The sequence below is a fragment of the Dromiciops gliroides genome, chromosome 6 (assembly GCF_019393635.1).
Source record: "Dromiciops gliroides isolate mDroGli1 chromosome 6, mDroGli1.pri, whole genome shotgun sequence".
Classification (NCBI taxonomy): domain Eukaryota; kingdom Metazoa; phylum Chordata; class Mammalia; order Microbiotheria; family Microbiotheriidae; genus Dromiciops; species Dromiciops gliroides.
Window position 1 is genome coordinate 98,558,448 of NC_057866.1, and position 288,358 is coordinate 98,846,805.

Consider the following 288,358-nt stretch of genomic DNA (forward strand, 5'->3'; position numbering starts at 1 on the left):
CGCCCCTCACAAAAAAAAAGAAAAAGAAAAAGAAAGTACATGGAAGGGAGTATAAGATTGGAAAGGTGAGAAGGGAATCGGTTATAAAAGGATTTTGAATGCCAGAAGATTTTATATTTCATCCTGTAGGTAACAAGGAACCCCCAAATTTTATTGAATAGAAGGGTAATTGTCTGATTGTCCAGTCTGCACTTTAGGAAGATCAGTTTGACAACTGAGAGGTGGATGGTTGGAGTGAGGAAAGACTTAAGTCAGGGAGTCCAACCATATGGCTGTAAATAGATGAAGCATTAGATAATGTCAGAGGAGAAAAGTAAGGGGGCGGGGAGGGAATATGTGAGAAATGTTATAAAGACAGAAATAACAGGACTTGACAACTGAATGGATATGATGGGGTAGGGGAGAGTCATTGTTGAAAATAACACCTAGGTTGTGAACCTGGGGAACTTGGGAGAATGGGAGTATTGGGGGAAAAGATATTTAATTGGGTTTTGGATATATTGAGTTTAAGATGTCCATGAGACATTTTAAGTCTTAATCTTAATTACATCTTGATAACAATTTAATTGATTGACATCTAGTTCAAAATGCTTAGTTGGTAGTTGGAAATGCAAGACTAGAGGTTAGGAGAGAAGTCTGGCCTGGACAAATAGATCTGAGAGTCATCAGCAAAGAGATAATAATTGAATCCATAGGAGCTGATGAGATCACAAGGCAAAAAAAGCATAGAAGGAGAAGAAAAAATGGTCCATGGCACAGACTTGGGAGACACCCATGCTTGGTGGGTGTGACCTGGATGAAATTCCTGCAAAGGAGATACAAAAAGATAGAAGGAGACCAAAAAGAAAGCTCATCATAAGAACTCAGAAAGAAGGCAGTATCAAGAAGGTGACTGACAGTGTCAAAGGCTATAGAGAATTCGAGAAGGATGAAGAAATGTAAAAACAAAAGATATCAATTTTATTTTTGTCACATTAAAAAAAATGGACAGGGGCAGCTAGGTGGCACAGTGGATAAAGCACTGGCCCTGGATTCAGGAGTACCTGAGTTCAAATCCGGCCTCAGACATTTGACACTTACTAGCTGTGTGACCCTGGGCAAGTCACTTAACCCCCATTGCCCTGCCCCCCCCAAAAAATGGACAAATATAAGATTATATACCTTTCACAATTATATCTGAGGGGAGAATTCTTAACCAAACAAGGAATAGAGGCAATCATTAAAAGCAAAATAAATCATTTAATTGCATAAAATTTTCAAAAGTTTTTTAAAAAATAAATTAATATTTAATAAGAGAAATTGACATGAGCAAAATATATTTGCATCAAAGGGTATTCATAAAAGTCTAACTTACAAAATATATTGGAACTCAAACAAATATATAAGACCAAGAGTAACAGAGTACCTAGTACATAAGGACTTAATAAATACTTAATAAACAAAAAAAGAGGGGCAGCTAGGTGGCACAGTGGATAGAGCACCAGCCCTGGATTCAGGAGGACCTGAGTTCAAATGTGACCTCAGACACTTAACACTTACTAGCTGTGTGACCCTGGGCAAGTCACTTAACCCCAATTGCCCAGCAGAAATAAATACATAAATAAATACATAAATAAACAAACAAACAAACAAACAAATAAATAAATAAATAAAAAAGAAAGAAAGCTAAGACATTAGGGACACTTTGTATACCAAGATAGTCACAGCAGTTCTTTGTGGTATCAAAGAACTGGAAACAAAGTGAGTGCCTTCATTTCTAAATATATCTTACCCCTCTCCCAGCCAGCATGTCATTCTTGTAATAACAAATAACAATAACAGGGGCAGCTAGATGGTGCAGTGGATAAAGCACCGACCCTGCATTCAGGAAGACCTGAGTTCAAATCCAGCCTCAGACACTTGACACTAGCTGTGTGACCCTGGGCAAGTCACTTAACCCCTATTGCCCTAAAAAAACAAAACAATAACAACAAACTTTTAAAGAAAACAAAAGCCGTTCAGCAAAACCTACCAATATATCAAAAATGTCTGACAATATGTATAATATTACACACTCATAGTCCCCACCTCTGCAAAGAAGGGAAGGGAATTCATTTTCTCAACTCTTCTCCAGAGCCATGTTTGGTCACTATAATTATACAATGCTCAATTTAATTTCTTTGTGCTTTTTTCATTTACATGATTACAGTTGTTGCATATCTTGTTTGGTTCTGCTTACTCTCTATATCAGTTCATATAATTCTTCTCATTTATCTTTCCTTATAGTACAGCTGAGGTAAAATTTTGTTACATTCCAGGACCACAATTTGTTTACCTATTACCCACTGGATAGGTCAAGGGCATCTGGTCCTTTTATTAGTTGGTGAATACTGGTGCAGCACTCAGGCAGTCCACCTGGATTTCCTTACTCTGGCAACATGACCCGACCACCTCCATTTCTACTAACACATGCACAGAGCATGGCATACAGTAGGGGCTTAATCTATACTAGTTGATTGATGAACTGACTCAGACATATCCTCAAAGGTGTAGGGAGGTAACCTGGTACATAAAAAGAATGCTGGCTTTTGAGTCAGAGGAACCTGGGTCCAAAGCCTGGTTCTGCCACTATGAGAACTTGGACAAGTCTCTTAACTGCTCATCTGTAAATTGAAGGGGTTTAGAGTAGACAGTTTGTAAGGTCCCTTCCAGCTCTCCATCTCTGATGTTGTGGGTTTTTGGTTTTTTGTTTTGGGGTTTGGGGATTTTTTTGGTGAGGCAATTGGGGTTAAGTGACTTGCCCAGGGTCACACAGCTATTAAGTGTCAAGTGTCCGAGGCTGGATTTGAACTCAGGTCCTCCTGAATCCAGGGCCGGTGCTTTATCCACTTCACCACCTAGCTGCCCCGATGCTGTGGTTTTTTAAAGCCACTTCTCACACATAAATGATAGCTTCTGTACACCCACCATGAGTCTTCTCATTCTTCTTAAAATGCTGTGTTTCAAGTCACAGCTGCTGCTTCCATTTCTGACAGCACGATGCCAGCAGCATAGGGAAGAACCCTGTCTCAGGAAAACATTCATCAAGATCATCACCATCCCTCATGTCCCAATCTCCCGATGTCTACCCGAAATGGCAGAAATAAATGCTGCCTCCCACATGAAACCATGCTGGAACATTACAATTGTATCACACATGATGGCAAAAAACTTTTGAGAGCATATTTTTAATTGGATTTGTCAAAAACCACTGGGGAGAGTCTAATTTTTCAAAGGTTACAGGGCAACATGTGGAAGACCTAGCTGGAGGAGGCCAAATTCCCATGGCTTCCAAGATTTGGGGAATTTTTAAGAAGAAGATTGGGCAGCTGCTTAATTTCTCTGGCTTTGAATTCCCAGAAAAAAAAAATCATGTCATTTAAAGGGCAGTTTAAAGCTGTCACTGCAGACTATATGGAACAAAGCAAATGAAATTCTAACAATGTCTTACAGCATATATAACGTCTCACACACACACACACACACACACACACACACAGAGTACAAGAGAACCAGTGCTCTTTTAATACAAGAAGAAGCTACAGGTTGATAATATTCCCAATATCAATAGCATTTTTTTAAAAAACAGTTTTAGCTTAATTTTTAAAAACACAACTGACTGGGGAAAATAGATCAATGGGAGATAATTTAAGAATTATTGGACTACCTGAAAGCTATAATCAGAGAAAGAGCCTAGACATCACCTTTCAAGAAATTATCAAGGAAAACCAGCCTAATATTCTAAAACCAAAAGGTAAAATAGAAATGGCAAGTATCCACTGACCACCTCCTGAAAGAGATCCCAAAATGAAAACTCCCAGGAATATTATAGCCAAATTCCAGAGCTCCAAGATCAAATAGAAAATACTTCAAGCAGCCAGAAAGAAAAAAATTAAAATATTGTGGAGCCATAGTCAGGATCACACATGGCTTTCAAACTAAAGAAATGGAGGTCTTGGAATGTGATATTCTAGAATGCAAAGGATCTATAGTTACAACCAAGAATAACCAAAACTCCATTATGTTATAATAGACAATTAAATAATATTTTTTAAATTTACAATACATTTCTCTGATAAAGGCATCACTTCTCAAACACGTACTAAGGATAGAACTGACTAAGAGCCATTCCCCAATTGATAAATAACCCAAGGATAGAAACAGGCAATTTTGAGTAGAAAAAAAAATCAAAGCTATGTATAGTTATATGAAAAAATGTTCTAAACACTTGATAAGAGAAATGTCAATTAAAAAAAACTCTGAGGTATCTTACCCCTATCAGAATGCTGGAGAAGATGAAGGAAAACAGGTGCATTAATGAATGGTTAGTGGAATAGTAGAATGGATTCAACCATTTGGGGGAACAATTTGGAACTATGCCCAAAGGGCTATACCCTTTGATCCAGCAATATCTCTGCTAAGTTTATATCCCAACAAGGTCAAAGAAAAAGAAAAAGGACCTATATGTACAATTATATTTATAGTGGCTCTTTTTGTGGTGCAAAGAATTGGAAATCAAGAAGATACTCATCAAATGCAGAATAGCTGAACAAGTTGCAGCATATAATTGTGATGAGTACTGTTATACTGTGGGAAATGATGAAGGGGGTGTTTTCACAAAAAATAAAAGGCAAGACCTATATGAACTAATGCAAAGTGAGAAGAACCAGGAGATTATGGTACACATTGTGTTGTAGTGATGATCAACTGTGAAAGACTTGGCTATTTTGATCAATACAATAATCCAAGACAATTCCAAAAGATTCATGATGAAAAAATGCTGCTTACCTCCAGAGAGAGAACTGATAAATTCTGAATGCAAATTGAAGCATAATTTGCTCACTTTCTTGGGGTTTTTTGAAATATGGATAATATGGAAATATGTTTTGCATGATTTCACATGTATAATTGATATCATATTACTTGCTTTCTCAGTGGGTGGTAAAGGGTGTGGGAAGGAGAGAGGATTTAGAACTTAAAATTTAAAAAGAAAAGAATGTTGGGACAGCTAGGTGGTGCAGTGGATAGAGCACCAGCCCTGGATTCAGGAGGACCTGAGTTCAAATTTGACCTCAGACACTTGGAACTTACTAGCTGTGCGACTCTGGGCAAGTCAGTTAACCCCAATTGCCTCACCAAAAAAAAAAAAAAAAAAAGAATGTTAAAAATAAGTACATAAAAACATTTTTATCTTAAAAAAATTTATAATGGAGAATTACATAAATTGGGTTTGCTGGCAGCAGCTAAAGAAGTGTGTTCAAATAACACATTATTAGCCTTTCAGCTCAATTAAAATCAGTTTATGGGGCAGCTAGGTGGCACAGTGGATAAAGCACTGGCCCTGGATTCAGGAGCACCTGAGCTCAAATCTAGCCTCAGACACTTGACATTTACTAGCTGTGTGACCCTGGGCAAGTCACTTAACCCTCATTGCCCCACAAAAGAAAAGAAAAGAAAAATCAGTTCACAACTCCACCAACAATTCATTGGTATCCCAATTATCCTACATCCCCTCCAACATTATCATTTACTTCTGTGATATCTGCCAATCTGATAAGTGTGAGGTGGTACCTCAGAATTGTTTTATTTTGCATTTCTCTAATCAAAAGTGATTTAGAGAAGTTTGTCACATGACTATAGATAACTTTGACTTGTCTCAAAACTGCCTGTTCATATTCTTTAACTATTTATCAATTGGGGAAAGCACTTATTTTTAATAATAAAATTAAATATCCCTAGTACTGTAAAGAAATAAAATATGAGAATATACAATGGAAGAAAAGGACCAGAAGGGTACATAGAACAAACAAGAATCTGGGGTCACACAGCTAGTAAGTATCTGAGACAGGTTTTGAACTCAGGTCTAACTACTTCGCTGCCTAATTGCCTCTTGTGATTATCATTTTAAAGTTTTTGAAGAATCCCACCACCTCCTTCCCCCACCCCCACCCCATATATCATCCTGGACAGCAATCATTCAGATTAAACAAATCAACAAACGACACCAAACTGTGAACCAAGACGTTAAAGCTTATAACAAAAGGGCAATGTTTTTTAAATACTATTACAAAAGATTGAACTGCATTAAAAGAATCTGGGTGCTTCTATTTATTGAACAAACTGAAACTGAAGATCATCTTTAAATGAATAATTCTGCTTTCCATCTGGCTTGTTGGACTTGAGATTTCTTTTCTATTCAATGATTTTCTCAAATGAGGAATTAGTTACCTGTAGGCTACCACAAATGTCAGATAACAGGTCATGGTAAGGGTGGAAAGGAGGAAGTATCGGTGAGGGAGAGAGAAAAGAAGTGGTGTGGGGGTAAAGAGGGAGGTGATTGGGAAGTGTTAGATGTGGGAAGGAGGAGGGGGAAGAGGAGGAGGAGGGCGAGAAGAAGAAGTTGTTGTTCCTGGAAAGGCAAGCAAGGATGCCATGCCTCACTTCTTGATGGGTTAGGAACTCCTGAGGTAAGGCAGGCGGCATATAGAAAGCTTCCTGCAGGTGGCAGTATGGTTTTGTTTACTACATGGCTGCAGAGAAATATTCCGCTAAATGAGAAGACCTTCAGTTGGCTCCTCTTCCAACTTCTCTACTGGGCACATTGTATTGCTTCAGTGCCCCCCAAATGCCCCTGCATGAGTGGCAGATCCTATGCCCTGAATTCCTACCTCTCTGGCTCCACATAGCTCAGATATCTTCAACTGCTGTGGCCTTTGAACATCAGTTATGAATTTCACGTATATAATGTCTTTATCATTGCCTGGGATACAGTAGCAATAGAGCGTGCAAACGAACGAATTTTATGTACTCAGAGTTAGGAGCTCATGAATTCATATGGTAAAATTATGCCAAATAAGATGGAAAGGAACATTGAACCAAGACCCCAACAGGACTTATCTTGATTAACTGGGAGCAGGGAGAGAGAATGTGTTTCAGGGGAGGGGGGAGCAGGGTAGGAAAAAACCACCAATGTCAGGAGATCTTGTTTTAGGTCCTAGATCTGTCACTAACTAATGTGTTCTGGGCAAGTTCCTCTCCCCTCTCTGGCCTGTTATTTATTTTTTTTAAGAGGACCATTGAACCATAGGTCAATTCACCAGTCAGTCAACTAACAAGTATTTATTTAATACCTACTATGTGACAGGTAATATGCTAGATCCCGGAGATACAAATGCAAGGAATAAAACAAACCCTACTCTTTTTTAAACTGACAAATTGACTCATTTATTTTTTTTTAATTCTGTGTTCCAAATTTTCTCCATGCCTCCAGCTCCTCCCCCAACTCATTGAGACCGAAAGAAATGCCATACCTATTATATATGTGAAGCCATGCAAAACATATATACTCTTAATGAGCTTACATTTTAATGAGGAGACAACAAATACATACAAATATATAGCATAAGTTAGTAAATAGACATACATACACACACAGACATATATATATATATATATATATATATATATATATATATATATATATATACACCTAAACACATACACAAAATACACTCCAAGTGGGTAGCAGTTGGAAGGGGCATCAGGAAAGGCTTCATATAGAAGGTGATGCCTAAACTGTATCTTTTTTTTTTTTCAGTGAGGCAATTGGGGTTAAGTGACTTGCCCAGGGTCACACAGCTAGTAAGTGTTAAGTGTCTGAGGTCGGATTTGAACTCAGGTACTCCTGACTCCAGGGCCGGTGCTCTATCCACTGCGCCACCTAGCTGCCCCCTGAACTGTATCTTTTTTTTGGAGGGGGGGGTTGTTTTTGTTTTTTGTGAGGCAATTGGGGTTAAGTGACTTGCCCAGGGTCACACAGCTAGTAAGGGTTAAGTGTCTGAGGCTGGGTTTGAACTCTGGTCCTCCTGACTCCAGGGCTGGTGCTCTATCCACTGTGCCACCTAGCTGCCCGCCCTGAACTGTATCTTAAAGACAAGGAGAGCCTCTAAGAGGCAGAGGGAAAGGAGGACTTCATTCCCAGGATAGGAGGCAGCCAGTGCAGAAGTACCATGTCTATGTGAGGATAGTGTGTCTTGGCTCTTTGCTTTGACTCACTTCCCCTATGTGTTCTGTTTAGAGGTGTGTGTCCCTTAACCAACTAACTAGCTGACACATGTATAGGGACACAAAGTTCCAGCTTCTGTCTGTTGAGAAGACTGGCCCAAGAGCTTAAAAGCAAGTGTATGCTTCTTTCAAAGCAGACCCTTGTATGTAACACTTTAAATCAAGCAGTCGGGCACTGCTAGATCTCCATCTACCAGGCCAGAGTACAAAACAAAGGAACTTAAAAATTGTGGACTTAAGGTAAAGCGAGGCCATTTAATTTAATGTCTTCTGTTTTCATTCAATGCTTTTTACTGGTATATTTGTATGTCAAACTGGCTTGATATGCGAGAGAATACACCGGATGGGGTCCCAAGCCAGAGACATGAACACCTGTTGACCCAAACCAATATCCCCAAATCTGGGAAACAGTGAGGGGTGTGATAGTTGGTAGTAGGGGTCAGGGGCAGAGATATTGATAAGGGGCCTTGTACAAAATGTAAAACGTAAAAAATTCATGCAGCAGATGGGAGAAAAACATACTCTGTCATTAGACATATACACATAGAAGCAATGAGTTAAAGCAGAGAGCAAAATGGATACAGACACAGAGGTAACAAGGAAGGCTTCCAGGAGTTTGATCCTGGCAGTGGAGAAGAGAGCTGATCATGGATTCCAGAGAGTTAGCTTTGGCAACTGAGAATGTGGGAAAAGGAACAAAACCTATTAAGCCCATTTAAGCATCCTGCCTGACAGAGACAATGTATCCAAGGGGGAGCTTTGTGAGGACTCTGTGAGGAAAGAACATTGTGACTCTGCTATACCAGGGGGATGAGTTGCCTTTGTCTCATCTGTTTCCTACATGTGTGTTTCACTACCACTATAGTTTTTTGCCCAGTCTTACCATGGATGTTGCATAGATTTGTGGGTCAGTGTGCCCCAGCTGGTTGGCAATAATATTTTATAGCTCTGGGTCTTGCTATTCCTTCTCAGTAAATAAATGCTTTTGCTTTTAGCTAGTTGTGTCTACTGGCTGACTGATAAGGAAGAAACTCACTGGTAGGGATTTGTGAGTACCTGTAGTTTTAGGAATATTGATATACAGACTATACCATAGGCACTGGGAATAGGAGCAGCCTTTTAGGGCAGCCTGTGAGTGCAAGTTACAGTGAAGTAGGCCCCAAAGGGGATGTCATATGCTTGTGCACATATGTGTTTATATTCTGCCCCCTCAAGGGGGTATCCCAATATAGTGGTTAGAGTGTTGAAATTAGAATTGGAAGATCTGAGTTAAACTATAACCTCAGACACTTAGCATTGTAACCTGGGGCAAATCTCTCTGAGTCTGATTCTTCATCTAAAAATCAGTGATAATAATACTTGTACTACCTGACTCAAAGGACTATTGTGAAGAAAATATTAAGTGAGCTTTAGAGTATTATTTGTGTGAATTATAATTATTTGCTTCATATTAAATCAAAAGTCTCATCAAGGCAGGATATGTCTATCTAAAGTCTTGGTTTCTCCCAGTCCCAAGCACAGTGCTAATAAAGATTTCTGAATTGAATTGAACAGAGGTTCTTTTCTCACAATGACTTTTGTTAAGTGCTACTGCTTCTTGTTCCCTGCAAACTCCCCCTCATATTGAGCCACAAACTACCCAAGAGTCAGCTACAAAAGCCCCAATTTAATGTCCATGTTGTAAACTTAAGGGACTCTCCAAAGGAGCTTCATGGGCCCTGGAGGCTCACCAGTAAATAAATATCCAGTTGTGTACCCCTTGGCCAGTGCCAATCCCAGCCCCATTCTCTCGAAGAAACACTTTCCACAGGAAATAAAGCTGGGGAAGGAACTTCCAGACAGGTATCCCCACAACTCCCTGATCTAGATGACCCTGAAGAAAGACTGTTCTGCTGCCTAGAACCCATATCTTCCCTTCACTCCCTACACCCTTATCCCCATTTCACCATTTGTTCACCTCACAAGGCTATGAGCACTGAATATAGTCATTCTCATTTGCTTGCTAATGATTATTCACTATTTAATTGTCTCCTCAAAATCCAGGCCTGGAATTAAAGAGGTTTCTGATATTTATTTATCCCCTGGGCCCTTTGAGAGGAAGGTGAGACCAGAATCTAAGTGCTGTGTGGAGGCCTTTCAATGGGTGACATTTAGTATTCTTTTTTTTTTTTTTCCATTTTTTTTTTTTTAGGTCAGGCAATTGGGGTTAAGTGACTTGCCCAGGGTCACACAGCTAGTAAGTGTTAAGTGTCTAAGGACAGATTTGAACTCAGGTCCTCCTGACTCCAGGGCCGGTGCTTATCCACTGCGCCACCTAGCTGCCCCGACATTTAGTATTCTTAACAGTGAAAAGGAGAGAAGCAGGGAAAGGGTAACAGGGAAGGGTGTAGGAAGAGTACGGAAGATTATTTCAACACTTCCTGAGATCCATGATTTCAACAGTGTGAGTCTGTCCTCCACTGATGCTCTCCATGCCTTCATAGAGGGTTAGTTTTTAGAGTGGAAAGGTGGAGGAGGGGGCAGCTAGGTGGTGCAGTGGATAAAGCACCAGCCCTGGATTCAGGAGGACCTGAGTTCAAATCTGTCCTCAGACACTTGACACTTGACACTAGGTGTGTGACCCTAGACAATTTACCTCATTGCCCCACCCCACCCCACCCAGCAAAAATAGAGTGGAAAGAGGAACAGCAGTAGGAACCACAAGACCTGGGTTCAAAAATCTTTTCTCTGTCACTACTCTATCTGTATGACCTCAGTTTTATCATCTGTAAAATAAAGAAGTTAAATTAGATGGCTTCTGAAGGTACTTCTAACTTTAAATCTATGAGCCTATGATACCTTTTGTTTTGACTCAATGGACACTTTCTGGAAAATAGCCAAAGTACATTACCTGAAGAGTTCAACAAAGCCTCCTAATAGTGTGATTGAGATTGAGGCGTATCACTTTCCACTATTCTAGTTTAACAACAGAAAGGAAGGATGCCTGTGAATTGATTGATGCCTTAACTTCAGTAGGACAATACAAATGTTGTCCATTGCATTTGACTTGATTTTTGTCACCTCGTAATATTGTTGATGTTACTTTGTGGCAGTCAGTCATCATGCATATCATTCTTTTGGTCTGGCTTCCTTTAATCTACCTCAATGTTGTCCAACTCCAATAGAAACAGGATCACTAAAGCTTAGGGATCCCCGCAAGATGCAAATTGACTTAGAAAACCACACATGAACATTACCTGTGGTTTTTTAAAATGTAAATACGGGGCAGCTAGGTGGCGCAGTGGATAGAGCACCAGCTCTGGATTCAGGAGTACCTGAGTTCAAATTCGGCCTCAGACACTTAACACTTACTAGCTGTGTGACCCTGGGCAAGTCACTTAACCCCAATTGCCTCACTAAAAAAAAAAAATGTTGTAAATATTTCCCAATTACATTTTAATCCGGTATGGTCCACTGGAGAGTATTGCAGGGCATGTTTCATACTTCCGATAGACATTATTTCATTCAATATTCCCATGTTTTACTGAATAGTAGCTGACTCTTTATGAGCCATTGAGTGCTTTCACAAACATTTTCCTTGTTTGATAGCAATAACCTTCCCCTGGTGGCCAATAGTCTGGTGATGACCATTTCTCAACTTAGCAAAGCTGCTCACTGGGTGACATACAAATACACTGTTGTGGGTCCATGCTTGATCTCTTTCAAGATTGAAAGCACAAGTCTGTGAGGTAAATATTTTGTGAACCCCAATGGGTCATAGAAATGGAAACTGTTACCAAATGAGACACATATAATATGCTTTGTAAAAGGACCCACATGTACAAAGGAATGTAGTAAGGAAGATTATTTCAACACTTCCTGAGATCAATGATTTCAACAGTGTGAGTCTGTCCTCCACTGATGCTCTCCATGCCTTTGTAGAGGGTTATTTTTTAGAGTGGAAGTGGGTCGGGGCAGCTAGGTGGCACAGTGGATAAAGCACCAGCCCTGGATTCAGGAGGACCTGAGTTCAAATCTGTCCTCAGACACAGGAAAGTGTTTATAGTGGCAAAAAATTGGAAATTTTCGATTGGGAAATGGCTAAACAAGTTGTGGTATATGAATATAATGGAATACTATTGTGCTATAAGAAATGATGAGCAGGATGATTTCAGACAAACCTGGAAGGACTTACATGAACTGATGCTGAGTGAGAGGAGCAGAACCAGGAAAACATTGCACACAGTAACAGCAACATTGTGTGATGATCAACTGTGATAGACTTAGCTCTTCTCAGCAAGACAATGATCTAAGACAATGCCAAAGGACTCATGATAGAAAATGTTCTCCACATTCAGAAAAAAGAACTGTGGAATCTGAATTCAGATTGAATCATACTGTTTCTACATTTTTGGTTGTCTTTTTTTCTTTTTTTGAGGTTTCTCCCTTTTGTTCTGATTCTTCTTTCACAACATGACTAATGCAGAAATATGTTTAATGTGAATGTACATGTATAACAAATATCAGATTTCTTTCTGTCTTGGAGAGAGGGAAAGGAAGAATGGGAGGGAGAAAAATTTGGTACTCAAAATGTTATAAAAATGTTGAGAGCTATCTTTATATATAACTGGAAAATAATAACATACTTTTATGATTTAAAAAAGAAAGAAAAATTTAAAAATAAAGTGCTTTGCAAACCACAAAATGTTAAACAAATTTAAGCTATTATTATTATTGGTGGCAGCCTTAAAGATCTAGGTAAGAGTAAGATGTTTCTTTTTAATGAAAAATGCTCACTAGCTGATTTCTTTGGGGTTAGAACTGATTTCCACCATGCCTGTTATGTAGATATGGTGGGGATACAGAGCACCATTAGTGACTGGGAACTTGGATCAGTGAATCCTTCCTGAAGGAAGTGAGCTTTGAGTTGGCCTTTGTGGGAGGGAAGGAGGTAGCTTATGATAGCATGTGGTTCGGCAAAGAGAGAGTTCTGGGATAAATGATATCTGCATACACCCTCTCTGTGGGCATCACCCAAACTTGCACTTATATTGGCAGATTGGGTCCCCAGAGGCAGGACTGCAGCCCTATCGACAATTACTCCTATCTATAGCTATAGCTTATGAGCCTCATTAGTGGATGTCCTATTATCAGTCCCTTATATCTTACTGTTTCTGTCCTTGATCCTTATACCTTCAACTGCAATGAAGTCTAAAAAGGGCAACCCTCACACCAGCAAGACTCCATTATCTGCCTAATAGGTTAGGAAAGTGCTTAATTATTTTCCTAGGTTTCAGTAAACCATTTGATAAAGCCTCTTATGCTTTCTTTTTGGACAGTTAGGAGATCTGGATCCTGTTCCCAGCATTAGCATAATCTCACCTGGGGCCTTGTATAAGTTCCTGGATCCAATCTGACCTCGATTTGCCCATCTGTGAAATGGAGAGGTTGGATTTGATGTCACTATGAGGGTCCTTCCAGCTCAGACATCCTATAAAAGTGGGTATCAGGGATTAAAGTGGGGATTCTCTTATACTACAAGGGCTGTGCTGCCAGGTAAGGGGTTGGGAATAGGTCCATCAGAAATAGTAAATGAGAGCAGCTAGGTGGTGCAGTGGGTAAAGCATTGGTCCTGGATTCAGGAGGACCTGAGTTCAAATCCAGACTCAGACAGTTGACACTTACTAGCCGTGTGACCCTGGGCAAGTCACTTAACCTTCATTGCCCCACCAAAAAAAATAGTAAATGAGCTTGGAGCTCTTTCTTTTAACCATTGGTTTTGCTTAAAGCATTTTTTCTCAAACTCCCAACCAATTCTATTCTTTCTTTTCTTTTTTGGGGGGGGGCAGGGCAATGAGGGTTAAGTGACTTGCCCAGGGTCACACAGCTAGTGTCAAGTGTCTGAGGCTGGATTTAAACTCAGGTCCTCCTGAATCCAAGGCCAGTGCTTTATCCACTGTGCCACCTAGCTGCCCCTCCCAATTCTATTCTTTTTTTTTTTTTTGGTGAGGCAATTAGGGTTAAGTGACTTGCCCAGGGTCACACAGCTAGTAAGTGTCAAGTGTCTGAGGCCAGATCCGAACTCAGATCCTCCTGACTCCAGGGCTGGTGCTCTATCCACTGCACCACCTAGCTGCCCCCCCCCAATTCTATTCTAATCTATTCCATTCCATTTAATACACATTAAGGGTCTACTATCTGCAGGGCCCTCTGTTAGGCACTGGGGATATAAAGAGGACAAATTACTCAGTTTCTGATCTCAGTATGAAAGTATAATAAAAGGTAGGATGTGATAGGGGCAAGGGAGAGTTGCAGGGGGAAATAAGTGTTCTAGGAAAATATGAGGAGGAAGGAGAAGACTCTCAGTTGGAGTGGGAGAGAACAGGGAAAGCTTCTTGGAGAATGGTGTGCCTGGGCTGGGTCTTGAAGGAAGAGTATATTCTCACCAGCTAGACAGAATAAGAGAATGCATGGAGGTGCAAGAAGGCTAAGGAAGGATGGGAAGTAGAGGGAGTAGGGGAAGGTGGGATTCTCCCTTAGTATGTTTCCATTTGTATGTAGTCACAGAAGTCTGGACAATTGATAGAATGAGGCCATGGCCAGAAATCCATAAGTCAAGTCACTGGTGCCTCCACAAAAACAGACACATAAGCAGTATTTGGACAAAGGCCTTTCTGGGATGTTAGTCCACAGGGTACTTCTTGACATGGGAGATAAACATTTGAAAGTTCTCAACCCAAAGCCCACAAACTTCTTTTTAGATAGCATCTAGACCTCAACCTGTCTTTCCCCAGGAATCTGTCTGTTCCCTCTCAGCATCTGAGCTATTTTGGTTTGGATTGAGAAGAAAACATAGGCCCATCTCAGCTTAGGGACATGAGTTATGGCTATGAAGGAGAGAGGCCCAGCCAGCAGTAAGTTCCCAGCCCTTTATAGCTTGTTGGAAATTGATGGGAATAAAAAAAATCCTATTAGAGCTAAGCAATTATTTGCATAGAAATGATCAAAGGTCATTCAACCAGAGAGAAGTAAAACATAAAAGTGAGTTAACAAGCTGTGTCTACTCCTCAGGAAGGTCTACACAAACCTTTCCTTGCACTGAATGCCATTTGGAAAAATGAGAGTTAGAGGTTTGTTAAAAGAAAATGTGGGGGCAGCTAGGTGGTACACTGAATAGAGCACTGGCCTGGAGTCAGGCAGACCTGAGTTCAAATTTGACCTCAGACACTTGACACTTACTAGCTGTGTGACCTTGGGCAAGTCACTTAACCCCAATTGCCTCACAAAAAAAAAAAACCACAAAAGAAAATGTGTATGTGACAGTGCCTAGCTTCAGCCAAGGCTCACAGATGGCAATGACAATGAGCAGATTTGTGCAGGCAGTCATGACATCTAGAACTCAAGAGGATTCTGTGGACTATTTGATGGTAAAGAACAAACATCTGTCAGTTTCAATAAGATATTTGATTACATATGTCAGGATTAGACGGATCTTGACAGTGACATCGAGCACTTGTGAGATTAGAAACACAGTCCACTTCCTAGGAGCTACCACCTCCACCAATGGTCTGTGATACTCCAGTATCATATGGAGTTAACCTTGAACTCTCAGAGGCTAAGTCATCAGCTAGCACTAGCAGGTCCCACAAAGATGGAAAGGATAGGGGTGGGGCCCAACAACAAACAGACTGTGTATCAGTCTGCTGGAGTGTCCAACTAGATGTCATCAAAAAATGTGACAAAGCCTCTCATTCTATCTTTTCAACCAGATGTTTAGTTATGCTATTAGTTAGGTAGGTTCAAAATTGGTTGAATGGCTGAATCTAAAGAGTGGTCAATAACATGTAAACATTAATTTGGGGGAAGGTCTCTAGTGGAGATTCCCAGGGATCTCTTTTTGGTAGCATGATTTCCAATATTTTTATGGATGATTTGGATGGAATCTTAGGAAATATGCCTGATCAGTTTTCAGGTGATACAAACCTAGCTAAGATTTTGGATGGTCAAGTTAGGATCCACAAAGATCTCTACAAGCTAAAATGAATTTCAATAGGAGGAAACATATATTTCTACACGTGACTTAAAGCAATTCTACAAATACAAGATGGGGGAGGTATGGCTAGGCAACAGTGTCCGTGGAAAAGATGTGGAGGTATCAGTGAACCATAAGCTCAAGATGAGTAAAAAAAAAATGACATGGTCAAAAAAAAAATCTCTATTATCATAGGCTGCATCAAGAATATATACCATACAGAGAGAGAGTGAGGATATAGCATCACTGAATTCTGCCCTGGTCATGACACCCTTGGGATGTTGTGTTCGGATCTGAATGCTACATTTTAGGAAGGTTAAAGATAAGCGAGTGGCAGAAGACGACAGCTAGGATGGTCTGAGGACTGGCTGGAAGAACTGGGGATATTCCTCTTGGAGAAAACTTGGGTGGAAGGTGAGGGGTGGGGAGGAGAGAAGAGCTATCTTCACATACCTGAGGGGTTTGTGGAAGAAAGATTGAATTCATGCTGAGAAGAGAAGCGGGCATCTAACTCAGTGAGAAACATGGATGCCAAGGGGGGAAGTCAGTGGGCAGTAAGGCCCTGGCCATGGGCACTTTTTTCTCCACCAAAGTTCAGAATGAGGAGCAATGAATGAGATTCACAGAGGCTTGATATAAGAAATGACTTCCTACCAGTTAGAGTGGTCCAAAAGAGGAATGGGATGCCTTGGGAAGCAATGGATTCCTTCTTACTGGAGGTCTTGAAGAGGAAGCCCAAGGACCACTTGTATGTTGTAGAAAGGATTCTTTGTCACTTATAGATTGGACTAGATGACCCCTGGGGTCCCTTTCAGTTTCTGGATTCTATGCTTTGCACCTATCCTTTGGGGTCCAAACACCATCTCCTCCAGGAAGCCTTCCTACATTTCTCCATTCAGCAATAATTTTCCCCTCAGATTTCACTTTGCACTTTTATGCGTAAGAAACACTTTGATGGAAGGGAATTCAAGAATCAAAATACCTAAGGGTCAGACCCAATTCTGCTACAGGCTAGTAATGTGATAGATAGTAATGTGTAAGAAATCCAATCTCTGTGTGTGTGTTTCCCTGTTTGTATAATAGGAATTGTACTTCCTACCTCTCAGAGTTTGCAAGCCTTAAACTACAGAAATGTGAGTCATTCCTACTGTACATGATCACGTGTGAACATGTGTTTATTATTTCCCTCCAACTAGATTTGTATGATCTAAGCTGTGCATCTCCCCAGGGCAAGGCTCTGAATGTGGTAGGTATTTACTAAAACGTTTTCAGGAAATGGCCAAACAAAACAGGTGAGTTTCTGCCTCTTGCCCCGTTCAAGTCTTTGGTGAGTGTGTTCCCTTAGGAGGAGCTGGCTCCTTAGGAGACACCAGGATCAGGACAATTAACCCTTAGATGCTCAGAAATGAGCACATCCCTCATCTGCTAGTTGTGGCCCTCTGAACCAGGAAAGCTTCATTCCCCTCTCTCCTGGGGAGGGGGCCCTGGGGGAGGAAGCAAGAGGTAGTGGGAAGAGAAAGGGAACTTATAGGTCATAGCTTTAGAGCCAGAAGGGACCTCAGAAGCCATTTTTAAAAATTTATTTTTGGGTATGGGGCAGTGGGGATTAAGTGACTTGCCCAAGGTCACACAGCTAGTAAGTGTCAAGTGTCTGAGGCTGGATTTGAACTCAGGTACTCCTGAATCCAGGGCCAGTGCTTTATCCACTGTGCCACCTAGCTGCCCCAGAAGCCATTTTACAGATGAGAAAACTTAGGCCTGGGTAAGTAAATTGATATGGATTCATAACTCCAAAGTCATGGAATTAATAAACACCCAGAGTGGGGATATGAACCAAGTCTTCTGTTCCTGGGCCAGTGTTCTTTCCAGTATACCATGTTGTTGTTGTTGAGTTGTTTCAGTTGAGTCTAATACTTCATGACCCCATTTGGGGTTTTCTTGGCAAAGATACTGGAGTGGTTTGCCGTTTGCTTTTCCAGCTCATTTTACAGATGGGGAAACCGAGGCAAACAGGGTTAAGTGACTTGCTCAGGGTCACACAGCTAGTAAATGCCTGAGGCTAGATTTGAATTGGAGTCTTCCTGACTCCAGGCCTAGCCCTCTATCCACTACACCACCTAGTCACCCATGCTTTCCAAATACTTCCTCAGAGAAGAAATCACAAATCATTTTTTCTTGTTTTACACAGAGAGGAAATACTCCAATTTCTGAACATGTTCCTGGGTAGAGGTGAAGTCAGCATGGAGCAGGGGAGGAAAAGAAAGGCATGTGTAGGGATAAGTCACCTGGCCCTGAAGAAAAATCCATAAGAGCACTTGATTAGGGCAGAAAAGCCTTTTAGTCCCATTCTCCCATTTTCCAGATAAGAAATCTGAAGCCCAGGAGGAAAAAGTGATTTGTCTGATGTTACACATAGAATGCTGGTGCCAAGATTTGAACCTAGAACATATCTAGTACTCATATATTGCTGTTTTATTTACCCCTACATGACTGTGAATTCAATGGAGGCAAACATCAGGTTTTACTTTAACTTTATGTCTCTCCCTAACCTTATATCTGTGCTCAGAATACACACTTAAAAATATTTGTTGACTGGGAAGACCTACATAAACTGATGCAAAGTGAAATGAGCAGAACCATGAGAACATTGTACACAGCAACAGCAATATTGTGTGATGGTCAACTCTGAATGACTTAGCTATTCTCAGCAATACAAAGACAATTCTGAAGGACCTATGATGAAGAAGGCTATCCACCTCCTGAGAAAGAACAGATGGAATCTGAAAGGAAATCAAAGCATACTTTCCCCAAACTTTCTTTATTTTTCATGGGTTTTTTTTGGTCTGTGTTTTCTTTCACAACATGACTAAAATGGAAATATATTTTGCATGATTACACATGTATAACTTATTTGGAAGTAAAAAGTTGTTAAAAATGAATGTTAAAATTGTTTTTACATGTAATTAAGAAAAAATAAGATAATTTTTTCTTTTAATAAAAATTTTATTGAATAGAGTTGGTAACTGAGCACTCTAATTACTTCAGGTTGGAGACCAATAAACTTAATATTGGCTAGGATGAAGACTGAAATGGGGATACCTTTGTCCACAGTAATCTGTTTTTTCTGTGTGTGGCCTCTTGGTAGAGAAAAATGTTCCCGTTACAAAGTCTGAGTAACAAAGCTTCTGTTGCTGTAGGACTCCAGGCAGAGGGAAGGCCTCTCTGATCTAATGAAGGAAGAAATTTCCACATGGACCTTCATGGGGCTGAAGGTGAGTGACATAGTGAGAAGATGAAAAGGATGCCCCTGGACCTTGGCCAGAATCACTAGGGTCACCACCCAAACATCTGCTGCTCTTCATATGACCCTTCTAGAAGCTGGATAAGCTCAGTGACAGGGACTTTCAGAGGGGATTTAGGGAGCTTCAACATACAATTAGCTGATTTCTAGGATGCCTAATTATAATCTTCTATCATTCCCATGTCTTTGTTGAGCCAAGGGCAGTTTTGTGTCTCATTCCTAAGCCATGGCAGGATGATAGTGGGCTCCTAGTAAAATATAAATTTGGTATTACAGATTGTTACAGAATTACGGCCAGAAGGGACAGTATGCAAAGTTAGAAAAGAGCATGTCAGAGCTGGCAGGAACCTTTGAAGAAGAATATCAGAGCTAAGAAGGATCTCAGAACATGGAATGTCAGAGTAAGAAGAGACTTTAGAATATAGAATATAGTGCATTCAAGCTGGAAGAGACCTGAGAGACTAAATATACTGGATAAAGCACTGGCCCTGGATTCAGGAGGACCTGAGTTCAAATCTAGGCTCAGACACTTACTAGCTGTGTGACCCTGGGCAAGTCACTTAACCCTCATTGCTCAGCAAAAAAAAAAAAAAAGAAGAAAAAAAAAAGAAATTAGTGGGTGGAAGGAAGTCATGGACCCATCCTGTTTGCCAGCTCATATGTGTGTGTGCCCATTTCCCACTCTGCTTGGATTGTAGAGGAAAATATGCCATCAAAACTGGGGTAGAGGTCCTCAAAGAATAATGCCAGCCTCTGGCAACATTTGCCATCTTCTTTTCTCTGAACTTGTTTCCTCATCTGTAAAAAGGGGATGGGCGTACTTATACTGCCCACCTTACAGCATGGTCATGGAGAAAATGTTTTGTAAAACTTGAAATGTTATAGAAATGTGAATTATTATTATTTCCAACCATCTACTCTTTCCTCCCCCCTTTGGTTTTACATCCAAACACAAAGTGAAGAAAAATTATGGTGCACAGCATGCATTTATTTAACCACTTATTTATTTCATCACCTCTTATGCAAGCTTAAAGGATGAGAAATTTATTTTGGGGTTAGATACAAATCCAGTTATCTTTGTGAACAAGTCTAACTTGTTACATCAGCTGAGTCTATGATCTGGCTCAGTTGTTGATCCTGGGCAGTTGAGGGAGTATTTGATCTGATGGGGGCTCCTGGTGATGGCAGGGTGGGTGCTGTAGGAGGTGAGCTTATCATATCTTCCCTGTCATCCTGGTCTTAGGAGGAGTAAGGTAAGAGTAGGAAATGGGCCAATAGCAATTTGAAGAATCACAGAATATGAGTCTTGGAAGGAACTTCAGAGGTCATTTAGTTAGTTTATAGGAGACATCTAAGCTTCAATGTGCTTGGAATTTCAATTTCAACAAGCATTTATTACCTGTGTACTGGGCCCTGGGCTCAGAGCCAAGGATTCAGACAGATACAGGCTGGGAGAAAAACACAAATAACTGATACAAAGGAAAGTGAGATAAGCACAAAGGAGAGGTCCAGGCAAAGTGTTAGGAGAAATTTGAATAAAGGAGATCAGCTTCATCTGGGGGTGGGTCTTGGAAGAGAAGGTTTCATAGAAAGAGATAGCAATTAAGTTGGGCCTTGAATCTCAAGGCCCTTGATTTGGCAGGAACCTGGGAATATTATTCCTGGGTACACTGGCCATGCTAAAAACACAGATCCAACTTCTCTTGCCTTCCATTAGCATTTCTGACACACTTATTTCATTATCTGGCAGATTTTAGGGCCATGTCCAAAATCACATTTCCTTGTGTACTAAAGATGTTCAATCAGGTCTAGGTTGGGTGAGAAGTATCCCATTTCCAAAAGGGATCATTCAAAATGCATTTATTTTTATGACAGTCTTGTACTTTGAGAAACAACAAAACCCACTAGTTAGTTACTCCCCCTCTCGCCTTATTTAATTGCATTCATTCCTGAAAGCTCCACTGGAAAGCCATTTTCTTTACAAAGGGCTACTATTTACATTACAAATCACAATAAACACTTGTTCCTCAAAGCCACTTATCCTACTACATAGTCTAGATACTATAGGTATTGTTATTCTCATTTTACACATGAGAAAATTAAGTGACATGCCCATGAAGTCCAGCACTGTGCCATACTGCTTCTCTGGAGAGCTTCCCCTTTGTTTGTTTGTTTCTTTTGTGTGTGTATGGGGGGGGGGGGGGGCAAGGAGGGTTAAGTGACTTGCCCAAGGTCACACAGCTACTGCCAAGTGTCTGAGACTGGATTTGAACTCAGGTCATCCTGAATTCAGGGCCAATGCTTTATCCACTGAGCCACCTAGCTGCCCCCTTCCCCTTTGTTTCTAAAAACCTTCTCCTAAGACCTCATAAACTTTTTGAACTTCTCTGATGTACTTATTATATAATTGTGTATCACTCAAAAAGCATTTAGGCACTGGACTACATTCTGGGGATACAAAGGAAGGCAGAACACTCTCTCTGTTTGCAAGGATGTCAGCCTTAAGGGGGAAGACAATATGCTAATAATTATGTATGAGCAAAATAATGGACAGGAGAAACTGGAGATAATCAGCAGAAGGAAGACATTAAGGGCTATCAGGAATGGCTTCTTGTAGAAGGTGGGGTTTTGTTGCTATGTGCTTCACACTCAAAGAGGACCATGACATTGGGGTGATGTCATGACTTGCACTGAGTTGGATTTAAATGAGAGGGCTGTGCAAGCTCTCCAACCTCACTCTCTTCTCCATCCAGTCATCTGGGTCCAGTGGCAAGATATAGATCAGGATGACTGGAGGTGGGCCCACGTATTTAAGGCAACTGGGTTAAGTGACTTGCCCAGGGTCACATAGCTAGTAACTGTCTGAGGTGAGATCTGAACTCAGGTCCTCTTGCCTTCAGGGCCAGTGCTCTATCCACTGCGCCACCTAGCTGCCCAGAAGGTGGGATTTTAGGTGGCACTTGAAGGAAGCCAGGGAAATCAGAAGGCAGAGGTGAGAAGGGAGAGATTTCCAGGCCCAGATTCATGGTTATAGGCATTTGCCTCTCATTTCCCCAACCAGGCTGTGAGTTCCTCACGGGCAGGGACTGGGTTTTGATCAATCCTAGGGCTCAGCACAGGGTCCGTGCTCACACACACAGAAGGGCCTCATGCTTGTTGAATTTGAATTTGTTCTGAGGCGGTAGTTTTAGAAGGGCCGAAATTGTAGTTCATGCTATCAGCCAGGAGGTGGTGGTGTAGGAGCAGTTGTCATTATCTCCAGGTCACACGAAATGGAGGTTGTGTCCTCAGAGAATCACAACAGGATCTCTCATTAGCGTTCATGGGCGTGCTTCATTAGGACAAAAGCCCTGACTGCATTCTTGAGCTCCTTCTGACAGGGCTCTGGTGCTAATTCTTGGAAGAGCAGAGGAAAAATTCATTAATTGGGACCCCGTGGATTCAGATTAAGTGTTAGTTCAGATGGGTCCTTTGCTGAAGTTCACCTTGGTTTAGCAAACTCCCTTTTTATAGAGTGCAAAGTAACAGTATGAACAAGAGTGCAAGGGGGAAGATGCAAAATTCTTTAGAGAGTTTAAAATACTTTCCATGTAACTCCTCTTGTCCTTTGACCCCGGTGTTTAGTCATGTATTCTCAGAGACAAAGGGCAAGCCCAACCCTCATCTTACCCACAACACTGCCCACACGCAGTCATTGAGCTCCTGGTTAATTCCCCCAGGGACAGCAAACTGACTTGAAGACAGTCTGCTCCATCTTTGGCACCTCCAGTTGTGAGGTTGAACCCTGATGCTCCCAATTTACTAGTCCCACTCCTCTTTTCCAAGACCCAAGCAGAACAAATCCATGCTTTCCTTTATAAAAATACGGAGACTCTTTGGAAGACAGGTATCAGAAGTCCTTGGTTTGAAACCTGGTCCTGCCACTTCTGGTGTGACCTTGGGCAGATTATGTTGTCTCTGGGCTCCCTTCTCCTCAAAGGGGTCAGACTAGATGAGCTGTGATACCCTTGAAGTCATTTCTTTTTGAGGTTAAAATAGCCTACTAATATTCCATGGTTGTCAGTTGTCTCCATCTTCCTGATTGGGCATGAGCCATGTCCTCAACGTCCCTCCCAAAAGTTGCTCTATCACTACAGACTGGGACCTGATAAGGGCTTTGGGGGGTGGGGGGTATCACCTGTCCCCTGGCTCGGGACACTAGATTTCAGATTAATGTTCAGAACTCTCGAATTTACCCCTCTCCCTCCCCCTTCCCTGGTACTACTGGCAAAGCCTAGAGTACAGGCTGTATTTTTTTTTTTTTTTGGTAGGCAATGGGGGTTAAGTGACTTGCCCAGGGTCACACAGCTAGGAAGTGTCAAGTGTCTGAGGCTGAATTTGAACTCAGGTCCTCCTGACTCCAGGGCTGGTGCTCTATCCACTGCGCCATCTAGCTGCCCCCAGGCTGTATTTCTTTACCTTTGAGAAACCTCGGTGGAGGTGGTTTGAGCAGGGGGAGCAGTAGAGAAAGTGATAAGGTCCGGGCCACCAGTTTGGAGGTTTATATTCAAGGCTTTGACAGTCAGCTGTACACAGTAGTCAGAGCCTTGCAACTGGGAATCAGGAAAACCTTGGTCACCAGATACTTATTAGCTGTGACTTAGGAAAATAACTTCACCTGTTCCTTGAGCACCAGTTTCCTCATCTGTAAAGTGGGGATACTCTCACCTACCTCAAACAACTGTGAGAAACAAAGGGGTTAAATGTGCTTTGTGAACCTTCAAAATTTAATAAAAAATATTATTCATTTAAAAGCTTCTAGATCTAAAAGACAGATCCCAATCTATTAGTCAGAGAGGGCCTGTTTTTTCAATATTCATTTATCCAAACCAATAAGCAAATTACAAATCTGTTCTCTACTCAAACAGGGCTACTGGTTTCCATATTGGAAACAATGGATAGGGATAAGCAGCACTTTTCTAAACAGTTTTCCCTGTTTACTCCCTCATGTTTTCCTGTATATTATGATCCTGAGGTAAAATATGAGAGCTTTGGATTTATTCCTTTTATTGCGTCAAGGACTGTTAAAACACTAGTAATCTGATTCTGCTGTACTTATTCTCTCACCAACTGAGAGCAATGAGATTGAGGACAATCATGGGCTCCCTTCCTTGTCTTCTCCAAACTACAAAACTTCAGTATTTTTACCTAAGGAAGTGGTGACACTGGCCACAGCTAATCCTTCCTCTCCTGCCCTTTCCAATACTTCCATCAATCATCTCCTGTCTTGCATCTTTAAACTCTTTCTTTCTGTGACTTTTTTCCTATTGGCTTAGTTCTCCTCAATCCTAGAATAATCTTCTCTTGACCCTTCTACACCATTTAATTGTATTCCATGTATCTCCAATCTTCCGTGATCTAACTTCTTTTTTTTTGTTTGTTTTTTTTTTTAGTGAGGCAATTGGGGTTAAGTGACTTGCCCAAGGTCACACAGCTAGTAAGTGTTAAGTGTCTGAGGCCGAATTTGAACTCAGGTACTCCTGACTTCAGGGCCGGTGCTTTATCCACTGCGCCACCTAGCCGCCCCCATGATCTAACTTCTTGAAACAAAAGTTATTCCCTCCATGTCAATCTTTTGCAATGTCCTCCACTCTTACCATGCAGAGAGTGCTTTCAGGTTTATCAAGGACTTCCTTATTAAGTGGCTTTTTTCAGTCATGTTCCTTCCTGGAATGACCACGCATTTTACAAAGTTGACTACTAGCCTCCTCCTTGATACCATTTTCCTTTGTTTCCATGACACCAATCCTGCTGAGAAACAGCCTGGTATAGGGGAAACAGTACTTGATATGGAGTCAAAGGAGGGGCCCATTTTCCTCATCACCACTAATAACAACTCCTGACCAACTGCCACTACCAGCAGCTTAAGCACAAGAGTCACGATGGGTGGCAGTACTCCCTAGACAAGCATTCTTGCTTCCAGCCCAGCCTTCATAGCCATCAATAGGGGAAGTAACTTATGGGCAAGACTCCGGCCAACCCCACCAACTGCCAACCAATTGCCACACAGTGCAGGCGAGAAGCAGCCTGAGATGAGGCATGAAGAAGCATGTGGCTGGCAAATCAAACCACTACCACCACCATATTAACCACCTTTCTTCCCTCAGCCCGTGATGGGGACAGTCTAGGCCCCTGAAACCAAAAGCACTGGGCACGACATTAAATAATGATGTTAAGGAAGAGACATTAACACCAGCTACTGAACTCTAAGAAACATTGGTCTTTTCCATTTGACTTGTCTTCCCTATTATAACTGTGGAACATGCTTCTCTGCAGGACAAGGAAGCAGATATATAATGGGGAAGACAACACATATGGAAAAATCTAACCTCTTTGAAGGTAGGGACTCTTACCTTTTCTCTTAGTATCCCCTGTGCTTAGCACAGTACTTAGCATATATCAAGTGCATGCTTTATTTACTTATTCATTTTGCTCAATCTGAGCAAAAGAAAAATGGTCAAATGTTGAAAGCAGAGAATTGGAGTGGAGGTTTGACATAGGAAGAGGAATCATGGGGACTGAATCCACATGGGGTCAGAAATACAATGCTTTTGTATAAGAAAGAAATGGAAAACAATTTTTATTAACATGTTTTACATTTACAATTTTTTTATTAGCTAATCAACATCAACATGCAAAAATAAGCGCTAAATACAAACCTCTACAATATGGTTTTGTTTAAGCTACTATGGTTGGTTGGTTGGTTGGTTTGGAAAAGTCATCAGTAATTGCTGAAGCTGAACTATTAGTTTCTGCAGTGAATAATATTTAGACCCTAGACTTATGTCACCATCCTGCAAGGCCTCTTCAGAAACTGTCCAACACTAGCTGATTTTCATGTGAATACATTCTCAAAGCAAGAAATAAGGCAGTAGCACTAATGATTTGATATTAACCCCTATGCATATAACTAAGAACTTGAGAAAGACTTTCACACAAGGAGGGCAAACCGGAAGAGTCTAGAAAAACAAGCAATTTGGTTTGCTTGCCATGCTAGGTTTTCTTGGTATTTTGGCAGCATCTTTAAGCTTCTGTTTGGAACAAACAACTTCTGCTCGACTCTAGGATGAAGTCATCCTGTCCTGATCATAACGTCACTGGAAGTGCAATGTCTTAAAACTCAGCACTATGAACATTTCCCTAGAGGATCCACAGCAGAGAACACGAGAAGCTCTCATGGAGAAACCCCCTTGTTTTTTCACGTATGATCATTAGCAAAAAGGGAGAATAATTGGAAAAACAAATGGGAAAAAGAAATGAATCACATTTTTAAGTGGGTCTGAAGGTCCCTCAGTGTTTAAGTCATCCTTAAAAGAAAATTTATTTTTGAAAGATTAAAGTACTTTTTAGACGCATCAAATTTGTGACTTATGTTACAAAATCCTACCAATCAAAATGTTGTTTTCAAGTACAAACTTATTAAGTCATATTTCCTCTCTTTCTAAGAGTAGTTATTGTTGCTCATTGATCTTTGGTCGCAAGAAACAACATTGCCACCGACAGGTCTGATCCTCAAGATGGCACATTATGCTTCTTCGCCACACAAGGCCATGCCCAAGGAGGCAGGCCACCCCCTATGCTGTGTCCCATTCCAGCCGGCACTGGCACTCCATCCTGGGGCCATGGGGATCTACATGATGTACACTTTCTCAGCTTGTGAGAAGTTGAAAACTTCTTTGGTTCTTGGGCACACAACTTTGTCATCCTGACGAATGGAAAGCAAGGACTGAAAAACAAGATCAACAGTGGTCGTGAGCAAATCAAAATAAGACAGTGTTTCACAATTCAGAAATCAGACGGTTAAGCATCACAATGAACCTGTTTGGTAAAAGTTCTGCAGAGAAGATGAAACTTTCAAAGAGAACTCTTATACATTCTTCTCTTTCCCCTCTGAATCTGCCATAAAACATTTACTTGTATCACCCCAATGGACCTGAATGTCTAGAATTATTCTTTATAATTTGGTTGAGATACAATTCCAAAAATAAGTTTAATGGAAAAACAAAGGCAACTAGAAATCCTGAACTTACATGGTGATGTTCCATGATCTGAGGCAACAGAACATTGGAAAAGAGCAGAGAACAAACTTACATTGTAGCCATAGACATATCCATTTGGTAACATCATGGGTGGATTGTTTTCATTCATGACATCTCCAGAAATCTTGCAGACTAGCCGGGAGTTGGCACAATGGGCCATGGGCAGAGGCTGGGCCAGCTTGTTCAGTGACTTACTACACACAGGGCAGTCTGGGTTCTTTGAACTTCCATCTTCTTTATAACACTGTCTGTTTCACAATGTGTCAAGGAGTCAAAGCTTAACAAGGCAACAACATAGCATGGTAGACAGAGGGCCAGTTTTAGAATCAGGAAAGTTGCTTAAGATCAGCTTCTACACTTACCCGTGAAACCTTGGGTAACTCACTTATGGGCCTCAGCTGTCTCTATCTGTAAAATGAAGGCACCAGCTGACCTCTAAAGTCTTTTATGGCTCTGAATCTCATCCTCTTCTACTTGGTGGAAAGGCAACATTTTTTGATCAACTATGTACTTTACTGCAACACATAAACCAAAAACAGTGATCAGCATAACATCTGTCCATTTCTGGCACTCCCTGTTAAATAGGTCTAAGAAGAAAATGAGGTGTGCTCTGACTGAAATCAAGACCAAAAGAAGCTGCTCCTCCTCCTCCTCTTCATACACACCCGCCCTCTGATCCAGTGACACGGGCCTCCTGGCTGTTCTGCCAAGATGCTCCCACATGATCCAGGCACTGTTGCTAGCTGGCCCCCCATGGCTACAAGGCTCTTCTGTATTGCTACCTCTGGCTTCCCGGCTACAGTCCCACCTTCTCCTGGAAGCCTTTCCCAACCCTTCTTCATTCTAGTGCCTTCTCTTCAATGGATCCTGTGTATTGCTTGCATGTACATAGTTGTTTGCATGTCATCTCCCCCATTATACTCAGCTCCTTGAGAGTACAGACTGTCTTTAAATGTTTATTTACTGACACTAGTGTTCACAGGTAAAATAAAATTAATTCGAAGTGCCTGAATAAAAACAAAAACAACCCCACCTTTCCCTCTGCCACCTCCTCCCAGCCCCTGTGTAAGGGGCTAAAATTCTAGCTCATCTGTCTAAAGCCAATAAATTATAAGCTTTAGCCAGAGTTAGATTTTTAAGCATTTATTAAAGAGGATAAGAATTTGGTGAAGAGAGAGAGAAAGAGGCCTAGATTCAGCTATCTATCTCAGGGAGCCGATGTCTCCAGCTCCTCTCCCGCTGAGGTCCTCCAGAGAGTGAGAGAGCAAGCCTCGCCTCTTCTTCATCCCACAAGTCTCCTGTGAAACTGGGAACATCCCATCCACAAGCACACACAGCTCCCAGCTAACTGGACGCCAAGGAACCGATCTTCCAAGCCACATGGCTTGCCCTCAGATGCCTTCTCCTCATGGCAGAGCTTTCCTACAGCAACTCTCCAGCAGGTGGCGTCACTCCAATTGTTACACTTGCCCCCAAATGAAAGCAACATAAATGACTGGCAGTGTGCTGATCTGCAAAGGGCTTGACCTGGACTTGGGGACCTGGGTTTGAATTTTGCCTTCAACACTGATTAGCTCTGCTAACCTGGATGAATCACTTGCCCTGTCTAAGAGTACTACAGAAATGTCAGTTGTGATGACGAAGATGACAGCCAGAGCCATTTCCCAGAGCCAGACTGTGAGGTAGTTAAGGGTGACCTTCCATGCCAATGGAAACTCAGGCAGGTCCCACAAGGGTGGAAAGTTTGGGAGTACTGACCCAGGGACAAATTTTGTGTTTGTCAGATAAGGATCAGCTTAATTGAGTTTGAAAAGGCTCATAGACAGGATGGCTACAGGTCAATGAGTATTTGGGCCAGAGAAATTTTTGAAGATCATCTATTAAACCATACTGTAAAGCAATTCACCAAGTCCTTTACAAAACTGGATAACACTGGGAGATAGGTGCTATAATCAGCAGGCAGAACAAGTAACATTTTCATAGGTCCTTGTTATGATCTTGAGCCAGAAGGGTTTTCGGAGATTATCTGGCCCAGCTCCCTCGCTTTACAAGGCCCAGGGAGGGGTTAAATCACTTGTAGGTTACATAGGTAACAAGTCAGAGGCAGAATTAGAACCCAGATATTCTAACTGAAGTCAGTCCTTTTTTGACTGCACTGTATTACCTGATTTTATGCATGGGAGAAACTGAGCCTCAGATGGGCCAGTAAGTACCCTGCCAATGGTCGTATCCCTTGGAAGGGTCAATCTTCTGGGTTTATGACTTGGGTGCTATCTATACACAAAAACTGAAGAAAACAAGAGTCTGAGTAAATGCTTAAAGGATTGGCTTTGGAGTCAGAAGACCCAGGCCTGACACTTAATTAGCTGAGGACTGTGGACAAATCATAACCTCTCTGTGTTTGTTTCCTTGTCTTTAAAATGAGGACAGAGGGGCAGCTAGGCGGCATAGTGGATAAAGCACCGGCCCTGGATTCAGGAGTACCTGAGTTCAAATCCGGCCTCAGACACTTGACACTTACTAGCTTGTGTGACCCTGGGCAAGTCACTTAACCCCCATTGCCCTGCCAAAAAAAATTAATAAAAAACAAAACAAAACAAAAAAAAATGAGAACAGAAATACTCATCACTATATATCATAGGGTGATTGTAAAGAAAGTTCTCAGTAAACCAATGAGTCACAGAAAATGGGCACTAATGATTACTAATTTATATAGCAATAAACAATAGTAGCTAGCATTTATGGAAAACTTTGAAGTGCTTTAAAACGTTGTCTTATTTTATCCTCACACACAATCCTTGTGAAGTGCTATTATTAACCCTATTTACATTTGAGGAAACTGAGGCAAAGTGATTTGCCACTAGTGAGTGTCTGAGGCAGGATTTGAATTCATATTTTATTGACTCCAAGACTGGCAGTCTCTCCACTCTGCCACCAACTGCCTCTTAACATATGAAACCTTTTGCCCTTAGGATTCCCTCATCTCTGCTGAATGAAGGTACATTTCATTATCTGTTCTCTATCCCTCACTTCATCTTCACAAAGGTGATTTTCACTTCCCATTAAATTGCATTATGGATGGGAGAAGAATTTATGAATAAATGAGATAGCATTGTGGGATGTCAAGTGGATAATTCTGATTACATTAAATTAAAAAGTTTGTGTACAAATAAAACCAAAGCAGAAATTTGGGAAAAATTTTTTATAGAGTTTCTCAGATAAATATATCAAATATATAGAAAAGTGAGTCAAATTTATATGAATGTAAGTCATTCCCCAATTGATAGTCAAAGGACATGAACAAATGTTTTCAGAAGAAGAAACAAAAGCCATATATGGTCATATAAAAATGGTTTAAATCATTATTGATTAGAGAAATGCAAATTAAAAACAACTTTGATATACCATCTCAGACCTATCAGATTAGATAAAATGACAGGAGGAAATGACAAATGTTTGAGGGGATGTGGAAAAACTGGGACACTAAAACACTGTTTGTGGAATGGTGAACTGATCTAACCATTTTGGAGAGAAATTTGGAATTATGCCCAAAAAATTAGAAAACTGTGTATATACCCCCTTTGACCCAGCAGTAACCACTATTAGGTTTGTTTCCCAAGGTGATCAGGGAAAAAGGAAAAGAACCTATATTTGCTATAACATTTATAGCAGCTCTCTTTGTGGTGGCAAAGAATGAGAAACTGAGGGGAGCTCCATCAATTGGGAAATGGCTGAACAAGCGTATGATTGTGAAGAAATACTACTGTGTTGTAAGAAATGACGAGAAGGATGATTTTAGAAAAACATGCATGAAATAATGTAGACTGAAATGCGCAGAACCAAAGGAACAGTAATAGCAATATTGTTTGAAGAGTAACTGTGAACGACTTAGTTATTCTGAGCAAAGTGGATATTCAAATCAACTATGAAGGAAAATGTTATCTACCTCCAGAGAAAGAAGTGATATATGGAAATACGTATTCTATAGTCCTCCCCTTCCCCCACTCAGACACACATATATCAAATGTTGGCCTTCTCTAATGCAGGGTTAGGAGGGAAGGAGACAACTTGGAAATCAAAATATAACAAAAAAGTAAAAGAAAATGTAAAAAAAAGAAAAAGAAATAGAATGCATTAGTTTTTGAAGTGTTATGGGTTCCAAATGTGGTAGTTACATTGTCACTGGCAATGAAAACATATTGATTGTACACACTGGCCAATTTTACATTTTTTGTCTACTTCTTGTTTTATCTTTAAATGCTGTTGGAATGATCTGGCTTAGGTTGTTTCAGGCCCAGCTTCCCCCCTAACACTATTTTGTTTATAATCTTCCATCATTTTCCTCTGTACTGTTTTGAAAATGAGTTTGTATGCTAAACTGTGGTTGCTACTGTCTGTCAAATTCTGACTTGAAGATAGTTATCCTAGATGCTTTGGGTTTTCTTGTTGTGGCAACTGCTTTATATCAATTATTATTTTTTTTTTTAAAAAGAAGTGGCCATAGTTAAAAAAGGGTCCTTACCTTTATCCATTTCCTATTTTTCAGCACCAACAGCTTGCCTAAATAGTTCATGGTGAAGTTATTACAACTGTGTTCTTTTCATCTTTTCCCTTATAACCTTTTCTCTAACCTAGTTTGTGTGCTGATCACAGAAAGGCCAGTGATTTGGAGATGATTCCCAAACTAGGAAATAGCCATCTTCTGTTTCTTAAGACTCCCTGTTCTCCAATATTCATGTATGTGTGTATGCGTGTATGTCTATATGTGGCACTATACAATATATCCTGGAAAGGATGAACGGAAAAGGTTAACAGGAAGAAGAAACTCAATAAAGATGGTGAAGACAAATAGCCTCTAGCCACTTTCAGTGAGTTTACGTCACCAGTTCAGGAAGAACTACATCAAAGAGTAATAAAAATGCTGTGGTTCAGTTGTGTCAGACCCTATTTGGGGTTTTCTTGGCAAAAATACTCGAGTGTTTTGCCATTTCCAGGTCATTTTATAGATGAGGACACTGAGGCAAAAAGGGCTGACTTGCCCAGGGCTATGAAGGTAGGAAGTGTCTGAGGCCAGACGAGGAAGAGGGCTTTTCCTGACTCTGTCTACTGCACCAGCGAGTTGTCAGCGAGACGACGATGATGACAATAACAATAAAAATAATAAATAGCAAATTGTCATCTCAGTGCCCATCTTTTCCCCCTTCTTTTTTGACCTTTCTGTAGTATCAGACAATGCTGAACTCCCGCCTCTTTCTGGATAATCTCTCCTCTTCAGGTTTTTGGGACATTTTCTCCTCCTACCTGTCTAAACATTTCTACAATTTCCTTTGCTGATTCCTTGTCTTTGTTATGTTGCCTAATTGTGGGAGATTCCCCAAGGACCTGTGCTGGCCCCTCCTCTCTCGACCCTGTCTCATTTGGTAATCTCAAAAACTCCTATGGGTTTAATTAACATTGAAATGCAGCTAATTCCCAAATCTATCTTCAACTGTCTATTGGATGTTTCAAACTGGATGTTCCACAGGTATCTCAAACTCAATATATCCAAAACAGAACTCTTCATCTTTCTCCTTACAACCACCCCCTCCTTCGAAGCTTTCCTCCTTTTGTCCAGGGCACTGCTGTCCTTCTAGTCATACAAGTCTGAAATTTTGGCATTATTCCTGATTCCTCACACAGTAAACAGAGCCAAGGTTTGATCTCAGTTCCTTTGGATCCAAATCCAGAACGCTCAATGATAACAGCTGAGCAGCAGCTCACATGTATAGGACACTCGATAGTTTACAAAGCATTTTCTTCACAATGCTGTGAGGTTCAGACTGCTACTACTCCTATGACCATTTTAAAGGTGAGGAAATCAAAGCCCAAGAGAGTAAGCAGCAGAAGGCAGGCCTTGGGATGCCAAGATAAGTGCTCTTTCCACTTCACTATCTGGCTGTTCATTTAAAGAGAGCTCTTCCTTATGAAGAGGCATTCTGTTTAGGGAAGAGTATCTAGATGAACTGCACTGGGCCTCTGAACTCTGCAATTTGTAGAGTTTGTGGCTACTCTCACAACACAAGACAAGACAACTCAGAGGGAATGATTCAACTGAACAATTAAGTTTCATTGTCTAGCTGAAACCCAAATCAAGGACTGGTCTAAACCAAACCAGCCAACCTCTCTGCACACAGATGGTGCATTGATAATCACCCGACTGTATCCTTAGTGGCCTTATCGAGCCACATTTAACAGAAGAAATGTGTTGCTAATAAAGGAGCAGCTGCTGGAGAGGGTGGACACTGGACCAGGAATCAGAATGGGCTCCATCATGACTGAGAATTCCTAAGGTTCTCTTCTAGATATAACATTCTATTATTCCAGGCCTGGGGAAGGGTACTTTAAAACCTATTTAAGGGGCAGCTAGTGGCGCAGTGGATAAAGCACTGGCCCTGGATTCAGGAGGACCTGAGTTCAAATCTGACCTCAGACACTTGACACTTACTAGCTGTGTGACCCTGGGCAAGTCACTTAACCCCCATTGCCCCACAACAACAACAACAACAACAACAACAACAACAAAAAACCCTATTTAGAAAAAAAAAAAATCAAGTCGTCAAGTCCTTGACAGTATAAATTAGGTGGGAAAATCTCATTCTACATGATAATTTGATGGCTTTTGGTGTTCATATAAAACTTAAGAAAACTGAGGCCCCAAAAGGTTTTGTGACTTGCCTTAAGTTACACAGACTTGGTGTGCTGGTAGCAGGAAGAACACTCAGGTCCTGTGACTAATTCCAGTGCTCTTTCGACTTCATTACACAAGACTTAGAGCAGAGAGGGTCTTCAGAAACTATCTCTCTTTTTTTTTTTTTTTTTTTGCGGGGTAATGATGGTTAAGTGACTTGTCCAGGGTCACACAGCTAGTAAGTGTCAAGTGTCTGAGGCAGGATTGGAATTCAGGTCCTCCTGAATCTAGGGCCGGTGTCTTATCCACTGCACCACCTAGCTGAAACTATATAGTTCTAACTAATTTTAGCTCATTTTACAGATGGATAAACTGAGGATCAGAGAGAAAATAGTCCTCTGAATTAAAAAAATCTGAGCAGGCTGCATTCCATGACTGGAATGCACCCTTCCTGCCATCTCCTTACCTCTATTTGTTAAAATACTTGTCTTTCAAGGTTTGAGTTGGCTGTCCTATCTTTTTTGAAACCTTCCTTGATATTCTCAAAGTATCATCTTTGCTCCGATATTTTCTCTGCCCATATCCCAATCTACCTAGTAGTATACCGATCTCTGCACAAGCTGTCTCCTCCTTAGAAGATTGTAAATTGCTTAAGGACAGACAGGCACTCAAGATACCACGGTGCTGGCAATCTCCGTATCCTCAGCTATGAGCACAAGGCCCTGGTCCCATGTTTAAACCTCTGTCCAAGATCATGGAACTAGTGAGTGATGGGGCTGGGATTCAAAACCAGGTGTTCTGATGTGAAGTCCTATTGACTATATATCATACAACATTACCTAATGGACCCATCTCAACACATTGACACAAATAACCATAAACCTATTTCTTTAAAAATCAGGCCAGGTCTATCATTCACTTCATCTTGTCTATCATATAGAAAACCTGCTTATTTATCCAATGACATTCAGGAATTACATGAAAAAATTTTATTCCTGTAAAATAAAATTTGCTATGTTGTTATTTTGATGGGAACCAAATAAAAACTGGTTTAAATTTCATGTTATGCTCACAATTTGCAGCCAAGAAAGGATACGGTGTTTTTATGGCAGAAAGGCCTGCCTGGAGTGTGATGGTGAAGACTGAGTTGTTTCCCAGCTGATGTAGCCTGTAATTATCATATCTAAACTGCTGAATCAGCATTCTCCATCGGGCAGGGTCCAAAAGATCCTGTAATGAAATAAAAGGAAAAAGACTAGAAACAAGATCCCTTTCTAGCTCCAAGATTCTAGATGAGAATTATTTATCCTCTAAGCAAAATTTCATAGACTGTTCCACATGAATTCTACCCAGATACACTGACATCAGATAATTAAATAACCTGATTATCAAAAAAAGGATTTGTTTTAATAAAGGGAGTGTGTATGTGTGGGGGTGCGGCAGGAAAAAAAAAATCACCAGATGGCAATTATAAGCGTTTCACTGGGAGACAGTAGGAAATGAATTTTAAAATGAAAACTTTCTTTTCCAATGTAGGCATTTACAGTATTGAAGGTCATTACTGAAACTTTGTTATTTTTATGCTTTGATTTAAAACCCACTGATGTGACCTTAATATTCTGTATTTAATTTTCTGGAATGTTGGCTTGGTTATGAAGCGAAATTAATACTCTGGAATGTCAGAGTTTTTCAGGCTACTGGGAATTAAAACACATGACTGAGCAAACTTCTGTCAAAGAAATATAAATGTTTGTAAGTTCAGTCAGCTTTGCTGCATTAAGTGCCCAACAGGACTCAAGCAACAGAAACAAACAGTACCTAGCAAAGCCAATCTAGTATTTCTAGAATCTCAGGTTCAAGAAGACAGAGGACAGATGAATCTTTCATTTTAAAGAAAGGCCTCTTATTTCAAACTGTAACTCAATCTCAGGCTGAGAAAACAGGCTTAATCTAAATTGTATTTAAGTCTATGGGACTTTTAAGTAGAGGAAAATCCTATTTAAATGAACCCTGATCTATGGCAAAATAAATAAATAAATAAAATAAAAATCAGTCTTTTTTTTTTTTTTTGGTTGGCTGAGATAGAGTGGAGCAAAACAGACACCGATCCCCCCTGCCCCCCGCCCCGGCCAGGTCCTTGGCTGTCCTGAAAGTAGAAATCAGATTAAGATTATTGCTCAAGTAAACATTTGGTTAGTGTTGTTCAATCATAAGTGAGTGCCACAGACATTCTTGTGTTTCGGAGGCATGTCGATAAAATCCACTCAACCCAAAGATTAAAAAAATATATACTTCTAGTAATGGTTGCTTTCATTTCTCATAAAATATTTTGTAGGGCACAGTGCAAATGAAATACTAAGCATGGTATCTGAGCAGCCTACAGATTCTGAGCTACCACCAAGAGAACTAGCTTGATTATGAAAAGGCTCGAGCCAGTGTCTTGGAATAGTATAAATTAATTCACAATATGCAAAATGAACATATACAGACTTAATTAAATGCCTGTACCCAGCAAAGAGCTCACAGACTTAACAATGTTTGCTCTGAAAAACTGCTTTCTATGCACTCTCTGATATGTGGCTTCTATAAAGCTAAGAATTTTGTATTTTTATTTTTAATTGCCTCTGGGAGTTGGTATGTACCCAAATCCCAACTCTCTCACTGTGGAACATAGAAAGGAATGTTTTTCTACAGGTATTATTTCATTTTATTTTTTAATGTAATTTAAAATTTTGGGGGTTACATTTTAAGTTCCAGTGAAGTGTCTTCCCTCCCTCCCCACCCCCCCTTTACCCAACATGAGATAAGGCCACCATTTGACAGGTTTATAAATATATGTAAAACTAAACTATGCATACTCTACTTACCATCTACAAGTGTTTTTTAGAAGGTGAAGGAAGAGGTCTTCCAAGAGATGGCTCAACATTGTGGTGTCTCCCATAATGTTCAAGCTTCTCTTGGTTAATGTTGGGTAGTGTTTCTGCTTCCTCTACCCCACCATAGGTACTTGGTCTCTGTTTTAAACATTTTCCCAGCACATATAACTAGGGCAGTGGAGAATAGGGACAGAGTTTTGCTACAGAAAGTTACAGGGATGATGATGAATGGCATCATAGGGCAATTTATTAACTTGGTCTTTCCAACAATGATTTAATTACTGTTCCTAGAGTTAGACATGAAAAGTAGGAGGTCCAGGGTAGTGAATCAGAAGGTAAACATCAGGATTAGGCCAGAGAGAAATGCTGCAATAAGAGTGCCTTGGGAGTTATTCATTGAGTGATTTCAGCAGAAGCTATGGGAACAGCTGAAGGAGTCTCCTGGCAAGAAGGTCAGCTCTGTTCTAGAAAAGGGTGCTCTATCATAATTAGAATGATTCTTTTGAACTGTAATGCCAAAGACTGACATTTTTAATCAAGCTTAATTCTAGAATTTAAAAGGTGAAAAATAAATGAAAAATTGCATATAAAAGTCCCAAGAGTGAGACCTTTAGCTTAATAAAACTAAAGAGGGATGAAAGAACTGACCTAAATATTTATGGCTTTTAGGTAAAATTCTATCTTTAATAGCTAAAGAATTTTTTTCTTATGCAATAGTGAGGCATTAAGAAAACAGGGGGAAAAAGCCCATTTTCCTAACTAGGTTAAAAAATACCCTGTTAAATTAAATGAACTGTTAAACTTGGATTTCTTTCCTGGTCTTCACAAGAGGAATTTCCCTACACTGATAGAAATGAAAGCCATCTCTCATTTCATAAAAAGCTGATCTGTTGACCATCTGGCTCTAGCTTTTTAAAAATCTTGCTGGATGTTTTAAAACTAGTGCCTCTGACACAAGGAAACTATCATCAAAGAATACTTTCATTTTTCTTTTACCATGGAAAGTCTCTTCCTAATGAGTTGTTGGAATTAACTGCATGAGAATCAACTGACCACAGTTACACCATGTAACCGACCACAGTTTGGAGTACCTTTGCTTGAGAAAACTCACATCAGCTTAAGATTGTGGCAAAATCATGACATCTAAGGCATCACACATTCCTTTTGTAGCTATCATGTAATAAAAGGTTTGCATTCACTTTATGTTAAATATCAAATTAAAAATTTGGGGGGTGGGGTGGGGCAATGAGGGTTAAGTGACTTGCCCAGGGTCACACAGTTAGTAAATGTCAAGTATCTGAGGCTGGATTTGAACTCAAGTCCTCCCGAATCCAGGGCTGGTGCTTTATCCACTGTGCCACCTAGCTGCCCCTCAAATTAAAATTTAAGGTCAAAAGTATTCATAAAGGGATGTGGACTGTGTTCCATGTTCTCTCATCCCTTAGAACTGGTTACGTTATGACAAGTATTTAATTTTCCCCTGTGCAATATTACTCTGCCCCCACACAAAAATTAGACAATAAAAGACTCAAAATGTTCAAGCATTTAAAATGAGTAAGAATTCATTTTTAGCCAAGGACACAAGATGGAAGACAATTTGCTATCTTTAAGTACAACTTTGTGTTTTAGGCTGCATTTCACACATCACAGACCAAGGAGTGACCACCTGCTGGGACTTTCATCTGAGAATCTCTTGGATCCTTCCAGTTTTCCTGGATAGCCTTTTCAGTTTCTTTCTTATTTTGAAAATATTCAGTTGTGAATTTTTTTCTGTCTAAAATACTATTAAATTGCCAACTCAGAAAATTTTTTTCCATGTTTAGAATTTCAATGATTTATAAGGAAGGCTGAATAGTAGGGCTTTAACTGTCAAAGTGTGACCAAGAAAGCTACTGTCCTGAAGAATTTGTTTTGATGAGCATGTATTACTAGGCACAGCCAAACCCTGAATTTTGATCATCAAGGGAAGAATAATTTAGGTCACAGGAGCACATTATTAAATCCAAACATCCTTAGGTTACTAAAACCCTTACTGAATAACAGTAAGGTGGTGAAATTCTTTTAGTAGGGCCCCAGGCTTACTGAAAATTCTCACATAATGAAGGGAGCAATCAAAGCTTGAGGTCTTACTGCCACTTCCTGTTTTAGGAAAAATTGTGGTATTTGAAAATGATTGCCTGACTAACTGGAATTCCTAATAAACATGACTCACACACTCTGGACTTCCTGCAATATCTGAAATAGTTCTGGCTGACCTTTTAAATGATGTGGTCAAAGAGAGGCAGAGAAGCACCACTGCAGGAATGTTCTCATTTCTGGATCCTTCTCAGTCCTGCTGCCTCACCTTTGGCTGGGAGACACCAGGATAATTTTACATCAGTTTTGCTTCTGAAAGTCCACTTGATCTCTGATGACTTAAAAATGGACACTAGGTGACTTCCTGGAGGACTCTACCAGGAACTAGAACCACATAAAATCAAAGTTCTACATCTGCTTTGATATAATTACAATGCAATCTCTGCAAAACCTTATGACTTACTTAGGGGCTTGGGGTTTTGTTGTTGTGTTTTGTTTTTCCTACTAGGACTAAACTATTTTTTATCCTTACATAACCCGAATGCATGGTATTCTTCCTATTGCTTTTATGGTACTATCCATGGATGTGGATTTTAAGATCCCTCATATCAAAAGCTACAAGTTTTTAGGCTTTAAAAACCTATATGCTGCTACTGATTGACTACTAACCAAAGAGACTTCATTTAATTACGTCCCAGTGTATCACTTCCTATTTTCTAGATTAGCTCTACTTCTTTATTCCATGGAGGAATGCAACTTTGGATGGTTCTAACAGGCTAGCCGGTAACTGTAAACCTGGTTGGTGTATATTTTATTTTTTATTTTTATGAGGCAATTGGGGTTAAATGACTTGTCCAGGGTCACACAGCTAGTAAGTGTTAAGTGTCTGAGACTGGATTTGAACTCATGTCCTCCTGACTCCAGGGCTGGTGCTCTATCCAGTGCACCACCTAGCTGTCCCTGCTTGGCATATATTTTAGAAGGCACATTGATGTCTGCACCATAGTTTCCAAGGATTATTCCGTGCCTTGTTGGCCCACACTGCACAGGAAATTCACAATCAAATTTGGAAATTTTCTCACCCTTTCCACTGGTTCCTTCTTTGACACCCTGCAAAAGTAAAGTTTCCCCCATCTTGTAGAAATTTTTAATAAATCCAATTACTTCTCACAACTAGGCTCTTTCTTTCCCCTTTCAAATCCAAATTTTTCAAAGGGCTGCCTTCACTTCCTTCCCTCCCATGCCTCCTTATTCCCCTTCAGTATTTGGTCCTGATGAGAGGCATCTTGTATCACAGTGTGTCCATGAAATCTTTTCATCTCTGTACCATTTTTTCTATCTATTGCCTCGTTCCTCACTCCATGTGCCACCATATTCAAAGCTCTCATTACCACTTGCATGGCCGATTACAGTAATGCTCTATTTGCTCTCTATGTCTTCTGTTTCACTCCTCTCTAGCCCATCCTACACACACTGGCCAGAATCACTTTCCTAAAGCACAGGTCTAAGTACTTCACGCCTCTGCTCAAAAGACTTCAGAGGTTCGATATTGCCTCTAGGACAAAACAAAATCTCCCTAGCCTGGCACTTAAAGCCCTCTACAATCCAGCTTTAATCTCTCTTCTCCAGCTGTATTTCATATCATTCCCTTTTATACACTCTACCTTCCAGCCAAGCTGGACTAGATATTCCTTCACTTGATAATCAGTCTCCAGGCTTTGTACTCATCATGTGAGCTGTCATTCTTGGAATGAGGTCCCCGAACAGAATATTTGCTTAATTAAAGCTTGTTCACCAACTCTTTCTTTCTGCCTTTAAGAATCCTTCTTTTCCTTCAAGGCTGAGCTGACACCTTCTCTTCTGTGGATCTTTCTCTGATTCTCCTTGGCCAAAAGTATTTTCCTTCCCATTCAAACATTTTGTCTAGATATCTGCTTTGTCTTTGTCACTCCCTACTTAATATTAGTATATTCCTAATAGAATGGAACCATCTCAAAAGCAGGGATTATGTCATTTTAAATCTATGAATCCCCAGGGGCTAGCACAGTTCCATACCCATAGCAGGGTTTTAAGTAGTCTGTTGTTAATAGCTAAATCCTTCAAAATGTCTAGTAGACACAGGGACTATTAATAATAGCCAATATTTATATATGACATTAAAGTGATTCTCTGATTTGATCCTCATGATAATCCACTGAGGAAATACTAAAGGTATTATTGCTCCTATTTTATAACTAGGTAAACAGATTCAGGAACATGATTTTCCCATAGTCATAAAACAAGTCAGTGTGAAAGGACAGATGGGAAACAGGTCCCTCCTGACTTTAAGTCCAGGGTTTTGCATTCTATTCCAGAGATTCCTAAGAAGGCTGCCCAATAAACATTTGTGCAGTGACTGACTGAACCTCTTGGCAATCCCTGTCTCCATCACTGTAAATGCCTTTACCTGTTATCAAAGGCACCTATATTCATTCCTCCCTTATTGGGCTCTAAGATTCATGAGATCTCACAGTAAAGGGCCTTGAAGGCACCATGGCCTGGGGAATAGATAACCACTAGGAATGTGATGGAATGATCACATCCATAAGAAAAGAAAAGAGGCACTGTGGTAGAGTGGCTCAAAAGCTGGTTTCTGAGTGGGGATCACATGGGGTCAAGTCTCACTTCTGACCCATACTGGCTATGACCCTGGGCAAGTCACTTGAACCTCTTGGTACCCCAGGCAAATCTCTAGGATGGCAAGCTGTTGAAAGGTGGCCTCTCTGCCTTAGTAGAGGAGATTTCTGGGAATTACCTATATCAATGAAATCAAAAGTCTAGACTGGGAAAAAAATAAGAATAGATTGTTGCAGAGTAAAAAATGCAAAACCAGAAGGCAATGATTTTTTTAAAAAAGCAGCTTATAAGCAGATCAAATGCAGTGACCACATTACTTATTTCTGAACACAGAGGATGAAACAGAACTCCCTCTACGTGGTAGTAACTATGACTAATATATATTGGCTACCCAGATGGAGGCTGTGTCTTGGTTGATCTTTCTTTGTTACATCTGAGTTGGGGTTGTGAGTGGATAATGGGACGAGACTGATATAAAGAATAAAAAGCTTCAATGACACTTAAAATATAGTAAAAGGGGGCATCTAGGTGGCGCAGTGGATAAAGCACTGGCCCTGGGTTCAGGAGGACCCGAGTTCAAATTTGATCTCGGACACTTACACTTATTAGCTGTGTGCCCCTGGGCAAGTCACTTAACCCTCATTGCCTCCCCCCTATATATAACATATATTTTATATAAATAACTATAATATTAAAAAATATAAATAAATACAATCACATATATAGATGTCAGAAGAACACATTTTGTAATCATTAGAAAACTATGGATAGCAACAATCCCATTACATAATAGCTATCTCATTTATCTGACTATCCCACAATTATAAAAGTTACCTTATAAGGAGAGATATGAGTATCTGAAGGAAAGGCTAACATTCCCATCACTTGTCGAACCTCATCCAATTGACTTCCTTCAGCTTGACTGAAGTGCTTTCTTGCATGTCTAAAAAACAATTTGGAATATTTTAATCTATATTATCCACCTTAATGAATCTGAGATTAAAAATAAACACATTTATGTAATCTGTATAAAAATGATTAGAAAAAGAAGGTTTAGTTTCAAATTCTCAGGGTTTCTAGACACAAAATCAAGTTGAACATGCATACACTAGATATGAAGGGGTAAATTATTTTAATATTAAGAGAATTTATCACATATCTGAAGCACTAAACTCAAAAACAGCAATATCATCCTCTATTTGTTCACTGCTTATCATCTTTCATAGTTATATCTATCATTTGATAGAAATTGGTACAACAATCAAGAAATAAGTTCTCTGTCTATTCTGTTAGATATAAAAGTGGACTGTTTCACACAGGTCCAAGGGTGGTAACTAACTCATTCCATTTACTAAGATGCAAACCAATATTGAAATGAAACAAGTACATAATACTTCAGAGGATATACTAGAGACCAAATTAATCATGAGATATGAACTTGCTCATCACATTTTAATTTTCCAATCATCTGTTTAAAAAAAATTTTATCATGGATTTATATTGCATTCTTAGAAAACTTTAAGACCTTTCAGCTGCCAAATAGAAACAAATGAGTTCACTTAAATTCACAAATACACTTCAAGACCAGCCATTCTTCACTTGTCCAAATGTTTTAGACACAGAAAATGGGAAAAGGATGCTGTTAATGGTCTATTAAATTTTGATTGTATTTTTAAAAAACATCATGATAATTCCCTCCAGTATCCTTCCCTCTCCCTGACAGTCATCCTGTATAATGAAAAAATTTTAAAAAAAGAAAGAAAAAGATGGAAAAATAAATCAGCACAACTGCTCATTACTTCAAGAAAGTCTGACAACGAGTACAATAGAGCAACATACTTGTAGGACTCCCACTTCTGCAAAGGGGTAAGGATAGATATCTTCCCACATTTCTTCTTTCAAGTCATATTTGTTCTTTAAATTGTGCAACATTCATTCATTCGTTCGTTCTTTCCATTTACATTGCTTCAATCACTCTGCACAGTTTCCTTGGCTTTGCTTATTTCACTATCAGGTTCATGGGGACCTTTCCATGCTTCTCTATTCATCATATCCAGCATTTTTTATAGCACAGTAACATTTTATTACATTCATGTACCACAAATTCGCTGTCTGTTATTCCCTAATCAATGGATATCTACTTTGTTTCTAATTTTTTTTTTAATCACAAAAAAGCTGGTATAAAAATTTTGGTGTATATGGAGACTTTTGTCCAAGTAATATCATCTTTGAGGGTGTGTGTGTGTGTGTGTGTGTGTGTGTGTGTGTGTGTGTGTGTGTGTGTGTATGCCTAGCAGTGGAATATCTGTCAAAGTATTGGGAAATTTTAGTCACTTTATTTGCATGATACCAAACTGCTTTGTAAAATGGTTGTAGTGATCAACAGCTCTGCCCCAATAATGCACTCATGTGCATCATCTTCCCATAATTCCTCCAATATTGAATATTCCCATTTTTTGTCATGTTTGCCAATTTGTAGGATGTGAGGCAAAACCTTAAGGTTGTTTTGATTTGTGTTTCTCTTATTATTAGTCATTTGGAGCCTTTTTTCATGGGATTGTTTATTAATAATTTGCAATTTTTCTTTTGAGAATTGTTTAGTCATATCCTTTGAATGATCTATTTAAGAAGCTACTATAGGGGGCAGCTAGGTGGCGCAGTATAAAGCACCAACCCTGGATTCAGGGGGACCTGAGTTCAAGTCCAGCCTCAGATACTTGACACTAGCTGTGTGACCCTGGGCAAGTCACTTAACCCTCAAAACAAAACAAAACAAAAAACAACAACAAGAAAAAATACAAGAAGCTACTACGACTATGCCATTGGAGTGCAGTGTCTACAATGTTCCACAAAGCTGGAAAGGTCTTAAGTATACTGGTCCGGTGGCAGCCTGTGTTCACTGTCTAAGAACCAATCTAAGTACAGGAAGACTCAACAGCAGGAGCTGGCTCCTAGGTGAGAAATCCTTGGTCAGGGTAAGCCATGGAACAAGATAAAATATGAAATATTTCTCTCACCTGAGCAGCCCCCTTCACTCCTACAGTGGCAAATTGGCAACAAAAGGGGCAAAGGCTACCAAGAATATGTATTTTTAGATGGTCTTATAAATATTAATTATTGGTACTCTAAATGTATGATATCTGTTCAATGACCAACAAGTCTATAAATTACTAAAGGAGAAATTAAATTACATCTATATTGACACTGTTATATAAATAAAAGCATTATAAAAAAGAAAGTTGCAGCTAGCTAGGAGGGCAATTTAGAGGTTCTTCTAGTAGAGGCATATGAAGGAGTTGGTGGAGATGATTCTATTGGTATTCAAAGGCAAATAAACATCACTTCATGGGATACTTGGTCATCCAACCTTGTGGTACTCAGAATGAGTACAAGGAAATAGCCACTGTGACAGTGGCTTAGGCATAGACATCAGCATCAGAGGATAAGAAGGTAGAGAAATTCAAGTTAAACTAGAATACACTTCAAAATAATGAAAAGTGTATTGAAAAAATAACAAGATCAGGAAATAAATGAGGCCAAAATTTTTCAGACAAAACCTTGGCCTCACATCCATAATTGTGATTACTGTTTTCAAGAAGAGAGTGGAACATCATTCCTTCCTGTTAAAATGGTAAGTAAGGTACAAGAGGGCAAATGATATGGACTATTAGTTGCAGTTACTCTTTTAAGAGGTCTTGTTTAAGTGTTCTTAAAGAGTTACTCTGTGGAGGATTTGTTTCTTTTTTGGGAAGTCTTTACATGTCAAAACAAAAGGAATCTTTTTTTTTTTTTAAAAGAAAAGGCTGAGATATGTTGGTACTGAATGATATCCAAAAAATGAAATTGAATGTATTGAAAATAGCTGCTTACAGATGTGGAAGTCATTTCTAAAAATCACCTGGTTGTGTACCATAGGACCAGAGATGTGTTAAAGCAGAGATAAAACTTATCAGCAAGTAAAAATAAAGGAAACAGATGAGAAGATATGGCATGCAAACAAAACATGACCTAAACTCTAATCTGACCTACTTAAATAAGTCACTGATGTTGAAAAAGAAAGGAAATGGACAAAGGAAAAAACAATGCCATAGGCTATAACATAGAGTTAAACATCTTCTATGTTTAGCAATGGAATAATATGTTATGTTTTATATACACACACATACACACACATATATATTTAAGTGTGTGTGTGTTAATAAATACATAGCAACTAGCATACCTAAGGGTTCAATGATCCTAGAACCACTTCAGCCAGTAAACAAACACTTGATCTCTTGGTGAAGTAGAAGGATATGATAGCCAGGGAGCCAACAAGTTGGACCATAAACTCATTTTTAAAACTTTGGGGGGGGGGGGGGCAGCTAGGTGGCACAGTGGATAGAGCACTAGCCCTGGAGTCAGGAGTACCTGAGTTCAAATCCAGCTTCAGACACTTAACACTTACTAGCTATGTGACCCTGGGCAATTCACTTAACCCCAACTGCCTCAGCCCCCCCCAAAAAAAAAAACTTTAAGGGGGGTAGCTAGGTGGTGCAGTGGATAAAGCACCAGCCCTGGATTCAGGAGTACCTGAGTTCAAATCTGGCTTCAGACACTTGACACCTACTAGCTGTGTGACCCTGGACAAGTCACTTAACCCTCATTGCCCCACAAAAAACCAAATAAAAAACAAACAAAAAACTTTAAGAAAAGGCTGGAGGAAAATTATTAATAGTTTGTTCATAAAACAATGGGGAACAATGGAAAAGGAAAGTAAGGTTGCTGAAAGATGACTCAAGTCATATCATTCTAAGAGCATTTAAAGATAAAACTGGAAGGAGAGACAAAAACTAGAAATAGCCTGTCAACATTTTTATAAATATTTTCTTTTCATAGTGTCAATGGAGTCACCAAATTTGGCTTCTAACATCCCAGTCCATGACATGCAGCAAGAGGGCTTAAAAAGAGAACTAAAGAGGACAAGGATGGAAGATTACCTGGAGCAAAATATACACAGGGGAGATGTGTGTTGGTGCTAAAGTAATTCTGGGGGCCTATAAAAAAGCAATTCTCAAAAGATATATTAAAGAAAAAAATGAAAAATACCTTTTGAAAAAAGACAGAATATTATTCCTTCCCCAAAAGTTTTTATGAGAGGATATCAATAATTGCTGACCAACAGGCCTACTGCCTTGTCTCTACAAAGTATTTATGACAATATTCTATACATGTGTCAAGGGTACAACTGATGAAAAAAAAAAATCAAAATGGCCCAGGCAGGCTTTTCCAAATAACAATCTACAGTGGACTCTTATCTATAAACTCAGGACTCATAGAAAAGTACAGAGAATATTAGAGCCTAATGTTTGTTGACTATATAAAAAGCACTTAATTTGCTAAAGTCTCATCAAACAAAATAGCTCCCACATGTCAAAATGATACAAAATTCCTTGATAGATGCAATGAGAAACCTTCATTGGTAACTCTGATAAACAGCATCATGAGGTATAAAATGGAGATGTGTGCATTAGAGAAGAAATTATGCTCACAACAAGTTTTAGAACAATGAAAAGCCACTTAAACGAGAGTTACAATAACTTAAGAGTTCAGCTAAGTAATACACAGAGGGAAAACCAAATGGATGACAACGTGCACTGCCTAGATTATGGCATATGGCTGAATGGACAGTCGCTTGACTGTATCAGTATGTCTATTTTGGACAGATACAGATGGCTGAGAAATGACTCTGGGCAGCTCCCTGAAACAAGGGCTCATCTTTTAAAATTTTTTTTAAACACTAACATACTCTCAGTGATAACTACAATTAATAAAGAATCACTAACAGGCTAATACAGAGATGAAAGGTGTGTATGAAGTGGGCACAGCATATCTCTAATGATAAAATTTTGTCCAAGTGGTATAAAAGATATGTAAATTTGCAAACAATTTTTTCTGTTGAAAAAGGAGTTGGGTAAGCCACACGGCAAAAAGAAGGAATGATAGATGGATCACCCACATTGCCATCATCATATATCAAGTGAAGAATGATTATGTGGGGCAAATACATTGACCTTACGGTTTCAGTCTTCAGTGGAAGCTTGTTAGATTAAGTCGACCCAGGGGTGAATGGCACCAAACATCAGGAGAATCCAGTAACTCAGTTTCCATGATCTCTCCTGTTCCCCATTACTTGAACAATGAGCTTAGGACCACATTTGCAAGATTGTTTGGTACCCCATAAGGCAAACTGTCTGGCCCTGGAGATTTATATTTCGAGTAGCTCTTATTCACTATTTTCTAAAAGCAGCCGGGTGACACAGTGGATAGAGCACTGGACCTGGAATCAGGAAGACCTAAGATCAAATCTGGCCTCAAGACACTGTGTGTCCCTGAGCAAGTCACTTAACTGCTGTCTGCCTTACTTTCCCCATCTGTAAAATGGAGATAATAATAGCACCTTCCTCCTGGGATTCTTGTGAGCATAAAATGAGATATTTGTAAAGTACTTTGAAAATCGGAAAGTGCTACACAAATGCTATAATTATAATTATAATTATAATTACTGTTATGATTATTCTCTCCTTTCTTGAGTTAATGCAATTCTCTCTTAAGGATGTCAGTCCTACTCTTCACATTTTAAAGCTTGCTCTACTTGACTAAGAAGACAGAAGCAATCCATTTTGCTTTCTGACTTCAATGAACGTGATACATTTCAGAAACTGAAGACTTCTCTTCTTTGTACATGTTCTCATTAAGAATTTAGCTGGAAAAAAAAATCTCACCTCATTCTGAGTTTTGGCTTTCTTGACATTATTCATAAATGTTATTGCCACTTTTTTGTATTTATATTCTTGGTTCTATGTTCCTTTTGTTCATGGTCTTTTAAAATGGAAGGATTTTATAACAAAACTGTATCAGGTGCAGGAATGCATTTAAATGGTAATGTAAAATCTGCCTCTAATCCAAGGGAGCTGTGTTCAACTGAATGAGAAATCATGCAGTTTCAAATGTCAGGTGGCCTTAGTAAAGAGAGGATATGACTTCATAAGAGGCCTAAGATATTCAGGGGAAGAGAGTTTTCTAAAGCTTAGGGGCTGTGCAATGAGAAGCCCTCATTCTTGAGCCAGCCTAGATTTGGAAGTGATTTTTTTGAATTAAATTGATTATAATTAAGAGAAGGAAGAAATGAATGTTAGGTAGTCATTGATCTTTCTAAGCATAAATGCTTTCAAAGCCTTTGAAGATCAAGATCAAAGTTTTAAAAATGTTTGACCCTTGTCCTCTCAAAGTCATGTCAACAGAAACCCTCCATATATGTCAAAGTTTTATTTTGTCAGTGTTATGCCAGCATTTCATAACACATTTCTAATAAAGGCAGACTGAAATTTACTGATACATTTTCTAAAGGATATACTTCTTTTATGTAATAATTTACCCAATTATACAAAACAATTCAATTATAGCTCTGCCATTTGACTTAGAAAAGCTATTTCACATCAAATTTGACCCATATTGCCTAAACTTAGGTCAAATACTACCCAAAACTTCAGAAGGTCAATACTAGGTTTGTTCTAGGTCAAAGGAACAACTTGTAATCTCAGAGTTTGTACCAAGGCTGCTGGCCAATCCTGGCTCACTAAAGGCCTGGGGGAAATTAATTTTGACTCCCAAGATTCATAAGACTATCAGGCACACAGGTAAATTGGGAAGCAATGCAAATCTTCCTCTGTGTGTTTGTGGGGAGGGAGTTTTAATGTCAGTTATCAATGCCTTCTTTGCAAGACCTTTGTTTCCTTCATTTTTCTTATACTCCATCCTTCTAGAATTATTTCACTTCTCCCTGGGCTGAACCTGGAGTCAACCTTTTCTCTGGAGGACTGCCATGCATGGTTTACAAGACATTTTCTTCACAACTAGGTGAGGTAGGGAGGCAGGTAATGCAAGGATTAGCCTCATATTATGTACAATGACATTGAGACATAACAAGCTAGGGAATATCAGAGCTAGAACTTGCATCAGTTCAGTGCTACTGCCACTATGCCAAGCTGCCTTTCTACAGATTCCCTCCGAGTGCTTCAGTTTCAATCCATGATATCACCAGGTGGCATTCCCGATGGCCAGACTGCTTAACTTCTTCCCACTGACCAGCAAAAGCAGTGACTTCCATACTGGCTGTGAAAAGATATAGGAAGGACTCATTAGCCTGGTCCCATTTTGCTGCTGAGAAAGGCGGATCATCAAGTAACCTCAAAGAGATGCCAAAAAGGCCAGTTCCTCAAGTCTGTAGCAGGTTAGTTTTATTTCCCCAGAGGAAATCCAAGCTTCTTGAAGTTATTGATTTTAGTCCTTGCTTAGCCTAATTTCTATTTTTATTTGCTTAGCCTAATTTCAAAAGCAATTAAAGGGGGCAGCTAGGTGGCACAGTGGATAGAGCACTGGCCCTGGAGTCAGGAGGACCTGAGTTCAAATCTAGCCTCAGACACTTGACACTTACTAGCTGTGTGACCCTGGGCAAATCACTTAACCCTCATTGCCCCACAAAAACAAAACAATTAAAAGTCATGCTGAGAACTACCAAAAATCCCTGTAATACAAATGAAGAGTCCCAAAGAATTAGGGTTACTGGATAATACAAGACCTGGCAGCCTCTACTAAAAAGAAGAGGGGACACTGGAATATAATTTTCCAAGTGGTCAAAGAGACAGGCTTAAAACCAAGAATAACTTCTCCTACAAATCTGTGTATAATCCTTACAGGGGAAAAAAATGGACCTTCAATGGAATACAGGACTTTTAAAAGCATTCTTTTGTTTTTTGTTTTCTTTGTTTTTGTTTTTTGCAGGCAATGGGGGTTAAGTGACTTGCCCAGGGTCACACAGTTAGTAAGTGTCAAGTGTCTGAGGCCGGATTTTGAACTCAGGTACTCCTGAATCCAGGGCCGGTGCTTTAACCACTGCGCCATCTAGCTGCCCCCTAAAAGCATTCTTGATGTATTGTACTCTAATCTTTGCATTAAAAGCATTCTTGATTAGAGTACAATAAAAATTCTGAAATAGAAACACAAGATAAAAGAAATTTAGCAAGAAAAATTTATTTGAGAAAATGGAAGGGGCTGTATAATGTTAAGGGCTAACATTATATTAAGAGAAGAAACAACTGTTGCTTCAGACACTTAATGTATTCAAAGGATATTGAGAGAGTTAAGAAAAACAGAGGGTCTCTACTCTGGGGATTTTAAATGGGGAAAGGAAAGAAGAGGCGAAAGAACACATTAAATTAGTAAGGAGAGGGGCGGCTAGGTGGCACAGTGGATGGAGCACCGGCCCTGGAGTCAGGAGTACCTGAGTTCAAACCCGGCCTCAGACATTTAACACGTACTAGCTGTGTGACCCTGGGCAAGTCACTTAACCCCCATTACCTCACTAAAAAAAATAGTAAGGAGAAAGAAAGGGGTAGAATTTACTATTTCTCATAACTGGGGTGCACAAGAAGGGTATATATGACCACAGAGAAAGGAGTAGGGAAAATGTGCATCAGATAAGCCTTATTCTTCTCTGAATGAGAGAAAGGAGGATTAAGCATACACCTATACACAGAAATATATCCATCTAAACAGGGAAACAGGAAGGGATAGTAAAGGAAGGTTAGGGAATAATTAGGAGAAATAATTGGAAATAAGGATAACATAGGGGACAGAATTGTTTTAATTAAAAAATTAAAAAAAAAAAAAAACTTCTTGACCCCAAAGGGGGAACTTAAAGTGGGGAGGAAGGAAAGAACTGGAAACAAATGGGTACCCACCAACTGCAAAAGACAAAATAAATTGAAGTATTTGAATATAATGGAATATTATTGTATATATTGGAATGTATTATAAGAAATAATGAAAGACAATCTTAGAGAATTCTGGGATGTATGAACTGATGCAGAATGAAACGAGCAGAAATAACACTGAAAAGAAAAACAAATGACTTAAGATTTCTGATCAAAGCAACTTTCTTTTTTTTTGTTTTATTATTTTTTTGTTTTTTGTTTTTTTGCAGGGCAATTGGGGTTAAGTGACTTGCCCAGGGTCACACAGCTAGTAAGTGTCAAGTGTCTGAGGCCGGATTTGAACTCAGGTCCTCCTGAATCCAGGGCCGGTTGCTTTATCCACTGTGCCACCTAGTTGCCTCTCAAAGCAACTTTCAACTATATCCCTAAAGGATATATGATGAAGCATATTAGTTATATCCTGAAAGATGGACTTAATGGAAAGAAAACATACATTTTACATATAGGACTATATGGATTGATTTTTCTTGATAATACTTATTACCAGGGTTTTAATTCCCCCTCCCTTTCCCTGCTTTTAAATGGGGGAAGTGGGGTATGGAAATAATGATAAGGAAAAAAAGAAAAGAAAAAAGAGGTCTATTGAATCATTTAAATGAGTGAATAGGATTACAGAAGGAAGAATAATTCAGACAGTTTTGAAACAAACAGTATAAAGTTGTTATATACATTTTTTTTTTTTTAAGTGAGGCAATTGGGGTTAAGTGACTTGCCCAGGGTCACACAGCTAGTAAGTGTTAAGTGTCTGAGGCTGGATTTGAACTCAGGTACTCCTGAATTCAGGGTCGGTGCTTTATCCACTGCGCCACCTAGCTGCCCCTACATACATCTTAAAAGCAAAGGCTATGTAAGTACAGATTCATGGTTTCATATATAATTCTCTTTTGAGGACTACTCTGTATATAGGAATACTTTTTTTTAGGATTACTAAATTTTTAGTATATATTTTTTAGATAGATAGATAGATAGGAACATCACTCTCTCCTGGTTCTCCAGATTGCTCCTTCTTAGTCTCCTTTGCTGAATCCTCATCTAGGTTTGTAGAGATCCCTTCAGTGCTGGGTCATCTTCTCTTCTCCCTTTATACTACTTTCACTTGGTGATCTCAAGAGTCACCATGCATTTAATTACCATCTCACTGCTGACAAATTTCTGCTGCCTATCTTGCCCTAACTTCTTTGCTGACCTCTAATCTTAAATCTCCAGCTCCCTTTCAGACATCTTAAACTTAACATGTCCCAAATGGAGCTCATTATCTTTCCCTTCAAGCCCTCCCTCTTCTATACTCCCCTATTATGATCAAGGGCAATCCTATCCTCCTGACCCTTCAGGCTTGCAACCTGGGTGTCACCCTTGACTCCTGACATTCACCCTCTATATTCAATTTGTTGCCAATGCCTGTCGATATCACCTTTGCAGTATCTTCTTTCCTTTGATACTCTCGCACAGGTCCTCATCACACTACTGCAATTGTCTACCGGCTTCAAGTCCCCAGTCGGTTCTTCATTTGGCCACTGAAGTGATCTTCCTCAGGTCCAGGTCCTACCATGTCAACCTACTCTTGGCTCAATGCGCTCCAGGGGCTCCATATCACCCCCAGGACCAAATACAAATTGTTCCATTGACACTCAGAGCCCTTCATAACTGCCCCCTCCTCATACCTTCTCACACCTCCCTCCTTTCCGTGCCCTGGCTGGCCCTGGGACACTGGCCTCTTCATGACCTTCCGTCTCTTGGCTTTGGCCATTTTCTCGGGCTGTTTTCCATTCCTGGGATGCTCTCCCTCCTCATCTTCCTCTCGTTTGTTTCCCTGGCTCCCTCAAGTCCCAGTTACCATCCTATTTTCTACTGGAAGCATTTCCCCACTTCTGCTCACTCTCCTACCTCCCCTCTCCCGGTGCATCCCTACTGATCCCGTATAGCTTCTGCTTTGCCGTCTCTCCCATTACAGGGTGAGCTGAGGATGCAGATGTCTCCTGCCCTTTTTGGCATCCCATCATTTAGCACAGCTCCTGGCAGACAGGAGACACTTCAATGCTATTCTGGCTGACTATTTTTAAAATTAACACCCACCTGCCCCCATTCTGCTTAAGCTGACCTCTGGACTCCTTTCCTTCTCTGTCCCAGTCACGATGGCCTCCTTGCTTTCTCCTGACTCTGGGCCTTTGCACAGGCAGGAAGGCAACCCTCTTTTGATCTATGTCTCTTCCAATCCCCTGCTTCCATCCTGGCTCAGTTCAAGTGATCACTCCTATAGGAAGCCTTTTTTGGGTACCCCTATTGGCTAGTGCCGTCTCAACCCCAAATTACTTCGTATTGATTAAGGGGTGTAAATGCTGTTTTCTCCCACCCTTGAGGGTAGCACTATCATTTTTTTGTCTCTATCTCTACACTTACGCTTGTGCGCTTGAAGACAGATTAAAGTAGGGAGATAGTGAAGCTACCTCAGTATTAAATACGAGTTATAGTTGGAGTGATAAAACATTGTAAAAGAAAAAAAAGCAGCAAGATCTTGCATCTGAGCAAAATGAATGATTGCTTGCTTGGAGGTAATGTCCTTTTAAGCCAGGAATATGGATTAGTAAGGGGTATGAACAGTCTGACTTTGTCATATTTAAGGAGCAGGTCTGTTTTTTAAAATATCTAAATCTGAGCTGATGAAAGATTGGGTTTAAAGTATCTCATGGTCATGTTGGAACCAGTTAGTTTGGCTAATTAGAGAATGGTGCTAATGAAGGAAAGACTACATTCTTAATTCCCATGAAGGCCAGTTACTTCATAAAATAAAAACAAAGCTGTTATATGAGCACAGACTACACCTCAAAGCATAACCAGCTGTCACAAAAGTATGCTTTTAGTCACAATGGGGAAGGAGGAAGTATCAGTTATGTGTGGCAAAAATAGCTCATCATCTGAAGATAAAATAGAGAGGTAATTCGATGGGCAGAAACAAACTTAGGTATGATATTTATAGGACTGAGGTGCAAGAGACTGGCAAGTAGACTTGGTGCACCTAAAGAAGTGAAGGAGACTGGGCTCCTGGCATACTCACTGCCAGAAGGATATAAGTTGTGGAATGATATAGAAATTACAGATTAAAGTGTCATCAAATTTAATGTTGGAAGAGTTCAGGATTCATCCGGTTCAATTCTCTCATTTTATGGAGAAGGAAACCCGTTCCTAGACAGGACTAGTGACCTATCTTGCTAGTAAGTAGCTGAACTAAGATTTGAAGCATGGCAGAACCAAGAGCAGGGGGTGAAAGGTGAAAAGAAAATTTTGGCTGGATGCAGGGAAGCGTTTCCTAACAATTAGAGATAACCAAAAGCAGAAAGGAACTGCTTAAAGAGGTGGTTGTTGGTCTTTCACTGGAGATCTTTAAGCAGAGGCTAGAAAACCACCTATCTTGACTTAATATAGAGGGGGGATTCCTTTGGAGTATGGGTTGGACTAGGTGCCTACAAAGATCCCTTATGAGTCTAAATTCTATGAATCCATGTCTTCTGACTCAGATTCCAAAGTCCTTTCCATTATACCACACAGTAATGGTGAATCTAGACGGGACCACATTTTGAAAGTCAAGGTCAGAGAGGCCTGTAAGGAGTGAGGCAGTGTTTATGATTCTCTGTTAAATAGTTAGAAAAGAAGAAACCACGTCCAATTTTGGCACAAGTTCAGAAATATGAAGGAGGCTAAAGGTTATCACTATCAATTTGTTTATAAAACTTGGACGGTTTGGGGTTTAAATCTAATTAAGAAATAGCATAAGCAAAAGGTACACCACCACAAATTTAAGACATATACTGAATATTTTTTCCCTAGGGCAGTCATAGGAAGAAAATGGTATAAAATAAATTTAAATCATCCAAAACTAAGCATTCTCTGCTGTTAACACATTTCTCTCATCTCTCACTTCGCCTGCTAAGTAGACATTCAACTGAAAAGAACTCCTTAAAAAGTAGAACTGGTCAAATGGAAAAGGAGGTACAAAAGCTCACTGAAGAAAATAATTCCTTAAAAATTAGAATTGAGCAAGTAGAAGCTAGTGACTTTGTAAGACATCAGGAAAGTATAAAACAAAACCAAAAGAATTTAATAAAGAAGAAAATGCGAAATAATTCATTGGATAAACAACTGACCTCTTTGCAGATCTAATGGATATAAGGTGAACCTAAGAGTTACTTTTAAGTAAAATCAAAATTTAAAAGTGCTAACTAAATGTCAGTTTAATATATTATCATCAAATAATTCTTTTCTCCTCTGGCTTTCATTCCCACTACTTGACTAAAACTGATCTAACTCAATCTTCCTAAATCTAGTGATGTGCTTCTCTTCCTACCTGCCTAACTCCCCTTCTTAGTCTCCTTTGAAGGATAATTATTCCTATCTCAGTCTTCCCATAGGGGTGTCTCCCAGAGCTTTGCCCTGGGTCCTGTCCTTTTCTCTCCCGATACTCTTTTTCAGTGAGCTCATCAATTCCTATGGATTCAACTCACATTTCTAACTTCCAAATCTGTATTTCTAATCCTAGTTTGCTAAATTTATATATTTATCTCCAACTGACTGCTTGTCAGCTCCCATGGGATATCCCACAGTATCTCAAACTTAGCATATCCAAAACAGAATCCATTCTCATTCTTTACCCCTTTCCCAAATATCTTTATTTCTTGCAAGGATACCACCTTCCATACTCTCAAGTTACAGCCTTGGAATTATTCTTTACTCCTTATTCTCCCATATCCCACATAACCAATCAGTTGCTAAACCTTCCATTTCTACCTCTGTACCATTTCTCATATTTGTCTGTCTTCTTCCTTCTTCCTTTGGCCCTTCCTACCTTTCACCTGGGTTATTAATCTGGACTTTCTAATTTGTCTTCCTGAGCCCAACTTCTTGACTGTCCTGCAGCACAAGTCTGCCACAAATTCCCACATGCTCATGGCTGTTTTCCATACACAACAGATAATTTCTTGTCTTCAAGATCCTGGGCCTGGACAGCTCTTCCTCCTCATCCTGTTTCTTAGAACCATAACTCCCTTTAAAGTACAGCTCAAGTTCCATCTTATCCCTTTTCCAAGTTGTTAGGGCAGACTCCTTTCTCTGAAATTACATTTAGTACTTTGTGTATATATTTCATTTTTACTCATTTGTGAACATGATGGTCGTCCCCCTCCGCCAAGGGAATGCAAGCTTCTTTAGGGCAGGGATTATTTTCTTTTTGTCACTGTATCTCTAGCACCAGTGCCTGACACCTAATATACATTTTTTTTTTGAGAGGCAATTGGGGTTAAGTGACTTGCCCAGGGTCACACAGGTAGTAAGTGTCAAGTGTCTGAGGTCGGATTTGAATTCAAGTCCTCCTGAATCCAGGGCTGGTGCTCTATCCACTACGCCACCTAGGTGCCCCCTAATGTACATTTAATTAATAGTTGTTGAATTGCATTATTATCATCAACACAACCATGTCTAGGATGATATCATCTCATGCCTGGGTTTTCTGTCTCTCATTTCTTCTCTTGCAAGTTTATATTATAGGTAGCCTCAAAAGAATTCTAAATACAATTTGCATCACCTGTCTTTCAACAATATCAATAGTTACATTTCAAGTCCAAGTCTATTTAGCTTTCAATGACCTCCATAACCAAGCACCTCTTACCTTATTCATCTCTTTCCTCATTTCCCCAGTATAAACATTCCCTCTGTGCCTCTCTAGAGACTACAAATGGGAAGTCTTTATTTTTTTTGCCCAGAGGTAGATTCTTCTTTGATTATAAAAATTATACACCAATGTGCTTTCTCTCTCTTTTTTTTCCAATGTGCTTTCTCTTAATAATCAATTTATGTCCCTAACCTTCTTCAAAAAAAAAAAAAAGATTCAAGCAAGTTGTGGTATATGATTGTAATGGAATATTATTGTGCTATAAGAAATGATAAGCAGGATTATTTCAGAAAAACTTGGAAAGACTTACATCAACTGATGCTGAGTGAAGTGAGAAGAACCAGGAGAACATTGTTCACAGTAATAGCAGTATTGTAAGATGAACAACTGTGAATGACTTAGCTATTCTCAGCAATACAATGTAACAATCCAAGACAATCCCAAAGGACCCATGATGAAAAAGGCTATCAGCCTCCAAAGAAAGCTGATGTTGTCTAAATACAGACTTAATTATACTCTTTCTTTTTCTTTCTACCTTTCTCCTTCTCTCTTTCCTTCCTTCTTCCACAAAATGACTAATGTGGAAATGTTGTACATGATTACACATGCAACATCTATATCAGATTGCTTACTATCTCAGGACTGGGGGAAGGAGGGATAGAACTAGGAAATTGAAACTTTAAAAGTTTCAAAATTCAGTTTCTTTAAGAAGACTTGTGTGACCCTATTTTTCCCCAATAACTATAATATTACATATTGTGCACTTTTATATTCTCCCAGAAAATAAGAACTTAAAGCAAAACTCTGCCAGATAATTTAATCAAACCCTTCATTTTATAAAAGATGACAGGGAAAAAAATAACTTCAGAAAACTGTCCTACTGATAACTGGAGTTTTTTTAAAGATAGATAAGTCATTCCTATCAGTTATGCAAATTTGATCATGATATAGGTGGACCACTTCAGAAAGTAAAGACAGTTAATAACTACCATGGGATTGTCAGACTTCTCTCAGACAGATCCTTGATATCAGGAAGAAATAGATCATTAGCTACATGAAATGACTTGAGAATACTCTGACAAAAATTGTGAAGGGCTATGGGTGTTGCCTGATGTACCTAATGTCAGGCAAGCTGAACTGAACAAGTGAGAGTCTGCTAGTGGCTAGCTGATGAATGTCTCTGTCTAGAGGAAATGGGTAGTTGGGTAAACTTTTGAGTCCTGGGGCCTTGAGGGTCAGATGGTTTCATAAGGACCAAGTAAGCTATTGCAGAGGGAAAGAGCCTAATATAGCATCATTCCCCATTTTGGAAAGCTGTCTTTTTGGAAGTGGGACTGTGGGTAGTCAGAAAGACCCTGAGGGGTAGAGGTGTTGATTCACCAAAAGGGTCAATTTCTCTCTTTGGGTAGGAGGGTCCCTGAATTCAGGAAGGAGGGAAAGATGTACCTTATAGAAGGTCTATGGATTGTGGAGGCCTAGAACATGCTACAGGACCACTTTCCACAAAAGGCAGCATGATATAGTAAAAAGAACAATGCAGTGGATAGAGCACTGGCCCTGGAGTCAGGAGTACCTGAGTTCAAATCCAGCTTCAGACACTTAACACTTACTAGCTGGGTGACCTTGGGCAAGTCACTTAACCCCAATTGCCTCACTAAAAAAGAAAAAAGAAAAAGAAAAAAAAAAGAAAAAAAAGAACAATGCAATTGGAGTCATATGACCAAGATTTAAATTCAAGATCTATCATTTACTAGTTCTGTGACTGAAGGCAAGTAATTTAACCTCTTTGAGTCTGTTTCCTCAACCACTGCATGGTGCTTATATTAACTATACTTTTCTGGGTTGTTGGGACGAAAATGCTTTGTAAACTTTTTAAAGTGTTATATAAATGTGAATTCTTTCATTAAAACCCTACCCCCAAACCTTATTCTGACATGGAGATAACTCTGGATTAAGGATGCTTATGTAAAGTGTACAGGCTTTGAGCATGTGTTGGTTGACAAAAGGCTGTCCAGGGAGCAGACTGGCTAAGTTTGGGGAGGCTTGTCACCTCAAGATTGGCCACACAAATGAAAAAAAGATGGATGTTTCAGTAGTAACACTGAAAGACCATTTATTTAAGAGAATTGCAGGGCAGCTAGGTGGTGCAGTGGATAGAGCACTGGCCCTGGATTCAGGAAGACCTGAGTTCAAATCTGGTCTCAGACACTTGAGACTTACTAGCTATGTGACCCTGGGCAAGTAACTTAACCCCAATTGCCCGGAAAAAAAAAAAAAGTTAAAAAAAAAAAAGCATTTGAGACAGCTAGATGGCACAGTGGATAGAGCACCGGCCCTGGATTCAGGAGTACCTGAGTTCAAATCCGGCCTCAGACACTTAACACTTACTAGCTGTGTGACCCTGGGCAAGTCACTTAACCCCAATTGCCTCACTAAAAAAAAAAAAAAAATTGCAATCTGTGCCAGTACAGAGAACATTCAAGCCAATAAAATTACAGGTCCTTGATAAAGAAGAGTGAGTAGCTATTATTAAAAATGGGCATCTTCAGCAGCATTAGAGTAGCTTTAGTTGTCATGTAACTGGGAAGGCTGATTTTTGCTGTCGCTCATTTCTGGGAGATGCTGTCTCCCGGATAGTTGGGAGATGTACGTTAATCTGTAGGGATTTATAACTATAGGTATATATAGGTAGCGCCAGAAATCTGTTGCCCTCTTCTATGCCTACTCTTTGTTACTTTAATCTAAAAGGGAGGAGGGAAAGTCAATGTTAATACAATGGGGAGGCCACTGGGTTGTCTGATACACTGAGACTCTTTTAATCTGTCGAATTCTTTGAGGACCCTTAAGGACAGTGCTGAAGGATGTACATGGCAAGGCTTTTTCTTGACAAGATCAAGTCCTCCCAGTTCTGCTCACTTCACTATACATGAGTTCTTATGAGTCTTTCCAGGTTTTTCTGGGATCATCCTGTTTGTCATTTCACACAATACCATTCCACTACAATCATATACCACAGCTTCTTCAGTCATTCCTCAATTGATGGACATTCCCTTGATTCCCAATTCTTAGCCACCACAAAGAGTTGCTATAAATATTTTTTGTATAATTTGTTCCCCTTTTCTCTTTTTCATGGTTACTATTGTTAATTGTTTCCCTTTATCCTATTCCCTTCCCCATGATATTTACTCTATTATCTATCTTCTTTCACCCTATTCTTCTTCAAAAGGGATTTGCTTCTGTCTGTCCCCTCCCCCAATCTGCCCTCCCTTCTTTTACCCCTCTCTTTATCCCCTTCCCCTCCTATTTTTCCTGTAGGATTAGATAGATTACTCCACCCAATTGGGTGTGTATGTGTGTTAATCCCTCCTTGAGCCTTTTCTGATGAGATTAAGGTCTTTGAGCCTTTTCTGATGAGTAAAATTCATTTACTACCCTGCTCCTCCCCCATCTCTTCCCCCACTCCATAAGCCCTTTCTTGTTTCTTTCATGTGGGATTTCACCCCATGCTACCTCTGCCCTTCCCCCTCCCCCAGTGCATTCCTCTCACCCCTCAATTTATCCCTAAAGATGTCATCTTGGGGCATCTAGGTGACATAGTGGACAAAGCATCCACCCTGGACCCAGGGGGATCCCAGCCAAAACCCGGCCTCAGACACAAAACAGTCACCCACTGCATGCCCCCGGTCTGTCCCCCAACTCCAATTTCTTATGGTTCTCTAGGGTCTTGTATTTGAAAGTCAAATTTGCCATTCAGTTCAGGTCTTTTCATCATGAATACCTTAAAGTCCTCTTTTTCACTGAAGTCCAATTTTTTCCTCTGAAAGATTATACTCAGTTTTGCTGGGTAGGTGATTCTTGGTTGTAATCCCAATTCCTTTGCCTTCTGGAATATCATATTTCATGCCCTCTGGTTCTTTAATGTAGAAGCTGCTAGATCTTGTGCTATCCTGACTGGGGCTCCACAGTACTTGAATTCTTTTTGACAGCTTGCAATATTTTCTCCTTGACCTGAGAGCTCTAGAATTTGGCTATAATATTCCTAGGAGTTTTCCCTTTAGGATGTCTTTCAGGAAGTAATTGGTGGATTCTTTCAATTTCTATTTTACCTTCTGCTTCTAGAATATCAGGGCAATTTTCCTTGAGAATATCTTGGAAGATGATGTCTAAGCTCTTTCCTTGATCATAGTTTTCAAGAAGACCAATGATTTTCAAATGATCTCTCCTGGACCTATTTTCCAAGTCAGCAGTTTTTCCAAGAAGATATTTCACACTGCCCTCTATTTTTTTTATTCATTTGGACTTGCTTTATTGTGACTTGGTTTCTCATAAAGTCACTAGTTTCCATTTGTTCAATCCTAATTCTTAGGCAATTATTTTCATCAGAGAGCTTTTGTACCTCCTTTTCCATCTGGCCAAGTGTATACTATCTCATTGGAGAGGTTGTTGAGACAGAATTGACAACTGGTAAATGACTGAATGTTGGGGGGCTGGGGGCAGTAAGAAAGGGGAAAAAGACAGAGACAAGGAAGACTTCAAGTGTTTGAACCCGAGTGATTAGAAGGATGGTTATCTTCAACTTGAATTAGAATTGCTCATGGCGAAAACCCAGTTGGAGTACTAATCAGACAGGTGGCAATGTGTGGACTCAGTAGAGAAACTAGGGTTGTATAGAGCTTTTAAAGTCATCTGGCTAAAGAAAACTGAATCCCAGGAGAAAATTAACTCAAAAGAAAGAAGAGATCCTGGAACAGAACCAAAGGGAATGACAAGCTTACTGGGAAGAGATGGACAATGGTCCAGTAAAAAGACCCATTATTTTGCCACTGTTTCCTCCTTTAAAAAATGTGTGAATGTCAAGGACCCGTGGTTTCACTGGTGTGTTCACACTCTCCAATGATACAGGTTTTAGTCCCTTTATAATCTAAGCAAACTTTATGAGTTGCTGTGCCCCAAACCATTCATCAGTAGGGAACAACCTTCTGGCAATGGATCTTTGTGGATTCAACTGGGTGAATACTCAGACATAAGATATGCAATCTATTGCCAAGACTATACTTAAAGTCCTTCCAGTTTGGTAAGACCTTCCAGAGCCTGAGCTATCCTGACATAGTCTGGGAGAATCCAGAGTCCCCTGTGGACCATAAGAAGACAATAAAAGAGGAGCTGACTAGATGTGAATAAATTAAGACAGGAAAGGGGAACATTAGTTTCAATTGAGTTTTCATGTATTTTTTGTTAGTATCCAAACTTTAACATTAAACACATAATTTCTGTAAATTCTTAAAGCTTGTACTTTCAAAGCTGCCCTTGGAAACTACTGAAGAGCCACTCAATAAGCAATATCATGCTTTTAAAAGTGTCAGATATTTAAACATTGTTATTAAATAAGATATATATTTTTAAAGCTTGCATCAATTGTAGCCTAAAAGCAACATGTCATTTTGGAGCTTCTCAGTAGGCAGTAAGCAAAGCTTTCAAACTTATTTAAACACCAGCTGCGTTTCCACAAAATGTCAGCTCTCCCAGTTCCACTCATACAGGAAACTACTTGGTAAACAGCCTCTTTCTCTGCTTCCTAATGGATGTCTGACCCATTTATTGCACCATGGACACAATTCTGAAAGAATCCTGCTGCAGGCACTTAACACAAGCAAGCTAATAAAAACAGAAGAGAAGATCTGGACTGGCTAACAGCACTGGGAAATTTATACACCTGGCCAAAAAACACTCCTTCCTCTTCTCTCTTAGATCTTGATAAACAACAAGGTAATTTTTCGAGCACTGTGTGATCATGAAAATATTTTTCAATATCTAAAATGAGAATATGCTGTTTAACTATTACATGCATCACTGCATTTCTGAAACATGACTTCTTTTGGGACAATAAAACTAGCGAAGAGATGCTCAATATAGACTACTATAGAAATCAGTGGATCACTTCAGGCAAAAGCACTGGTTTAGGCAAGAAAGGGCAGTTTTCAATTTCTTTCAATTTGTGGAAGTCAATGACCTAAGTGAAGTAGCCATCCACTGATTGATCACAACTAACTCAGCCCTGGCCCCTGTTCTCTTTCCTTCTTGAAATGGTACTGGTCAGACAGCCTCACGCTTCTGTAACTGGGCCAAGACCCACACTGTGTTTGTTATCTTTATTTTCCGCTTAGAAGCGCCCACTAACTCATAACAGGAATTCTCTTCTTCTGATTGGAAACACTTTTATGCCTCTCACTCTCCTATGCGCTCACTAGCATCTGTGTTTGCAAACTCATGGAAGGGACCCTAGGGTAACATATAACTAAATTGTGATGAGGAAACTAAGGCATTGGGACAAGAATCGATTTAGCTATGGTTACAGAGAGAGGGAGTAGAAGAGCTGAGGTTTTACTCTTCTTTTTGCTTTTGTTTGATTACTTAGTAGAATTTTCTGACGTGGCTACAACAAATATGAAACTATCTCCTTTTTTGTTTGGCAGGGAAATGAGGGTTAAGTGATTTGCCCAGGGTCACACAGCTAGTAAGTGTCAAGTGTCAAGTGTCTGAGGCTGGATTTGAACTCAGGTCCTCCCGACTCCAGGGCCAGTTCTTTATCTACTATGCTACCTAGCTGCCCCCAACTATCTCCTTTTTCATAGTATCTCTGATCTTATTTTGAAAAATGATTACTATGACCATTTGTGAATATTACTCAGTTTGGAGAAAAATTGATCTCTTCTTTTCAAAATTCTGGCACCCATTTCAGTTGGAACATGTGACCTGAAAACTGCCATACGGACCTATCCTGAAGGCTACATCATATACAGTGGGGGACTGTCTACCCTTCATTTGCTGTATGGCCCAGTGTAAACTGCCATTTCAAATGATAACATAAAGATGATGGTGGGAGAAGATGAAGAGTCTTAAGAATGGGATGCTTTCTTCCTCCCTACCCTCAGAAAAGGCCCCTTCTGGCCAATGACACCCTCTTCTCACCCACTATCTGTAAGCAGCACATTCCAGGATGCAGGGCCAACTTCAATCCAACTCAAGCTAAGCTCTTGATGGGAAACTGGCACTTGGACAACAGTTCTACTTTCCTTTCCTTTTTGGCCCTTCCCACGCTCCTGCTTGTTTCATTCACCACTGGCTTAAAGTTCAATCGGGATATTTTAAAACTAGATTTCTTCATTATTGTGGGGAACTGAGAAGAGCAAGGCTTTGGTTCTCTTTGTATGTTAGCAATAGCAATATGGATGTTCAGTCCATGGGCAAAAATCAGTTATAGCCAGACCTCACTTGCAGTCACAGAGCTAGCACAGGATAGAATGATTTAATGACATGTTTTCCTAGAATCCTAACTGAACTTTCCCTGCCATTTCACCTAGTAACCTTAAATGATGGTATACTTTTCATACTCAAGGCAGTGTGCAGTATGGAGAAAAGAACACTGAATTTGGAAGCTAGAGACCTGGGTTGTAACCTTGTCCTTGATACTTAAAACTTGGTATGGTCTGTCTTTCTAGGACTCCATTTTTTTCTTCACAATGACAGGAGGGTGTTGGCCTGGATGATTTCAGGTTCCTCTGAACTTTCCCTATATCTCATGAATGATCTTAATGAAGAGCAATTTTAATTTCATGCTTTTACCTAAGTGTATATGGATATATGAAACTCATAGTATTACTAGCTATTTTTTATTCAACAACCTAGAGTGTAATGAGACGAAGCTCTTTGATATTAAATAGAACTTATTTTTACAAAATTCTCCTTTGAACACAAAATTTTTTAAACTTAGGAACTTAAAAGACAGAAACTATTCAATTTTATAATGTGCACACACAGATGTTCACACATAAACACACATAAATATGCCCATCTACACTACATATATGTATCTGGTCACAGGCACACAAGACTCACAGCTATTTTGCTCACTGCAGGGATGGATTTTAGTTCCTGGAGCCCTTTTTCTGCACTTCATAAAATCTACCCCCAGCACGACCCCTTCTTCATTCTTACAACTCTTTCCTAAGCAGGTCTTCACACTACCTTGAAAGAACAGCTAACAAGAGCATACTTATCTTCAGAAGACAAAAGGGGCAAGGCATTAGAAGAGCACCACTGTACTCAAAAGATGTTTCCAGCATATTCCAGAGGAGTTAAGTACTAAATAGATAAAGATGAAAAGCTTTTTTCATAATGTTTGAGAAGCAAAGAGCATTTTTTAAAGGTGTAAGCATGTCACAACTCCTCTAACCCCCAATTTGAGCCAAATGTCACACCAACAAAAAGCTCACTTGGGCTCTCTTCTTCCTTTAGAAAGACAGCTAAAATCCTGATATTAAATAAAAAGCTATCATGGATCACACAAAGGTGGCATCTGATATGTCCATACAAAGTCATGCTGAAAGAGCGCAGAATGAGAGCACATGCTGGGAGCCCTGCATGATGGTCTAGGTGCACTGCTGTCTGAGAAGGAAGGCAGAGATGTCAGCTGCACCTCTGAACCCCCTTTCAGTGCCAAGATCTTGGAACGGGCAGAAGCTAATTCAGCGAGATTTTGCCCCAAAGACAGCATTTCCTTTCACTGGATTCTCCATTATGACTTCAAACCTACTACTTCATTCTAAATGCTTCTTATTTCCCACTTCAAGGTATCTGTTCTAGATGCTCCCCTCCCTCCCAGCTTCCTCTCACCATTCCACCGTCGGCTCTTAATTGAGCTAAAGTTCTTATTCATACTAGGTCATGCTCAGTTTGGCTCTTTAATCTTTAGGGCACTTTCCTTTGCTCTCATCTTCTTGTGTCCACCTTCCCATATTTAGCACAGTGTCTGGCACATAGTAGTTGACTGAGCAACTGTTCTGTTCAGCTCTGCTTCCTTCTCTAGCTCCCCTGAAAGGCCAGCTCAGGTCCTGCCATCTTCATGAGGCCTCTCATGTTCCCTTGCCTCCTCATTGGTTATTTTTTTTTTCCCTCAAGTGTCATTTTGCCAGCATTCGAGTAGAGCCTAACATGGCAGAAATGAAGGGAACACCAATGTTAAAGTAAAGATCTTCCACCAATCCAATCTCTTCATTTTTCAGGGGGGGCCCAAAGAGTGGAAACAACTCACCCAATTCACAGACAACAAGAACAGCCAGAATTTCTCTGCTTCCACATCTACTGGTCTGTGGAGCTAATGACTGCCTTTTGGCCCATAGGGATCTCTCTTGTTCTCAAAAGTAATGAAAATTCTTTAAAGCCACACCCCCCCAAAACACCCTGCAATATGCCACTAGAACAAGTAAGGTTATGAATACCACCAATTAAGGGAAATAAACTACTGAAAAACGGAAAAGCTATTACTTTCCTTTGTGCATTAAATCCTTTTTGTGAGCTGATGTTTATCTACTAAAGGGGGAAGGGTTTGCTAATGCAGGAGGAAGTGATATGATCAAATTCTTTATGGACATCATAGTTATTATTATGAAATTAGAATTTCAATGGGTGCTAATATTCCTTTATATTTGATTAATACATTATAATCCAAACTGCTGGACTGAGCCATTACAGATGCTTATCTTTGTACTAATTAGCCAAGGTTGCCAGCAGTGATACCTAAGATTTTTAGATTTTCCTTTAACTCCTACAGGAAAAAAAAAAAAAGTAATAAAGCATTGTGCTCCTGTCCCTTTCCCTCAACTCAGTCTTTGAACACTTTACAATAGCACATCTCTGTGCTCAGGATGACCCTGAGAGACGTCACTCTTCTCTTCAAGCCTCTCTTGCTTGTCTTCAAGTGCTTAAAATTCATCTATCAGGTGCCAAACCCTTCCATTTCACAATGTGGAGATCAAGTATCCAATACGAAGCTCCTTGGAGAGGGAATGCTTTCCTCGCACCTCGTTAATCTGTTCATTTTAAACATTTTTATTTTTCGTTCCAATTCTCTGCCTACTCCTCTCCCACCTATCTTCAATGCACTTATGTAACACTGTGTGTCATATCTGCCCTGTTTATGTACTTCCCTGGAGAATCCTCTGAAGAATATTCAAATGGAAGATTCCTATCCCTGGTGAGATTTTCTAGGGGCTGTTCAACTATGACACTGTAGTGATGGCATCGATATTTGCTGATAACAATGACAAACCAAAAAAGTATGATCTGATTGAAGCAAAAAGCATTCTTGAAGGTGCTCCAGTAAGGCATTTGCATAATGCCAGGCCCAAGTAAGCCCCCACCAAGGGCTTGCTTGAGGCCAGAAGTCCTTGCTGGCTTGGCACAGAAGAGAAGACCAGAGGTGTGTCTTTCCCTTCTAATTCAGGCACCACTAGAGTAGGGGCTAAAATGAAACCTAAGTAGGGGCAATCAGAAAAGGTCTCTTGAAGATGGCAGGACCTGAGCTCAAGGTACCAAAAGAAGGTGGTGAAGAGGTATGGGGACAAGCCAAGCGGAGATCTGCATGACTACAGGCATTAACTCCAATAGCACTGAGCTGCTAGCAAAAAAGGGAAAATATAAGTAGCTCTCCCAAGGGCCATTATTCTATTTCTGAAGTTTCATGCTCCAAATTTGGGCTTGTTAAATAACATGAGGAGAGAAAAAATAAAGAAAGAAAAAAAAAATACATGAGGAGAAGAGACTTTTGGGCCAAGTATGGAAGGGTTACTAAGTGGTAGTATTATAATAAGAGGGCAAGGGGTCTTTGAATTCTACAATTTAATACCTAGAAACATTTGACTAAGACACATAGGAGTGGCTTCTACCTTAGTGTTAAACACTGCCTTGGCTCTTCTCTAGGATTTATGTGACATGGGCAAAATTCAAAGAAATTCCATTTTCTTCTTCCTATTTAATTATGGAATTAGTTCATTGTTCATTTTCTCAAATATTCAATTAAGTCTGTGCTGTCACCAATTTGGGAGCACCAACAATTCAGAATGCAACCCATCCAGGAATGCATGATTTCAGTTTACTTTCTCCCTAAAGTTCTTAAAGATCTCCCCCTCAGAGGGGATCTTTCCTTGACCCGGATTCTGTGCAAATACTTTTTGTGAGCATACATCTGTTTCATGCCTCACTTGATATTTATCAAAGGCTACTGAATAGATTATTTTTTTTCCAAGAAATCCTGAATGATCTAATGTGTGGACAGCAGATAGCTGGCTGTAAAAGAGCTGGTAAGATGACCTTTCATTCAATCAAATGTTTTTTGTGACCAAACAACAATCATAATGGGATAACAGTCTCAAAATTTCACTTAATTGTGAGATGCTAAGGACATGCTCCACTGTTAAATATTGCTTACAAAAGCCTACCTGCTCCCTACTAATGACCTCATCAAGGATGCTCTCAATTCATGTATAGATGGGAAAGCAGGCGTGAAGAGGTAGTTATGGATGTTCTCTCAGTCACGTTTTTGGGAGGGAGTGGTAATTAAAAAGGTCTGAGATTTTCCCATGCCTTTGGATAGATAGCCTCTTTTAGATACTTTGTACTATTGGTTTCTTAATACCCTCACAAGTATAACATTTCCAGAAAGGATTACATACATACATTCATTCATCTATCCATCCATACATACATTTTGTGCGTGTAAACAAATATCAGGTCTAATCTGGTTGTTTTTCCTGTCTTTGTTCTCTACTGTAATTTCTACTTCCTCCATAGGCATCCCAGGGACTATTCTATTGAGTCTTAGTATGATGGTGCCAGTATCTTTAATAGAGAAGTTTGCTGGGATTATTTTTGCAAATCTTTTCCATTTTTCTTTTGTTTCTAGCCCCTGCCCCCCCCCCCCAACTTTCCAGGTATTTCAAAGTCTCTATTCAACAGAATTATCTGGATTCTCCTCTTCAGTCTTTAGGGCTGGCAGGTGAGCATTTGCCTTGTATCTTGCATGAAGCCAGGCCTGCACATAATTTCCTAGGCGCATCCAAATCATGATTCCCTGTCCCCCTCTCATTCTCTAGTTCCTCATTACATGATAACTTCTTTTCATTGGGATGTAAGCTACTTGAGGACAGGGACTATCTTGCTTGCTTATATGTGTTTCCTCAGAGCTTGGACCACTGCCTGGCACATAGGAAGTGCTTAATGATTAATAATCATCATTTTCATTCCTGAATGTCCTTGGGAGGACTGTGTTTATTAGTTGGATATATTTCCAAGCTTTCTTTTCCCTCCAGTGCTTTTCTCTGATTTATAACATGATACTGCTCATAATCATCCATTATCCTTTGTAAAATTTTATAGATTATATTCTAAGCCAGTGTTGTATTTGGCATTCATCTCTTTCCATATGGTAAATTCAGATGTTTACTAACTAAGATGATATCTGGGCTTTTTTGATCTCCTTGTAGCATTTAATTTACATTAGTTTAACTTCTTTTACACCATGTAACCAAGATAAATTTTAAAAAATTATTCCCAGTCTTGTGCTTGACACAAAAGATAAGCGTATTGATTATGAATCTAAAATGGTACAAAGTTGGGCAAATAACTTTCTCATTATGTAGGTGGCACAGTGGATAGAGTGCTAGCTCTGGATTCAGGAGGACCTGAGTTAAAATCTGGCCTCGGACACTAGTTGTGTGACCCTTGGCAAGTCACTTAATCCTCTTCTCAGTTCTTCATTTGTAAAATGACTTGGAGAAGCAGTATCTTTGCCAAGAAAACCCTAAATTGGGTCATGCAAAGTCAGAAATGACTGAAACAATGCAACAACAAGAATTCATTTTAGGCAAAAAAAATTTGATTCTTTAGACCAACCAAAAGTCAGCAAAATTTGAAAAACATGGGCCTCTCTCTGAAGTGACTTCTGAAAATCTATACGAAGTTCATGCCATTTAATCTTTGTGAACTTGAGTTTCCTTTTCTATGAAAATGAGGATAAAAATATTTGTATTGTCTGTTTTATTGTGAGGAAAGTACATTGTAAATCTTAAAGCATTACCAAAATGGAAAAGTTTATGATAATTGTGATTAGTGCCTTAAAATGATTTAGAATTAGGTATTAAAATGAAGTTTATCAAATATTTTACTTTAGGTAGCATGTCTTTAATTTCAGTTTTAATCAGATCCAAAGGTCAGCAATACAACATGCAACCTGAAAAACTAATATAATGTTGAGTTACATTAATAAGGGCAGGGTCCAGAAAGAAGAGGGTGGTAGATCCACTAGCTTCTTGTCTGATTAGACAACACCCCAAGTTCTGTGTTCTGTTGTTGGCGCTGCATTTTGGGAAGGACATATCCGGAGGGAGGCAACCAGTATGCTAGGAGGACAAATGGTAAGAGGACCATACCATATGAGGAAGTGGAGATGTTCAGTCTTGGGAGTACCAAACTGGAAGTCAGGAGGATGAAATTAGAAAGAATTACAGTAAAATTTTGAAGAATTTCCACGACAAAGTGCAATTAGACTTATTCTGATTAGTCTGAGAGAGCAGAACTATGTACAGTTGACAAAAGTTGTTCAAAGGCATAGTTCAGCCCCATTTTAGGAAAAACAGGCTAATAATTGGTTGTAAAAAGGAGAATTGGATATTTTTGGGAAGTACCAAATTCCATATTATTGGAGGTCTTTTAAAAAGGTTGGATGACTACTTGTTAGGGATGTTATGTCAGGGATTCCTTGTTCAGGTATGTGTTAGATTAGACGTTAGCTGAAATTACTTCCAACTCTAAGTTGCTGTGAATTTGTTTTAGTCCAATTATAAGAAAACAAATACGTAAACTTTATGATATAAGATGATGGTCATACACCTTAGCAATCTTTGTCTTGCAGTCATTAGGCTCACCTGCCAGGGGACTGGGTATTTAGTTGAACAGCGTTCACATTCTCTAATACAGTGGTCTTCAAATTTCTTTGATCATGCACCCCTGTCAGTAAAACATTTTTGAGCATATGTAGCTAATGTATATATGTATACACATCTGCATATATGTATCATATATTACTGTGCTAATATGCACATTTTCCAATATATAGACATTTCTTTAAAAGATGAGATAATGTTAAAAAAAAAGATATTTCTGCATTTTACATTATTTGTTGAACAGTACAAAGCCTCCTGGGCTGGAAGATGTCCAAGGCACACCCTGTTGCTGTGGGGGGTTTATGAGCTGAGGACTTACTGCCGCCTGCCTCTACTCTAGCTGGCTGCTGCAGTGTGGGGGAGGGCGGGAGAGAGGGAGGACAGGGGGCTGACTTGCAAAGCCTGGCTCAGGACAGTTGGGGTATGGCTGCCAACCCACCTGAGGAGGAGTGGAGGTGGCAGGCCAGACAGCACAGAGCAGAGGCAGGAGCAGAGGGAGGTGGTGGCCGGAAGCAGCTGAAGAGTTTTCCTAACCACTCCTCAGTCCTAATATTAATATTTCTTTTGTGTATTTTATCAGATCATTGTAGACACACATCCCCTCCTCCCACCCAGGATGTGCACACCCACCTTTGGAGAACACTGCTTTAAGGCTCCAAACGCCCCCAATTGTCCTTGTCTAAGATATTGAGTTCTTGACAACTGTTAACTATTATCTATGCCACTGTGGCACCAGGGCGAGCGTCCTTGTTGCGCCAACGTGCTGCTACTGATATTTACTGAGCATACAGGAATTGCTGAAAAGACGGATCTCTCTTTTGCACAATGTGTATACCAATTGTTTATATACCTCCTTATGATAGCATGGATATTGGTCACATCTTCCCCCAAAACTAAAGCTGGATAAACATTATTTAACATTTATAAAGCACTAACTTCATATTAGGTACTAATAAAATAACTCTCTCAAATACAAGCCAGTAAACTACTTTTTCTAATACACAAAATGATTTGTAGTACATTAGATCAGTTAATTTGCTTTTATGAGTGAGTTTATTATAAAAGAAGAGTTCAAAATAGTATGTCTCAAATAGCTTAGCATGTCACCTTTGTACATAGTCTAGAGTTAACACTTTGGACATTAAGGTTGCACAAAGAATTTTCAAGGTCCCAACATTCACCTGAAAGAGAGGATCAAACCAGACCATGAACCTATTCTATCTAAAAAGAAATTAGCCATCCCTTACCTTGTTTCTTCTCTATCTGTAATTATTACTGTTGCTCTTAAAATACTGGCCACATTAAAACTGATCTGAAGAAGCACCTAGTCACCTAGAGACTCTACTGTTTCTCTCCTTTCACAGGATTCAAGATGCTTACATGAGGCACTGGGAGGTGGTAGTAAAATAAGAGAAGAGACAGCAAGGAAAGTAATCATCTTCCTTAGCTCTTCCATAACCCTTGATTATCAACAGGACATAAGTGAGGAAAGAAGGGAAGGGCAGCAGTGTCAATCAATGCAATTATCCATTTATGCCACTATTGGTGAGAGTCTCACACAGGGGCTACAGATTGTTAGAAACTTTATTGCAGTAAATGAGCCAGGAAGAATTTTTTTTAACAAGTCCTGGCAATAACAATATTTAAGGATCACAATCTTATTAAGAAAGGTTCTTTTAAGTATCTTAATTCCATACCTCACAGCATCCAGTCTCTTATTCTGTCGAATGAGTTCAATGAACTCCTGAATCCTGAGGCTGAACTCCAGACAGCTCTGAGATTAAAGATAAGACAAGAGCTTACATACTGCATATCATGTGCTTTGATGACAGCCAAACCCCAAATCCACATAAAAGAACACATAATATACATCTCCCACAGACATTCACACACTGTCAGCTAATCTTCGTGTATTTGTAGGAAAGGCAGGCCACTTGTTACCTGAGAATGTGAGCTCTTAGAATTCTGGCCAGAAATTCAAATGAAATGCCTACTTACTTTTCTTCTATGGTAAGGAAAGTAGCCTAATGCTGACCAGCTCCTTGGGGAAATGAATGACTCCCTCTTTTCCTTACAGCAATAAGAAAGCAGGGTCTGGGATGGGGGTGGGGTGGACAAGGACAGCTCTGGGCTATAGACATTCCATTTGTAGTAGAAAGGCAATTTATTAATGAGGCTATTAAAACAGAGGAGCAGGATTCCTAGATGTCCTGGAATGAAGGAGAATTGGAGGGAATAATTCAGGCTCTGGCTGCTCAGCTATGCTTAGCATGCTCACATGGTTGTGTTATCATTAATATGACTAGGAAGTCAAAACAGTGTTTGGATCTGGAGATTTGTATTATTTAAAAGAAATTTTTTCTCAACTCCAGAAAACAAAAAACAGCAGGAAAATTCTCTTCCAACTCCTACAAAAAATAAATTCTAGGCAGCAAACTAAAAATAAAAAGGATTTAATAGACACCCACCCACCCCTCCATAAAAAATCCCCAAGCCTTTTCAGCTTTTAAAGGATTCCTTTTGAAGCTTAATGATATAAACAGGTGTTTCTTTAAAGAAATCCATCATCAAGTCACAAAATATATGAAATATAACCTGCTGAAAACCAAATAAATACCCACAGCAGCAATTTGATGTCATAATCCATTATTTCAAAGTCTTGAGAAATTAAAATAATCCTTGAATTTTTTCACTGCTCATTTAAATGGTTTTATTTCTTCACTTCTCAAATGGAGTCTAAGTCATCTTCTCTTTATCTGCATTCTCCTTTGAAGTACCACATGACATCAGTAGACATTTCCAATAACTTGTGCAATTTAAAAAAGTAATTAAAAGAAAGCAAAAACTCTTAACTGCTTGGTTTTCAAGCAACTTAAGTATCCCAAAGGAGGAATTGAGGCTTATGGACCTGGAAAATGATACACTGATAGGTCGTATTCAATGAAGTCAGGGTAATCTGCCTTTCAACTATTTTGACTTTCAAATTGACATTCAAATGTGTTCAAATCACAACACAAGAATATAAAACAGAATTTCTTCTCAAACCATGCCATTTCTCTAAAGGACTGGGATGCTTAAATTCAAGATTCATTAAAAGGTGAGAGATCATCCAAAAATTAAAAGTCTGAACTTGCAGTTTAATATTTTAAAACATTTATTAATGGTATACTATTGATGAGCATATCAAATCTTACTCTTTTGAAAAACAGCATATAAATTCCATATTGCAGCTTCAAAAAACAATGTAAATAGAAATTTTGCTTCTTAGAATTAAAAGAGATTTAGGTGCTGACTTCTCTTCAATGCCTTATCATGTCCTAAGTATATTACCATTAGAATCTTTAGGGATTGGGAGGGGAGAGGGAAAGGAGTAAGTAGGCAAATCCTTTATTTTGCATGCTCAGTGAATAAAGTTTGTATAAGATTGGATTTATTGAATGATCTAGTATAGGGGTCTCCAACAGCTTCACTTGAAGCCTCTGGCCCCACACCTGGGACCATGATCAGCAATCTGATTGGTAACTTCTCTCTTGACCCCCTATTTTGCCACTAGTCCACTCCTAAGACTTCCAACTACAAATAAGTTGGGGAATTCTGAGTAAATGTAAAATATCCGACATCTCAAGGGCCCGGCTCCTACAGGCTATGTCAAGCCTGACTACATCTCTGTCTCCTAGGCTTTTGTAAACTGTGACCTACAGAATGGTTTCCTTTTCTGCAGTGGAATGATTATGTAGTCAGGGTGCTCTGACCAACTGCTCTATTTGGCTACTTTGCCACTTTGGATTTGTGTGCCTGTTTCCTGACTTTCTTCTGATCCTACTGGTTTCAACTTCATTTTGAGGGGTGGTAGAAGCAGTAAAAATACAACATCTCCATTTTCAAAATCTATAAGCCATCAGTATTATTTGTATAAATGGATTTCACCTCTGAATCTTCCCAAGGTGGGTTCTACCAGTCAGCAGTATTTATAGAGTGCCCATTGTGTAATGAGCACTGGGCCCCATTCATGGCATTCAAAAGGAATAAAGGAAGAAGCCAGAAGGTCCTGCCCTTCTTAGGAAAAGGAAAAATGCATGGTCTCTACTCTACGTATTTGGGGATCCAAGAAGACCTGCTACACTTGGCACATTTCTTTGCTGATACAACCCCCCTCCCCCAAAAGAATTGTTCTTATGAACAATGAGGATCCTCATCCTTAGAACTGGTTAGAAGACTCATTTCAGTAAAACACACGCCCACTCCCTCTTCCACCCCAAACCCAGGACAAAAGAAGGTGCCGAAAGGGGAGCCATCTATTTAAACAAAGGTACGGTCATGTTGTCCATGGTGCTCAGTTACTCTAATAGGATGAGGCCTCCATATCTGATTTATACCATGGCAAGGGCCATTTTCATGTCTGTGGGAAGAAGAGGTATTTTATATGTTGACTAGGACTGGGTGGCACCCTGACAGCCTCCTAGAAGCACCGTGTTTTTTGCTCTGCACTCCCTTCCATTCTCTCTGTATATCTCTAGTTACATGCATCTAGACTTCCTTGGTTAAGTATTATGCTATAGTTAATACCTAAAGCTAAAACTGGCACAGAATTGAACATTATATAAAAATGAGAAAGGACAAAAGCTGTGAAGTTTAATAAGGTTCATATTTTAAGGAAGAAACAGGAAATTACCTTAATTTAACTCAAATTTTCCTCAAAAATTTCTATTTGTCAGAATTTAAATAATTGTTGCTTATTCAAATTATAACAAATTACCTAATCCTTAAATGAACTAACTTCCACATGTGCCCAGATTGCATATATAATCTTGAAAGCAGGGTCATCATCTATAGCCACATAAATGTACATTCGAATCATCTAGTTCTAACATTCTATGATTATAAACATCATGAGTAAGTTTTGCACAAGGCACTCACTTCTTTACCTATGATCTTACATGATCCTTCATGAAGTATAGAATCTTGCCTCTGCTTTTGTGTTATTCTAGGATCCACGTTCAGTTCCAGAAGTCAAAGGATTGCAGATTTAGAGCTGAAAGGGACCTCAGGGACCACATAATCCAACTCACTCATTTTTATAGATGAGGAAACTGAGGGTCAGGGAGGGGAAGTACTTTGCCCAAAGTCACACCATTGTAATCACCAGAGGCAGGGCTTGAACATAAGTCCTTTGATTGCAGAGCCAGGCTCTCGCCATTTTATCACCTTGTTATTAAGTATCTTATTAAATTAAAATGATTTTAAAAGAGAAGTTTAGGGCTTTATGAGGTTTCCTTTGACATTAAGAAATTTTGCAAATTAAAAATAATTATGCTTTAGAAGAGATACAAATCTGCAAACCAGCTTTCACTTGATTTCTATGTTGGTTTATAATTTTCCTCCAGTTTTGAGCACAAATGTATAAGCTGGGCATTCCTGGAGCTCCCTGGGGATTTAAATGATCAGCTTGTGGGAGATGGGCATAGGTAAATTCTCACAGGCTAAACTGAAATTTGTTCAAAGCAGTCAAGTGAGGTTCCCCTTCTCTCCACTCTGCTCTCTCAGGGCTTTGCTTAACAGACAATTAGGGCTTGCAGAAATAATTTATGTGGGGGGAGGGACATTTTCTTTTCTTTTCCAGGTTTTTATATTGTAAATTAGTGATGGGAAATGAAAGCCCTGACAAGCCAGGTTCTTCAGATATCTGCCTTTTCTTATTGTTTGTATACACACTAACATGACGCAAGGGTTTCTTTTTCTTTCTTTTTTTTTTTTAAAGCTGTAGAAGGATGTGATAGTATTTACATACCAATTCTGGTTTTCCTTTTAGGGTTTCCAAAACAAGATCATCATTCTCTCTAGGGGAATCACTGGCCGATTTACTTTTGCGTCCCGTCTTCGTTTCGCTCTCGTTTTGACGGCCCTGAGTGACAGAGAATGTCACTCTTTCCTTGTCATAAGTGCACTCAGACAATGCTCAGACAATATTTGGGGGGGAAGGGAGGGGGTTAAAGAAGCGCTTAGTTTAAAAAACAAAGAACAAAATCTTTCCAAGGGAGGCAGGGATTTTGGTTAATGTCAGTTAAAAACAGATTTCTGCAAGCCCTAGAAGGACAACATATTTTAAAAAGCAAGTTTAAATATTAGAGTTTAATCATAAATAACAAGTGTGTCATGGTTCTTTATCTTCAGCTACTGGTCTTGACAAAGCGTACTTTAACTACCACCAGGCCATAGAACTGGTAGTCTTGCTTGACAATTATATTTTAAGTTCATTTTCTAATATTTAAGACTACTCAAAAGCCAAAGAAATATGCTATGTATAACTTGAATGCTTGGAATACCATTTTTCCATCGGGATTTTGAAAGTCGGCCTTATTTACACACCATACACATGTTTGCAACATAACAATAAACAGTGTATACAACGCCTCATGCTCCTAGAAGAAACAGTGCTCTTGAGATTTAGTCAAGCCTTGGTAAAGGGAGGATAGGATTTTCTTGTCATTTGATTATCTGCCAACAAAAAGAAAAAAAAATCGGAACCAAAAGGATACAAATACATTTGGTCCACACAAATAGTGTAACCTTCTTTCTCCAAGGTCAGATATTATAAGCAACAAGGTATAGGAGCTAGGGGTATTACTCAAGTCAACAGAAGATCTATATGAGAACACCATACCTTCATTTTCCTGAGTCTTGATTTGTTATCATGACACCAAGCCAAACAAGTCATGGTCTCCTGTCTTTCCAAAGATTCTTCCACTTCTTTGGCTGTCAAGAACATCTCAATGTTTACCAAGTCCTTAAAAGAAAGAAATAATTTTCATTAGACTAGTAGGAAAAACACAGACACAGACACACACGCCCCCCCCCCCCCCAAGCAAGAAGCAAGAAGAAAACCAAAGTGAAGTTTAGAGCATTACACAGAGTCCATTAATTTACAATTAGATCTCCTACTACGCATTCTTTCCTGGGTAGTAACAAACATCTTTCTTTAGAATAAACTGAATAGTTTAATGAGGAAAATTATTTTAAGAGTCATGAATCTGTTACATTAATGTTTTAAACACCCTGAAGATCATGGATGTCTTCCTTATTTTCTTCATTTGCTGGGTTAAAAAAACAAGTAGCACTTAAGTATATTCAGGCTTGACAATGAGTCAATTTGTTTTCCACTTCATTGTTTCACAGTATTCCAGGCTGGGGGACCTTACATATCATTTACTTCAACCTCCTCATTTTCTTCACATTTACCCTATGAAGTGAGTAGTACCAGTATGAACTTTGTTTGACAGAAGAACCTGTAAGGAAAGGGTGAAATGAATGGCCCATAATGGCACAGAGCAAACTTCTGAGATGCTGTTTAATGCTGAGTCTTTGACCTCAGAATTTAGTGCTCTCTTCAATGCACCATTTATTACGTCTAGAGTTGGCAGCTCTTAACAGCCTGTCCAATGCTTTACTATATCATTTAACCTCTGATTATGAAATTTTACCGTGGCCTGAACAATCCTCTCTCTTAGTAAGAGGCCTGATAAGCACAAATATAAATAAATAAAATAATAAATAAATATTATATAAAATAAACAAAAACTTGAGGAATATTAAGCACAACTATATACTGTGTTTTGCACTGCAGTTGCAAAAATAATAAAGGGGAGCGCTTGGCAAAAAGAATTATATTCGTCAATTTCTCATTTTGATGACTCAGTCGATGCTCAATAAATGCTTTTTAATAGCCTAGAATGCAAATCTTTTCTTTGGGAATAACGACACACAAAACAAATCTTTAAAACAAACAAACAAACAACTCTCCTTAACCTAGGTACTGTGATTACTTAGGAAACGATTTTAAGTGCACACAGAATCTCATTCCATTATTTTTGTGATTGTTTTTCAAAAAAAGAACACATGGAAATGGTGGCTTTTAAGAATTTCAGCCTTTGAGCACTGAAGTGTTTCTACAAAATCCTTCTTGTCCAAAGGGCACATAATACCAGTAAATGTGAGGCTTGTTTCCATGAGAGAGTTTCATGTGGAAAAGAGCATGGATGTTTCTTTTTTTTGGTTTTATTTTGTTTTTTGCATGGAGCAATGGGGGTTAAGTGACTTGCCCAGGGTCACACAGCTACTAAGTGTGAAATGTCTGAGGCCGGATTTGAACTCAGGTACTCCTGAATCCAGGGACAGTTCTTCGCCACCTAGCTGCCCCCATGGATGTTTCTTAAAATGGAGAATCGAGACCTTCTGGAAGGCAGCAGTCATTGTCTTCCTAACATGGTGTTGGATTGTGGAAAGAATATAGGATTTCTAATCAGAGGACAAAGAGTTCAAATCCTGGCTTACTTGCTACTTGTCTGACCAGGGGCACTCACAAACATCTCTGGGCTTCAATTTCCTTACTTGCAAAAAATGAGAGTTAGACCAGCCCTAAATCTGAAGCTCCTATGATCCCAGGTATTACCTGGTCCTCTCATAGTCTCCACTCTTCCTTGGGACAGCTAGATGGATAAAACATTGGCCCTAGAGTCAAGAGCACCTGAGTCCAAATCTCACCTCATTTACTTGCTGTGTGACCCTGGGCAAGTCACTTAACCACAATTGTCTTAAACATCCAGGGCCATCTCCAGTCGTCCTGATTTATGTGTTGCCACTGGACCCAAATGGCTCAGGAGGAGACAGTGAGGTTGGTCACCTTGCACAACCCTCCCTCATTTAAATCCAATTTAGTGTAAATCATGACATCAGGGTGATGTCATCGTCTTCCTCAGGAACAAAGGACAACAACAGCAGCTAGTCTTTCACAATCATCATTTCTCCTTCTCTCTACCTAGTTCCAACTGAGAAATAAAAAGACATGCTGTGGAAGACCAATTCAATTTATGAAAAGAAAGCTTTATTTTTGAGAGGGGAGGCTTAGGGGAGTAGAACTTGGGGAAAACAGGGAAGTTTTTGGTTATGGAATAAAGATTGAGAATATCCTTTTTGGCTGAGATTTTTTTTTTTTCTTCGTGGGGCAATGGGGGTTAAGTGACTTGCCCAGGGTCACACAGCTAGTAAGTGTCAAGTGTCTGAGGCCAGATTTGAACTCAGGAACTCCTGAATCCAGGGCTGGTGCTTTATCCACTGTGCCACCAAGCTGCCCTTGGCTGAGATTTTGCTCAGCATTCTCGTCATTATTAAGATGTAGTTTCCTTTGACTTGAATGTCACAGTTTAAAATCCTGCTAGACATTTGTAATACTTCACGTTGTTGGCTAGGACTCATGAGAAACCCTGTCCTATGCCGCCATTTGAATAAACAGGAGATAAGGGGATGTAAGAAAATGTGCCAGTGCCTTATTTGTGAGTCCAGGGGTGGGATACCAAGCAGGATGGCTAAACTTCCCTCTGACATGGCCATTGTTGTTATAGCTGTCTGTACAATTAGATGTAGGTACCATGTGTAAAAGCCAGGATTTTTAATCTGGGGCCTGTGAAATTATTTCAAAAATATTTTTGATAGTTGTATTTTAATAGAGTTAGTTTTCCTTGAAATCTTATGTATTTTATTGTATGCATTCAAAAACCTTATTTTGAGAAGGGATCCATAGGCTTCTGACTGCCAATGACACACACAAAAAAAGGTCAAGAATGCCCAGCATTAGAGAAGATGTTCATAAAAAATTACTTGCAATGCCACCCTGACTGCTGAACTCTACTAACCAATGTAAAATTGCAAATGTATTGCTGTTACTATTGAAAAATTCTATGATTGGACTCAGTTAAAAGGTTGACAAGGATGAGGTTAAGGAAGTGTGTGGTCTTGCTCCCAGCTCTGGACCACTTAAATGTTGTCTTGTATCGTTATCCACAAATCCACTGTTTACCTCTTCTCTAGTCATTCATACTACAAAATGTATTCTTTTTCTGCATACATCCATGCAATTATGAATTGATATTGTTCTAGTTAGTATCCAGTAGCTATAATTCATCTAGGCCAACAGGTAAGCCGCCTCTCCAAGCCTGGCCTGTTGATTTTACCTTTGCAACATTTCTAGAATGCACCCCTTTCTTCTTGTGCTGATACCATTCTAATGCTAGCCCGTACCACTTTATGCCTGGACTACTGCAATAGCTGCTGATAGGCTGGCCTGCCTAAGTCTCTTCCCACTCCAATACATCCTCCATTCAGCCAACAGAGTAATTTTCTTAAAGTCCAAGTCCAACCATGCCAATCTCCAATCCCAACTCAATAAACTCCACTGACTTTCCATCCCCTCCAGGACCAAATTTAAAAACACATGATTTGGCATTCAAAGCCCTTCACAACCTAACTTCTTACCATACCAATCTTCTTATACATTCTCCCTACCATGGCAATTCAGTGACAATGGTGTTCTAGCTAAAATCCCAGCATATGCAGGAAGCTTTCCCCAACCCCTCTAGATTCTAGTGCTTTTCCTTGGTTAATTAGTTCCTGTATATAGTTTGTTTTTACATATTTGGTATCTCCCCCATTAGACTGTGAACTCTTTGAGGGCTGGGAGTATCTTTTCTTCCTTGCGCATACCTAGTGCTTAACATAGTGCCTGGCACATAGTAGGTCTTTAAGAAATGTTTCCTTGTTGAATTATTTCAGTCCTGTTAGACTCCTCATGAGCCACTCCATTTGGGGTTTTCTTGGCAAAGATACTGGAATGGTTTGCCATTTCCTTCTCCAGCTCATTTTACAGATGAGGAAATGGAAGCAAAGTTAAATGACTTGCCCAGGGTCACAAAGCTAGTAAGTATCTGAGGCTAGATTTGAATTCAGGTCTTCTTGAATTCAAGCCTGGCATTCTATCCACTGTGCCACCCAGCTGTCCGTAAGAAATGTTTATTTGAGTGATTAATTATGGAGAGGTACCATTTGTCTTATGCTTTTGTATCTCATAGCATTTGATACTGTTATTCACACATTAAATATATGTACTCTGTAATTAACTAGACTGTAATTAACTCAAGACCCCATTCAACAGTTGTCTTAATGATCCCCAAAGCTTGCCACTCTGCATCCTTCCTCCTAAGCCTTGACTTGAGGCCTATGCCTAGTACAAAAAACTTAAGGGTTATTACTTGTGAGTTTCTAATAGCACTAAGATGGATGAATCATGCTTTGCCAGAGGGTTTCAATATTTATGATTACTTACAGGTCTGAACATTCTTTAACTCAGAGCTAATATATTCTACAAAACTGTATACAATTCGATAACATTCTATCAATTTCAAAGTTTAAAATCCTTCAACTGTATGCTGGATCATTTCACTTGTATGCCACATTCCAGGTGAAATTCAATATGCCTAAAACCCCAAATTTTCCTATCTCCCCCCCCCTAAAGAGTTGCCTATTTCTATGTGAATAAATGGTACCAACTTCCTTCTTTCATGCTGTCTACAGCCCAAAAGTTACCAAATCAATTCATTTCTATAAACACTTGGTGAAAGCTTAAGTCAGCAAATATTTATTCATAAAACATTTACTATATTCAAGAACCATACTAAGCACTAGGGATACAAAGAAAGCAAAAAAGAGCCCCTGTTCTCATGGAGCTCATAGTCAAATATGGGAGATGACAGGAAAACAACTATGTGCCACAAGATGGAGAGAAGATACGTATCCTTCAAAGTAACTTCAGCGGGAAGGCACTAACATGGAGGGAATGGATAAGGCTTCTTGGGGAAGGGGGGATTTCCCCTGAGACTCTCCAGGTGGCACTCTGTCCCAACTCTTCATCCTCACTCCAGCCAGCCCTGGAATTTATGCACTGGAAGTACATTCTGCCCCCATAGCCTTTCCTTCTGACTGGGAGGCTCCTTCCATCACCTACCTCCGTTTAAGGAAGGCATCTAGGTCAATCACCCCTCATTCCTTTTAAGGCTACACTCTGGACTTTCTTTACCATGTCCTTCCCACATTCTCTTCCCCCATTAGGATGTAAGCTCCTTGACGGTAGGCACCTTTCTGCTTGTATTTGTCTTCTGTTAAGGGGTCCCCTGAATTTGTCTTTTTGAGGTGCCAGATTTTCCAGAAATGCTGGACCCAGAGTATGCAGGAGGCCCTGAATCTGTCAAGGACAAAGCTGCCCCCCCCCCCCCCCGCCACAGCTGACACCATGCACTGTTTGCATCCAAGCTGGACTCCGTGTATCCCTGGGAGTCAAGACAGGCACCACTCAGCCTGCACCAGGCTGAGAACTTGCTTGTGCAGTTGGGAGCCTTGTAGATAAGCAGACCATCCTATTTTCATAGTCTAACAGCACCCAAGAGAGAAGAATGTGGCTTTTGCTGTTGCCTTGCTCCTCGACTTTGGGAGGGGTTTTGTCCTTTTCCCACTTCTACTGCATCATTGCCCTCCTATGATACGCCCTTTAGGTGAAGCTTGCTGTTTTCTCCTCCTTCCTTTGTCCTCCTGTCATAAATAGGCAAACTTCTGTAGAGAGTGGGAGCAGCTTGGATTCCCCATGCATGTTGGTGAAGTTGTGCTTGCCTGGCACAAAATAAACATTTAGTATATGTTTGTTGACTGACTAAAGGAAGCTGGGAGGTCAGGAGTTGGAGATGACAGAATTAGAGGCATGGGGGACAGTCAGTGAAAATGCACACAGTAGGAAGATGGAATGTCTTGTGCAAGGAATAGCAAGGAGGCTGGTGTCAGTGAATGATAGATAGGCTGTGTAGAGAGGAGTATGGCCTAAAAAGAACAAATATCCAACATTAGATTTTATCTTTGATCGTGGAGATGACAGGGAGCCACTGGAATTCACTGAGCAGGGTGGTGACATAGTCAGATCTATGCTTTAGGGAAGACACACTGACAGCAGTATGGAGCGGGAACTGGACTAGGGAAAACTTGAGGAAGGAAGACCAAGTAAGACTATTACAACAGTCTTAGAGTGAGGTGATGAGGGCCTGCACTAGAGTGGTGGCAGTGTCAGAGGAAAGGAGAGGAGAGGAGGGGGCATACAAGAGTGACAAATTTGGCAACAGACAGAATGGTGGGGGGGAGTGAGGAATTGAGGGTGAGCCTGAGTTGTCTTTCATTTTATCTCTTGTATGTTTTCATTCTTACAGCCACAAACCTTATCCAGGGTTTTGTCACCTCACTTCCAGCTTGTCACAGTGATCTCCTAACTAGTGTCTTTGTCTCTAGCTATTATTCCCCCTTAAATCCATCCTGCTTATTATCACCAAATTAATCTTCCTAAAATGCTGTTTTGATAATGTCATTCCCTCACTCGAAAATGTTCAAGGGCTCCCCACTGACTACAGATAAAAAACAAGTTCAAAATCTTTTGTCTGGAGTTGTACACTCTCTACCCTGTGGTCCTACTCCCTTTCCCAACCTACTTGCTCTGTGTTCCCATATCATCCTCTGGGCGGGCCAGCTGCTCCCCTGCAGCCCCAGCTTCTGCACTTGGCTCATGTCATCAGCCCATGGATATTTCTGCCTCTCTCATTTTTGTTTATTTCAGCCCTATCCATCTTTAGACGCCTATATTTAACACAAGCTTCTGTGAGGGATGTCCTGAGCACTGCAGCCCAGTGATTGCTGCCTCTGTTGGAAGCCTTGGCTTGGTCACTGTTGAGAGCAAACATTTGGTACTTGAGATCATTAATAATTCAGGGAAAAGTATGGTATTATGCATTCTATTCCCAACAAAATGGTAAACTCTATCAAATGTGATATTTCTTGGCATCTCCCACATTACTAAACACAGTCCATTGTATAAAACTGATGCTCAAAAAAGACCACACAGTTCATATGACATAGACTACATTGATGGTGAAGAATGAAATTTATGTATAATGAGGAATTCCTGGACTAGATTTCAGTATCTGAAAGGTCTGCTCTGGCAATGTGCTATCCATCCATCCATCCATCCATCCAAGAAATACTTACTGAACACCTACCACTGTGGTTGGTACTGTTCTAGGTATCACAGGGTATATGTAAAGAATATTTAAAGGGGCAGCTAGGTGGCACAGTGGATAAAGCACCAGCCCTGGATTCAGGAGGATCTGAGTTCAAATCTGACCTCAGACACTTAACACTTACTAGCTGTGTGACTCTAGACAAGTCACTTAACCCCAATTGCCTCACCAAAAAAAAAAAGAACATTTAGAGATCATGGGTTTAGAGCTGGAAGGAGCTTTTGAGGTCACTGATTCTAGTGCTCCTATTACACAGATGAATATATTGAAGCCTAGGGAAGTTAGGTGATCTGCCCATGGTCTCACAGGTAGTAAGTATCAGGGTCAGGATTTGAACTCAAATCTTCCTGACTCCAAGTCCAGTGTCCTGTCTACTACAATGCTCTGCCTCTCCCCTATAGCTGCTGAAGGGCTGTCATGTGTCAGAAGGCCAGTTTCTACAGCAAGGTCTGAATTCCTGTTCTCACACTGATTACCTATGATGCTGGCCAGGGTCAGGCCACACTGAAGGAGAACTCCTTGGTCTCCTGAGTCCACTATGATTTAGAGCCTCATTCTTCATGTACATCTTGCCTCACCAATCAATTCGGGCTCCCAGAAAAGGTTCTTTGTAAACAAACAGTTATATAAGTTATTCTTTGTAGCATCTCAAACATTACCTGACATTTATAGTGGGCCTTCAATGGTCTGTAGACCTTACCTGACTTTACCAGACACTACATAAAAAATCCAAAGAAGGAAATAAGATGTCATTATTATTGTTAAATTACACTTGGTGAGCCTCAACCATTGTTTTTTCTTATAACATAAAGCAGGTTTGAAGGTGGCTACCTGGAATAACAGAAGAACACGATTTTGTAAATAGGGGGCATGAATTTGAGGTGTGCTGTGGGTACTTACTACTTGGGTGGTCTCTACAGGGCCAATTAAAGTATCAAATCTCCAGTTTCCTCATCTGTAAAATGGGAATAATGGTACCTGTGGTATTTAAACTCAGGTGGTAGATGTGAAGGAATGCTTTACAAATCCACAAGCACTATGGATATAGGAGCAGTTATTTTTATTGGGATCATTATAATAGTTAAGAACCCTCTGACAACATGACTGGATACCATTTCCCCAGAATAAACTATTAATGTATATACACACAAAAGGATTTCTGTAGCCCACGGATGAAAAACTGTTTATTGCCTTTGTACTAAAAGTGACTCTTGTTTTCAGATCAGCCCTTACTCAGAATCCTAGCTCTCAAGCTGGAAGGGATTCTGTGTACCATCCCATGCAGGTACTTTGTTTTACAGAGAGGACACTGATGTTCAATGGAGATTAAGGGACTTGTCCCAGGTCACACGGATTTACCTTGTAGCAAAGGTGGGCTTGGATTCCAGAGCCAGATTTCTCTTCCCTGGACCCATCACCAGATGCTACATCCTTCAAGAATGTCTTTGAGGGTGAAGGCCAGTACTTTTTATATTGCTTGCATGACATTTACTTCCCATCTTCTCTACTAGGGAAGTCTACCTTGTAGCCTGAAAGTTTCAATATGACAAGCAGCTCTGAAAACAAATGAGAACCAGCCTTAACTTAACCAAAAGGAGACAAGAAGAGCAAGGTGACTTAGTAATTTGGCATTAACAGATAAACCTCAATGACTTTCATCTTTATTTTTCAGCACATTTAGAAGCTGTCCACCTGGAAGTAGAACACGAGGGCCCTAACAATGATGTAATCAGTCACCTCCTATTCACTAGGCTCTAGTGAGGAAGCCAGTGATACATTAAAATTCCAATTCCTTGAGTGACAATACACACCCCACTGGATGTGGGAAGGCCTCCCACAAATTCAACCTAACATTAGCTTGCCTGGGGGCAAACATTCAACAGCACTTATATAGTTTCACATGCTAATTCACTGTGTTTTCTATCTTCAGAGTCAAAGTCAAAAAGCGACTGAATACACAACTTTTCAAGACACACAGGAGCAGGTTATTAAAGGATTTCTTCATATACTTGTAGTGAAAAGACTCAAAAAGGTGTTTTCAAACTAAGATGAACTGAATCCATTTTGAACTGGCATCCTCAGAGATTATTCTGAGCTGCATAAATGTGTCATGCTGTGACAGCTCATACTTAGAGGGGGAAAAAAACCCCACTCAGTGGGGAACTGCACAATTCAATGTACTGCAAACACAATAATCCAGTGCTAAGAATGTTTGTATTAACATAAAAATGAACTTGTTCCACCAAATTTAAAGTGTATGTATTTTCTAAAGCAGGCTACGGTAAACCATACAATTGAAATATGCTGAATATGACAGATATTCAGAATAGCTCCAGAATGAACAAAGATGCTGTCAGAGGAAAAGATGGTATTTCAGCTGTTTAAAGAGAACAGCTGAAAATACCAAGACAATTGAAATCTTAGTTTCTGTTGCCTCAAGTGCTATCTAGAGATTTTCTTTTTTCCTTAGGGTGGGAAGAGAGAGGGCTCATGAGTAGTGGTCTCAATTTCATTATTAATCATGCCCATATAAATGCCAGTTTAATGGCTTGTGAAGTGCTTTATATATATTACATTCATTTCATCCCAATGCCTACCTGTGAATCAAGTATCCTAGACATTATCCCCACCTTGCAGATGAGGAAACAGGCTCAAAGAGTGTAAGCATCTTGTTGATAGTTGGTACCACAGTGCCAAGGGTAAGATTTGGACCCAGGTTGCCTGACTTCAATGCTACGACTCTTTGGACTAGACCAAACCCCATGCTACCAATTTCATTCAACATAGTTTGAAAAATATTTATCAAATATATATATATATATATATCAAATTTATCAAATATATATATATATATATATATATATATAATATCAGTTAAAAATGATCACACTAGGTTTTAGGCAAGTACTGAAGAACTGACACTGGCCATCAATATAAGGAAGCTAGTTCTTTCTAAGCTACTTTGCCTTGCTTTAGCATATATGCAAATTCTTTAGAGAAGTTCCTTGAGGATATTGGAAGACTGTCCTTTCCTATGGGAAGAAGCAGGTTTTTTCCTGCAAATATTTCCTTATGGGCTCCATTCTCTTCTCTTCCTTCAAAGAATAGTGGACTCACTGAGGACATGGCTTCATCAAGGGCAGACAGTGGAAGCTAAAAACACAATCCATCATCACTGCTGTTTGCTGCATTTAACTGAAGAATGGTTTTTTTTCTCCTTGATGAAAGAAGTTCATTAATATCCAGGTATCCCAAATTCTTTTCTGGACCACTCAGCATTTTATAAACCAAATAATTTGATTTCCTGATATCACCAATGATTTGGTTAAATAAGATTCTTATTTATTGGTTTAAATGTGTAGTGCAGGATGATATAATTTCTACCTTGGGTTGGCTAATTTTTCTATATTTTTTATTTTTGGTATAAGAAACACATTAGCTGGAAAAAAGTGTGACAATTTCATTATGTATTAATAACAATAAAAAAGATGCAGTTTATGGTTATCGCATTATGGTTTCAGGTTATTTGATCAAAAATGTTACTAGGATAAATAGCCTTTTGGAATATCACTTTTTTCCTTAGAAAATACATATTTAATGAGAGAATAGTGAAAAATTGTATAGAATTCACTATGCAGCAAGTGGAAATCCATAGATGAATAAATGAATTGGCTTACAAGGCCTGGTAAGAGGCTGGATTAGTGGCCATCTTTGTAACAACAGCTCAATCCCCCTGGAAGGATCATCTTAAACCTCCAAAATGAGGCAGTTGCAGCACGAGAGAGAAGAGCTTCTTTAGCCTTAATGGCACAGGGGGAACTGAGCAAAAAGAAGGAAAAAGCTGCTGGTTCATCTCTCCCTGTGGCATTTTTATAGCCAGTAATTAATTCAGCCTGACCACAAAAGGAGGCTCTGTCTCCTTCAAGGAGCATGAGATTACTATTAGAGATTTTAAACTGTTTTATATTTTCTTAGGTCTCAATTAAAGGTGTCAAAATACAGATCAAATTTTATAATACGAAATCCATTAGAAAAAAATTTTTGTATAACAAAAAAGGACCAGTAAACCGCGCCCCCCCCACACCATTTTCCTCAAACAATATTAGCTATAAGAAAACTCACTTAGAGAACCTAAGCAATATTCTGCATCTGTGTGCCCAGTTTTATTAAATTCAGGAGTTCCATCGCCAAAGTTCATTGCAGGGGAGAGGGAAGAGGGGCAAATGGAGAAGGGGAAGGGGAAGGAGAATGTAGAAGTACTATTGACCATGGTGTGCACTTGGTTAAGCCCTTATGGCTAAGTGCTACAGAGGAAGGGCAGGAGGACACAGGCCAGGGCGTGCAGTTCAGGGAGATGAGCTGTGACCTTGAGGAGTTCGCATTCCATGCAAAGACAACTATAATCTACGGGAGAAGCTGATAAATCCACACCATCGAAGTGATGGGGAGGTTTTAACACAATGTGAAGCTGCTACTAACTATGGGGTGAGAGATAGATAGACGGGTGGATGAGGTAGCCTTTGAGTCGCTTTTCAAAGGATAGGGATGAATTCAATAGGGGAAAATACTATTCAAGGCAAATCCTTAGTTATCCAGAGGAAGGAGAGTGAAGGGCATGTTCAGGAAGCAGTTAGTTCAAATATTGCCTAATAAAAACTTCCCAGTCACCCAGGCTGGCAACTTCACTGTCTCTCAGTCTTCATATTCAATCTGTTGCCAAGTCTTGTCAATTCTATCTCTTATCCACCTCCTTCTGTTCTCTGACTCTGCCACCAATCACCTGGATCTGGCCCTCACCACCTCATGCCTGGACTCCTGTAGGAGCCTCCTGGTTGGTGCCCTTATCTCCAGCTGTTTCTCTGAAAAAGTGGTCTGTCTTTCACTGTTTTACCATGCCACCCTGCCCTCCCCCTTCAAATTCCAGTGGCTTCCCATCACTTCTAGGATCAAATATAAAGTCCCGTCATTCAAAGCCCTTCATACACGGTTTGTGCTCGCCTCCCTCCAGTCAAAGCCTTCCCCCACCACGTGCTGACAATGGCCTTCTTGATGTTCTTCCACCAAGATATGACATCGTTTGCCCTTGGGCATTTTCTGGGGCTGTCCCTCCCACGGAATACTTCTCCTTCTTCAGCCTCCTGGCTTCCTTCAAATCCCAGCTCAAATCCAACCTTCCACAGAAGGCTGATATTTCATGAGGCCTCTTAATTCTATGCCTTCCCTCTGCTGACTACTTCAAACATCCAGCACAGAGCTGTTTTGTACAGTTGTCTGACAGTTATTTCCTCATTAGATGGCAAACTAGGTGGGAGCAGACACTGTCTTTCACCTTGTGCTTATTAACTAGCACAATGCTTGACACATAGACGACTGCTTAATAATGCTTACTGACTGACCAGACTGTCCAGAGTCCCTGAAACAGGGTCAAACTTAACCCTTTGTAATTTGCTTAAAACCAACTGACCAACCATGACCACAGAAATGGCCAGAGTAACAACAGCAAATACAACTAGTTTTCAAGAGGAGTAGAATAGGAGTCCCCAAATTTGAGGGACAGCCAAAGGGAAGGGAACACACCATCTCTCTGGGCAGCCCATTCCACCTGAGCACAGCTCTGTTGGGAAATTCAAAGCTGACCTCACCTCTCTCTGACTTCCACCAAGAACCATCAGAGGTTCTTGATTCTGCTCTCAGGGACTACTTACAACCTCTGGGGATGCACCTTGGAGTGTTCCTCCTCCCCCTCATTAGCCACCATGGCCACCTTTGAAAGGTCCCATTCTCCTGACTGGTTATTCTGTCTACTTGGAGGCTTTAGGGAGGCTCCAGCATTACTTCACTCTTCTTAGTCTTCAGATCTCATCTTAAACTTGTGAAGTTGTGAAGACACTGAGGTGGCCAGACTTGGAGTCAGGAAGGCCTGAATTAAAATCATGCTTCAAAACACTTATTAACAGGGTGACCTTGGGCAAGTCCCTAACACTCTTCTCAGCTTTAGTTTCCTCATTGGTAAAAGAGGGGTAACAATATCCCCTGCCTAGCTCAGCTGTATTTGGACTGTACAGAAGCTGGGTTTAAAGTAGGCACAATTCATAGAGCATTATTTCCTATTTTCATATATGCTGAAAAACCTTCAATAACTTGAACCCAATCCAAGACCCACAAATTCACTAGAACTGATGGATTCCACCCACTGCTCTCCAGACTTTAAAGAGATTTCCTCCTTCAATCTTCACATGAAACTGGCCATCAGAGGATCCCAAGGTTTGCAGCCAAAGGGAATGAATGCACTCTATTTGTGTCTTAGCCATTTATCAGACTGAATTCCACAAGGGCAGGTACAGTGACTTCTCTAAAACTTTTTTATTTTCACAGGACTGAGTCCTGGGCTGCTTTGTACACACAGGAGGCCCTTGACATGTGTCTGTTGGATTCCAAAGTTTCCCTCCCCTACAAATGCATTTTTAGAGGAGGCTGGGCCAGGGTAAATTAAGCCCAATTTTCTAAATGGCTGCTGAGGAGCAACTTTTTAATTACAATTATCCCAAGAGCCATGAAAATCTTATGTCCCTGTAGGTCTGACAGGCCTATTAGCCCAAACTGAGGCAGGCAGTGAAATGTATGAGATTTCAGAGGCAGCCAAAGAGCAAAGTCCCTGGGGACTCCAGTTATAAATGACTGGACTTTATTCATCCTAGATAAACAGGGACTGGGTTGCCCCAAATAATACACAAGGAAATACACCAATCAAAGCTAGGTATTCTAAGTGCAAAAGACTTTCTATCTAATGCAGTGCAATTTAATTCCACTTAACAAATATTTAGCAAGATCCTTCTATGGGGGAATCTCTGTGCTTAAACAATGTACAAAGATGAAAGAAGAGTACTTTCTGTCCAGAAGGAATTAACAGTCTAGTGAAGGAGGTAAACATGTAATCATGAATCAAAGTAGACTGTGACTTGGGAAAAGAAGAGACTGAAGAAAAAAATGCTCTAGGAAAATCTGAGGTGGGAAATAACACTTTTAGCTAGGATAAAGGAAGGCTTCACAGGAAATGGTATCTGAGCTGAAACTTGAAGGAGAAGATTACAAAAGGTAGGGAATGTGTACATTCTATGCATGAGAGCAATATATTTCATAGAAAGAAGCAAGTTATCTTAATAATTCAATTATTTTTCAAGCCTAGCTATCTGGAAATAAGCCAAGAACCCAGAAGGAAGCAATAAAGGCTTCTTAAGAACCAATATAGATGTCACACAATCATGGCACAGAGCCTGCTCCTATTTATAAACAGCACATTCACTAAGAATTTATTTACTTTTACTTTATACACAATTATAACTGGTTTGCACATTCTTCATTCTGAGTTCACAATAGATTAGAAGCAAACTAAAAAGGGAGAGAGGGAACAAGGACAATATAGGTAGAGATAGGAAACACTCAGGAATTCCAAGGAAATACTCTGGGGCCATTTCTTATAGAGATAAATTGCACTACATCACCCTGAGGGTATCTTGCTATAATACCAGAGTAAAACATGGTATCTGAAATTTTTAATAATTTAATTTTAAACATCAGGGTTCATCTGCCCTCCCTTCTTTCATACTTCCCTCCTTATCCACTTCCTCATCTACTTTCATGTAGGGTTAGATAGATTACTCTTCCCAATTCCATGTGTATGTTATTCCCTCCTTGAGCCCACTCTGATGAGATTAAGGTCTTTGAGCTAGTTCTGTGTTCTAAATTTTCTTCCTCCCTCCCTCCTCAACCCTCCCTATGAAACCAAGCAATTCAATATAAGTCACACATTTGCAGTTATGCAGAACATCTTCACCTTCCTCCAAAGTGTTTTGCTTTTTACTGCTCCCTCCCCGAATCTGCCCTTCCTTCCTTCCCCTCTTCTCCCCCCACCCCTATCTCCTTCCCCTCCCACTTTCCCTCAGGGCAAAATATATTACTATACCCACTTGAGTATGTATGCTATTCCCTCTTGGAGCCAATTAAGATGATAGTAAGGTTCAATCACTCCCCCTCCCCTCCATAAGCTTTTTCTTGTTTCCTTCATGTGAGCTACCTCTCCCCTTTCCTCTCCCCGGTATATTCCTCCTACCCCTTAACCCTATTTTAAAGATGTCATCATGGGTTAGTTAGGTGGCACAGTGGACAGTGGTCACCTTATTTCTGTCCCAAGTGTAGGGAATTTTAGCTGGGGTTTCTAATATATTTGTTACTTAGAAATTAGAGGCTTTAGCACCAGTTTTGGGGCATTAAGCATTTATTAAAGTTTATTAGATCTTAGTAAAGATAGAGCACATTGCCCTGAAAGTTAGGAAAGCCTAGGGGAGCAGAGAGAAAAAAGGTGCCTCCACCTATGAGTCTCGGGCCAAAAAGAGAAGTCTCCCTGTCTCCCTGGCTGGAAGCTCCCTGCAGTCCCTGTGAGAGGCAGTCCTTACACACTGCTTCAAGCTAATTCATATATTTTATTTAGAAAGGCAGAGGACTATGCAATACTTAAATTTTTTTTTCATACTAAATGGTTAAAATAAGGTTTTGGTGATTAAAAGGCTCTCTTTGCTCAAATGGATAATTTACATGTGTAGAATTCTTTATTTCCTGATGCTAAATAAATGAAGCACATTCATTGTAGTTCACTTAAAAAAAAAAGTTGAAGCACTGGCTCTGGATTCAGGAGGACCTGAGTTCAAATCCAGCCTGTGTGACCCTGAGTAAGTCACTTAACCCCAATTGCCTCACAATAAACAAACAACAAAAAAAAGTTGAACACAGAACCAAATAAAGATGACCCAATAAGAGTTGAACAAAGGGAGCTATAACTAGATTATCTCTCTGCACCTATGGAAATCTACAATTTTTTTTTCTTCTTCAGAACATGTTTGCCTCTAAGAAAAATGTTGTTTTTTAAAAATTATTTTCTACTATAAAACTGCCGCTAATTCCCTGTACCAAGTCCAACAGCTGTGAGAGAAAAGGTACTTAAATTAAGAAGACTGTCTTTCAACACAGACAATTAAGCAATGAGACATGCATTTAAATGACATTACTAAAAAGCAAATCCATTTTCCATAGTGACTGGACTAGACTTGTAAGAGAATAATAAAAACATATCAGTGAAGGTCAGTTTTTGAAGAGATGAATAGGGTAGATATTGCATTAAACATCACTTAAATTTCGATATGAAGTTTGGTAATACCTAAATAACAAGTTAGAAATACAAAGAATAAAATAAAAATCTCTAATTTGAAGTTAATTTATATTCACTACGCTTTTTGAATAGGCTTCAACTAGCTGCCAAGAAAGGTTTAATAAACCTCTCCTATTCATATGAGGGGACTTTGATATATTGATGTTCCCTCAAATAACATGACTCCCCAGTCACTCCATCAACCTCAATTCCCTTGACCAATACTTTCACTGCCCCCCAATCACACCGGTACTGCCACATCTTCCTTCTCAGCATCACTCAAACATTTTGTCCTCCATTCAGAACTCTTCAATCAAAACAACCAACGAGCACCTATTAAGTGTCCACTATATGTCTGGCACTTTCCTAATCGTTAAAGATGAAAAACCAAAAATGAAACAGTTCCTGCCCGTGGGATACCTACATTCTACAGTGAACAGAAAATACACACACACAAAGGTATATATGAAATAAATAGAAGGTATGTGTGGAGGGAACTAGCAGTAGCGGGCAGAGAACCAAGAAAGGACTTCCGTAGGAGGTTGCATACTGAGAGCTAAGCTTTGATGAAACTAGCGCCCCTAGGTGGCAGCAGTAAGCTTGCATTCCGGGCCTGGAAAGGCCTCTTCAAGGAAGTGCTGAACCATGATGGGGGCAGCTATGTGGCAGCATAGCAGATAGAGTGCTGGCCCTGGAATCATGAGAACCTGAGTTCAAATCTCACCTCAGACACTTACTAACTGTGCGTTACCCTGGGCAAGTCACTTAACTCCAATCGCCTTAACCATCCGGTGCCATCTCCAGTCGTCCTGATGTATATCTTGACACTGTGCCCAGATGGCTCAGAAGAAAGTGAAGCTGGTGACCTTGCATAGCCCTGCCTCACTTAAATCCAATTCAGTGCAGGTCATGACATCTGTCATGGTCCTCTTCAATAATGAAGGACAAACAACAACCATGAGGGAAGTGAGAGGTTCCAAGAGGCAGAGATGTGGATGAAGGGAATTCCAGAAATGAAGGGCACACTGTATATAAAGGCACAGAGATGGGAAAAACATCACAAAAAAGTTTGGCTGCATAACAGAGTGGGGAAAGAAAAGTAATACATAATAATCCTAGAAAGGCAGGCTGGAGTCATATTGTGAATGGTTTTTAACACCAGAGGAGTTCATATTTTATCATTGTTATTTTCGTCCTTTGTACTGGAAGAGGACCAATGACACATTGACTGTGGCTGATCAGCCCAACATGAGCTCAGAAGGTTCTACCACGGGTTGGGCACAAATAATCCATTTGCTCATTTGGGATGGAGATGACTAGATTAGTGCGCCTTACATTTCCTTTGTGCTACTGCCATTCTGTTTTGCTCACAGAGCACAGCGCTTTCTTTGATGTGGCCACACCATGCTGGGTGGTCCTTTGCCAGTGTCTCCCATGACTAACAACTGATACTAAAGTTCTTCAGAGAAACCTTGAGAGTGAATGAAAAACAAGAACTCCACAGGATTTACCAGCAGGACAGTTTGTTCATCTCCAAGAAGGCAGTGTTTAATTCCATCAAAAGTAAGGTGCAGGGGCAGCTAGGTGGCGCAGTGGTTAAAGCACTGGCCCTGGAGTCAGGAGTACCTGAGTTCAAAATCTGGCCTCAGACACTTAAACACTTGCTAGCTGTGTGACCCTGGGCAAGTCACTTAACCCTCACTGCCCCACCGAAAACAAAACAAAGTTGCAAGTAAAGTTTAGAGAGATGCAGGATTCTAAGGCCAGTAAGAAGGCAGATTAGATTCAGGTGTTTTGTTTTGTTTTGTTTTTTTGGTGAGGCAATTGGGGTTAAGTGACTTGCCCAGGGTCACACAGCTAGTAAGTGTCTGAGGCCGGATTTGAACTCAGGTACTCCTGAATCCAGGGCCAGTGCTTTATCCACTGCGCCCTCTAACTGCCCCCTAGATTCAGTTTTATGCAGATAGCAACAATCCAACAGGAAGCCCTGAAGACTACTTATGGGACAAAGACCTTTGATGCACCTCAAGTACTCAGCACTGATAGAACCACACTGATCCTACAGAGATAGGCCTGAACGCTTCCAGAGTGTTTTTAATAGACTGTCATCAGCAATGCTGAAGGTTAAAGTCAGTCCCTCTCAAGCTGAACTTCCAACTGAAAAAGAGGTACTGAATGTCATTAAGCTTCTCTCATGTCATCCACCAGAGAGTTAGTGTGGCTTTAGAAAGGGCTGTAAGGGGGTGAAATTCTAGCTATACTATCTAAAATCTAATGAGTGGTTGCCAATAAATTATAAGCTTTAGCAAGAGTATTTAAGTGTTTAAGTATTTATTAGAGAGCATTAGGATCAGAGAGAAAGGTAAAAATCTAACTATTTCTAAGAGACCCTATCATTCAACCCACCATGGTGAGGTCAGGAACCAAAAAGAGACAGAATCCCTCCACAAGCATCTGCTTCCTACTTCATGTCCTCCTCCCAGAAATGAGAGGCTCCTCAAGTTGATTGGCTGGTAGCCTTGATAGACAGTACCCACGAGCAAACGTCACTTCCCAATGCTAAGGACCTTGACCACATGGCTTGCCCTCAGAGGCCTTCTCCGCATGGCGGAGCTTTGCTACAGTAAGTCTCCAGCAGGTGGTGTCATTCCAATCGTTACAGGGCTGAGGAATGTCCAGGAGAAATGTCAGAAGCAGAACAGAGGTATGTATATAACATTCATCAACCTCACCAAGGTCTTTGATACTGCCAGTCATGAGGGGTTGTGGAATATTATGGTAAAATCTGGTTGTCTGAAGAAGCTCATCAGTATTGTGTGTTAGTTTCATGATTACATGTTTTCATGGGTTCTGGATAATGGATGATGTGCTTGTGTTTTCCCAGTCACCAATGCAGTGAAACAGGGAAGTGAGATTGCTTCCATGCCTTTTAGCATGATGTTTTCTGTGACACTGTGAGAAGACTTCAATGAGGACAAGGATGGCATCAAGGTCAGCTACTTCATTGATGGTAAACTAATTCATCATAGAGGTAATAGGGAGCCACTGCAGCTTTTTGAGTGAGTGACCCAGATGCTCCTGTTATGCTTTAGGAACATCACTTTGGCAGCTAGATAAAAGCAGGATGAGAGAGACTAGAGGCTGAGGTACCAATTGGGAGTCTACTACAATAATTCAGCCTGAGGTGATAAGGACCTGAACCAGGGTGGTTGTAAAGTGAGTGGAGAGAGGGGAATGGATGTAAGTGATATGAAAATAGAATTCAAAAGCCTCAACAGCTGATTCACTGGATATGGAAGGCAAAGGAGAGTGAAAAGCTGAGGACAGTTAATGCCTAAATTGAAATCCTAGGACACTGGGAAGATGGTGGTATTCTCAAAAAGACAGATATAGGAGGAAAGAGAAGAGAATTCTGTGTTTTACATGACTGACTCTGAGATATCTTGTTGGAGAAGAGAAAAACGCAATTGGACATGTAGGACTAGTGCTCAGAAGGTATATACATTTAGGAGTCATGTACCTAGAGATGATTGCTAAACCCAAGGGAAGCAATAAGATGAGAAATGTGGAGAAAGGAGGAGAGAGGGCCCACATACATGGGCTGGGACACAGGTGATGATCCTGTAAAGGAGACAGAAGAACGGGATAAACAGGCAGGAAGAGAACCAAGACATGGGATTTAGCAATGATGAGATGACTGGTACCTCAGACAGGGTAGCTTCAGTTGAGTGCTAGGAACATAAGCCAGATTTCACAGGATTGAGAAGTTAGAGGAAGATGACAAAGAGGTGATAGAGAATGTAGGTAGTCGCCCCCCCCCCCCTTTAAAAAAGGAGCTTGGCTTTGAGAGGGAAGAGAGCTATAGGATGATAGTTTGAGGGGATGAAGGGAGATGGTTATAGTTCATTCTTTGATGATTTGGTCTTATTTGTAGGTAGCAGGAAAGGAAGAGTGGATAAAAGGGAACAGTGGCAGCTGTAAAGTGGTGACAGAGAGCAGATGATTGAAGGGGCAAGCTCCCAAAGGAGAAAGGAGGAGACAGATTGCATGGTAGAAGTAGAGGTGTTGGCCTTGGCAAGGTGATAGGTCACTCCCCCCCCCCCCAGACTGTAGCAGAGGAGAGAATGGGGGATGATGCTGAGGTGATTTCAAGTGTGGAAAAGGATAGAAGAGCTCATAATAGATGAATTTAATTTTTTTGTTGGAAAATGAGGCAAAATCCTCTGGGAAGTATGAAGGGATAAGATGTGGAGTAACTAGTCTGAGGAAAGAATAGCTATTGTGAAGAGCTGGACAGAGAGTTGATCAGAAAAGGATAAAAAACTGGCACAGTAACACTGCGGGCTCAGGTGAGACTGGATAAAAACACGTGAGATGAACAGACTCAGCACAGCTGTTTGATGTCCTCTAAAAAGCCTGCTACAAGTAGGCACCGAGATTAATTGAGGTTTAAGGTTTGGAAAAGGATAAAGAGAAAAGGTAGAAGAGACTGTCCAGCTGAACTGGTTAACTAAAGGTCAAGATTTTAAAGTAAGGAAAGTGAGGCAAGAGAAGTGACGATGGCCTGGGAAAGCAGGGAGAGGGGGCTATGTGGTGAAGCACAAGGAGAGGCAGAAAGACAGGAGGTTCTGACCATATAGAAAAATTCAGAGAGATGAATCGGAGAAATGGAACACTTGCGGGTGATAACAAAATGAAAGGACACAAAAATCTGTGCCTGAGATAATGGTAAAAACCATAAGATCTAAGGAAACTGATGAATTGGGAAGCAAGGGTTTATGATGACTTATCAGTTTGTCAACTCAATTCCCTACACATAAGAGCAGAGGTTATAAACATGTCTAGATCTTCTCTATTTGAAAAAAAAAACAACAAAATGAAAACCAAAAACTTCTTGACCTCTCTCAAATTATTCTATGTATATCTCTACCTCTCTTCTGTCATAGCCAAACTCCTAGAAAAAGCAGTATTTCCTTTGTCTCCACTTACACTTACTTCTCAATCCCTTGTTCTTGACTTCATCACTTAACTGAAATTGATCTTTCGAAAATTATAAAAAATCTTAGTTGCTAGCTCTGGGGCCTCTTCCACCTCCTTTTCATGGATACTTTATCCTTCCTCAACTTCTGAGACACAGGACTTTCCTGTTTCTACACCTGTCTTCTTTCTCTTTTGCTGAATCACTATCCATTTCTTGCCCCTAAGTATAGGTGTCCTCCGAGGACCCTGGTCCCATTCATTCTCTTTTCTCTATATATTCTCCCATGATCCATGATTTCATTAGCTACTATGGGTTCAATTATCTTTATGAAATGACTTTCATATCTTTCTTTCTCTCAATAAGCCTCAAAGTCTAATCTGTAATCATCAACTGCCACTGAATATCTCCACCTAAGCTGTGAATTTGTCCAACCATTCTGGAGAATAGTTTGGAAAGCTGCCCAAAGGGATATAAAACTGTGTATACCCTTTGACCCAGCAATATCACTACTAGGTCTATACTCCAAAAATATCAAAGGAAAAGGACCTATATGTACAAAAATATTTACAGTAGCTCTTTTTTTGGTAGTAAAGAATTGGAAATTGAGGGGGATGCCCATCAATTGAAGAATGGCTGTGATGGAATCATATATATTGTGCTGTAAGAAACTACGAAGGGGATGGTTTCAGAAAAAACTAGTTATATGAACTGATGAAAAGTAAAATGAGCAGAACAAGGAGAACAATGTAGAAAGTAAAACCAATATTGTAAGGGCATATTGGTATTAATGACATGTGCAATCATTGATATTTAAAGGGATGACCCTGATCATCAATTATTCATTAATTCAATAATTATATTTAGTTCATTGTATCCAACTTGAGGTTGCTTGCTTTTAAGCAGCAATACTTAGAAATATTTCCATCCGAATGGTTAAAATTTTGAAAGTTTTAAGTGCTTAAATATTCAAATACTTAGAAAACTTGATTATTTAGTGTGACATTCCACCCCCCCCCCCAAGAATTCCAGTTAGCCCAGGCTTTATGGAACACCAACCAACTTTGAATTTCTTTCAATTCCAAAATTATTAATTAAATACCAAGTATGTATTGAGGATTGTGCTAAGCATTTCAAGACCTGTGAGGCCTTTGGTAAATCTCTTAACTTTTTTGGGTCAGGTTCCTAATAGAGGAAATGAAAGGGTTGGACTGGATGACCTCTGAGGTCTCTTACAGATCTATATCTATGTTTTATATTGAGAAAGATGAATATTAAAAAATGGCCTTGAAACCAACACTACACTGTAAAATGCTGGGTATAATTGGATGAAGGGGCTTACAGGAAGTAAGTAATCCTGAGCTATATAGTTAAAAAAGGCAAAAAGGATTTGAATGGATAAGTTAACTGAATTGAAAAAAAAATCACCAATCCTTTAGGGAAACAAATTAAATTAAGCACATTTCTATAGCATCTTTGGGTCTTATGTTCCTATAATCCCATGAAATAGGTAATATAAACATTCTCCCTCCCATTCTGTGGCTCTGTGAGTTGAGACTTAATCATAGTTTCTGAAGCCAATCAGTGAAATTTTATGACAGTAAAAGGATTCTTTTTAAAAAAGAAAAGGGTCCGGACAAGTCACAAACTGGAAAATCACTGCCCAAATCAAAGTTGATTACACTCAGTTCGTTACTTGCTAAAGTTTTCCAGTGGCAAATAATTAGTCCAAAGGATTTTGTTTTGTTTGTTTCTGATTCTGATAACCTTGTAGTGGGGTTTAAAAAACATAGTTGGCTGAATCTCCCAATATACAGAAATATTTTCAAATCTCTCACTCTACTCTAGGCACCAATGACCATAAATGACAAAACAAAACAAAAAACCCAGCAGTCAGGGGAGTTAAAAGTTGTAGGGTTGCCAAGGGGCAGCTAGGTGGCGCAGTGGATAGAGCACCGGCCCTGGAGTCAGGAGGACCTGAGTTCAAATCAGGCCTCAGACACTTAACACTTAACTAGCTGTGTGACCCTGGGCAAGTCACTTAACCCCCATTGCCTCACTAAAAAAAAAAAAAAAGTTGTAGGGTTGCCAATATTAAGCTTCTCATATAAACAAATACTGTTTGAATTGGGAACAAAAGTGAACTCACTGAAAATTGCAAATCAAATTTATCAAAAACGACCTTTCATCAGCTCTAAACTTCAGATTGACCTCCCTCCACTGCCCAAACATGTGTTTGACTAAATAGCTGTGTATGAGGGAACAGAAGTGGGGGAGCAGGCTTACTTTGGAGGAACAGACTTTACATCCCCTTTCTCTGATTATCCACTTGTTTGGTAAGGAAAAGGACTGGGGGTGGATGGGTATGGGTTTACAAGAAACAAGAGAGAAGTACTTAGAAAAATCCTGAACCCAGAACAACCTCGAGGATTTAGGAAAACAAAATCCCTAGGTCTGTATTAAAAAACAAAAACAAAAAACAGAGGCCAAAGAACAGTAGATTCAAAGCTTGAGGGGCTTCAGAAATCATATAGTTAATCCACTCATTTTATAGAGGAAACTGAGGCTCACTCAAGGTCACATCATCAGTTAAGTTTGTACTGTACCACACTTCCTGGATTGAGATATTTGCCTCCATTTGGAAAGCAGCATTCCAGCTCTGCCATATTAATCCTTGGTTCTAGCATCCTTGGTGTGGTTCAGCACAAAATCACTTCCCCTAACAAAACCAACAAGAAAGTGAAAATCCACAAAAAAGAACTCTAGGGTAAAGAACTTGAGAGTTAACCTGCCAAGATACCCTTAGTATGTATATTAATGTAACTACAAAACACTATAGAAATAAGGAAAAACCTAGAGAGTTGGAAAGGTATTGCTTGTGGTGGGACCACAATATGATACAATCAAAAACAATCTACAGAAAAACCAAACTGTGAAAGGGTTACATGAGAACTTAACAAAATAATAAAACTAAAATATTCAAGTATTTAGAAAACTTGATTATTTCGTGTGACATATCCCCCCAAGAATTCCAGTTAGCTCAGGCTCTATGGAACACCAACAAACAAAAGGGTGAGACTCTTTTTTTTTTTTAATTTTTTAATGAGGCAATTGGGGTTAAGTGACTTGCCCAGGGTCACACAGCTAGTAAGTGTTAAGTGTCTGATCTGGATTTGAACTCAGGTACTCCTGACTCCAGGGCCGGTGCTCCATCCACTGTGCCATCTAGCTGCCCCCCAAAAGGGTGAGACTCTTAAAGGAAATAATGAAAAAAAGAATGAAGGAGTACTACAATTATTAGATCTTAAACTATGATATAAAGGAATAATTAGCAAACTATTTGGTACTGGTTCAAAATCAAAAAGATCAGAGGAATAGAAAAAGCAAACAAGATCCAGAAGCAAAGTACTCCAGCATTAAATAAACCCAAGAACATGAATTACTGGGTGAAAAACTCCTAATTTAATAAAAACTGGTGGAAAATTCAAAGGTAATTTGCCAGGATGTCTAAACGAGCATCTCACACTATAGACCCTTCAAAGATGCAAAAAAATGTGACCCCAAAGTAAGGATCACATCATAAAATGTTAGAAAAAAATGGAAAAAAGTTACCCTTTCCATAACTAGGGTCATGGGGTTAATTTAAAACCCCATAAGAGATACAGGAAATCACAAAATATACAACACAGAACTTCAATTTTGTGTTTGTACAAACATAATAGCATAAAAGATCAAGTATGGAAAAAAAATCTTGGCATCAAGCTTTGATAAAATTCCATTTAAAATTTGTCAATTCTCTATAAGACCAAGAGCCATTCCCCAATAGGTAAATGATCAAAGGACATATAAACAGTTTCCAAAAGAAAAAATGCAAACTATCAATGGCCAAATGAAGAAGTAACAACTTCTGAAGTTTCATTTTTATGAACTTTATGGATGTGAGATGACAAAAGAAGGAAATAGTAATGTGCAGAGTGTGTTTTGGGAAGACCCACAATGTTGGTGAAGCAGTCAACTCATCTGACCATTTTAGAAAATAACTTTGAGTTATGGGAGAAAAGTCACCAAACTACTCATACACTTGGAGTGAGCATATACCCAGAGGAGGTCAGAAGGAGAAAGAAATTGTGGTCTAGTATATGCCAAAATATTCAGAGCAATGACAATTTCTGTAGCGGTCAAAAAATAGATAGACTGCATATCCAAAGGTTGGAGAATATCTAGACAAATGGTCTATTAACCAATAAAACAAACATTCCTCAAATACCTATTCTGTTACCTGCCAGCCTCTGTCCTAGGTGCTGAGAATACAAAGACAAAAAAGGAAATCGCTCCTGTCCTCAAGGAGTTTGCAGTCTAATGGGGGAAACAACATGTATAAGTCTATGTAAAACATGTATATAGCTATTTGTTTTTGTTTTTGCAGGGCAATGAGGGTTAAGTGACTTGCCCAGGGTTACACAGCTAGTAAGTGTCAAGTGTCTGAGGCTGGCTTTGAACTCAGGTGCTCCTGAATCTAGGACTAGTGCTTTATCCACTGCACCACCTAGCTGCCCCACATGTATATAGTTATATACAAAACAGACATAAATCAAGTATAAATTCATCTTGGAAAATACACGACCAGCTGGGGGAACCCCCAAAAGCCTCAAGTATATACAGGCGCTTGAGCAGAGCCTTAACGGAAACTAAGGACCGCAAAGGGTGGCAGTGAGGAAGGAAGGAACACATTTCAAACCTGGAAGAGTCACTGGGAAAGGTAGAGAACAGCATGGAATAGTACTTACTATAAGAAATGATGATGGGCAACATGGCCCAGTGGCCTCAGAAGAGGCCTTGGAAATCAGAATGAGGAGCTCATTTCCCACCTGTGAGGTAGACGGGCAAATCCCCACCTCTTGGTGCACCAGGAAGTACTCAAAATGAAAAGCAACAACAGCTGCTGAGCTGCATTTGTAGAGGGTATGTCTTACTTCATTGAGATGACCCTACATTGATGAAATCACAAATCTGGACTCTCCTCCCCACCCCACCAACAATAAGAAGAACCAAAAAAAAAAAGAGAGAGAGAGAGAGAGAGAGAGAGAGAGAGAGAGAGAGAGAGAGAGAGAGAGAAAGAAAGAAAGAAAGAAAAGGGGGGGGCATATACTGGAATGGTGAAAGCCTTGTTTTAACTGCTGTAAGATGATGTGATCAGTCACGAGAACAGAAAAAACCAAGAAGGTGGCTGAACTCAGATGAAATGCATTTCTCTCTTCTTAGGAGGCTGGCGGGTCTGTGGAAGGGACACTGGGAAGGGCTGTGGAGTACACTACAAGACAGGACTGCTGTGTTAAGTTGGTTTTGCTGAACATTTGGGGGCAGCTAAAGTGAGGATTGTGTACATGGAGGGATGCAGTGAGAAGACAGTATAAAAAATAAAAGGCATCAATAAACCATCAAAAACCAATAACAAAAAGGAAATACAAAATAAATAAAATGTGTGTATGTGTGTGCTAAATGAAACAAAAGGTCAATTCTAGCTTTAAGGTCTTCCCATAAGAGACAACAGAAAACTAGGAACCAGTGTTAGTCAAGGCAAAAGGAAGCTAGGAGAAGAATGAATGAGCCAGAGGAGCACCCAAGGACAGGGTGTTCTCACTCTGTTCCTTGAGGAGTATCACAAAACAGAGTTGCTCTCTAAGAGGGAAGCTTTTGTGGGGGGAGGGGGTGGGCCTGTACAGTTAAGCTTCATAAACATTTCTTTGAATGTTAAGTTAACATGTTAATTCTGTTCTATGCTTACTAACAAAGTGAATGGGATTTTTAATAAATGTCAAATAGAAAGGATCATATTTGTGAGTGGAAAATGCTAATTAAAAGAAACAAAGCAAGAGATGCATTAAAATGTAAAATGTGTGAATATAGAGATTTCCAAGTAAGACATTTCAGTAGCTCAAAATGTCAAGGGATCTGAAGACCACTTGCTGAAAGACTAACTACAGGGGCAGCTAGGTGGCGCAGTGGATAGAGCACTGGCCCTGGAGTCAGGAGTACCTGAGTTCAAATCCGGCCTCAGACACTTAACACTTACTAGTTGTGTGACCCTGGGCAAGTCACTTAACCCCAATTGCCTCACTAAAAAAAAAAAAAAAAAAAAAAGACTAACTACAACCAGATGTTTAAAAAGAATCTAGTCATAGGCTTTTTGAAAAATCGAAAAAAAAAAAAAAAAAGAAAAAGCATACACTGGAGACTGAAAAGTTCTAAATAAGCATGTTTTCTTTGCTGAAAGATAAATGTAAGGGACTCCTTTGTTTTTGACTTACTATTTACAGATACTTAGGACTAAAAAAATGAGTCACTTATTACTTATTAATATTAGTCACTTACTACTTATTCACTTCAGGTCTTCAGGAAAATGATTAATTAAACAACATACAACCATCATTTATTAAGTGCCTACTATGTATAAAAGTATTTAATAACATATGGTCAACTCTTAGTTTGCTGTAATGAGGCTTAGGACTACATGGATCATGTGATTTGGAGTTGAAAAGCACCTCACAGACCATCCATATTTAGAAGCATCTAGAGAATCATAGATTGAGGGCTGGGAGATGCCTCACAGGCCAACTCCCTTATTTTCCACATGAGGAAACTGAGGCCCAAGAAGTCATGCTTCTCATGATTGCTGTAAGAAAAAATATAAAAGAGCTTTGCAAACATCAAAGTGCTATATAAATGCTATTATTACTGTGGTGAGAATCCAGTTGAAGTTTGATCACATGAATTTTTAGTGTATGTAGACAGCACTGCAATATGACTTCCATTAGCTCTAATTCGCCAGCATTTGAACAGGTTCTGGAAGGCGGAAGAATCCAGGGTCAGAGTCTGACAAGGCACGAGAGGCGATAGGATCAGGAATTAAAGATCAGGGAGTTGGTAAAAGAGTGGAGTTGAACTGGTAAAATGTGGGATTAAGATTGGGAAGGAAGGAAAGTGAAGACAGAGAAGGGGCAATGGCCTAATAAAGTGGTTTGGGAGAGGCCATGCTGGCTGAAGGTACTGGGTTAAAACTTTATGAAATAGCTAGGATTTGAGCTGGGCCTTGAGACATAGTCAGATAGCTGCTTGGTGGCTAGAGAGGTTAAGTGACTTGCTCATAGCTATTATGTAGTAGAAATAGTACCTGAACTCACTTGCCACTATTAACTATTTGACTTAGTCACCAAGTCAAAAATTCTTCCAAATTATATTTGGATTTGTCCTTTTCTTTCTATCCCCACCACCAACCATCATAATCAAGTTTGGAATGCTCTCTACTAGGGCAAATACAAAGTCCACTTTCTTTGCATTATTGACTAAACCCATAAATCCCTTTGTGAGCACTCCATTTCTGGGACCACACCTTTGCAGGTGGTTGTCAATGCATTCCTGAGAAGTGAAATCTTGAAGAACAAGATTCTGGAACTGAAGACTAACAAGAGGTAGAAGACTAAGTTGCAAATAACAAAAACAAACCTTGCCAGCCTCCGGGATTTTCTAGATAGAAAGCTTCAGGTAATACGCTAAAAATCTCTATTATTCATATTTGGTAGTGTACTGTAGAGTTTGACATTACACACACTGACTCCACTACACGCAAAACCTTGTATTAAGTAATGCAGCAGCAGAAGCGAAAGTAGTCAATGTGCTCCCTGATCTCCATCTAATTAAGGAGGCTTGAAAAACCTAAGAAATGCTTAAAGATTATAAGAAAGTTTCCTGGCAGATTTTCTGTTCCCCACCCCCCTCCCCCTTTCAACATGTCCTTCAGAGCTACCAGAATCATCTCATGATGACCTCTAGCCTGCTGATGTCACTTCTTTGCTTACAAATCCTTGGCATCTTCCTATATTTGCTTTGTTTAGGTCTGAACCTGTAACCTCATGGGTGTCAGGGAACTGTGATGAGAAAACTCCCTCTACCAACGTAGATGAATAACTATTCTGCATCTTTTAGTCTTGGAACTTCCCAAAGCACTCAGAGGTTAATGGTTTGCCCACAGTCCTACGTGGGGCAGGCCAGCTCACTCTCCGCCATGTTATGCTGCTTACTTATTTCCTACAGAATAAAGGCCCAACTTATGTGCTGGGCATTTCAAGTTCTCTACAATCCAACTTCAATGTGACTTCCTAGGCTTATGTCCTTACTCCCCTCCACATACTACACTTCATCTAAACTGGAGGCCTTAAACATTTCCTGGATTCTCTTGATGTCCCGCTTTTCCTCAAGGACTGGGATGCTTGCCTTTCTCTCTGCTCTCATTCTCTAAAGCCTCAGTCAAAGCCTTCCAAGAAGGCTGTGCCCCAAACCACAGGCAGTAACCAAGGTCCTCCCCCCACAATTTCATGCAGCCCCCTGGTTCTCTGAAGATAGCCTTCTTTCTTATCTCCATATGGTATCTTCCTGGGCATTAGGTTCTGCACATGGCAGGTGCTTAATAAATGTTTGACAGAGAAAGGAAAATGACCATAAAATGGGCCACAGAACATAAACCACAGATCTAAGAGAGGTTGGAGGAGCTCAGCATGTAGAAGTGGGGATAGTGAAAAGAGCTCTTTCTTTGGAATCAGGAAACTCGAATTCAAATCCTAGCTCTGCCACTTACAACTGTGTGATTTGGGGCAAGTCACTTTGTAAAAGTCACTTTTCCTTGTTATGCCTCAGTTTCCTCATCTATAAAATAAGTCAATTAAACTACATGAGCGCTACTTCCTTTGCTCTAAGTCATATGAGCCCGTGAATGAACACAACCATCTTTTTCACATAAAACAATTTATCTGCAATTTAAATCCCCAAGCTTTTCTAGCTAGGTCTGGGGAATAAAAATATTTTCAATTCCAGGTCCTCTCAATCTTTCTGGATGAATGGCTAGGTGCTCCTATTATTAAATTGCACCTCATGGGCCTGGTTCAGAAAGTCACATTTGAATGGGGGAAAGAAAGCTATGGGTCGTTTTAAAAAATGTTTTAAGAATTTTTAATATAATACCTTTGTTCACTTATTATTGTAAAACTCACACATATTGTAAAAGGAATACATAAAGACCAGAAATAAAGATAGCAAGATTAATTTTCTTAGGACCCTTAGGCTGGAAAAACCTTAATAGTCTTCTAACCTAGCATGACAATTTTATAGATGAGGAAAGAGAGGGTCAGAGAGTGATACTGACTTACCCAAGGTTACAAAATCTGAGTCCCAGGATCTCTTTGTGATGTCCGGTTTAACTGGCTCCAATTTCTAAAAGGCTAGCACCACAAATTTGTCTACACAAATCTTTTCCTGTTCCCTTTCCTCCTAACACTGGCACAGTTTTACTGGATAGAGGGTTGGCCTTGGAGACACAAAGACCTGAGGACAAAGACTGCCTTTATCACATACTTTCTGGAGGACCCTAAGCAAGTCTCTCAGTGCTCACCTATACCAGCAGAAGGCGTTTCTCCAGCTAGGAGCTTCCTTACCAATGAAAGTCCAAGTCCAGGCTCAGATCTGCACACAGTTTCTGTCTCCTTCTCTCTCATATAGATGGCTCACTTTCACTTATCTAATTGTATTAAATAAGAAAAATCTATTTCTTTCATTATTGCAATTTCAAGAACACTGCTGATGAAAGGAAAAAGTAGGTTAACATTTTCTGAAGTTAGAAACTACATGAAAAGCACGTTAAACTGGTAAACTAACACATTCAGCATATTTTCCAGCCCATCAATTGTTGAATTTGTGCATGCTGTTTATTTTCCAATCAAAAATACAATTAAGGGGTTCCCAGGTTTCTACTTTCCCTACATCAATAATTTACCTATTCAAGAACAAGTAAGGACAAAGTTATCTGAATCCTGGTGTAATTGGAAATTTAAAGAGGTCGTTTAAAAAAAAATCTACATGAAGGAAATAAAGCCTATCAAAATACAAGCACTCCCAAATCACCTAAGATAGGAGACTTAGAAGTGGCTCATCAATATTGGGCTAGAAATAACCCTGTTTGCATTCAAACCTTTCCTCTCTGAACATACTTCATTCCTTCTTATCAGCATGATGTCTATGGCATTCAGAAAGAGTTAAAAGGGCATTGACAAGAGGGAATTGTGGATGCAGTACTGTACTTAGTCAACTTACTGTTGGTGATATATCCTGTTATTGTAGTTTGTCCTCTTGAGAGTGGATAGATCAAAGCTAGTAGATGGCACTGTGGAAAAGAGCCCTGGATTCGAGGCCCAACTCAACTAATTATGACCTGACTTTTTGGCAAGTCACTTCACTTCTAAATCCCAACCAGGAGGGAGCCCAACAGTGTAGCAAAAGCTGGTGACAAGGAGAGCTGACTGTCTCTCCCTCTTAACTCAAACCATGCTCCATTCTGACCACGGGGCTCACTAGCCCCTCTTCTCAAGTTATTTGTTGAAGATGTGACTGTTTTCACTCCTTAGAAAAGTACGGAGTCACCAACCACATTCCTTCTGGTGAAATGGTGGGCTACTGGGCCTTACTGTCTATCCTGTCATTACACCTATAGATTCACTGTGTCTTACTATCTGCCTTATCAGTGCACCTTGGGAATCCTCCTCCTCCCCCAAACTGCCATGTGATCTGCTATTGTATCCTATGTACCACTATCCTCTGCTGTTGGGGCAAAGTTATGGACAACCAGGCCTTTCTATCTACCCTGTAGTTAAATCCTTCACTTCCTGTTGTCTTCCCTAATCAGGACGTGAGCTCCTTGTGAAAAAGGACCGGCTTGTTTTTCTATTTGTATCACCAGAGCTTAGCTTAGTAAGAGCTTAAATAAATATTTTTCCATTTCATTCTCTGCCTCAGTTTCCTCATCTTTAAAGTCAATGCGGGGGGGGGGGGGGGGCGCACGGTGGGGATGGGAAATAAGCATTTATATAAGCAGTATTTACAAAGTGTCAGGCACTGTGCTAAGCACTTTTATTATCTCATTTGATCCTCACAACAACCCTGTGAGGTAGGTGCTATTATTATCCTCATTCTACAGTTGAGGAAACAGAAGCAAACAGAGATTAAGAGACTTGTCCAGGGTCACATAGCTAATAAGTGTTTATGGATGAATTTGAACTCTGGTCTTCCTGACTGGAGATCCATCACACTATTCCCCGCAGCAGCAGGTGCCTCCAAAGATCAGATGACTTATAATGTTCCTTTCATTTCTAAAGTTACCCTTCTATGCTCCTAATCATTACCCAACTCTGAATGAAGTGGAAATCCTGAACTGGAATTAAGATAGCATTTTCCTGTAAAACTAATGTTAGTTTGATATAGTTGAAATAATGCCACTAACACTATCCTGAGTAAAATACAGACAAAACTAAAATTTCTAAGATGGCCAGGTAACTTAATCACCATTTCTAACATGATTTCCATGGGGAAAAATAATAGATCCCAATTGAAAATAACTTCATAAACTTGGGGATGGCCAACATCTGACAACACTAACCTGCAAAGACATCCTAGACAAGACATTAGGAAGGTCAAGTAGCAACAAAAAGATATATTAAACAAGAGCTGGATTTGAAAGTGATGAAAAAACATTCAAGATTACAAAATAATGGTATAGGATTACTAACATTTTGTTTAAAGGTACGTAAATAGTGTTGAGGGTTTTCCCGAAAAATTATTCAATTCCTGACACTCTCAAAGCCAACTCTGAACAAGCGAGGTGTTTTCATTTGAGAATCAATTATATGTGGAAGTTATTTAAAATTTGAAAACAAACAAACCCAACACACACACACACAAGTGTACAAATCTGCTGATAATCTAGCCAAAATACATATGAAAGAATCATATACACAACGTAGGACTGCTGAACCACAAAGTCTTGCCTGGGGATCTGTAGTTCCAATTCAATTTAACTAGTTGTATCATTGTTCTAGGAAGTTACTTAACCCTGTTTGCCGAAGGAAAAGGTAAACCACTATAGTATCTTTGCCAAGAAAAGCCCAAATATCTTTTCCCCAAAGAAATTATGGAAAAGGGAAAGGGACCCACATGTACAAAAATATTTATAGCTGCTCTTTATGTGGTGGCAAGGAATTGGAAGTTGAGGGGATGCCCATCAATTGGGGAATGGCTGGACAAGTTGTGGTATATGAATACAATGGAATACTATTGTGCTGTAAGAAACGATGAGCAGGAGGAGTACAGAGAAACCTGGAGGGTCTTGCTTGGGCTGATGATGAGTGAGATGAGCAGAACCAGAAGAACATTGTACACAGTATCATCAACATTGAGTGTTGATCTACTGTGATGGACTAGATTCTTCTCACCAATGCAATGGTACAGAAGAGTTCCAGGGAACTCATGATAGAAGAGGATCTCCAAATCCAAGAAAAAAAAAAAAGAACTGTGGAGTATAGATGCTGAATGAACCATACTATTTCTTTTGTTTTTGGTGCTGTTGTTTTTTCTATTTTGAGGTTTTTCATCATTGCTCTGATTTTTCTCTTATAACATGACTAATGCAGAAATAGAATTAATGTTATTATGTGTATATATATAACCTATATCAGATTACCTGCTGTCTAGGGAGGGAGAAAAATCTGAAATTGGAAAGCTTGTATAAACAAAAGTTGAGAACTATCTTTACATGTAATGGGAAAAAAAATACTTTATTAATTAAAAAAAAAAAGAAAGAAAAGCCCAAATAGGGTCACAGAGAGTTGGACAGGACTGAAAATGACTAAATTATTATTCTGCATCTGTTGAGATTGTTTTCTTTCCTTAAGGTCTGATTCAGATGCCATCTCTCCATGAAGTATTGCTTGACCCATTTTTCCTATTCCTTCTGCCATGCTCCTCAAAGGTCAAAGTGACTTTTTCCTTCTCAAATTTCTCACAATCCTTTGTCTGAACCTTTCTTCCAAGTGATGCTATTCTGTCCTTTACTATGGGTATTTCTGTCCATGTCTTCTTTCCTTACCCCAACATTCTGAAGTCTAAGAGTTGCAGAGAAGGTATCAAGCTGCACTAATAGAAGTCGTTTCCTTACATGGGAGATCCCTATACCAGCCCAATCACCATCCTGTGTCTGGATCCTTGAGATCTGGGGAGGATGGATTCCATCTTTGTTTTCCCAGTACCAAGCTGGCTGAGATTGGCCCTTACATGTAGAAGTGCTTAGAAGTTTGTGGAACTGACCTCTAATTGCATTCCATATTAGGAAGCTGCTGAAATGTTACAACAGCTAAAACATTCAGTCCATTCATGCTCCTGGTTCCTTTTAAAGATTCAAATGAAGAATTAAAGCACAATCGTCCCCACCCCCATTTCTGCATCATCTTCTAATAACAATATGATAAAGTTCAAACTAAGAAACAATAGAAAAGGAAAACCTGGATTGTTGCCAAAATGCTCCCATTCTCAGAGATAAACAAGAAAATTAGGAAAGCCTGCCTGGTAGCAAATGTTTGCATTTCATGCCACTGCAGACATTAATAAACAAACAAAAACACAAGCCTACACACAGCAGCTTGTCTTCCGTAAAGCACTTTTACCTCAAGGTAAAACATTACAGGGAGAGTAAAATTCAATTGTAATAATTTTTCCTAAGTGACTGAATCCAACGTTTTGAATACTTTAAGGATCTTTGACTTCACTCAACTTCCTGCACAATGATGAATTTCATCACGGACTAAGAATGAGCAGATACTACAGTTGTATGGGGGGAGGGGGCAGAGCATCTCCAGGAGTGACTCTTCCTCGGCTGGGCTCACTGGACTCTAAGCTTATCTAGCTTTGAGGATCAATGAAGTTGACTCCACAAGTAGAATCATCAAGAAACCAGTGTCACTCATTTCCTATCACCCACACATTCTCTGTTTCAATTAAACTGGCCTAATTAACCATTCTCTGCACAGGATTTACCTCCCATCTTGCTGTCTTTGTAAAGGTTGCCCTCTGTCCAGGCTCCTTCAGCCTGCCTCTCAGAATGAGAAGGAAGCTTGGTTCTTTATAAAGGCTGCCAGATTTGGAGTCTGAGGATCTGGGTTCAAATCCCAGTTCTGGGCTGATCAGTGGAACAGATTAAGCATACAATATATGAAGCAAATGAACCTAGTAACCTAGTATTTGAAAAACACAAAGGCCTTCAGTTACTGAAGTAAGGAATTACTATTTGACAAAAACTCCTGGAAAAACTGGAAAGCAAACTGGCAGAAATTAGATGTAGACCCAAACCACACCATATGCCAAGATAAGCAGCAAAAAGATATACAAATTAGATAGAAATAGTGATATCACAAACATATTAGAGAGGGAATAAATCACCATTTCAAAACTATGGACAAGGGAAGCAAGGGGTGGAAAGAATCACAAAATAAAAAGGACAGTTTTGATTAATATTTTAAAAATTTTATAAAAACAAAATCAACGCAGTCAAGATTAGAAGGGAAACAGTTAACCAGGAAAAAAACCAAATCTTTCTAACAAGTTTCTGATAAAGGTCATTTCCAAGATACATAAGGATTCAAATTTATAATAACAAGAGACATTCCCCAATGGATAAATGTCAAAGGATATGAAAAGGTATCTTTCAATAGTATTTTTCAATGAAAAAAATTACTAATATTTAATTTACTATTTTAATTTACTAATATTTAAATTACTAATAATTTAAAAAAGGCAAATTAAAGCATTTCTGAGGTTCTGCTCACAGCCATTAGATCGATAAAGTTAAACAAAAATGGAAAATGGCAAATGTTGGAGGGGCTAAAAGAAAACAGGAACATGAATGCACTGTTGGTAGACCTGTGGTCTAGCCATTCTAGAAAGCAATTTGGAACCATTCCCCAAAAGTTATTAAACTGTGCACACTCTTTGAAAGTGTCCATATATACAAAAACATTCCTATTAACTTTTTTTGTGGTGGCAAATAACTGGAAACTAAGGGAGCACCCATCAAGATAATGGCTGAACAAATAATTGTAAAGGAATGCTACTATGCTGTAAGAGATGAGAAGGAATGGTTGCAGGGAAACCTGGAATATTTTTTTTTAAACTGATGCAGAATGAAGTGAGTAGAATGAAAATGATCTATACCATAGCAAAAACATTGTAAAAAACAAACAACTTGGGGGCAGCTAGGTGGCACAGTGGATAAGGCACCGGCCCTGGATTCAGGAGGACCTGAGTTCAAATCTGACCTCAGACACTTGACATTAGCTGTGAGATCCTGGACAAGTCAATTAACCCTCATTGCCCCACAAACAAACAATTTTGAAAGACTTAAAAGCTCTGATCAATGTAGAGACCAACCACTATTCCAGAGGATCAATGATGAAGTGCCCTGAAAGGGTGACAATGGATTTGAGATGTAAAATGAGATATACATTTGGGCATAGCCAATGTAGGAAGTAGTTCTGCTTCATTTTATATATTTGTTACAAGAATTTTGATTTTCTTTTCATTTTCTACTTGGAGGGAATGGAGAAGAGAGAAAATGTATACCTTTTTATTGAAAAAATATTAATTAAAAAAGTCTTAGTGCTGTTACTTAAAACCTATGTGACCTTGGACAAATTTTGCTTTTCTAATCCTGTTAATTCCTCCATGAAAAGAAAGGGCTGAGTGGCCTTTTCCAGTTCTAATCTATGATTCTATGAGAATTTCTAGCTTCCTTCAAAGCTTGGATTTTACTTTCTCTGTAAAAACTTTTTTGATCATCTGCTCTTGTTCTCCTGAAATTATTTTGTATTTAATTAAATGCGCACATGTACATTTCTATGACACGTATGAGAGAAGAATGATTTATACTATTGAACAATACTGTAAAAGCAAGCAACTTTAAAAGACTTAAGAACACTGATCAATGTAATGACCAACCACAATTCCAGAAGACCAATGATGAAGCACTCTTGGAATAAGCGTGTGTGTGTGTGTGTGTGTGTGTGTGTGTGTGTGTGTGTGTGTGAGAAAATACTCCTTCTAATAGAATGCAAACTCCTTGAGAGTAAGACTTATTTTATATTTTAGTCTCTAGTACACAGAAGGGCTTAATGTTTACTCAACTGCATTAAATATTATTTTTTAGAAATTATTATACAAAAATTGCAAAAACACATAGAAATGACACACTTGTAAGATAATATGCAATTCATAATCCAGGCATTACAATGTCTCAAATTACACTAAGAAAATACACTTTAGATAGGATTCATATGATCCGTAACTTATTACTGTATACCATATGAGTATTTAAAATTATTATGGGGGGGGGGTAGCTAGATGACGCAGTGGATAGAGCACTGGCCCTGGATTCAGGAGTACCTGAGTTCAAATCCGGCCACAGACACTTAATACTTACTAGCTGTGTGACCCTGGGCAAGTCACTTAACCCCAATTGCCTTACTAAAACAAAAAAACAAAAACAAAAAAATAATAAAATTATTATGGGGTGGTGAAAAGAACACAAGATTTGAAATCAAAAGACCTGGGTTTAGAATCCTGACTCTCAAATTAACTATCTACATCACAAGATGTTTACAAGGATCAAATGAGAGGTAAAGTTCATTTTAAACCTCCAACAATCAAATACACATAAGCAATTATTATAGCACCAAGCACAGTGCTCTCCCAGAGCTGGTACTTAATATTTGTTGATTTGTCCAAAAATTGTTTTATAAAGTAACTTGCTCATGCAGCAAAATAATTCTTCCCTTATTAAGCACTGATTTTAATGTAAAGAAGGCAGAGATTGCTAAAACTACCAACTGGTTGGTCCTACTTTATTTAAAAAATCAATTCCCAAAGTAAGTACAACAGCATCTCAAAAAAAAAATAGTTCTATAGTACAGAACAAAACTATAGACCATTTGAATAACTTTTCATCCTTAATACACAAATCTGATGCACATGCATATTTTTTTTGATGTTCCTAAACTTAAACCATCTTAGTAAGGACAGCAACCATTCTCATTTATAATGAAGCTTAGCAATTTCTAAGGCCAATTATACTTGGCTTTGGACTGATCCCACTTCCTGCACTGTCCTTCCAGTTAAAAAAAAAGAAAACAGAGAAAGAAGTTTAAAAAACTCAAACCCAAAGTTATCAGAGAAACTTATCAAAAAGAAATTGTCAATTACTTTTCTCTAAGAACTGAAAGCTAAACACACAGCAAACGGAAAAATCAACAAATATCTTTGAAGAGAATTTTATTATCTACTTGTATACATGATTATAAACAAAATCAAATACTTATTGATGATCAAAGAGATTAAGGATTTAACAAAACTAAGAGGCTACAGTATTTTCTCGTTGTGAAAGATTCAAACATTCTGGAAACACTTTGGAACACCCTTTGATACCATACCATTTGATCCAGCAATACTACTGCTAGGTTTATATCCCAAGAACATCCCCAAAAAGGGAAAAAGATGTATTTCTTTTCCAGTTAAATCTAATGCACCACCCAAAGAGGCAAGTTTGTTCTGAGGAGTTAATTCCTCTAAGTTAAAAGGCAAATATTGGAGAGGCTGAACTAGATTTCCTGGGTGTCTCTTCAATACATGATACTTTCCAATTAGAAATTGAGGGGATGCCCATCAACTGGGGAATGGCTGAACAAGTTGTAGTATGTGAATGTAATGGAATACTATTGTACTGTAAGAAATGATGAGCAGACAGATTTCAGAGAAACCTGGAAACATGGAAACACTTAAGTGGACTGATGCTGAGTGAAGTGAGCAGAACCAGGAGAACATTGTACACAGTAGCAGCAATCTTATGTGATGATTAGCTGTGACAGACTTGGCTCTTCTCAGCAATACAATGATCAAAGACAATTCCAAAGGATTCATGATGGAAAATACTCTCCACCATCAAGAAAAAGAACTGTGGAATCTGAATGTAGATTGAACCATACTATTTTCACTTTTTTTCCCCCTTTCTTGAGGTTTTCCCCTTTTGTTCCGATTCTTTTTTCACAACATGACTAATGTAAAAATATGTTTAACGTGATTGTACATATATAACCTATATCAGATTGGTTCCTGTTTTATGGAGGGGAGAAGGAAGGGTGGGAGAAAAATTTAGAACTCAAAATCTTATAAAAACAAATATTGAGGGGCAGCTAGGTGGCGCAGTGGATAGAGCACCAGCCCTGGAGTCAGGAGTACCTGAGTTCAAATCTGGCCTCAAACACTTAACACTTACTAGCTGTGTGACCTTGGGCAAGTCACTTAACCCCAATTGCCTCACTAAAAAAAAAAAAAAACACCAAATATTGAATGCTATTTTTACATGTAACTGGGAAAAAATACAATTAAGATTGAAAAAAATGACACTTTTCATTAAGTAACTGGAGATATATAATTGTGTTTTTGTATATGTGTGAAAAAGCATGACTCAGTAAACTGAAGAATGGCCTAGGAATCAGAAAACCCCAAGACCTAATGTCTTGTTTTTTTTTGCGGGGCTATGGGGGTTAAGTGACTTGCCCAGGGTCACACAGCTAGTCAAGTGTCTGAGGCTGGATTTGAACTCAGGCACTCCAGGGCCGGTGCTTTATCCACTGTGCTACCTAGCTGCCCCTCCGAGACCTAATGTCAACTTTGAAACTAACTACAAGGCAAACATGGATAAATCAATTATCTTGTCAGGGTTTTGGTTTCTTCCTCTGTAACACTGAGGAAAATGCTATATCCCACCTGCATCATAGGGATCTTGTGGTGACTGAAGGACTCTTATCTTAGGTACCAAAGTTCCTTTAGTTCAGCAGGAAAGACTAGTCTAATAATTTGGTCCAAAAGCATCATATAAAGTAAATATCATATATTTATGTATTAACATAAATTCATGAGCAATATAGAGCTGGAGGTATGCTTTAAAATTCATGTTAAAATGCAATATAATCTTGAATTTGAAAAAAACTGGAATCAATAAAATATTCAATAATGACAAATTAAATAGTTCATGGAGGGATGTTTAATCCAATGCATGAATATAGAGTGGAGGAAATGAAGGCCTAGCAGTAGTATTATAAAAGAGATGAGACTATGGTGACTGATGGAATATGCTTCCAGAGGGGAAGGGGAGATACAATCACAAAGACAGGAATAATAGGATATAGCATTAGGTCTTCTGGTTCTTATATGAAAGCAGAACCAATTCTGTGAAATAGTTATTTTTGCTGGAAACATCACCATAGATAAAAGGATGTTATAAACGTCTAGGCAAAGTAAGGTTTTAATTTGTGAAGTATATAACCTTAATAATATCCAACAATTGACTTAATGATTAATCTGACTTCTAATACAAAATACTCTTCATTTTGAGGGTCATTGTGAAACAATGAAAGGCCATCTACTGAGTAAGAGTGGGATTTGAGAACAAGTATCTATTGGAGTGAATACAGGTATCATGGCTGCTCACAATGGACTTCTAGCAGCCCAAAAAGTTTGAATGATTACTGTACAAAACAGGAGATCTAATATTACAGAGTTCAAACTTGACATTTTATATCAATTTATTCCTCACACCAGGTAGAAGGCAACTGTCATTTCCTTTATTCACCAAGGAAGTTAAAGAACTAAGTTCAAGCTGGCAGGAAAGTAGGAAAAATGTGGTTGCCCTCTCCACAAGGCTCAGGCTCTGAGTATGCCAACTAGCTTAAAGTCCAGAGAAACTACAATGAATAAACACAGAAACGAAATCTGCTTTAAGTTAAACATCATTCAATCCTTCATTAGAGCTTTAATTAGGAAATGAGGGGATGATGGTCTTTATGCTTTAAAAAATGACTAAGATAATGTGTATTTTATGTCTACAAAACACAGGGCATTATGTGCTTCTTTCTGATGAAATGTCTACCACTGATGAGAGATTTTTGATTCAAATGATTCTTTTGTAAATACTTTCACCAAATGGATTTTACTATTGACAAAGGACATAACAATGTTACAATATGTAATATAGAGGAACACAGAAATATCAAGTCTATACTAACAGACACCTCTGCCAGCAAGTTGGAGCTCTATAGAAATCTGCAAATAGAATGTTGAATTTATGATGTGCATTTTGCAGCCCAAGGTCATAACAGAATCAAATAAGATCATTACTCAGTCTAACAAGCTAATACTGATGAGTTTCATTTATATGCTATTATACCAAAATTGTCTCTTAAAATCCTACTCATCCCTTCACCTAAACTATGCTTATCACCACCTCATTAGGGAGCCAAAAATATGAACAAATTATCTAAATGAACAACTATAAGTAGTATAGATCACTCACAAGCTACACTGACATAGTAGTCCTTGATTATTTTCAGGACATACTTTTCCTATTAACTATCCTTCAGGTTGATCAAAATACTGAAACTGAACAAAAGACCTCTTAAAATGTTATGTTACATTTATGCTATCTTTGGCATTGAAAACAAAATACCAGATAGTCACAACTATTTTAAAGAACAAAAGTGGTTGATATAGACTAATAAAACAACAACAAAGGACTTGAACCATTAACTACTGAGATGATAGAGCCCACGAACTGAATTCAAAGGGCTCCATATTTTTCTAAATGTTATGCTAAATCCAGCAGAATTTGTTTTATGCCTTTTTGTAAGAAACTACAACCAAATTTTCAAAGCCCTGAAGTTCAATCCATTTTAGTTTCACAAAACCATTTCCAAATAAACAATGTCTAAAAAAGATCATAGGGAAATGGTAAAAGATACATCGTGGGATTTCTTTACTGTAAGGTAAAACTTCCAGGAGAATCAACAAGAATATTTGTGAATGAGTGTAAAGAGTCGAGTAGAACCAGAAGCAAGGAGTAAAGAGAGCCTAAAATGATCCTTTGCCTTTTTTGGGTCCCCGAAAGCCCTTCTGTATTCAGATGGACAGCTTGGGCAGCCAGATTGCTATGGCAATTCTACATTGGATGAAGAAGCTGTCAGAGCAATCTCTGCTAAGACTTTAGTTGACAGCAGCTCAAAACAATCCTTCTGTTGGTCATGTAGAAGTCCAAGAAGAGCAGTGAGTCTCCCCTAAAATCATGAGCAAGTGGAGAGATGGAGGCTGTTTGCTTTGCTACCCAGAGGCAGTGACATAAGTTATGTAAGCAGTCCTTCATCCAGTTGGAAACTATCCAATTAAATGAACCTCAAATAGTCTTTTAAAATTTATTTATAATGTTAGTTTTATTTCAAAGAACCCAGTAAATTGTCTTTTGAAAGATCTTCACATTTGAACCATGTAAATACAATGTTCCATGTCCTTGCTCAATTACATACAACCCTACTCATTGCAGGACTCTTAGCCATAACTCTCAGCCACAAATCCAGAAAGAGAAGTCAGAATCTCCGAGTGTAGTGATGATGATGGATTACTAAGTAGAGATTTTTAGGAAAAACTGAATTAATCACACAGACATTTACAAACCTATTATAACATCAAAATAACAATTTTAATCAGTATGGTGCTTGAAATTCTGTTAAAAACAATATTAATGTGGGCTTAAAAAAACCTGACATCAATTTGTTTTCCAAAGTGATGATTAAGATTTTCACAATATCCTAACTTTAACCAAGGCCTCAGGAGGTATAGTAACATGTTTAAGGTCAAGTGCCAGAGTGAGATTTGAATCTGAGGTCTCAAACCACCATTCAGGTGCTCCAGCAACTGTACTGAGATGGAAGTGCCTTTGTAAAGGGCACCTTCAGACAAACTATTCCAAACTTCTCAACAGGGAGGGGCAAACCCTCCAATCCTGGAAAAGACCAAGAAAGAAGGTAACAAGGAGGGAAATGGGGCCACACAGTGTTCAACAACAAGGCAAAAGACACAGGAAATGGAGAGAGAAGACAATGAATACTTGGAGGGTTAAAAGACTTTACTTTAGTCCTTGAATCAATAACAAATTCTTTGGGAAAGTTGTTAGTTTACCTTGTCTGGGGGGTCATGCACCAGTGTATCTTTTAATGGAGAGGACCATGTTAGCCCAAAGAAAACTGACAGACATTCTCTAAGAGAGTAAATTCTAGTATTTCTTCCCTGGTCAGTATCTATACCACTCTACGTACTAATGGCAATATCTCCAATTCAGCCCTTCATGTCACAGAAGCCACATAATATTGATTAGTTTCTGGTAGAAAATCAAAACCCAAGCCCAAACCCCTACCCCTCCACAATTCAGAGTTTCTGTAATTAAGGGAGATGGTGTGGTATGGTGGAACAAACACTAGAGGGATTCCCTATACCTGGAAAGGAAATTGCAGAAGTCAGAACAGGGGATCTATCAAAATGGTGGTTTAGGGATAGAAGAGACACACAAGCACAAGACCCATTACTTCTTTCTCTTCAAAACGTCCATGTGAAATCTTTTGCTTCAAAAATAGAAAGAAACTGATGTATATTAGAAGAGAGCATTAGCAGAAATGCATTTCAACTTATTGTTTTAAATCGAAATAGCACTTGATTGGTTAATCCTATTCATAAATAGGCTCACACAAAATATGTTGGAACATTGTTAATCCCTCATAGAGACCAGGATTTCAGGACCCCTATTTGTATATCCACTGTCAATTGAAATAATATTTGTAAAACACTATATTAAATAGTATATGACACAGAGTAGGTGTTATACATAAATGCTTATTCTCTTCTCCCTTCATTGAACTGCATCAGAATTCACTAAATATTTATTGATCAATTGCTGTATTCCTACCTTTGACCTAAATGCTATGGATCATTCAAAAATATAATCCTTAGTCCCTTACTCTGTAGGAGAGTAGATGATGTATCTGTATCAGATAGTTTTAGTGGCTCAGGGAGGTAGAAGTACTGGAGAAGTCTGTGCCTGCTTCCTTCTTCTACCTCTTCCCACCTGTACCCTTTCTTAACAACTCCCAGAGGTAACTGTACCAATTATAGTGATGTACCAGACACAATATAGTTCTTTTTCTTTATCTATTCCCCCCTCTTAATTTTCAATTAAGGGCTTAGTTTGAAAATTTTCCCACTCTTCCTCCTCTCTAACTTCTTTTTTTTTCCCCCCTCTCTAATTTCTTATATATGTTCTCTCTTACTGCATCTTCTAAGAAGTTTATCTTTGCACTATCTTCTGTGCCCTTATTTAATCTGTGTTCCCTTTTTTTGGGGGGGGGGGGTTAAAACTACTGAAGGACTGGGTTTGAGCTTGTTCTTCTAACCGATTTCTACATCATTTCTTTTAATTTGTCCCCTCATCTCTCCCCCCTTTGTCAACTCTTTCGTACTTTTTGTAGGGTGAGAAATTTTCCTGCACTGGGTCGTGCCAGTCCCAATGCCTAGGGCAGAACACTATGCCCAGTTAGGAGAGGACATTCAGTGAGAGTGAGATTTTGCGGAACTTATTCTCTCTTATTAATCAGGGCTTCTTAAACTTTTTCCACTTGCCGCCCCTTTATGCCAGAGAAATTTTTACGCAACCCTAGGTATATGTATATAAAATACGCATAACCTTTTACCCTTGCCAAAATTTTCATGATCCCCACATTCAGTTACACAACCCCATATGGAGTCATGACCCACAGTTTAAGAAGCTAGGTTATAAATTACACATGGCAGCAGCAGGCATTCAATAAAACATTAAGTGCCAAAGAGTACTGTGCCAGGATAGATACAAAGACAAGAGGCGCCTATGTCCTCAAGAAGTTTAGTTAGGACTTTCTCCCAGAGGAGAAAATACACTTGAAGACATAAGAACAATTAAAATATTGAGTGCATAACAGTGATGAGACTGGATGAGAAAAAAAACCAACTTCCTTCTTTATGAGGATAAAGTATGAAGAGTGAGGGAAATGGGGCTATTCTGGTACTGCCTGCCCACCAGCTTTCCTTATCCTTTCCCAGCCAAAGCTTCCAGCTGGATAAACAGGGGCTGCCCTCCATTCCGAGAATGTCCTACAGAACACAGTACATCTGGTCACACAGGGCAATCTTGTGCTGACCCACGGGTTCCCCATGGAAAGTAGATAAGCTGAGTAAGTGAGCACAACAGAGACAGCAGGAAGGCCAGTCATCTGGAAACTGCTACAAATGTTACTGCTGTCATGGCTATCAAACATATTCGTCAAAGTGCCTGGGTGTCCTGTGAACTCATAGCCTTTCCCTCAAGTTGTCGCTATAGGACTTCATCACACACTGCCTTGCACAATTACTTAGTTGTTGCATTGGTATGTATGAATTTTATCTTGCCAACTAGATCGTAAGTTTCTGAAAGCAAGTACTTATTTATGTATGATGGTAATATTATACAAGATGAAGTATAGACAAAGGAAATTAAATACAGCTAGTGTCTTTTAGAAACCTGTTGTTTAAGAAAATGGAAAGAGAAAGCCTTATAATAGGACAAGCTAAGATTGTATGACTTTTTTTTGCCAATAGTGATTATGATGGAAGTTAGCAAATATAATAAGGATATATGAAAATAATTTGGTCATTTCTAAATACAAATCTATTAACAAAAGACTAGGGGCAGCTAGGTGGCACAGTGGACAGAGCACTGGCCCAGGAGTCAGGAGTACCTGGGTTCAAATCCAGCCTCAGACACTTAACTTACTAGCTGTGTAACCCTGGGCAAGTCACTTAATCCCAAATGCCTCGCTAAAAAAAAAAAAAAAAAGACTAGTGCCTCACTAATCAAAAAAGGGGTATTCAGGATGTGCTCAGGTGAGGAAGAAGCAGAACATGAAGGAACATGGCACTTACACCCCATGCTAAGTGTGAGAGAAACACAGCTTCAAAAATCTTCAAGTTCATCTAGTCCAACCTGTTGCCCTTGGCAGAAATTCCCTTCTGGAGTCTACCTTACAAATGGTATTCTTTCTTTGGAGAAACACTTTTCTCTGGGCTTCCAGATATAATGCACCTCAGAAATATTCTAAAGCAACTTTTCTATCCCTCAGGCAGGCAGTCTTCTGACTTTTCTAATAAGGGCAGTATTTGTTCTCACTGATTTTCTGTTAATCTGTTTGGCTCCCACAATATCATTAAATGAGCCAATTCAGATCACTGCTAGGTACTTAGGGGGGCCATTTTTACAATTTATTTCTTTTTGCAGATGTATTTCCCTCACAGTCTTAGCATGGGGTGTAAGCACCTTAATATATTTGCTATCTTCCATCATAATCCCTATTGGCAAAAAAAACAAAAACAAAACATTCATAGAATCCTATGTAACGATTGGAATGACGCCACCTGCTGGAGACTTACTGTAGAAGAGTTCCGCCCATGAAGCGGAGGTCTTTGAGGGCAAGACCAGGAGTCTTTTCTTTGGCATCAGGAAGTGACGCGGGCTAGTGGGAGGAGGAAGGAAGAGACTGGCGCTCACTCTCACTCTTTCCTCTGGACTCTGGTGGAGAGCGGAGCTAGAAATGTGCTCTCCCTTTAATAGATAGGAATCTAGGCCTTTCTCTCTCTCTTTACCAAATTCTTATTCTCCTTAATAAATGCTTAAAAGTCTAACTCTTGCTAAAGCTTATAATTTATTGGCGACCACTCATTAGATATTTTAGACAGTTTAGCTAGAATTTTAGCCCTTAACACCTAACTTGTCCTATTTTAAGGCTTTCTCTTTCCATTTTCTTAAATGACAAGTTCTAAAAGACATTAGCTTCTTAGTAATGTAGGCCTTCAGTGATTGGGGGGGAGGGGGTCTGTACCCAAGTAGTGGCAGTGTTGGAGGAGAGAAAGGGGAATAATGTACATGAGAGATCTGACAGGACGGGGCTATAGGCTGGAGATGAAGAGTGGTGGAAGTGGGGGGAGTCAAGGGCAACAGCTAGCCTGTGAACCTTAGGGGCTGGGAAGATAGTAGTGCTGAAGTTTGCAGGGAAGATGGTGTTTAGGGAGAAAGATAATGAGTTCAGTTAGGTAACTAGGATTCACTCATGACATTGCTAGGCTATACCTCCACATTTTTATGTTACCAAATCACTACTTGGGTGCAGACCCACGCCACTGAAGGCCTTTGGAAGAAGTTGCTAGAGTCTGGAGTTTTATTGGATATAGGCAAGAAGGACCTAGGTTCGTTTCATTTCTGTAAAGTATATACACAAAAGATTAGAAATCTACCGGGGCAGCTAGGTGGTGCAGTAGATAAAGCACTGGCCCTGGATTCAGGAGGACCCGAGTTCAAATCTGGCCTCACACACTTTACACTTACTAGCTGTGTGACCCTGGGCAAGTCACTTAATCCTCATTGCCCTGCAAAAAAAACAAACAAAAAGGAATCTACCCCCCAAAGTATGACAGCATGAAAAGGAAGAAACTAGTCATTTTGCCTGTTTCATGTTAATTTAATTATAAAGTAGGACTAGCAGTTATTTTATAAATACTCACTTGGGAAAAAAGGGCACTCTATTCAGGATTCCTTCATAATAGACAGAACTGGCTTTTGCTGCTACTATTTCTCATGGCCAAAGCCAAATCACTTTGGTACTAGGTCTCATGGAACCCACTTCCCAAGACCCTAAGTCTATGTTTGTTTTTCCTTCACTGAAGAAGTCAGTATTTTTTTTTAGCTTCCATATCATTATATCAGCCATCTTGTTATATAATAACAACAAGCATTTATTAAGCACCTCCTGTGTGCCAGATTCTGGGATAAGGCACAAGGGAAACAGATACCAAAAATTAAACAGTTCCTACCCACAAGGAGTTTACATTCTAATTAAAGCATTGTCATCTTCAGAAAATAACTTTGCAGCTGTTTTTGGGAAGTAATTTTAAGACCATAAGATTCTTTTTGAATATTTCTATTAAATATATAATTTCTTATAGTTAACTTCTAGTTACTACCATTTAGGTTCCCCAAGGTGAGACTGCTCTAAATCTGAAATAGTCAACTATGGCCTTGGCCCTGCGTTTTTTGCCATGTCAAGAAAAATCAGATTAAGAATATAAAGGCTTTTCCTCAGATAGCAAATAAATGGAAGGTGTTTTTCCTCTATCCTGCCCATAACATATAGTAATTTATGGAAACATTTCATATTCATATTATAGTAAAATTTCTAATCAGAATGAATCGAAAATTTTAAAGTACATCTGATAAACTTTGGAATGGAATTTTTTTGTTGGTGCCTGCTGAGTGAAAACAAAATGGATCAATATGTTTTATAATAAATTTCTTTGTCAAAATAGTTCTATGGGGGGAATGGCTAGGTGGCATAGTGGATAAAGCACTGGCCCTGGATTCAGGAGGACCTGAGTTCAAATCCGGGCCTCAGACACTTGACACTTACTAGCTGTGTGATCCTGGTTAAATCACTTAACTCTCATTGCCCCACAAAAAACCAAAGAATAAAATACCTCTGAAGAGTCTTAATATGGAAAAAAAATCTGCCCTTCCAATTAAAGGACAGGTGTTAGTTGCAACAGATTTCATAAGACTGTTAGTTACTATGATAAAATGAGATAACATATGTAAGAGGAAGTTCCACTGTGAAATGGATAGGACTGACCTTAGTGTCAGAAACATCAGGCCTGAGTTCTAGTTCTAAGACATAGAATGATTCAAGCTCTTTGAAGCTCAGGTTTCTTATCAGTAAAATGGGGATACTATTTGTATTACTTTTACATCAGTTAAGGACTAAGGTTTTTCTCTTTTTTTACTTCCTCATTCAGAAATCAGTAGCTTATTCAGGCAGTCTTTGAAGTACAGGGATTATGATGAGAAGGAAAACTCTAGTCTATTCAAAAGGTAAAGAAATTGTAGTTTAGGTAATTAGTGGATTTTGGCCCATTGTATTTTACTCAGGTCTGGGGAAAAGTGGATTCTCCCTTTTTTCTAGATTACATTAAATGGAATTCTATGGGTATAGATAAGTCTCTTTGACTAAGACTGAGTGATCAGAGTCACTCCAAGCCCTCATTAGAATAAGTCCATCTCTCATTATAATATTCATTATTCTCATTAAGCGTTAACCAATCAGAGTGGATTGCCATTCTCAGGAACACCCACTCTTCTGAGGGCATGCAAGTGTTAAGTGGGTTCCATGAGGGGACAATGTCATTCAAGAGTGTCACTGACCCCTTTTATTAATTATTGCTAGCATGACTAATAAAATGATTAATTAGCCCAGAAATTATGTCTCTTGAACTTTTTCCATTCCACAAGTTATTAATCAGGTCCAATGCAAAATCAAATGCATTAACATTTATGAAGAGGTACATTCCAATTTCCATGATTCAAATAAGCTACATATGGACCTTTGGCCACACTTTTTACTTTAATATTTCAAGTATCCCTGAGGGAATGAGTTGTCTCATGTAGCTCAGTTTAACATTATAAGCACAATTTTAAAAAGTTTTTAATAGATGTCTTTTGAAAATGGATTACAAGCTTCCCGGGTACTTTAAACAGAGCACACTGAATATAACTTAACCAAAAGCTTGCTAATTCTGGGCCATGAGAACCGTTAATACAGCTATAGCAGAGGACAGCTAAAATGTTCCATGCTCTGCTATCCAAGTTTAAGTACAACAGGTTCAGTTTCCTCTTTCCTGACAATTAACAAGTACATCTAGGTATTTTCTCCCTTCCTCTTTCCTTTTGTCACTTTTAATCCTTTGTCCTCCTTACATAGCATAAATATCTTAATACTTCTTTTTCACCCATTAGACTGTAAAGTCTTCTGGAAGGCAAGGGCTGTTATAAAACGGCATTCCAGTGCCTAGAATAGCACTCTGCACACGGTAGACACTAAACACAAATTGGATGGATCATGTAAATGTATGCTAGATCCTTTTCATCTAATCTAGAATTAGAATTGTGTGTCTAGTAAGAGTAGGTTACATCCTCAGTGAAGTCTAAGAAACTTTCCTATAAGTGAAGTCACTGAACATAGGTTCTGTCACAGCTAATTTGTCTTCTTAGAGTCCGGTAACTAGCTTCCAATTGGTCTTTAGATGAAAGCATTTCAGACAAGTCAAGTATTGTTGTTAGTCTAGAAAGTTTAAATGTGAACTTTCAGAAATTATCAAAATATAGCTTTGTTTTCATTTTACTTCATTGAAAAGAAAAGAATCTCCCCTCTCCCCATAATTAAAAGACAGGAGGCAGTAATCAGATACTGACTGATTCAAAATATTTTAATCTAAAAATAATTTGTAAACTTGCTGAAAATAATCTATGCAACAAGAAGAAATGGGAAATTATGAAGCTTCACAAAAAAGGTATTTGATTGCAGTGCTCTACATACTGCTAGATCACTCCTATTATGTTCATAATAATAGTTATCTATGTTCATGGGGAAAAGAAAATAAATGTTAGGCTTTTCAATTTGATTAAACCTGAACATGAGTTGTTTAAAAGAAAAGCTCTCCTCTCTAAATTGGCAGGGTGGGAAGCCACCCCCCCCCATTAGGCCTCCTCCTTTCACCAGCTTTGGTGGAATACATGTTAAGATATGCTGTTTATGTTCAGCATTGCAAAGCTGCAAAAAAGGCTGCCAGTCCTCAGTGGCAATAGCCTGCAAGTCCACAAGAGAATATTTTCCATTAGTTGTTTTTGTTTTTGAATTTCCTTTTTGTGCAGGTATCACTGTGAGTCTATATATCTGGCTTTTCTACTCTCTATTCTTCACTTATCCCATTCTTAATATTTCTCCTAAGTAGTCATCACAGAAAAAGAAAGTAAATAAATTATTTGTTTTGTTCCTAAAATAGTTTTATATTATCTCTTTTTAGTTTAAAAATGTCTGGCTATAATATCAATAAATGAAATTACTTTTGCTTATGTTGCTCTTGAATGATTTTTCTTTTGGGGATATGCATGGTAGACTGGGACTTAGATTAACAACTAAAATAGAATTCATGAGAAATATGAGAACGTGCTGCTGTTTAACAGAGGAAAGGAAAGTCAGGAAAGATGGCTGACTTGCCAACTTCAGTTAATAACCTAAGCAAAATAAGGAAATCTCTACTCCTTTTTTTTTTTTTTTTCAGAAATCAAAGCTTTGAACTTTTAAAAAAATAAATTGAAAAGGCCATTTCTGTAGATGGAAGATAAACTGTCTTTTAAAAAGTTGAAACATCAAAACATTATACCTCAATGAATAAAATTATAATAAAAGTTTTAAAAAATTTAACAGTAACACTATTTTGACCAACCAGCTAGTTGCAAGGGAAATAAAGGAAATAAATACAGATAGATGTAGGAATGGGGAAAAAATCTTCTTCTACAATTTACTCTAATCACTTACTCTAAATTGTCAGAAAAGCAGGACAAAAAAGTTCACTGATAAATACACACACCATCTATACAAAGTATATTCCTTCACTATTAATTATTTAGTTACAAAACAATACTACTAAGGAAAAAGATGAAAATTTCCAATATGGGGGAACCCACTACATTTCTAGGAGCACATCTACTAGTTTTTGGCTCCTTTAATTCAGTATTTATTTTGATCAACAGTTTCACCATAATGAAAAAAGTACTCCATAAGGAAAAAAAAATTCCTAAAGAACTGAAGATTTAGAATAAAGAATTTAGGATAAAGATTCCCAAAGAATCGAATTCTTCTATACTTCCCTCAAATTAGTCAATAAAGTTCATTTAAGTATATTTAGACTATTTGAAATTAAAATAATCCATCCAGCAAAGAGAAGGCGTGGTCAATGAGCAAAGATAGACACAGAAATTTAAATAAACATCTGCATAATGAAAACTATACAACAATCTAAATTGTACATGTTCTCACTATCTGTTGACACAGAACTAAACTAATTAATAACTGTCCTTGTTTATATTTGTTGACATCAAAATGTTCCATTAACAAGTATTCTTCTGTTTATGTTGATGTACCCTTTTAAGATCTTGCTTGCCACAAACAGAGACACCCATACTATTTGGTCCTCTGTCCAGTAGTTGTCTAGCTCTGTGGTTCCTTTGGAGGAAAGCGAGAAGCAGAGCACAGAGACTGTACCTATTAAGAGCTGGATCTCTTAGGGGCTCTGGGAAGGATGCAGATCAGAGGAACATTTCCCTTTCCAAGTAATCCAGAAATATGAACTAATGTACTAAATACCATTAATTTGGAGAAATGACCCATTTCTCCATTTCTCCAAATCCCATTTGGGAAAACGCACACCTACCTCAATGCCACTCTGCCTGGCGAGTTTGACTGCTGTGTTGTAGTAACCACAGCGCAAAAGATGCTCCACCATCATGCGATCCATGCGCTTTTTTTTCCACATGTTGGCAGCTGCTGGCTGATCACTGCTGTGCTCTTTAAGGTGTTCAATTCTGCGTTTGCACAGCTTTGCACTCTCATCTTCCGCTTGGATCGATTCGACTGCCTAGAGTGTTAGAAGAAAACACAAGAGCTAGCCCAAACATCAGAAACACAGTTGATACAGGACACTTACTGCCTGTCATCACAACTGTTCAAAGTCAATTAAAAATCAATGTAGCACCTATTATTCTTCTACACTGTAAAACCCAGACAAAATGTCAATATAATGAAGTCTTTTAAAAAGATGCCAAGGAAAATTTCTTAAGGAAAACTTATTTAAATTCATAGGTGCAACTAGCAAAAATTCAACATTTAACTGATACAAAATCTGACTAAAATGCAGAAGGATAGACACACTAATACCCAGTTGATGGAGCTGTGATTTTTTCCATTCTGGAATGTAGTTTGAAATCACGGTAAAAAAAAAAAAGTTGATGCTGTTCGACTTGGGGATTTCACTCAGGCATGTACTCCAATCACAGGTTCAACATACACCCAAATATTTGGGGCAGCATTTTTTGCAGTAGCTGAGAATCGGAAACAAAGTAGATGCCCATCATTTGGCATATTAATGTAATGGACTATCACTGTGCCCTAAATAGTCATGTAATATAGGGTTAAAATATAAGTATGAAGACTTCAGAGAAGCAAGGGAAGATGTATATGAACTATTCCAGGATAAAGTAATTAAAACAAACAAACAAAAAAAAGTAGACCCAGTGACTATACCATAAATGGAACAAACAAAATTGAAAATAATGATGACCAAGAAGGGCTCAGGAAAAATGATATAATATACTTCCATGCCTTCTTGACAGAGGTCCAGGACTATGGATATGGAATACTGAATGAAGTTTCTTTAAAAAAAAAAAATTCTCCCAGATTTACAAACTGGGTAAACACAACAATAAGCCTATGAGGTAGTAGTAGGAATATAATTATTCCCATTTTATAGATGAGAACACTGAGGTAAAGTGTTCATAACAACTGCTTCAACTAGAGCCAGACAGCACATAAAATGGTAAGATTTAGAATTGGAAGTATCTATATAAGGGCAGCAAGGTGGCATAGTGGATAAAAGCACTGGCCCCGGATTCAGGAGGACCTGAGTTCAAATCCGACCTCAGACACTTGACACTTACTAGCTGTGTGACCCTGGGAAGTCACTTAACCCACATTGGCCCTAGCCAAAAAGTCATGGAAGTACCTTAGACATAATCAAATCTAATACTTTTATTTGGGGACAACTTATAACTCCAAATATAGGGTTCTGCCTGCCCCCGCAAAAAACCCAAAAAACAAAAACAAAAAAAATGAACAAAACCAGAATTTGCTTACATGGCACATTATTATAGGAGAAAAGAAAGAATGAGGAATTGTTCAGGAAATACACTGTCATAACAACGGTGTCATTACATTTCCCACTCCACTCTGGAACTTAGGGAAAACTTTCTAGAACAGGGGCCTTAACTGGAGAGCTACTGATCTGGATTGTTCACTTTCTTTAAAATTTCTCAACTTAATTTTACATTAGATCGAACTTAGAAAAAACTGATATTCAACAGCAGAGAGAGATACTGCACTTACCAAATCAACATTATTTTGTGAAAACCATACAGTTCTAGTTAAGCTATGTTGAATAATTTATTTTACAAATACTAGACCTGGGGTTTACCAATTAAACTGTAAATTCAGCAATTCCCACAAGGTCACTTTACCACAACTCCTTACATAGCACACAATTCCTTTTCAACAATAGCAGGGTAAAGTTAGAATTTAATACAATGCAAACAGATATTATATAGGATATTTCATATCAAAGTTGAGATAACCATGGACAGAGAGAGACCACCCAGAATCAGATACTTCTAAGTCCTCCCAGGTAAGTAAAGCATTTTGTACTAATGTCAGGCCATCAGAAGTAGCCTTCAGGTGGTCCAGAGGAAACAATTCCTAAGACTTCAAAAGCTGGTATTCAAGGAATTATTGATGTCTGGAATAATAGTGGTGGAGAAGGCAGGGTTAAATCAGATCTTAGCAGATAGTTAAGGCTGGCCTTTTCTTAGAAAAATGGAGATAGGGCCCAGTCTGTCAATGAAAATGTCACAGAGCATAAATAAAGCTGACCTAATTTTCAGTGCTATCCATCTTAACATTATCAGTTCAAAATGAGTTAGATACAATTTCTGTAAATGAACAACAGCAGTTCTGTGCACAGTACTAACAAAAAGCCACAAGACTTAGCTCATCATATGAAATGAGTCAGAAGAGCCACCAAAGCATTAAAAGCTCAGGTTAAAAACAGTGTTTTGGGGGGCAGCTTAGGTAGCATAGTGAATAAAGCACCGGCCCTGGATTCAGGAGGACCTGAGTTCAGATCCGGCCTCAGACACTTGACACTTACTAGCTGTATGACCTTGCACAAGTCACTTAACCCCCTTTGCCCCGCAAAATAAAATAAAATAAAAACAGTGTTTTTACAGGAGAAACAAAAGAGAAAAAGAAGATGTTTCCCTCAGATTTTTCTCTACACAAAAGGTCAGTGACTGGCTCAAAGGCATGATGTTTCTGAGAAGTTTTCTTTCTTTTTTTTTTTAAAGTATTTTATTATTTTCCAGTTACATATAAGGATAGTTTTCAACATTTCTTTTCACAGGATTTTTAGTTCCAATTTTTTTTTTCCCCACACTCCCTTCCCTCCCTCCTCCCCAAGACCAAAAGCAGTCTGATACAAGTTGTATATGTACAATCACATTAAACATATTTCTACATTAGTTATCTTGTGAAAGAAGAATCAGAGCACAAGGGAAAAAACTCAAAAAAGGAGGAAAAAAAAACAGTCCAAAAGTAGAAACAGTATGGTTCAATCTGCATTCATAATTAACAATTCTTTTTTTCTGGATGTCGAGAACATTTTTCTATCATGAGTTCTTTGAAACTGTTCTGGATCGTTTCACTACTGACAAGAGCCAAGTCGATGAAGTTGTTCATCACACAATGTTGCTGTTACTATGTACAAAGTTCTCCTGCTTCTGCTCCTCTCAGTCAGCATCAGTTCATGTAAGTCCTTCCAGGTTTCTCTGAACTACTCCTGCTCATCGTTCCTTACAGCACAATAGTATTCCATTACATTCATATACCACAACTTGTTTAGCCATTCCCCAGCTGATGGGCATTTCCTCAATTTCTAATTCCTTGCCACCACAAAGAGAGCAGCTATAAATATTTCTGTACATGTGGGTCTTTTTCCCTTTTCTATAGTCTCTTTGGGATACAGACCTACCAGTGGTAGCACTGGGTCAAAGGGCATGAACAGTCCCATAGCCCTTTGGGCATAGCTCCAAATTGCTCTCCAGAATGGTTGGATCACTTCAGAGCTCCACCAACAATATGTTAGTGTTCCAGTTTTTCCAAAGCTTCTCCAACATTTATTATTTTCCTTTTTTTGTCATATTAGCCAATCTAATAGGGGTGAGGTGGTACCTTAGAGTTGTTTTAATTTGCATTTCTCTGATCAATAGTGATTTAGAGCATTTTTTTCATATGGTAATAGATAGCTTTTGACTTCTTCATCAGAAAATTGCCAGTTCACATCCTTTCACTGTTTCTCAATTGGGGAATAATTTGGATTCTTATAAATTTGATTGAGTTCCCTATATATTTTAGAAATGAGGCCCTTATCAGAAATGCTGGCTGTAAAAATTGTTTCCCAGTTTTTTGCCTCCCTTCTAATTTTGGCTGCATTGCTTCTGTTTGTACAAAAACTTTGCAATTTAATGTAATCAAAGTCTTCCATCTTGCATTTCATAATATTCTCTATCTCTTGTTTGGACATAAATTGTTTTCTTCTCCATAGATCTGAGAGGTAAACTATTCCTTCTCCTAATTTATCTATGGTATCACCCTTTATGTCTAAATTTTGAACCCATTTTGACCTTATTTTTGTACAAGGTGGAAGGTGTTGGTCTATGTCTTGTTTCTGCCACACTGTCTTCCAGTTTTCCCAGCAGTTTTTGTCAAATACTGAGTTCCTATCCCAGAAGCTGGAGTCTTTGAGTTTATCAAACAGTAGATTACTATAGTCATTTACTACAGTGTCTCCTGTGCCTAACCTATTCCATTGATCTACCATTCTATTTCTTAGCACCAAATAGTTTTGATGACTACCGCTTTATAGTATAGCTTCAAATTTGGTACGGCTAGCCCACCTTCCTGAGCATTTTTTTCATTAGTTCCCTTGATACTCTTGACATTTTGTTTTCCCAGATGAATTTTGCCATTATTTTTTCTAACTCTATAAAATAATTTTTTGGTAGTCTGATTGGTATAGCACTGAATAGGTAAATTAATTTAGGTAGAATTGTCATTTTTAATATATTAGCTCAGCCTGTCCATGAGCAATTGATATTTTTCCAATTACATAGATCTGATTTTATTTGTGTGAAAAGTGTTTTGTAATTGTGTTCATAGAGTTCTTGGGTATATCTTGGCAGGTAGACTCCCGAGTATTTTATATTGTCTACCATTACTTTAAATGGAATTTCTCTTTCTATCACTTGCTGCTAAGCTTTGTTGGTCATGTATCAAAATTCTGATGATTTATGTGGGTTTATTTTATATCCTCCAACTTTGCTAAAGTTGTGAATTGTTTCAAGCAATTTTTTATTTGATTCTTTAGGATTCTCGAAGTAGACCATCATATCATCTGCAAAGAGTGAAAGGTTTGTTTCCTCCTTACCTATTCTAATTCCTTTAATTCCTTTCTTCTCTTATTGCTATAGCTAACATTTCTAGTACAATATTAAATAACAGAAGTGGTAATGGGTATCCCTATTTCACTCCTGATCTTACTGGGGATGACTCTAACTTATCTCTGTTACATACAATGTTTACTGATGGTTTTAGGTAGATACTGCTTATTATTTTAAGGAAAGCTCCACCTATTCCTATGCTCTCTGGTGTTTTTAATAGGAATGAGTGTTGTATTGTCAAATGCTTTCTCTGCATCTATTGAGATAATCATATGATTTTGGTTAGTTTTGTTATTGATTTGGTTGATTATATTAATAGTTTTTTCTAATGTTGAACCAGCCTTGCATTCCTGGTATAAACCCCACCTGGTCATAGTGTATCATCCTGGTGATCACTTGTTGTAATCTCCTTGCTAATATTTTATTTAAGATTTTTACATCAATATTCATTAGGGAAATTGGTCTGTAATTTTTTTCTTTGTTTTGGCTCTGCCTGGTTTAGGTATCAACACCATATTTGTATCAGAAAATGAATTTAGTAGAACTCTTCCATATATCTTTCCAAATAGTTTGTATAGTATTGGAATTAATTGTTCTTTTAAATGTTTGGTAGAATTCACCTGTAAACCTATCTGGTCCTGAAGATTTTTTCTTAGGGAGTTTATTGATGACTTGTTCAATTTCTTTTTCTAAAATTGGTCTATTTAAGGATTTTATTTCTTCTTCAGTTAACCTGGGCAATTTGTATTTTTTAAAATATTCATCCATTTCATTTAGATTGTCAAATTTATTGGAATACAGTTGGGCAAAACAGCTCCTAATTATTGCTTTAATTTCCACTTCATTGTTGATGAAATCCCCCCTTTCATTTTTGATACTGGTAATTTGGTTTTCTTTTTTTTAAATCAAATTAACCAAAGGCTTATCTATTTTATGGTTTTTTTTTCATAAAACCAGCTCTTAGTTTTATTGATTAGTTCTATAGTTTTCTTGCTTTCAATTTTATTAATTTCTCCTTTGATTTTCAGGATTTCTAATTTAGTTTTTAATTGGGGATTTTAAATTTGTTCTTAGAGATACAAAATTTCCCATAGGTTTTGGTATGTTGTGTCATTATTGTCATTCTTTTGGATGAAGTTATTGATTGCTCCTATGATTTGTTGTTTGACCCACTCATTCTTTTGGATGAGACTGTTTACTTTCCAATTAATTTTCAGTCTACCTTTCCATGGCCCTTTATTACATGTAATTTTTATTGCATCATGATCTGAGAAAGATGCATTTACTATTTCTGCCTTTCTACATTTCATTATGAGGTTTTTGTGCCCTAATACATGGTCAATTTTTGAGTATGTGCTATGTGCCACTGATAAAAAGGCATAGTCCTGTTTATCCCCATTCAATTTTCTCCAGATATCTATCATATCTAACTTTTCTAATATTCTATTCACCTCTTTAACTGCTTTCTTATTTTTTTTGTGGTTAGATTAATCTAATTCTGAGAGGGGAAGGTTCAGATCCCCCACTAGTATAGTTTTGCTGTCTATTTCCTCTTGTAACTCATTTTACTTCTCCCCTAAGAACTTGGATGCTATAGCACTTGGTGCATACCTGTTTAGTATTGAAAGTACTTCATTCTCTATCATACCTTTTAGCAAGATGTAACTTCCTCATCTCTTTTAATTAGATCTATTTTTGCTTTGTCTGAGATAAGAACGGCTACTACTGCTTTTTTGACGTCAGCTGAAGCAAAATATATTTTGCTCCAACCTTTTACCTTTACTCTGTGTGTATCTCTCTGCTTCAAATGTTTCTTGTAAAGGACATATTGTAGAATTCTGATTTTTAATCCACTCTGCTATTTGCTTCAGTTTTATGGGAGAGTTCAACCCATTCATATTCACAGTTAAGATTATTAACTGTTTATTTCCCTCCATCCTCTTTTCCCCCTTTGTAATCTTTTTTCCCTTCTTTCACCTTATTCCACTTGACCAGTGTTTTGCTTCTGACCACTGGCTCCCTCAATCTGCCCTCCCTTTTATCAGTTGCCCTTCTTTTTCCTCCTGCTTCTACCCTCCCTTCTATCAATACCACCCTTTTCCCCTTGCCCTTTTGTCTCCTTAAAGAGTAAGCTAAGTTCCTTTATATAAATGAGAGTGTATTTTATTCCCTCCCTGAACCAAGTCTGATGAGAGTAAGGTTGCAACAATGCTCACTCCCTCCCTTTTTTCCCTCTACTGTAATGGGTTCTTTGATTGTGCCTCTTCATATGATGTGATTAACCCCATTCCACCTCTCCCTTCCTCTCCTCCCCCTAGTCTTCTTTTACTCTGCCTCTTAAGTTTCTTTATATCATCACATCAAAGTCAATTTAATAACAATACCTTAACAGAGATACAGACCCCAAGAGTTAAAAGTATTATCCTCCCTTACAGGGATGCAAGAAGTTTAACATCATTGAACAACCTTTCCCCTACCCCTTGTTTACCTCTTTATATTTCTCTAGTCTTGTATTTGGAGATCAAATTTTCTGTTCAGCTCTGGTCTTTTTCTCAGGAATTCTTGGAAGCCCCCTATTTCATTGAACGTCCGGTTTTTCCTCTGAAAGAGAATGGTCACTTTTGCTGGGTAATTGATTATGGGCTGTAATCCAAGCTCCTTTGCCTTCCTGAATAACATATTCTAAGCCCTTCGATCCTTTAATGTTGAAACTGCCAGGTCCTGTGCAATCCTGACTGTGGCTCCATGATATTTAATTGTTTTCTTTCTTGCTGCTTGTAGTATTTTCTCCTTCACCTGTTAATTCTGGAGTTTGGCTACTATATTTCTTGAAGTTTTCCTTTTGGGGTCTCTTTCAGGAGATGATTGGTGGTTCTTTCAATGATGATTTTATCCTTTTCAGGGCAGTTCTCTTTGATAATTTCCTGGAATATGGTGTCTAGACTCTTTTCTTGATCATGGCTTTCAGTTAGTCCAATAATTCTCAGATTATCTCTCCTTGATCTATTTTCCAGGTCAGTTGTTTTTCCAATGAGGTATTTCACATTTTCTTCGATTTTTTTCAGTCTTTTGATTCTGCTTGACAGATTCTTGGTGTCTCATGCAGTTATCAGCTTCCATCTGCCCAACTGTAATTTTTAAGGCTTTATTTTCCTCAGTAAGTTTTTGCACCTCTTTTTCCATTTGGCCAATTTTTTCTCCCATTTGGCTATTTTTTCCTCTCATTTGGCCAATTGTATTTTTTTGGGGGGGGGAGGTGAGGAAATTAGGGTTAAGTGACTTATCCAGAGTCACACAGCTAATAAGTGTTAAGTATCTGAGGCCGGATTTGAACTAAGGTCCTCCTGACTCCAAGGCCGGTGCTCTATCCACTTCACCACCTAGCTGTCCCGGCCAATTGTATTTTTTAAGGAATTGTTTTCCTCAGTTTCTGTTTTTCTTTTTGCAGTGTAACTCTCATTTTTTTTCCCACCTCTCTCATTTTTTTTTTTTTTAGTGAGGCAATTGGGGTTAAGTGACTTGCCCAGGGTCACACAGCTAGTAAGTGTTAAGTGTCTGAGGCTGGATTTGAACTCAGGTACTCCTGACTCCAGGGCCGGTGCTCTATCCACTGCTCCACCTAGCTGCCCCTCTCATTTGGTTTTTAAAAGTCTTTTTGAGCTCTTCAAAGAAGTCTTTTTGGTCTTGAGACCAGATCATCTTCCCACTTGAGTCTTCACTTGTAGGCATTTTGACAAACTCATCTGAGTTTGAGTTTTGGTCTTCCCTTTCACCAAAGAAGCTGTCAATGGTAAGGGTCCTTTTTTGTTTCTTGCTCATGTCATAGCCTATTTTTAAACTTCTAAAGTTGAAGTCTCTTCCTGGGGCACAGGGTTCACCACTGCAAGCTTCTTACTGCTCTCAGCTGTGTCAAGTTGCAACAGTGTTGAGCTGCCTACTGAGCCAAGCTATGCTGAGCTGAGTAGTGCTGATGAGCCCTCCTTCCCCTTTCATCCAGGTGAGACAGACCTTTTCTGAAGTCTTCTTAATTATCTCAAGTAGGAGGACTGTGTTTCTCTTTTTGTAGGCTCTGTAGTTCCAGAATGTGTTTTAATGTTGTTTTTGAGGTAAACAGGGGAAAGCTCAGGCAACTTCCTGGCTTCTCTCCGCCATCTTGGCTCCGCCCTCCTGAGTAGTTTTCTTATTGATAAAGTGGGAACACAATTACTTGTATTCCCTAACTGGGTACTTGTGAAAGAAATGCTATGGCAGTGAGAGTTGTTGTTCCCAATGCCCAGAATCAGAAGGAATGGGCTCTCCGTTCCAATGTCAAATGATACTCAATTTCCTTCGTTCCTTTGACTAGGAGTCAAACAGAGCACAGGAACAGAGGACTCCTGCCCCTGGACCCTGAGGAAGGGTCCAGGCTCTTTGTTAACTACTTTGTCTGAAATCTGCAGAAGAAGCTTTGAATCAAACATCTCTGGTGCTTAACTTCCAGATAATCTTTATGTTTTGGTAGGTACGATGGAGAAATTTAATGGAAAGATTTTACCTCTTTATTAGGTTTACTTTGCTGTTTCATGATGCAATGGAAAGTATGATGTATTTAGAGTTAGGAAAACCCAATTCAAATGCCAGAACTGTCATTCGCTGCCAACTCTATGTGGACAGTGACCCTGGAAAGATCACTTTATCTCCACAGACCTCAATGTTCTCGTGTTCTAACAAATGACATGTTCTTTTCGGCTCTCATTCTATCAACTTCAACCCTGAAGACTATATAGAAGCATTACACTTTGTTGAAGTAAACAGATAAGGATCTGCATGGTTAGTAAAATTCTATTTTTTAAAAATCAAGAGCAAGCAATATAGCCCAGCAAAATAGCTGTGAACACTGGAAAGAATTCCAGGTGGTAGGACCCTACTTTTAAGTTTGAAGAATCCTGTCTGACTAGTTTCATTTCATAAATGGTTAACACCCAATAACTAGAAAAACTACATCAGGTAAAATGTCATAGAGCATTCTATAAAACTTGTTGGTTAACCTGCTACTCTACTATTCATTAAAACATACTCATTTCATATGATGGTATGGACTTAGCACACTTTATAAAATAAAACTAAGGGGAGGAAGGGAAGGACAGATAAAAAATGGAACGCAAAACTATAAATAAAAATGTTTATTACATTAAAAAAATAAAACTAAGATTTGTATTGCAAACAATTTTGTTTTTGTTTTGTTGTTTGGTCATTTCAGTGATGTCAAACTCTTTGTGACTCTACTTGGGGTTTTCTTGGCAAAGATACTGGAGTGGTTTGCCATTTCCTTCTTCGGCTCATCTGACAAAGGAGAAACTGAGGCAAACAGGGTTAAGTGACTTGCCCAGGGTCGTATAGGTAGTAAGTGTCTGAGGCTAGATTTGAACTCAGGAAGATGAGTCTTCTGGATTTCAGGTCTGGCATTCTATTCACTGTATCACTTGCTGCCCCTTTTTTGCAAATAATGACTACTTTTTATTCTGACTAGATCTAACTTGTCTCTAGCTGCACTTTTAACTGAAATATATACATAAAGACACACAAAGAGTTAAAAAGAACAAATAGAACAGAGAAATCATATTTTGCGTGTTTATCAAAAAGAAATCGTCACCACTGCTTCTTTAAATTTGTCAATAGATAAGTTTTTAAATGATTTATCAATTTTTACATTTCTAGGCACAATTCTTGAAATAATTAAGGTGACAATTCCTTTTTTCTATTGGCAAAACCCTGATTTAAGGCAGGACTTAAAAACAAATAAAAATATTTTAAATGCCAAATAGAGAAGGCAGTCTAGTTACCATATGACAGGGAAGAGAATTTACTAAGGCTTCCATATGTTGACTATTTCATGTCTAACAAATACCTTAATTAAAAAAAAAAATCCCAAGCCCCTAAAAAACAATCAACCTTTTCTCCCACCTTCATGCTTTATCATCTACTCCACTTTGGTGGGTTCTAATGAGGAAAGGTATTTGGGAAAAATTAATTCCTTGGTAGCTTCACAAATTTCTTAACATTATTGCTGTTAAACTGTTCATCAGGGACATAGCAACCTATTTAATTTTTAATATTTCTAGTAATTTATGAAGCACTCTGCTTCTTTTTTTAGGAGAAATCTTGTGGCATGGTAGAAAGAGCACTAGATTTATAGTCATAAGACCAGGCTTCAAGTCCTGGTCTTGAGAACCTAGAACTCCTTCCTGCCATATTTGACATCCTCTAAAGCTACCACATCCTGTATAGAAAACAACAAAAAATTATCCTCTTAAAGCTACAATTTAAAACTATAAAACATGCTGAGATCCATCTGGCTCTTCTATTAATAGATACAGCCCTGAACTGTCTACTACATGTACATGTATGGATACATTAGTCATGACATTTCAGCAGGTTGATACATGCCTTTAAAAATGCATATACAATATACAACTATATTAATTATTTGAAACTGAGTTTTTTAGGGTAAGAGTCCATAATTTAGACTCAAGACTATATAATAGAAGGTGCCACTTGTCCAATCATTTCATCTTGCAAACCAATCTACAAAAAATTGCAATGTGGTTCTAGGATATGGACTCTCACCCCCAATTATGGCTTATAGAAAAGCAGAGCATAGCATATAAACAATGGTGGGGTTTTCTCTTTCAGTGTATTGCCATGTAAGTTCATCCTTTTGAGGAAAACTTAAGGATTCAGCAAATTTTATTTTTGTGGGGGGAAAAGGGAGTTGCATAAATTTAGACTTATATAGTATAACATGTGAAAATATTCCACCAAAAAAAAAAAATTGAAACAGCACTTACCTTTCTCTTGAGGACACTTAGCTTTTCAACTACCCCATCAAGAAGACTAACAACTGAATCAACAGCAGGACAACTGCTCAGTGTTTTTTCTAATTCTGCAACTACCATGGTGACGTGACTGGTCTCTCGGTCAATGTTTTTCTGTGCAGCTCGAAATCGCTTGTTCAGTGTTTCATATGGTACCTAAAAAAGTTACACACAGTAAGTGCATCATAAGCAAATGTAACTGAAGTCAATTGTATGAAACGAGACATCTAAACTAGATAAATCTCCATCAGGATCAAGTTTTGGTTTTGATTTTTGGTGGCAAAGACAATGAAGAATCTAAATGTCTGAAGGGATCTTAAAGGTCATCTTCAAAATGTGCCTTTACAGGAATCCTGGAGGTGTTCTACCTCAACCTGCTCACTTTCACCTCTTTTACTCACATAGATTAGCTCCTACACCTGGAAAGTATGTTCTTTTTCCTTTTTTTACCCATTGAGCTTGACGATATTTTCTTTCCAATTATATGTAAAGGCAATTTTTAGGATTCATTTTTTACCAGATTTTGAGTTTGGAATTTTTTTCCTTCCTTCCTCTCCCCTCTTCCTAAAATGGTAAGCAATTTTATATAGGTTACGCATGTGCAATCGTGTAAAACCTATTTCCATATTAGTCACAGTTGTGAAAGAAGAAAACAGACCAAAAGGAAATAAAACACACACACACAAAAATAAAAGTATGTGAAAATAGTATGCTTCAACCTGCATTCAGAATCCAGCAGTTTTTAATATGGATGTGGACAGCATTTTCCATCTTAAGTGCTTTGTGTTTGGGATCACTGTATTAGTGAGAAGAGCTAAGTGATTCATACTTGATCACTGCACAATGTTGCTGTTACTGTGTACATCATTCTCCTGGTTCTACTCACTTCACTCAGCATCACTCCACTTAAGTCTTTCCAGGTTTTTCTGAAGTCTTCCTCGTCGTCATCACCTCTTATAGAACAATAGTATTCCATATGCCACAACTTGTTCAGCCATTCCCCAACTGATGGGCATTCCCCTCAACGTCCAATTTTTTTGTTCCCACAAAAAGAGTTGCTATACACATTTTTATACATGTAGGCCCTTTCCTCCTGTTTATGCTCTCTTTGGGATACAGACCTAGAAGTGGTATTGCTGGGTCAAAGGATATGCACAATTTGATAGCCCTTTGGGGATAATTCCAAATTGTTCTTCAGAATGGTTGGATCAGTTCACAACTCCACCCCAAGAGTGCATTAGTGCCCCGATTTCCTGGAATGTGCTTCTTCATTTGTATCTGCTAAAAATCCTATTCTTCCTTCAGGGCCCAACTCATGTAACATCCTCCAAGATGTAGATGTAAGCTTTCTTTAATCACATTCAGATGAAAATATTCTCTTTCTCCTCCAGTTTTCCTTGATTATTGTGTTAGAATTCTGTTTCCCCTATCACACTGTACTATTATATATCTTTCTACCATATGCTACTATCTATCATGTTTGTGTACATATAGTTATATTGTGTCAACTTCAAGCCCTCTGAATGAAACACACCTCAGAACCAGATACAAAATATCTAATTTTTTTTTTCAAAGTTAAAAATGCAGTGCAGCAGATAAAACATTGGCCCTGGATTCAGGAGGACCAGAGTTCAAATCCTACCTCAGACACTTGAGACTTAGTGGCTGTGTGACCCTAGGCAAGTCACTTAACCCTCACTGCTCTGCCAAAAAAAAAAAAATGCAGTTACCTTTCTATTTCCTGGATTAATAGAATAAAAGTACAACTAATAAAAGAATCTAAAAAACATTTACTTTAGAATTATAACTTTGTAACATTTGAATATTGGTGGGTGTGGCACTGTAAGAAGTCATACAATGACTCCCATGCTCAGACCCAGATCTTTACTACAAAAGGGCAGGTTCCTCTTGCTCCAACATCAAGAAAGAGTAAATGGGACTTTCAGATAATAACGCCTTATATTTTAACCTTGTTTAAGTAGTTTAAATAACCTTAAAAGAGATAAAAAAAAAGCCAACAACTGACACAGATTACTTGACTTCTGCCACCAAGGAGCATCCCACCCTGGCCCTACTCTGCCCCCATGTCCCACTAGTGACAGTTTTATCCTACGTCCTCTGTGAAAGGGCTGCTCTAGGGCCTCATCTTAGCCCAGAAGTTATCGCCTTAGATTCTAAAAAGCAATGCCAGCAGAGTACAAGCTCTGGCAGGTTATACCAGGTGAGGTACTTGGGTTCATGGGCTGTGTCTGCTGTCCAATGACTACCTCAAAGTCTGGAGAGAGATGCATCACCTATCGAGTGGGTGACAACCAGCTGATTCACACTTCTGAGAGAGAGCTCATCACTCAAGCAGTAAAGGCCTACTATGTGCCAAGGGCTACACTAGGCACTGAAATAAAGACACCAATAAAAACTGTCTCAGGCCTGTCCTGGCACCTTCTCCTTTTGGGGGAATGGTAGTAAAGTAGCAGAAGCCACTGTAATGGGCAATGGTGCTATCCAGCTACTAAAGTAAAAGGACCTCTCAACTTTCTGTTAGTTATCTACACAAAACGAAATTTTAAAATGACAATTACGATCAGCATGATCACAGTAAGTCGTTTTCCATAACTCTTCAGGAGGGACAAATGTGTTTAACCAACATTACATTTGGAGGTGGACTGGAGTACTTTTTCCAAAGTTTATTCTCACAAAACACAATGAGGAACAGAAAGTGAAAATGCACAGTTGAGACAGAATGTCTTGTGTGAAAAACAGTAGGAAGGTCAGTGTCACTGCTTCAGAGAGTATAAAGAGGAGAGGAAAGTGGAAAAATACTGGAAAGGTAGGAAGGGGTAGTTTGCAAAGAGTTTTAAAAGCCAAACAACAGGGAACTTCATGCATTTGCAATTCGTTGAGTAGGGAGATAACATGGTCACATCCACGGTTTAGGAAGACCACTTTGGCAGCTGAGTGGAGTATGGACTACAGTGGAGAAACACCTGGGACAAGGAGACCCAATCATCAGGCTACTGTAATAATCCAGACATGAGATGATGAGTACCTGTACCTGGGAGGTGACTGTGTCAGAGGAGAGAAGTAGACCTATGATAGACGTTGTGAAGGTAGAAATGATAGGACTTAACAACCAACTGGATATGAGAGTGAGCAAGAATGAGAAAGCACTAAGTAGATTGTGGGCCTAGGTGAATAGGAAGATACTGGTACCCTTGATGATAATAGGGTTTGGGGGTGGAAAAAAAATGTAAGGTGTATATGGTATATCCAATTCAAGATGTCCAACAAGCAGTTGGACTTGAGTAGGGCTAGATAAACCAAACTGAGAAACATCAGCATAGAGATGATAACTGAATCCATGGGGAAGGGGAAGCCAGAGGACGTCCGAAGAGAGATGAAAAGGTTTGGAAAGGCCACTGTGACGACTGGGAAAATCAAATGATTAGGGAGGTGTGATGATTGCCTTACTGCAATGTAGGTCCACTTGAGAATATATAACATAGATTTATAGTGGAACCAGTCAGCACAATTTCACAATTTTCTCCAAATACCTTCAGTAGCAGATGGTGAGCGTAATCCAAAGTTGAGGACCGGTAGGGAATGCTCAGTGACTGGCCAATGGGACAAGGGATTCATGAATAGAGGATAACATAAGAGTTGAATTGGTTCACCAAGGGACTGAGATAAGGAAAAGAGAGCACGGCTTGCATAAGAATAATGATCTAAGAAAGAACTGAAAGTAGAGGGACTAAGGTAATAATGAGGGTCAGCAACAAGACTGGAAGTCATAAGACCATAGGAAAGAGTTATCATTCAAAGATGATGGTCAGATAAAGGAATTCTGCACTTCATAAACATGGAAGTGGGATACATGTCAGATCATAGGCATAACCATCTCTTGCCAGTAGCTGAGGCAGAGGTGGTCATGGGAAATGAGTAAATGGAAAGTTAGGTGTTTGAGGGGGTAGCAATATGAATGTTAAAATGCGCTACCATGAGAACAGGAGTTGGGGAGGAAAAACTGAGCCAGGCACTGAACTCATTGAGAAAGAGGAGCAAGACTTTCTAGAGTTCAATAGAAAATAGCTATCAGACTGACTGGGTAATTAATATGAACTGAATGAACCTCAAAGTAGGTAACGACAGAGTGATGGTGGTTAATTGCGGGTCTGGAAGTATAATAGAGAGCAAGGAATATTTGGACACCCCCACCACAACCGGCAAGTTGGAAATATTAAAAAACAAAAGAAAAACAAAACACAAATGGTATTGGAAAAGGTTGGGGAGGGGAGAGACAAGGGTGCCACGCCATCAGAAGGGAGCCAGGCCTCAAGAAGTGCTCCAAGATGGAGAGCATAAAGTCTACTAGAAAGCATAATGGATGGAGTGAATAGATCTGAAATGGGATGGGAATATGAAATGGGGAAGGGGATTTGAAAAGTGATAGCCACGGTTCAGAATCAGCAGAAGACAAAACAGAAGTTGCAGCCAAATGAAAGAAAAGCTTACAAATTCTCAGGAAGTACGTTTGGCAGAGTCTCACCTCGGACTAAAGTAGAATAAAAACATTTCGAGACACTTGGTCATCTCACCAAACAGTGCTTACAAGCATTAGTTAAAATAAAAATACTATGAAGACAATAATAGTAGCTGATGAAGCAATATCTTTTGAAGATGATGAAGTACAGAAATCCCATTAAGACTATAAGATTTTTCAAATAAACATATACACTAATACATGCATGGTGATCCCAATCTGGACGTGTTGAATCATCTAAGTAAGAATGGTGAAAAATGCTGAAAATATGGTTTGGGACTAAGAAATAAAAGAGGCCAAATGTGTGTTGAGTACTAAGAAGCATCATGTTGTATATGATGAATACTTTGAGAAGAAAATAGGAAAAGAACTGGAATGCAAGTACTGAATGATATTTTTTAAAGAAGGAAACACTGTTACATAAGAAAGGGCTGATTCTGAATTACCTATTCAAGTTTGGTCAAATAACTGAATAATTATAGCACAAAGTATCTCTTGCATCTCAATCCCTCCTCTATATTTCCACTATCACCATCCTAGTTCAGACCCCATTTACCTAGACTACTATGAAAAGCCCAACAGATATTTCCTTTTTTCTTTTTTGGCAGGGCAATGAAGGTTAAGTGACTTGCCCAGGGCCACACAGCTACTGTCAAGTGTCTGAGGTCACACTTGAACTCAGGTCCTCCTGAATCCAGGGCCAGTGCTTTCTTCACTGCACCACCTAGCTGCCCCACAGATATTTCCAATTCTATCCTCTGCTTCCTAACTCACTTTACCTCTCTGCTCAAAGGCTTGCAGTGGCTCCTGACTCTCTAGCAAACATTTACAACTTCCTTATCCTAACATTCCAAGTCCTCCACATATTTTTTTTTTTGGACGAGGCATTTGGGGTTAAGTGACTTGCCCAGGGTTACCCAGCTAGTAAGTGTCAAGTGTCTGAGGCCAGATTCAAACTCAGGTCCTCCTGACCCCAGGGTCAGTACTCCACCCAATGCTCCACCTAGGTGCCCCCCACAATTTTTCTAAAAATCCTCTTTTACATCCAAAAAAGGGGGAGAAAGATCTCTTTGTACAAAAATATTTTATAGCAGCTCTTTTTGTGGTGGTTAAGAATTGGAAATCAAAGGGATGTATATCAATTGGGGAATGGCTAAAAAAGCTGTGGCATATGATGGTGATGGAATATTATTGTGCTATAAGAAATGACAAGCAGGATGATTTCAGAAAGGCCTGGAAAGACTTGTATGAACTGATGTATAGTGAAGTAAGCAGAACCAAGAGAAAGATATGCACAGAGACAGCAATACTGTTTGATGAAGAAGTGTGAATGACAACTATTCTCAGCAATACAATGATCCAAGACAATCCCAAAGAACTAATGATGAAGCACACTACTCACCTCCAAAGAAAGAACTGAAATTGACTGAACACAGACTGAAGCATGCTATTTTTCACTTTCTTTAATTTTTTTTATTCAAGTCTTCTTACACAAAATGACTAGCATGATGTTTTACATAACTGAACATGTATAACCTACATCTGATTGCTTACTGCCTCGGAGGTGAAGGAAGGAAAGAATTTGGAACTCAAAACTTTAAATAAAAATGTTTATTAAATAAAAATAAAACCCTCTTTCAAAGCTTCATTTCATACTGCCCTTCACATAGTCTATTTTTAGGGTCAAATTATATCACAAACCATAGACAACAATTCTTCAATTTGACTTCTCCCTCTAGTCTTCTCACTAGCCATCTCTGCTAGCTAAAATGCCTCCTTTCAAGATCCAAATGAGGTGTTACTTCCTCCATAGAGCATTCCTCTAATGTCCAAGGCTAAATACCATTCATTCCCTCTTCAAAATTTTACTGCAATTTGTTTCTACTTCTTCTCGACACTTCCATCAAATACATACCTTCAAATATACAACAAAAAAGGAAGGTTAAAAACATATCCTACAATAAAATTGAGTTTCTTTTATAGTATTTAACCAAAAAAATTGTTAAATAAACTTTTATTTATTTACATAATCTCTCTTCCTTTCTGTGTAATTTTTAGATTCTATTACTATTAATATTTCTTATACAGTTTTATTCAGCATACGTTGTTCTTTTGGTTCTATTCCCCCCCCATTTTGCATTATTTCATGTCTTTCCATATTTTTGTATTCATATTTGTACTTTATTAAGGAACAATAATATTTCATTATATTAATCTACTACAATTTATTCAACCTTTCCCCAAATGAATAGAAATCTAGGCTGTTTCCAATTTTTGCTATTACAAATAATGCTGCTAAAACATTTTGTCCAAATAGCTCTTTCCCTTTCTCTAATGACACTGACTGGTCCATTTAGTGGGGTAGCTGGATCCAAGGATACAAACACCTCCGTAATGGTTTATGTATTTCCATATTACTTTCCCAAAGATCACAACCATTAAGAACTCCACCAGCAGACTAGTATAGTTTTCCCTACCTATTCTTTGGAAGCACCTTTGCTAAGACAGCACCTAAGTGTTTTATTGCAATTCTCTAATTCAAAAGTTTGAAAACTTGCAGAGTTACTGATAATTGGTTCTATCTTTGAAGATCTAGAGATTCCCTTTCCTTCAGAATTCTTATGCTCTCACTCATGTTTTAGAGCTGAGTATGAGTCTCTCTCTACCTTCCTTTCAAATGGTAGCTTCCTGAAAGGCAGAGACAGTCTCTTGCCCCAAGTTTCTATGTAGCAGAAAACCTATACATCATATAGACTAATTTTGTTGCCTTGACGAATTCATTTCCACATAGTTTTGAAGTGAGTAGTAGTCAGCAGGTTTAACACATTTTAGCAAGTTCTCAGTTACATCTCTAGTCTTTTCAGGGCACAATTCTGGCGGGCTTCAAATCCACCAATCACCATGATGAGTCAGTCTCCTTGTGACAATAAAGGGATCCTTGTACTTGTTAATGCCTTATTTTTTTTTAATGTTATATAGGTCACTCTCCCAGATATTAGAGGTTAGGATCATTTTACTTCAAGAGTTTTAGATGATATGGCTTTTATACCACTTTGAGTAGGCTTTCCCTTAACCCTAGCTTGCAACTGTCTCATTCTCTTGTCTCAGCATATCCCAAAGTTTTCACAATCAGCTACATCCTTACACAATTAAAAAAAAAAAAAGTCCCCCACAACCACTATAAATCCTGCCTTCAGCTACAAGGTATTCCTGAAATCCACATTGAAAAGAACATGGTAGGTATTTCCCCAAAGGAACAATGACATACTTCTAGCTAATGTTCCTGACCATGGACTTAACATTAAAAAAGTTATAAGTATAATCAGTGTATCATTAATAGCAGACACAAAACTACAAACCTTTGTGATAGTGTAAAATAGCAAAATTATATGCACAGTACTGTGACAGCATAAATACACCGAATCAAAGATTAAAAGGGATTCCATGTATTAGAAAATACAGGTTTCCATGTTTATATTATGTTAGGAATCCTATATAGGACATAAGAAAGAACTGAAGCAAGTCATAAATTTGACCTAGAACTAATATGCTATTTATACACACATTATATACTAATATAACAAACCCAAAAAACTACTGCAGAATGGCTAAACAAATTGTGGTAAAAGAATGTAATGGGATATTACTTTCCTGTAAGAAATGATGTGTATGCTGAGTATGGAGAAGTCTGGAAAGATCTATATGAAGATGTATATGCAGAGGGAAGTAAGCAGAGCCAAGAAACCAATATACACAGTAATTACAATGATGTAAATGGAAAGAATGAAACATGATAAAAAAAATCCAAAGTAAAGTAAAAGAATTAATAAAGCTCAAGTAGGCCCCAAATATAGAGAAATGAGAGGATACCACCAAGTTTTTCCCTCTACAGGTATTGCAGATTCCACATGCTTTCAGACTTTTTCTGTTACTGATCAGTTGTGTTGATTTTTTTTCCTCTCTAAAAATACTGTTTGTTATATGAAATGGCAGATGGGAAGGGCAGGGGGAAACTTGGAATAACCTGATATAAGAAATAGAAAATATCATTAAAAAGTTATTTAAAATCAATAAGCCCTAGAGCATGTTTAGATACAGCAACACTGAGCACAGTGGGTGCTTAAAAATGTTTGCTGATAAAGCATTTCAACTTTGTTCTCCCAGATTTTGAAAGCATATGTTTGAATTTACTTTATATATCTGTATAGATGCATTCCTTTCCTATTATTAAGTTCGCATCACTCTTCAGCAGACATATTGATAGGAAGTAGTTGTTCTGGCTCTTAACATATGGTGAAAGCCCTCCGCCGCCACCACCACACCCCCCCCCCACTCCCCAAACAGGAGAGAAAATTGTTAAAGTGGAATATATGTAACCAGAGCCCTGCCTATTTTTAAAGAAATTAAACAATATCTGTAGAAAGGAGAAGACTCGGTAAAGTTCAAAGAGCACTCACTACCTTACAGTTGGACCAGCTGAAGGCATCATTCCCATTTAGAAATAAACCCAGCACAATCCCTCACTAACATGCACATAATAGAGTAGACAAGCTAAACCAGGGAACATAGCATTTAAAAGAATGTTTTATCATGTGCAAGTCTAGTTGCTAATCAGCTGTTAGCATATAGAGGACCTCCAATATCCACAGTTAGGAGTCTAGGATACCTGGAACAGCTTACATTTTTAGAAACCATTTTACAAACTGCTTTAATTCGCAGATTAAGGATTTGCCAAGAAATGATGATGCATTTGCAGTTTTCCTTTAGCAGGCTACGAACTTCCCAGTCATCTTATTTAGCAGGTTATTTTGTTTTGTGTCCTCTTCTTCAGAGAGACAGAAAGCTTAATTTGGGACTGAATGAGGAAGGGCTCTGTGGTATGGCCCAAGGGAAAGAGAGCTGGCTTCCGAGACTGAACACCTGGGTTCAAAAGTCCCATTTCTGACTGTGGCCCTGGGAAGTCAATCTCTCAGTACCCGCTGGCAATCCTCTACAAGAGAATTCTTAATATGGTCCAGGAATTGGTTTCCAAAAATAATGTGATACCTTGTTTCCTTTGTAACACTGTGTAAAACAAGCTTTCTGCATCGAAAAGCCTGATCATGAGAGTGCCTCGCTAGGCTTCCTGACACTACCAAAGGCTACAGGACACACACACAAGTCAGGGCAGCTCTGACCTGAGACAATGCTGTACCAGTGTCTGAACTGGTAGGGAAGTTCCGTCCGTCAGCCATTCACCTCCCCCAGCCCCTTCCTCGAACTTGCAGCAGCACTATGTGACAAGAACTATTCTCATTTTATGATGATACAAAATGTAAGATGGGAACCATCCCCTTAAGAATCTTAAAATAGAATTGGCAGGGGCAGCTAGGTGGCGCAGTGGATAGAGCACTGGCCCTGGAATCAGGAGTACCTGAGTTCAAATCCGGCCTCAGACACTTAACACTTACTAGCTATGTGACCTTGGGCAAGTCACTTAACCCCAATTGCCTCACTAAAAAATGAAAAAAAAAAAATAGAATTGGCAAAAGAGATCCTTTCACACGCTGTACATAGACAATTTAAAAGGCCAATATGGTGCTTGAACGAGCAGCACCAGTGTTCAGGAAGAGGCGATCACTGAGCTGCTGTGGTAAGGGAAAGCTCAGGAAAAAGATGGTGCTTCGAACAAGTCTTACAAGATGGAGATCGATGGAAAAGAGGGCAGGGAGTGGGGGAAAATTTTCTGGATAGGGAACAAAAAGGGAACAGAGAAGGAGTACAATAGAGTGTAGACAGCACCAATGTTAGAGTCAGAAGACCCAGGCACATGTTCCAGCTTTTATTAACATGCTCTATGTTCATGGACAAGTGACCCCCCCCCCCAACCTCCTCAGTTTTCTCATCTGTAAAATGGGATGATAGCTATCAACCTTACCAAATTTCTGTGTGGAAAGTACTTTACAAACCTCAAAGTACTAGGAAAATGCAAGTTATGTTGTTATTTACATGTTTAGGAGACAGTAAAGAGATAAAATTGGCTGACTTACAGTTGTACTGGTAAATACAGAAGGGTGGGTGAAGTACAAAATGTATATGGCCTTGAATATCAAGCTGATTAGAATGTGAACTTGATCCTGTAGGCAGCTGAGAATCAGCTTCTGATCATGGGAACTATGGGATTAACCTTGTCCTATCTGGCCCAGGAGGGCAGAACTAAGAACTAATGGGATGAATTTATCTGAAAGGCAAGTTTTGCTAAATAAGAAAATCCTTCTTAACAGTTAGAGCTTATCAAGAATGAAGTGGGGGGGCAGCAGCTAGGTGGCGCTATGGATAAAGCACTGGCCCTAAATTCAGGAGTACCTAAGTTCAAATCCGACCTCTGACACTTGACACTTACCAGCTGTGTGATCCTGGGCAAGTCACTTAACCCCCATTGGCCCACAAAAAAACAACAACAAAAAATGAATGAAGTGGGCAGGGGCAGCTAGGTGGTGCAATGGATAGAGCATGGGCCCTGGATTCAGGAGGACCTGAGTTCAGGTCCTGCCTCAGACACTTGACAATTACTAGCTGTGTGATCCTGGGCAAGTCACTTAACCTTCATTGCCCCACCAAAAAAAAAAAAAGTAGGCAGATTTTCAAAAGGAGCTCCTTGTCTCTGGAGGTCTCCAAGGAGGCTGGAAGGCCCCTTGTTGTGGATGTTGCAGAATGTTTTAGGGCTGGGTTAGACTAAATTGCCTGTGGGATTCTCCACAAATATCAGATTCTGTGATTTCAAGTGATAAAACTGTGTTTTAGAAAGATTAATCTGGCAGTAGTATGCTGGATGAAGGGAAGGGGGAAAGAGTCATCAAGTGGTGCTCAACTTCAGCCCAGCCAAATGATATCACAATCCTGAATTGGTACAGCAACACAAATGAGACTATGTGCATAAAATCAAGGCCATTTGCTTGCTTATCCTTGCTATCATTACCTTCTCCTAACCAAATCCCATGGAGTGCAAATTTTAGTTCTATTATTGCATAATTTAAATATAGATGGTAGGACACTGTAAAAGGAAAATCAACTAGGAGCCAGACATTCTCAATCTGAATCCTGGTTCCACCATTTTCTAGTTTTGGGACCTTCTTGAAGTCACAAACTTCCACTGGTCTCAGTTTCCTCATATGTAAAAAGGGAATCATCGATAGGATTAAATGAGAAAGTACACAGAAATGCTTAGAAATGTAAAATAGAAATTATCCTTATCATGTCAAAGGGTAGGTTGGTTTCCAAAGGCCAGATTAGTTCAATGCAGTGAAGAGAGCTCCCTCATAAAGGCGTTTTCCATCACAGGATGAATGAGGGACAGCAACTCCTGACTCCTAAAGCACACAAGAGAGCTGTTTCCATGGTTGTTTCATATGAAAGACATTATAGATCCCTAATGGATTTAAGTATTATTCAGGAATCCTGAGGAGTCTTGCTCCCCTCTGCTCCACAAATCTTTAGTGCCTCTGAAAAAATCCTAGATTCTGGAGGGGAACCTATTTCTTAAGTGACAGAGTCATATTGAATGAATCTTGGGAAAAAAGAGGGAATATATAACTTCATGATTAAAAAAAAAGTTTTACTTGATTACAAGAGAGTACAACAGAGACTAGGCATTGATACCACCATGTATGTTCAACAAGTAATTTGAAGATTTGTGGGCTGATGAAGACAAAAGGCCTTTGCCCTTTAGCATATATAAGCTAGCATTACCACCCATTTCCTCCTTCTTAAAGCACTGAGAATGCACATTTTAGGGCTGAATTCCTCACTACTTTAGAAGTCTAATATTTCCTTAACCATGCAGAGTGCTGACTGAGGGTTTCCTCAAGTCTCAAGCTAAGTAATATCGAAGTTAGGCCAAATGTGTGCCACAAGGGACAGGAAGCCTGAAGACACCTTTTCATTAGCATTCCTTCTATGCAAGTAGGAGGAAACGAAGAATCTTTGCCAGTTACATGAGCTCAGAGGAAGGTTTTGTGACAAGGATGAAAGAATGGGGGAATAAGAAATCTGAAATATGACTGCAGAGACATGAAAGTACGAAAAAAAGAGGGGAATGGAGAAAAAGAACGCACACCCAATGAAGTGCCTGCAGTTTGGGGATTATTAAAATGTGATTTGCATGAATTTTAGATGATGTCATAGCGTCATAGCTAATAAGCCATTTTCCTAAAGTATGAAATTAGAAATAAAATGCTAGTGGTCATTTAAAATAGCAGCACAGCACCTCTGTGACTTTTTTATACTTGAACTATATGAAAGGGAAACAGACCCACATGTACAAAAGAAATTTATAGCTGCTCTTTTTTGTGGTGGCAAAGAACTGGAAATTGGGGGGAATGCCCATCAATTAGGGAATGGATAAACAAATTATAGTATATGAATGTAATGAAATACTATTGTGCTGTAAAAAATGATGAGCATGCAGATTTCAGAAAAACCTGGAAATACTTACATGAATTGATTCTGAGTGAAATGAGCAGAACCAAGAGAATATTGTACACAGTATCAACATTGTGTGACAATCAGCTGTGATAGACTTTGTTCTTCTCATTGTTATTATTATTATTATTTGGGTTTGTTGGGGTTTTTTTTGGCAGGGCAATGAGGGTTAAGTGACTTGCCCAGGGTCACACAGCTAGTAAGTGTTAAGTGTCTGAGGCCGGATTTGAACTCAGGTCCTCCTGAATCAAGGGCCAGTACTTTATCCACTGAGCCACCTAGCTGCCCCCGACTTTGCTCTTCTCAACAATACAATGATACAAGACAATGCCAAAAAACTCATGAAGGAAAATGCTCTTCACAACTAGAAAAAGAACTATGGAGTTTGAAAACAGATTGAAGAATATTATTTTCACTTTTGTTGTTGTTTCTTTGTTGTTGTTTTTTTTTACCCTTTAGTTCTGATTCTTCTCTCACAACATGGCTAATGTGGAAATATGTTTAACATGATTGTAATTTATAACCTATATCAGATTGCTTGCTGGTTTTCAGGAGGGGGGGCAGGAGAAAAATTTCGAATTCAAAATGAATGTTGAAAATATGTAATTGGGAAAAAATACTATTTAAAAAAGCAAAATAAACAAAAATACCCTGATTTGATCCTGCCAAACTTTCAAACTATCAATCTCCCTCCTCTTCTCTTTTTTCTTTCACTCCCAAACTTCTTGAAAGAATTATCAATATTTACTGCCTCAACTAAATCAAATTTATAAGAATCCAAGTCATTACCCATTGAGAAATGGCCAAAGGATATGAACAGTTTTCTGATGAAGAAATCAAAGCTATCTATTACCATATGAAAAAATGCTCTAAATCACTACTGATTAGAGAGATGCAAATTAAAAGAACTCAGAGGTACCACCTGACACCTATCAGATTTGCTAAAATGACAAAAAAGGAAAATAATAAATGTTGGAGAAGCTGTGGAAAAATTGGAACACTAATGCATTGTTGGTGGAGCTGTGAACTGATCCAATCATTCTGGAGAGCAATTTGGAATTATGCCCAAAGGGCTATAAAGCTGTCCATACCTTTTGACCCAGCAATCACTTTTGGGTCTTTTTCCCAAAGAGATCATGGAAAAGGGAAAAGGACCCACATATACAAAAGTATTTATAGCTGCTCTTTTTGTGGTGGCAAGGAATTGGAAATTGAAGGGATGCCCATCAATTGGGGAATGGCTGAACAAGTTGTGGTATATGAATGTAATGGAATACTATTGTGCTGTAAGAAACAATGAGCAGGAGGAGTTCAGAGAAACCTGCAAGGACCTGCATGAATTGATGATGAGTGAGATGAGCAGAACCAGGAGAACATTGTTCACAGTATCATCAACATTATGTGTTGATCAACTGTGATAGACTAGATTCTTCTCACCAATCCAACGGTACAAGAAAGTTCCAAAGGACTCATGATGGAAAAGGCTCTCCAAATCCAGAAAAGAAAAAAAAAGGAACTGTGGAATATGGACGCTGATTGGACTATACTATTTCTTTTGTTTTTGGTGCTACTGTTTTTCTTTTTTGAGGTTTTTCCTTTTTGCTCTGATTCTTCTTGTATAACATGACTAATGCAGAAATATGTTTAATGTTATTATATATATATGTATATAACCTATATCAGATTACCTGCTGTCTAGAGGAAGGGGGGAGGGAGAAAAATTTGAAACTGGAAATCTTATCTAAACAATCGTTAAGAACTAAAATAAATAAATAAATATTTTGAAAATCTGTTAATAAACTCAAAATAAAGTAGAAAAAATATTCACTGCCTCGATTTTCCCCACCAACCAGTTACTTTGCAATTCCTTACAATCTGGATTTCCACTGACCATTTGACCAATGATCTCTTAATTACTAAATACCAAGGCCTTTTCTCCATCCTTGATACTGTGATCTGCTCTGACTTTGTGGACTTTTGATGCTGTTGAGACCTCTGTCCTCTCTCTCTCTCTTTTTTTTTTGCAGGGCAATGGGGGTTAAGTGACTTGCCCAGGGTCACACAGCTAGTCAGTGTCAAGTGTCTGAGGCCAGATTTGAACTCAGGTACTCCTGAATCCAGGGCCGGTGCTTTATCCACTGTGCCACCTAGCTGCCCCCATGCCCTCTCTTATCTATAGAGACTTAGCTTTCTCCTGGTATTCTTCTGTGAAAGACAGCACTACCTTTCCTGGGTTCAAAAGCACAGACTTATTCTCTCTTCTTCCTCCACTCCCCTTCACTCTTTATTTTTTATTTTGTTTTTTTTTTTGTGGGGCAGTGAGGGTTAAGTGACTTACCCAGGGTCACACAGCTAGTAAGTGTCAAGTGTCTGAGGCTGAATTTGAACTCAGGTCCTCCTGAATCCAGGGCCAGTGCTCTATCTACTGTGCCACCTAGCTGCCCCGCCCCCTTCACTCTTTTTTTTAAAAAATTTTTAATGTATAAGGTATTTTATTTTTTCCGTTACATGTAAAGATAGTTCTCAACTTTTGTTTATACAAGCTTTACAATTTCAGATTTTTCTCCCTCCCTCCCCCCTCCCCTAGACAGCAGGTAATCTGATATAGGTTATATCTATATATCTCTATACATATACATATATAGATATAGATATATACACACACATATATATACACATAATAACATTAATCCTATTTCTGCATTAATCCTGTTACAAGAGAAAGAATCAGAGCAGTGATGCAAAACCTCAAAATAGAAAAAAAAAACAACAGCACCCAAAACAAAAGACCGCCTCCTTCACTCTTAATCAATCAATTACCAAGCCTTGTGTTCCACCTCCACCTCACCTCTACAATCCATTCATTTCCTTAACTCCATCTACCCAGCTACTAGCCTAGTTCATGCCTATATGACCTCTGAAATTGGCTATTTTCAGTCTCCTAATTGGTCTCCCTGCTTTCAGCCCTTCTCTCTATTCCTTGCCCAATAGCTATCAGAACAGTCTTCCTAAGGTACAAATTTGCCCATGCCACCCTCCTGCTGAAATCCCTTCAGTGACTCCCCAAAGCCTCCAGGATAAAATCCCAACTTCTCAGGCAGGCATTTAAGGCCCCCTACAATGGGGCTTCTACCTACTTTTCCAGCTTTATTTCATCCTGTTCCTCATGACAAATTCTGCCTTCCAGCCAAATTGTTTCATGAAAGAACCTAACTCCTAACTCTTGCATTCACCTGGGTGGACTCCCATGCCTGTGATAGATGTGCTCATTCCTCATTCCTGCCTCTCAGTCTTTCTTCAAAGCTCAGGTCAGGCCATAAATACCCTAAACAACTTTTCTGTCCATTCCCATCACCCCAAGAGAATGTAAGCACCATGAGGGTAGGAACTGTTTCATTTGTGTCCTCACATCTCCAGCCATCTCCAACCACAGTTCCTTACAGAAAGGTAAGCACTTAACGTTTGTTCAATTAAATCTGAGGGAGAAACAACACTGAACTTTGGGGGAAGTTCATAAGGCTTCATGGAGGAGGTGGCCCTTGAAATAAAACAAGGTTTTTCAGGCCTCAGCAATGGCTGATGTAAATGCAGAGATGTACTGATGAGTTTGTGGAATACCATACAGTCAGTTCAGTCTGGCTGGAGTTCCCTGCAATTCCTGAAGTTAGTACAAAATAAGTCTGGACAGAAAGGCAGGAGGTAGCCGAAAGAGGGCTTTTAATGCCAGGCTTCAGAGTGTGCTCCAGCAGGTTCTGGAGCAGGGGACGAACAACAACAACATCATTTACATATCACTTACTAGGTGCCAGGCACTGTGCTAAGTGCTTTACAATTATGATTTCATTTTATCCTAACATAAGTCCTGAGGTAGGGACTAATTACTATCCTCATTTTACAGATGAGGATACTGAGGCAGACAATGGCTAAATGACTTGCCCAGGGCCACACAGCTAGTAAGTGTCAGAGGCTGGATTTGCATTTAGTTCTTCCTAACTCCTGGTTCTATCCACCATGCTCAAGCCTGTTCCTCCTTGGGAAGGTCGCTTTGGCAGCTGAGTTCGTGGTGGACTGGAAGGAAAGACGCTCCATAGGCAAATTGCTGCCAAATCTTGTCAAGTCTTCTTCTAGAACAAAGTTTCTTTTCTTTTCTTTTTTTTTTTAGTGAGGCAATTGGGGTTAAGTGACTTGCCCAGGGTCACACAGCTGGTAAGTGTTAAGTGTCTGAGGTCGGATTTGAACTCAGGTTCTCCTGACTCCAGGGCCAGTGCTCCATCCACTGTGCCACCTAGCTGCCCCTAGAACAAAGTTTCTTAACTGTGGGGTCGCACAACCGAAAGAGGGAGTGGTGGAAAATTTGGCAACAGTCAAAGTTTATGTATACCTATTTACCCAGGGCTGCATAATAATTTCTTGGGCAAAAATGGGTCTCAAGTGGAAAAAGTTTATAAGTACTGACCTAGAACATCTCTCCCATCCCGAAACTCCTCCCTCTCAAGAAGTCTTTCATTCTCAGGAATCCATCCTAACCCAGGCATCTATCACATTGTTTCATTGCTTTTAAATTAGTCTTTGCATTTACAATGTTTTCCCACCATGTAACACTGTCACTGGATTAGTTGTTGTTGTAACACCCCTTTCAGCATGATGCTATCAAAACCTCTGTGTTGTTTAAAATATTGGGGGACTAGCCTGTTTCTGTCTAAATTGTTGGGGAACTAGGTTGTGGTTTTCTAAAATACTGCTACTTATAAATTAAAGGTTATTGAACCAGTTTGGGCAGTAAGCATTTAATATTAATTAAGATTGATGTAGGAGGCAAAATAGGGTTAATAAAAACCTAAGACCCAAGCTTTAATTCAGATATTAGCTCTAAAAGGGAGTGAGACCCCAGTTAATGGATAACTTACAAGTCAAAATGCTAGGTTCTCGTACCCACAGTGATCAGCATCCATAACAGACCAAAACAGGTCAGGACAAAATAACAATAAAGGAAAAAGACAACCTATAGAAATTCTAATGAAAAATGATTATATTTTGAAACTGGCCATGGGAATCAGAAAGAGACATGCGCAGAAAAGGCCAAATTTGTCCCAGATTCACCTTATGACGTGTAAACCCCCAAAACACACTGAAAAAGGTACCTGCCTCGGGAGTTGGCTTAGGACCCCCAGGAACTCCAAATTAGGATAAGCCCTCCCTTTGTAACACCCCTAGGTGGAGAATATTATGAGTAGGACAGGCCCTCCCTTGTACCTCCCCAAGGTGGAGATTATTATAATGAGATTGATAATCAATATATCTATATTATAAATATATGTCTTTTCTTTCAGTAATCGAGAGATACCTTTCCACTTTTCTGGTTCTCTCCCTGTGATCACTCACAATACTGCAATAAAACTTGGTAAACTAAGTCACTGAGTCTTGTAATTCTTTTGGGACAACTCACAATCAATTTGACCCCAAATTCTATACCACACCAAGATCAAATATTACTAAAGTATCGACCATGTGTCTGACTGACTTCCCTACTAGTTACATACCCAGCATGGAGTAAGAGTCACAGGAAAGGGGCCAGAGAGAGCACGTGGCTAGTTCAAGAACAACTCCAGTGCAAGAGAGCATTTACCGCATTTAACACAAGGCAAAACCACCCCCCAGCACCATACTGTCTCTAAGAGAGAGCACATGGCTCCAAGCAGAGTTCAAAAGTCCTACATTACCCGAGAGAGAGCGAGCACGAGCAAGTGAGCACTACTGGTCAGCCTTCCTGGCCTATCTTGCCACCCAGAATGGCATTCATCTGGTGATCTCAGTCTTTTTCCTCTTCTGTAAGAGGGCTCTTCCACACTGCTCAAAGCTAATTGGCTAGAATCATTCATTTCCATTGGTTGACATAACATGGTCCATATTAAAATGAGATTTACCCATGACCTAATGATGTAATGACCTAATGGGGAAGTGTGCAAAAAAGACTATCTCTGAAAGGCAAGGCAGATGAAGTCCAGGTGTGGCTAATCTCATCTAGTCAATCTCCATTTCTATCAATCCACCCAAAGGCTCCTAGCTGGTCCCAAAAGAGATTAGCTGAAGTTTTTACAAGTGGGAGTGAACAGAAAACTGACTAAGACTGGGTCCCTGTGTCCCCCAAGAAATCCATTATCAGTAATTATTTTCTCACACCTCTCTAAAATTTGGGGTCAACCTTCATTTCTAAATTTATCACCCACTGAAGATCAATCAACTCAACACCCATATTCCAAACATGTTTATTTTAGCCTTAATGCTTCACATCTTTATAGAATGCTTATTATTATTACTTAAAATCTTGTGTCTCTCTTGCCTCTCCCAATAAGACTATAAGCACCTATAGGGCAAGGACTGTGTCTTTTACCTTTCTGTAGAGCAGCTGGTGCCTGTCACAATTCTGAACACAGAGTATGTCAAGAATAAACATTTCAAAAGAAAAAAAGAATAAACATTTCATGGAATCTTCTAAGATAGCAAAGTCTTCAGAGATCAGCTAGTCCAATTACTGTCACGCCCTCATATACTGTCACTCAGCCTTTGCTTGAATACATGGAGCTTAAGTTTGTTTTTTAAATAAATTCTGGTAAGTCAGGTGGTAATTCAGGCTAGAAACCAAGCCATCATCCTTTTCGACTGGTCCCTAGTATATATGATTAGCATTGTAGGCAAAAACAAAAACAAAACCTCAAAAACCCCCAAAACTCAAAGTAAGACTTGGCCTGTGTCCTCAAGGAACTTCCAATCTAGTTGAGGAGACAAGGCAAAAAACAAAACCACAAGGCAATACTGAGATTTCAAAGGAAATGGCTTAATGGTATGTTGGTGAAATTAGTGGATGACATAAAGCTGGGAAGGAATGCTTATATACCATATGAGAGAATCAAGAGCCAAAGAGATCTCAATAGATTGGAGCAATGAGCAGAATCTAAAATAATGAAATTTAATAGGAATAAATGCAAAGTCTTACGCTTCAGTTTAAAATAAAACTATACAGGGCATCCCAAAAGACTTTGTACAGTTTTAAGCTTTAGTGTTGTTCATTTGTTTTTCAGTCATGTCCAACTCTTCATGACCCCTGTTGGGGTTTTCTTAGCAAAGATACTGGAGTGGTTTGCCATTTCCTTCTGTGTGTACTATATTTTTATATTTGTGTGGCCTATATTTTAGACTGTGATGATAATAATTTTGTTTTTGTTTGTTTTTGCGGGGCAATGAGGGTTAAGTGACTTGCCCAGGGTCACACAGCTAGTAAGTGTCAAGTGTCTGAAGCCGGATTTGAACTCAGGTCCTCCTGAATCCAGGACTGGTACTTTACCCACTGTGTCACCTAGCTGCCCCCTTGCCATTTCTTTCTTTGGGTAATTTTACAGATGAGGAAACTGAGGCAAATAGGGTGAAGTGACTTACCTAGGGTCACACAGCTTCTAAACGTCTGAAGTCAGACGTGAACTCAGGAAAACCCCTATCTGCTGAGCTACCTGGCTGCTCCTGACACCTAACTGCAGCTTAAAACTGCACAAAGACTTTTGGGACACCCTGTACAAGAAATGAATGGATATATGACAAAAAGACATTTTGTGTGAAAAAGCTTCGTTATGGGGCAGCTAGGTGGCGCAGTGGATAGAGCACTGGCCCTGGAGTCAGGAGTATCTGAGTTCAAATCTGGCCTCAGACACTTAGCACTTACTAGCTGTGTGACCCTGGGTAAGTCACTTAACCCCAATTGCCTCACTAAAAAAAAAGAAAAAGAAAAAGCTTCGTTAGATGTGTAAAAGATTGCATGAACAGAAGACTATAACAGGGAAGGTAGCAGTCCTGTTGCATGCTGGGCAAGTCAGAGAATCTTATAAAATATTGAGCACCAAGCATGCCTATCATTTAGGTGTCATGAGAAGATATAAGCTGCAGTGTGTTCAAATGATGGAGACTAGGACGGAAAATGATAAATGTAGCGTATGAAGACTCCATTAGAATATGACCTCCTCATCTTAGTTACTGATTGCTTTCAATGACAACAGGTAAAAAGAAAACAGTAAACAATTTGGTTCTCCTCCCTCAAAGCTCCCCGACATCATAACCTCTTGCATAACTTGACATCCTTAATATGTAGAACTATATGGGTTACTATATTATGGTGCTAAAAGTTCAATTTGTAGGTGCTTAATTGGAGTTAACAAAGTAATGGCAAACACAGGGCTAGAATTCAAAAAATTAAACAGATGTTTCTTGACTCAGTTTTCATATTTTAAAATGGGTACAAAAATTATTCATTTTTAACTTGCCTCAGAGTGAGCTAATAGTATAGAGACATGTACATCTAAAAAGCCCTTTGCGGGGGCGGCTAGGTGGCGCAGTGGATAAAGCACTGGCTCCCGATTCAGGAGGACCTGAGTTCAAATCCGACCTCAGACACTTGACACTTACCAGCTATGTGACCCTGGGCAAGTCACTTAACCCCCATTGCCCCGCAAAAAAACAAACAAACAATAAAAAGCCCTTTGAGCTCAGAAGAAAAAAGGTCTCTTAAATAGAAGCAAGACAGCTCCTAATAGAGCAATGGTATATCAAGTTTTTTCCTCAGAACGAAGGCTTTCCTAAATTGTTTTGCCACTGGCTTTCTTCACCAAAGCAGTCCCCAATTCTGGTTATGCCCCCACTACCAACTAGACTATGTAAAAGATTAAGATCAAATATATTTCCTACACTTCAAGCTACTTGTTAGATTTAAGCATAAAATCAATCATTCCTCTTCTTGGCATCCAGGTATTATCGTTCTAGTTCTTGTTTTCTTTGGTCTTGCTACATCTTGCCACTTCTTCCACAGGTTACTTGCTTCCCTAAAATTCATTAGCAAGAGAATATGGGATCTAATTTTCCACCTGGTTATTCTAATTACATTCACTCCTTGCTTCTCTTTGCCTCATCAATGAGAATCATACAAGTACCTTTTTTTTGGGGGGGGGGGCAATGAGGGTTAAGTGACTTGCCCAGGGTGACACAGCTAGTAAGTGTCATGTGTCTGTCTGAGGCTACATTTGAACTCAGGTCCTCCTGAATCCAGGGCCAGTGCTTTATCCACGTCACCACCTAGCTGCCCCACAACTACTTTTTTCTTGAAAAATGTACAACGTCTTCTAAGTCCTAATAATCACTAAGGTACTAAAGCCTCACCCCCAAACCAACTCAGCTCACTATATCAGACTTGTGATTTTGTATGTGAGGGACACTCCCTCCTCTCCATCTATGAGGCTCACAGCCCTTCTATGACTTACTAGAGAGTTGTTTGAGGCTCAGAGAAATTAGATGACCTACCCTCCATCATCCATACACCTAGTGACTGCAGGAGGGTTAGACAGAGGTCTTCCAGATTTCTGTAGGTCATTCTAACGTCTTTTACCACGGTGACTTCATTTTAGTTTTCCCATTTTGGTAAATATGCAAATCTAATTTGTTTAGACAACAACCACGTGATGACAACTTTAAAAACAAACCCTTTACCACCAAACTTGAGTCATGTCACTAGCATACTAAAATACTTTATACCTCAATCTCTGAGGGAGTGGGAAGGATTTGAGGCTTATATGAGAATTATATTTGTTTCTCCATACAATATGAAATTGTGTCAATAATCATATAAAGGAAATGAATCAGAAGCAAGAAGCTATATTTATTCTTATAAAACTTCCATTTCCTATATAATTATAACCTAATTTGCATGAGTTTATAAAAATATGCATAGAGACGTAAGAAATTTAAGTGTTTCTGGTCACTATTAAAAGAACATTTGCATAGGGTTTCATTAATGATTAAAAATACATTTTATTTTACTGTCACTTTATAAGACATGAAGATTCAAAGTATCTACAGGGTCAACAAAAATTAAGATCAAAAGGGAATACATATTGATTTTTAGTATTGTCAAAAGATGAGGACATAAAATTTTAAAAATCTTAGAAACATGACATTTCAGTGTTGGAAGGAACCTTAGTGAATATCAAATATAATAGCTCAACTTTTTCTGCTTGTTTTGAGGAAATCAGGTATACTACTGGAAAATTATAAATGTAAATTATATAATTCCTGGTACACTTCACCAAAACTACTGTGCCATGGGTAGACTCTTTGATAACCATGGATCTAATCTAACATCCTGCAATCACAAACCTATTTAAACAGAGTAAAGTGAGATTTTTAAATAGAGACACAAAAGTATCTTTACAGAGACACCCCAGATCAGTATGCTTCAGGATGAAGGATCTGAAAAGTGAGAGGGCTGTCCCTTTTTACTTGGTTGATCAAAGTCAATCCAACCATGAATGGTATGGGCAGGAAGAGTGCAGACTCCTTCAAATCTCATAAAAATTGGCATAAAGAGCACTGTATAAATTACATCTTCTACCTTTCCCAGTTTACCACATTTCCACAATGCATTCCTTGGTGCCACTGGGGATAAACAGACCACTGGGCTGGTCAGAACATGTGTCTGACTCACCGTGGATAAATTTGGAATTTTATCTGTCAAATAATTTTATTATAAATTAATTCTTAGGATTACTTTTAAGTCAGGATTCCTTGTAAGATTAACTTCAGTATTCATAATCTAACATTAATATGCCTTTCTAGACTGATTTTACACTATTCCCCCAACACACTCCACATTCCAGCCAAAGAAAAGGAAGGGAATAAGCATTTATACATAGCCTATTATCAGTGCTAAGTGTCTCACAAATATCTCATCAGATCTTCACAACCCTGGGAGGCAGGTGCTATTATCTCCATTTTACAGTTGAGGAAACAGGAAAACTGCCTGAGGTCACACACACCTAGCAAGTGTCTCATATTGGATTTGAACTCAGGTCTTCCTGACTCTAGGCCTGGTCCTCTACCCACTGAACGCAACCCCGCTGCCTGTTTTTGCCATCCCTGGAAAAAAATATTCCATCTCCCTTTGAGGCTTTCACAGAGGCTGTCGTCATACATATAGATCATCTTCCTCTGTCTCCTAGAATCCATAGCTCCCTTCAAGGCTTGCCTCCAGCTTACCTCCTACATAAAGACTTCCTGGACCCCCCAAGTGTTTAGTGTTCTCCCCTCCTCAAAGTGCTGTATTTACTGCTCCCTATACATGTTATTTCTACCCTATAAAATAAAAACTTAAGGACAGTGACTGTGTTACTTTTGTAACACCACAACATAGTAAGCCAGGGAAGAAACATAGTGTTTAAATCATTGTTGAATTAACTAGGAAACTGAGGCCCAGTGACATGAAGTGAATTGCCTAAGATGGACTCTTTTAAATGGGAAGAGCCCTCCATCAGAAGCATTACACAGCTAGTAAATTGCAGACCCAAGTCTCAAACACCAAGGAACTCTGTTCCTTCTACATACCACATTAATCTTCTTAAATCAATCATTAAAAACCCATGTCAAAATTTCTGTGGCAAAAATTATGATTTTATGTTAGTAACAATTTTAACTAATCACCACACAAATTCCGTCTTGAAGATATTCATTTTTACCAAAGGCAAATTCTTACCATATCATGTTATCACAAAGTAATAATTAATATATTAAACAGATAGCCACTATTTGGCTGTTGTTTCCTTTGCTTATCTTAGGGAATCCTTCTGTCCTGTTACTGGGGAGGGGACAGGAAAGGGAGTGTAAAGACAGCAAAACACAATTCAAACCTTCTGCAACCACAACTTCCAGCCATGTGCTCTTCTTTAGATTTCTTCTGCACATCTTATGATCTTATGTAGCTGAGAAACTAATTATAGCCAAGATGGAAATTTCATCCTAAGCACTTTATTGCTCTTCTTATCAAGCCTCTTAAAAATGTCTCTGGCTTAAAAAAGGTATGGCTTCTTAGAACACCCCACCAATATTCAGCTTTGACTGTGCATCATTCCCAAAAGTATTCTAAGAAATGCTGATTCAGAAATGAAATAATCCATCAACAACCATTCATTAAGTGCTTACCACATGCCATGCAGTGTCACCTAAGTGTCAAGAAGAAAGAAAAGAATCATATAGGATACATTCAAAGAACTTGGTAGAGAAAATAGGGAAGTTCACTTTATCATGCTGGCAGACTTTTAACAAACAAAATAAACAAACAAAAATAAGTCTGCATCTGGCAAGCCTCCTTTACATGGAATTATAATCCTCTTTTATTAGCTGTTAGTCATTATTTAATCAAAGGATATTGAATAAATCTTTGATCCAAATGATATTTTTTGGATTATTAAATAACAAATACCTATCAATGTTGACTCCTTTGGAGAAAACTAATTTCCTTTCTGCTTATTGAGTTAGGGAAATTTTTCATCCTTGGTAATTTCCTTATTTGGTGGCTTTTGAGTATACCTATTCCAACCCCTGCCATTCCAAAATCTAAGAAAAGCTATGATTCCAACCCCATTTAGTGTCAGTAAATAAAAACAGCCAAGGAGAATCAAGAATTGAGCAGTCTTCTTTCTCTCTTGCCTAAGCCTTCCAAGCTTATTTCAAATCCATTATTAAGTAAAAGTCATAGCAGACTAACTCTTGTCTTTTTCTGTGACAATCACCCATTTGAATGAGAAAAGACACTAATCTTCCGCATTTACATCAATTCACCTACAATTTGTGGCAGATGTGGTTCTATTTCTCACCTATCATCTTAGTAGATACTCAAATGATTGTTACTTATTAGAACCTCAGGCATGTTCAGTCCTTCCAATCCTGACATTATGCAGATGATCCTCTGAATGATTTCCAATAGGGTAGACAGAGGCACTCTAATTCATAAATACTCTCATTCAGTGGTGCTTGTGACTAGCTTAATGGCTCACCAGGATTAGGGAGTGCAGCCTGTTCTGGAAAGGAACAAAGCTGTGGCCTGCCAGGAACTGAATCCATTCCCTCTGCTGATTGGCACCAGAAATTCAGAGCTGTAAGGGACCTTACAGAGTAGCTAGTTGAAACCTTTCATTTTACAGATAAGGAAACTGAGGCCCCAGAACAGTGGAAAAGCTTGTTCAAGGTCACACAGAGAGAGGAAGTGACAGGGTGGGAATTCAGACCAATCTGGTGACTCCAGGTGTTGTGTTCTTTTTTCGGTGCTATGCTAATCTTCAAACCAAAGAGCCAGGCAAACATATTTCTAAGAATCTGATGACCGTGAAATTTTAGTGAGTTGGTTTCAAAAAATCTTGGACAAACGTATTCTACTGATTAATTATCAAAGATGTGTCATGTATGTATGGTACAAGTATATTATGAAATATATTTGTTTCATAGAAAGTAGGAAGTTGAAGTTAGTAATAATGGTATGTGACCTAGGTGAGGGAGTTATACAAGGTCATGAAGAGATTCACTGAGTGGAGAGTGTAATACAACTTTAAAGTGTGTTCAGTTTAGAGCTACAGGCCTTGGATTTAAAGAAGATCCCTTCTCTGTGTTACTCTGAGAGAATCATTTCCCTCTGGGTTTGAGTTTCCCCATCTGTAAAATGAGGGGAGTGGACAAAATGGTCTTTAAAGTTCTTTCCAGCTTTAAATCTATTTCATTCAACAAATGTGTATTAAAGGTTCACTATTATAAGGCATCTTACCCCTTAGGTGCTGGGTAGACAAAGACTGAAATGAAAACAGCCCCTGCCCTTAAGCAGTTGACATGCTGCTGGAAGAAAGTGGCTACAACATGCACAAATAAGCAAATACAGAGTATACACAAAGCAATGCAAAATAATTTCAAGACACAGAAGACAGTAACCACTGAGCAAAGTCCTCATGGCAGTGGTGACACCCAAGTCCTGACTTAGAGGAAAGCGGGCATTCCAAGAGGAGTATGAAAAAAAATGTCCATTCCAGATGCAGGGGACTACCAGTACAAAGACACTAAAGTGGGAGATTAAATAAAAATACCATACAGTCATGAAAATATTGGAATGTAGGTATCTATATTATAAGGTAGACTTTATGGCCAGCATGCTATAGAGAGAAGCTCATCACCAGAATGATGGGTCTGCAGGTGATGAATTTTTGGTCACAAAAACTTTTGAAGACATTCTACTCAGTCACAGAAGGGTTCCTATCAGAGATGAGATAACCCCCACATTGATGAAATCAAATGTCACTGAAGTATGACTATCTGTGCTTGCGCCTTATCAAATCCTAAGAAACTGTAATATGAGAAGAGGAACTGTCTTATCTACAATTTTTACCTCCTCCAGTGCAGAGCATGGCACCCTATGCCCAATTCCAATGTTTCTTAAAGGAATGAATGATTTAACAATGCTTCAAGGAGAATCAGTGATCTTATGAGTGACAGGCAGCATATTGGAAAAAGTCATGAAATCTCTAAGAGATGTCCACCTTTTAGGATTCTTTTCTCCTTATTTTACCCCCAAGAACTCAGCTAGAACTCATCACCCTGTCATGTGATGTTTACTTGGAAACAGCTGGGGCTCTAAACACTACCTCATCATAACAATCTTTACTTTCCAAGTGACTTCCTCCCCCACCTCCCAGAAATCTTTCTCAGCCAGTTTGTGGCAAAACCTAAAAAGTCCTACATTTGAAGTCAGAATATCTGGTGAAAATTCCTTGGTCTAATTATGGTATAACCTTGGGTCTCTTCCCTTCTCCAAACCTCAGTTTTCTCATTCATAAAATGAGGGAGTTGGACGACCTCTAAAGCTTCTTCTAGCTTTAAACCCTGCGATTTTCTCTCCCTCAGGACTGGGTGAGGTACAAGGAGTGGAAATCATGTTAAGGGGGGGGTAAAAGAACCTGGATTCAAATCACTGCCTTGCAATTTAGTACCTGTGTGAAATCTCTATCCCCGTTTCCTCAATTGTAAAATGAGAGACGAGATGACCTCTAAGGTTCCTTCAAAGATCGAAGCAATAGCATCTGTCTTGGGTTCAAATCCTACCTCTCATTGGGTAATTCCCCTCTCCTCCCCGGACCTCAGTTTCCTCATCCGTAAAAGGGAGAGGATTGGGCTGGATGACCTCTAAGATACTTTTCAGCTCTACATCTAGGACCCTACACGTCTCTGGTCTCTATTAGCACTCCAAAGGCTCGGAATCCGGTGGCTGTCGCTCTTTTATTCCGTGCCCCCCACCCTACAAGGATCCCCGGGTCGTTATTTCATGCAATGGGTTGTAAAAAGACAGGACATTCAGGAGGTAGGTGGGAGACTGTCCAGGTTCACTTCCTCCCCTCGTGCCCCTCACCCCATTAACCCTTCCCAGACCTGCTAGGGGCGGGGAAGTCCCATCCACCCCCCCCATTGGATGGGCGGTCACCCCCCCCCCCCAAGCAAGGCGCCATCTCCCCGGCCCCTCCCCTGGCTGGAGGGTCCCCAGCCCGGAGCCCGCGCTCGCTACCCCTGCCCCAGCCCTGGCAGCCGGGGGCGTGGACAGACCTCGCGTCCTCCGCTCCAGTGGGGGAGGCGAGTCCCCACCCGCCCCGGACGGCCGGACGGTGTGGCTCCTGGCCAGCCCGTTTTCCTCCAGCAGGAAGGCGGCTGGGCCTCATTCCCCCACCCCCCACCATCGGGGCGGGCCCCTGGGTACCCACCTTGAGGGTTGGATACTCCTGCACCTTCAGGGTCATGGAAAGCTGAGCAGCTGATTCCTGCACCGCCATTTTGGATTGGCCAAAACATTACAGACCAAAGGGAGCCACCTCCGGGGCGCGGTGCATGGCGGGTAACAGACAGCTCTCCTCTCCCTCCCACCTCGCCTCCACCCATTACCGGGAGGGAACAGGCGTTTTAGCCAATCGCTTCCGCCCAACCGCCTGTGGTGGCGGAAGAACGCACAGCTCTGGGCAGGGCTGCGGGAAAGGACGTCGGGTTGGCCCAATCAATTCCTTCCTTTCATGTCGCTCTTCCAATCATAGGAAAGTGTAGGCTATGAAGACGTTTTTTACTGGCCCGAAAAGAAGGAAGGCGTATTTCGTTTTAGAGACGCCGGGGTACAGTGACGATTCCCACTTGGCCCGGGGTCGCCCTGGGGCCAATCAGGGATCTAGTTTCCGGCCGACTCTGACGTGATAGGTGGGGCAAGCCAGAACGACTTTATTGACGTTACCAGTTCCCACATACTTAATAGTTGGGGGCCCGGGCTAATGACAAATGTTATTCAGAACATGGAGACCCTGGTGAAAGATGCTTCTAGCTCCAAGAACGTGTGTGTGAAATTGCTTGGGCTACTGAGGACATCCTACTCCGAGCCTTAGATGGTCATGGTGGCCAATCAGGGACGCCCCTATACAGGACCACTTTTCGGGGTGGGAAACCAGGAACTCCCGGAATGTACTGGCAGGTTCTAGGTCCAATAGGAAGAGAAAGCTTTCCTTGATTGACAGCAACGCCGGCAAACCAAACATGTGGGCTGTGGCGGAGGCGGGAGCTGGGGGATAGGGGTGGGTAGGGAAAGGGGGCGTGCCCGGAGGGGGTGGGGAGTTTGAGGAGTTTTGCGGTGTTCGGGGAGATAGTAAGTTGCTTGGGTGGGGGGAGGGGCGAAGGGGGTGTGGAAGCTGGGGGGGGGGTATCGAGGAGGGGAGTGAATTGGACACTCGGGAGGCTGCGACGCCAGTGGCGGGAACAGGGTTAACCCTGCCGGGACCCCCTCCTCAGAACCCAGTGAGTCCCCCCCTCCCTGACCCGTACCCCTTCCCCTCTTCTGTGTCTCCCACGCGGAGCCGAGGGCAGCCCTTCCCCGGCCATCGCTGAAGGGACCTTCTGAGCAGCTAGGACCGAGGAAGGGAGGCGGGTCTGGGCCCTGGGCGCAGGAAGGTGGGAGGGCACGGGGGTGGGCAGGCCCCCCAGTCCGGGCTCCGGAGTGGGCAGCCAGGATCTCCAAGACGTTCCTAACGTTCTAACCGCCCCAACCGCTGCTAGGCTGGGCCCCGCCCCCAGCCCCTTCCCCGCGCGCTCCCGTCTCCCCCCTCCAGCGCGCTCCCGCCTCGCGCGCTCCAGTTTTCTCTTCCATCCCTCCATCCCCCCCCACCCCCCCCGCCACTCCCCCATGCGCGCTCTGATGCCGGCGGAGCGAGCTTCCCTTCGGCTAGGAGGAGGAGGAGGGGCCGGAGGGATCTCGGGACGGAGGCGGGCCGGGACGTCCAGGAATGAGCTCACGCTCTCTCAGGGCCACCCCTAGAATTTTCCGAAAACTTCGGAGGGTTTGGCGGCTTACTTCTCTACATTAATACAGCCCGTCCCTATTTTTAATTCGAATGCGTCCCTGCCTCCCCCGGTCCCGAAACGAACCGAGCGGGTTTCCCGGGCGCAATCGGCCCCCCCTCCCCCGCCACTGCCCCTCTACCGGGTCCAGGCTCTGGCTCTCCTTTCCCCAGCCCCAGCGCCGCTGCTCCCGCTGCTGCCTCCGGGGGCGCAGCCTGTTCGGGACGGCCCTCAGGAGAGAGACCCTGCTGAGCAGGAGCGAGGGAAGCCCTGTGCTTCCCCAGAATCCCGAGTTAGCTCGCCCTCGTCATCCAGGACATGACCCTGGGCCAGGGGTGAAATGCTGGCCGAGCCGGCTGGAAAGGTTTCACTTCCCCTACGTATCAAATGAGATGGGTCGGGGGCGACCGTGCAAATCATCTCCCAATCTGCCTGCACCTTGGAGGAGTTGGCCGCTCGTGTCTTCACTCTAAGTGTATTTCTTGATTCTCTTAGCCAAAATGACTACTTTTTCCTTCTGAAATCCCCTTCCCCCCAATGTCTGTCAAAAACTGCTGTAAACTCGAAGCTTCAGAAACCTTGTCTGAGCAAAACTTCGTACTTACAGCGCTTCATAAATATACCCCATTCAATTTGATGGGAACTCTACAAGGTACTCTTTTTGGCCTTATTATAGTCCTAGATGAGTGATTATTAGAAATCTGACCTGGCTAGTGAGATTTTTCTGGTTCCCAACAGTTAGGTTTCTGTTACTTGAAGGACAGGGTTTATTCAGTATATGAATTATTAGCCATGTGAACTGGAGGCAAACCTCATCTTTCTGGCACTTTGCATTTGGGCGCTAAGGATTTAGTTGTGAACGATTCAATTATTGATGATATGAGGCAAATATATAGTATTCCTGGCCAACCCCTCCCCCCCAGTAAGGCAATATGTACACAGTATAGGGTACAACATGAATTTCCTTTTAAACTAGAAGATTTGGTGGGAGAATGAGTAGCCAAAGTTTAAGGGGTTTACTTAATGGAACAGATGGCTGTGGCACTGGCATGTCAGAGAAAACAGCATGCATTCTTAGTTTAACACAAGAGGGAGCATGTCTAATCTTTAACCTTTAAGTATTGCAACTTCAGAGAGGCAGCTTTAATTGCTGAATGTCAACTGATTTACCCTTCTTGGTAGCATGTATAAATATTTATATAGTCTGTGCATTGTAAGCATGTCATCGGTTTAAGGTTACAATTGTTGGCTTAGAATGATTTCATGGAAAGCTTCTTAGCTTGAGTTTCTCATCTGAGGTTAGGAAGTCTGATTTCCTATTAAAACTAAGAAAAAGATTGAGCATTTTAAAGTCATTTGTAGATAAGATAGATATGTGTTTAATGGTTGGCTTTAAAATTTTATCTTTTGGGTAATTGTCATCCAATGTGAGCTGGTAAATTTTTTTTTAACTTAGTGTTATGTTGTTAAGCTATTATGTTGAAAATTAGATTTCTTTCAACCGATTTATCAGTTTTTATGAAAATGATCAGGTTTAATTGGGAATGTCATAAAATATTTCTTTAAAATTTGAGAAAATACATGTCTCCTACATTTGACTTTTTAAAAAGTCTTTGTAACTGCACAGAAGTTTCAAGTAGCATTAAAGTTATAGTATCTAGCAGTGTGGAAAGTGATCTGAAACAAATTAATTAATGGAGAATTTTCCTGATTTATTAGGGAGTTTAGCAAAACACATTACTTCTATAAGTAAATGATAGATTGTATGTCTCATTCAGAATTTTAAAAAAATTTCTATAGGAATTAAAGCTTAAATCAAAAAGGAGCTAGTGAAAGCCAGCAGACCCCATTTTGATGTTGAAGTAGTAACTTGCTTTATAGGACATTAAAGCCAATCACCACATTATAACTAAAACATGGAATAACTAGTACTGGTCTTTTACTTCTGTGAAGTTTGTTATGAGACCATCCAGCTTAAAATTTTTGTTTTAAACATTAAGTAATTTGTTTTATATTTACCATGCACCTTAAATGAAACATTTCTACTATTAGCTGGGGAGCTCTTTTTGGAGGTAGAGTATAACTTTCTCTTTTTTGGGGGGTAGGATTGAGTTTAAGTTTAAAGAGTAAAATACTAAGGACCCATACTGTTTGATCCTCTGGAAATTAATCGGGCATCCCAAGTAATGATTTTTCATCTAAAAAAAAAATCAATTACCTCATAGGTTTTGGAGGTCTCAGTAGCAAGACCAATTTTTATAGCTCAAAGACTAATCTGGTTCTTCATTCCTAGAAAGATTGATGGAGTAGTGTGGGGAAAGAAGTTTATGACCTCCAATGTAACTTCTGCAATTCTACTGGGCAAACTACTTAGGCATTCTGCACTATAAGCCTATGCTTCTTGTGATCATTTGCTTTAAAGTTTAAAACAATTTTTATTCATGCAGTTTTGAACACCAAATAACTCAATTTTTAAAAGACCCTTAGAGGTGCTGTTCTTTAGGTTTTCATTGCAAGTGAGTAGAAAGGGTGGTAGAACTTAAATTTTTAAAGAAAGTGTTTTATTAATTTGCTAAGAAAACAGTATTATTGGTTATTGGGAATACTAGAAAGCATGAGGCTTTTTCCTCTTTTTTCTAAAATAAATATCAATCTTTTTTTTAAATGGAATTATTTTTTAAAATAATTTTTTAAATGAATCCTGCTAGGTATGTGTGTTAGAGGCACGTTTTCCTGCAAGCATTATTTCGCTCTAAAAATGGGGTGTTTGGAGTGAAAGTGCTGACACAGCCTTAACTATACAGCAGCATGAAAGGAACTGCTCTAGTGATCGCCCAGGCTGTGGTTGTTTTCCCTCTTCCCCTCCCCCTCTTTTTACCTCCCCCCCCCCCCCACCCGCCCCCCAATCCCTGCTTTGCTCTTTACTAATTCATTATTTTAACTTTGGGAAAAGTTTGCAGTGAATTTAAAGCTAATGAAGTGCATAGGAAAACCTGAGGAGTCAGGTTGATAGAGTAGCATGGACTTGTTAATCTCAGCCTGATCTTGTCAGTAACAGCAGAGCAGAGGGAGAGAGAGAGGAACTCCGGCTGGGGCAGCGCTCCAAAGGTTTGTCTGTTATTTTTATACCGAAATTACGCTGCAGCAGCAAACTATTCGGTATTCAGAGTGTTCGGGGGAGTCTGTAGATTCTGTCGTTGCGAATAGGTGTGTGTTTATCAGTATTGTTTGTTTGCAAGAGGAAAGATTTGTCTGTGTGGATGGTAGAGAGTGAGTGTGTTACGATCTGGGAAACGCTGAAGAAGAAACCCTGTTGGTTCTCCATGCAAATGACCGCTTTGGTTGTAACAAAAGCCTTGATGTTGGGCTTGGAAAAATGATCTGACAGTGTAACAACCCCAGGCCACTTTCGCCATGTTTTTGTTTATTCATGTTTCATTCCGTTTTGCGATGCTATTGCACAGATGTTCTCAATTTCGCTATTTTTACAATCTTAATCTGCCTTTTTGGGGGAGTTTACAGTAAAATGTGTGAAAGAATGTTAACAAAACGGAGAGAGGTGTTGCAGATGTTTATACTTTAGTTCTTGCCTAACGCCTCACGGTATTGGCAAAGGGAGCCACAGTACATATGAAGGAACGTAAGAAGCATCTGTTTTAACTACCTAGCCTGTAATTTTCAGATGTGCCTATTGTAACTTGATTATTCATATAAATAGTCCAAGTGAACGTGCTTCTTCTGTTAAGTTATTTCTGGTCAACCTTTTTGGTGGTGCTGTTGTTATTTATTATTATTAAGAAGGAAAAGAAAGCTTATGGAAAGGGATGTGTCACATACCATGTATGCTATTAGGTAAACTCCTGCCATCTCAGAGTGCCTTTAATATTTGAACAGCTTCTGGTAAGTCAAAATTGGTTACCCGAAGAAGCAGAAAGTCTCGAGTTAAGCTTTCTGGAGCTATATGCCTGCAGTTGCTTAAAAATATGACACCAAATAGAATTAATGAGGAAAATACCTTTTATAGAAAATTGCTATAGGAAATGGAAACGTCTTAGCACAATTAATGAAACAATGAATGAACAGAAGTAATAGACAGAAGCATGTATCTTTTTTTTTTTGCCATCCATTGAAATTTAACGTCTCTATTAACCACATTCACAACAATCTGTGTTTATGCTGTTTTCATGGTTGTTCTACCAATCAATTTATACAAGACCAAAAAAAAAATCTACCTCACCTTAATCTTAAAAGATGACTCAGTGGCCAGAGGTGATAACTGTTTGGAGATGGAAAGTTATTTAACATCTACAAGGCAGACATATATGAATTTTTCTTTTTAGATTGATTCGAGGAATCTGAAGAGAAATTGAGGACAAGACCTGTAGGCTTACCCGGTGTGTTGACACTGAACAAACAGACTTGTAGAGGAGGGGCAGAATTGAGGCAGAAATTGGCTCCTCACAGAGAATGGTTCTTAAAAGGAATCTTCTTTTTTATAAACAAGGTAGCATTTTGTGATTACCTCCACCTTCTAAGTGTGACAGTGATATAATTTGTATTTCCTCCATTAGCACTTTTCTTAAATATAGTATACGATTTAATAAAAAGCCACTGCTCTCTTCCCAAGATAGACATAAACCTCAATTTTCCTATTCATCTTATGACAGAAGTAATCCTTGTCATCCATTTTATGTAATAGCAGCTACTTCTCTACTGTTCTCCCATCTTTCCCCCTCCCACTCCCTCCCCCCAAGAAAAACCTTTGGGATGAAGAAAACCACATAAAACATTGTGGTGATGGTATCCATGTTTATCCATAAAAATTCCCAAAGTAATGTTTTAAAAGTGGACATCTTAAAGTGATAAATAGGTTAATTTTAAGAAAGCCATTTTGTACTAGAACCTTTACAATTGAGTGAAATTTTCGTTCTAGAGTTAGTTGTTACAATGCATTATTAGCAATAATATAGTGAGTGAGTTACAAGCTCATACTTAGAGGGTAAAGTGATCAACTTGTTAGGAGACCTTAAGAAACACTCCTGCTTTGCTAGTCCAGAGAGATTTAGAAATTAATATGGTTGGTGAGTTTGCTTATTTATCATTGGGTCATACTGAGGCCTCAGAATCTCAAATTTATGGTTGTATTTTTTTTTAAGTCGGTTGTTTGGGATATTTAGTTTCATTTTAGAGATGGGCATAGGCAAAGTGGGAGTGTAGAGTAGGTAGAAAAAAGGCATATCCAGATGCTGAGTAATACCATTTATTTTTAAAGTCCCTGCAGAGTTTTTGAAAATGGGAAGAATCTAAGCAGAGATGATATGTTAATTTCTTTTAAAATTAGGGCTCTTGGGCCTTCTTTCTTAAACAAGCCTGTGTGTGATAATGAGTGCAGTAACTGAGGAGGTGGAATATGTAACATATTCTATGTATATGAAGGTAACTTGAAAGAATTACTCTTTCATTAATGCAAATACATGAGGAGCATCATACTGTTGAAGTTCATGTTCTTCACTTAAGAATAAATCAACAGGAAGCACAATATTAGCTTTGGGATTTTGTAGGAAGGGGATATTAGGGTTACCAAAAAAAGGCCCTCACTTATTATTTCTAAACCAAAGCTTGTAGTATTGGGCTAGCTCATTGGATTTCTTTGAGGGTCAGATTCTTCATCTCCAAAATGAAGGGCTTGGACTAATCCAATCTCCAAGGTCTCTTTTAGCTTTGACATTGCATGATTCCTCATGGAATATAAATTATGTTTGAAAGCCTTCTATAATTAAAAATTAAGGAGCAACAGTGTCGCATGGGAACATTTATTTATCAGCCCTAATAGTAGGCTAGATGATATGAGTGCTTTGGTTACACAGGGTAGTGGTAATGGAGAATTCTTACCAGTATTAACATGTTATAGGAGCCTTTTTGAGCTGATAGTAAGACACTTAGAGTAAAATATCTTTTATTTTGTTTTACTGCATGACCTTTTATATTTTGGTCTTAGAGTAGGACATAAGTTTGCTGCACCTTCAAATGCTATTTGGAATTTTTATATGAATCCATAGTTGGAAAGATTGGAGAAAGATTTAAAGAAAAATATAATACATCAAGGATTTATCATTTCATCCATGTGGGTATTTCCTCCAACAATTCAGATCATAAGTCCTCCATTGCTTAGTAGGTCATTTTTTAGGATTAATGTGGTTGAAAAATTCATCATCGAGTGTAGTGAAGAGCCTCTTGGGATTTAGCCATGCTGATCAGATGTCAAATATATTGTCTATCAAAACCTTCTAGCTCCACAGAGGTTAAGTTCGATTGGCAAAGCCTTTTCATAGCCATGGTGACCTTTGTGCTCCAATGGGACACTTAATACTTTATAAGGTTAATTGAAATATCTGAAACAATTTCATAAGGAGAAGTAACATTTATAGGAGCCTTACTTTTCAGTTGATATTTCAAAGGAATCATTTTTACCACAATTACTGTAGTTTTGCAAGTTAGGAAAATGCCAGTTGAGTTTGCATATATACTACTTAAAAATACATAATTCCTCAGCCTAAAGAAACATCAAATAGTTTATATTAAAATTTATTGGCTATTGAACTCAGAAACTTTTTGAATTGTATAAAATGTTTGTTTTGCAAATTAAGAAAATGAGATTTTCAAAAAAAAAAAAAAAGATGGTTTCTGATAGTTACCTGGAGATTTAATGAAAAGATTGTCCTGATATTCATCCTTAAACCTATATCCTGTGGTAGCATCCAGGATTTAATATGATGTTCCTGTTCTTTTAAAAAGTATAAAAGGTAAAACTTAAAAGAACAAAATAGCAATTAGATCTGATTTTCCCCAGGAGGCATGATCTTGACTTTCTTTATTGATGTTAGAGAGCCCAGCCCTCTTTAGATCTTTCTCCCCTTCAGAGTTTGGGAATGCGGAGCTATGTATCATCAGAAAGATTGCCAGTGTAAGGAAGGAAATTTGGGATGGAGGTTCCCTTGCAATGGAAATGGGAATTAAATATGTATAAAACTATATTATTTCAAGCTCTCATCATAGGCAGTTTTGTCCTAAACCATAATTATGAACCAAGTTAGCTACACTGCATTTATTACTTGATTAGTCAGGATCGATTGGTGTGTATATATATCTATATATCTATATCTGTATATATATATATATATATACATATATATATATATATACACCAATAAGATATACATATATCTTTTTTTTTTTTTGGTTTTTTTGTTTGTTTGTTTGTTTTTTGCAGGGCAATGGGGGTTAAGTGACTTGCCCAGGGTCACACAGCTAGTCAGTGTCAAGTGTCTGAGGCCAGATCCGAACTCAGGTACTCCTGAATCCAGGGCCGGCACTTTAACCACTGTGCCATCTAGCTGCCCCTACATATATCTTTAAGATATATATATATATCTTTGAATGACATGAGTGGAACATTAAAATTAACAGGAGAAGTTTGAAAATGATAGTGTAAAATTGGTTTGCTGATTTGATTTTCTTATTTTGCTCCCTACTATAACCTTAAAAAAACCCAACACCATTCATGTGCTTGCTTGATGAAATCCCAGAGGCCATCCAGTTTCTGTTTGAGTTTACCATCTTAACAGATATCATTTAACTAGACACCTTAAGGGCACTTTTATTCATAATTTTAAACTCCATAATTTATTAAAAATATAAATTTGTTACTTAGTTTCCATTTATGATGTCTTTTGTTCACTTTTGTTGACTTTTTCTAGAATCAAAGAGTGTTAGAGCGAGAAGGAACCTTGGGCAAACCTCTTCACTCCCTGGGCCTAAATTGACTTGTTTGTCAAATTAGAGTTAGTCAAGACAATGCATAAGGTTCCTCTCAGCTCTCAGTCCTAGGACAGAATCATGTCCTTTCATGTTCTGGGTAAGCAAACTCAGGCCAGAGGGCTCCATGGGACGTTGCCAGAGTTGTAGAGTAGCCCAATCTTTTATTCTTTCCATTACCCCTATGCTGCTTTTGTAAAATGGGGCAGCTGTTTGTCATTTTTTAAGTAGGTTAGTTTAAAAAAATGTTTATCCTGTTTTGTGAAATTGATTAAAACATCAATCAACTAAAGTGCCTACTGTGAGCACTAGTTAAGTTGCTGGGGTTACAAAGACAAAAACGAAACAATACTTGCTTCTAGGAGCTAATATCCTATTAAGGAATATGTTCACACATAGAAGTAGCGACAGAATTTACTTACAAAGTAAATACAAGGTAATCTTTTGAGGGAGGCACTAATAGCTGGGGTGGAGTTTGAGCTGCTGAGCTTTGAAAGAAATTAGGGATTTAAAGGCACAAGTGAGGAGAGAGCCTTCTGGGCATGGGCTATCATCCTCTATTCCTCACTCTCCCTTCTCTGTATTCATTCAATTACTAAGTCTTATTTCTACTTCTACAATATCTCTCACATCCATCACCTTCTTAATACTCATAGAGCCACCTCCCAGGTCTACCTCACTCCTCATGTAGATTATTGCCATGGCTTCCTAACTGCTCTCTCTACCTCAAATTTTTTCCTTGTTCTGCTCTATCATCCACATAGCTGTCAAAGTTACTTTCCTGAAGTGACAGTCCAGTTGTGTCATTCCTCTACTCAATAAGTTCCAGCAGCTCCCTTTTATTTTCTAGGATCAAAATTAAAATCCTCTGACATTTAAAGTCATTCCCAGCCCACCTTTCCAACTTCCTTATACACTTTCCTTTCCATATCAGCCAAACTGAACTTCTTGCTGTTCTACTTAGGTGACATCTATCTTCTGTCTCATTGCTTTTACACTGGCCTTCCCCATACCTGAAACGTACTCCCTCTTCACATATGGCTCTTAGAATCCCACGTTTTTCAAGCCTTAGCTCAAGCATTACTGATTTACATAAGGCTTTCTTGTTCCCCTGAAGCTGTTCATGCCTTAACGCCAAAATCATTGCATTTATGTTGTGTATACCGATGCACGTGTATGTTGCCTACTCCCCATGGATTGTGGAAATCTCCAGGGCAGGGCTATTTCATTCTTGTTTCTGTATTTACAATTTCTAGTTTTGTGTCTGGCTCATAATATGCACTTAAGAAATGCTTGTCCAATAATTAATGGGGAATAGTTTAAGTGAGAGAAGATGAAATGTGTCAATAACAGCTATGAGTCCAATTTTGACTGCATTGAAGAATATATGAAGGGAAATAATGCATAGTAAGGATGGAAAAATATGTTGACATCAAATTGGGAATGACTTTTGATGCCAAATAGTGAAGTTTGTATTTTATTTTAGAGGCAATGGGGAACCACTGGAATTTTTTGAGCAGGGGAGTAATATAGTCAATAATATAAGCACAAATGCCTGCTTTAGGAATTTGGCAACTTTGTGGAGGATAGATTAGAGCAGTGAGAGTTCTTAAGGCAGGGAGATTAATTAGGAAATTATTGGAATAGTTCAGGTGATAGATGGTGACCTGAACTAGGGTTGTGATTAGAGAAAAGGGGCTTTATGTGAGAGATGTGAAGGAACAATCTACAAGTTTTGGCAAATGATTGGATATATTGGAAATTGAGAAAGAGTGAAGGATTGAAGTTGCAAATCTGAGTGGCTAGAAGTATGGCGGTCTCCTCAATAAAAATAGGAAAGAAAAAAAAAGAAGTAATAAAAAGAGGAAAGTTTGAAAGAGTGACTTTGGGGGAAAGATAACAAATTTTGATTTGGCCATCTTAAGTGTTTGAGGTGCTTTAGCAATTGCAGATATCCAGTAAGCAGTTGATAATGAAGGACAGGAATTCAGGAGAGAAACCAGGACTCGGTATCTAGATCTGGGAGTCATCTGTGTTGAGATCATTTGTGATATGGTTACTAAGAGAGTATAGATAATCACAGAGGCTAAGGAAGTAGTCTTGGGTTATACTCACATTTATATACTTACATGTATATGATATACATGATGAACCATCAAAAGGGATTGAGTAGTCAAGTAAAAGAACCAGGGGATTGTGGTGGCCTTAAAACATAAAGAGCAAGGAGTGATGAAGAGGGTTAAATGCTGCAGAGAGAGCAAGAAAGAGAACGGTTAAGATAATGTCACTTAATTATACATTAATTGTCAGAGAATTTCTGGATCTACCAAGACATACATATTTTTATTCAGCCTCACTTTTTTCATCTATATAAACAACAAAGTATGTATGACTAATTTTTTTTAAGTTTTTTTTACTTAGTGTCGTCTTAAGTAAGTGAGATGCTGATAGGAATGGTTTGTTCTGTACATTGAAATGTTAGTGTGAACTACTATCTGATGAGATGAGTGGACCAGGAAACAATGTGTCATTATCATATATTCTCTTAGTACCCAAAGACTGCTTTTAGAGTCACATCAAAAAGCATCCATTAAGTGCTTACTGTGTGCCAGGCACTGTGAGGTACAACATTAAAGGACAATGTGAATAAACATAGGGGAATCCAGGTACCAAAAAAAAAACAAAACAATGGGATATTAGATATGTAGTGGTGACGTTATTCATAAAGGTTCATGTAATTGGAATAAATCAGCACCTCACTTCTACTTAATGTTTTCTGGAGGAGGTGGGGATTCTATGAATATTCATTTTTTTAAGCTTTCTTTTCTATGCCCCTCATTTACAGAGCCCTCTTTCACTTACTCCTCAGGTGCCCAGTGTTCTCATACTGGCTTTGGCTGCCTACAGTGCTCCACAGAGACCTGGTCTCTCACAAAGTGCCTCACTCTCCTTTATTTTTCTATTACCATCCTGTGTGGGGATCATTTCAACCAGGTGTTCAGAGAAAGGCATCTGAACAGAATGGTGCACGCTAAAGCCACACTGACTCATATTCTCCCTTTTAAAAGGAGGGGAAGGGGACTGTTTTCTTTTTTACAATTTTTTTTTTCTATTCAACAAATGTTAAGTGCAGCGTCTTTCTGTATGCAGTATAATTTATCAATTTTTTTTCCTCAGGAATACCAAGCACAAAGCATTGTTCAAAGAAAATGTTCAATAAAGATGTTTTAAAAATGAGTAGAATTTTACTCATTAGTGGAAATATTTGTGGTTGGCAGGGTATGGAATCATACAGTTAGAAGGGACCTCATAAGCTATCTTTGTTGTCGTTCATTTACTTTAGTCACGTCCAACTCTTCATGACCCTTTTTGGCAAAGATACTGAAGTGATTTGCCATTTCCTTCTCCATCTTATTTTACAGATGAGGAAACTGAAACAGAAGTGACTTGTCCAGGGTCACATAGCTAGTGTCTGAGTTTAGATCTGAACTCAGGTCTTCCTGAATCCAAACTTGGTGTTCTGTCTAACTGTGCCATTTAGCAGCCCCAAGAAGCTATCTAGCCTAGTACATACCTGAAAAACATTTCCATCTATAACATACCTGACAAGTTAGCCACTAATCCAGCTTTTGCTTAATGACTTTAAATGAGGTAGCAGGCTCCCCTACCTCTCATGGTAGTACATTCCACTTTTGGTTAGCTCCAATTGTTTCCAGGATTTTCCTTGCATTAAGTATAAATTTGTCTCCTACAACTTCCACCTCTTTCTCCTGGTTCTATTCTCTGGGGCCAACAGAACACATTTATTCTCTCTCTCAGGTGACAGATCTTCAGATACTTGTAGATAGCTGTCATGTCTCCCCAGTCTTCTAGAGAAAATAATTCTAGTTCCTTCAATTGCTACTCATACAATTGGAGTAGTATATTGTACAAACTATTTTTCCTTCTCTGGTCACTTTGTAATGTTATGTCCTTCCTTAAATGTAGCATGCAGAACTCAACACAATAACCTTGATATATAGCCTGACCAGGACAGTATATAGCAGGAATGTTATTGCTTTCTTATTCCTGAATGTTATTCATCTCATAATTCAGCTTGAGGTCAAATTGACTTTCTTGGTTTCAAGATCACTTTTGATACTCTTATTGCACTGGTAGTTCACTGAAACCCATGTTCCCTTTTCAGACTAATTACTGTCAAGCCATGTCTCCTCTAGGTTTTACTGCTGACATTTATTTTTTGAACCCAAGTGTTTGCCTTTACATTTATCTTAAATTTCATACTGCTAGATTTGATACAATATTTTAGCCTATTTATCATTCTGAATATTGACACTGTCATCCAGCGTAGTAGTTATCCCTTTCTAGCTTTGTGTAATTTGTAAATTTGGTGAGCAAGTCCACTAGGTAAGATGCATGAACAGGTAACAATTAAAAAATGAGACAAGATTTCTTTGTTGGCAGCTTGGAAGGAGGTCCCCAATGGAGTCTCCCTGGGATCTGTGATGTTAGCATTTTTATTCATGACTTGGATAAAAATATAGATGGCATGCTTATCAAATTTTCAAATGCCATAAAGCTGGGAGGGATAGTTAACATCTTGACATTTAGAGTTTAAAACATCTAGACAGACTGTAACATTGAGTTGAATCAGTTAATGTTAAGGTGAAAAGGTATAAATGCAAAGCCTTACTCTTTTGAAAAAAAATCAACTTCAGAAATATAAGATAGGAGGTGATGTCATGACTTGCAATGAATTGGATTTAAATGAGGGAGGGCTATGCAAAGTCACCAGCCTCACTCCAAAGCCATCTGAGTCCAGTGACAAGATGTAGATCAGGACAACTGGAGATGGCCCCAGTTGCTTTGTAAGGCAGTTGGGGTTAAGTGATTTGTCCAGGGTCACACAGCTAGTATGTGTCAAGTATATGAGTCCGGATTTGAACTCAGTCCTCCTGACTCCAGGACCAGTACTGTATCTCTGTGCCACCTAGCTATCCCACACAAAACTGAATAGGAAGCAGCAGTATGATTTGGCATCTATGAATGCTAACAATGCAATCTTAAATTGTATTCAAAGAAGACTGGTATTCAAAAGTGAAGAAGTAGTGTTAAAGAAGACATGTTAATTATAGTTTCCTGGGACACTCCACTAGAGACTTCTTTACAGACATTGATCTAAAATCATGGGGAATAGCCAAAATGGCAAAGTTGGAGGAAGCAGTACACTTTAGCTCCCTCTCATATCTATTCATAAAGATCTAGAAAGTGAACCAGACAAAGTCCTGATTGGTCCAAGGAAAAATTACAGTGAGTCAGTTTTCCATCGCAGGTCAACAGAGAGACACAGAGGACTTCAGACACTATGTCTAGCCAAGAATATGCCACAGAATATTCCAGTGTGTGGAAAATGAACTAAGGGCTGTGTCTATGCACCAGGACAAGAGATCCAGTACAAGAAGGCCTAATTTTATGCAGGGATCAGGAACAGGTGCCAGTTGGCTCTCTTGCTCATGTCCCAGAGCTGGGTCTCAGATTCAGTGGGAACTAAGAAAGGGGACTATGCCTTGGGGTTTTAGAGAAGGTACAAAGCACATTCCAGGCCTGAGGCTATATACTTCCCAAGGAACAGATAGCATCTCTGTGGCCTTGTCCCCAGGAGTGGGATAGAGTCTCAGATCCATCTCCTAGCCCTCTCTGAGGCCTGCAGCTGAATAACCAGGACAGTGATCTCAGACCAAAGAGAAGTCTTCAATTTTATTGCTCGATCCTGTGGAACCTTATAGTTGGCTGACTATGAGTTCAGTTGCAATCTTCTGGAGCTCCATCCAAGGGCAGGCACTGTTACTCAGACCTATACCCTAATTGGAAGCTTGCATAACTCAGACCAGGAGGGCAGCAATAAGATTGTGCCCATGACCTGACCACTGTATGTGTCCTGAAAACTTGCAGGTACCCAGCCTGAGCTATCTTGAGATCTTTGAAGGATACAACATACAGTACCCTGAGGAAGTAGCAGCAAGACTGAAGAGAATACAAAACAGGACCAATCAAGGCTCATATATTCACTCAAGCAGTGCATAGAACATGGCCTTAATGCAAAGTCCAAATTCAGGAAGTAAGGCTGAAAATAGTAAAGAAGAACAAAAAAACCCACCATAAAGAGCTATTTTTAGTGAAAGGATATCAAAGATACAAACTCAGAAGAAGAGAATGACCCTAAAATATCTACAAGTTGGACCTAAAAGAAAAATACATCTGGGGCACAAGTTCAACTAAAATTATTGAAATAAATGAAGCAAAAGTATGTTTTTTTTAAAAGGGCTATACAACAAAAAACAAAATCCATATAACATGGAAAATAGATCAAGAGAGAGAATTTGAGAAATTCAGGACTATCTGAATGCTATGACCAAACAACAACAAAATACCTGGATATGATATTATATTCTAAGAAATCATAAGAGAAAAACAAAGTAGAAATGGAAAGATACCACAAGTCAACTCATGAAAGAAATCACATAATTAAAACTCCTAGGAATGTAATAGCCAAAATTCAAAGACTCTTTGACTTGGAAACTAGAAAAGAAGAATTCAAGTAATGAAGAGCCACAGTAAGGAATACACAAGATATCGTGGCCATTTCTATTAAAGAGTGGAATGGTTGGTATATAATATTCCAAAAGGTAAAATAAATTGCATTACAACCAACAATAATTTACTGAAGTGTCCCTACTGTTTGGTCAAGAGATTCCACTAGTCTTTATGGCCCAAGGAGGCCATAAGAAGAGAATAACCATATACACCAAAATATTTATAGTAACATTTTTTTGTGATCACAAACAAAATAGATGCCCATCAATTTGGGGATTAGCTAAATAAATTATGGTATATGAATGTAATGGAATATCACAGTCCTATAAGAAATGATGAAAGTGATGAATGCTGAGAAGTATGCAAAGATCTATATAAACTGGTACAGAGTGAAATAAGCAGAACCCAGAAAACAGTAGACACAATGACTACAACAATATAAAAAGAACAACACCCCCCCCCAAATAAAAAGTGAATGCTGCAAAATTACAAAAGAAGTGACATAAGATGACATTCCACTCCACCCCATGAAGAGGTGAGAGGTCCACAAGTATAGTACATGGCACATATTTTCAGTTTTATGATGTATTGATCAGTTTGACTAGTTTTCCTTCTTATTGCATTTTTGTCTTTAAAAATATTTGCTATAAGGGATAGCTCGCTGGGAGAAGAGGGAAGGATATTGGGGAAATTTTGGTGATTTGAAAATAGAAAAGACATCAATAAAATTAATTTAAAAAAAGGTAAGTATGAATGAGAAATCATAAAATGACAACAGTGATGGTGTTTATATTCTAATGGGGGAGATCTCGTAGCCCTAATATCATTAAGGGTCATAGAGGAAATCAAGATAGAGGGATTTAGAGTTGATTTATTTATGTTTTAATGATCTTAAAAAGAGAAAGAAAAGGTAGGGGGCAAAGTACAAGGGTCAAAAAAGGAGAGGAATGGTGGGGGAAAAACTATTTCATATAATTGGCATTCATAAGTAGAAGCCTACACAAACAAGGAGAGAAAAGGTGGAAAGAAAAGGAGATGCTTGAATCCCACTATCAGCTGACAGAAAAGTCAGGCATAATGATCATGATCATAGATAAGGACACAACAAAAATAGACTTAATTTGAAAAGATACTGTGAAACTGCATTCTTCTGAAATGTGCCACAGACCATGACTTAATTTTTTTTTTTTTGGTAAGGCAACTGGGGTTAAGTGACTTGCCTAGGGTCACACAGCTAGTAAGTGTTAAGTGTCTGAGGCCAGATTTGAACTCAGGTACTCCTGAATCCTGGACTGGTGCTTTATCCACTGCGCCATCTAGCTGCCCCAGTCTATGACTTTTTTTAAAGGTGCAAATTTTATTTTTTTAAAGTAATAAACATTTTTATTTATAGTTTTGAGTTCCAAATTTTATCCCTCCTTCCCTCCCTCCCCAACTCCCCTCCCTGAGGCGGTAAGTAATCACATTTGGGCTATACCATGTAAGATTATGCAAAACATTACCATATTAGTCATTTTGTACAAGAAAACTTGAATAAAAAAATGAAAGTGAAAAATAGCCTGCTTCAATCTGTGTTCCATCAATATTAGTTCTTTCTTTAGAGGTAGATAGTATGTTTCATCAATAGTCCTTTGAGATTGTCTGGATCATTGTATTGTTGAGAATAGAGTAACTTCATGTTTGATAAACCCAAAGACCCCAGCTACTGGGAGTTTGTTGTTTGTTGGGTTTGGTTTTTGGTTTTGGGGCAAAAACTGCTAGAAAACTGGAAAGCTGTCTGGCAGAAACTAGGTCTAGACCAACACTTCATATATACCAAGATAAGCTGTAGGTGAATACTTGTCTCTGACTTAGACATAAAGTTGACATAAACAAATCAGAGGAGAAAGGAAAGAATTACCTGTCAGATCTAGGGATAGGGGAAGATTTTGTGACCAAAAAAAAAAAAAACTATGGAAAGGAATACAGAAAATAAAATTGACAATTTTGTTTATATAAAATTTGAAAAAATTTGCAGAAACAAAGCTAATGCAGGTAAAATTAGAAGTGAAACAGTAGGGGAAAATATTTGCATCAAGTTAGTCTAATAAGGTAAGGAACTAATGAAAATTTATGAGAAAAGCCATTCCACAAAATGTAAATGGTCCAAGTACATGAACAGGTAGTTCTCTAAGGAAGAAATCCAAGCTATCTATAGCTATATGAAAAATTTCTCCAAATCATTAATAATTGGAGAAATGCAAATCAAAGTAGCTTTGGGGTTCTACCCCATACTTGTAAATTAACAGAGTTGACAAAACCAGAAAATGAAATATTAGAGGGGCTCCAGCAAAGTGGGTACATTAATGCACAGATAATGGAGCTTTGAACTGGTCCAGCCATTCTGGAAAACAGTTTGGAAGGAGAGGGGAGAGGGGAAGGAAGAAAATTGACATAGCATTTACTATGTGCCAAACATTATATTAAGCTCTTTACAATTATCTCATTTGATCTTCACAACAATCCTGCAAGGTAGGTGCTATTATGCCCATTTTACTGATGAGGAAACATAGGTAAACAATTTAACTACTTTGCCCAGGGTCACACATTAAATAAATGTCTAAGGTGGGATTTGAACTCTGTTCTTCCTGACTCTAGTCTTAGTGCTCTATCCAAAGTGATACCTAGTGTGTCCCCAGATTTACTCAACTATGAATATTCTTTGAGCTAGTGATATTGCTACTAGGCTTATAGCCCAAAGAATTAAAGACAGAAAAATGATCCATACTTACAAAAACATAGCAGCTCTTTGTATAGGTACAAAGAACTGGAAATGAAAGGGCTACCCATCAGTTGGGGAGTGACTGATCAAGTTATGTTATGCAAATGTGATGGATTACTATGGTGTTGTAAGAAATTAAAAAATGTTAAATTTCAGAGAAACCTGTGGTAATGCAGAGTGAAATGAGCTAAACAAAGAGAACAATTTATACAGTAACAACATTGCAAATACAACTTTGAAAGACCTGAAGAACTTCAATAAAGACAATGACCATGCTTGTGGAGAACTCATAATGAAGTAGCTATATACCTCCTGACAGAGTTGATGGTCTCAGGGTACAGTGTGAGATATATTTTTAGATATTGCCAATGTGAGAATTTGTTTTTCTTGCCCTAAAAGGGTTAAAAGGGTTTTGTTTTTGTTTTTATTTTCCCCAATGGGGAAGAGGAAGTGAGCAGGAGAGAAAATAGATTTTTGTTCGTTGAAAAAAAAGTAAGACGTCAAATAAAAGCTAGAGCCAACATAACTGTCAGCTTAGAAACATAAATATGTGTTATGTTTAACTTGATTTACTAATACAATAGGAGGCGGAGTGGTATAGGAGATGGAGCATCATACTTGAAATCATGGAGATTTTTATTTCATTCCTGTTTCAGACCCTTATTTATATAACTGTGCAAATCATGTAACTTCTCAATCTCATTTTTCCCCATCTGTACAGTGGAAATAATAATAGCACTGGCCTCCCATTATTTTTGTGGCGATTAAATTACAGTATTTAGAGTGCTTTGTTAATTTTAAAGAGCTATATTATGGTCAGCTGTTATTAAAAGTATGTTGGTATAGGCATGTATGGTGTTTGATGAAAACCAGTAAAGATGGAAAAATTATAATTGGCTAGATTTCATAGCTCATCAACCACACTTTAATGTATTTTTTCACTTCAACTCTGATTAAAATTTGGCAAACATGATATATCTGAGGATATTTTGAAACATTAAAAGACTACCTTAGCTGAAAATTTCTTTATGATATCTCTGACAAGTGGTCCTACAAGTCTGACCTAGAACATCTCCTATGCCTCTGATGGAAAGGGATTCACTACTTTAGGCTTCCCATTTTACTTTTGTACTGTTGGAATTGGAAGTTTTAGCTTGCAGGCATAGCTCGTTTTATTGCACTTTGCTTTCTTTAATTGTGCTTCACAGATACTGTATTTTTTACGAATTGAAGATTTGCAGCAACTTTGAGTCAAGGAAGTCAATCGGTGCCATTTTTCCAATAGTATGCACTTAATGTTATCTGTAACATTTTTTTGCAATCCTCTTAATATTTCAAACTTTTTCATTATTTTTATATCTGTTGTGATGACGGATCATGTGTGATCAGTGATGTTTGATGTTACTATTGTAACTGTTTTGGGGCACCACAAACAGTGCTCATTTGACTGAGAACTTAATTGATAAATGTTGTGTGTGCTCTGACTGCTCCACTGAGTGGCCATTCCCTGACTCTCTCCCTCTCCTTGGGCCTCCCTGCTTGTTCCCTGAAATACAGTAATATTGAAATTAGGCCAATTAATAACCCTACACTGGCCCTTCAAGTGTTCAGGCGAAAGGAAGAGTCAATCTTTATGGCAAACTTCATTGTTGTCTTATTTTAGCCAATTGCCTTAGCAACCACCACCTTGATGAGTCAGCAGCCATCAACATTGAGGCAAGACCCTCCACCAGCAAAAACGTTCCAACTCACTGAAGACTCAGATGATGGTTAGCATTTTTTTTTAGCAAGAAAATATTTTTTAATTAAAGTATATACATCTAGTTTTTTAGACATAATACTATTGCACACTTAATAGACTATAGTATGGTGTAAACATAACATTTATATGCACTGGGAAACCAAAACAAAATTGTGTAGCTCACTTTATTACGCTATTCACTTTTTGGGGGTGGTCTGGACCAAACCCTCAATATCTCCAAGCTACACGTGTCTCAGTCTTCTAGAGGCATTGTAGAGTGTCATAGTGGATTGAACCCTGGGCCTGGAGTTAGACCTGAGTAAAAAGTGCCACCTCAGACATTTAATAGCTGTACGATTCTGGGCAAGTCACTTAACCTCTGTCTACCTCAGTTTCCTCAAAAAGTTGTTAGGTGGATAATATGTGATAATATTTATTAAAAGTGCTCAGTACAGTCAGTACCTCGCACATAGTAGATAATTAATAGATGCTGATTCCTTCCTTCTGCTTTCCTTCTTCTAGGAAACTTGTATCAGTTGCTCTTAGTACTTCCCTTTAGGGCTAAACAAAATAAGGCTTAGCTATTTTTCATGCCTAGTTGATGTTCTAACCCAGACTAAATGTCTTCAGTTTCTTAATTTTTATTGACATTTCTAGACTTGCAGACCCTGAAAGGACTTGCGGGGTCATCTAGGTCAACCCCCACATTTTTCAAACCAAAGAAAATAAGGGCTAGAGGAGTGAAGGGTCTTGCCCAAAGGTCATATAGGTAATGAATGGTGGTCAGTATATAAAATGAAGTCTTCTGATTGCAAATCCAGCACCTTCAGGTCCAACGTGGTCTTTTTCTATTGAGCACACTTTGCCTCATCTGTGAGTGGCCTTCCCAAAAATCATGTCCTAGAACTGACTAAAAAATTCTGTATAGCATCTGACCAGCAGAACATGACAACCTCCCACTGGGCATTATGCTTCCTTTTACTAACAGAGACTGAAATCAGCTTTGCTGTTTGGGGTAGTTGCCACATGCTTTTGGCTCACTTGGCTTGTAAAGCACCAAAATTCCAAGGTGCATAATCACAGTCTTAGCGTTGGAAACCTTGGAAGCTGTCTGGCCCAGTCCTACCTGACCCAGACTCTGCTTTACTACATACTCCACAAACCTGGAAGACCTATAGTCAGGAGGATCCCACTGCATCCCAGGAAGTTCAGTGCATTTTGGGACAGCCTTCTTATCTTAGCTAATTCATCTTGGCTTTCATTCAACTTCCATATATTGCTTCCAGTTTCTGTCCTCTCACAGTTCATCATTCTAGTTACTTTCCCCTGGACACCCTCCAGCTTATTAATGTCCTTTCTAAAGTATGCTGCTTAGAACTGAATAGTTATTCAGATAAAATTGACTGAGGGGAAAGTATAGCAGGATTTACCATCCCTCTTGATCACTGGGACTCCCTTGATGCAGCCCAAGATCATAACTGTAGCTGAATGTGTGGGGAGAAGAGGGTTGCAAAAAATTTGGCAACAGTAAAAGGTCATGTATACCTATTTGATATACCTATATACTTGGGGTCACAAAAATTTCTTGGGCAAAAAAAGGTTGTTAAGTAGAAAAGTTTAAGAAGCCCTGCCCTAGTGTACTTCACAAGTGGTCATCCAGTCTTTACTTGAAGGCTAGAGAGGCAGAATGGGGAGGAGGATCCTCTACTTCCTTAGACATACTATTCCATTTTTTGATAGCTTGTTTATGAAGTTTTCTTGTCTACCAGGCCTCTTTGTAAGATCCAGTCCTTACTCCTAGTTCTACCCTTTAAGGCCGACATAATCAATTGAATCCCTTTTCCCAATGATTTCTCTTTCAACACTTGTGGACAACCAATGTTATTCCCCTTCAGTTTCCTCATTTCCAGTCTTCCTATTCTGATTTCCTTTAGCTGATCCTGATAAAACATAAACTCAGTATCCTGATAGTAGTAGTACTAATAGTAGCAGTAATACCTTGTATTTACATAGCACCTACTATGAACCTGACACTGTGCTAAGCACTTTACCAGTATTATCTCATTTGATCCTCATGATAACCCTATGAGATAGGTGCTGTTATTAGCCCCATTTTAGAATTGAGGATACTGAGGCAAACAAAAGTTAAGTGACTTACCCAAGATCACACAACTAGGAAGTGTCTGAGTTTGGGTTTAAACTCAGACCTTCTGACTCCAGGCTCAGCAATCCATCCTTCACTATACTTGATTTCCTTCTGGATGGTATCTAGCTTATTGTGTCGAGAACGGAACATAACATCCCAGATGTGTTCTGACCAAAGCAGAGTTCAGCAGGATTATCATTTCTTAATTCTTGCAAGCTGTGCCTCTCTTAATGCAGCCTGAGATCATATTATTTTTTTTTTGGCTGTGGTACCATATTGTTAACTCCTTCAGCTTGCTGGCTTTTTTGCTTAAATGGTTGTCCACATTTCTGTCATCCCAGACTTGTATCCTTGATTTTTTCAATCAAATTATGAGACTTTATATCTATACATATTATATTTCATATTAATAAATTCAACTTTTTTTTTTACCATATCAGCCTTTTTGGATCCTTGTTTTTTTATCATCCATTATGTTGTTTGCCCTTTCTAACTCAGTTATCTGAGGATTTCTAAGTGTGTCATCTATTCTTTCCTATGAGACATTGATTAAAATGTTGAGTTTAATAAAACTTTAGGATTCAAACTTTAGACTTCCCTGTAGATTATTATCCTTAACTGCTTTTCTCTTTGTTCTATTATTTGTCCACTTCTGATAAATTAGCATAATTATACTGTTATCTGGATGCTATCAGAAAAACCTGGAAAGACATACATGAACTGAAGCAGAGTAAATGTATACAAAATAACAGCAATAGTGTAAGATGATCAGCAGCTGGGAGGGATGTGGTTATTTTCAGCAATGCAATGATCCAATATAACTCTGAAGGGACTTATGAAAATTTCAGTCCATCTACAGAGAAAGAACTGATGGTATCTGAAAACAGATCGAAGCATAATTTGTTTTTTGGACAGTTCCTTAATCTGAAGTTTTGTTTTTGTCTATTTTCTCTCATAACCTAGCTAATGTGGAGATGTTTTCCATGACTACTCATATATAACTTATATTGAATTGCTTGAGTTCTTGGGGGTGGGTGTAGGAGGGGATGGAAGAAGGGAAGTTGGAACACAAAGTTTTAAAAAATTGGTGTCGAAATTTGTTTTTACATGTAATTTGGAAAATAAAATTCTAAACAGATAATTATATTGTTATCCGTCCCCCATTTCTCCATCTTGCCCATGAGGATATATTGTGGGAAACTTAAAAGGTCCTTGCTGACTCAGATATAGTGTGTCTTGAGCAGTTCTCCTGATCTATTAGCCCTGTCTCCATGAATCCATGCTCACTCATAATGACCTTTTGCCATGCTTAATTCAATTCAACATTTGTGTTTGGCACAAGTCCTGAACCAGGAAAAAAAAGCAAAACTATAAAGAAAAGTATAAATTTCTTGAAAAGACCTAGAAAATTTTTGCACAAAAACTGAGTTGAGGGTGACTTGGTATTAGAAGACAAACTAGAGAAGATTGAAATCAGCAGAAATGAAAAAGATAACTAGACAGTGAAGTGACATTGGGGTATTGATGAGCAGACATTGTAATCAATGAAAGAGAGAAAATGGAATACCATAGCAGTTGAGGGAATAGATAGGGTAATCTTCTACCTATGTTGCAACAGCTCTGGGCATCAGTACTCTGTGTTTGATCCACAGAGATAAATGGAGGGTTGAGTGGCACAGAATACTACCTGCAATATAGTAGCTCCTCTAAAATCCTTATCATACCCTGCTGAGTTTTGCCAGTCACTACATTTCAGTGATTAGGAAGCATTCAGAAGTGTCTCTACCTACATGTGTGGTTGGTGTCCCCAAATCAACAATTCAAAATGGAAAGCATCATCCTTTCCTCCAAACCTGGACTTCCTTCCAATTTCCTGATTTTTCCTTTTGGAACCATCCTTACAATCACCTAGGCTTAACACCTTGAGGTCTGACTTTCTCAGCAGCAACATCCAGTTAGTTGTCTATTCCTATGGATTCTGCCTCTGCAAAATCCTTTCCTTCCTGTTATTCCTGCCACCACCTTTGTTCAGGACGTCATTACTAATATGGGCTACTGCAATCATGTCCAGGTCTTCTAACCAAATTGGACAACTCACCACCACCTGTTTGTGTCTTCTCATCTCCATGTTTGCCTTTTTTCAAACAGTACCCTATGCTGAAATGGACTTCATACTGTCTCCCATCTTTTAAATTCATTTCTTTGAGGCTTAACTCCATGAAGTGTTTCATGCATATCTTATAGCCAGGTAGTGCTTTATGACTAAAAAGGACTTCCCAATATAGTCTCCTTTGGACCTTGTAATTACTTAGTGAAATACATGGCAAATATTCCTATGTTTAATATCTGGGAGATAAATGAGTAACTCCTTACCTCCTCATATCTAACCCCAGGCCATTCTGGGCTCACTCCACAAGTGAAGGGAGGTGGACTTGCTTGAGACATACTGTCTCCTGTTCCCCCTATCAGGCTGCCTTGCTGCATTAGGTAGGCTGACTCTCCTATTCTGTAGTGTTGGCTTTGCTAGTGTGTGGCCTTTATGCATACTGATTGCTTTTTTTCCTATTCTTTTCCTTCTTTTGATTTTTTGTTACTAGTAGTATTAGAAGGCATTTCCTTGTTTAATTTTGGCCTCAGTACAAAGATGTATTTAGTAAGTTTTGTTTATATTTTGTGTCCTTAATGCTATTTGTCGATCTTTGCCTAGCACACAGTAGTAGTAAAAACAATAATAATAATAGCTAACCTTAATATAGCACCTAAAGGTTTGTAAAGTGCTGTGCAAGGTGATGATATTAACTAGCATTGTTTTGATTGGCCATATGGTTTCACTAGTAAAGGAAATTCAGGGAGAGGGAACTTCCTCTACCAATGCAAATTCCAAGTGTCCTAGAATGTAGAGTGTTTGAGAGTTGCCTGGGCACCAAGAGGTCCAGTGCTCTGTCTGCCCTCAGTGACTTAAAGGCAGTCCGAAGCACTGTTTAGAGAGCTGGCCTGGAGTAGTATTATCACTGTCTTTTAGACAAAGAAAGTCAGAGTCTAAGTGACCTATCCCTAGTTACACACTCTTACTATCAGAAGTAGGATTGGAATCCAAATCTTCTCAACTATAGGTCCAGCACACGAGTCACGTTGCTTCATTTGAACCTTATAACAATTCTGAGGTAGATACTCATGTAGGTGTGTAATAAATGTTGGTTAAATTGTTAAACTATACTGTCAGTTCTAGCCTGAAGCTCTTAGTCAGTTTTGACGAAGGGTTCACTAAACGTGGCATCTGGAGCCTTTTACTTCATGCTGTGGAAAGTTGTTTTTTTGTTTTTGTTTTGTGTGTGTGTGTTTGAGATAGTTTCAATAAAGTTGTGGTATCTGTGGGGTTTATAGCTTCTAGCAATATTAACTCTGTTGCTATTACCATATGCTTCAGGCCTATTGTCAGAAGTTGTTTGTTTGTTTTTTTTAAATTTATGGGCAGTTTGATGTGGAAGACCTAAGACTTAGGATGATCTCCTATAATAAAGATCTCCTCTTTCATGGTTGGTGAACTATAGTCACTCATTCACTGTGATGTTGCTCAGCCCCCAACTGTATATAGAATGAAGAAGCATTATACATCCATGAATGTAGAGGAATTCTTCCTAGAGTAAAATAATTATTTTTTAATGATTGGTTTTAGTTTTGGATATATCACACTCTCAATTTCAAGTTTCTTAGTAAAAATACACAAGACACTGAATAATTTAAATAAACTTTGCAAGTTTTAAAATGTCAGCCACCTCATTTTGCAGTAGAAATGGAGGAAAGAATAGATCTTACTTCGAATTCATGTTCCTTTCTCTGATTCTAGTTCTCTATTGGTAAAAGGGAAAGTTGGCTGTACAGGTTCATCCTTTGTTGCCTGATAGCGTGCTACTGTGTACCAGGAGATAACTATTTGGTAGAAAGACAACACAAGTTTCAAAGAAAAACAAAAACAAAAACTGAAAGCAAAGATACTCTTTTCTGTACAGTCAGCAACCACCTTTATGTGACTGAGGTTCTGAGTACTTGCTCTTTTGGCAGAAGAGAAAATATATTTATTTCCCTGAAATTTACATATGAGGGGCAGCTAGATGGCACAGTAGATAAAGAACTGGCCCTGGATTCAGGAGTACCTGAGTTCAAATCCAGCCTCAGACACTTGATGCTTACTAGCTGTGTGACCCTGGACAAGTCATTTAACCCTCATTGCCCCAACCCCCCCCCCCAAAAAAAAATACATATGAATGCTTTTATAGTGGCTCATAAGCAAGCCTCAGAGTCAGGAAGGCATGGCTTCAAGGACAGCCTCTGATAATTACTAACCCTAGGCAAGTCACTTGACTTGTCAGTATCCCCAAGCCTCCCTCTAAGCCTTTACTGAAGATCAGTATTGATTTGTTTATACCAATGAAATCACATGTCTATATCCTGCACCCTTTCCTCACAAGTCTAGGTCTTCCCCCACCCCCAGTCTACAAATACAAAATCACATCTGTTCAAAGTACCCAGGCTCTCTGGAATCTGATCATTTCCAGCTGTTCCAACACTTAAATTGTTGCTTTTTGTTTTTATTTCACCCTCATTTCTGAATATATTATTCTCTCTACCTAGTATGCCTCCCCTTGTAACAAAGTGAAAAAAGACAAAAATAGTTTTAAAAAGCAACCAAAATAATAACCTTAGTTGATAGTGTATTTAATATTCTACATTCATATTCTCATTCCATCCCATCCCTGCCCCAACACAGAAAGAAGAAAAAGAGGAACAAACATTCCTTAACTCTGTTCTGGGAACCAAGATTTGTCATTATAATTTTTCCCCTGTTTATGTTGTTGTAGTACTGTATATTGTTTTCGTTGTTCTACTTTATGCTGCATCAGTTCATGTCAGTCTTCTTTGTGTTTCCCTGGATTCTTTATACTTGTTATTTCTTGTGGCTCAGTAATATTCCATTACATTCATGTACCACAGTTTGTTCAATTACTTACCATTTGCCAATGAGTGGGTTCCAGTTTTTTGGTATCAGTTTTATTGCTATTCCTCGGACACAAGTACTCTATGTGTCATCACAGTGTCTTTTTTGTATTGAATGTCTCCCATGTCTGGAATGCCCTCCCTCCTCACTTCCATTTCTTAGAATCCCTGGATTCCTTTAAGATTCAGCTCAAATGCCATTTTCTGGAGGAGTCTGTTCACAGTGCCCCTAGCAGTTAGAGCCTCCCCTTTTCGGTGTGTACCTTGTATCTTCTCTGTTCCTATTTATTTACATGTTGTCTTCCCAATGCGAATGTAAACTCCTAGAAAATGGGAACTGATTTTGCTTTTCTTTGTATCCCCAGAACTTAGCACAGTGTCTAGCACATTATAAGAGTTTGCTAAATACTTTTTCATTGATTTAATATCTTATAATATATGGGGCCACTGTTTTTCTTTTTGACCTCAGGGATAAACTAATGGGCTAGCTGGGTGAAAGTGCTTGAACATTTTATTTGCTTTTTAAATTTAATGTTAACTCTCTTTCCAGAATAGTCTGACCAACTCATGGACACATTAATAGTTTATTGTGGTGTCTGCTCACTGCCCTTTCAACATTGACTATTGTCATTTCTGCCAATTTGCTAGATGGGAGGGAAAAACTCAGAGTTGTTTTAATTTGCACTTTTTCTATTAATGATTTGGAGCAGTCTTTCATATGAGTGTTGCTAGGTTAAAATTCTTTTTAAAAAATTTTGTTCATGACCTTTGGCTAACATTCATGCATTGGGGAATAGTCCTCAGTCATTTACATTTGTGTTATGTACCTATCCCCATACTTATGTTTATATCTTTATCTATCTTGACTATCAGATTCTTTTTTTTTTAATGGGGCAATGGGGGTTAAGTGACTTGTCCAGGGTCACACAGCTAGTAAGTGTCAAGTGTCTGAGGTCAGATTTGAACTCAGGTCCTCCTGAATCCTGGGCTGGTGCTTTATCCACTGCACCACCTAACTGCCCCCTATCAGACTCTTTTTTTTCTTTTCTTTTCTTTCTTTTTTTTTTTTTTCTGGGCGGGGCAGTGAGAGTTAAGTGACTTTCCCAAGGTCACACAGTTAGTCTCAAGTGTCTGAGGTTGGATTTGAACTCCGGTCCTCCTGAATCCTAGGCTGGTGTTTTATCCACTGCACCGCCTAGCTGCCCCCAGACTGTCAGACTCTTATCAGAAATTTTTGTTACATTTCCCCCTTAGATAATGCTTCTTATCCTACTTGTTCTGATTTTGTTCCTGCAAAAGCTTTTCAATTTCATAGGAATTGACACAGTCTGTTTAGTCTTTTGATGTCTCCTTTAATCCCTTATTTTGTTATGAATTCTTCTAACCAAATAAGAAAATTCTATCCCTTTTCTTTGATGTTTCATGATATGATCTTTTTTTTATGTATAAGGTATTTTATTTTTTCCGTTACATGTAAAGATAGTTCTCAACTTTTGTTTATACATGCTTTACAATTTCAGATTTTTCTCCCTCCCTCCCCTCCCTCCCCCCTCCCCTAGACAGCAGGTAATCTGATATAGGTTATATCTATATATCTCTATACATATACATATATATATACACACACATATATATATACACATAATAACATTAATCCTATTTCTGCATTAATCCTGTTACAAGAGAAAAAATCAGAGCAGTGATGCAAAACCTCAAAATAGAAAAAAAAAACAACAGCGCCCAAAACAAAAGAGATAATATGGTTCAATCAGCATCTATACTCCACAGTTCTTTCTTTCTTTTTCTTTCTTGGATTTGGAGATCCTCTTCTATCATGAGTTCCCTGGAACTCTTCTGTACCATTGCATTGGTGAGAAGAATATAGTCCATCACAGTAGGTCAACACTCAATGTTGATGATACTGTGTACAATGTTCTTCTGGTTCTGCTCATCTCACTCATCATCAGCTCACGTAAGACCCTCCAGGTTTCTCTGAACTCTTCCTGCTCATCATTTCTTACAGCACAATAGTATTCCATTGTATTCATATACCACAACTTGTCCAGCCATTCCCCAATTGATGGGCACCCCCTCAACTTCCAATTCCTTGCTACCACGTAAAGAGCAGCTATAAATATTTTTGTACATGTGGGTACCTTTCCCCCTTCCATGATTTCTTTGGGAAAAAGACCTAAAAGTGGGATTGCTGGGTCAAAGGGTATGCACAGCTTTATCGCCCTTTGGGCATAATTCCAAATTGCTCTCCAGAATGGTTGGATCAGTTCACAGCTCCACCAACAATGCATTAGTGTTCCAATTTTCCCACAGCCTCTCCAACATTTATTATCTTCCTTTCTTGTCATTTTAGCCAATCTGATAGGTGTCAGGTGGTACCTCAGAGTTGTTTTAATTTGCATCTCTCTAATCATTAGAGATTTAGAGCATTTTTTCATATGGGAATAGATAGCTTTGGTTTCTTCATCAGAAAACTGCCTGTTCATATCCTTTGACCATTTCTCAATTGGGGAATGACTTGGATTCTTTTTTTTTTTTTAATGTATGAGGTATTTTATTTTTTCCCGTTACATGTAAAGATAGTTCTCAACTTTTGTTTATACATGCTTTACAATTTCAGATTTTTCTCCCTTCCTCCCCTCCCTCCCCCCCTCCCCTAGACAGCAGGTAATCTGATATAGGTTATATCTATATATCTCTATACATATACATATAGATAGATATATACACACTCATATATATACACATAATAACATTAATCCTATTTCTGCATTAATCCTGTTACAAGAGAAAGAATCAAAGCAGTGATGCAAAACCTCAAAATAGAAAAAAAAAACAACAGCACCCAAAACAAAAGAGATAATATGGTTCATTCAGCATCTATACTCCACAGTTCTTTCTTTTTTTTTCTTGGATTTGGAGATCCTCTTCTGTCATGAGTTCCCTGGAACTCTTCTGTACCATTGCATTGGTGAGAAGAATATAGTCCATCACAGTAGGTCAACACTCAATGTTGATGATACTGTGTACAATGTTCTTCTGGTTCTGCTCATCTCACTCATCATCAGCTCACGTAAGACCCTCCAGGTTTCTCTGAACTCTTCCTGCTCATCATTTCTTACAGCACAATAGTATTCCATTGTATTCATACGCCACAACTTGTCCAGCCATTCCCCAATTGATGGGCACCCCCTCAACTTCCAATTCCTTGCTACCACGTAAAGAGCAGCTATAAATATTTTTGTACATGTGGGTCCCTTTCCCCCTTCCATGATTTCTTTGGGCAAAAGACCTAAAAGTGGGATTGCTGGGTCAAAGGGTATGCACAGTTTTATTGCCCTTTGGGCATAATTCCAAATTGCTCTCCAGAATGGTTGGATCAGCTCACAGCTCCACCAACAATGCATTAGTGTTCCAATTTTCCCACAGCCTCTCCAACATTTATTATCTTCCTTTCTTGTCATTTTAGCCAATCTGATAGGTGTCAGGTGGTACCTCAGAGTTGTTTTAATTTGCATCTCTCTAATCCTTAGAGATTTAGAGCATTTTTTCATATGGGAATAGATAGCTTTGGTTTCTTCATCAGAAAACTGCCTGTTCATACCCTTTGACCATTTCTCAATTGGGGAATGACTTGGATTCTTATAAATTTGATTTAATTCCCTATATATTTTAGAGATGAGGCCTTTATCAGAAGCACTGGCCTCAAAAATTGTTTCCCAGCTTTCTGCCTCCCTTCCAATTTTGGATGCATTGCTTCTGTTTGTACAAAATTTTTTAAATTTAATATCATCAAAATCATCCATTTTGCATTTTATAATATACTCTATCTCTTGTTTCGTCAAAAACTGTTTTCCTTTCCAAAGATCTGATAGGTACACTATTCCTTTCTCTCCTAATTTACCTATGGTATCACCTCTTATGTCTAAATCATGTATCCATTTTGACCTTATTTTAGTATAAGGTGTAAGATGTTGGTCTATGCCTAATTTCTGCCATACTATCTTCCAGTTTTCCCAGCAGTTTTTGTCAAATACTGAGTTCCTATCCCAGAAGCTGGAGTCTTTGGGTTTATCAAACACTACATTACTAGTGTCATTTACTACTGCATTTCCTGAGCCTAGCCTATTCCATTGATCTACCACTCTATTTTTTAGCCAGTACCAGATAGTTTTGATGACTGCCGCTTTATAGTAAAGCTCCAGGTTTGGTACCGCTAACCCACCTTCCTGTGAATTTTTTTTCATTATTTCCCTGGATATTCTTGATTTTTTGTTTTTCCAGATGAATTTTGTTATTATTTTTTCTAGCTGTATAAAATAATTTTTAGGTAGTCTGATTGGTATGGCACTGAATAAGTAAATTAATTTAGGCAGTATTGTCATTTTTACTATATTAGCTCTGCCTATCCATGAGTAATTGATATCTTTCCAATTATTTAGATCTGATTTGATTTGTGTGAAGAGTGTTTGGTAGTTGTGTTCATAGAGTTCCTGGGTTTGTCTTGGCAAGTAGACTCCCAAGTATTTTATATTATCTACCGTTACTTTAAATGGAATTTCTCTTTCTATCTCTTGCTGCTGGACTTTGTTGATCATGTATAGAAATGCTGATGATTTATGTGGATTTATTTTATATCCTGCTACTTTGCTAAAGTTGTTAATTGTTTCAAGTAATTTTTGACTTGATTCTCGAGGATTCCTTAAGTATACCATCATATCATCTGCAAAGAGTGATAGTTTTGTTTCCTCCTTGCCTATTCTAATTCCTTTAATTCCTTTCTCTTCTCTGATTGCTAAAGCTAACATTTCTAGGACAATATTAAATAATAGGGGTGATAATGGACATCCCTGTTTCACCCCTGATCTTATTGGGAAGGCCTCTAATTGATCTCCATTGCATATAATACTTGCTGATGGCTTTAGGTAGATACTGTTTATTATTCTAAGGAAAGCTCCCCCTATTCCTAAACTCTCTAGTGTTTTTATTAGGAATGGGTGCTGTACTTTGTCAAAAGCTTTCTCTGCATCTATTGAGATAATCATATGATTTTGGTTGGTTTTCTTATTGATGTGGTTGATTATGTTAATAGTTTTCCTAATGTTGAACCAGCCCTGCATTCCTGGTATAAATCCCACCTGGTCATAGTGTATTATCCTGGTGATCACTTGCTGTAATCTCCTTGCTAATATCTTATTCAAGATTTTAGCATCAATATTCATTAGGGAGATTGGTCTATAATTTTCTTTCTCTGTTTTTGCTTTGCCTGGTTTTGGTATCACCACCATATTTGTGTCATAAAACGAATTTGGTAGAACTCCTTCTTCACCTATTTTTCCAAATAATTTGTATAATATTGGAATTAATTGTTCTTTAAATGTTTGGTAAAATTCACCCATAAACCCATCTGGCCCTGGGGATTTTTTCTTAGGGAGTTCATTAATAGCTTGTTCAATTTCTTTTTCTAATATGGGTTTATTTAAGGATTTTATTTCCTCTTCAGTTAACGTGGGCAGTTTGTATTTTTGTAAATATTCATCCATTTCATTTAGATTGTCAAATTTATTGGCATACAGTTGGGCAAAATATTTCCTAATTATTGCTTTAATTTCCAATTCATTGGTGGTAACATCACCCTTTTCATTTTTGATACTGGTAATTTGGTTTTCTTCTTTCTTTTTTTTAATCAAATTAACCAATATTTTATCTATTTTATTGGTTTTTTCATAAAACCAGCTCTTAGTTTTATTGATTAATTCTATAGTTTTTTTGCTTTCAATCTTATTAATTTCTCCTTTAATTTTCAGGATCTCTAATTTAGTGTCTAATTGGGGATTTCTAATTTGTTCTTTTTCTAGCTTTTTAAGTTGCATGCCCAATTCATTAATCTCCTCTTTCTCTTTTTTATTCATGTAAGCATTTAGAGCTATAAATTTTCCCCTAAGCACTGCTTTGGCTGCATCCCATAGATTTTGGTATGTTGTCTCATTATTGTCATTCGCTTGGATAAAGTTATTGATTGCTTCTATGATTTCTTGTTTGGCCCATTCATTCTTTAGAATGAAATTATTTAGTTTCCAATTGATTTTCATTCTACTTTTCCCTGGCTCTTTCTTACATGTAATTTTTATTGCATCATGATCTGAGAAGGATGCATTCACTATTTCTGCCTTTCTACATTTGACTATGATGTTTTTGTGCCCTAATACATGTTCAATTTTTGAAAATGTGCCACGTACTGCTGAGAAAAAGGTATATTCCTTTCTATCCCCATTCAATTTTCTCCAGACATCTCTCATGTCTAACTTTTCTAGTAATCTATTCACCTCTTTCACTTCTTTCTTATTTATTTTTTGGCTATATTTATCTAATTCTGAGAGGGGGAGATTCAGATCCCCCACTAGTATAGTATTACTATCTAATTCCTCTTGTAACTCATTTAACTTCTCCTCTAAGAACTTGGATGCTATACCACTTGGCGCATACATATTTAATATTGATATTACTTCATTATCTATAGTACCTTTAAGTAAGATGTAATTTCCTTCCTTATCTCTTTTAATGAGATCTATTTTTGCCTGCACTTTGTCTGAGATAAGGATTGCTACCCCTGCCTTTTTTACTTTAGCTGAGGCATAATATATTCTGCTCCAGCCTTTTACCTTTACTCTGTGTGTATCTCGCTGCTTCAAATGTGTTTCTTGTAAACAGCATATTGTAGGGTTCTGGTTTTTAATCCACTCTGCAATTCGCTTCCGTTTTATAGCAGAGTTCATCCCATTCACATTCACAGTTATTATTACTGACTGTCTATTCCCCTCCATTCTATTTACCCCCTTTGTATTTTTCCCCCCTTCTTTCACCCTATTCCTTCTCACCAACATTTTACTTCTTACCCCTGCTTCCCCCGATCTGCCCTCCCTTTTTATCACCCCCCCTCTCTTTTCTTTACCCTTTTCTCCCTTGCTTTTGTCCTCCCTTCTATCAGTCCCCCCCTTTCCCTTCCCCTTTTGTTTCCCTAAAGAATGAGTTAAGTTTCTTTATCCCATTGAACGTATATGTTATTCCCTCTTTGAGTCAAATCTAATGAGAATAGGGTTGAAACCATGTTCCCCCCTCCTTTCTTTCCCTCTATTGTAATAGGTTTTTTTCCACCTCTTCATATGATATAATTCATCCCATTCCACCTCCCCTTTCCTCTCCTCCCCATAGACTCCCTTTTTATCCCCTTAATTCTTTTCTATCATCACATCAAAGACAATTTATATTTATACCCTCTATATAAAGTCCTTCTCTCTGCCCAAATACATTTACAGTTCTTAAGAGTTATGAGTATTATCTTCCTGTGTAGGGATATAAACAGTTTAACCTAATAGGGTAACTTTTTTTTTCCCCTCTGTTTACCTTTTTAAACTTCTCTTGAGTCTTGTATGTTGAGATCAAATTTTCTATTCAGTTCTGGTCTTTTCACCAGGAAAGATTGAAAGTCCCCAATGTCATTAAATGTCCATCTTTTCCCCTGAAAGAAAATGCACATTTTTGCTGGGTAATAGATTCTCGGCTGTAATCCAAGCTCCTTTGCCTTCCCGGAATATCATATTCCAAGCCTTGCGGTCCTTTAATGTTGAAGCTGCCAGGTCCTGAGCAATCCTGACTGTGGCTCCATGATATTTAAATTGCTTCTTTCTGGCTGCTTGGAGTATTTTCTCCTTCACCTGATAATTCTGGAATTTGGCTACAATATTCCTTGGAGTTTTCCTTTTGGGGTCTCTTTCAGGAGGTGATCAGTGGATTCTTTCAGTGATGATTTTATCCTCTGATTCTATGATATCAGGGCAGTTCTCCTTAATAATTTCCTGGAATATGGTGTCTAGATTCTTTTTCTGATCATGGTTTTCAGGCAGTCCAATGATTCTCAAATTGTCTCTCCTCGATCTGTTTTCCAGATCAGTTGTCTTTCCAATTAGGTATTTCACATTTTCTTCTATTTTTTCATTTTTTTTATTCTGCTTGACTGATTCTTGGTGTCTCATGGATTCCTTATCTTCCAACTGTCCCACTTTAATTTTTAAGGCATTGTTTTCTTCAGTGAGATTATGCACCTTTTTTTCCATTTGGCTAAGTGAATTTTTTAAGGTATTGTTTTCTTCAGTGAGATTATGCAGCTTTTTTTCCATTTGGCCAAATGAATTTTTTAAGGCTTTGTTTTCTTCAGCTTCCTTTTCCAAGCTGCTGATTCTTTTTTCATAGTTTTCTTGTTTTGCTTTCATTTCTCTCCCCATTTTTTCTTCTACCTCTTGCAATTGATTTTTAAAATCCTTTTTGAGCTCTTCCAGGAAGGCTTTTTGTTCTTGCGACCAATTCACCTTCCCTTGTGAGGCTTCAGATGTAGACAATTTGAGGCTATTGTCCTCATCTGAGTTTGTGTTGGCTTCTTCCCTATTGATACAGAAGCTCTCAATGGAGAGGGCTCTTTTTTGCATCTTACTCATTATTGCAGCTTATTTATTTATTCTTTAAGTTGAGGTCTGCTCTGGGGGCACCAGGGTCCCTGTTTTGGGCTTCTTGTGCAGGTGTATAGGTGCTGTGTGACTGGGCTTTTACTCTGAGGCCTTTATGGTGTGTGGAGATCCCCCACCCTGCACTTCCTGTCTGATTGTGCTCGGCCAGCCAGGCGCCAGACCCCGGCATCTGATCCCGCCATTCGTGGCCCTCTCAGCCGGTGCAGGTAGGTTTTTCCACTGTCCTTCTTGGCCACCAGATTTTTGAACCAGGTTCCAGGAGCCTCAGTTGTTTGGCTGTGGCCCGCAGCTCCTGCTGTCTTGCCCCGACCCCCTCGGCGCTGGGTTGCTGCCCTGCGCTGGGCCTCCCTTTTGCCCGAGTCAGACCGACCTTTTCCTCAAGTCTTCTAAATTATCTCTGGTTGGAGGACTGTGTCTCTCTGTCTCTTTGCAGGTTCTGTAGTTTCAGAATCCGTCCAGAGGCTTGATTTAATGTTCGTTTTGAGGGAACAGAAGGAGAGCTCAGGCAGCTTGCTGCTTCCTCTCCGCCATCTTGGCTCCGCCCCCCGATATGATCTTTTAATATTTGTTGAATATCCATTTAGAATTTATTGTGGCATATGGTGTAAGATGCTAGTCTAAAACTAATTTTTTTTGTCCAGCTGTTTTCCTCTTTTCCCAGAAGTTACTGTCAAGTTCCAGCAATTATTTTCAAACACCAGAATTTCAGTTCATCACTTTGAGTCCAGTACATTGGTTGACTGTTTCTATAGGAATTTTTTTGGTTTCACAAATAGAACATTGGGAAGTAGGATGGAACACATTACATTTCCATTTATATAATCCTTTTAAAGGAATGTTTCTATGTGATTAATTAAGGGAACTAGCGTAATGGATATTGTTGTTTTTCCTTCTAAGCAATTCCTGAGAATATTCATACAGATTTATCTCTTTAAATCTTCCTGTTCTTATGTCAGGACTTTCTGGCTTTTGAAGATTTGCATGATTTTGAAATCATTCAGCTATATAAAACTGAATTTTTATATAGATCTTTAGATGCTATTTCTTTCAAGAAATATTGGATAATTTTGACATGGATGGGAGATACCTTGTTGGAAGAGATCTTTCGAGGAGTCATTTTGCTCTATCAAGTCAACTTTTGTTTAAAAGCTGCAGACAATAAGCGTTAATCTTGAATTTCATACCTCTTTCATGCAGTTATGTGATGGTGAAGTTGTGGTCTACTATGTTGGTGAAATTGTGGTTTGATACAGAATTTTACTGCAAAAGCCTGCTTTTCCATGCTAATGATGCCATTGCTGTGTGTGTGTGCGTGTGCATTATTCTCATAAAAATTTCATACAGTTGGAAAAATAAGCTTATAAATTAGTAGTATTTTTTTCTTTAGCTGTCAAGGATTTTCTCCTTTAGGTATTTGTAAAGATCTACATGATTACTGTTAGATCTCAGTAATTAAGATTAATGGGCATATGTGATAATGTAAATCTGTGGAAAATAGAGAGTTTTGTTATTTTTAAATATATTAGCTGAGGATAGCATTTTAAGGTAAGAATTTTGACATAACTATAATAAGTAGATAGAACTCATTTAAAAATTTTGTGTAAATAATTCCTGTACTAAACTCTTTAAGTAGCTTTTTCTTTCAGTTAGGATGAACCAATTCTCTATGAATTTGCTTGGTAAACCCTTTCTACACAGATAGAATAATTATACATTTTATGCTAGATTGAAATAAAGTTCTTAATTCCAGAAAAGTGCTGTCTTTGGTGTTTGAGGACTATATATAATCTGAAATTGCAGGCCAAAAACCAATGTTATTTCTGGCTGGGTTAAGACAGGCCTACTGTCTAGAACAGAAGAGTCATTAGTTCTACTCTACTCTATCCCAGTCAGATCTTGTCTAGAGGATTCTAGTCACTTCTGGGTGTCCCATTTTAGGGAGGTCATCAATAACCTAACTGACATCTAGAAGAGAGTGACCAGGATTAGGATGGCAGAGGACTAGAGATCATTTTTCAAGTTATTGAATTATTTTATTCTCCAGAATTTTGAACTGATAGGCAAATTGCATCCTTTGGGGGCCAAGGAAAGTAACCATTAGGGAATTATCTTTTAAGTTTGCATTGTGAAGTGAAAACAATAATTAATTAATCGTATGAGAAGCTCTTCCTCAGCTTTAAAAAACCTCTGTCCCCCTCCCATATAAACCATCCTGAACATTATTCATGGTGTCAGTTCTTCTATGAGCTTCTTCATGAGAGGAGGCTCAGGGGCAGCAGTTCCTCACTCACACATTGGTGTTCAGAGAACAGATGGTCACAGATTGTGTATTTGTGCTTTGCTTTGGGTAGCCAAGCAAAAAAATGGGCCTGAGAGGCTCCAACAAGTGTAGAGAAGGGGAAAGAAATATGATGGTGCCTTTGAGAACATTGTAAAACAGAAGCATTTGAGGATCATAGTTGAAAACCTCTCCTACCTGGTGCACAGACATCTTCACTTGCTACCTTGAAAATGGGAAGCAAGTCAAAACATGAGAAGCATTTCCTCCTTGATAGCAGCTGAACAGGAGTATGCCTGTAGGGGAGTCATGACAGTGAGTCTTCCTGTTCAGGGATTCCTTATAGATACTCATGGCCCACCCAGATTGCTAGTCTTCCCCACAATTTGTTGAGAGAACTGGAAATGTTTAGCCTGGAGAAGAGGTTTTAGTGTGATGTGATAGATGTCTTCAGGTATTTGAAGGGTTGTCAGGAAGAAGAGAAATGATACTTCTTCAGCTTGGCTCCAGACATCAGTAAGAACAATGGGTAGAAGTTATAGAGAGACAGATTTCAGATTCAGTTAAGGAAAAAATTTCTAACAATTAGAGCTTCTCCAAAATAGAATCTGTTGATCTGAGTGGCAGTGGGTTCCTCATCCTTGAACTTTTAAGAGACTCTATGACCACTTGTTGATGGTGTTGATGGGTAGAAGGATCAGATAAGTGACCCTTGAAAAGAGGCCAGCCTTGAAATTCTGTGATTCTCTAAAAGTATGTTGAAATTTTCCAAGTTTTATCAGATCCTTTAGTCACTCCTACTTAATTATGGGTCTAGGTCAGATAGTCCTTGTACAGAATACACATATTTTGGAACTAATTCAACAGGCTTTCATTTTAGCAGCATGCCATAACCTGGACAATATATGGACAATCTCTCTACTTTTTCAAAAATTACAAATGGATACATCAGTCTCTTTGCCATTTCTGTGGATTTTTTGGAAGAGGCATGGTGCTCCAGGGCTCATTTTCGTAATATGTAATGGAAAGTGTACTCAATTTCTTTAGAAGACATTGGTTTGAATCCTAGTTCTGCTAGGCAAATCATTACATTTCTCTGGGCCTCCGTTTCCTCTTTCATGAAATAATAAAGTTCAACTAGATCTCCTTGTATGATTTTTAAAAAATCAATTAATAAGGGGCAGCTAGGTAGCACAGTGGATAAAGCACCAACCCTGGATTCAGGAGTTCAAATCTGGCCTCAGACACTTGACCCTTACTAGCTGTGTGACCCTGGGCAAGTCACTTAACCCTCATTGCCGTGCCAAAAAAATCAATTAATAAACTTTAATTAAACAGCTAGGCAGCCAGATAGAGCCTGTATGCCATCATGGGGAAACACATAGGCACATACAAGAAAATACTTAGTGGAAACAATATTAACAAAAGGTGATTGCTTTTTTTCTCACAGGGCCAGGTGCTGTGAGTTCTAGGGGTTGACCAGAAAGGTCTTGTCTAGGAAGTGGTGCTCAAATTGAGCCCCAAAGGAAGTGATAGATTCCAAGAGGTAGAGAAGAGAAGGAGGGAGTGCATTCCAGCCTGTGCAAAGTAACAGAGATAGGAAATGGAATGTCATGTGTGAGGGTCAGCGAGTCACCTACTTGGACTGCATGAGAGTGTGAAAGGTCGTAATGGAGAATAACTATGAAAAGGTAGTGAGTGTGGAGCCAGGTGGTGAAGGGCTATAAATGCCCAGCTGAGCCATATGTGCTTTATTCCACAGGCAGTAGGAGTTGCTGGAGCTTTTTTGAATAGGGGAATGACATGGCATAAGAACAATGCTTTAGGAATATCACCTTTTCAGTTGTGTCAGCTGCTTGATAAGCATTTATTAAGCTCTTACTCTTGGAGAGTGAAGATATGGAGATAGAGAGAGGTGATGAGGACCTGAACTAAGGTGGCATCCAAATGATCATAGAGAAGGGGATGAATGTGAGGGAGCTTGTGTAGGTAGAATGGACAATACTTGCTATAGTGCTTTGTACATAATAGGTGCTTAATTAATGCTTGTTGACTTGATTGGATATGTGGGTGATAGAGAAGTCAAGGATAACTCCACTGTCATGAACCTGGTGACTGGAATAATGGTAGCTCTCTTGACAGAAATAGGGAAGTTCTGGAGAAGAGGGTAGGTTTAGGGGAAAGAGCAAATTCTCTTTTGGATATCTTGAGTTTGAGATGTCCCATGGGATTGAAATGGTTAACAAAGAATCATTAATGCAGGACTCAAGCTCAGGAGAGAGGGTAAGGTTGTGCTCGCGCGCGCGCGGGCACGTGTGTATGTGTGTGTGTGTGTGTGTGTGTGTGTATCTTTTGTATAAAGATGATCCATTGGCATCTATAAAGAGTAGTTGAGAACCCTTGCTATCAAATAATAAATTCTTTTATTTAAACTTTATATAGAATATCTTCCAAATTTGATCTCTTCATACAAGCTGTTGACACTGAAAAATGAGGGGAAATGCTTACTCTCCTACCATTTACTAAAGAATTTTGGCAAAGGTAAAACAATTGCTGATCAGATTCTACCATCTTCATACTGGATTACTGTGTGAGACATTGCCCATGGGATAATAGCCAATTATGTAGTTTAAATGTACAACTTTGTCATCAGTCTGTTCTACACATTTCTATAGGTAAGGAAGCTCTAATGCATGGACTAATGGATGTTGTGCATGATAGGATGCTGCTCCCATCTCAGAACTGCCCTCCAACGAAGTCTGCCTTCCTAGAGAATGTTTTGACTTGAAATATTTGTTCTTATTGTTTGCCACCAATTATATCTTTGCTTTTTTGGCTCTCCTGGAGAGTTTGTATTTCAACTTGGTATGTGAATTTTCTTGGTTTCCTTAGGCATTCTTCTCCAACTCATTTGGTAGATTTGACACGGCATTGATCTTGGTTTGCTTCCTTCTGGCTTGCCCTCTCTATCACCTCCTGACAGCACTGTTTAGAGGTATTTCCTAGCATTTCCCTTTTACTGTCACATCTTTCAACCCTTTTACACTGTCCTGAGTTAGTGGCTGCTCTTTGGGCACATTAGTTCCATACAGGTATCAAAGTATCAAATAAGGACATTCTACCTATTTCTTTGCGGTTCTTTTTTTTTTTGTCTTTGCAGTTCTTTGAGCTGACATGGCAGTAGAATAATATTGTTAATTTCTCTTCTGATAAATTTTAACAGTGCTGTCACCTTTACTTCCTAACTTGGAATTTATTGATGTGGGACTAGTAAGTAGTATCACAGGATATTTTTAGAAATTTTATGTAAATGTATGTCTTCTTGAATGTTAAACTGTTAATGGTATTGATGATTAATAACCTAACCCTTCAGCTTCAAAATATTTTTTCAAATAATAACAGCTCATGTCCTCATCTCCTTTTAATACAAATAAATTATGATATAGTGCTTTAGCCTTTTGGGAGTTTAGTTGCTCTAAGATCCTAAGCTACTCCACAAATTCTTTAATCAGTTTTGTGGTGCTGTAAAATTTCCATTTTGCAATGTTGTTGTGTCTGGCTACTTGACAGAATTATCTGTGTTAATTAGAATATAGCAGCTGCTACTACTTTTTATGATAGAAGCTAGAGCAAGTTGATGGCTTTCATTGATGATTCAATTGTATTATAATTATATTATAGGTTTATTATATAATTATGGTGAATCATCATTGAGAGAAGAACCACCATATTTAGACTTAACACCTTAGTCCCAGAAGTGCTAGGGGAAGAATCTTAAAAAATGAATTTATGAATATGGAATGCCAGCTGGGCCAGACCAAGGACACTCAAAGGAATTCCTATTGGAAACATAATCTGGAAAGTCCTGAAGTTTAGTATCTCAAGTTGGGAAATACCAAAAGAATGGAAAAATTAGGAACTATGATAATACTCCCAAAATATCTTTCTGATTTTTACAAAATCTTTATTTTAAGTAGGTTTTTGATGTCTTTTATTGTTATATCACATAGATTCTGTTTTTCTTGCAACTGCCTAGAATCCTATCCCTCATAAGAAATATTTTTTAAAAAGAAAAAGAGGAGAGAAATCAGTAACACTAATCAATACATCCAAAAAAATCTGACATGATATGCAGTATACTGCACCTGTGGACCCTGATGTCAGTAGAAGAGCAGGAGGAGATCTCTTTCATATGTCCTCTTTTGGGCCAAACCTTTTCTTTATAAGTATACAACATTTAGTTTCAGCTATTCTGTGGTGGTGGTTCTCTACCTTTATATTGTCATAGCTTACATTGCTATGTTGTTTCTTGTTGTTGTATTTTAATGTTTTTTCTTCCTATGCTTATTTCACTTTGTTTCAGTTCATATATATCTTCCCATACATGGTTTTCATTTCTTACAGCATGAAATATTCCATTATATGCATGTACCACAATATGTTTAGCCATTTACCAATATACTGACATCTACAGTGTTTTCACTTTGACCCTTTGTGTAAGGGTTAAATGAGTCAATTAATCCTAGTTATCCACTTTAGCCTCAGTGGCCCTTATACCTTTATCAGGTGATAATTCTCCATTAAGTCAATCAGTGGTAAGACCTAAGTGTGAACACAACCTAGACATTCCTGGTCAGTCAGAGTTCTATGTGAGAAGAAATATAGTGACATTAGGCAGGAAGTATATTTGAATGAGTTGAAGAGACTTCCAAATTGTTTTCCATAATAGTTACATCGATTTACAACTTCACCAACAATGCATTAGTGGGCCTGTCTTTCCTAAACCCCTCCAATATGGTCTCTTCTTGGCTTTTATCATTGCCAATTTGCCGAGTATGAGGTGAAATCCAAGGGTCTTTTTGACTTATTATTGGTGATGTGGAATATTCCTTCATATTAACTGTTAGTATTAATTCTATTTGTGCAAAAGATTTTTCATTTCATGCAATAAAATCACATTCTTTTTAATTACTTCTTTCCCTTGTTGGCTAATGATTTGTTCCCTACTCATTGTTATAAGAAGTATATGATCAACTTATCTTCTAATTTTTTTTTGGCTTTGATCTTTAGTATATAGGACATATACCCATTTTTTATTTATTAGGCAAAATGATGTAAGATGGCAGTCTAATTTCTGCCAGACTGCTTTACAGTATTCCTAGCAGATCCTATCAAGGAGGTGATTTGTGTTTTGGGGTTTATAGACACTAGCCTATTGATTCCTCTTTGATCTTTGCAAAATCCTGCTAAGAATGATACGCATGTCTGTGGAAAGGATCCTCAAAAATATGAGAAGGGAACAGACTGTCCTTCACAAATGATTCTGAATAGCACTTCACATTATTATAGTCACAGAGTTAACTGAAAGGTATGGAAAATGCCTTGTACCCCTAAGTTAATGATTAAGAAGAAGCATCTCACTCAGGACAGAACAAAGTCTCAAAACCTTTTCTATTAGGCCTCAGTCTGTCATTCATATGTTAAGCTCATAAAAGATCCCTTGGTGAGATAACTGTCCAATGACTCTCTGATAATTGGCATGAAACCAAGAAAAATGTACTTGCTATATGTGTTTGCCATGACCATGGGTATGGGCTCATACAAGGTCCAAATGGAAGATGGATTCTTTATATATGGTAAAATCAAAGCAAGTCAAGAAACATGTTTTAAGCACCTACTGAATGTTAAGTGCTTGTGATACAAAGAAAGGCAAAAGATAGTTTCTACTCTTGAAGATCTCACAGTTTATAAATATTTACATTGATAAATATAGACTTAGAAATATTTTTGTTTGTGCTAATTATATCAAGCCTCAGTATATTACAGAGCAACTTCAATAAGATGCATGATTTTTTCAAAATAGATCATCAGCCCAGGAATCCATATAGGTAAAGTTAAATGGATTAAAAATGTTTATTATACAAATTTATGACATACAATTGGAAAGCTGAGACATACATTGAAGGTGTTCAGTGAGTCAGGTCCAAAATTGATCAGGAATGAGTAGGGGTGAATTACATTTGGGAAATTGTGTAGTTATTGTTCGGTCGTGTACAACTCTTCATGACCCCATTTGGGGTTTTCTTGGCAAAGATACAGGAATGGTTTGCCTTTTCCTTTTTTCCAGCTCATTTTATAGATGAAGAAACTGAGGCAGATAGGATTAAGTGACTATCCCAGGGTCACACAGCTAACATGTGTCTGAGGCCAGATTTGAACTCAGAAAGATTAGTCTTCCTGACTCCAGGCCTGACACTCTATCCACTGAGCACCTAATTGCCCCATATACATTCCTTAGCAGGGCCAGCTAGGTGTTGCAGTGGACAGAGCACTGGCCCTGGAGTAAAGAGGACCTGAGTTCAAATCTTACTTCAGACACTTACTAGCTGTGTGACCTTGGGTGTCATGGTCCTCTTCTAGAACAAAGGACAAACAATAATAATTCCTTAGCAAAGACCTAATGTTCTATTTTATAGATAAGGCTAGGCATCATGTCAACTTTAAAAACCTTTGTAGTAAACAATATTCCAATATTTGATTTAAGGTGTATGTTAATTGTTTTAACTGGGTAATGAAATAACTTCATGCAATTAAATTTTATTTATCCTGAGATTATCCATAGGGAAGAGTGGCTATTATGCAATATATGAATAAGCTATTGCAGAATAGAAAGCTAGAGAGCTAGGGAGCGTCTTTTCTGCTAGATGAGGTCAGATAATATAACGAATCCCTCAGTGATATTGTTTGTATGCTGCCTACTCTATGTGCTAAAAATAATATGGACTTAGGTAAACTCTTAAGTGTGAATCATTCATTCACTCAACAAGCATTTGTTAAGCACTCACTATATGCCAGGCACTGTGTAAGCATTCAGGATGCAAAGATAGACTGAAAAAGCCCTTTCCTTTAAAGAGTGTATATTCCACTAGGGGAGGAATGTATGACACATACAGAGACCAGGCAATACCAAGTTCTTGCTGAGAGAACTCCAGCAACTTGGGAGAACCAAGGCAGACTTTATGCAGGAAATGACACTTTCTCTACCCCTTGAAAAATGCTTGGGGTTCTAAGAGGCAGAAGGGAAAAGGGAGGGGCAGCTAGGTGGCGCAGTGGATAGAGCACCAGCCCTGGAGTCAGGAGTACCTGAGTTCAAATCCGGCCTCAGACACTTAATACTTACTAGCTGTGTGGCCCAGGGCAAGTCACTTAACTCCAATTGCCTCACTAAAAAAAAAAAAAAAAAAAAAGGGAAAAGGGAGACTGTTTTAGAAGGTAGTGATGTGGGGGATGGAGTTAATCAAATTGATCATGAGGCATCCCAAAGAATTACAAGACTTAGTGACTCAGTTTCCCAAGTTTTATTGAAAGACTGCTGACCACAGGGAGAGCACCATGGAGATAGGTATCTTGAATAGGGGGATGAAAATGGTTATATTTATAGTGAGAAAAAGTAAGTTATCTCCTCATTATCCTAATCTCCTCCTTGTGGGAGGTTCATGGGAGGGCTTATGCTCATTTGGACTTCCTGGGGTCCTAAGACAACCTCTGAGGTGGGTACCATTTTCCTTGGAGGTGTGTTTTTGATCATAAGGTGAACCTAAGGACACATTTGGCCTTCTCTGAGAGTGTTCCTAAAGACATGCTTAAACTTGTCAAAGCCGGAGGGTCTCTGTGTTCATGATCTCTCTTTACTTAGACCTGTCATTTCGGGATATTGATGGCCAGTAATGGTTAATGGTCCCTAGTTACAGTCTCTGTTGCTGGTGAGGGTTGGTAGGGACAAACTGGTTTGGTTAGTTTCTCTGTTAACCCTTTTAGGCATTATTCATAAGGACTCAAACCTCAGTTTCTCTGTTAACCCCTTTTTGCCTCCTCTATCAGTAGGAAGATAGGAGTGAAAAGGCATCGAGATAGAAGCTTGTCATCTCTGGGGAACAGCAAATCAACCAATTTGCCTGGGCTAATACAGTGTGCCAAGGAGTGATATGCAGTGAGCCTGGAAGGGAGGCCCAGAGGTAGCTTAGGAATGGCTTTAAAACAGAGACGATGGGGCAGCTAGGAGCACCGGCCCTGGAGTCAGGAGGACCTGAGTTCAAATCTGGCCTCAGACACTTAACACTTACTAGCTGTGTGACCCTGGGCAAGTCACTTAACCCCAATGGCCCCACAAAACAAAAACAAAAACAGAGGTGCTACATGATCAGCAGAAAAGTTGGTGTCTTATCCTAGAGCTTCTTGAGCGAGGAGAGTGATGGGGCAGTACTTCTGCTTTATACTGATGGATTTGTTAGCTATGTGGAACATGGTTCAGAGAGAAACAGAGACTAGAAGTGGGAACAGGAGGGAGCTACATCCAGGATTGTCACATGTGCTCATTATTCCAAGCTGAAGAAGACCATGATGTCAGGGAGGTGATGTCATGACTTGCTGTGAATTGGATTGAGGTGAGGGAGGGCTATGCAAAGTCACCTTCCTCAATCTCTCCTCCAGAGCCATCTGGGTCCAGTGGCAAGATATACATGAGGACAACTTGAAATGTGGCCTGGTTGCATTGGGAGACTTTGGCCTTAGCTAAAAAGTCTTTATCAGGTCTCAGTTTGCCCGAGGCAATGCCCCTTCAGTGATTAAGGATAGGTAAGAAATAAGGGAAGAATGGCCTCTTTTACCTAGTCTAAATCAATCAATGAATTGGGGAGGGGAAGACCCTCATAGTTTCTGGTGCTGTTTACACTCTGAGCCATCCAGAGACCAAACCATGGCTAAATGAGGCTTGTATCTAACCCTAGGGCTGGGCTGGAAGAGCTGCCAGGAGGAGCTGCTTTCCCTTTAGGCCTCCTCCTTTACCCCGCCCTAACCCTGCTCAGACCCCATCAGGCAGCTGGTGGGGAAGAGTGACATGACCGCTCTCACCAACTGGATACATTGGGAGTCATCAGTCCTGGTGAGATAGAAGATCACTGGTCTTTACTGTCATGGGGTCCTATGGTCTTTGCCACTTGCTTTAAGCTACTCTTCTAGGAACTGCTGACTCCCAGTTACATACTGAAGACCCCAGGCCCTGCTCCCCTCCCAGCAGCTGAATTCTCTTGTATGTGTTGTCTCTTCTGATTAGAATGAGTTCTAAAAAGCTGCACCATCTCCTTTTTTTCTGTTTATAGCCTCAGTGCTTGGCACATAGTGATTTTTAAATAAATACCTTTTCATTCATTCACCCCAAGTTTATACTAAGGTGGTAGCTAAAATACCTTTTGTTTTCATGGTGTTTTATATTTTGTATTGGCCTTTTGCTTGTCTTGATCCTTGTACAGTTTTATAAGTTAGGCAGAGTTGATATTATCACGTTTGTCAGTGAGGAAACTGAGGCCTAGAGAATCTGATTTGTGCAAGGGCACCTACGGGATAAAGCTGAAATTCGAATCCCATCTTCCTGACTTCTCTGGGAAAATCCTTACAAGGGTTTATGACTCTAGCACCTCAACTCACCCTCAATTACATTTGCCCTGTGACTGAAAGGTGGAGCAGTAAGCTCCTCCCAGAGTCTTCGTTTTATATGCCTTCACTTGCCAGTCTTGACATCACCTTCCTGATGTTACTGGTCTTTGAGAATGAAGGATAAACAATAACTCTTGGTACAGTGCCTGACACATAGTAGGCATTTAAAAAATGTTTGTCGAATCAAATTGGATTGAATATATCAAGTTGTCCCTACCAAATTAACTCAGTCCTGTCTGTGTTAAGCTTTTTGTAACATTCCTTAAATAGTCCTTCCTACTTTATTCACCTTCACCTTTTAATTTCCCAGGATCTTTGTTTGCTAGAGTCGGACTAGATAACCGCAGAAATTCCTTCTAGATCTCAGGCCTGTGATCTCCTTTTCTTTCTTTCTCAGTTCTTTACCTCCATGTCGCCCTTCTTCCCCTTCTGAACTCACACACCAGCCTCCAAGTTTTAAAGAGTAACACACATTCAGCTGCTTGCTCTTAACATAATATTTTATTGCATGCTTTTTCTCTTTGAGGAATTTAAATATTAATCCATAACGAACATTTAAATTCCTGCTACATGAAGAGTATTAGGGTTAGTAAGGGACAAGATCTCCATAGACTCGTCACTGTTATTGACTACGGATGCATGGGTGGTGGAGAAGGATATTTCCTTAGAGGGAGTTTCAAGTTAGGCTAGTTAAAGCAGAAATTTGATCAGATAAAAAAAGGAGGATTCATTCTGTGCCTATGTAACATTGTCTGAAAAAGGTCCAGGTACTTGAGAGTGTAGGGCATGTTGAGATAGGAGTGGGGAGCTGCACCAGCCTTACTTGGCTGGGAAGAGTATATGTAGAGGAGTTATATGAGAGTTACCTAGATAGAGTAGCACTAGATTGTAGAAAGCCTAGAATGCCAGGCAGATGAGTTTCAACTTTACTCATTAGACAAAAGAGAGTCACTCAATTTTTTTTTTTCATTTGATACTTTTTTTTGAGTGGGTGAATGGTATGACTTGATAAGTAAGAGAAGCTATTTCAGCTATGGAATGAATGATGGCGATAGAAGAACTGTAAGAAGGTTATTGCAGGAGTGCCGGTGATGAGGATTTGTCCCCATGGGTGGCCATCATAATCCAGAGCAAAGGAGAGGCAGTAAGGGATATTGCAGAGATGGAATCTATAGGGTTTGGTCCCTTTGCCTGGGAGAATTGGGGGGGAGAGGAAAGAGTCAAAGATAAGCTTCAGGTCATGAACATGGGAGACTGTGTGAATGTCGGGTCCACAAATGGTAATTGAAGTCAGACAGAAATGGTGCCGTTACACTTTGCTAAACATTATTAATTAACCTTTGTATGAAGGGGCAGAATAATATGACATGCTTCTTTGAAAAGGATGCATGCAGGATTCAAAAATGGTAAAAAATATTTCAATTCCTATAGAAACCCTTAAAAATCATAAGCATTTAGGTTATCACTAATTTCTTTTCCAATATTCTTATCAACAGGACAGAGTGGAGTGCTTGTGTTTCCAGCACTATCAAGACCAGTGAAGGTCGGTATTACACATTCATGTTAACAATGGTGCTGGTCTTCTGTGGTATACATAAAGGTGAACATAAATGGCCAATGAAGAAGCTTATGTGCTAGGCAGTTATCCATGAGGCCTGTAGTCTCGAGAAGAAAAGATTTCACTAAATGTGATGGGATCAGGCAGCACTAGGTGGTACAAAAGACCAGTGGGTGAAAAGCCTCAAAGTACAGTAGTTTTCATTCTTATACAGAAGCTTTGCCTTCATGTATTATAAAATTGCTTACTGTGATTAGTACTTGAAGCATTTCATAGCAAATGTGAAAATGATTTTTCTAAATTTTAAAGAAGTACTTTTTAATAAGAGATTTTGACAGATGAGGTTTAGGGATCATGTGGCTACTATATAGATCTATTTTCAAAAAATCCTTTAATTTTTTTCCTTCTGTCCTTGGTTTCCAACTTTGCTAGGAGTTATTTGGGAAAGGGGTTACCATACTCTATGAGCAGTGGCCACTTTGAGTAAAGTGGGAGGATGAACAAAGCCAGGTATCTCTTTTTTTGTTTTGTTTTGTTTTTTTTGTTTTTTTAGTAAGGCAATTGGGGTTAAGTGACTTGCCCAGGGTCACACAGCTAGTAAGTGTTAAGTGTCTGAGGCCGGATTTGAACTCAGGTACTCCTGAATCCAGGGCCAGTGCTCTATCCACTGCGCCACCTAGCTGCCCCAGCCAAGTATCTCTTACATAGTAGATCAAATGCTACACTTAGACACTGGAAGATCTGATTTCAGATGCTGCTTCACACAGTTCCTAAACTGTGGGACTCTTGGCAAGTCACTTTGCTTGTATTTTTTTAATTGCAGAGGCAAATTGGAATGACTTTTTATACAGTTATTTTTAGGTTGAATATTTTCTCACTAATAATCTGAGTTCTGAGTTTTTAAAAAATCGTTTTTTAAGGGTTACCCTAAAGACTAAGTGTTTATGCCACCTGATGACATTATCTTTCTTGCCTAATGGAAAAGTGGCAATTATTGCCTTTAAAATATTAGGATTTAGGGGCAGCTAGGTGGCTTAGTGGATAGAGCACCGGCCCAGGATTCAGGAGTACCTGAGTTCAAATCCAGCCTCAGCCACTTAACACTTACTAGCTGTGACCCTGGGCAAGTCACTTAACCCCAATTGCCTCACTTTAAAAAAAAAAACAAAAATGGGGGGCGGCTAGGTGGCGCAGTGGATAAAGCACTGGCCCTGGATTCAGGAGCTCCTGAGTTCAAATTCGGCCTCAGACACTTGACACTTACTGGCTGTGTGACCCTGGGCAAGTCACTTAACCACCATTGCCCTGCAAAAAAGAAAAAAAAACCCGAAAACTAAAATATTAGGATTTTTTGAAAAATACTTGATAGGAAATAATTTAGGACGCAAGGATGTTATTGTTTCTCCTGCAAGGAAATTCTTAAATGAGTTGTGATGACTTAAAAAACTAGAATTGCTCTTGGAGATTTTACATTGTCAGGCAATAAATGGTTTGGGTATTGAATTGTCATTTCTATCAGTCAGTGAAAGTAAGGCTTTGCCATTCAGTGTTTCACAGGAAAATTGTGAAGCTAAGGGAGAAATTCCACCTTTTTTCTGAAGTGTATAACTCAGCTTGCCAGTCTTTTTCTTTTTCTTTCTTTTTTTTTTTTTTTTGGTGAGGCAATTGGGGTTAAGTGACTTGCCCACAGTCATACAGCTAGTAATTGTTAAGTGTCTAAGGCCAGATTTGAACTCAGTCTTACTGAATCCAGGGCCGGTGCTCTATCCACTGCGCCACCTAGCTGCCCCGCCAGTCTTTTTCTTATTGTCGTTTGGATGCAGTGTTGGATTCTGAGTTTTCAGTGGTACTGCAAGTTGTGGTGGGTAATTTAGGAAGACTTCTGATATAAGCAAGTGACAGATTGTAGCTCTGCCATAAAAAAAGACTAAACTACCTAAATATGGAGAATATGAAAAGGTGTGCTGTTAGATCAGGGGTTCTTCACCATTTTTGTGTCATAGCCTTCTTTGACAGCCTGGTGACGTCTGTGGACTCCTCAGAATCCTATTTTTAAGTGCATAAAATGAAATACATAAATTTTGCAAGGAAACCAATTATACTGAAGCATAATTATCAAAATAACGAGAGCATGGGCCCCAGCTTAAGAGTTCCTGACCTACATGGAATCCATAATGAAATCATGGATCCATGACGTTTTTGTTTTTGTTTTTTTTTAGTGAGGCAATTGGGGTTAAGTGACTTGCCCAGGGTCACACAGCTAGTAAGTGTGTGTTAAGTCTCTGAGGCCGGATTTGAAAACAGGTCCTCCTGACTCCAGGGCCGGTGCTCTATCCACTGCACCACCTAGTTGCCCCGATCCATGACGTTTTAAAGTGTAATTTATGTGAAAGTGTTTAAAATCTATGGAAGGGATGTTGAGGTCTTTTAAATAGATGTTCTGGATAAATTCAAGCAAATAATCATTTTTGTTAGTTTTCATTGTGATTGCCTGACATTAAAAGTGACTTTACTGTTCAAAAGTTGAGGACTCTTCATTGAATAATAATACTGGGATATGAGAACATGTTCCTTTCACAGAGTTCAAAGAAACTTGACATCACATGTATCATCTGTTTTTTAAAAATATATAATGGGGGCAGCTAGGTGGCGCAGTGGATAAAGCACCGGCCCTGGATTCAGGAGTACCTGAGTTCAAATTCGGCCTCAGACACTTGACACTTACTAGCTGTGTGACCCTGGGCAAGTCACTTAACTCTCATTGCCTCGGGAAAAAAAAAACAATAAAAATATATAATAGGTATTCCTCTTCATGGATCGGGTCTCTGATTTGAATTTTTCCAACTTACATAAAATAAACCACCTTTTTGTAAAGTGGGACCCCAATTTTGGTGGGAAAGGATGATGAATAGCTGAAATTGGTGATAATGTCCCCTTCGTGTTTAAAAAAATACTTTTTAAGGGTTACTCTAAAGAGTATTTGACAAATAGTGGCAAATGTGTGTATTTAAGTCTTACGTCAGTTTTTTAGAAATACCAGTCATAGGTAAATATTCGTTTTTTGAGGAGTACAGGGCTAATATATTTCCCAGTAGAAACTGTTATAGTAATGATACCTAAATAGCATAGACCATTTGTCATGAAATAAGTTTTTTTTTAAACTCTACAGTTTTCACGTTTTCTTTTTAAAAACATTGGAAATCTGTTTGCTAAACCAGAGTAAGAAAAGGGCAGAACCACATATGATAAATTTAGTGTGCCAAGGGAGAGTGTTCCATGATGACCAAAAAAAAAAAAAATGAAAGTGAATTTCTTATGTGTTTAGTAAACAACCTCAGAATTCACCTAAAGTTTTGAGCCGTGATTTTATGTTGGAGGTAAATACATAACTTCCCAAGGTGAGTATTTTGAAGGACAATAGTTGTTTAGATGCATACACTCTAGTATGTTTGTGTCTGTGTTTGAGTCTCATTACTTCATAGTTAGATTGCCTATTTGAGCTTTAAAAATGGTTGATTAAAGAGAGAAAAGTATTCTCATGGTGGTGCAATGTAGTCTTAGGAGGTAATATACGATACTTATGGCTGGGATGGTAAGACTTTTTCATAGGTTTTGGGCCTGAGTCCTCAGCACTGTGTGTCTTTGAGTTTGGCCGCCATTTAAGCAAATGATCTGAGACTTGGACAGGGTGAAACAAAACATGATGACAGAGCAAAGGCTGGAAAATTGACTTTTACCTTGTGCATTTCAAAGGCAGATCTTGGATTACAAGAGGGCAAGGTAAAGCTGCCAGTGATGATGACATGGCAACTTAAGGTAGCAGAAAGATTTCCTACTTTATAATTCAGGGAAAAAAACACCACCACCACCACCACAAAGCTAGCCATTTGGTCCTTATTACCTCTGTCTGTTACAGAAGAAAAAAAATGAGTTAACAGAGCAGTAAAACAGACCTTAATTCCATTCTGCCATTGCTTAATACAGGGATTATAGATCTACCATATATGTCAGAATTGATCATTTTGGGCTTGTTGATTTAGTCCAAATACTGCACTACTAGTGTAGGCCACTACATTTTTGACTTCCCTTTTATGCATGTGATCCTGTTTGATTCAGGCTATAAGTCAAATGTTCTATCCCTCCAGTGTAATTTGCCCAGCATCTCTTTGCATCATAAACTGCATCAGTTATACGTGACAGTCATGGCCTTCTGAGGACCTCTTCATTTCTCTCAACTCCACAGTGATCTAAGAATTCTGATGTTGGTATTTACAGAAGAACAGAAGCATGTGGTCCTCCAGTGTGCTCTGGAAATAATGTTGTGCATAATCTTCCTGCATAATTGCACGCCAAATGAAAAGACATCCTTGGATCAGTTTTTCCAGAAGCCATCAGGTGACCCTAAGCCTCTCAAAGAAGTCTCCTCCAAGATACCTGTCAAAATTTACCCCCAAAAGCATTCTCAGTGCCATGACCCTGATAGGAGTTCTTTCATCCTTTGATTTGTTGCAGTAATCAGAGACAAATTTAAAAAAGAAATTCAGCTAACAGCTTTGTATGGAACACTGATGCTGTATGTAGAGTGTACTGTGCATGTATTTAATGACTACTGCCTTTAAAAATTAGTTGATATGCACTTTTAAAAGCTTTATGTTGGTATTTGCATTAATTTCTGAATTCCATTCAATGTATTAAATATCAATTACTTACCATGTGTAAAGCAACATTCTTGGTGCTGGAGAAGATAAAAGGTTCAGATTAAGGCATGGTCACTAACCACAGAACAATAAAAAATACATTTGGGCCTGAGTCCTCAGCACTGTGTGCCTTTGAGTTTGGCCGCCATTTAAGCAAATGATCTGAGACTTGGACAGGGTGAAACAAAACATGATGACAGAGCAGGGCAGCTAGGTGGCGCAGTGGATAGAGCACTGGCCCTGGAGTCAGGAGGACCTGAGTTCAAATCCAGCCTCAGACACTTGACACTTACTAGCTGTGTGACTCTCGGCAAGTCACTTAACCCCAATGGCCTCATTTAAAAAAACTACATTGGCTATCAGTTCTCAAATTCAGGATACTGCTTATTATTATTATTCTGGAAAAAATAGACTCTACATAAATAATGTTGACTTAAAATCCCCTTTCCAGGAATGTAACCTGCTGGCAATGAAGGGAGTCCTTGTACTTTTTCAGTTTCAGTTGAATATTATTCGGTATTTTAGTTTTGCTTTTCGTAGATTTATTCATACATATGATAAACTTTTGAGAAGCCATGTTCTCTTCCTTATTAAAGAGTATGGGGGCAGCTAGGTGGCACAGTGGATAGAGCACTGGCCCTGGAGTCAGGAGGACCTGAGTTCAAAGCCAGCCTCAGACACTTAACACTTACTAGCTGTGTGACCTTGGGCAAGTCACTTAATCCCAATTGCCTGACAAAAAAAAAAAAGTAATTTCCTTATTAAAGAGTATGGAGAGTAATTTTCTCAATGTCTGTATGACAAGAGAATTATTTACAAGAAAGAAATCAAAATTAAATCAACACAACAGTTCTTGGCTTCTTCTTTTGGAGAGCCTTAAAATAGACACAAAACCATAGTTGGTGACCTGGGGCCAGAGTGCAGAAGCTTGGGAGAAGAGATTCAAGGAAGCATTTTTTTTCTGGTGAGTGGAGGCCTCTTAGAGTTCTCTCTCTACTTGTGGGCACTTTTTCACTTCTTGTGCTCTGTTGGATTGAGCTCACCTCGAACCAAAGTTTGCCTTCTGCACATTGTGCCAATACCATAGGGCTATCCCCAGGGTTCTGCCAAGTTATATTCAGTGGCTGGAAGAGCACAAAATAAATACTCCCTTTGTATCTGCATATATGCTCCAGTGCTATAATTTATTCACAAGCAGTTTTCATGTTAAAATGTTATTGCTATCCTTCAAGCTTTCTGTTCTGGCTCACTTACGTCTTTCTGTCATTATTCCTGACACAGATCCCTTCAGCATAGAGTAGAGAGCCTCAGCCAGAGGCAGTCCAAAGTGGGATAATGAAGGTCACAGAGAACCTTGACTGGGTTACTTACTATTTGGAGAACATTGGTATGTTCATTTAGCTCAGAGGTCACCTCGAGCAGTGAATCCAAACCCATTTTGAGTAGACAGCATATTGTTCTTTGTCTCATCTTGCCATCTTTTTATTCCATTTCCAAAGTGATTAGTAGTGTATTTTTTTTAATTAAAGTGACTCCTGTCATATCAAAAAGTTATTGTATTGACCCAAAAGGCTATTCACCACAAGACTTTAATGGAAAAGATGTAGGCATTGTGATTGATTCTTTTAACAACATTTACTATGTGTAAAGAATATACAATGTTGCTTAGCAGTTGGGGAGATGGAAAGACAAATAAGATAAAGTCCCTGCCTTCTGGTAACTTATAATTTAATAGAGGGAAATAAAACACATACAAGTAACAGTAAAATAAAATCATGACAAATATTGTCTTTTTTTTTTTTTTGCAGGGCAATTGGGGTTAAGTGATTTGCCCAGGGTCACACAGCTAGTAAGTGTCTGAGGCTGGATTTGAACTTGGGTCCTCCTGAATCCAGGGCCAGTCCTCTATCCACTGCACTACCTACTTGCCCCCCAAATATTGTCTTTTTAATAAATGATACAGAAATAGCCACAACAAAGTTTGTGAGTTCAGGGTGCACAGATAGGTAACATTTTAGAAGTAATTTCATAAAAGGAAACTGGGAATCACGTTTTTCAGAAGGAGGTATATATTTTTTTCTTCAAAACTCTTTTACATTTCTCTATCTAGAGCCTTGCCTGTTTATCCCTCTTTTCCTGGCTCAGCATGTTTCCTCCAAAAACATGGTGACTCAGTTTTTAAAATTACTTTTGGCTGTAGCCATCTAGTGATAATCAAGGGTAACCTGACAAAGCACTTGGCTAATTCTGAACTGCTACCACTGGTTCTTAAGGGCAGAGAGGTCAGTCACACCAAGTGACTGCCCAGGCTTCTTCCTGCAGCTGTACCTTCTGTTCTGTCATCTCTGATAGTTCCTCTGACCTAAAGAAGTCAAGCAGAGCAACTTGTGTTTGTCATACCATTGTTAGAAGGAATTTGAAGAGTCAACAGAACAGAGAGATTTGCCAAAGTTTTTACCTGCTGTGTAAATTTTTACATGCTCAGTGTGTGTGTGTGTGTGTGTGTGTGTGTGTGTGTGTGTGTGTGTGTGAGAGAGAGAGAGAGAGAGAGAGAGAGAGAGAGAGAGAGAGAGAGAGATTTTTTCAATCATATTATAGTAAACTTTCAAATTCTGATTTAGACTGTTTTTTTATGATTTGGGATGGATTTTCCCTTAATCAGTAGAGGAGGAAGGAAACTTATTAGGTAAATGAATAGTAGTTTTTGTTTGTTTTTTATAAAACAGCAGACTGACTTTAAACATTTAGAGGTATTTGTTTACTTATAAGCCTTATATAACTGCTAACTATAAATGAGAGCTGTTACCATCAATAGAAAATGTTATAAATATTTGCAATATAGTAAAACCACAATGAATGCTATAAAGTAATCCCTAACAGAGACTAACTAGAGGAAAGGTAAAACAAAATTATGAAAAAACTGAATTATAGAATTTTTCAAAAGCTCTAACTTTAATAATTTCCAAGTCCACACAAAGAATGGTAACTAGCCTTAAAAAGCTTTTACTTGAGAAACATCACAATGAATATATATGAATGATTTGTAACTAGCGTATCATAAGCCTACGCCCAGGTTGAACATATTTCTGGTTATATGGGTTTTAAAAATTAGCCCAGATTTGGCAAGTTTTATTTTTGTTTTATTTTGTTTTGTTTTTGGTAAATTGAGCCCATGTCATTGTTGTTGTTTGTTTGTTTTGTTTTTGTTTTTGCAGGGCAATTGGGGTTAAGTGACTTGCCCAGGGTCACACAGCTAGTAAGTGTTAAGTGTCTGAGGCTGGATTTGAACTCAGGTCCTCCTGAATCCAGGGCCAGTGCTTTATCCACTGTGCCACCTAGCTGCCCCCCCATGTCATTGTTAAGACAAGTTTTGTTTCAAGCTTCCTTTAGATACAGAGGTTGGTTTGTGTGTCCTTTGAAATATTGGGGACCAGCCTGTCTCTGTTCTAAATTACTGGGGAACTTGACTGGGGCTTCTAAGATATATATTGCTACTAATAAACTAATGGCTATTGTGCCCATTTAGGTAATAAGCGTTTATTAAATCATATTAATGTTAGGAGAGCATTGACCACATTTAACACAAGCCAAAAAAACCCCAGCACCATATTATCTCTAAGAGAGAGAGAGAGAGAGCACATGACTCCAAGTAGAGTTCAGAAGCCCTGTATTACCTAGAGAGAGAGAAAAGAATGTGTGGCTCTTTCAAGCAGGTCCTGGGAGCCAGAAAGAGAGACAATGCAAGCCTGCTACAGTCCACTCCAGTTCCTCCTTCCCTAGGGGAGGCTCTTACACATTGCTCAAAGCTAATTGGATAGCATCATTCATTTCCATTGGTTGACGTGACCTGAAGGGGGTTCATCTTAAAATGAACTGTACCTTGCTGACCTCAGGGATATTTATTTAACAAATAATTATAGAGTTCATATTCTGTGAAGTCATTCCTGAATGAGGTGACACAGTGGAGAGAACCCTACATTTAAAGGTAAGAAGACCTGAGTTCAAATTTGGCTTCAGGCATACACTTAGCATGTGACCCTTGGCAAGCCACTGTTACAGCACAATTGACACAGAAAGTACTCAGCCAGGTACTCAAGGTGGAGAGAGAGTTTATTATTCATGGGCCCAAGGGGGGTTTCAGTCCTCCAACAATGGGCGGTGAGTCTTGTAGCCCACCTGGTTATATACAAAAAGAGTAGATGTTGTGGTATAGTGGCAAGTTTATCAAATGAAGATGAGGTCAATTATTCACTGAACGAAGGATGCATAGTGGCCCCTAGTGGTTAGGGAAGGCTTGTTGTTGCAGCTGGGGTACCATTAAGAGAGGGTTAAGGGATACTTGGTGTTGCAGCTGGGGTAGTGTTAACGGAGGCCTGGCATTGCAGCTGGGGTACCTCAAGGCCAGAGCCTGTCTGAGACAGACAAGTTTGGAAAGCAGAGAGAGATTACAGGCCTGCAGCTGCAGCTTGGAACACAGCCAGGCCAGGGTCTGTTTGATATAGACAAGATCTGAGGCTATGAGTGATTTTCTACATCATTCCCCTGCCCCCACCCCGTTGATGTTATCACTGATAAGTCTAAAGCATCATCCATCATAGGGGGCATGCCCTGGGGTGTAGCCTCTTAGGCCTGGTAAAGTTTGATAGGAATACATAGCAAAGAGATGGGCCTTCATAGAGTTTGCTACAGAGTCCCAAATTAGCTGGGACAGGACATGGTATATACAGGGACCAAACAGGGCAAAGAGGAGGATAACAGCTGAGGGGCCCCAAAACGGGGTTAGCCATGTCCAAAGACAGGAAGAGAAGGTGCTGAAGAAGTCCTGGCTCCTCAGGATCTGTGAGTGTGCTCACCTCCTTATATCCCAGACCTTCTGTTCTATAATACCAGACTGGATGATATAATAGCAACACTCTTCCCCTAGGAATGTATAGGAACCCCCAGTGTCCATTCAGTTAGCAATTTCATTGTGGATCTCAGATGTCCCATATAGCCGTCCAGTCTCTGGAACCACTTTCCTTGGGGCAGTCTGGAAGATGTCTTGTCTCCAGGGCACTTCTCCAATAGATCCACTCCTGAGGTCCTACTAAAATTTCAATAAAATTATATCATGAGTGCCCCTCACATATTGTTTACAGCTTTATCCAATTCTATCTTCAACAAACAGGCCCAAGGGTTTCCATTACCTTGATACCTGTAGGCTATAACTTCAAAATACCATAGAAAGCAGAACTCTTAAATCTTTTATATATATATATACACACATGTATATATACACACATACATGTATATATACACACATGTATATACACACATGTGTATATATGCACACATGTGTATATACACACACGTGTATATATACACACATGTATACACACACACATATATAATCAATTTGACCAACAAATCTTCAAGAATTCTTACTCAATTGTTGAACATCTAACCCTCACGTAAAACTTAGGTAACAGAACACCTTTATAAGAAAATGATCACAAATGAACTTACATAAAAGTGACCAAGTTAACTTCAGTCGTACTAAAAGACTTAGGATGACACTTAAGCAATTAATTTCAAAACAGTGCATGTCAAATAAGTTGTCCATAATAAACCATGTTGGTATTACAGAACATGTTCTACAGACATGTTATTTCCACATTACATAATAAACTTATAGTTGACCTTTCCATAGGTGTAACAAAACATTCTATAAGTTACCCCCCCCCTACTTTTCTTTTTTTTTGTTTTTTTAGTGAGGCAATTGGGGTTAAGTGACTTGCCCAGGGTCACACAGCTAGTAAATGTGTGTTAAGTGTCTGAGGCCGGATTTGAACTCAGGTACTCCTGACTCCAGGGCCGGTGCTCTATCCACTGTGCCACCTAGCTGCCCCCCTCTACTTTTCTTGAAACAAACTTGAGATGTTTCTGGTTCAGCTTTAAAATGCATAACTAATAACAGACAGATGACAAGGCTAAATGCTTATACATTCTAGAAGTTTAGAATCTAAAAGAGACTAGAATTTCTAAGCCAAATAGCTTGAATCTCATACCTGCATCTCACCCAGATATTACAGTATTAACATAGGGATGAAGAGACAATATCGTGTTCATGCTGATCAAGTGACATGATTATAGGAATTTGCCACAAAAGAAAAAGAACTAAGCTTTGAGGGAAAGGTGCTTCCTAACTCCCAGTAGAAGTTCTGTAGATAGCTGATGCAATGTGCCAGACTTAACATCAGCCAGGTGGGAGAGTTTACATTCTATATGTAATATTTGGGGAAACTGAGTCAGGAGATGCCTACCTCAGCCTTTGCCAAAAAGTCGGTATCCCAGCCTTTCCCAAGAGAACTCCACCTACAGTGCATACATGTAAAAACCCCATTGGGTTGCTGGCATCATGGATGATATGGCTCAACGTTCCTTGGTGGTCATAACTGGAGTCAGACTCAGAGCAATAATGGTTAATAATCCCATAACATTGGGGCAGCTAGGTGGTGCAGTGGATGGAGCACCGGCCCTGGAGTCAGGAGTACCTGAGTTCAAATCTGGCCTCAGATACTTAACACTTACTAGCTGTGTGACCCTGGGCAAGTCACTTAACCCCAATTGCCTCACTAAAAAAATAATAAATAAATAATAATCCCATAACATCTTAAATAGCAAGTTCCAACAATCAGTACTGCAAGTGAATTCACTTCTCAAGGATCACCTATCCTAGATAGCAAGCATTAACTATGCTTGTACTTAAATAGGTTTTTCTTTTTCTTTCTTTCTTTCTTTTTTTTTTTTTTTTGGCAGGGCAACGGGGGTTAAATGACTTGCCCAGGGTCACACAGCTAGTAAGTGTCAAGTGTCTGAGGACGGATTTGAACTCAGATCCTCCTGAATCCTAGGACAGTGCTCTATCCACTGCGCCACCTAGCTGCCCCTTAAATAGGTTTTTCATCCCTAAGTTAGCATTACACAAATGAATCTGCCTTGAGATGCTCAATAACAAGCAATGGTTGAAATGAGTGTAAACACTCCCAAATTGCATACTGGGAACAAACTAGAAAATGTCCCACACAATAGCACATAGTAAAACAGGTTTAGGTATTAAATATAGAATACTGCCCTCAGAACCCCTCTAAACAATGGGAACATCTTTAAAGTGACAATTAGTTTTCATGTGTTTCTACACGTGTTCTAATTCCAATTAAATAACAACATAAGTAAACTCAGATTCCCCATTAAGGTGATATAAGATAGCTCATAAGTTACTATTGTTCACTAACATATCATACATGACAAGTTCAGGCACCAATTTAACTATTGCTTAGTAACAATAAATTCAGATCAAAACAGCAAGATCTTTCTCATAGCTTACTAGTTATTTAGATGTTCTTGTATTAATTCAATAACCAATTGATTCACTTTTGCAATAACAAACTTCCACTTTGTATACTCTTATAATAGAAATATACCATGACAGTTATACACCAAACCTTAAGAATGAAACTCAAATATTCAAATATTCAGAGTTCCAGAAAAGCTTTTTCCATCAATTAGTAAAATTTCACAAATCACAGTAGGCTTGGACATGATTGTTATCAATATCAAATTGTCATTGCAACAAATTAGCTTACAAATAAAATAGCAGGCCTTCTAAATCACATGTACTACATATTATATCCTGAAAATATATATTTTTTTCCTTTAAGAAACAGCTTAAAATTTATCCTTATGTGAAAAGGAATATTCAGCAACCTTTCAGAGATAAAATACTTTCAAATGCTAAATATATCTCTTATTCAATCCTCAAAGTCAGAAAGAAACCTTCAAGATTGGAATTTCCCAAGATTAAGTTGAGGAAAGTTAACTTTACCCCTGTTCCCTTTCTCCCTCATCCAAATGTGTTTGCAGTGGGGAGGGATTTCAGTTTCTTCTAAACCAAAAAGGAAACATTCAATTAATTTACTCTTATTATAATAACAAATTTTTATTGGGTCCTTTTAAAATTCAGTGAGGCCAATAAAATAACCCACAGTTTTTCTTTTGTTTTTTGTTGTTTTTTTTTTTAAGTGGTAGTATATAGTTTGTATGATTCCCAAAATTTTGTATATAGATAGCCCAATCAAATTCACTTACCCTTCTTGATTTCCTAATAACACAAACTTTTCTCTTGTTGGTTTAAATTAATATTTTAATGCCACATTCACTCTGACAACTTGTCTGCAAGACTATGCCAGAGCAGCATGCCCTTTCCCCAGTTAGTAACCTAGTAACATTTTGGAGGTAGCTTTATCAAACAATTCAACAAAACTTTTCCTTCTAGATTTCAAGCACGAACTTACATTTTCAACAGAAACTTGAACACATAAAACAATCCCATATAAATTCTTTTTAGCTTTTCTTCAACCTAGTTTAGACTGGTTAGGGTGTTCTTTATTCAATTCTAATCATTTTTGTTTGTTTTTTGTGGGGCAATGGGGGTTAAGTGACTTGCCCAGGGTCACACAGCTAGTAAGTGTTAAGTGTCTGAGGCTGGATTTGAACTCGGGTACTCCTGAATCCAGGGCCACTGCTCTATCCACTGCGCCACCTAGCCGCCTCCAATTGTAATCATTTTTAAACATTCTTTGTGCACATCAAAAATATATTTCTCAACCATTTGCAAAGCAACAGATCTATAAGGGGATTCAGCTAAATTAGATATGCCCTAACCTTTTACCCTGAGACATTCCTAGCTTTGAGAAATAGTTTTATGACTATCCTGTATTAAGTAATTCAAAGCCAAAGGCTCTTCTTAGGCAGTGTGGTTCAATGGTTAGAGGCTAAAAAAAAAAAAAAAGATATTCCTTTGAAACCTTACAAATAATTCCTGATTTTAAGCTATTCTACTACAAAACATTTTTAAGACAAATGAAAATCTTAGGCACTAGTATCAGAGATAGCTCTCCTTCTCCCCCCCCCCCACATGGAAAGGGGGGGAGATGGGGGACTTTAGGACACATGGTATCTTCCATTTGATTTTAGACCCTGAAACCATTCTGGCAGTTACAATCCCAAAATATTTTATCATTTTTAAACCTATTCTGGTGCAAAGATCAATCATTAAAGATTACTTCTATATAATAAGGGACTATAAAATTCTCAGTAAGACCATTCCTTATCTTAGGAATTTCACAAACTCTTTTCTGGTAAATATACAAATTAAGGGGCCTCTAGAAGGTCCTTTTCTGTGATTTTTTTTTTCTTCTCATACAATAATTTACCAGTATTCCCCTTTATCTTCAAAATCGATTAACATAGGAATCTCATATGATTTACAGTTATTTCCTATCTTAACACTCACCAACTTGGGACAGTTAGGTAGCACAGTGGGTAGAGCACTGGCCCTGACTCAAGAGGACCTGAGTTCAAATCCAGCCTCAGATACTGGACACTTACTAGCTGTGTGACCCTGGGCAAGTCACTTAACCCCCATTGCCCTGCCAAAAAAAAAATTAGAAAGTTACTTAACTTATAATTTGCAAGACTCCATAACCAACTAGATTTCCCTCCCAAATTCAACTACTTTCAAACTCACACAAACCTTTTCTTGCTTTGTGAACCAAGAAAGGGTTAAATAGTTCAAAATTGTTCAAAAGTAGAAACTCTTTTTTTTCCCTTTTCACCTTGAGATATTTGCCCTAGCATGGTTCCCAGAACTGCCTCTAGATAACAGTGTGACTGCAAATCATTTTTTAAAGTGACAAGTAAGATCATCATTTTTTGTTCCTTCAAAATCTCCAAACTGTTTGCTTTTAAATCTTCTGTTCACAGTGTCAGTGCAAACAGATTACAACTTTCTTTTCTGCCCTTCACTCCTCTCTGTCCTACATACTTAAACTTTCTACCTTTCTCTTCAATATAAATTTCTTTTTTTTTAAATTCCCAACTGTTTACTCTCATATTCCTCCTTCTTACTTAAAACAAAGTCAAACTTCCTCATACTTTCTCAACATGCTTAAACCATCTGAAACTAGCAAAATGGCAATTTAGCCAATATTTCACTAAAAACCCTACATTATTTTTTTTTTTAACTTGAAACAAAACCCCTCAATTCTGAGCCGCCCCCTCGGGCAGACAAGACAAGATGTGTTACACCCCCGTGGTGCCAGGGGGAGAGATCTTGAGCTGCCTCTCACCTCACCCCCATCACCAGTGGGGGATGGTCCCTCCATTTGTTAGTTTTGTAACGATTGGAATGACGCCACCTGCTGGAGACTTACTATAGAAGAGTTCCGCCCATGAAGCGAAGGTCTTTGAGGGCAAGACCAGGAGTCTTTTCTTTGGTGTCAGGAAGTGACACGGGCTAGTGGGAGGAGGAAGGAAGAAACTGGCACTCGGTCTCACTCTCTTTCCTTTGGACTCTGGTGGAGAGGGGAGCTAGAAATACGCTCTCCCTTTAATAGATAGGAATCTAGGCCTTTCTCTCTCTCTTTACCAAATTCTTATTCTCCTTAATAAATGCTTAAAAGCGTAACTCTTGCTAAAGCTTATAATTTATTGGCGACCACTCATTAGATATTTTAGACAGTTTAGCTAGAATTTTAGCCCTTAACAGATTCCCAATTAGGGAGAAAGGCGTCTCAGAGAGCCATGCCCCATTCTCTTGGCTTTCCTTCCCGCAAACAAACTATTATAAATAGAAAATCATTTATATAAACACTTGCCTTATGCTAAGCACTTTACAATCACGTGATCCCCACAACCCTGGCAGGTAAGCTTTATTACAGAAAAGTAAACTGGCTAGTAGATTTCTTCCAGGGAAAATTTTAGTTTCATCAAATCAACTGTAGATTTATAATCATCACCACAAACCCCTGCAAAACCAAATTTGTCTCCCCTTTATCTAAGGAACTATATTAGAAGCTTATCAGCATAAAGTTAAAACATGCTGGCCGACACAGGCTCTCTGAGAATCCATTCTGAATCTTACTCTTTTTTGGCATGTATTTCCTTTCTCACTGACTACTTCCCTCCACACAGCTGTGTCTCACTCCATGTTGCCCATTCATTACACTCTTTCCAAGTTTAAAAACAGTTCCCTCCCAATCCTGTACTCCAAGTGAGGGTTGATCAGACCCTCCTTCTGCCCAGCAGGGACAGGTCTAGCTAGTGGGGCCAGCCTTACCTTCCAAGTAGTCCTGGGCTTGGTCTCTGTCTTCTACACCTCTAATGAATCTGGATATCAGGTTACACTGTGCTGTGCTGCTTCAGAGGGCCCTGTCCCGAAAGGGCCCTGAAAACAATTCAGGTGGCACCTCCCTGTCCGTGACAGGGCTCTCTGAGAGTCCATAAGGCCTGAACTGGTGGTATAAAGGAGAGCCAAGGCGGTCGAGGATTCCCAGGCAATGCGCCAAATGTTAGGGCACAATTGACATACTCAGCCAGCTACTCAAGGTGGAGAGAGAAAGAGGGTTTATTACGGGGGACCCAAAGCGGGTTTCAATCCTCTAACAATAGGCGGTGAGTCTTATAGCCCCTGGTGTGTGATAGGCACTGTGCTAAGTGTTGAGGATACAAAGAAAGGCCAAAAAAAAGATACCTGTTCTCAAGGAATTTATAGTCCAAAGGGGGAAACAACATACAGACATAGGATGAACTGGAGATGATCTCAGAGGGAAGGTGCCAGCACTGAGTATGGAGAAAGGCTTCTTGTAGAAGGTAAGAGTGTAATTGAGGGCAGGGTTAGGGGTGAGGAGTGTGATGGAGTAGAAAAAGAACCAGGTTTAAATTCAGGGGATCTGAAAATGCCTCTGCCTTTCTGGGCAAAAGTCACTTCCTCTCTCTGAACCTTGGCTTCCTTATCTATAAAATGAGTTCTCTTCCACTGAGCTCCTTTCAGTATTTTAAATGTATGATCTTCAGCAAAATCTGGTACTGGCCAAGGAATAGAGTGGTGGACCAGAGGAATAGAATAGTTACATAATACACAGTAGCAAATGACCATCATAATCTAGTGTTTGATAAAGACAAAGATCCCAGCTTTTGGGACAAGAATACACTATTTGACAAAAATTGCTGGGAAAACTGAAAAGCAATTTGGCAGCAACTAGGTAGAGACCAACATCTCATACCATATGCCAAGATAAAGTCAAAATAGTTATATTATTTAGACATAAAGGGTGATATAAGCAAATTATATATCAGATATATGGATAAGGTAAAAATTTATGATGAATTAAGAGAGAACATTATGGGTAGTAAAATGAATAATTTTGTTTACATTAAGTTAAAAAGTGCTTGCACAAACAATACCAATGCAGCCAAGATTAGAAGGAAAGCAGAAAACTGGGGGAAAATGTTTATATCAAGTTTCTCTGCTATATCAAATATATATATATATATATATATATATATATATATATGTATAGAACTGAGTTAAATCTATAAGCATATAAGCCATTCCCCAACTGATAAATAGTCAAAGGATATGAATAGGCAATTTTCAGAAGAAAAAATCAAAACTATCTATAGTCCTATAAAAGATATTCTAAATCACTGTTTATTAGAAAAATGTAAATTAAAACAACTCTGAGGTACTCCCTCATACCTATCAGACTGGCTAATATGACAGAAAAGGGAAATGACAAATACTGGAGATGTAGAAAAGTTGGGATATTAATGCACTGTTGGTGGAGTTGTGAACTGATCCATCCATTCTGGAGAGCAATTTTGAACTCAAACTGTGCATACCCTTTCATTCAGCAGTTTCATCCAACAAGGTCTATATCCCCAAGAGTTGTTTAAAAAGGAAAAGGAATAGGACCCTTATATACAAAAATATTTATAGTAGTTCTTTTTTTGTGGTGACAAAGAATTGGAAATTTAGAAGATGCTTATCAAATGGAGAATGGCTAAACAAGTTGTGGTATATGATTGTGATGGAATACTATTGTACTATAAGAAATGATGTGCAGGATGCTCTCAGAAAAATCCCAAAAAGACTTAGATGAATTGCTACAAAGATGTGAGCAGAACCAGAAGAAAATTGCACACAATAACAGCAGTACTCTACAGTGATCAACTGTAAATTACCTAGCTATTCTCAGCAATGCAATGATCCAAAACAATTCTGAAGGGCCTAAGTTGAAAAATGCTAACCACTTCCAGAGAAAGAACTGGTAGAATTTGAGTGCATATTGAAGCATACATTTAAAAGAAATTATTTATATATAGATTTTTAGTCCATGTTTTCTTTTTCTCTTTTTTTGTGGGGCAATGAGGACTAAGTGACTTGCTACGGGTCACACAGCTAGTAAGTGTCAAGTGTCTGAGGCCGGATTTAAACTCAGGTCCTCCTGAATCCAAGGCCGGTACTTTATCCACTGCGCCACCTAGCTGCCCCCATGTTTTCTTTTATAACATGGCCAATATGGAATATGTTTTGTATGACTGCACATGTATAATCTATATCAAATTGCTTACCTTATTCAGAAGGAGGGAAGGGAGGGGAGAGAGAATATGGAACTCAAATTTATTTAAAAGAATGTAAAAAATGTTCTTACATGTAATTGACAAAATAAAATATACAAATTTTAAAAATTAAAACATTTAGATAAGGGAAAAAATGAATGATTCTATGTCTTTTTTTTTTTTGGTGGGACATTGGGGGTTAAGTGACTTGCCCAAGGTCACACAGCTAGTAAGTGTCAAGTGTCTGAGGCCGGATTTAAACTCAGGTACTCCTGAATCCAGGGCCAGTGCTTTATCCACTGCGCCACCTACCCGCCCCCTATGTCTTTTTTTTTTTTTTAATAAGCTGAAGTACATACCTACCATGGTCTCTTGAATGTTGTATCAACTTAAGAAACTTATTAAAATGTTAAAATTAATTAAATTGAATTTTTTTTGTTGTAAAAATATCTTAAGGCCACACTCAGCTCTTGCCAGTTTAGAGAGCTTATAGGCAAACTGGACTCTTAGTTGTATGCCAGACTTGACATTCCATCTTCAACTTCATTCATAGGTGACCCAGTGGCATCTGTACAATGCATTTCCCAATACTGGAATACATTTCTATCCTTTTTCTGCCCTCTAGGATCTTTCTCTTCTTTTAAAGGCTATCTTCTGGGCTACAACCTCCATGAATATTCCCTTTAGCTGTTAGTGCTCTCAGTTCTTCTCAATTTACTTTGTATCCATATATCTATGGACTTGTTTCATCCCACCCAATATAGTGTTACTCTAATATACTTAGAAGGCCTGACCTGTATTTTTCTTCTTTATATTCCCTGTGCTTTATGTATAGTAGGTATTTAAATGTTTCTTGAATTGGATTATTCTTCCTGCTACTGCTACAGTAGAATCAACACTGGTAAACAGGCACAATTCAGAGTGTTAGATTACTCACACTTCCTTCGTGTGGAGGTAGTTCCAGTAGTATCATGGGAAGAGGGCTGTTCCCATGGTGGAGGACAGAAAAAGAACGATGTGGAATTCTAACTATATTGCTTTATAAAGGAAAAGTTAAGTTGTGGTACTTTGGCATGTAAATTTCTATGCTGATGCATACCATATGTGATTCAAATAGATGTTGCTGTAGTAGTAAGAAAAAAATTATCCTGTACTATGAGGGAATTGTTTCTTTAATTTCAGTAGCTATTTGTAGTCCAACATTTGTGTTACGATATATGAGTCAGTTGAATCTTAATTTGTTCATTTCAAAGTTAATTTATGCAAGATGGCTACAGGACAGAATCTGTTTTAACAATTGCATTTATCAGAGTTCCCTAAGAAATGTTTCTATTATCTGATGCTCCTTGATATAAAAAAAGATCATAGATAGTGATGTGATTGCAAAAGCATCTGACTTTAACTGATGGAATGCAAGTTAGGATGTTGGTCCTGACATGGTTTTTCTAACCAATGGCAAGTTATTTCATCTCTTCAAGCCTCATTCTCTTTATCTGTAAATAGAAGATCTCAGTGCATACACTGGCTACCTCTTACTGCAAAGTTTGTACTTTTGAAAGTGTTCAAATCACTATAGAAATAGGAGTTGTTACTGTTTAGTGTCTCCTGAAAAGGAAGAGTATAGAACAGCCACCCAAAGGTACCAGCAACATAGTTGAAAGGTAAAACAAACAAATCCCCCTAGCTAGGACTGTCAGTTGGAAAGAATGAGAGCTTTTTTTTTTTTTCCCCACTCACCTCATGTGCAAAAGTAAGGTTCCCTATTGTAAGCTGCTAATAAGCAAAGCATTGCTTTAAGTCTTAATGCGTGCTGGTGCTCCAAAATAATTTCTGTTATTATTTAAAGTGGAGCCACATTATTTACCTATTGTATTTGAAAGTCAATTTATATTATACTTAGAAGGAGAAATTAAATTGATAAAGACTGTGAAATGTTAGTTTAGTATCCTTTATGTGAACCCCAAAATCAAAGTGAATGCCTTATGGCAAGATGTGATACTTCTATTCTGGCAGCTCTCCCTAGAAAATAATTATTAGCTACATAAAAGTGAAAAGAGGATGTGGTAGGGCAAAGCTAGTCTAGTTCAGAAGTAAGGTGAGTCTTACGGCCTACTTGATGTTTATTTGGGCCACTGCGTGTCAGGATAATCCCCTACCATTACTGACCTTTAAGGTACTAATTAGGTCTCCAGAAGTTTAGACATGGGCATTTCAAATGGTCTGATTCCTCTTTGTGGCAGCAACATTGCCTAGGGCTTTTCATAGCCACATTCACAAAATACAAGGTATGTCAGGACCTTTGAAGATTGGAAAAGCTTTGAGTAAAGTTTTCAAGGACAGAATGCCTGAAGACCACCATAGTCCAGATTGGAGAGGTTTATCACTGAAAGGATGGCTAGCAGGGGATAGATTTTACAATAATGACAACTCAAAATCATTTCCTAAGACATAAAAGAGGTGCTATGTGCATTAGTGGAATGAGGAGCACATACATAGATCTGTATGTCACTTGCATTTAACACAAGTCCTTGCATATAATAGACATGTAACAAATTTATCAGTCAGAACTAGAATGTTTCAAAAAAAGCATCCATGTTTGCAACTCCTATACCTATTCTTGATCATTTAGTCAGATCCAGTTCCCAGAGCCAAGATGGCAGAGAGAAGCCAGGAAGTTGCCCGAGCTCTCCTAAATTTCCCTCTGAAACAATGTTAAATTAAGTCTCTAAATAGATTGTGGAGCTGCAGAACCTACAAAAAGACTGAGTGAAACAATCTTCCTGCTTAAGATAACCTAGAAGGTCTTTAGGAAAGGTCTGTCTTGCCTGCGTAAAAGAGAAGCACACTTCAGTGCATAGGGTGTCTGGGCAAGCCAGAAGAAGGCTCTTAGCCACAGCACAGATCAGCAACTGAGGACTCTTGGTCCTAGCTCAGCAAGCTAGTGGCATTGTAGGGCAGTTGTGAGGCCCCCAGCTTCAACGCAGAAGGCAATCTTGCCAACTGGGATATCCACTGTCCAATAGGCGCAACTAGGCTGAGCTACTCCAATGCAGTGAGCAAGCTGCAAGCTGCTGATACCTCAGAGCAGAAAGCCCATAACTTGGGCCTCTGGCCTCCAGCAAAAGAGGCTTGGGACAGTGCACCCTGTACCTCAGGAGCAGAGCTCAACTTTAAAAGGCATAAAATGGGCCAAAATATAAATAAGAAACAGAAAAGAACCCTTACCATAGTTAATCACTATGGCTATAGGTAGGACCAAAACATAAACTCAGAGGAGGACAATAATGTCAAACTGCCTACATGTCTACAGTATCAAAATGGGAGCCTTAAAGGGAAAGAGGAATTGATCTCAAGACCAAAAAGCCCTCTTGGAAGAGCTCAAAAAGGATTTTATAAACCAAATAAGAGAGATGTAGTTAGATAAATTGAGAAAAGAAATGAGTTATGCAAGTGAGATATGCAAGCTATCCCCAATAGCTTAGAAAAAGAAAATAACCCCTTAAAAATACAATTGGACAAATGGAAAAGGAGGTACAAAAGCTAACTGGGGAAAATAATTCCTTAAGAATCAGAATTGGGTGGGGGAGGCAGCTAGGTGGCTCAGTGGATAAAGCACCAGCTCTGGATTCAGGAGGACCTGAGTTCAAATCTGGCCTCAGACACTTGACACTTACTAGCTGTGTGACCCTGGGTGAGTCACTTAACCCCCATTGCCCCACAAAAAAAAAAAAGATTCAGAATTGGGCAGTTGGAAGCTAATGACTCAATGAGAAAACAGGATGAAGTAAAGTAGAATCAAATGAATATAAAAGTACAAGACAACATAAAATACCTCTTCAGAAAAACAACAAACCTGGAAAATAGATCCAGGAAGGACAACTTAAGAATAATTGTACTACTTGAGGGCCATGATCAAAAAAAGAACCTGGACAGCATATTACATGAAATTATCAAGGAGAATTGCCCCAATGTCTTAGAACCAGAGGAAATAATAGTCCTTGAAAGAATCCACTGATCACCTCCTGAAAGAGATCCCAAAAGGAAAACTCCAAGGAATATCATAGCCAAATTCCAGAATTACCAGGTAAAGGAGAAAATACTCCAAGTAGCCAGAAGGAAACAATTTAAATATCAAGGAACAACAAGATTATATGTGACCTGGCAGCTTCAACATTAGCAGATTGGAAGAACTTGGATTACAACCAAGAATGTACTATCCTGCAAAATTATGCATAATCTTTCAAGAGAAATGATGGGCATTCAGTGAAATTGGGAACTTAAAAACCTTCCTAATGGAAAGCCCAAAATTGAACAGAAAATTCACTCTACAAATATAAGACTCAAGAGAAGCATAAAAAGGTAAAACATGGGGAAAAAATAAAACATGTTATTCAATGAGGTTAAAATGTTTACATCCCTACAGGAGAAGATACTCTTGAGAACTTTATTTCTATTAAGGCAGTAGGAGGAGTACACATAGACAGAGGGTGTGGGCATAAGTTGTATTTGATGTGAGATGTGATGATATTAAAAAAACTTAATGACAAAAAAGGATTATACTGGAAGAAGAGGGTAAATCATGTTACCTAAAGAGGTACAAAAGACCAATTACAATAGAAGGAAAGAAGGGAGGGATGAGTATTGTTTCAACCTTACTATTATCTGATCTGGCTCAAAGAGGGAATAATATACACATTCAGTTAGATATAGTATTTTATCTTACCCTGTAGGGAAGAGGGGAAAAGGGAAAAAAGAGGGTTGGGGTGCTGATAGAAGGGAGGGTAAAAGTAGGAAGCAAAAGGGGAAAGAAAAAGGAGGTGGGACTGATAGAATGGAGGATAGATTGAGGGAGGTGGTGATGAGAAGCAAAACACTGGTAAGAAGGGAGAGGGAGAGGGGGAAAGGAGAGAGGAAAGTATAAACAAGGGAGAAAATAGGATGCACGGAAATACACAGTAATAACTGTGAATGTGAATGAGATTAACTTTCTCATAAAATGAAAATAGATAGCAGAGTGGATTAAAAACCAGAATCCCATAATATGTTGTTTACAAGAAACACATTTGAAGCAGAGAGATAAACACCGAGTAAAGGTAAAAGGCTGGAGCAGAATATATTATGCTTCATCTGGAAGTAAAAAAAAAAGCAGGAGTAGCAATTCTTATCTCAAAACAAAAAGCAAAAATAGACCTAATTAAATAAGATAAGGAAGGAAACTATATGATAAAAGGTACTTCATAGACAATGTGTGTGTGTGTATGTGTATGTATATATATATATAGGGGCAGCTAGGTGGCGCAGTGAATAGAGCACCAGCCCTGGAGTCAGGAGGACCTGAGTTCAAATCAGGCCTCAGACACTTAATACTTACTAGCTGTGTGACTCTGGGCAAGTCATTTAACCCCAATTGCCTCACTAAAAAAAAAAAAAATTAATTATTATATGTGTGTGTGTGTGTGTGTGTGTGTGTGTATTCACCAAGTGGTACAACATCTAAATTCTTAGAGAACTTAAGTGAGTTGCAGGAAGAAATAGATAGTAAATCTATTTTAGTGGGGGACCTCAACCTCTTCCTCTCAGAACTAGATAAATCTATCCACAAAATTAATAAGAAAAAAGTTAAGGAGGTGAATGGAATTTTAGAAAAATTAAATGTGATAGACCTCTGGAGAAAACTGACTAGAAATAGAAAGGAATATACCTTTTTCTTAGCAGTATATGTCACCTGTACAAAATGTGACCATGTATTATCATGTAAGGGGCTAAAATTCTAGCTAGTCTGTCTAAAATATCTAATGAGTGGTCACCAATAAATTATAAGCTTTAGCAAGAGTTAGACTTTTAAGCATTTATTAAGGAGAATAAGAATTTGGTGAAGAGAGAGAGAGAAAGGCCTAGATTCATTTATCTATCAAAGGGAGAGCGCATTTTTTGCTCCACTCTCCTCCAGAGTCCTGATGAAAGAGAGCGAGAGAACCAGCCTCGCCCCCTCTTCCTCCCACAAGCAAACATCACTTCCTGACGCCAAAGAAAAGCTGCATGGCTTGCCCTCAGAGGCCTTCTCCTCATGGCGGAGCTTTCCTACAGTAAGTCTCCAGCAGGTGGTGTCATTCTAATTGTTACAATAACATAAAAACCTCACAGTCAAATGCAGAAAGGAAGAAATAGTAAATTCATCCTTTTCATATCATGATGCAGTAAAAATTATGTGTAATAAAGGGGCATGGAAAGATAGACCAAAAATTAATTGGAAACTAAATAATGTCATCCTAAAAAAATGTGTGGGTCAAAACAAATCATAGAAACAATCAGAAATTTCATCATAGAGAAGGACAATGATGAGACAATGTACCAAAACTTATGGGATGCAGCGAGAGCAGTTCTTAGGGGAAATTTTATATCTCTAAATGTCTAATTAATAAAATAGAGAAAGAGGAGATCGATGAATTGGGCATGAAACTAAAAAAACTAGAAAAAGAACAAATTAAAAATCCCCAATTAAATATCAAATTAGAAATTCTGAAAATCAAAAGAGAGATTAATAAAATTGAAAGTAAGAAAATTATAGAATTAATAAATAAGACTAAGAGCTGGTTCTATGTAAAAACCAATAAAATAGGTAAACCTTTGGTTAATTTGATTAAAAAAAGAAAATCAAATTACCAGAATGAAAAATGAAAAAAGTAAATTCACCATCAATGAAGAAGAAATTAAAGCAATAATTAGTACCTATTTTCCCCAACTATATGCCAATAAATTCAACAATCTAAATGAAATAGATGAATATTTACAAAAATATAAAGTGCGCAGCTTAACAGAAGAGGAAATAGGATCTTTAAATAAGTCCATTTTAGAAAAAGAAATTGAATAAGCCATCAGTGAACTCCCTAAGAAAAAAATCTCCAGGGCCAGATGGTTTTACAAGTGAATTCTACCAAACATTTAAAGAAAAATGAATTCCAGTACTATAGAAGCTATTTGAAAACAATAGGTGAAGAAGCAATCCTACCAAATTCCTTTTGTTAGAAAAGTTTGGTGCTGATACCTACCAAGAAGAGCAAAAACAGAGAAAGAAAATCTTAGAACAATTTTCCTAATGAATATTGATGCAAAGATTTTAAATAGAATATCAGCAAAGAGATCGCAGCAATTTAACAACAGGATAATACGCTATGCCCAGGTGGGATTTATACCAGGGATGCAGGACTGCTTCAGTGTTAGGAAACTATTAACATAATTTACTACGTCAGTAACAAAACTAATCAAAATCATATGAGTGTCTCAATGGATGCAGAGAAAGCTTTTGACAAAATACAGCACCCATGCCTATTCAAAACACTGGAGGGCAGCTAGGTGGCGCAGTGGATAAAGTACCGGCCCTGGATTCAGGAGGACCTGAATTCATATCTGGCCTCAAACATTTGTGTGACCTTGGGCAAGTCACTTAATCCTCATTGTCCCGCAAAAAACAAACAAACAAAAATACTAGAGAGCACAAGAATAAATGGAGTTTTCCTTAAGATGATAAACAGTTATCTATATAAAACCATGAGCAAGCATTTTATGTAATTGGGATAAGTCAGAAGTGTTCCCAATAAGATCTGGAGTGAAACAAGGATGTCCACCATCACCACTATTATTCAATATTGTACACCTACTTTTTTTTTTTTTTTTGCTGGGCAATGGGGGTTAAGTGACTTGCCCAGGGTCACACAGCTAGTAAGTGTCAAGTGTCTGAGTCTGAATTTGAACTCAGGTCCTCCTGAATCCAGGGCCAGTGCTTTATCCACTGTGCCACCTAGCTGCCCCTGTACACCTACTCTTGATGCTAATGCTATTATTAGTTCTTTTCAACATGGTCTTTCCTAATCTCCCCCAATTGCTGGTGCCCTTCTTCCCTTAACTTCAGTTGTGAACTCAAGTTCAGTTGTGTCCAACTCTTTGTGACCCTATTTGGAGTCTTCTAGACAAAAGATACCAGGGAAGTTTGCCATTTCCTTTTTCAGCTCATTTTACAGATGAGGAAACTGAGGCAAATGGGGTTAAGTGACTGGTCCAGGGTCATACATCTAGTAAGTGTTTGAGGCCAGATTTGAGCTTAAGGAGTTAAGTATTCCTGACTCCAGACTTGGAATTCTTTCTACTCTGCCACCTAGCTGCCCAGTCTGGCCTTACCCATACTCTTTTGGATAGAAGTATAAGAGATCATGTTGCCCTCTAGTGTCTGCCATCTTGCATTATTGTCTTGGAACATAACAGTGAGATGAACTCGAGTTACCTGATTTTTGTGGTGGAACTGATGAGCAGAAGGCTCTTCAGAGGTAATGTAAGAGCCTGTCTGGTGTACTCTCTTTTACAACATTAGCTGTTTTTACAATGAAAGCAAGTGGGGCAGCTAGGTGGCACAGTGGATAGAGCACTGGCCTGGAGTCAGGAGGACTTGAGTTCAAATGCGGCCTCAGGCACAACACTTACTAGCTGTGTGACCCTGGGCAAGTCGCTTAACCCCAATTGCCTCACCAAAAAAAACCAAAACAGAACCATAGGAGTCTACAATGAAAGCAAGCAAGCAAGAAAGAGAGAGAAAAAAAAGTCTCAACCTGCCCTCTGACTCCATCAGTTCTCTATCTGGAGCTAGATAGCATATGTCATCATGAGTCCTTTGGAATTGTGATTGGTCATTGTTTTGATGAGAATAAGTTTTTTACAGTTGAGTATTTTTCCAATATGGCTGTTGGGCAGCTATGTGGTGTAGTGGATAGAGTTCTGTGCCTAGAGTCAGGAAGACTCTTCTTCCTGAGTCCAAATCTGCCTTCAGACACTTAGTAGCTGTGTGACCCTGGCAAGTCACTTTACCTTTTTTGCCTCAGTTTCCTCATCTATAAAATTACCTGGAGAAGGAAATGTCAAACCACTCTGATAGCTTTGCCAAGAAAACCCCAAATGGCGTCATGAAGAGTCAGACACAACTGAAACAACTGAACAGTATGGCTATTGCTATGTACAATGTTTTCCTGTTCTGCTCACTTCACTTTGCATCAGTCAGTTCCTATAGATTTCCCCAGGTTTTTCTGATACCATCCCCTTTATCATTTATTACAGTACAATAATATTCTATCACATTCATGCTGTCTCTTGTTCAGCCATTTTCCATTTGATAGGCATTCCCTCAGTTTCCAGTTATTTGTTACCATAGAAAGAGTCTATACACATTTTTTTACATATAGGTCCTTTTTCCTCTTTCTTTGATCTCTTTGGGATTAAGACCTGTGGTGGAATTGCTGGATTGAAGGGCACACACAGTTTAATAGCTTTTGGGGCATAGTCACCCAGGTGCTTTTTTTTTTCTTTTCTTTTTTTTAGTGAGGCAATTGGGGTCAAGTGACCTGCCCAGGGTCACACAGCTAGTAAGTGTTAAGTGTCTGAGGCCGGATCTGAACTCAGGTCCTCCTGACTCCAGGGCCGGTGCTCCATCCACTGTGCCACCTAGCTGCCCCCAGGTGCTTTTCTTGATGGCTTATGGCCTGAGTGTTCTGAGGAGACTTTCTCTAGAGGTCCCTAATTACATGCTCCCAGGACTTGATATTTTAAACATTAAAACTGTATAACAATTTCCAACTTGAATAACTACATAGTTTTAATGGTAAATCTGACAGTCATAATTAGATATATAGCCATGAATCTTCATTTCAGAAACCAAGTCATTCAGTCAATGTCAATATTAAGGACCAGAAGCCCCACAAATCTATAAAATTAAGGCTGTTACTGATGGCTTTAGCTAAACAAAATAAACCTTCATGAAAAAAGTCTTCCCCCAAATTTTTAGACAGGTAGAAAGCAGAAAATCTTCATCTAAAGAGGCTGTCAACTTCAGAGATAGTTCTAGTAGAAACAGAAGAAGCTAGAAGTGGTTATTTTTTTTTTTAAGTATAGATTATTTTTAGCACTTCTTTAATTTCCCAGCAGTACCCTCCTCCCCCACCAAAACCCTTTGAAAACAAAGCAATGCAGTACAGCCAAATGGATGAACCCCTTGATCATATCTGACAGCATATGCTTTATTTCACAACTGTAGCCTCCCACCTTGTCTACTGGCATTCCACAAGAGAGGAGGGAGAACTATCTCATTCCCAGTGCTTAGAGTCAAGATGGGTCAACATAGTCTGATAACTTTAAGTGTTATATTCTATTACATAATTGTGGTCATTGTGTTTATTCTTTTGACTCTACTTCTTATGTTCTACATCAGTTTATACAGGTCTTCCCAATTTTCTCTGAGTTGTTCATGCTCATTTCTTTATGGCTCAATAATATTTCATTACCTTCAGAATATCACAATTTGTTTAATCAGTCCCCAGTTGATGAATATCCATTCTATTTCTAGTCTTTCTACCTCAGAACATGCTGCTATAAATATTTTTATATGTCATATGTGCATATATTACTCATATTTATATCTTGAATAGCCTGTTTTCACTAGTGAATGCCTCATGTTGACCTCTTATCAATTTTATTAACTATTGGCTTGAGGTGCTAATAATATACAAATTTCTACCTGTAGAAGTGACGCTAAGTTATGAATTAAGCTACTATTGTTGCTGTTGTTGTGATTATTGTGTAAGAAACTACAAGTGCAGACCTTATTTGGGGAGAGAGACTTCTAAGTGGGAAAATTTATGAACTTATGTATTAAGTATAGTTTATCATAATCTCTTCTTGCATGTCGAGTTAGCTTTCTTTGAAATGTGGCTGCTTATAGTTTCAACTGAGCACACTAAAACTTCAACAGGTTCTCCTCTCCTTGTTTCTTATACGTAAGGTTCTTCTACAATCTCAAAAAGAACTTTTTCCAAAGTGGAAATAGCTGCTTCCAAAATGGTTCTATGGGTATTTCTTAGTGTCTAAGCTGCCCATCCTGAGATAACTTCTATTTCGATGTGTCATCATCTGTATATTATGTTGGGGTTAATTATTAAAACCAGTTCATCATAAGTTTCTCCATCAGTGACATTAGGCACCCACATCTGAATGTCTGCTGCTGAAGTTCTTGAATGTTGGCCCAGGTGTAGTTGTCTCAATCAGTCTGAATGCAGAACACAGAACAGACTGTCTATGAATTAGGTATGTGTGTACTGACCAGTTAGTCTTAAACCTTTAAAGATTGGGAGCCTTAGTGATAGGAAGTGATATCGAAAATTGAGCCTCAAAAAAAAAAAAAAAAAGAAAGAAAAGAAAATGGAGTCCCACATCACATTTCTGCTAAAGAATTGTACTGTGACTTTTGCATAGATACAAGTACTTATATATCAGAGTGGAAAAAGCTGGAGGTGGGACAGAAAATCTGCAGGCCTAGAGGACCCACCTATCATTTGGAAGTGCCTAAGTAAGCTTTTTGTTGAGCTCCCTTTTGGTCCAGGGTCTGATTTGCTATAATTTATGTCCTTTAATAAACTTTGCTGGAATATTCTTGAGATATACCTTGGGTTTTGCTTTCAACTTTTAGTGCATCTGGGATAATGTTTGCCACATAACTCTCCCATTTGGAGAGTATTTACTGCTGAAGGTAGAGGAATGGACAGAAGGTCCTATCATTTTTCCAAATCTTGGAATTAGCCCTATGAATGTAATCTAGTCTATTCCTCCAAGTTATTTTTCTCTACTTATTATAGCTAGCCTTTTAGCACTATTTCAAAAATTATGGAGGCAGTCTTCATTCTTGCTTTAGCCCTTTTTTAAAATTGGGAAATCTCTAGAAGTGTTTCTCATAAAACCAATGTGAAAAGTTTCAAAGCTTGCATTCCAATAATCAAGTTTAGAGTACTATTAATAAAAACATAAAGCCTAAATTGATTGTTTCTCTTAGCTAGCAGAATACACCTAAACTAGGGCATTAATTATCCCCCCATGTCAAAAATGGTGGAAATAATTCTTGAAATGTAAAATAATGGATTGAGAAAGTGGAAAGTTTGTAAGTTCTTAAATTTAAAGCAAGGGGTTTAAAAACCCTTGTATTGGGAACATTTTCTCCATAAGCTCCTTTTCTACTTCCTCCTTGATAATTTTATTCTATGCTTCTGAGCAATGCTGGCATGTTTTCCCCTCCTGTATTCAGGAAATCATAGAATTTCAGGGCTATAAGGACCTCAGAAATTGTAGTCAAATAGAAATCCCCCCTTCCCCTTCTGTGACATCCTTGAAAAGCAATTGTCAGGGAGCAGAGCCATGATGTCAGAGGAAAGACTGTGACTGTGACTCCCCTGAGCTCCCAACAAGCCCGTCCACACACTCCAAAAATAATGCCATAAGACAACTCCCAGAGCAGCCTAACCCACAAAAGAACAGAATGAGACTATTTTCTAGCCAAAGATGGATTAATTAGGTGACTGTGATCACCTACTGTTTGGGCTGAGAAAGGAGCTCAGAGCACGGTGCAGACCACGCCTCTAGAGCCTCAGAATCTTCAGCACCAGTGACTTCTTCTGAAACTTGACTCATGGACTAGTGAGGGGGGTGCTCATTGGTTGGCCAGGGTGGAATAGCTGCAGTCTCTGCTGGAGTTAAGTTGGAGCACCCATATTCTGAACCAGTAAGCTGACTCAAGTGGCAGTGGCCCAGTGGGGGAAGGGCACAGGCACGCCAAGCTTCCAACCATAGAGTATCAGATTTTAATCAGACATCTGCTTCCAGGTCAAGATGAGTAGGCAGAGAAAGCAGCGGACCATAGAAAGCTTCTTTGGGGCAAAGGTAGACCAAAATACACCCTCAGAAGAAGATAATAACAAAGTCAAAGCTCCAACATCCAAACCTTCCATGAAAAATATGACTTGGTCTCAGACAATGGAAGTGCTCAAAAAGGACTTTGAAGAGAAAGTAGGAGAGATAGAAGGAAGATTTAGAGAGGGAGAGGAAAAAATGTAAAGAGAAATGAGAGTGATGCAGGAGAAAAAGTCAACAACTTGAAAAGCCAAATGGAAAGGGAGATATAAAAGCTCTCTGAAGAAAATAATTGCCTAAGAATTAGGATTGAGCAAATGGAAGCTAGTGACTTTATGAGAAACCAAGACACAATAAAGCAAATCCAAATGAATAAAAAAAATAGAGGGCAATATGAAGTATCTCCCTGGAAAAACAGCTGACCTGGAAAATAGATCCAGGAGAGATAATTTGAAAATCATTGGACTACCTGAAAACCATGATCAAAGTAAGAGTTTAGACATCATCTTCCAAGAAAATTGCTCTGATATTCTAGAAGCAGAAGGTAAAATAGAAATTGAAAGAATCTACTGATCACTTCCTGAAAGAGATCCCAAAAGGAAAACTTCCAGGCATATTATAGCCAAATTACTGAGATCCCAGGTCAAGGAAAAAAATATTGCAAGCAGCTAGAAAAAAGGAGTTCAAATACTGTGGAGCTACAGTAAGGATAACACAAGATCTAGCAGCATCTACATTAAAGGATCAGAGGGCATGGAATATGATATTCCAGAGGGCAAAGGAACTGGGACTACAACCAAAAATCACCTACTCAGCAAAACTGTCTATAATCTTTCAGGGGAAAAAATGGTACTTCAATGAAAAAGAGGACTTTCAGGCATTCATGATGAAAAGACCTGAACTGAATAGAAAATTTTACTTTCAAATATAAGACCCTAGAGAACCATAAAAAGGTAAACAGGAAAAATAAATCATGAGGGATACTAAAAGGTTAAACTGTTTACATTCTGTGGGAATTTATTTTGATTTGGGGACCCTGCCTTTGGGCTGAGATTAAAAAGCCTTAGGCCCTCAGGGTTTTTCTCTGTGTGAGACTGGCTGGCACCCCTCCCCCTCTGCTTCAGCAGCCTTGGAGACTTAGGGGGCATTGGCCAGGCTGGACAGCTGCAAAAATCCCCAGCTCCCTCCACCCTGAGGGGATCTGCTCCAAAGATCTCAGGCTTGCCCCTGCCAGCCCCTGGTGTGGCCATGCGGAGGCCCCAGGTGCACAGTGTGGGGCATGGCCCCCTTGAGCCCTAGACATGGTACACATGGGCTCCTTGAGACCCTGGCTGAGGCCCTAGGGCGGCTAACCAATTAGCTTGATGTATGTGGGGGTTTGGCCCTGCGGTTCCCAATGTGAGAGGCCTTTTATATACCAGAGGAAGTTAGACGGGCAGGAGTGATGCTAGAAGAAGGTTAGTCGGTACAGAGGAGGCTAAGGAGATGCAGGGAAGGACGCCAGAGAAATGGTATGGAAAGAGAGGAGGCTTACAGTTAGACAGTGGAGGAGCACACTACAGAGATACTGAGAGGTCGTATTTTACTTTTGTTGCCTTTATCCCTAAGCTTATTCACCTAAATGAATCCTTTGCTGTTAAATGGAAAGAGACTGTTTGCTTATCAATTTGGGAGAAGCAGTTGTGGGAATTTTTAAATGGATCTAACAGACTGGCTCAGGCAATTAATAGCAGTCAGATAGCCAGCTAGTCAAAAGTCCACATATTAGGCCCAGTTAGTTAAAATATTTTTACACTTGAATGGAGACCACAAAGGGACTTATGGCCCAGATATAAGTTTTCATATAGCCCACAGTTATAAAATTTACAGATTAGGATGAGTTAATTTTTTTTTTTACTCAATTCCTACATGGTAAGATAATACTTCTAACTCATAGGAACTTTCTCAGTATTAGGGCAGCTGAAAGGAATATGCTTAGAGGGCACAGGTGGGAATTGAATAGGAAGGGATGATATCTTTAAAGCATTTATTTTTTGTCTATCCTTGTTTTTTGTGGGGCAGGAAGGGTGGGGTGGCTTATGTCTGGGGCAGGATTTGGGCTCAGGGCCTCCTGGGTCTAGGGCTGGTGCTTTGTCCACTGTGTCACCTACTTGACCCATGATGACATCTTTAAAATAAAGTTAAGGTGTAAGAGGAATGCACTGGAAGAAAGGGAAAGGGAGAGGTGGATTGGGGTAAAGTAGCTCACATAAAAGAAACAAGAAAAATCTTATGGAGTGGAGGGGAAGATGGGTAAGGACCTGGGGGAGTGAGTGAACCTTACTCTCATCAGAATTGGCTCAAAGAGAGAATAACATACACACTCAAGTGGGTATAGTAATATATTTTGCCCTGAGGGAAAGTGGGAGGGGAAGGGGATAAGGGTGGGGGGAGAGGCAAAGGGAGGGAGGGCATATTGGGGGAGGGAGCAGTAAAAAGCATAACACTTTTGAGGAGGGATAGGGTGAAAGAAGATAGAAAATAGAGTAAATAGCAAGGGGAGGGAATAAGATGGAGGGTAATACAGTTAGCAATAGTAACTGTGAAAGAAATGACAAGCAGGATGCTATGAGAAGGACATATGAAAAATGCAAACCATCAACAGAGGATGATATCTGAATACAGATTGAAGTATAATTTTATTTGTTAGTTCTTCTTTCTAAAGTTATTTTGTCTATTTTCTTTCACAACCTGACTAATGTGAAGATGTTTTGCATAACTGCATATATATAACATATTGAATTGCATGATTTCATAGGGAGGGTTGAGGAGGGAGGAAGAAAATTCAGAACACAAAGTTTTTAAAAATCAATGTGAAATTTTTTATTTTTTTTATATGTAACTTGGGGAAATTCTAAATAAAAAATTTATTAAGAAAAAGAAAAGTAACCATCAGACCTCTGCTTAAAGACTTTTAGTGAGAAGGATTCCACCACCTCCTCAGCTAATTACTTCTCTTTTGAACAGCTCTGAATTGTCGGGAAATGGTTGTTTATATTTAACTGAAAACTGACTTTTTGCCTCTTACCCACTGTAAAGAATTTTCATAGGATCATAAATTTAGAGCTGAGAAGAAACCCTACTGGTCATCGAGTCCAACATGGATAATTTTACATATTAGGAAACTGATTCCAGAGAGGTCAAGTGACTTTCTCAGGCTGATACAATCACATATCAGAAATAAGACACAAACCTAGGGGCTGCTAGGTGGCGCAGTGGACCCTGACCCTGGAGTCAGGAGTACCTGAGTTCAAATCCGGCCTCAGACACTTGACACTTACTAGCTGTGTGACCCTGGGCAAGTCACTTAACCCCAATTGCCTCACTTAAAAAAAAAAAAAAGACACAAACCTAGATCTTATGAATCCAAGTCAAGCACTCTATCCACTATGACACAGCTGTTTTTACCCTCTAGAACTAGGTATAAACCCTCTTCTACACATGAAACTGCCAAGAGGTAGCTTCAGATTCTATGTGTAACTGATCATTCTTAGTATTTTCTATTTGATTTATGTTATTTAATAGAATCATAGAATTCTAGGTTAGAAATTTAGATCAGATGAACCCTTTCACTTTGTTTATAGGGCTGTGAGAATCAGAGAGGATGAAACATACCAGAGGTCACATAGTCTAAGAGAGACAGAACTTTATCTAGGGATTTTTCCCAGTAATGACACATGTAATTTGCATGTTTCATGGGGTGGCTATTCTATGGTAAATTTAACTCTTAGGTACATACTTATACTCCTTATATTCTTTTACTCCTCATAGAGTAAAATATATTGAGTAATATGATTTTTTCTAGATGATAGGATACACACAAATGTTACATGAAAAAATGCTGCATCTTTGAGTCACCTAAGAAGAATGATATTCCCATGATAATGCCTTTGGTAAAACATTTTTTGGATTTTCTCTTGCTTTGAGTGGCCTCTTTTCCAGAAGAAATTCAACACTAAGTTTGGCAAATAAGATGAACATCCAAGCTGGTCAGTTAAATAGAAAAATAACCACGATGCAGTGACAATCATTTTTAGTATAATTTGCAAAGAATGGCTTTGAAGCCCAGTCTATGGGACACCCTGGACATCTGTGGTAATTCGACAGGTCTTCCTATCTCCATTCTCTCCCTGTTATAGTATTTTATCCTTTTACCATTGTAGTCCTTCTTCTGAATTTATCTGGGAAGAATATAATTTGGCTCACTATTGCCTGGTGAAAAAAGTTTAGACTCCTTTCTTTGGTATTGAAGAGTCTCTGGAATTTGGCATCAGCTCCTTTTTCCAGGCTAGTCTTTCACTGCTCATTCCACAATCCATGTACCAGTCAAACTGGCCTGCTCTCTTCTTTCATCTTCTTTGTTTCATGTTCTTTGCTCTCTTGAATCCACCCCAGTATTCTATAATATTTTGCAGTATAGTTTTCTGTGGTTATTCTAGGTAGCCCTTTAAGAATGTAGGTGTTACTTACTAGCTGTGTGACCCTGGGCAAGTCACTTAACCCTCATTGCCCTGCCAAAAAAAAAAAAATTGTAAGTGTTTTGCTAATCCATCATTAGTGGAGTTGTGAAAAGATCCAATCATTCTGGAGAGCAATTTGGAACTATGCCCAAAGGCTATAGAACTGTGCATACCCTTTGATCCAACAATAACACTGCTAGGTTTATATCCCAAAGACATCCCCAAAAAGAGCAAAAGATCTATGTGTACAAAAATATTTATAGCAGCTCTTTTTGTGGTGGCTAAGAATTAGAAATCAAAGGAATGTCCATCAATTGGAGAATGGCTAAACAAGCTGTGGTATATGATGGTGATGGAATATTACTGTGCTAAAAGAAATGACAAGCAGAATGATTTCAGAAAGACTGGAAAGACTTGTATGAACTGATGTATAGTGAAGGGAGTAGAACCAAGAGAACATTGTGCACAGAGACAGCAATATTGTTTGATGAAGAATTGTAAAAGAGTTAACTATTCTTAATAATACAACGATCCAAGACAATTCCAAAGGACTTTTGATGAAATGTACTATCTATCTCCAAAGAAATAACTAATATTGATGGAACACAGAATGAAGCTTGCTATTTTTCACTTTCTTTCATTTTTTTCTTGTAGTTTTACATAATTGTACATGTATAACCTATATCTGATTGCTTACTGACTCAGGGAAGGGGTAGGGGACGGAGAGAAGGAGGGATTAAAAATTGGAACCCAAAACTATAAATAAAAAGGTTTATTACTTTAAAAAAAAGAATGTAAGTGTTCTAGAGAACAAAGACTATGTCTTAGCCAAACTCTCCCCGTCAGGCCTTACTTAGCACAAAACTGGGAACTGAGAATGGACAATTAATGAGAACTTCCAGAAAAGTTTTGGATGATGGCAATTTAGGAATGTGTCTAGCTTCTCCAGATGATAGCTCATGGTGCAGTAGATAGAGCTCTGGGCCCAGAGTTAGGCGTTTGTTGTTCAGTCATTTCTGTTGTGTCTGACTCTTTGTGACCCATATGGAGTTTTCTTGGCAAAGATACTGGAATGGTTTGCCATTTCCTTCTACAACATATTTTACAGATAAGGAAACTGAGGCAAATTGGGTAAAGTGACTAGGGTCACACAACAAGTAAATGTCTGAGACCAGATTTGAACTCAGGAGATGAGTCTTCTTGATTCTAGGCTCAGCACTCTATCCACTGCCCCATCTAACTGCCCCAAGTCAGGATGACCTTTATTCAAATCCTACCTCATGGACTGTGTGATCCTGGCCAAGTCACTTAACCTTTGTCTTTCTCAGTTTCCTCATCAATAGAATGGAGATTAATAATAGCTTCTACCTCCAAGGGTTGTTATAAGGAGTAGATGAGGTAATAATGGTAAGACACTTAGCATGGTGTCTGGCATTTAGTAAGTGCTATATACATGCTAGCTATTATTGATAACAACAACAGTCATGATTGTTATTGTTGGTATTGTTGTTATTATGATTTTTGAAGGCCATTGTATTCTTCTGGGATGATTCCTAAATAATTAGTGGCATTCCCTCAGATTTACAGTAATCTTAAGCTGTGCTCCTTACACTGCTTTATTGGACTCTGAAAATAACTAACAGAAAGAAGAACTTTAACTGCCTTCTGAAGCTTTTTGTTTCTGAAGGTTCCAAGAAGGGTCTTCTGAATCTAGATGTCAGGGTCTTCTGCTTGACATTGATCAGCACCTTACCAAGCTTAGTTTGGTATCAGCTATCTGAGGATTTCCAATTCTTCAGAAGCCCATTAACCAGCATGATAGAGTTCATCATACCTCTGTAGGCTATTAGAACAAGCTAGGAAATAACCACAGCAGGAAGAGCTTAATGGCATATCTCAATTCTCTAAAATTGTTTGAGATTTAGTCTACAAAATGTTTCCCACAACTCTCTTCTTTATCTGCTATGGCTTTCTCTTTTCATTCCTTTCCCTCTATTTTTGCTTTGTCCTTGTAAATGCTCCTTGTGGTAAAAACCCAGACCAGAGATTTCATTAGTTCAGGGGACTCCTAATGAGGAAACTCTCTCAACAATGTAGATCAACCACCTGTTTTAGTTTCTCCTTTTAGAGACTTACCTGGGACATAAGGAGATTAACCTATTTGCTCTGAGTCACATAACCAATATGTATCAGAGACTAGAATTGTATACCTTGAATATCCCTCATTTTGAGCAACATAAATTATTTCATGCATTTTTATGCATAGATTTTTATCTGTGCACAACATCTTGTTTCTAGGGTAAGTAGCACATATTATTGTAGGAATTTAAGTCTTTGAACACCTCAAAAATAATGTACATAGTGGAAATTGTGTAGACCTAATTGATATTTCCCTTTTCCCACTCCTCTTTTTGTCAAAGGTAGTTGGGGAAACTTACTCTTCCAATTTAACAGTTAGAAATGTTGATTCAGCAGTCATTGTTTCATAGCTGTCAAAAGACTTAGGAGAAATGGGAGGTCCTTTCTTCTCCAGCAAATGTTTTTACAGAATTATAATGCTAAGACTTTAATTTCTCTTTATTTCCTATCCCAGAGTACTTGACATCATTTGGCATCCATGTCATCATTTTGTGAAATATAATTACATGGGGCCAAATAATTAGTCCATTAACAAGTATTTATTAAGCACCTGTTATGTGCCAGGCACTGTGCTAACCCTTGTGGGGACCAATTTTTAATTGGAGAGTGCTAGCTAAGCGGCTTGCCACAATATTGGGGCAAGGAAGGAGACCAGCAGCCTCCCTCAAAACAGAACAAGATTTATTTTAACAAGAACGAACTTAAAAACAAAACACAAACAGGATCAGTAGGATCAAGGGAAAGGAAATAAAATAGGGAAAGGGAAATTATAATACCTGAAAAAATACCACCGCCCAGGAATCAGCTGAAAATACTTAGCAAGGACGCCTGTCGCTTTCCAGCTTCCAAATAGAATGCCCAATTCTCCTCCCCCAAACCTAGAAACTCGTCACACAGCCCCAGCCAATGGGATGACCGCTCTGACAGTCACATGACTGCCCTCACTAGGCTTCCAATCATTATAATTTTGCCAGGCCCATGTAGGCGTCCATGAGTGGTGATGATGTGAGGTGCCAGAGTCCTGGCAATGGCTACAACCAGTGGGTGGAGCACCATGGGGTTTGCGGAGCACCAGGCCAGTGGGTGCTGAGGCATAAAACCTCAAATAACAATTAATTCTTTACACCCTGGAGGATAAAAAATGTCCGAAAACAGTCCTTATTCTCATGGATCTTAAACACTAATGGGGGAGACAACATGCAAACAACTGTGCAGAAACAAGATGAATACAGGAGAAATTGGATGTAATCAACAGAGAGAAAGCACCATTATTAAAGTGCACGGGGCAAAATTTCTTGTAGAAGTTGTGATTTTCATGGAAAGGGGAAAGGGACCCACATGTACAAAAATATTTATAGCTGTTCTTTATGTGGTGGCAAGGAATTGGAAGTTGAGGGGATGCCCATCAATTGGGGAATGGCTGGACAAGTTGTGGTATATGAATACAATGGAATACTATTGTGCTGTAAGAAACAGGAGGTGTTCAGAGAAACCTGGAGAGTCTTGCTTGGGCTGATGATGAGTGAGATGAGCAGAACCAGAAGAACATTGTACACAGTATCATCAACATTGAGTGTTGATCTACTGTGATGGACTAGATTCTTCTCACCAATGCAATGGTACAGAAGAGTTCCAGGGAACTCGTGATAGAAGAGGATCTCCAAATCCAGGAAAAAAAAAAAAAGAACTGTGGAGTAGATGCTGAATGAACCGTACTATTTCTTTTGTTTTTGGTGCTGATGTTTTTCTATTTTGAGGTTTTTCGTTATTGCTCTGATTTTTCTCTTATAACATAACTAATGCAGAAATATGTTTAATGTTATTATGTATGTGTATATATATATATTTATATAAACACCTATATCAGATTACCTGCCTTCTAGGGGAGGGAGGGAGAAAAATCTGAAATTGGAAAGCTTGTATAAACAAAAGTTGAGAACTGTCTTTACATGTAACAGGAAAAAAATAAAATACTTTATTAATTAAAAAAAAAAAAAGAAGTTGTGATTTTTAGCTAGGATTTAAAAGAAGCCAGAAATCTGCTTGACCTAGGCCACCACCAGTTTCCAATGAGTCAGGGTCAAAAATAGGGAACTGATATCCTTTTGATGATAGATCTGTGAGGGCATCTTATTTAATTAAATGAGTTTAGCTTGTCCAGAGAAAACATCTTTGTATCATATTTTAAATTGCATTTAAAAATGCTTTTATGAAATAGAACTTCAATTATATTCTGAGATTGGAAATTATATATGATATATATGCAATATATCTTATACATTGCATGTAATATATTAATATTATATACAATTTATATAATTATATTATATATAATTTATTTTATGCATTATAGATAATATATTGCATGTTTTTGTTATATATAATTAATATAATTATATTAATATAATATAGATATATAGATATTGATATATGGATTGAACCTGTGATTTCATTTTTGTAGGACCTCCCATGTGAGGAAACTCCCTCTACTATGTAGATCATTAACTTGTACAATTTATAGTCTTAGAGTTGTCTGGGGGCACTGAGAGGTTAAGTGATCTGCCCAGAGTTCATACTGCCAGGATGGACAAAGGCTGGATTTGAATCCAGTTCTTCCTGACTCAGAGGCTTTCTCCATACTTTTTCCACACTTGCTATTCTCCATACCACACTCATAATATTAGATATGATTATTGTGTCAGGGAAAATTGTGATCTGTTGTCCATTCCTTTTCCAGTTGGTCATATTACAATCATGTCTTATTTTAATATTAATTTTCTTTTAGTTAGAATATTATGTATTTAAAATAGTTTTCATATTACTAATTTTTTTTCTTTCCTGGCAAAATATTATGGTCTTAGGAAGGCGGTTAATTGCATGTTGCAACTCTGTGTCTTATTAAGATCCTTTGATTTTTCTCTTTTGTGTAGCTTTTAACAGAAATATCAGTAACAGAATAAGCTTCTATACCTGTGAATTCCTAGAACACAGTTCACTTAAAGAAAACCCAGTCTATTTTTGCAACCTCCAAAACTGTGTAGTATATTACATGGTGTGTTTCTTTTAGGGATCCTTAAGGGTTGGGGTTTTAGGAGGATCTGTCTGCCTTCCAGGCAGAAGTTTCCATTTCTTTCTTGTGTCAGAGTAAACTGACCACCTAGACTTTGCTGCTTTCAGTTTAAAGCTCAACATGAAACCAGATTCCTTCTTTGCAGAGTCTTTCAGAGTTGCTGATGTAGCATTCTTTGTTGAGAGCTCTATGTTTAGGATCCCCAAGGCAAGGCCTGAAGCAGCTGCTAATGCTCCTTTGTGAGTCAGCAGGTGGATGTTCTTTTGCATGGACCCACTATGTTTGTCAAGTATTGGAGAAGAGAAAGTTTGCCTCAAAGTGGGATGAGCTTTTTTCCGCATGCTTAAGGTCATTTAGCCTCCCTAGTCCTTAAAGTGATCTACTTAATAAGGTCTCTGTTTCTTTGCAAGGAAGAGAATCCTCCAGCATGCTAGGTCTTGTGAGTGCCTGTTTTTAAGTCCTCAGGCACCTTAAGGACACCAGAGTTATTTGGAGAACAAAGTATACTCTACAATGTAGGATAAACATTGTAATGGAAGAGATCAAATAAAACTTTTGGACCTGAAGGTGTGTTAGGGTAGAAAGCCCATTAACTTTTCCTGGGTCTCCTCTCCTTCCAAGGTTTCATGTGAGACTTTTTTCTTTTCTTTTTTTTTTTTTTTTGGCAGGGCAATGAGGGTTAAGTGACTTGCCCAGGGTCACACAGTTAGTAAGTGTCAAGTGTCTGAGGCCAGATTTGAACTCGGGAACTCCCGAATCCAGGGCTGGTGCTTTATCCACTGCGCCACCTAGCCACCCCGAGACTTTCTTGATATGGATAAGCATCTACACATAAAACCTTCTGGTGGAAATCAGGCTTCTATAATTAACTTTACATTTATTATCTAGATTTCCCCCTCACCAGAACCCTCTGCCTCTAAGATGCAGGACTATCTTAGCTGAGTTGTTGCCTTATCTTGCCTCTGTGGCACTTCCTGACCACCCACTCCAACCATGCTGTTACCACCTCCAGCCCTGCATCCTTTTTAGTTATCTTTATATGAGTATTGTCTTAAAATAAGAGCTCCTTTAGGGCAGGAACTGCCTTGTTTGTTTGCATTTGTATTCTCCAGTCTGTGGCATAGTGCACAGCACCTAGTAAGCTCTTTGTAAGTGTTCTAGCTAGCTAGCTACTAGCTATCTTTATTTGCTAATTTGGAAGAAAGAGAATATCTAAAAGAAATGACATTCTTGACATCAGTTAACCTATAACCTTTTTATTAATAATTCCCTGACCCTTTACTAGAAATTCAAAGTGATAACATCATTTTTTCTTTATGTAGCTTTTATACTTTATAAAGTCCTTTCCTCTTAACAGTCCTGTGTGATAAAAAAGTGGAAGTGCTTTCCCATTTTATAGTTGAAGAAACCCAGGCTCAGAGATCAAATGCTAATGACTCCACCCAGGTCTTCTGACTCCAATTCATGTGCTCTTCCCACTACTCCTCACTTCTGTGAACAGTGAGCCATAGGTATAATTTGCTCTGCTGTATTCTACATTGGTAAAAGCATGTTGAGGATATAATAAAGTCTGGTACATCATCACAAGGAATATTGACAAACTGGAGCGTGATAGCACGGAATTTCAGAGTTGGAAGGGGGAATGTTCGAGGTCCTGTACCTGAACAGCAATGCTATTCTCAAGAATCTCTAAATGGTTCAGGGTGAGTTTCAAGTAGATAAGGAAGTGAATTATTTTGTCTTGTCCAAGAGAAAACCAGCAACCATAGGTGGAAATTACAGGGAGGTAGATTTCAGCTTAATATAAGGAATGATTTTCAAATGATTGTCACTATCTGCAAATGGAAAGGACTGCCTTGTGAAGTAGTGAGTTCCCTGTGATTACAGGGATGCTGTTGAGCAGATCCCTACTTTCAGTGGGTGACTAAACTAGATTACTTCCTAAATGAAGAATCCAGGTAATACTGCCATATGACTTCCAAAAAAAAACCCTGTAAATGGACAAAGAGGAGAAGTTAAGTATAAAAGAGGACCAGATGTAAGAATCAGAATCAGAAGGTTTGGATGCAAATAGTCTGTCAGCTTGTTTATGTTATGTGACAAAAAGGACAACTGCTCATTGCTCATTTCTTTGGTTAGCATGAGCGGACAGATATCATTGGAGCTAGAAAGGAACCTAAAGTTGGGAAAATAAACACCTGAGAGTAATTGAACAACATTTTGCATAATTCTATTGAAATGACTATGTCTCTTTTCTGACTGTTTTTACTATTTTACTTTCATAAGGTAAAGTATTATAAAAAAACATCAAGGGGCGGCTAGGTGGCGCAGTGGATAGAGCACTGGCCCTGGAGTCAGGAGTACCTGAGTTCAAATCTGGCCTCAGACACTTAACACTTACTAGCTGTGTGACCCTGGGCAAGTCACTTAACCCCCAATTACCTCACTAAAAAAAAATTTTTTTTAATTTTTAAAAAAATTAAGATTCATTTGAAAAAAACTCTGTGAGTTCTGAATCATAGTTGTGGTATCTCAGTTTAGATGCAAGTCAACAAAATTGTTGTTAATTGACAATTGAACATCCATTCAATTCTATTCAACCAATCTTACTAAGTACTGTTCTAGGTACTGGTAGCCAGTAAGCTCTAAACACACAGGACTTGGCAGTGGATGAGTCGGGTGGAACAAAATCTTATGATCCTGAAGCTGCAGAATAATTCCAAGAACTTGCTGAACATAGTCTGTTCTCAAAACAGTATTGCAATACTAATGAAACTGACCTGCTGTTATGCTGCTTACTCCAGTAAACCTAGTCCTCCCAGTTTTAAGCAGTCTAAGGATGGGGCAGCGGTTGGTCTAAAGGTTCTAAAGCTTCAGTGTCAACAAAAACACGGCCTTTGGTGACTTGAAAATATTTTTCCTAAAACTCTTAAAAGATGTTATACATGATTTTGGAATAGTACAAACCTCTTTAGTCAATTTTTTTCAGATATGCTTTTTTCTTTTTTTTTTTTATCAGAATCTTTTTTGTTTTTGTTTTTTGCAGGACAATAAGGGTTAAGTGACTTGCTCAGGGTCACACAGCTAGTAAGTGTCAAGTGTCTGAGGCCAGATTTGAATTCAGGTTTTCCTGAATCCAGGGCCGGTGCTTTATCCATTGTGCTACCTAGCTGCCCCCAGAATCTTATTTTATTAGGGTTTTTTGGTAATAAACATTTTTACTTATAGTTTGGGGTTCCACTTTTTATCCCTCTTTCCCTTCCTTCCCTCTCTGCTCTCTGAGGTGGCAAACAATCAGATATGGGTTATACATGTATGATTTTGTAAAACATTACCATATTTATAATTTTATACAAGAAAACTTGATTAAAAGAAAAGTTGCTTCAGTTTGTGTTCAATCAATATCAGTTCTTTCTTTGGAGGTGGTTAGTATGCTTCATTAATAGTCCTGTGGGATTGTCTTGGATTATTATACTGTTGAGAATAGTCAAATCATTCACAGTTCTTCATCAAACAATATTGCTGTCACTGTGCACACTGTTCTCTTGGTTCTGTTTACTTCAGTATACATCAGTTCATAGAAGTCTTTTCAGGCCTTTCTAAAGTCATCCTACTTGCCATTTCTTATAGCACAATAATTTTCCATCACCATCATATACCACAGTTTGTTTAGCAATTCCCCAATTGATGGAAATTCCTTTAATTTTTTTTGGGGGGGGGATATTCTTTACAAAATGTGCAGAATCTAGAGCCAGGGGACCTGGCTTCAAATATATTCTGTGGAATTGTAGTATCTGTAGGACCTCATTGTTACTGGACCACAGTTACTGAATCTTTAAAATGAAGGGGTTGGGCTGGATTGCCTCTGTGCCTTTAAGCTCCAGTCAGTGATTCTATAACCTTGAATTTAAGGTGATTTAACATAGCCATTTGTCCCCTCCAAGAAAACAAAAACAACTCTAGTTTTTCCTCTTTGGGTTTTTTGTTTTGTTTTGTTTTTGGTGAGGCAATTGGGGTTAAGTGACTTGCCCAGGGTCACACAGCTAGTAAGTGTTAAGTGTCTGAGGCCGGATTTGAACTCAGGTACTCCTGACTCCAGGGCCGGTGCTCTATCCACTGCGCCACCTAGCTGCCCCTTTTCCTCTTCATTTTTGCAGATCTCAAGCATCAGAACCTTGGTGTTTTTAGTAGACTCTCTACTTTCCATATCTTGTCACTTATATCTGGTTAGTGAGTAAAACCATATTTATTGATTCCTCTTTCATAATTCTTCAACTTTTTGGCACAGTGGATAGAGCGCCAAGCTTGCAGTTAGGAAGACCAAATTAAAATTCTTTCTCTGACATATACTAGCTTTGTGATAATGGGCAAAATCACTCAACCTTTCAGTACTCCTACAACTCTTAAATTTACAGAAGTTGTAGACAGAGTTACTTATAGTGAGGGTTCAACGAACTGATGAAATCACAATTTCATCCAGAAAAAAAAAATCTCTCCTGGCAATCTTTTCTATTGTAATTTATCATCACCTCCTGACTAGACTATTTCAATAATGTCCTAACTGGTATCTTGGCCTGAAGTCTTTCCACTGTAATCCAGCCTTCACATAGCTGCCAAATTAATTATTTTGAAACATTCTCCCTCTCTCTAAGAGCTTTTTTAAAAAAAAATTGATGTCTTTTGTTTTTACATCACATTCATTTTCCAATATATCCCACCTTCTCTCCCCTACCCAGCAAATCAGCTCTTGTAACAATGATTTAAAAAATTTTTTAAATAAGAAAAAAAGTTCAGCAAAAGCAATGAGTACATTGACTGTCTGATAGTATATTCAATAGTATATACCCATAGTCCATTTGCCTCTCCCACAAAAGAATTACATTTTTCTTAACTTTTCCCTAGAGCCAAGCTTGCTCATTATAATGACATAGAATATCATGCATTTTCATCATAGCACTCCTTTGACTTCTCATGACCCTATAGAATAAAGCCTCTTTGTCTCTGAACCTGTGCTCCTAGTCTTCTTCCCATTCAGTTCTCCCTTTTCCTCTCTATTCAACTCCTATTTCAACATCAAGGTTTGATTCAATTCCCAGCTCTTTAATAGGTGACTATAGTTATTGATGGCATGTTCCTATGGACTGCTAGTACTTCTTTCAGAGAATCTCAGACTCCTCCCTGCCAGGGGGTTAATGAGTCTCTCTTGTCTTCTGAGGCAGTCCTTTCCATTTGTGGGTAATTCTGATTTTTAACTGGTTTTGTCTTTTACCATACCTAATCTCCCTCTTTGTCACTTTCACCTATTAATCTAAGTCCCTCTTTCTTTTGCCAAACAGATCAAATCTAATACCCATTTCACATGACAACTTTTCACATATTTGAAGACAACTATCATCTCCCCCCCTACCCCCAGATTAAATATCTCTAGTTCCTTCAGCCATATGGCATGATTCCAAGACTTTTCATATTTGGTACATTCCTCTGGATGTTTTCTAGCCTACTGATATTCTTAAGTTGTAACGACCAGAACAGACCATAATAACCCAGGACTCTGACCTCCCCAATCCTGGAAAGTATGCTTCTCTAACTATGACCTAAGGTCGTGTTAGCTTTTTTGATGGTCATATCACATTGTTGACTAATAAAGCTTGTGGTCCACAAAAACCTGCAGATTTTTGTCAGAGCAATTACTATCTAGCCATGTCCCACTTATATTGTACTTATGAAGGTTATTTCTGAAACTCTAATTTTTTTTGAACTATTAAAAGTTCATTTTTTTTAAGAGAACTTAATGTATTTGTTTTTTACTTTTTTACACAGGGCAATGAGGGTTAAGTGACTTGCCCAAGGTCACACAGCTAGTAAGTGTCAAGTGTCTGAGACTGGATTTGAACTCAGGTCTTCCTGAATCTAGGGCCAGTGCTTTATCCACTTCACCACCTAGCTGTCCCCTAAAAGTTCATTTTATCAGAATTAACAAAGAATTCTAACCTGTCAAGATATTGACTATGTTACTTCACATGTTAGCTATTCCCGCTAGTCTTGTGTAATATTTATCTCATCTGATGTTTACCTTTTAAAAATTTTAATGTTTTGGGGGCAGCTAGGTGGTGCAGTAGATAGAGCACCGGCCCTGAAGTCAGGAGTACCTGAGTTCAAATGCGGCCTCAGACACTTAACACGTACTAGCTGTGTGACCCTGGGCAAGTCACTTAACCCCAATTGCCCCACTTAAAAAAAAAATTTAATGTTTTTATTTGTTTGGTTAAAATAAGAGGGTGATTACTCTGATACCTGCTTCTTCCACCTCTTCCTCCATGTTTTTTGTATACCCTTCCACTCATGCACCCCTCTTCCTCCTTTCTGTACTAGTAAAGTCCTTTTACCTTGCTTTCCTTTCCCCGCTTAAAATCTTCAGAACAGAACCATTCTGGATCTCTGGGTTTTGTTGTTGTTTTTTGTTTGTTTTGTTTGTTTTTACTTAGCTCTCTCATTATCCTTTGAAGTCTTTAAATTTCTGAAGTTATACTTTTTTTTTCCTTCCCTGTTGGAATGCAGGGTAAATTATTTTTGGCTGTAAGCCCATATCTTTTGATTTGGGGAATATTTATTGTAATATTTATTCTTCTTATTTCTAGTATAAGCTGCCAGGTTTTATGTGATACTGGCTATAGTTTCTTGGTATTTAAACTGCTCATTTCTGGATGCTTATAGAAATTTTTTTTAACATGGGAGCTTTGGATTTTGGCTCTGACAATCTTGGGATTTTATGTTTTTCAATGAGGTAATCAGTAAATTGTTTTGATTTTTCCTTGTCATATGGTTTTTGGTAGATCTAGGCAGTTTTTGGTTATGATTTATTGAAATATAGTATCCAGACTTTTGAAAAAGTGTGCTTTTCATAGGATCCACTGGTTTTTTCCTTCCAGATACCCATTTAATACTCATTGATTTTTATATTCTCTCCCCTTAACCTGTTTTCCAGGTTAGTTGATTTTGCTATTGGATATCTTAAATTATCTTCTATTTTTCAATCTTTGGATGTTATTTTTAAAAATATTTCTTACTGTTCTGTGTTGCCACTGATTTATTTGATTTATTCTAATTTTCAGGGAATTTATTACTTTTTAAAATAATAAACATTTTAATTTAAAGTTTTGAGTTCCCAATTTTATCCCTTTTTTCATCCCTCCCTTCCCTCTTCCCTCAGGCAGGAAGCAATCAGCTATAGGTTATACATGTGTAATTATGGAAAACAAGGGGAATTTATTACTTGGATAAGAGTTTTCTTTCTATTCTAAGTTGTTCTTTTTAGAGTTAGTGTTTAGTGATTTTTTTCTATCTTTCTGCTTATTAGTGTTTCTCCACTCATTCAGCTCGTGGACCAAAGCCTAATTCAGAAAATAAAATGTTATTGCAGAAAAGATTTCTTGACAATGTTGATCCACCATGCATGTATTTTAAACTCATAGCAAAAATACAGCTTTAATGTTGTTGATGCCTTAGATGTTGTTAAAAAAAAAAGTAGAGGGTTAAGGGAGCATAGTTGAAAAGCCTAGCTTCAAGTCACATGCACAGAAGGGACTCTTAGAACTCTGGAAGGCAGCAGAACACAAGGGAGCCTGTTGGGGCGGGGGGTGATCATCAGAGGAGTGAAAGGATGCTCTTTAGAGTCAGCAAAATGAATGATGGTAGAATAGATGAAGGGTACTAGTTGATCATCATATGTTTGTTTCAAGTTTGAAATGTGTCATTTTCAGCTTTTTTATCATGGAAAATTTTGGGTCAAATCACTAGTTATTGATTGATGGAATAAATTGAGGAACCTACATTATTATTTTGCTTTTTAATTTCTGGTATTCCTTATACTTTTGTACATAGGGTGGAATTGCTACTTTTATGTTCATTCTTGTTTCTAACTTAACATTTTTAATTTCTAATATCCAAAGCATGTCAGTTGTTTCATCATAGGCACAATAAAAAGATGATGCTCTGTCAACCTGAACTCACTGAGAAAATCAGGGAAGTGTTTTAAATGTAAATGAATTTTGAAAATGCCCTGACTCTGGGCATTTTCATTGGTTGTCCTTCATGCATGGAATACTCTCTCTTTTCTGCCTCTTGGCATCCCTGGCTTCCTTCAAGTCCTAGTTAAAATCCTAACTTCTACAGGAAGCTTTTCTCCATCCCTTCTTGCTCTAATGCCTTTCATCCGTTGGTTATTTCCAGTTTAACCTGTTTGTAGCTTGTTTCTTTTTCTTTTTCTTTTTTTTTTTGGTGGGGCAGTGAGGGTTAAGTGACTTGCTCAGGGTCACACAGCTGGTGCATGTCAAGTGTCTGAGGCCAGATTTGAACTCAAGTCCTCCGTAGTATTTTGCATACATTTTCTTTCCATTCACATAGCCATCACCTTGGTATAGGCAGGTCTTCATAACTGCTCACCTTTCACTTGGTTTTCCTCAGCGTGTCAGCAGCTCTGCTTGTGATTTCTAGATGCTTTCTCTTCCTTTTTCTGACTTCTTTCTGTTTAGTCTTATTTTTCTTTTCCCTAACCCTTCTTCCGTACTTACTTTTTGTGCTGGTAATCTTTCTCTTTGTTCTTCTCAGCTTTTGATGTAGGTCACCCCTGACCTCTTAACTTTCAGGTTCCCTGCTGTTGCAGACCATTGAGCATTCCAAATATTAAGGGGCAGCTAGGTGGCACAGTGGATAGAGCACCAGCCCTGGATTCAGGAGGACCTGAGTTCAAATCCGGCCTCAGACACTTGACACTTCCTTGCTGTGTGACCCTGGGCAAGTCACTTAACCCCCATTGCCCCTCAAAAACAAAACAAAAATCCAAATATCTCCATACATCTTCAGCTTGGATAAATAGAATATCAATATACCACAGAACATAGCGAGGTAATTAAATTAGGAAGACTTTGAGGGTTGTTTATAGATATTTCCCACTATTTTTATTAGACTATGATGAATTTGGTGAAAATTATTCACAAAATTTTAGATATTTAAAAATGGAATCATTACCTAGTGATGAACTTGCATGAACTCTAGTAATTTTAACTAGAAAATGGTCATTTTTAGGCAAATAAAAGTATTCATTTACACTAGGTTTTTCTTAAAATATTATTTTACTTGTGATCAAAACAGAAACACTTGGAAAGCAATACCAAGGGGCTTCAGTCATTGCTCGTGCCATTAGGCATCTGGCAGGTAAAGAGATTTCTTTGAGAGAATGTTGCTAAATCTAATTAAATTAATGAGAAACATCATAGAGTAATGGCATGCCTATTAGACATCTCCAAGTGAATGCCTTATAGACATCTTAAGCTCAACATGTCCAAAACTGAAGTCATTATCTTTCCCCTCAAATCCCACCCCCTTCCAGACTTCCCTGTTATTGTCAAAGGCACCAGCCTCCTACCAGTCACTCGGGCTTATAGCCTAGGTGTCATCCTTGACTCTCTGTAGTCAATCTGTTGCCACTTCTCTAACACCTCCTTTTCTCTGACAATGAGTGCCACCATTCTGGAGCAGACCCTCATCACTTCACACTTGGACTATTGTAATAACTTGCTTCTTATCCTGGCCTCGCTTCTCTCCCCATTGCAATTCATCCTCCACTCAGCTGTCAAATTAATTTGCCTAAAGTGCAGATCTGCCCATGTCAACCCTCTCCTCCCATCCATTAAACTCCAGTGGCTTCCCCTCCCCTCTAGGTTCAGCTGTATAATCCTTTGTTTGGCTTACAAAGCCTTTCACAACCTGGCACCCTCCTACTTTTCCAGGCTTCTTATGTTGTGCTTCTCCACAAACTCAGTCCAGTGACACTGGCCTCTCTGATGTTCCTCACATATCACATTCCATGTACTGACCAGGACATTTTCACTGGCTGTTCCCCATGCCTGAAATTCTCTCCCTTCTCATCTCTGGCTTCCTTGGCTTCATTCAAGTCCCAGTTAAAATACCATCTCTGTGAGAAGCCTTTTCTGATTCCCCTTAATACTAGTGTCTGCTCATATATCTTGTATACTTCTTGTTTGTACATAGTTGTTTTCATGTTGTCTCCTCCCATTATGCTGTGAACTCTTTGAGAACAAGGACTGTCTTTTGCCTTTTTTATTACCATAGCTTGGCACAATGCCTAGAATAAAGTAGGTGTGTAATAAATGCCTGTTAAATGACTGACTGACCGACCAGTCCTATCCTAAATAAATTAGGGGGAAGCATATTTTCATTTAAATAAAAGCTTGAAATTTTAGTTGGGATTTTTTTCTTGTTTTAAATCCTCAAAGATTCAGTTGTATTGTGATTCTTCACACCTTTCTCTACATCTAAGTAATAACTCACCTTTAAGATAAACAAAGTACATTCCCTTCATTATCTATCTCCTTTGAATGTCACAGTTCTATGTAGTATTAGTTCCATTTTATATATGTGTAAACTGTGTTACAGAATAAATAATTTATCCAGGATAGCATAATAAATAAATATTATTTGTGATATTGTGATTTGTGGGGCCTCTTCCCCTAGACCCAGTGCTAGACTCAGTGCTCTTTTCATATCACACTCCCACCAGACATTCGGGGCCATCTCCAGTTGTCCTGATGTATATCTTGCCACTGGACCCACATGGCTCTGGAGGAGAAAGTGAGGTTGATGACCTTGCACAATCCTCCCTCACTCAAATCCAATTCACTGCAAGTCATGGCATCTGTCATGGTCCTCTTCAAAAACAAAGGACAGTGGATTCAGGAGTACCTGAGTTCAAATCCGGCCTCAGACACTTGACACTTACTAGCTGTGTGACCCTGGGCAAGTCACTTAACCACCATAGCCCTGACAAAAAAAAAAAAAAAAAGACAACAACAACAAAGGACAAATAATAACGACAACAACCCCTAAACCAGATTTTATTTCTAGGATCATAAGATATTGAGCTAGAAATTGCCTTAAAAAATCATCTTAACTCAGGGCAGCTAGGTAGCGCAGTGGAAAGAGCACTGGCCCTGGAGTCAGGAGGACCTGAGTTCAAATCTGACCTCAGACACTTAACACTTACTAGCTGTGTGACCCTGGGCAAGTCACTTAACCCAAATTGCCTCACCAAAACAAACAAACAAACAAAAATCATCTTAACTCACTGACTCATTTTGCAGATTAGGAAATTGTAGCCCAGAAACATGAAATGACTTGTTCAGCATCACCTAGGCAGCACATAGTAGTTAATCTCAGGTCCTATGTGTCCCAAGAGCAACTGTCTGTCTTTCATACCATAGAGTCTGTCCTTCCCTCTTAAGGTAATGAACACCCTAATAAGATACCTTAGACTTTGGGTGGAAGGTACTTAGGCTGTGTGTAGATCAACTCATTTCCAGCCTGGGTTCGAGTCTGTGTAAAAGAGGACTACTGCTAGACTCTGCCTTTATTGGCCAGCTGAGAAGGTCTGTTGGCTCCAAGTGGCAGGATAGTAGGCTTCCCTTTGGTATTCGATTCCTTCTCCACTTCTTCCTCTGCAGACTGGGCTGCATGCTAGGAGTGAGAGTGCTCTGAGCTTGAGGCCTGAGCCACACTGCTGCTGCTGTGGGCTTCTGAACTTGCTCCTTTCTCCTGTCTGGGAAGGCCACTTTCCTGCCCCAAGTCCCCTTCTCAGTCCGCTCTGAATCTGTGACATGGCACTGCATAGTGGGTGACAAAGCTGCCAGTTGCCACTTGTCCCTGTTGCAGTGACCCAGTCTAGGTTTGGTAGTGCACTGGCTTGGGCCTGGGGCTTCCTCTTTCACTAGTGCACAGCCTCTCCCTGGGTGCTTCAGTGCTTCAGGTATAGGGTACCCAGGCTGACCCTGTCCCCAGAATCTGCAGATTTCCTTGTTTGTCTTCCTATGATGAAACAGGCTGGACAAATGCCTGCCCGTGACTAGGGATTTCTCCATTAGAATTTGGTCTCCTGCATTTTAAGAATCTTTCAGAGGAGTTTGTGGATGGAAGCTTAACACACTGCTCCACCACTCCATCATCTTGGCCTCACCTAGAACTTATTGTCACGAGCAAATGTTTGTTGAGGATCTATTGTAAGTATGACACTGGCTTCCTCAAAGCTGATGTGCTTATAGTCTTTTAAAGCAAGGGTCCTTATCCCGCGGCCTATAAACTAGCTTTAAAAAAATATTTTGGAGGGCAGCTAGGTGGCATAGTGGATAGAGCACTGGCCCTGGATTCAGAAGGACCTGAGTTCAAATTCGACCTCAGACACTTGATACTTACTAGCTGTGTAACCCTGGGCAAGTCACTTAACCCTCATTGCCCAGCCCCCCCTAAAAAAATTGATTCCATTTCAGTATAATTGGTTTCCATGGCAATCTATGGGTTTTATTTTATGCATTTAAAAACATTGTTCTGTGGAAAGGTCAGTAGCTTTCACTAGACTTCCAAAGAGGTCCATGACACAAATAAGGTTAACCCCCTAGAGTTATTGGTGGCTACCATAAAGACAGGGTGCTTCAGGAAAGAGTTTCTGTTCCTGCCTGAGAACCTGTCTGAGAACAGACAAAGAAAGAGCCAAATCAGAGCTGGAATGTTAGTTTTTTCCCTCTTGTAATTCAGAGGGAGTAACAGCTATCCAAGGTTAGCAGGTGGCAACCCCAAAGGTCCTTTTTAAAGGAGCTTACATCATGAGAACTACCTACTTGGTCAGCACCTTCCTCAAAAATTAGGAGTATACTTGTCAAACAGACCTAACTCTCTGCAAAAATCCACTTATAAATCTGTCACCCATGAATTTAGCTAAATCTGTCCTTAACCTATTTATATTTATAGTCTAGGCAATCTCTGAGAATAATGAGTTCCACCACTTTATCACCTGCTTTGCTATATTAATACAGTGTTTCCTTGCTTGTTCGGTTTTAAATTTGCCTCTTTAAGCATCAATTTTGTCCATGGGTAGAGTAATGTTGTTTGTTTTATATAGATTTCTTGGTGTTCCCATTTTGTTGAACTAGAAGTCAATGTGGCAAAATAGACTCTATTAGAAAATCTGGGTTCTAGTCTTGATTCTATTCCTTAGTTATATTTGAATGATAATTCATTTGGTATACTCTACTTCTTTTTGCTCCCCACTTCTGCCAGCAACATGCCTAGGGACAGATCTAAGTATTAGAAAGTTTTTCATCACATTGAACTGAAAATCTGCCTCTCTGTCACTTCCCCCCATTGGTCCTAATTCTAACCTCCAGGGCCAAAAGGGGCGAATCCAGTCTTCTATATGACTTGTCTTCGTGTTTTAAGGCCACTATCCTACCCCCTCCTCTTGTTTTTCTCTTTAGCAGCTTAGATATCCCCATCCAACTGTCTTTCCTGTGATTTGGCTTCACGCTCCCTCTCTGCTCTGGTTACATATGGTTGGTATCCACTTAATTCCTAAGAGGATAAAACGTGCCATAGGTGGTCCGACCAGACAATAGGATTCTCTGTTTCCGCTCAGAGGACACTATGCCATTAATGTGCCTCAATATCACACTTGTTTTTTTAGTGACCACATCCCTCTATGGATTCCTTTTTAGTTGGCAGTTTGCTAGAACTGCTTAACCTGTTCTGTGGGAATTGTCATTTAGCTTTCCTGTTCTTCTGCACTTCTTTATTCTAAGTGAAGAATTTCACAGTAATCCCTATCAAATTTCATCCAGATAATTAAGGTAGCCTCTTAATACTTGCTCTTCCCATCTGCCTCAGCTTGCTATCACCTACTACATGAAGCCTTTCCTGATCCCTCCAGCTGCTAGTACCGCCTTCCAAAAGTTACACTGTATTTATTTGTACTGACTTTTGTGTGTACATGTATCCCTCTGATGCAATGTGAGCTCCTGGGCGATCGGACTTCTGGTTTTGTTTTTGTATCCCCAGAACTCAGCACTACATCTGACACAGAGTAGGTGTTCAAGAAATGCTTACTGGGGCATGTAGGTGGTACAGTGGTTAAAGCACCAGCCCTGGATTCAGAAGGACTTGAGTTCAAATGTGGTCTCAGACACTTGACACTAGCTGTGTGACCCTGGGCAAGTCACTTAACCCTCATTGCCCCACACAAAAAAAAAAAGAAGAAAGAAAGAAAAAGAAATTCTTACTAATTGATGGAGCATAATATTATCTGATAATTATTTAGCTCTTTATACTTTATTAAAAAACTCCATTTCTGGGGCAGCTAGGGGGCACAATGGATAGAGCACCGGCCCTGGAGTCAGGAGTACCTGAGTTCAAATCTGGCCTCAGACACTTAACACTTACTAGCTGTGTGACCCTGGGCAAGTCACTTAACCCCAATTGCCTCACTAAAAAAACAACAACAAAAAACTCCATTTCATTTAAGGAGATCACATCATTGGGGTTTTGGATCTCTATTTTTAGTCTTCAATATAATAGTATTAGCTAACATCCATATAGTATTTTAAGGTTTGCAAAGTATTTTAATAATGTCATCTTAATTGATAACATCATTGTTATTGGCAGATGGGAAGAACAAGTATTGAGAGACTACCTTAATGTCATCATTATTATATAGTACCTACCTCATAAGGTTGTTATCAAGATCGAATATATGAGATAATGTATAGAAAGCACTTTGCAAATTTTAAAGCTCTATATAGATGCTAGCTAGCTTTTGTTATTAACCCCACTTTACAGATAGGGATACTGAGACTAAGAGATGTTCAATGAATTGCCCAGGATCACACAGATAGTAAGTGTCTTATGTCAGGAATTAAACTCGGGTGTCCTGACTCTAAGCCCAGCACTCTGTCTACTACCCCACCTGGTCATTCCTTCCAATTGCAGGTCCTGCACAAATATGATGAACATGTTATCTATGCTGTTCACAAAGGTGAGAGAAGGCAACAATTAAGAACTGAATAGTTCTCCTTTCCTTCTCTCTGCACTGTGCTGTCCCTAGGATCATACTTATTCTTTCTGTGTACTCTTTGAAATCTAATCTGCTGAAGTATGCAGGACACCCTAGACAGTATCTGCCTTTCAACTCCTTATCCATCACAAATTCCAAGATGGTATCAGCATTGTTTCCTAACATTTAAGCCATTTCCACTTCACCTACCAATTAGTTCCTTCTTATTGCTGATCATAATCTGTCCTAGACTAGCATTACTTCGTATTGTTTCCTCTGTCTTCTAAAAGATGAAATTATCAGGATGTCAGGTCAAAACTTTTATCACTTGTTCTTTTTAAGCAGAAAGAACTCTGCTCCCTGGGAAAAGAGCTCTAGCAGCTCCCTGGATAGTTGAGGCTCCCCATCATAGTCATATACTGCCTCTATTCCTGTTTTGTCATCTGCATCAGGAACTCATAATCCAGACCGTCCTTCTAGCATGGCATCCTGTAGTGCACTAAAGGATGATTAAAAGCTGGCCAATATAGAGTGTTTTAAAATGTGCAGAGTATTTAATATACACTGCCTTATTTACTCCTCACAACAACAGTGTGCTAGGTAGCTTCTATAGGATTTTCCTTATTTTTCACATTACCTAACTGAGCTTCAGAGATGTTGAAGGAGATAATATTCAACCTGTTTCCTGATTCCATTTTCAGCTCTCTTTCCATTTTGCCAAACTATCTCTTCTCACCCACATGCTTTACCATTCCTACCTGTTCTAGTTCATATCTGAATATCTTGTACAGTACTTCTCCTTTCCTACCTAATTTATTCTTTTTGAACAAAATGGTCTCTCTTCCTTGACCATCATTAAGTTATGAATCATTTCCTGCTGTATTCCTATGATACTCGTGATGCCTCTGAGATCATATTTACGCCCCCTATGGAAAATGCTTTGCAAATTTTAAAGCTCTATATAGATGCTAGCTTTTGTTATTAACCCCACTTTACAGATAGGGAAACTGAGACTAGGAGATGTTAAATGAATTACCCAGGATCACACAGATTGATTTTGTTTTCTACCCACTACTTACTACTACCCCTATGCATTGGTCTATAGCTACCTGAACACAAGGGTGATGGAATTATCATTATTCCCAACCATTGTTTTTCCTGTAGAGTTTACTCAGAGTCTCTGTTATTATAATTATATCATGACTGCTTTTTCTCCTTAAACTGGTTTGAATGGTATCTGGGTACTTTATTCCTTCCCTGTCTCTTTTTAGTTTAAAATCCTTAATTGCATACCTAATCGACAAATTCACATTTCTAGTGACAGTTATGTAATATCCTTTATTTAAACCATAGAGAGGCAAAATGACATGATGGATAAAGAGAATTGGTCTTGGTATCAAGAAGATGGACATTGAAGTTTTACCTCTGACACACTCTGGCTGTGTGACTGAGAGCAAATGATTTATCATCCCAGAGACCTTACTGACTCTTTAAGACTAGAAGTTGCTGAGTTTCTGCTTACCTCCTTTAGTATAGGGGGTTTGATCACTAAGCGATGCCCTGTACCAATGAAATTCAGGACCAGTCCAAGAAAATAAAAAAGAAAAAAAAAGCCAACCCACTAAAATATCTTTCATTGCATGACAAGGATTATTTTGTTAATAAGATTTCACATTTCTGGTTTTGTCTCCTTGAATTCCATTCAAGAATTTCCTTTTCTTAATCCATTATTTATTTGCAGTGGATGAATGTAAAGTCCTAAAATGTGAAATGTCTATGGGCACTCTGACCAAAGCAGTTAGGAACTAAGTTAACTTAACAACATACCTTAAATACCACTCCTTCTTGGAGAAACAGTTAATATTAATCCTTAAAATTTATTAACTCTGTTTCTTATTTTCTATACCCCTAGCAAACTTTTAAAAAATAGCTATTCTAGCTGAACTCTCCCCAAATTCCGTCCTAAACAACTTTAAAATTATGTGTCAACTAGAACTCTAAAGTGGCATAACTAAGAAAAGGGCAGATTGAGACATTTTTCCAGTCTAGGACAATTTAGGAGGTCAGAAACAAAGGTGTATGGCACTGGAGTGGGGGCTGACTGGGAGTTCAACACAAGGTCAACACCAGCTGTGGGCCTTAGAGGCAACAAAAGCAGCAACAGTACTGGGAGCTGTCAATTGGAGAATGACTCTTATTTTTAAAATTTGGCTTAGTTCCCTATATATTTGAGAGATGAGACCTCAATTTAGCTTCGATTTCTTTGTCTGAAAACTGCCTATTCATATTTTTGACCATATATCAATTGGGGGAATAACTTGTATTCTTAAAAATCTGACCTAGATCTCTCTATATTTGAGAAATGAGCTCTTTATCAGAGATACTTGCTGCAAAAAATTTCTCCCAGGTTTCTGCTTTTCTTCTAATTTTGTTTGTATTGGTTTTGTTTGTGTAAAAACTTTCAAATTTTATATAATCAATATTATCCATTTTATATTTTTAATGCTTTCTATATCTTTTTTGGTCTTACATTCTTCCCTTATCCATAGATTTGACAGGTAAACTATTCAGTGGTCTCCTAATTTGTTTATGATATCACCCTTTATATGTAAATCATGTGTCCATTTTGACCTTTTCTTGGTATATAGTATAGAGATGTTGGTTTATATCTAGTTTCTGTCATACTGTTCAGTTTTATCAGCAGTTTTTGTTAAACAATAAATTTTTGTCTAAAAAGTTTGAACCTTTGGGTTTATCATATATGATATGACAGTGGTCATTTATTACAATATATTATGCACTTAATCTATTCCACTGATTCACCACTCTCTTTCTTAGCCAGTACCAGATTGTTTTGGTAATTCCTTCTTTATAATACAGTTTGAGATCTGGTATGGCTAAACTACCTTCCTTTACATTTTTTCATTGATTCCCTTGATATAGAATGTGTACCTTTAACAGAAGAGTTATTTCCTTATTTTTTGAAGGGTGTAAAGTTGTATAAAAGACACAGAGGTCTATAGAAATCATTATGGTAATAATTTATAAATGAAGGAGTTGCAAGGAGGTAACCACTTTTTCTTATTATCATCACTAATGAATGACAACAAATTAGAAGTAAATTGGAAAATATCTATCTAGATTTTTATAACAAGCTTATTTCTCTATCAGTGATATTGGAGAGCTCAGCACAAGGACTTACCTTCTACGAGGAGCTTTTCTTGATACAACCCACTCCTTGTTAGTCTCTCCTCTAGAACTTACTTTGTATCTACTTTGCATATATTTTGTATTTAATTTTCTTTGTACATGTTGGGGTTTTTCCTCAGTGGAATGTAACCTCCTCAAGGACCTCTGTCCTTTATCATTATTTGTCTAGGAATTCCTAATGTGTTTTATATATATATAAATATATATATATGTATGTATATATATATACACACACATATACATATATACACATACATACATACACATATACATACATACATACATACATATATATATATATATATATATATATATATATATATTAGGTACTTAATAAATGTTTCTTGACTGAATTAATGAAACTACCACAGATTGAAACAGTATACTGTCTATGTTACATACAGGACAAACTCATTTGACAACCTGACCAATTGAATATAGGCACAATATGTGTAATTTTTAAAAATCTGGACCTTGATTTTGTCTATTTAGGCAATTTCTGGGTAAGGAAACTCCTTCTGCCAATGCAGATGAGCAATTAACTGTTCTACTATTTATGGTCTTAGAAAGAGCTTATGTGACTTCCCCATGTTGACACAACCAATCAGTTCATGTCAGAGGCAGGATTGATTCCAAGGCCAACCCTTTTCTACTACACCATGCTGTCTTTCATATTCTGTAAAACTAATGAAGACATTATATCTATCCTTATTGTTACTGAAAGGTTTAGTGACCCATTTTATAACCTGTAAACTACAGATAATGGAATAGAATGACATTTTTTAGGTTTGAAAAATAATCATACCTCCAATAATTTGATATTTTAAAATCTGAATCCTTTAGTTTGTGGGGAGAAAGTGCTTCTTGATGGCAATTATGCTATCTGAGCTGGATTTAAAATAGATATTATACTAACTAGATCTGTATTTCAATATGATTCACTCATTTTTTAAAAATGAGACTGTTATGATAGTATTTTTAGTTCTGTTTTGGTTGTCCTTATCTACTATGAATGGCTTTGGTGTATTAGAAGTACACATTCCACTAGAAGCTCTGGGATTAGGTCATAAGATAGAACTCACTGTGATAAGACTTATTTGCATTTTTCACGTATGTCTTCATAAATAGCAAACAAAACTTAAATTTACTATCTAAAAACTTTACTTACCTATCATACTTCTTTAAAAAATGAATTTTTAAAATGAACCTGACAAACATCAACAAAAGTGAACATTTTCATATATGAATAACAGAAGAGGATTATGTATAAAAACATGAAATTTATGTAAGGCTTTCTCCCCACATATATATATTAAATTTAACACTACTACTAACATCTCCCTATTTGTTTGTGTTGGTCTTTGAACTTCCTTCTATTTTTTTCCTGTATATTTTTCTTTTCTTTCTTTCTTTTTTTTTTTTTTAAGTGAGGCAATTGGGGTTAAGTGACTTGCCCAGGGTCACACAGCTAGTAAGTGTTAAGTGTTTGAGGCCGGATTTGAACTCAGGTACTCCTGACTCCAGGGCCGGTGCTCTATCCACTGCACCACCTAGCTGCCCCCCTGTATATTTTAAAATATTTAATAAATTCTCTTCTCTTCCTTTTTTGGCATCCTTATCACTACACTATCTATTCCCTCTCTTATAAATCTATTCCTTCACACCAAAAATAAATAAGTTAATAAATCCTTCCTTTGTAACAAATGTAATCAAAAGGATGGAGCCAAGATGGTGGAGAAAAAGCTGGAACTCACCTGAGCTCTTCTGAATTCCCTTCCAAACAACTTTAAAATAATAACTAATTCTGAAGCAACAGACCCAACAAAAGAAGGGGCAAAACAATTTTCGAACCTAAAAGAACTTAAAAGTTTAGCAGGAAAAAGGACTGTTGTGTCCAGGTGAGAGTGGAGCATAGTCCAGCATAGGTTGCACCCCGGCAAGCTTTTGGGTGCAACAGAATTGGCAGCAGTAGCTTCTGGAGCTCCCAGCCCACAGATGGTAAGGGGGTCAGATGGTCAAAAGGAGATTACAAGGGTCCTTTTGGAGGCACTGGGTGCAGGATTCTATTGCATTGTCCATATATCAATCTGGAGTGCAGTACTACATCATAGTCCCAGGAGAGGGAGGAGCATACCAGAGCTTGCAGCAGCAGAGGAGTGGGGACCCTGGTTACAGTTCTAGGACAGAAAAGACTGCTTGTAGTCACTCACAGACTAGAGCACAGATCATGAACTAGGAAACATGCCTCTCTTTAGATTATACCACCTTGAAAGAAGTAAAAATTTACAGACTACCAGAATTAGCTCTGAAAACGGTTGTACAAAAACCCAGAAGCTTATGACAGTGGGAGAAGAGCCCAACTTTAACATAAAGTTAAAAGTGAAGAAATAGGCTAGAAAATGAGGAAATCACCAAAAAAGAAAAAAGAACCCAATCATAGAAAGTTACTGTGGCGACAGAGAAGATCAAAACAGAAATTCAGAAGAAGACAACAGAGTCAAAACTGTTATTTCCAAATTCTCAAAGAAAAATGTGAAGTGTTGTCAGGCATAAAAATTCCTGAAAGCACTCAAAAAGGATTTTAAAAATCAAATCAAAAAGCAGAAGAAAAATTGGGAAAAGAAATGACAGTGATGCAAGAAAATCCTGAAAAAAAGAGTCAACTACTTGGTAAAGGAGGCAAAAAAAGAAAAAAAAAGAAAAAAATAGCACTTTAAAACCAGAATAGGCCAAATAGTAAAAGAGACACAAAAAGCCACTGAAGAGAACTCTTTAAAAAAACTAGAATTGGCCAAATGGAAAAGGAGGTACAAAAGCTCATTGAAGAAAAAAATTCCTTTAAAATTAGCATTGGGAAAGTGGAATCTAAAGACTCCATGAGACATCAAGAATCAATCAAACAAAATCAAAAGAATGAAAAAATGGAAGAAAATGTGAAATATATAATTGAAAATTATATATTGACCTGGAAAATAGATTTATGAGAGATAATTTAAGAATTACTGAACTACCTGAAAGCCATGATTTTAAAAAGAGCAGAGACTTTATACAGGCTTTCCAATTTCAGATTTTTCTCTCTCCCTCCCCCCTACCCTAGACAGCAGGTAATCTGCATAATAACATTAATCCTATTTCTGCATTAGTCATGTTATAAGAGAAAAATTAGAGCAATAATGAAAAACCTCAAAATAGAAAAAAAAACAGCACCAAAAACAAAAGAAATAGTATGGTTCATTCAGCATCTGTACTCCACAGTTCTTTCTTTCTTTTTTTTTTTCTTGGATTTGTAGATCCTCTTCTATCATGAGTTCCCTGGAATTCTTCTGTACCATTGCATTGGTGAGAAGAATATAGTCCATCACAGTAGATCAACACTCAATGTTGATGATACTGTGTACAATGTTCTTCTGGTTCTGCTCATCTCACTTATCATCAGCCCATGCAAAACCCTCCAGGTTTCTCTGACCTCCTCCTGTTCATCATTTCTTACAGCACGACAGTATTCCATTGTATTCATATACCACAACTTGTCCAGCCATTCCCAATTGATGGGCATCCCCCTCAACTTCCAATTCCTTGCCACCACATAAAGAGCAGCTATAAATATTTTTGTACATGTGGGTCCTTTTCCCCTTTCCATGATTTCTTTGGGGAAAAGACCCAAAAGTGGTATTGCTGGGTCAAAGGGTATGGACAGCTTTATCGCCCTTTGGGCATAATTCCAAATTGCTCTCCAGAATGGCTGCATCAGTTCACAGCTCCACCAACAATGCATTAGTGTTCCAATTTTCCCACAGCTTCTCCAACATAGCCAATCTGATAGGTGTCAGGTGGTACCTCAGAGTTATTTTAATTTGCATCTCTCTAATCATTAGAGATTTAGAGCATTTTTTCATATGGGAATAGATAGCTTTGGTTTCTTCATTAGAAAACTGCCTGTTCATACCCTTTGACCATTTCTCAATTGGGGAATGACTTGGATTCTTATAAATTTGATTTAGTTCCCTATATATTTTAGAGATGAGGCCTTTATCAGAAGTACTGGCCACAAAAATTGTTTCCCAGCTTTCTGCCTCCCTTCTAATTTTGGATGCATTGCTTCTGTTTGTACAAAAATTTTTTAATTTAATGTCATCAAAATCATCCATTTTGCATTTTATAATATACCCTATCTCTTGTTTGGTCATAAACTGTTTTCCTTTCCAAGGATCTGATGGGTAGACTATTCCTTTCTCTCCTAATTTACCTATGGTATCACCTCTTATGTCTAAATCGGGTATCCATTTTGACCTTATTTTAGTATAAGGTGTAAGATGTTGGTCTATGCCTAATTTCTGCCATACTATCTTCCAGTTTTCCCAGCAGTTTTTGTCAAATACTGAGTTCCTATCCCAGAAGCTGGAGTCTTTGGGTTTATCAAACACTACATTACTAGTTAGACTTCATCTTTCAAGAAATTATCAAAGAAAATTTCCCTGATATTTTAGAACCATAGAGTAAAATAGAAATTAAAAGAATCTACCAATCACCTTCTGAAAGAGAACCCCAAACGAAAAATCTCAGAAATATTATAGCCAAATCCCAGAGCTCTCAGGGCTAGGAGAAAATATTGTAAATGTCCAGAAAGAAACAATTCAAATACTGTGGAATCATAGTCAGGATAACACAAAATTTAGCAGCTTCTACATTAAAGGATCAGAGGGTTTGAATATGATATTTCTGAGGGCAAAGGAGGTAGGATTAGAACAAAGAATTACCTACCCAGAAAAACTGAGTATAATCCCTCAGGAGAAAAAAATGGATTTAGTGAAATAGAGGACTTTCCTTATGAAAACACCAGAGCCAAGTAGAAAATTTGACTTTCAACTACAGAATCAGTAGAAGCAGAAGAAGGCAAACAGAAATTATAAGGGATTCAGCAAGGTTAAACTGTTTACATCCCTACAGGAGAAAAGACTTGTAACTCCTAAGAACTTTATCATTATTAGGGCAGTTAGAGGGAGTATACATAGACAGAGGGCATGGGTGTAAGTTAAATTTGATGGGATGATTATCTAAAATAAAATTAAAGATTGAGAAAGAGAAATGCACTGGGAGAAGGGGGAAAGGAGAGGCAGAATGGGGTAAATTCTCACATAAAAGAGGTGTGAAGAAGCTTTTACAGTGGAGAGGAAGATAAGGGAGGTGGGGTGGAGGAACCCTTGAACTTTACTTTCATCAGAATTGGCTCAAGGGGAATAACATACTCAGTTGGGCATAGAAATCCATCTTACCCTACAGAAAATTAGGAGTGGTAGGGGACAAGAGAAGGGTGGGGAATGATAGAAGGTGGGACAGATTGGTGGAGGTGGTAGTCAGAAGGAAAAGGCTTTTGAGGATGGATAGGGTGAAAGAAGGGTGAGAGAAGGATAAAAAGGGGAGAATGGGATGGAAGGAAATACACAGTAATCATAACTATGAAAAAAATTTTAGCAAGTTTTCTTGATAAAGCATAATTTCTCAAATATATAAACAACTTGGTAAAATGTGTATGAATACAAGTTATTCCTCAGTTGATAAATGGCCAAATAATATGAACAGGCATTTTTCAGATGAAATAAGCAAAGCTATCTATAGTCATGAAAAAACACTCTAAATCACTATTGATTGTTGTTGTTGTTCAGTCATTTTAGTCATGTCCAACTCATCATGACAATATTTGGGGGGGGGGGTTTCTTAGTCAAGATACTTAAATGGTTTGCTATTTCCTTCTCTAGCTCATTTGGGGAAGGGGCGGGGCAATGAGGGTTAAGTGACTTGCCCAGGGTCACACAGCTAGTAAGTGTCCAGTGTCTGAGATCAGATTTGAACTCAGGTCCTCCTGAATCCAGGGCTGGTGCTTTATCCACTGCACCACCTAGCTGCCCCCTCTAGCTCATTTTACAGATGAGGAAACTGAGGCAAGCAGGGTGAAGCAACTTGCCCAGGATCACACAGCTAGTAAGTGTCTGAGATGGAATTTGAACTCACCCATGGTCTGGCACTTTATCCACTGCATCACCTTGCTGCCCACTATTGATTAGAAAAATGCAAATTAAAACAACTCTGAGGTGCCACCTCCCAAACTATCAGATTGGCTTATATGGCAGAAAAGGAAAACGATAAATGTTGGTAGGGATATTGGAAAATTGGGACACTAAAGCACTGTTGGTGTAGTTGTAAACTGATCCATCCATTCTAAAGAGCAATTTGGAACTATGCCCATAGAGCCATAAAACCACGCATACTCTTTGACCCAATAATACCACTACTAGATCTCTATCCCAAAGAGATTTTTTAAAAAAGGAAAAAAAGGAAAAGGACCTAAATGTACAAAAATATTTATTGTAGCTCTTTTTGTAGTGACAAAGAATTGGAAATTGAGGGGATGCCCATGAATTGGAGAATGGCTGATCAAATTGTGATACACACACACACACACACACACACACACACACACACACATATAATTATGATGGAATACTATTGCACTTTAAAAGAAATAACAAGCAGGATGCTCTAAGAAAAACCTAGAAAGACTTACATGAAGTGATTCAAAGAGAAATGAGCAGAAGCAGAAAAATATTATACATAGTAACAACAATATTGTATGATGATCAGCTGTGGATAACATAGCTATTCTCAGCAATATAGTGATCCAAGACAGTTCTGAAGAACTTATGAAAAATACTATCCACTTCCAGAGCAAGAACTGATGGAGTCTGAATTTAGATCAAAGCTTACTTTTTTAAACTCTTTATTTTTTAGGGTTTTTTATCTGTTTTTTTCTTTCAAAATATGATTGATATGGAAATATGTTTTACATGACTATATATGTATAACCTATATCAAATTGCTTGCGTTTTTACCATCAGTGCTCTGGAGTTATGAGTAATCAGATTATTGATCAATATGCTTAAGTCTTTTAGAGTTGTTTTCTTTTATAATATTGTAGTCATTATATAAATTCTTTTTCTGATTTTTTATTCCACTTCTATTCATGCAAATCTTCCTAAGTTTCTTTGTCTACCCCTCTGGTCATCTTTATATTCATACTCTATTACATTCACCTACCATAACTTGTTTATTCATTCCCTAATTGATGAACACCCACTTTGTTTCCAATTATCTGTTATAATAAAAAGTGCTTCTGTGAATATTTTTGAACATGTAGGCCCATTTCCTCTTGGTACTTTTCAGGGAATATGCCTAATAGTAGTATTACCAGGTCTAAAGTTATAAACAATTTAGTGGCTTTTGGTGCATAGTTCCAAAGTGATTTTCAGAATTGTTGATCCAGTTGATAGCTCCACCAACAGTGTGTACTTGTGTCTATTCTCCCTCAACATCTCCATGTTGTATACTTGGAGTACCATCTTTCATTTTCTTTTTGTTTGGTCGTCTTTGTTAATCTGATAGGGATGAGTAGCACCTCAAAGTTATTTTACTTTGTATTTCTTTTATCTTTACTGACTGATAACTCTTGGTAGTTTATAGCTTTCATTTCTTCTGTTTAAAATTTTTATTTTTTAAATTCTGAATTTAAATTCTAAAAAAAAGAGCATTTCCATAAATATAGCAGAACACAAAAAAGGGATTCTACATGAAACCACACATGTCCGTTTGACACTACTTTGTTTACAAAGTATATTATAATAAATAGCATATATTACTTTCAAAACTGGCTGGTTTCTCTGTGCTTTATTTTGAACTTCTGTTCTTTTCTGTGCATTAAAAAAGGTTGCATGCCCTTCAGTTTTGTTTCGCATCATTTTTGCTAATCTCTTTCCCCAAAATTTAAAACTGAGAGGAGAGGACAGGAATATTCCAACAAATTAAGCTAATAACACAGTAGCCATTTCCAAAATTGTATGTCTCTTCATCATTTATCCATAACTTCTCTGTCAGGAAATGGGCAATATGCTTCTTCTTTTTCTTATAGGGTTTTGATGGTTTTCTTGTGTTGTATTGAACTAAACTGAGCAGCTTTCTGCTTTTTAAAAAATTGGTAGGGGTAGCTAGGTGGCAGTGGATAAAGCACTAGCCCTGGATTCAGGAGGCCCTGAGTTCAAATCCGGCCTCAGACACTTGACACTAACTGTGTGACCCTTGGCAAGTCACTTAATCTTTATTGCCCTGCCCCCCCCCCCCAAAATCAGTCTTTAGGGTTGATACCCTTTTAGATACTTGCTGGAGTGGAGGGGACAATTGGTTCTTCTATAACCTTTCACATTTCCATCTGAATAAGAAGTTTTTCCCTAATGTACTTCTTTTTGGGGGGTGGGGTGGGGGTGGGGCCATGAGGGTTAAGTGACTTGCTCCAGGTCACATAGCTAGTAAATGTCAAATGTCTGAGGTTGCATTTGAACTTAGGTCCTCCTGAATCCAGGGCCAGTGCTTTATCCACTGCACCACCTAGCTGCCCCCTTCCCTAATGTACTTTTTTTTTTTTTTTAGTGAGGCAATTGGGGTTAAGTGACTTGCCCAGGGTCACACAGCTAGTAAGTGTTAAATGTCTGAGGCCGGATTTGAACTCAGGTCCTCCTGACTCCAGGGCCAGTGCTCTATCCACTGCTCCACCTAGCTGCCCCCCCTAATGTACCTTTAACCTTGTTCCTCACACTGAATTTTTTTTTTTGGCACCTATATTAACTGGTACTATTTTGTATATGGTTATTTCTATATAAGCATGATCATCTCTTAGAATATAAATCATATGAGAGCAAGGACAGTGATTTACCTAAACCTTAGTTTAGTGCTCAGCATACTGTAGGCTCTGTGATTAATTTAAATGAAATTAGTGATTTTTACAGAGAAGAGAATAGTATCTGCTACCTACTTCTAGTCTTAAAAGAAACTGGTAGAGTTATGTCTTATAAGGCCTACCAGACTAAAAAGGCTTCTTTTCATGGCCCAGCTAATTTCGTTGGCAGCAAGATGAAATTTTCAGCTACCACAACTCTAGTTAGTAGACAATCTTCTAAATTTTAGAGAAGTTAAGACTTGCATATGAGAGGAGAGGACCTAGTTGAGGAAATTACATGTGATGTTTGAAGTGCTGAGGTGTTCAGTGCCTGGCTCTATCCTAGGTATTGTTTGGATATGAATGAAGAAGACAGCAATCTCTTATAACTTCATGTGTGTTTTGTTCTTGGGCTTATTTATTTTTTTAATTAGTGGGCCAGATTAGGATCATAGCTCTAAAACTGAGAAGGAATTTAGGGACCAATTAGTCAAATTTCTTCATTTTATAAATGAGGAAATTGAGACCCAGAGAGGTTAAGTGACCTCCCCACTGCCCCACAGGTAATAAATGGTAAAGCAGAAATTAGAACAAAGGGGCTGTCACTTCCAGGTTCAGCTCTTGTTTCTGAAATAGACCTTTGCTTGATAAAACATACTATTGTTTTTAGTTCTGATTGTCTTATATAATGAAAAAAGTTATTATTTTTCTATTATATTAATAACTAATTATTAAATTAGGATTAAGGTTTTTCCCCCTTCATTTCCTACAAGGGACCGGCCCATGTAAACCAGCCAGTTGGTCTCTGAAGATGATAGATGATAGATGATAGATGAGATTGCCCAAATTCTCCTTAATCTGGGGCAGGACCCC

At 38.7% G+C, this 288,358-nt stretch overlaps 1 protein-coding gene and 1 long non-coding RNA gene across 3 annotated transcripts; one reads left to right on the top strand and one right to left on the bottom strand.

Annotated features, from left to right (window-relative positions):
- Window positions 1-26,015: 26,015 nt before the first annotated feature.
- Window positions 26,016-170,709, bottom strand: MAEA (macrophage erythroblast attacher, E3 ubiquitin ligase). 2 transcript variants are annotated; one of them, XM_043972401.1, is made up of 10 exons: window positions 170,537-170,709; window positions 141,914-142,096; window positions 130,196-130,399; window positions 77,621-77,743; window positions 76,748-76,861; window positions 72,657-72,733; window positions 42,542-42,650; window positions 35,236-35,369; window positions 27,525-27,720; window positions 26,016-27,159 (listed from the first exon to the last, which is right to left on the bottom strand). In XM_043972401.1, exons 1-10 carry the CDS (start codon window positions 170,603-170,605, stop codon window positions 27,064-27,066), a joined length of 1,305 nt encoding a protein of 434 aa, XP_043828336.1. In that variant the 5' UTR covers window positions 170,606-170,709; the 3' UTR covers window positions 26,016-27,063. The 2 variants fall into 2 exon arrangements, with proteins under 2 accessions (XP_043828336.1, XP_043828337.1); XM_043972402.1 differs by lacking the exon at window positions 76,748-76,861 and having other exon boundaries at window positions 26,017-27,159; window positions 170,537-170,705.
- A 4,338-nt stretch (window positions 170,710-175,047) lies between these two features.
- LOC122732340 lies at window positions 175,048-224,803 on the top strand. Its single transcript, XR_006353617.1, has 3 exons — window positions 175,048-175,253; window positions 220,001-220,047; window positions 224,306-224,803. It is a non-coding gene; the product is annotated as an uncharacterized LOC122732340 (long non-coding RNA).
- Window positions 224,804-288,358: the final 63,555 nt, after the last annotated feature.

What these genes read in the sequence shown, in the direction of transcription:
- MAEA (XM_043972401.1), bottom strand. Translation starts at nt 170,605, where the DNA reads ATGGCGGTGCAGGAATCAGCTGCTCAGCTTTCCATGACCCTGAAGGTG. An exon ending in AGGAGTATCCAACCCTCAAG is followed by an intron (nt 142,097 to 170,536) that starts GTGGGTACCCAG and finishes TAACTTTTTTAG; the next exon opens with GTACCATATGAAACACTGAA. An exon ending in CTTTCTGCCATAAAAACACC is followed by an intron (nt 27,721 to 35,235) that starts GTATCCTTTCTT and finishes ATTGTGAAACAG; the next exon opens with ACAGTGTTATAAAGAAGATG.